At 41.7% G+C, this 250,417-nt stretch overlaps 1 protein-coding gene and 1 long non-coding RNA gene across 14 annotated transcripts; one reads left to right on the top strand and one right to left on the bottom strand.

Moving 5' to 3' along the window:
• Nucleotides 1–53,853: 53,853 nt before the first annotated feature.
• LOC106587004 (far upstream element-binding protein 3) lies at nt 53,854–156,241 on the bottom strand. 13 transcript variants are annotated; one of them, XM_045709058.1, is made up of 19 exons: nt 155,314–155,621; nt 143,744–143,855; nt 143,360–143,457; nt 130,183–130,216; nt 128,678–128,727; nt 128,430–128,501; nt 123,000–123,057; nt 122,473–122,635; nt 87,777–87,875; nt 87,382–87,486; nt 87,163–87,265; nt 86,833–86,933; nt 85,772–85,916; nt 63,741–63,901; nt 62,431–62,501; nt 62,249–62,334; nt 56,607–56,957; nt 56,365–56,486; nt 53,854–55,435 (listed from the first exon to the last, which is right to left on the bottom strand). In XM_045709058.1, the coding sequence occupies exons 4-19, from the start codon at nt 130,194–130,196 to the stop codon at nt 55,427–55,429; spliced, it is 1,710 nt and encodes a 569-aa protein (XP_045565014.1). In that variant the 5' UTR covers nt 130,197–130,216; nt 143,360–143,457; nt 143,744–143,855; nt 155,314–155,621; the 3' UTR covers nt 53,854–55,426. The 13 variants fall into 13 exon arrangements, with proteins under 13 accessions (XP_045565014.1, XP_045565017.1, XP_045565015.1 ...); XM_045709061.1 differs by lacking the exon at nt 143,360–143,457 and adding an exon at nt 123,556–123,829; XM_045709059.1 differs by lacking the exon at nt 143,360–143,457 and adding an exon at nt 123,556–123,665.
• LOC106587006 (uncharacterized) lies at nt 155,736–191,278 on the top strand. The gene is made up of 4 exons (XR_001324340.2): nt 155,736–155,917; nt 178,347–178,458; nt 178,727–179,174; nt 190,997–191,278. It is a non-coding gene; the product is annotated as an uncharacterized lncRNA (long non-coding RNA).
• Nucleotides 191,279–250,417: the final 59,139 nt, after the last annotated feature.

The raw sequence follows: 250,417 nt of genomic DNA, 5'->3' as shown, positions 1-250,417 counted from the left end.
AATTATGTATTTGGGCTAATTAGCCTGTATTTATTTCAAATATAAACGGAACAAGTAAGAAGTTAAATAATCTATGCATCATCTACATGTAGCATTACAGTGCAAATCTAACCACATAATTTACAGTGACTCAAATAAGGTCACAAATTGTTTACTTGCTAAATTACTAGGTTAGGCTACATGCCTACATGATCTAGAGATTATGTAAATTGGTGTAGACCTATAGCCAATAGGTTTATGCATCACAAGTGAAAATGGGGATATTGCAGTCATTTTTACACTCATGGAAGTAGAACTTTACAAAGTCTACACCAATAGAAATAGGCTTAACACAACCGTTCCCTTCACAGCCCTGCCATACAGCCAATTAATAACATTACTGAATTTGAGAGGCAAAAAAATGCTAAGCAATTTATGCGATGGGAGATTCAGCTATCGCATCCCTGCCTTAAATATTAATGAATGTTACTATAAAGCCTTAAGAATAGTTTAGAGGTGTACCGGCCTCTCTTTGAATAGACAGGGCTCTTTATTTTCCTGTTTTTCAGGGTTGATGGACTGGGAGTAAATGGGTAGTTTTCCCCCTTTTCCAGCAGAGAGAACATCTTTATTCCACCCAAGCTCGCGGGTTCCCTATTCTGCCCTCTTCGCAATAATGTCAGCTGAAAGGAAAGTGCTGCAAATCAATCTTTCATGGTGTTTTGAGAGCAATTTGACATCGATGCACTCATCTTTTATATGGATAAATACAAGGGGATGGTTGGGAAATCTGGACCAGGTTGGGGTCTTACAAGTGCTAGACGAGATTTTTTTTTAGATGAAAATGAAGAAAAGGCGCTCGAAGTGAGAAGGCTGCATGCGACAAAGTGACAAGGGAAAACGAAGGTGAGTGACAGGGCACGAAAAGAGATTACTGCTCAACACCTGCTTTTTAGGGGGCTCCCCCCTCCTCGATTTTTCTTCTCGGGATTTTTTTCTACGCTTTTGAATAGGATTTGCACACATTGAGATTGATTTATATTTATTGCAGTTTAACATTTATTGCACGCGAATAAATTTGATTTTAGACAGTTGAACAAGAAATGCGCCGGGAGGGATGGACAATATCTAGGATATTGAAGAAATATAAAAATAGACCTTATGAATAAGCAGTAAGAATTACATTTGATATTTCCAGTAAACAGTAGCCTAGCTCATACAGTTATTATTGGTCTGTAATATCATCGATGTAAAAGGGAAGGTATAGGCATATGAAGTAAAAGGACATGCAGATAAGATAAATTCATGAAATCCCTAAATAGATATAGGAAAAAATATGTTGGCAAATCATTATTATACAATATTTTTTTATGACGTTGTCTTGGTGAATTTGAGTTAGCATACAGTAGGAAACTAACCTAAACATGTTATGGAGTGTCTAGTTTTGCATGTTAACGAGTACTATAGCTAGCCACACACACACACACACACACACACACACACACACACACACACACACACACACACACACACACACACACACACACACACACACACACAATATGCAAAACGTTATCAGAGTAGATTGGAGTAGTTAATAATGATTTATCAAATTCCCTTTGGCAACAACAGACCATTTCCAGTTTGATATTGCTAATTTGGACGCTTGAATTTCAACAAGTGTTTTTGTAAAACTCCCATGGGCACATGTGGGACCCATGGACACAGATTATGCGAGCGGCAGTATCACGACCCAGTTAACCTACTGAAACAAACAACTTTATGCTACATACAACTATTAATAAAAATGTACTTAATTGTGAATAGAAAATAACCTGGATATGCTATAGAATAAGTGATTGCGCGCATATCATACAATTAATTTACCAGCGTATTAGTCCATATTTAGGGGCAACTAAACTCAGGCAGAAACACTTATTTAAAACGATGTCTTATTAGTATTGCGTAAAAGTTTATTGCAAACAATAAAGTGAAAAAAAAGAAAAGCTGTAGGCTACACAGAAAGATAAAGAGAGGTACCCCAATGCGTAATTTATTTAGAATTCATAGCTTCCCTGAGCGGCTCAGTTGCACAAAGCAGCAAGCTGCTTCTGTGGCTTTTGTGAAAAGAGAAAGACAAAAATCCACGAATAATGGAGATTTGCAAATGTTTTTCAATTGATTTGACTCGATGAACAGAGGATTTTTTTCATGGGGTAAAAATGGGGGAGTTTGGCTGGAAAGCGATGGGCGAATTTAATAGGAGCGAGGCCGGGAGATGCTTTTTTATTTGGTAGGATAAACTTTAATTAGCTTAGTACAGCCCTTGAGAGACAATGGGAACTCAATATGTACCCAATCTGAATCTATTTAGAGAAACAGACTACTGAAAGTCAAAAGAATTGGTAAGAGAAAGGCAAGCTTCTTTAAACGGGGGTAGAGAATGAGGACGGCTAAGGGAGACAGCAGGTGACTGGCACGCGTAAAAACAAGAGGGACACTTTTGGCACACGGCTGATTATTTGAGAGAGAAAGAATAGGAGACAAAAATGTAGGTTTCTTACAGGCCAGGTGAAGACGAGGATTTGAAAAGAACGAAAGAAATAGAGGGCTCTAAAGCAAACAGAAAGCATTAAAAGACGTTTCGTAAAAGGTTGCGACATCACATAAGTGGTTATGGGAATGTACCCAAATGGCACACTCAAATTGGGACCCAACGACCCACCTAATATCCAACACAATCCAACCAACACAATATCACCAATAATGTAAACATATTAATTTACTGAATGCATACAATAATGCTAAATACTAATTAATCCAACACTAACCCATAGACAAGCGAGGACATGTGCACAGTCTTAATAATCCAAAAAGAAAGCCTCTTGTCCAGTCTCGCGTTTCGCTTCATTATGGCGATAATGTGAATAGATAATGCATGCTGGTTCTAACCGCTTTGGAGTTTATCATATCAAATGCACTTTAGGTTTCCATCTGAATAAAGGACGGTGTCTGCTACACACGATAAATTAGTGCACAATAAGCGCCCTGTTCAATTAAATTATACACCCAGATTTTGTGGCACAATTCTGAATACGGCAGAAACAATAGTGTTTAGAGACCAAGCACATGTGCTCAAATTAGTGAAGAGTTACAATTGAATTATTAAGCGCACCAATGAAAGGTTTAAAGAGCATTTTACTACATGAAACAAATCGATGCGCATCCCCACGAGGCAAGGATAGGCCTAAGTGTAATCACAGGTGGCTGAGTTAGTAAGCTTCTTATTTTCACTATAGAGTAACAGAAATAACGAATGGTTGAAGACGGGAGTGCAAGGCACACAGCTCGAGATGTATTTATCAGAAGTAGATTTTGAATAGCATAATTATGGTTGAAATTGCCTGCCAAGAGTTTGAATGAGTGAATTTTCAGCCTTTAGGAAATACAAATTACAATTTCAAAATACCAAACAGACCATTGGTAATTTGACATGCAGTAGCTATTTTGCAACACTAATTAGTTGGATGATTGTCAATTGTCAATCATTCAACAGATTATACGCACCACAAGTTACGAAACTATTGGTATATTAATAAAACGACAGAAGTAGAAACTTTTTGGCTAACACAAAACAATGTAAATGTAAATGTCTGTCCTCACATTTATTAAATAAGCGTGATCAACGGAAGCCTATGCATTGCTACATAGTCATTTTGGGTAAACTTGAATGACCACACTTGAATAACCACACTAACAAAACATAAAATCAATCAAATTAAGGCCAATATTCCCTGATATTAAAATACCATATAGGCTATAGCTACAGCAGTGGCCAAATTTAGCTACACACAACAATCATAACCTTTCGTAAATTAGCGCTACATCCCAGAAAAAAAGGTTCCTTATACGAACAAAAATATAAACGCAACATGCAACAAATTCAAAGAAGTTACAGTTCATATAAGGAAATCCGTCAATTTAAATACATTCCATAGGCCCTAATCTACGGATTTCGCTCGACTGGGAATACAGATATGCATCTGTTGGCCATGGAAAAACGGGGACATTTTCAGCTTCCAGGTATTGTGTACAGATCCTTGAGACATGGGGTCGTGCATTATCATTCTGAAACATGAGGTGACGGTATATCTCTGCGGTATATCTGTGCATTGCCATCGATAAAATGCAATTGTGTTTGTTGTCCGTAGTTTATGCCTGCCCATACAATAACCCCACCGCCACCATGGGTCAATCTCACAACGTTGACGACTCAATACACGCTGTCTGCCCGGTATAGTTGAAACCGGGATTCATCCGTGAAGAGCACACTTCACCAGCATTTGCCCATTGAAGTCAGTTAAGACTCAGAACTGCAGTCAGGTCAAGACCCTGGTGAGGATGACTAGCTTTCCTGGTTTGTGCAGAAATTCTTCGGTTGTGCAAACCCAGTTTCATTAAGTGTTGTAGTGGCTGGTCTCAGACAATACCACAGGTGAAGAATATGGATGTGGAGGTCCTGGGCTGGCATGGTTACATGTGGTCTGTGGTTGTTCGGACAGTTGGACATACTGCCAAATCCTCTAAAATGAAGTTTGAGGCGGCTTATTGTAGAGAAATGAACATTCAATTATCTGGCAACAGCTCTGGTGGATATTCCCGCAGTCAGCATGCCAATTGCACACTCCCTCAAAACTTGGAGACATCTGTGGCATTGTATTGTGTGACAAAACTGCACATTTGAGTGATCCTTTATTGCACCCAGCACAAGGTGCACCTGTGTACTGATCATGCTGTTTAATCAGCTAATTGATATGCCACACCTGTCAGGTGGATGGATTTTCTTGGCAAAGGAGAAACGCTCACTAACAGGGATGTAAACAAATTTGTGCACAAATTTGACAGAAATAAGCGTTTTGTGCTTATGGAAAATGTTTGGGATATTTTATTTCAGCCTATGAAACATCGGACCAACACGTTAAATGTTAATGTTATATTTTTGTTCAGTATAGAACCAAAAAGGGTTCTATTGCTTGCTTCTATGTGCTACTTGTCCCAGACCTGTTGTCCCAGACCTGCTGGAACCCTGACCTATTCACTGGATGTGCTACCTGTCCCAGACCTGCTGTTTTCAACTCTCAAAGATCGGCTATGAAAAAGCCAACTGAAACTTACTCTTGTGTTAGTGACTTGTTGCACCCTCGACAACTACTATGATTATTATTATTTGACAACGCTGGTCATTTATGAACATTTGAACATCTAGGCCATGTGCTGTTATAACCTCCACCCGGCACAGCCAGAAGAGGACTGGCCACCCCTCATAGCCTGGTTCCTCTCTAGGTTTCTTCCTAGGTTTTGGCCTTTCTAGGGAGTTTTTCCTAGCCACCGTGCTTCTACACCTGCATTGCTTGCTGTTTGGGGTTTTAGGCTGGGTTTCTGTACAGCACTTTGAGATATCAGCTGATGTAAGAAGGGCTATATAAATAAATGTGATTTTTTTTTGGGATTCCACCCTAGTTCTATACAAACTCAACAAAAAAGAAACGTCCTCTCAGTGTCAACTGCATTTACTTTCAGCAAACTTAACATGTGTAAATATTTGTATGAACATAACAAGATTCAACAACTGAGACATAAACTGAACAAGTTCCACAGACATGTGACTAACAGAAATTGAATAATGTGTCCCTGAACAAAGGGTGGGTTAAAATCAAAAGTAACAGTCAGTATCTGGTGTGGCCACCAGCTGCATTAAGTACTGCAGTGCATCTCCTCCTCATGGACTGCACCAGATTTGCCAGTTCTTGCTGTGAGATGTTACCCCACTCTTCCACCAAGGCACCTGCAAGTTCCCGGACATTCCTGGGGGGAATGGCCCTAGCCCTCACCCTCCAATCCAACAGGTCCCAGAAGTGCTTAATGCTCAATGCTTGTGGCATTGTTATGCTGGAGGGTCATGTTAAGATGTACCACATGAGGGAGGAGGATGTCTTCCCTGTAACGCACAGCGTTGAGATTGCCTGCAGTGACAACAAGCTCAGTCCCATGGTGCTGTGACACACCGCCCCAGACCATGACGGACCCTCCACCTCCAAATCGATCCCAATCCAGAGTACAGGCCTCAGTGTAACGCTCACTCCTTCGACGATAAACGCGAATTCGACCATCGCCGCTGGTGAGACAAAACTGCCAGTCCTGTCTGGTCCAGCGACGATGGGTTTGTGCCCATAGGCGACGTTGTTGCCGGTGATGTCTGGTGAGGACCTGCCTTACAATAGGTCTAGAAGCCCTCGGTCCAGCCTCTCTCAGCCTATTGCGGACAGTGTGAGCACTGATGGAGGGATTGTGCGTTCCTTGTGTAACTCGGGAAGTTGTTGTATAACAGAACTCATACGGCAGGCCAAAACCTGAGAAGATTCCATACAGGAAGTGCCCTGTCTGACAATTTGTTATCCTTCTGTTGCATCTCTATCGAAAATACAGCATCTCTGCTGTAATGTGACATTTTCTAAGGCTTCCATTGGCTCTCAGAAGGCGCCAAAAAGTGGAATGACGTGTCTCCTGTCTCTGGGAGAAGAACAGCAGGGGAATTTGTGAGTGGTCAGGCTGGGAACAGTGACACTGGAGCTGCGCGTTCCTGAGAATTCCCCCCAAAATTATTTCAGCCTTTGAATGAATACAACGTCTCCCGGTTGGAATATTATCGCTATTTTCCGAGAAAAATAGCATAAAAATTTATTTTAAACAGCGTTTGACATGCTTCGAAGTACGGTAATGGAATATTTAGATATTTTTTGTCACGAAATGCGCTCGCGCGTCACCCTTCGGATAGTGACTTGAACGCATGAACAAAACAGAGCTATTTGGATATAACTATGGATTATTTGGAACCAAAACAACATTTGTTGTTGAAGTAGAAGTCCTGGGAGTGCATTCTGACGAAGAACAGCAAAGGTAATCCAATTTTTCTTATAGTAAATCTGAGTTTTGTGAGGGCCAAACTTGGTGGGTGTCAAATTAGCTAGCCGTGATGGCCGGGCTATGTACTCAGAATATTGCAAAATGTGCTTTCGCCGAAAAGCTATTTTAAAATCTGACCCCGCGATTGCATAAAGGAGTTCTGTATCTATAATTCTTAAAATAATTGTTATGTATTTTGTGAACGTTAATCATGAGTAATTTAGTAAATTCACCGGAAGTTTGCGGTGGGTATGCTAGTTCTGAACATCACATGCTAATGTAAAAACCTGTTTTTTGATATAAATATGAACTTCATTGAACAAAACATGCATGTATTGTATAACATAATGTCCTAGGAGTGTCATCTGATGAAGATCATCAAACGTTAGTGCTGCATTTAGCTGTGGTTTTGGTTTTTGTGACATATATGCTTGCTTTGAAAATGGCTGTGTGATTATTTTTGGCAGGGTACTCTCCTGACATAATCTAATGTTTTGCTTTCGCTGTAAACCCTTTTTGAAATCAGACAGTGTGGTTATTAAGGAGAGTCTTGTCTTTAAAATGGTGTAAAATAGTCATATGTTTGAGAAATTGAAGTTATAGCATTTTTGAGGTATTTGTATTTCGGGCCACGCGATTCCACTGGCTGTAGCCAAGGGAAGTTAATGACCGTTCCACAGGTGCATGTTCATTAATTGTTTATGGTTTATTGAACAAGGTTGGGAAACAGTGTTTAAACCCTTTACAATGAAGATCTGTGAAGTTATTTGGATTTTTACGAAATATCTTTGAAAGACAGCGTCCTGAAAAAGGGACGTTTCTTTTTATGCTGAGTTTTGAACCCTTTTATAGGTTTCTTTGATCAGAACCCTAGTGTTTCTTCTTCACTGAACAAAAATGGTTCAATTTCTGAATTATGGCTACTACTATAAAATAGTTTTAGCTAAGAATATAATTTAATAAAAAATGTAATAATGGACAAAATAATATCTGCGTAGTTTTTATAATGTATTGTCATTATATGCAAACATAGTTTGGAAATATGCACTGGTGGCCAGGGAGGCATCTCTTTGTTTGAATGATGGCTCATGTCAACTCTGGTTTACTTCTTTACCATACAATTCAACTTTGTCCACTAGTTACAGCGAACAACAAAAATGGGTCTTCTGCTCCATTCTCAACCAGCTGAGATGGGCACAGGTTCAATCTGCAGTGCAGTGCCCCTAGATGGAAAGCATGTTGTGGGGTTTAAGGGCCATGCTCAAGGACGCAACGGTAGGGGAATGTTTTAAGGATGTGAAGCCAGCAGCCCTGCAGTTGTCAGATCAATTACACCCGTTTTTTCCCAGCGCCGGCCCTGGATTCGAATCGGCCACATTTCCAACCAGGGCCAGCGCTAGAACGAATCAGTTGAACTGGCCTTTGATTTCCATATGCGGACACTTTTCTTTCAAGGGACCTCCTTATGTGTGCACGCGCTTGCTCGTTCATATGTCTTTTTAACATCTTAAATCTAGGGGGCAGTATTTGGAAGTTTGGATGACTGAGGTGCCCAAAGTAAACTGTCTGTTACTCAGGCCCAGAAGCTTGGATATGCACATGCATGGTAGTATTGGATAGAAAACACTCTACAGTTTCTAAAACTGTTACAATAATGTCTGTGAGTATAACAGAACTGATTTCGCAGGCGAAACCCCGAGGACAATCCATCCAGGATTTTTTGTTGTTGAGGTCATTGAATATTCCAATGCTTTTCTATGGGAAAGCATAATTATTAGGACCCAGATTGCAGTTCCTATGGCTTCCACTACAGTCTTTAGAAATTGTTCAAAGTTTTTTTGTTGTTGAAAAATGAAGAAGTAGTCGTATTCTTTCTAAGTGTCACTCAGGTGGACTCTAGTCTTTTTGTGCGCATGAATGAGAGCGTGCTCCTCGTTGTTTTTCTCCAGTATTGGAAACAGTTTATTCCGTCTTAAATTTGATCGATTATTTACATTTTAGGGTACCTGAGGTTGGATTAGAAATGTTGTTTGAAATGTTTGGACCAGGTTTACAGGTAACTTATTAGATCCTTTGTAGGCATGTTGGGCGAGTTGCAACCGGTGTATTTCTGAATCAAATGCGCCAAATAAACAGACATTTTTGGGATATAAAGAAGGACTTTATCGAACAAAACGACCATTCATTGTGTAACTGAGACCTTTGGGATTGCAAAAAGATGAAGATTTTCAAAGGTACGCAATTTATTTTATTGCTATTTCTGACTTTCGTGATGCATCTGTTTGGTTGGAAAATGTTTTTCATGCTTTTGTATGCGGGGCGCTGTCCTCAGATAATTGCATGGTATGCTTTTGCCATAAAGCCTTTTTGAAATCTGACAAAGCAGCTGGATTAACAAGAAGTTAAGCTTTTCAATGATGTAAGACACTTGTATCGTCATGAATGTTTAATATTACGAATGTAGTATTTTTGAATTTCGCGCTCTGCAATTTACCGGATGTTGTCAAATCGATCCCGTTAACAGGATTCTAGCTGTAAGGGATCCCTAAGAGGTTTTAATGGGTGTAATAGTAGAGACCATACATAGGCAGCTCATGAGTTTCAAGTTTGGGGAAGCTTACAATTTATCTTACCAAAGCTACCGATCTGCTTGCCAGTTATGATTATTTTTATATGCACATTTTTGTTGAACATTTTAATTTCAATAGTAATGTTTTCATTTCTCAAAATCATTGTCACGTGGTTAATCATACAACTCTGAAGTGAAATGATAAAAATCTCAAAATAAAAATTCAAGTATGGGGAGAGCACTGGCCACTGCCATATGGAGACATTGACACACTGTGAAATGAGCATAGAACTCAGAGGTAGCCTATAGGCCAATGCAGCAGTAGGCCTATAATTTACATTGACAACTAAGTAAAATACATAGGCCTAAAGCCGACAAATAAAAACAGTACAAAATATCCTAAAGAAAATGAATCTATCTACTCCCCCTGTATTCCTCCTTTTCTGACTAAAATGTTTTCTATCCATCTCGGCTTGAGCTATTGCTAGTAAAGTGCAACATTGTATCATATCATCACTAGGTGTCCAGAAGCTGTCGCTAGCGAACTTGGAACATTTTATCAACTAGCCTATGTGCCAGTGACCTCGGGACAAACAGTTTTTTTTAACGACGTTTCCACTTGATATATACGATCATCAGATCATGATATTTTGCTCTTTCATACCGAGGCATGGTGAATATCGAGGCCAGGAGTGTTGGAATGATTTTTCAAATACTGAGGAACTATCAGTCCCAATGGATGTTAAAAAACAGACTTCCTTGATGAAGAAAAATGACAGAGAAAACAGTAATTGCCAAATGGGCACTTTCCTACATGTGCATGCGTTCTGGAGAGAGACGCACCATATCTTCGCCACACACCCCTCCTCTTCTTCTTAACATTTTAAATTATACTCATGACACATTGTCTTCAGACATATTTTAGAAGCTTTTCACTGACAGCCGCAACTCTTCTCTGCTGATTCTCTCAAGCTCTGTTAGGTTGGATGGGAAGCTTCGCTGCACAGCTTTTTCAGGTCTCTCCAGAGATGTTCGATCAGGTTCAAATCCGGGCTCTGGCTGGGCCACTCAAGAACATTCAGAGACTTGTCCCGAAGCCACTCCTACATTGTCTTAGCTGTGTGCTTATTGTCTTTGTCCTGTTGGAAGACGAACCTTCGCCTCAATCTGAGGTCCTGAATGCTCTGGAGCAGGTTTTCATTAATAATCTCTCGGTACTTTGCTCTGTTCATCTTTTCCTCAATCCTGACAAGTCTCCCAGTCCCTGTCGCTGAAAAACATCCGACAGCATGATGCTGCCACCACCATGCTTCCCCATAGGGATGTTAGCGTACTTTGGTGTGGGGGCTGTGCTTTGGCAAAGTGGGTGGGGTTATATCCTGCCTGGTTGGCCTTGTCCGGAGGTATAGTCGGACGGGGCCTTAGTGTCTCCCGACCTCTCCTGTATCAGCCTCCAGTAATAATGCTGCAATAATTTAAGTGTCGTGGGGCTAGGGTCAGTCTGTTACATCTGGAACATTTCTCCTGTCTTATCCGGTGTCCTGTGTGAATTTAAGTATGCTTCCTCTAATTCTCTCTCTCTCTTTCTCTTCTCTCGGGAGGACCAAAGCCCTAGGACCATGCCTCAAGACTACCTGACCTGATGACTCCTTGCTATCCCCAGTCCACCTGGTCGTGCTGCTGCTCCAGTTTCAACTGTTCTGCCTGTGGCTATGGAACCCTGACCTGTTCACCGGACGTGCTACCTTGTCACGGACAAGGTTTTAGACTCTCTCTCTCTACCGCACCTGCCGTCTCTAACTCTGAATGATCGGCTATGAAAAGCCAACTGACATTTACTCCTGAGGTGCTCACCTGTTGCACCCTTTACAACCACTGTGATTATTATTATTTGACCCTGCTGGTCATCTATGAACGCTTGAACATCTTGGCCATGTACTGTTATAATATCCACCTGGCTTAGCCAGAAGAGGACTGGCCACCCCTCAAAGCCTGGTTCCTCCCTAGGAGTTTTTCTTAGCGACCGTGCTTCTACATCTGCATTGCTTGCAGTTTGGGTTTTTAGGCTGGGTTTCTGTATAGCACTTTGTGACATTGGCTGATATAAAAAGGGCTTTATGAATACATTTGATTGATATTGGCTAGGTGATGAGCGGTGCCTGGTTTCCTCCAGACGTGATGATTGGCATTCAGGCCAAAGAGTTCAATCTTGGTTTCACCACACCAGAGAATCTTGTTCCTCATGGTCAGAGTCCTTTAGGTGCTTTTTGGAAAACTCAGAGCGGGCTGTCATGTACCTTTTACTGAGGAGTGGCTTCTGTACCATAAAGGCCTGATTGGTGGAGTTCGGCAGAGATGGTTGTCCTTCTGGAAGGTTCTCACATCTTCACAGAGGAACTCTGGAGCTCTGTCAGAGTGACCGTAGGGTTCTTGTTCACCTCCCTGACCACAGCCCTTCCCCACCGATTGCTCAGTTTGGCTGGGCGCCCAGCTCTAGGAAGAGTCTTAGTGGTACCAAACCTTTTCCATCTAACAATGATGGAGGCCACTGTGTTTTGGGGGACTGGTACCCTTCCCCACATCTGTACCTTGACACAATCCTGTCTCTGAACTCTACAAACAATTCCTTTGACCTCATGGCTTGGCCTTTGCTCTGACATGCACTGTCAACTGTGGGACCTTATACAGACAGGTGTGTGCCTTTCAAAATCATGTCCAATCAATTTAATTTACCACAGGGGGACTCTAATCAAGTTGTAGAAACATCTAAAACATCTCATGGAATAGAATGGTGCCGGAGGGAGATGGCTGCCGTTTTACGGGCTCCTAACCAATTGAGCTATTTTGTGTTACTTTGCATTGTTTGTAACTTATTTTGTACATAATGTTTCAGCCACCGTCTCGTCTCTTATGACCAAAAAGAGCTTCCAGATGTCAGAACAGCGATTACTCACCATCTAATTGGCCAAAGATTTTTTCTTTAACAAATCAGACGCAAAGGATTTACTCGAGATACCCTACCAGGACCAAATCCCGACATTCGCATGAAGAGAAGACACCGATACAGGGGACGCAGGTCGGGGTGCCTTGTGAGAATTCGTCGGCGAGTGGGTAACCCGCCTCTACCATCTGTCTTATTGGCCAATTTGCAATCATTGGAGAATAATCTGGATGAGCTCTGTTCAAGGCTATAGTACCAACAGGACATTAAAAACTGTCATATCTTATGTTTCACTGAGTCGTGGCTGAACGACAACATGGATAATATACAGTTGCCTGGTTTTTCCGTGCATCAGCAAGACAGAGCAGCTGCCTCCGGTAAGACAAGGGGTGGCGGTCTGTGTCTATTTGTCAATAACAGCTGGTGCGCAAAATCAAATATTAAGGAAGTCTTAAGGTTTTGCTCACCTGAGGTAGAGTATCTCATGATAAGCTGTAGACCACACTATTTACCAAGAGAGTTTTTATCTATATTTTTCGTAGCTGTCTATTTACCACCACAAACCGATTCTGGCACTAACACCGCACTCAATGAGCTATATAAAGCCATAAGCAAACAAGAAAATGCTCATCCAGAGGGGGCGCTCCTAGTGGCCTGGGACTTTAATGTAGGGAATCAACTTAAATCCGCTTTACCTAATTTCTACCAGCATGTTACATGTATAACTCTCGACCACCTTTACTCCACACACAGAAACACGCACAAAGCTCTCCCTCACCCTCACCCTCCATTTGGTAAATCTCACCATAATTATATCCTACTGATTCCTGCTTACAAGGAAAAACTAAAGCAGGAAGTACCAGTGACTCGCTTAATACGGAAGAGGTCAAATGACGTAGATGCTAAGCTACAAGACCATTTTGCTAGCACAGGCTGGAATATGTTCCGAGACTCATTCGATGGCATTGAGGAGTATACCACATCCGTCACCAGCTTCATCAATAAGTGCATCGATGACGTTGTCCCCAGTAACCGTACGTACATACCCCAACCAGTAGCCACGGATTACAGGCAACATCCGCACTGAGCTAAAGGGTAGAGATGCTGATTTCAAGGAGTGGGACTCTAACCTGGACACTTATAAGAAATCCTGCTATGCCCTCAGATGAACCATGAAACAGGCAAAGAGTAAACACATAACTAAGATTGAATCCTACTACACCGGCTCCGGCGCTCATCGGATGTGGCAGGGATTGCAAACTATTACGGACTACAAAGGGAAGCCAGATGAGCTAAAGGAGTTGTATGCATGCTTTGAGGCAAGCACAACTGAAGCATGCATGAGAGCACCAGCTGTTTCGGACAACTGTGTGATCACGCTCGCCGTAGTCGATGTGAGCAAGACCTTTAAACAGGTCAACATTCACAAGGCCGCCGGGCCAAACGAATTACCAGGACGTGTACTCCGAGCATGTGCTGACGAACTGGCAAGTGTCTTCACTGACATTTTCAACCTGTCCCTGGCCAAGGCTGTAATTCCAACATGTTTCAAGCAGACCACTACAGTCCCGGTGCTCAAGAACACCAAGGTTACCTGCCTAAATGACATCTGTAGCCATGAAGTGCTTTGAAAGGCTGGTCATGGCTCACATCAACACCATCATCCCAGAAACCCTAGACCCACTCCAATTTGCATACCGCCCCAACAGATACACAGTTTACGCAATCTCTATTTCACTCAACACTGCCCTTTCCCACCTGGACAAAAAGGAACACCTACATGAGAATGCTGTTCATTGACTACAGCTCAGCGTTCAACACCATAGTGCCCTCAAGCTCATCACTAAGCTAAGGACCCTGGGACTAAACACCTCCCTCTGCAACTGGATCCTGAACTTCCTGACGGCCGTCCCCAGGTGGTAGGTGTAGGCAACAACACATCTGCCACGCTGATCCTCAACACGGGGGCCCCTCAGGGGTGCGTGCTTAGTCCCCTCCTGTACTCCCTGTTCACCCAAGACTGAGTGGCCAAGTAGGAGTCTAACACCATCATTAAGTTTGCCGACGACACAACGGTGGTAGGCGTGATCCCCAACAATGATGAGACTATAGGGAGGAGTAGGGGTGCAAAGGGTGTGAATTTTTCCAGAAATTTTCCATGGAATGTTAGACCTGGGAGTTTTGAGAATTTTGCTTAAATTCATCAAAAAAAGTTAGCTTATACAGTGAACTTTTCTTGTTGGATACACATAAGGTCTTGTGGCATATTTTGTTTAAGCGGCGCAGGTCCTAATCCGGGCACTTGTCATCTCCCGTCTGGATTACTGCAACTCGCTGTTGGCTGGGCTCCCTGCCTGTGCCATTAAACCACTACAACTCATCCAGAACGCCGCAGCCCGTCTGGTGTTCAACCTTCCCAAGTTCTCTCACGTCACCCAGCTCCTCCGCTCTCTCCACTGGCTTCCAGTTGAAGCTCGCATCCGCTACAAGACCATGGTGCTTGCCTACGGAGCTGTGAGGGGAACGGCACCTCCGTACCTTCAGGCTCTGATCAGGCCCTACACCCAAACAAGGGCACTGCGTTCATCCACCTCTGGCCTGCTCACCTCCCTACCTCTGAGGAAGCACAGTTCCCGCTCAGCCCAGTCAAAACTGTTCGCTGCTCTGGCACCCCAATGGTGGAACAAGCTCCCTCACGACGCCAGGACAGCGGAGTCAATCACCACCTTCCGGAGACACCTGAAACCTCACCTCTTTAAGGAATACCTAGGATAGGATAAAGTAATCCTTCTACCCCCCCCCCCCCTTAAAAGATTTAGATGCACTATTGTAAAGTGGTTGTTCCACTGGATATCATAAGGTGAATGCACCAATTTGTAAGTCGCTCTTAAATGTAATGTAAATGTAAACTATCCCCAATTCAATGGAATTGCAAACCTCTGCATGCACAGTGCACCCTTCCATCACAGGTACAGCTGAATCTCAAGATCTTGCACACTAATGAGATGCTACTGAGCCCACGCTACTACACTGTCTCAAGCCAAGGACTACATGCTTTCTGGTAAGTTTTGAATATAATACTGGGTGGGGTGAACATATTTAATATGACATACATAATTTTTTGTTAACTAGTAAATAGTAGCCTACAGCAAGATATGCTGAAATCATTTTTAACTTGTTAACAATTTCTGCTAGTTAGTTTTTGCTACCATGTGGGTTTTAGCTTGATTGAGCCTGCTAACAGAGGAGTGTTAATTCACCTGTTTCCATACATGTTTAATTTTAAAACATTTATTTTACAAAGGAGTTGTTTAATCTAACTGCTAACTATTTATCTGTACATGGAATTGTATTTGGGTTTAAAAAATAATAATAATAATAATCTTTACAGGATGTGTTGAGAAATATCACTGCAGCTAATGTAAAAGGAAAAGCTGTGTAGATTTGCAAATATTATGCCAAATCATATGTGAAGAATGCAACAAAGATGCAGAATCTGGCCAAGAGCATAAAGTTCCCTCAGTGCTCACAACAAGCAACCTCTGACAAAAGTCCCTCTACTTTTATTCGAGATGAAAATGTTGAATCAGACACCTTATCGATAGCAACAGCTCATGGTCCTCCTGGAATCAGAAGTTTTTTTGACTCAATGAAGGAACGTAGTCAGAGAAATGCTGATGAATGTCTTGCTCGAGCTGTGTATGCAACTGGTTCATCTGGCAATGTGTATTGCAAGAGATTTCTGAATGTTCTTCGCCCAGCATACACCCCTCCAACCAGGCATGCTTTATCTACTCATTTGCTGGATGCAGAGTTCAACAGAGTTCAAGTGAAGGTTAAGAAAATCATAGAGAAAGCAGATTGTATTGCAATCATCTCTGATGGGTGGTCGAATGTTTGTGGGCAAGGAATAATTAACTACATCATCTCCACCCCTAAACCACTATTCTACAAGAGCACAGACACAAGGGACAACAGGCACACCGTTCTCGACATTGCAGATGAGCTGAAGGCAGTCATCAATGACCTTGGACCACAGAAGGTATTTGCACTGGTCACAGACAATGCTGCGAACATAAAGGCTGCTTGGTCTAAAGTGGAGGAGTCCTACCCTCACATCACACCCATTGGCTGTGCTGCTCATGCATTGAATCTGCTCCTCAAGGACATCATGGCACTGAAAACAATGGATACACTCTACAAGAGAGACAAGGAAGCGGTTAGGTATGTGAAGGGTCATCAAGTTATAGCAGCAATCTACCTCACCAAGCAAAGTGAGAAGAATAAGAGCACCACATTGAAGCTTCCCAGCAACACCCGTTGGGGTGGTGTTGTCATCATGTTTGACAGTCTCCTAGAGGGGAAGGAGTCTCTCCAAGAAATGGCCATATCACAGTCTGCCGATATGGACAACCCCATCAAGAGGATCCTCCTGAATGATGTATTTTGGGAGAGAGTGGTAAGCAGCCTGAAACTCCTGAAACCTATAGCAGTAGCCATTGCACGGATTGAGGGAGACTCCCTCAATCCTGCCTGATGTTCAGACTCTGCTTGTAGATGTAAGAAAATAAATCCGTACTGCCCTGCCCACTTCAATGTTGCTCCAAGCAGAGGAAACTGCAGTTCTGAAATACATCAAAAAGAGTGAAGACTTCTGCCTGAAGCCCATATACACCGCAGCGTACATGTTGGACTCCAAGTATGCTGGCAAGAGCATCCTGTCTGGTGCAGAGATCAACCAGGCCTATGGTGTCATCACTACCGTGTCTCGCCACCTTGGCCTGGATGAGGGCAAGGTTCTTGGCAGTCTGGCGAAGTACACTTCCAAGCAAGGGCTTTGGGATGGAGATGCAATATGGCAGTCGTGCCAACATATCTCATCAGCCACCTGGTGGAAGGGACTTCATGGATCTGAGACTCTTTCCCCAGTTGCCTCCATCCTCCAAATCCCACCAACATCAGCCGCCTCAGAGCGCAATTGGTCCTTGTTTGGGAACACACACACCAAAGCACGCAACAGGCTGATCAATACAAGGGTTGAAAAATTGGTGGCCATCCGAGCAAATTTGAGGCTTTTTGAGCCTGACAACGAGCCATCGTCAACAAGGTTGGAAAGTGACAGTGAAGATGAGGCCTCGGAGTCTGATGTTCAAGAGGTGGACATTGAGGAGGTCCAGGGAGAAGACATTGAAGCCTGAGAAGAAGACAACCAAGCTTTAGTTTCTAGACTATCATTTTACAGATGTATGTTGAAAAAGTTTTTGGGAGATTGATGGATCATTGGGGACCATTCAACATTCCCTTTCTTTTGTTGTTCAGTGAAATCATCCCATGTGAAGAGTCAACTCATTTAATTAAAGTTCGTAACTAAATAGTTTTTTTTTATTTCTATTGGAAACATTTAAACATTTACAATTATGTCTCCATATGATATGGTAAATACATCCAATGCAAAAAACATCTATATTTAAATGGTATTAATATTAATTCCCATATATTTCCCTTAATTCCCATATATTCCCGTTAATTCTGATATATTCCCATTAATTCCCACGGAAAGTTTCCACCTCTGAATATTCCCCAAAATGTGCAACCCTAGGGAGGAGGTCAGAGACCTGGAAGTGTGGTGCTAGGACAACAACCTCTCCCTCAACGTGATCAAGACAAAGGAGATGATCGTGGACTACAGGAAAGGGAGGGCTGAGCATACCCCCATTCTCATCGATGGGAGGCAGGTTGAGAGTTCCATTACCATTACCAACAAACTATCATGGTCCAAACACACCAAGACAGTTGTGAAGAGGGCACAACAACTATTCCACCTCAGGAGACTGAAAGGTTTGGCATGGGTCCTCAGATCCTCAAAAAGTTCTACAGCTGCACCATCGAGAGCATCCTGACTGGTTGCGTCACTGCCTGGTATGGCAACTGCTCAGCCTCGGACCGCAAGGCGCTAGAGAGGGTAATGCGTATGGCCCAATACATCACTGGGGCCAAGCTTCCTGCCATCCAGGACCTCTATACCAGGTGGCGTCAGAGGAAGGCCCTAAAAATTGCCAAAGTCTCCAGACACCTTAGTGGTAGACGGGAGGTAACCTAGCGGTTAGAGCGTTGGGCCAGTTACCAAAAGGTTGCTGGATTGAATACCCGAGCTGACAAAGTAAAAATCTGTCGTTCTGCCCCTGAACAAGGCAGTTAACCCACTGTTCCCCAGTAGGCCATCATTGTAAATAAGAATTTTTTCTTAACTGACTTGCCTAGTTAAATAAAGGTTAAAAGAAATTTGTGCACCGAAGTGAAAAGGTGAGAGGAGAACATTTCAAAGCGAGAATGAACTATACAACGTTGTAAACTTTCATTCATAGGCTAGGTTGTAGCAACCTTATGACGGGTATAGGGAAAATTTGAGAATCATGTAGTAGCCTAAACCTATAGATGTTACATTGAGCTGGGTGAATGGAATATGAATGACAGTCATCAAATATGCTGTAATAGAAATAAAGCCATTTTTTTGTACTTTTCCCCTTTTTCTCCCCAATTTTGTGATATCCAATTGGTAGTTACAGTCTTGTTCCACCGCTGCAACTCCCGTACCGACTCGGGATAGGCGAAGGTTGAAAGCCATTCGTCCTCCGAAACACGACCCTGCCAAGCCGCACTGATCGTTTAACCTTGAAGCCAGCCACACCAATGTGTTGGAGGAAATACCGTACAACTGGCGACCGCAGTCAGCTCGCAGGCGCCCGGCCCGCCACAAGGAGTCGCTAGAGCACGATTGGACAAGGACATCCCGGCCGGCCAAACCCCTCCCCAAACCCAGACGATGCTGGGCCATTTGTGCGCTGCATCACTGGTCTCCCGGTCAAGGAGTGATACAGCCTAGGATCGAACCCGGGTCTGTAGTGATGCCTCAAGCACTGCGATGCAGTGCCTTAGACCGCTGCGCCACTCGGGAGGCCATCCTCCCTCATCTTAAACATCACCGAACGCCACTGATCTGTATAGAATTTTGTGATGCTCATGTCTCCACACAAACAAAATACTTTTTCCCAAAAGCAGGAAGGCAGGCGACAAGCTTATGTCTGCATATTATTCCTATAGAAACGCATTCTGGACAGATTTTGGCAAGAGTGAGCCCTCTCGCTTCACCTCTTCCTCACGGCAGAAACTATATCACCAGAGAAAGCCTCAGAGCGAGCAAAAAAGCGCCCCACTATATATAGCCCATGTATCTGATGCTGTCTGGCCAGAAATAGTATGACATGCCATATTCTTTTGGTCCAGACAGCATCAGATTCATGGTCTACACATATTGAGATAGAGGGGCGCTGTTTCGTTTTCTCAGATGCTTTAACTGAGACTGATGCATCTTTCTGTCTGCATGCATCTCGGTCAAATAAATGATAAATATTTCAATATTTTATTTGGAAGGGCAAAAGGTACGGTAGGGCGGGTCAGGCCCCCTAAGGCCCGCCCATAACACCGGCCCTGGGTCCAACTTTGGAAAGGCATTTGCTTTCCAAACTATGTTTTTCCCGCGATTGTATTTAACAATTTGCAAAAGGCAAACAGACAGCCACAACCAACCATAGAAATATAATCCATTAATGGCAATTCATATTCAAGTCTGAACGGGCAGCCATTGCTAGTGTACCCATGAGTTTAATACTCAAAATGCTAGGGTAAGAGGTTCCAAAATCCTTCTATGCATTCGGAAAGTATTCAGACCCCTTCCCCTTTTCCACATTTTGTTATGTTACAGCCTTATTCTAAAATGGATTAATTAAACAGTTTCCTCAATCTACACACAATACTCCATAATGACAAAGTAAAAAAAAAGTTTTTTGAAATGTTTGCAAATATGACTCGTGAGCCATTTGAACGTAAATGTTGTTTTAAAAAAAAAAATCAAAATGTGTTTTTGTGCAGAAATGCCTTCTTGAATGGAAACTTTCATGTGCCTTAATAACAAACTTGTATGGCATCTGTAAATATCAATACAATTGTTAAATTACGAGCCTAGTTGGTTTAGCCACGGAAAAAGACAGGAACCTTCCTGCTAGCCATGATTGTCTGAGATAATGAGTGGGCTGGACATGCCGAGAGATGAGTTCGGATTGGTCTGCCATGTAGCACGCTCCTGTCTATATCATGAGCTGGTCAGTATGTGTAAGTAATCTTTTCTAACACAGCATTTTTTTTTTTAGATATCACATAGTAGAACTACATAAGTGTTGCTCTCCACTTTCTGGATTACCGAGTTTTGAAATCAGTGGAATTAGAGTATGATAGCTAATTCTGGCATTTGATTGCAATATGCAGACGTAGTCAAAAAGAGAACACACAGAATGCTGTTGTATACAACACCTGTCTCGGGACTACATCTTCAAACTAAGGGCAACCATGGCATCCGTGACAGAGGGAGAAGTGTCCATCCATGTATACAGGTAAAATAGTCTAGCTAGCTACACTTTCAGAAATTCTAATTCTAAAATTCTAAATTCTAATTTAGTCAGAAAGTCATTTTCATTTCAAGTTAAAGTGTACTGTTAGCTAGCTGGCTGGCTTGCTAACGTTACGTGTATGATCTGTGTAGTTATACTAGTCGTATCTCAGAGCCATTTGCATTGCTAGATATAGCCTAATGTTAGCTAGCTAGCTAACATTGAACCTGGTTGGTTTACTAGCTGCAGATTCATGCAGGGTAGTAACGTTATGAGTTGGGATTATGGCTCATTGTTTAACTAGCTAGCTACATGTCTTAACAAAAGACTCCACTATGCAAGCTGGTAAATTCGCTCTGGCTATCTACGCCGATATCAAAGTACTCTCGTCTGAGTGTGCCAGAGCGCAGAATAACTGATACATTTACTAACACTCAACACCTGTTGCATATGGCCGGTGTCAGTAAGCGTGGGCAAAAAAAGTGTCATTAAATTGTTACCAGCAGCACAGTTAGTCACCAACGTTCTGGATAACATACCAACAGCCTAACCAGCTCTGCTTGGGCGAGTAAAATGGTCAGTTAGCTGTTCTCTCATTTGTGCCTGAAAGTAGCTAGCAAGCTAGCCAAGGTTAGCAAGTTAGAATATAATAAAACTTCATATCAAATAAAATTATATTGGTCACATACACATGGTTAGCAGATGTTATTGCGAGTGTAGCGAAATGCTTGTGCTTCTAGTTCCGACAGTGCAGCAATATCTAACAAGTAATCTAACAATTCTACAACAACTACCATCCAGGATGGAATTTTTTCTTTGGCAACACCTTCCATTAAAAGGATCACATACACATACAATCTCACATCATACACATTTAAACCAGTCAGTCCATGTTGCATACACTAAAAACAGAGGACATTAATACATTCACTCACAACCGACCACTGTCCCAACTGCATTGGATAGATCAGTACATATACAGATACAATTTACTTTGCATTTAGTAGTCCAACAGCACAAGGAACAAATTAATGCTTGACTGATGTTGTCAGGTCAGAAAGCTCTACTCCTCGGCCAGAGAGTCCAGTGTGCGCTCTGAATTTACGAAGGGACGATCTGTGAACTAACGAGCTCTGAATATCTACTTTTATCCAATGTAAAAAATACAACTTCAAATTTTGCTACATAAGGCCGAATCGAGCCGGTCGGTCACAAATGTATTATATATATTAAAAACAGAATTTACATAAGTATTCAGAGCCTTTGCTATGAGCTCAGGTGCATCCTGTTTCCATTGACCATCTGTGAGACGTTTCTACAACTTGTACTCCACGTGCGGTAAATTCAATTAATTGGACATGATGTGGAAAGGCACACACCTGATAAAATAAGTTCCCACAGTTGACAGCGCATGCCAGAGCAAAAACCAAGCTATGAGGTCGAAGGAACTGTCCGTAGAGCTACGAGACAGGATTATGTCGAGGCACATATCTGGCGAAGGGTACCAAAAAATGTCTGCAACATTGAAGGTCCCCAAGAACAGTGGCCTCCATCATTCTTAAATGGAATAAGTTTGGAACCACCAATTCTCTTCCTAGAGCTGGCTGCCTGGCCAAACTGAGGGGAGGGAGAAGGGCCTTGGTCAGGGAGGTGTTCAAGAAGGACAACCATCTCTGCAGCACTCCACCAATCAGGCCTTTATGGTAGAGTAGCCAGACAGAAGCCACTCCTCAGTAAAAGACACACAACAGCCCACTTGGAGTTTGCAAAAAGGTACCTAAAGGACCATCAGACCATGAGAAACCAGATTCTCTGGTCTGATGAAAGCAAGATTGAACTCTTTGGCCTGAATGCCAAGCTTCACGTCTGGCGGAAACCTGGCACCTCCCCTACGATGAGGCATGGTGGTGGCAGCATCATGATGTGGGTACGTTTTTCATCGGAAGGGACTGGGAGACTAGTCAGGATCAAGGGAAAGATGAAAGGAGCCAAGTAATGAGGCGCCGATAGAGATGGTTGCCTCACTTCAAGTCCTTAGGAAACTATGCAGTAATTTGTTTTTTTTATGTATTATTTCTTACATTGTTAGCCCAGAAGATCTTAAGTGTTATTACATACAGCCGGGAAGAACTATTGGATATAAGAGCGACGTCAACTTACCAACATTGCAAACAAGAATACGACTTTCCCGAAGTGGATACTTTGTTCAGACCTTCACCCTGGACATTGGATCTAATCCCAGAGGCCGACCCAAAACAACGTAGTCCCCGCAAGACAGAGTCAGATGGAGCGGCCTCCTGGTCAGACTTAGAAGGCAAGCACACCATCCACCGCTTCCAGGCATATTACTCGCCAATGTCCAGTCTCTAGACAACAAGGTGGACGAAATTAGGGCATGAGTTGCCTTCCAGAGAGATTGTAACATTCTCTGTTTCACGGAAACATGGTTCACTCCGGAAATAATGTCAGAGTCAGTATAGCCACCGGGTTTCTTCTTGCGTCGCGCCGACAGAAACAAACATCTCTCTGGTAAGAAGAAGGGCGGTGGTGTGTGCCTCATGATTAACGACTTATGGTGTAACTCAAGTCCTTTTGTTCACCTGACCAAGAATTCCTTACAATGAAATGCCGACCACAATATCTCCCAAGAGAATTCTCTTTGATTATAGTCACAGCCGTATATATCCCCCCCCATGTAGACTGGAAACCATATATCCTGAGGCTGCATTTATTGTAGCTGGGGATTTTAACAAAGCTAATTTGAGAACAAGGCTACCTAAATTCTACCAGCACATTGCCTGTAGTACCCGCTCGAGCAAAACACTGGACCACTGCCACTCTAACTTCCGCAATGCATACAAGGCCCCCCCCCTCTCCCATTTGGCAAATCTGACCATGACTCCATCTTGGTGCTCCCCTACTATAGGCAGAAACTAAAACAGGAAGCGCCCGTGCTTAGGTATACCCAACGCTGGTCTGACCAATCGGATTCCACGCTTCAATCATGTGGATTGGGATATGTTCCGGGTAGCCTCAGACAATAACATCGATATATACGCTGACTCGGTGAGTGAGTTTATTAGGAAGTGCATTAGAGATGTTGTACCCACTGTGACGATTAAAACCTTCCCTAACCAGAAACTGTGGGTTGATGGCAGCTTTTGTGCAAAACTGAAAGTGTGAACCACCACATTTAATCATGGCAAGGCGAATGGAAACATGACCGAATACAAACAGTGTAGTTATTCCCTCCGCAAGGCATTCAAACAAGCAAAGCGTCAGTAGAGACACAAAGTAGAGTCGCAATTCAACGGCTCAAACATGAGACGTATGTGACAGGGTCTACAGGCAATCCGGATTACAAAAAGAAAACCAGCCCCGTTGCGGACATCGACGTCTTGCTCCCAGACAAATTGAACAATTTCTTTGCGTGCTTTGAGGACAATACAGTACCACCGACACAGCCCGCTACCAAAGACAGTAGGCTCTCCTTCTCCGTGGCCGACGTGAGTAAAACATTTAAACGTGTCAACCCTCGCAAGGGACAGCAGTCTCAGACGGCAGCCTCGTCCTCAGAGCATGCACAGACCAGCTGGCTGGTGAGTTTATGGACATATTCAATCAATCCCTGTCCCAGTCTGCTGTCCCCACATGCTTCAAAATGACCACCATTCCTGTTCCCAAGAAAGCTAAGGTAACTGAACTAAATGACTATTGCCCCGTAGCACTCACTTCTGTCATCATGAAGTGCTTTGAGAAACTGGTCAAGGTTCATATCACCTTCAGACCTTGCTGATACCCTAGACCCACTCAAATTTACTTACCGCCCCAATAGGTCCACAGACGATGCAATCCCCATCACACTGCACACTGCCCTATCCCATCTGGACAAGAGGAATACCTATGTAAGAATGCTGTTCATTTACTACAGCTCAGCATTCAACACCATAGTACCCTCCAAACTCATCATTAAGCTTGAGACCCTGGGTTTCGACCCTGCCTTATGCAACTGCGTCCTGGACTTTGAAGGGCCGCCCCCAGGTGGTGAAGGTAAGAAACAACATCTTCACTCCACTGATCCTCAACACTGGGGCCCCACAAGGGTGCATTCTCAGCCCTCTCCTGTACTCCCTGTTCACCCATGACTGCGTGGCCATGCAAGCCTCCAACTCAATCATCAAGTTTGCAGATGACACTACAGTGGTAGGTTTGATTACCAACAACGACGAGACAGCCTACAGGGAGTAGGTGAGGGCCCTTGGAGTGTGGTGTCAGGAAAATAACTTCTCACTCATTGTCAACAAAAGAAAGGAGAATATCGTGGACTTCAGGAAACAACAGAGGGAGCAACCCCCTATCCACATCGACGGGACAGTAGTGGAGAATGTGGAAAGTTTGAAGTTCATCAGCGTACACATCATGGACAAACTGAAATGGTCCACCCACACAGACAGCATGGTGAAGGCACAACAGCGCCTCTTCAACCTCAGGAGGCTGAAGAAATGTGGCTTGTCACCTAAAACCCTCACAAATGTTCACAGATGCACAATCGAGAGCATCCTGTTGAGCTGTATCACCGCCTGGTATGGCAACTGCACCGCCCTCAACATCAAGGCTCTCCAGAGGGTGGTGCAGTCTGCACAACGCATCACCGGGGGCACACTACCTACCCTCCAGGACACCTACAACACCCGATGTCATAGGAAGGACAAAAAGACTATCAAGGACAACAACCACCCCAGCCACTGCCTGTTCACCCTGCTATCATCCAGAAGGCAAAGTCAGTACAGGTGCATCAAAGCTGGGACCGAGAGACTGAAAAACATCCTCTATCTCAAGGCCATCAGATTGTTAATCAGCCATCACTAACATAGAGAGACTGTTGCACACACACAGACTCTAATCACTGGCCACTTTAATAAATGGATTTAATAAAAGGTAACACCAGTCACTTTAAATAATGACACTATAATAATGTTTACATATACTATATTACTCATCTCATATGTAAACTCAGCAAAAAAAGAAACGTCCCCTTTTCAGGACGTTATCTTTCAAAGATAATTCGTAAAAATCCAAATAACTTCACAGATCTTCATTGTAAAGGGTTTAAACACTGTTTCCCAACCTTGTTCAATGAACCATAAACAATTAATGAACATGCACCTGTGGAACGGTCGTTAAGACACTAACAGGTTACAGACGGTAGGAAATTAAGGTCACAGTTAGGAAAACTTAGGACACTAAGAGACCTTTCTACTCACTCTGAAAAACACCAAAAGAAAGATGCCCAGGGTCCCTGCTCATCTGCGTGATCGTGCCTTAGGCATGTTGCAAGGAGGCATGAGGACTGCAGATGTGGCAAGGGCAATAAATTGCAATGTCCGTACTGTGAGACACCTAAGACAGCGCTACAGGGAGACAGCTGATCGTCCTCACAGTGGCAGACCACGTGTAACAACACCTGCACAGGATCGGTACATCCGAACATCACACCTGCGGGACAGGTACAGGATGGCAACAACAAATGCCCTAGTTACACCCGGAATGCTCACGCAGAATGCTCCATCAGTGCTCACACAGTCCGCAATAGGCTGAGAGAGGCTGGACTGAGGGCTTGTAGGCCTGTTGTAAGGCAGGTCCTCACCAGACATCACCGGCAACAATGTCGCCTATGGGCACAAACCCACCCACTGGCAAAAACTGCTCTTCACGGACTAGTTTGCGGTTTTGTCTCACCAGGGGTGATGGTCGGATTCACGTTTATTGTTGAAGGAATGAGCGTTACACCGAGGCCTGTACTCTGGAGCGGGATCGATTTGGAGGTGGAGGGTCCGTCATGGTCTGGGGCGGTGTGTCACAGCATCATCGGACTGAGCTTGTTGTCATTGCAGGCAATCTCAACGCTGTGGGTTACAGGGAAGACATCCTCCTCCCTCATGTGGTACCCTTCCTGCAGGCTCATCCTGACATGACCCGCCAGCATGACAATGCCACCAACCATACTGCTTGTTCTGTGCGTGATTTCCTGCAAGACAGGAATGCCAGTGTTCTGCCATGGCCAGCAACGAGCCCGGATCTCAATTCCATTGAGCACATCTGGGACCTGTTGGATTGGAGGGTGAGGGCTAGGGCCATTCCCCCCAGAAATGTCCGGAAACTTGCAGGTGCCTTGGTGGAAGAGTGGGGTAACATCTCACAGCAAGAACTGGCAAATCTGGTGCGGTCCATGAGGAGGAGATGCACTGCAGTACTTAATGCAGCTGGTGGCCATACCAGATACTGACTGTTACTTTGATTTTGACCCCCACTTTGTTCACGGACATATTATTCCATTTCTGTTAGACACATGTCTGTGGAACTTGTTCAGTTTATGTCTCAGTTGTTGAATCTTGTTATGTTCATACAAATATTTACACATGTTAATTAAGTTTGCTGAAAATAAACGCAGTTGACATTTTATACCATCTATTGCATCTTGCCTATGCCGCACAGCCATCACGCATCCATATATTTATATGTACATATTCATATTCCAACCCTTTACATTCGTGTGTATAAGGTAGTTTGTTGTGAATTTTTTTGATTACTTGTTAGATATTACTGCCGGAACTAGAAGCCCAAGCATTTTGCTACCCTCACATGAACATCTGCAAACCATGTGTATGTGACCAATAAAATTGTATTTTATTTGATGAAAACCTGCTCCAGAGCGCTCAGGACCTAAGACTGGGGCGAAGGTTCACCTTCCAGCAGGACAATGACCATAAGCACACAGCCAAGACAACGCAGGAGTGGCTTCGGAACAAGTCAATGAATGTCCTTGTGTGGCCCAGCCAGAGCCCGGACTTGAACCCGATCGACCATCTCTGAAGAAACCTGCAAAATGCTGTGCAGCAATGCTCCCCATCCAACCTGACAGAGCTTGAGAGGATCTGCAGAGAAGAATGGGAGAAACTCCCCAAATACAGGTGTGCCAAGCTTGTCGCGTCATACCCAAGAAGACTCAAGTCCTTAATTGCTGACAAAGGTGCTTCAACAAAGTACCGAGTAAAGGGTCTGAATACTTATGTAAATGTTATATTTCCATTTTTTTTAAATAAATGTGTAAAAACCTGGGAGAAAAAACTATTTAATACATTTTAGAGTAAGGTTGTAACATAACAAAATGTGGAAAAATTCAAGGGGTCTGAATACATTCCAAATGCACTGTATGTCTATGGCTACAACGCAACAAGCTGTATATTTGGCGCGCATGATGCCCAAATTGCGGCCTTCCTTACCGTAGGCAACTTGTAATTGCCAAAATTAAGGAAACACTTGGAGTAAATAAGGGATACAACGTTTGTTATGGTTTGTAGTGCATTTTCCTGCCATGGTTTAGGTCCACTTGTAGAATCTATGCCAAGGCGCATTGAAGCTGTTCTGCCAGGTTGTGGTCGCCAAACACCCTTTTAAGACACTATGTTGGTCTTTCTTTTATTTTGGCAGTTACCAGTATGTGCTTGTGATCAAATTTAAACCAGTTCATTTTTAAAAACGATTGATCCTCTGTGGCTAAATTATTCTCTCTGGTGTATTTTGAACATTGAGAGCAGGCTCCTGTGGTTGGATAAATTTGATAAAAAAAGAACACAATTGTTTTTTTGGCTCTTTTTTTGCTGAATTACTATTAATCAGTTTCCCAATCAAGGAAGGGCCCCAGTTACACAAGTGGGCCCCATACCTCCTCTCCTCCCACCATCTGACGATAAGCAGAGTGGCAGTAGGCAGCAACAGGCTGTCTACACTCATTGAGAGGGGCTCCTGAATCCTCCTGTGGTTGGCAGTTGCAGTAAATGTTAAAAAAAATATACAGTACTACATTTCTAATCTACTGTATATGTTTCTTTTTTTTTTGCTGCCTCTTGGGCCCCCTTCAACAAATTTGTCCCTGTCAGTACAGTATGGGTTGTTGCCTGACTGGCTCAAACAACAAACAAAAAAAAGAGCAAAAACAATTTAATATTGAGATATTAAGCATGAGTTAATCTGCCAAAATGAAGACAAAATGCCATGCAGACATCCAATTATTATGATGCAGAGGAACAACATACATGCAGTTGTTTTCGGCAGCAGCCAAAAGAGAGATCCTCTACCTCCGATAGTTCTGAGTTACTGCCAGACTGAGCAAAACATAGTGTTAAAAGTCACGTAATGATTAACTAGGCTATTGAATCACCAATACTTATTATACATAATTTATTCTAAATAATTTATACATACCTCCTCTCATTCAGCAAGTCTTCTAATTGCTTCATGAAACATGGTCCCCTAAATTGAGTCCACACGGACATAAAAGTAACAATTAGCTAATTGCCAATGTCAGGCATGGTCTGTAGCTTTATTTGGCATATATATGTTTATTTGAAAGAGTTAGCTGGCTAGCTTGTAAAGTGGCAAATTAAAGTAGCCTTTTCTGTTTAGCTAGCTATCTTACAAAAGGTGCTCAAATTACAATAGCCTTTTTTATTTATCAAATGACTTTGGCTTCATGTATTTGAATTAAATAATCCATTTTGCTTATCTTAATACATAGAAAAATAATGAGGTTATTGGTAGGTTACTTGCAAGTTGGTTCAACCACCGTCCCTCTTGCATCAGCATGCTGTAATGGCAGTTCAATTTGAATTGACCAAAAGGTTCTAAAGTTTAATAGAATATTTTTTAATCTAAGAGTGTATGCTTTTATTAAACACATTATTTCCTCTTGCTTCTAGCTAGCATTTAGCTTGCAACAGCACAGGTTTATATGAACCTTTCTGTTTGCCACTGAGACCTCTGCAACAATGTTGCAAAATATGAATTAGATCTCCCTCCTGCCATAGAGAGCTAACATATTATTCTGACCAGGCAAAATCATGCAGCAGCATCCTTAATATGGTTATACATTTCAATACAAAACAGATGAAACAAATTAAAAGCGATTGTTACTTGTCATTTCAGAGTTTGATGTGACTGGGTTAGCGTTTATTAGCTGTTGTTTTCGAAAATCCCCATTACAGTCTGGGGTAGGGTTTAGAACCCTCAAGGTTCTTTGCCTTCACTGGGTATATACAGTGCCTTCACTGTATTCACACCTCTTGACTTTTTCCACATTTTGTTGTTACAGCTTGCTTTTAAAATTGATAAAATTAAGTTTTCAACCCTTTTGTTATGAAATGCCTAAAGTCCAGGAGTAAAAATGTGCTTAACAAGTCACATAATAAGTTCCATGGACTCACTCTGTGTACACATACAATTATCTGTAAGGTCCCTCAGTCATGCAGTGAATTTCAAACAAAGATTCCACCACAAAGACCAGGGAGTTTTTTCAATGCCTCACAAATAAGGCACCTATTGGTAGATTGGTAAAAAAAAAGAAAAATATATTGAATATCCCTTTGAGAATGGTGAAATTATTACACTTTTACAGTTATAGAGTTTAATGGCTGTGATAGGAGAAAACTGAAGATAGATCAACAACATTGTAGTTTCTACACAATACTAACCTAATTGACAGAGTGAAGAAAAGGAACCCTGTACAGAATAAACATGTTCCAACACATACATCCTGTTTGCAACAAGGCACTAAAGTAATACTGCAAAAGATGTGGAAAAGCAATTCACTTTTTGTCCTGAATACAAAGTGTTGGATTTGTGTATTGGTTTTACCCCAAACAACATAACACATTACCGAGTATGACTCTCCATATTTTCAAGCATAGTGGTGGCTGCATCATGTTACGGGTATGCTTGTAATTGTTAAGGACTGGGGAGTTTTTCTGGGGAAAAAAATGAAATGGAATGGAGCTAAGCACAGGCAAAATCCTAGAGGAAAACCTAGTTCAGTCTGCTCTCCACCAGACACTTGGAGATTAATTCACCTTTCAGCAGGACAATAACCTAAAACATAACGCCACATCTACACTGGAGTTTCTTACCAAGAAGACAATGAATGTTCGAGTTACAGTTTTGACTAAAATCTACTTGAAATAGTTGTCTAGTAATGATCAACAAACAATTTCACAGTTTAAAGAATTTTGAAAAGAATGTTGCACAATCCAGGTGAAAAAAAACTCTTAAAGACTTAAGTAGAAAGTCTCACAGCTGTAATCACTGCCAAAGGTGCTTCTACAAAGTTGACTCAAGGGTGTGAATACTTATGTAAATTCGATATTTCTGAGAAGAATTTTTTTTATTTAATCCATTTTGAATTCAGGCTGTAACAACTAAATGTGGATTAAATCAAGGGGTATGAATACTTTCTGAAGGCACTGTATAACCTTTTTTTAGTAAAGGGTTCTCTAATCTTGTCCAAAAAAACTAAAGGTTATATATAGAACCCCAAACAGCGCTTTTTTCTTAGTGTACATTTTGGGATGTAGACTTAATTTAAAGTAACCTAATTAAGTTTTATTCCGGGACTAGCCTCATCTGTGTTTGGGGTAAACCAGCCATCAGTATGTTGATGGTCCTGACCATATAGCCCATATGAAACACAATGATATCTGCTTGATTGGTGCAGTTTAAATGCTTAGTAAACAATTCAACTAGCCAGGCCTACATGAGATTTGACAGAAAAGCCACAGCAACCATACAATATTGGTTCCACATGTGCTCATAAACTCTGCCCTGAAAAAAACATGTTTTAAAATAGGCTAAATACCTGTTTGGGAAAAGTGAAGGGAGTCTTCGACCCCATGGCCATTTCTGGGGACTAAAACAGCTTAATTGAGACTTCTCATGAAGTTTAATGGCCTTGCACTAATTGATATGTTTAGTAAATTAGGCTACAATTATCAGTCACATGTAGTGGCTCAGTCTATGTTATTTCTCACTCACAGAGCTGCCGGAAAGCCCCAGTCAGGCATTTGGATAATAGTGGGAATTGGAGGAGGGAGGTGGGCTTCTGAATACTGGAGAAGCCCCGCTTTGGGAATAGCCATCTGCACTGGACAGACATCTCATTCCTGCCAATGTTGCTGTGCATCACTATTCATAAAGTTAGGGCAATGTGAACAGTAAACACTATGAGCGGTACGGCTCCGATTATGTGGTGTACAAAACCACCAACCTTAAAGGGCTTTCCAGACCGGAAGCTTTAGGTGGGAGCGTAGTTTACCAAAATATAGCAAACTCCTATTTTTTTCTGCCTCAGCTGAGCGGCTTTCACGCGCATGATGCCCACCGATCGCGCCGCCTGGTTAGAATTCCACCCCCCGCCTACAGTGGTTGCTCAACTAAAAGTTTTGAGATTATGCTGCAGGACATATAGGTAATTTGTGATTTAGTACGGTGCCCTGCGTCACCGCTTCAGACCAGCGCAAGGGATAAGTTAGAGCACTGATTATGCTTACTGGAAAATACTCTTTCAAAATGAATGGAAGAGGCAAGTGGAAGGGGGAAAAGACAGCATTCAGAGGTCAAGACAGCGCTGCTCTGAGATAAGCATGGAGACTGGTCTCGATAAATCAATGAGATTTTTATTTCACTGAATCTCCGTTTGGGTATTGGTTAGACTACAATTAGGGTGTGGAAATGTTAGGATTATTTTAGCTCTTACTGTAGCCTACTCCCGACCAGTCACATTGTACAACGCCATTATGGGCTATTAGCAGGACAATAGATACTTTGTGCAAGGCAATTGATCAGCATTAAAAACTTTGTGGATGGGGCCTCCCGAGTGGTGCAGGGGTTTAAGACACTGCATCGCAGTGCAAACTGAGTTGCTACAGACGCTGGTTTGATACCCGTTCCGGCCTCGACCAGGAGACCCATGAGGCGACGGTGGGCTTTTTGGTTTCTCTCCCTCTAAAAACAGAAATAAATCATTCTAAATAACAAACTGTCTTTATTTACAAACTAGTAAGAATGTCTCACCTTATGTTCAAGAATGGCCTTTTTCCTCGCACACTTTTGGTTATTTGAAAACGAAATCATCTCCAAAATATTATTATTTGTATTTTTTTAAACAATGCTTCATTAAATAGAAGCCGCAAGACACCAGTCTCAATGTCAACAGTGAAGAGGCAACTCCGGGATGCAGGTATTCCTGGCAGAGTTGCAAAGGAAAAGCCATATCTCAGACTGGCCAATAAAATAAAAGATTAAGATGGGCAAAAGAACACAGACACTGGACAGAGGAACTCTGCCTAGAAAACCTGCATCCCGGAGTCGCCTCTTCAATGTTGATGTTGAGACTGGTGTTTCGCAGGTACTATTTAATGAAGCTGCCAGTTGAGGACTTGTGAGGCGTCTGTTTCTCAAACTAGACACTCTAATGTACTTGTCCTCTTGCTCAGTTGTGCACTGGGGCAGTCCCACTCCTCTTCCTATTCTGGTTAAAGCCAGTTTGCTCTGTTCTGTGAAGGGAGTAGTGCACAGCGTTGCACGAGATCTTTAGTTTCTTGGCAATTTCTCGCATGGAATAGCCTTCATTTCTCAGAACAAGAATAGACTGATGAGTTTCAGAAGAAAGTTATTTGTTTCTGGCCATTTTGAGCCTGTAATCAAACCCACAAACGCTGATGCTCCAGATACTCAACTAGTCTAAAGAAGGCCAGTTTTATTGCTTCTTTAATCAGAACAACAGTTTTCAGCTGTGATAACAATTGTAAAAGGGTTTTCTGATTAACAATTCGCCTTATAAAATGATAAACGTGGATTAGCTAACACAACGTGCCATTGGAACACAGGAGTGATGGTTGTGTTCCAATGGTGTTCCAGTGATGGCTTCTGTATGCCTATGTAGATATTCCATTAAAAAGAAAAATCTGCCGTTTCGAGCTATAATAGTCATTTACAAAATTAACAATGTCTACACTGTATTTCTGATCAATTTGATGTTATTTTAATGGAGAAAAACTGTGCTTTTCGTTCAAAACCAAGGACATTTATAAGTGACCCCAAACTTTTGAACGGTAGTATACAGTCGTGGCCAAAGGTTTTGAGAATGACACAAATATTATTTTTCACAAAGTCTGCTGCCTAAGTTTGTATGATGGCAATTTGCATATACTCCAGAATGTTTGCCATGCAAATTTAACTGAATCCGCAAAAAAACATTTCCACTGCATTTCAGCCCTGCCACAAAAGGACCAGCTGACATCATGTCAGTGATCCTCTCGTTAACACAGGTGTGAGTGTTGACGAGGACAAGGCTGGAGATAACTCTGTCATGCTGATTGAGTTCGAATAACAGACTGGAAGCTTCAAAAGGAGGGTGGTTCTTGGAATCATTGTTCTTCCTCTGTGTACCATGGTTACGTGCAAGGAAACACGTGCCGTCATCATTGCTTTGCACAAAAAGGGCTTCACAGGCAAGGATATCGCTGCCAGTAAGATTGCACCTAAATCAACCATTTATCAGATCATCAAGAACTTCAAGGAGAGCAGTTCAATTGTTGTGAAGAAGGCTTCAGGGCGCCCAAGAAAGTCCAGCAAGCGCAAGGACCGTCTTCTAAAGTTGATTCAGCTGCGGGATCAGGGCACCACCAGTACAGAGCTGAGTACTGGTCCTTCATCCACACCTTGCTTGACCTGGCTGTGTGGCATGGAGCATTGTCCTGCTGGAAAAACCAATCCTCAGAGTTGGAGAACATTGTCAGAGCAGAAGGAAGCAAGTTTTCTTCCAGGACAGCCTTGTACGTGGCTTGATTCATGCGTCCTTCACAAAGACAAATTTGCCCGATTCCACCCTTGCTTGAAGCACCCCCAAATCATCACCGATCCTCCACCAAATTTCACAGTGGGTGTGAGACATTGTGGCTTGTAGGCCTCTCCAGGTCTCGCACCCACTGTGAAATTTGGTGGAGGATCTGTGATGATCTGGGGGTGCTTCAGCAAGGCTGGAATCAGGCAGATTTGTCTTTGTGAGGACGCATGAATCAAGCCATGTACAAGGCTGTCCTGGAAGAAAACTTGCTTCCTTCTGCTCTGACAATGTTCCCCAACTCTGAGGATTGGTTTTTCCAGCAGGACAATGCTCCATGCCACACAGCCAGGTCAAGCAAGGTGTGGATGAAGGACCACCAGAACAAGACCCTGTCATGGCCAGCCCAATCTCCAGACCTGAACCCCATTGAAAACCTCTGGAATGTGATCAAGAGGAAGATGGACGGTCACAAGCCATCAAACAAAGCCGAGCTTCTTGAATTTTTGCACCAGGAGTGGCATAAAGTCACCCAACATCAATGTGAAAGACTGGTGGAGAGCATGCCAAGACACATGAAAGATGTGACTGAAAATCATTCTAATTCCACCAAATATTGATTTCTGAACTCTTCCTAACTTAAACATTATTATTGTATTTGCATTATTCGAGGTCTGACAACACTGGATGTTTTTTTCTGCAAATAAATGCTCTAAATGACAATACTTTTATTTGGAATTTTGGAGAAATGTTGTCAGGAGCTTATAGACTAAAACTAAAAAAATCATTTTACCCAAACACATACCTATAAATAGTAAAACCAGAGAAACTGATAATTTTGCAGTGGCCTCAATTTTTTTCCAGAGCTGTATATGTTTATAGATGTGTGGTGTGTATTTGATGTACTGATGCAGGGCTCAGCCGTAAAAGTACTGATGCAGGGCACCAAAGGTTAAACAAAATAAGTATTAGTCAACTTCAGTTCTAACTGAATTTTTTTAAATCCTCAATCGTGGTAGAGACTCTGACGACCTCTGGAAGCCAACTCCAAAGAGACCACATTCAAATTCTCTATTCCTCACCCACTCAAACATAGGAACTGGTTCCTCCAGTCTGACCCCTGCTGCTGTCTCTGGCTCCACACCTACCCCATAATGGCAAAGCAAAAACAGTTTTTTTAGAAATTGTTGCAACAATTATTAATGTTTTTAATACGGAAATATCACATTTACATAAGTATTCAGACCCTTTACTCAGTACTCCGTCGAAGTACCTTTGGCAGCGATTAAGTCTTCTTGGGTATGATGCTACAAGTTTGGCACACCTGTATTTGGGGAGTTTCTCCCATTCTTATCTGCAGATCCTCTCAAGCTCTGTCAGGTTGGATGGGGAGAGTCACCACACAGCTATTTTCAAATCTCTTAAGAGATGTTAGATTGGGTTCAAGTCCTGGCTCTGGCTGGTCCACTCAAGGACATTTAGAGACTTGCCCCGAAGCCACTCCTGTGTTGTCTTGGCTGTGTGCTTAGGGCACATCGCCCCAGTCTGAGATGATGCTGCCAACCCCATGCTTCACCGTAGGGATGGTGCCAGGTTCGCTCCAGACGTGACGCTTGGCATTCAGGCCAAAGGGTTCCATCTTGGTTTCATCAGACCAGAGAATCTTGTTTCTAATGGTCTGTGTGTCTTTAGGTGCTTTTTGGCAAACTCCAAGTGGGCCTTCATGTGCCTTTTACTGAGGAGTGGCTAACATCTGGCCACTCTATCATAAAGGCCTGATTGGTGGAGTGCTGCAGAGATGGTTGTCCTTCTGGAAGGTTTTCCCATCTCCACAGAGGAAGTCTGAAGCTCTGTCAGAGTGACCATCGGGTTCTTGGTCACCTCCCTGACCAAGGCCCTTCTCCCCGGATTGCTCAGTTTGGCCAGGCAGCCAGCTGTAAGAAAAGTCTTGTGGTTCCAAACTTCTTCCATTTATGAATGGGTTGTGAATACTTTCTGAAAGGGGAAAAGGGGATACCTAGTCAGTTGAACAACTGCATGCATTCAACTGAAATGTGTCTTCCGCATTTAACCCAAACCCTCTGAATCAGAGGTGCGGGGGGTTGCCATAATCAACATCCACATCTTTGGCCCCCGGGGAACAGTGGGTTAACTACCTTTCTCAGTTTTTCCTTGTCAGCTCAGGGATTCGATCCAGCAACCTCTCAGTTACTGGCCCAACGCTCTAACCACTAGGCTACTGTGTTCTTGGGGACCTTCAATGCTGCAGACATTTTTTGGTACTGTTCCCCAGATCTGTGGCAAGACACAATCCTATCTCGGAGCTCTACGGACAATTCCTTCCACCTCATGGCTTGGTTTTTGCATTGACATGTACTGTCAACTGTGGGACCTTATATAGACAGGTGTGTGCCTTTCTAAATCATGTCCAATCAATTAAATTTACCACAGGTTGACTCCAATCAAGTTGTAGAAACATCTGAAAGATGATCAATGGGAACAGAATGCACCTGAGCTCAATTTCAGGTCTCATAGCAAATGGTCTGAATAAGGTATCTGATTTTTTCTGTTTTAAAAAAAATAAATGTGCAAACATTTTTCGCTTTTTCATTATGGGGTATTGTGTGTAGATTGATGAAGAAAAAAATGTAATTAATACATTTTAGAATAAGGCTGTAATATAACAAAATGTGGAAAAAGTCAAGGGCTCTGAATACTTTCTGAATGCACTGTAGTTATGATTCCATTATGGAATTATTGGATTTTCCACTGCTGGGGACAGGCTACAAACTGTTTGTGGAAACTTTTACACAAGACCTACCTTGTTTACAGACCTGAGGAAGCTGAATATATGGTCTTGTGGCACCATTTGTCCCAAAAGAGTGGGTTTTCCCCAAACAAAAGTAAACAACATGCCTAAGAGGGCTGATAGGGGTAACATGCGATGGATTCGTAACGATGACCTGCTCTTTGTAAAGTGAATGGATACCAGAGAGGTGGTCATGTGCTTCAGTATCCACAAATCGTACAGTGGTGATCACGTCAGCAGGCTTGTGAAGGACGCTAATGGGGCATGGACCAAGAAAAATGTCCCTGCTGCTGTAAAGGATTACAACAAGCGCATGGGAGGTGTGGACCTGTCAGACACGCTGATAGGCTGCTACAATGTTCTCCAAAATACAATTAAATGTTACAAGACATTGTTCTATCACTTCATCGGCATTGAATGCATTCATCCTCCAGAAAGAAATTGTTAAGAGCTGTGGATATACACAGTGGTTCCTCCTTTAAAAGTTGTGAGCTTAAACCGTGGGATTTAGAGGTAATTTGTGGTTTAGTACGGTACCCTGCATCACCACTTCATTGCTCCAGACCAGCGCAAGGGGGAGTTAGAGCACTGATTATGCTTTTGGGTCCTACTGTGTCTAACTGACAATGAATGGGCGACATAAACCTAAATAGAGACTGATAAATTGGGCACAACTTCAGTATTACCTACTAAAACTGTTGATACACTAAGGTTTTAATTATTTTATTTTGTTAGGATTATTTTGCTCTTACTGTAGGCCACTCCCGACCGGTCACGTTGTACAGCGCCTGAGTGGCGCAATGGTCTAAGGCACTGCACAGCAGTGCAAGCTGTGTTGCTACAGATGCTGGTTCAATACTCAATACCCTCGACTGGGAGACCCATGAGATGACTGTAGGATTTTGGTTTTTCTCCCTAAAAACAGAAATAAATCATTCTAAATAACAAACTGGCTTTATTTACAAATTAGTAACAATGTCTCACCCCATGTTCAAGAATGGCCTTTTTCCTCACTCATTTAACGTTATTTGAAAACAAAATCTTAAAAATATTTAAGGTGCATTGCACTAATAATAGTGCTGACTAGGAAAACATTCCCGCTGTTCTGTTCTTAGTGTCAGTCGGCACGTTCAAACTAAAACAATGTAACTAATAATGGCATCTTTATACTTTTATTAATAAAATAGTTATAAAATACTCTTTCATAATGTCAATGTTTATTTAGTTATGGATCCATAATCAATTACTATGGGAATAAATATCACTGAATTACATGAAATATCCTCCAATCCTCTATATGTAATTATTGGCGGAGAGTCAGGTCGATATTTTTCGATATACTGTAGGCCTACCATAGACAACATGAGTCTCACTAGTGTTGAGTAATGTGCTGTTAAAAGTGTTGTAGGTCTTATTTATTTAAAGAGCATATTGAAGTTAGAAGCAATAGCCTACAACTATTTTAGCACCGTTTCACGCTGCTCTGAGACAAGCATGTGTCGTGACGTTGTATTAGTTAATGTGTTGACTGCTGTTCATCGAATGATTAACGGTTTATAATTGCGTGATTAAATGAATCAGGCAATTATTAACTTATTAACCTGGGGCACCATGGGAAAATTAGTTTTATTGAGTTTCTATTTCCCAAATTAACTCAAAGAATATCAGAATATCGATTTTACAACAGTCACTAATTAATCAATTTCCTCTACATTCTCATTCTCAACGTCGCAGAATCTGCACAAACCCGAGTCCCACCAATGAGTTGGTACCACACCAATTTTAGTTTATTATTTATTTACTAGAAAGCTAAAATGATAATAAAAGATACACATACACAAAAACACAGTCTAGGCTATTGATTAGAAATTAGTACAACGGGCCAACACACTATGACGCATGTTACCCAAAATGGGGATTTAAAAGAGAGAGAAAAAGAGAAAGTACACGAGCGAAATATACATTTGGGTGAATTAGTCAGCTATGCTCATTTTAACCCTAACCTTGCCCCGAATTTCCGCTCTTATGGGTCAGAATATAATGATGTAATTACGTGTTGAAGGTCTCAGATTGGACTCTCCGCGTGGGCCATTTAGGCTTCAAGAAATGACGCACTTAGCTGGTGCAACTCTGGTTGTCCTCACGATGTCAGTGTCCTTCTGGCTTAATAGTCTGATTCCTCGCCCTCGTTCTGAAAGGGGTCTTCTGAGGACAGCCAGCCCTGTATCTCAGGGCTCACAGCGTAGGAATGAAAGCAGTGTAGGTACACGATTTGATGGAGATTGGTGAAATGCTTGAATTCACCCTCTTAGACGCAGCTATTCATCCGTAGCATGGGTAGAAAAGGATTCCTTTGTCTTCAACCTCGTGTTGCATTTTGGGTTCGTTGACTACTCAGACCTTGGCTGCAGCTCGGGTCACTTAGTCTGATATGTTAATTATTAACTCATTTAACCTCTCTGGGCTAGGTGGGACGTGACCGTCCCACACTATTCAACAGCCAGTGATATAGCATGGCGCGAAATGCAAAACAGCAAAAATATCATAATTTCAATTTCTCAAACATACGACTATTTTGCACCATTTTAAAGATAAACTTCTCGTTAATACAACCACATTGTCCGATTTCAAAAAGGCTTTACAGCGAAAGCAAAACATTAGATTATGTTAGGAGAGTACCATGACAAAAATAACCACACAGCCATTTTCCATGCAAGGACATGTGTCACAAAAACCCAAAACACAGCTAAATGAAGCACTAATCTTTGACGACCTTCATCAGATGACACTCCTTAGACATCATGTTACACAATACATGTATGTTTTGTTCGATAAAGTTCATATTTATATCCAAAAACAGCATTTTACATTGGCGCGTGATGTTCAGAAAACATCAATTTATAAAAATACTCATCATAAACATTTACAAAATACATAACAATTATTTAAAGAATTATAGATACAGTACTCCTTTATGCAACCGCTGTGTCAGATTTTAAAATAGCTTTACGGAGAAAGCACATTTTTCAATATTCTGAGTACATAGCTCGCCATCACAGCAAGCTATACGGACACCCGCCAAGTTCGGGGTCACCTGAACTCAGAATTAGTATTGTAAATATTCTCTTACCTTTGCTGATCTTCATCAGAATGCACTCCCAGGACTGCTACTTCCACAAGAAATTTTGTTTTTGTTTGAAATAATCCATATTTATGTCCAAATACCTCCGTTTTGTTCGTGCGTACAGAGCACTATCCAAAGGCATAACGCGCGAGCGCGGTACCAGAGACGAAAAGTCAAAATGTTCCATTACCGTACTTAGAAGCATAAAATCAATCTTTATGGTATTTTTAATGTAAAATTGCGATAATATTCCAACCGGACAATAGCATATTCATTCAAGAAAAAAAAGAAGGAACGGCGCGCTCGCGGAATCGCGCATATGCAATCCCTTTGTCCCCAGGCAGTCCACTGATTGACTGAGCTACTATACTCTGCCCAGTGACAGGAGAATGCTGAAAGAACTTTCTGAAGGCTGTTGACAGCCAATGGAAGCCTTAGGAAGTGCAACGTGACCCCACAGACACTGTAGTTTCGATAGAGATTCAAAAGAAGAACTACAATTCTCAGACTTTCCACTTCCTGGTTGGATTTTTCTCAGGTTTTGGCCTGCCATATGAGTTCTGTTATACTCACAGACACCATTCAAACAGTTTTAGAAACTTCAGAGTGTTTTCTATCCAAATCTACTAATAACATGCATATTCTAGTTTCTGGGCCAGAGTAGTAACCAGTTTAATTTGGGTACGTTTTTCATCCGGCTGTAAAAATACTGCCTCCTACACCTTGACAGGTTAACTCACTCTTATACCATCGGGTCAGAAGTGGGCGTAACCACCTTTAGGGCAATTCTCTGGGCGTACCAAGTTATGAGGCAAGGTCTAGATTTTACTCAGATACAATTTAGACAACTAACTTCACATTTCATCTTTACAAAAACATTCTCTTTGATTTGGACATTTTCCATACAACATACAATGTATAAACATCAAGCACTTATTAGGAAAACTTAAAGTTACAATGTTTTTGTTATAACGTCGTCCTTTGACTTTTAATAACATAACAAAAATGACATTAATTTTCATATTCCATCTATCGTCATTACCACCATTGTGGCTGACGAAACCATTGTTCCAAAGTCCATTTATTGCATGTTTAATGTTCTGAGGCTGGTTCGTTGCCTAAGATTTACAATGGGTGTGAGGGGTCATAAAACCCCCACATCTTCATACCCCTAGATCTCTCCTCCTCTGTTGGGGTGAGAGATAATCTGTAGGGTTGTGGTATCCTGTAACCTGACCTGATCAGGACAGTCATGACACATGGGGACACGTCTGAAAAATCAATTAAATTTCAATTTTCACTGAATCTCCGTTTGGGTATTGGTTAGACTAGAATTAGAAAATTAGGGCGTAGACATTGTAGGCTTTTGGTGTAACCTTTATTTAACTAGGCTATCAGTTAAGAACAAATTCTTATTTACAAGGACAGCCTACTCCTTCCTCCCCGTCGAGGAATTGAACCCCGATGTCCCACAGAACGCTGGATTATTTAGCTAAATAGCCTAGTACTGTACTCCTGACCGTCACATTGAACAGCGCCATATTATCCATTCCATCCTAATGGAAATCCAGAGGGTTTTTCATTTTCCTTGGAATAGAAACACCATAACATTAATCAAATTAACCTGTCTGGGCTAGGGGGCAGTATTTTCACGGCCGGATGAAAAACGTACCCAATTTAAACAGGTTACTACTCTGGCTTAGAAACTAGAATATGCATATTATTAGTACATTTGGATAGAAAACACTCTGAAGTTTCTAAAACTGTTTGAATGGTGTCTGTGAGTATAACAGAACTCATATGGCAGGCCAAAACCTGAGAAAAACCCAACCAGGAAGTGGATTGTAGTTTTTCAAGACTGGGCCTATTCAGTATACAGTCACTTGGGGTTCAATTTGCACTTCCTAAGGCTTCCACTAGATGTCAACAGTCTTTAGAACGTGTTTCAGGCTTTTGCAGTCAACAGAGAGCGAACAAGACCTCCTGGAGTCTGATGACCGAGAGAATGACAGGCCACAATTACGCGCATCCACGTGAGGTGTTAGCTGTGTTCCATATAGTTTTTCAAGACATTGGAATCGTTCGGTTGGAATATTACTGAAGTTTTACGTAAAAAAGGCCCTAAAGATTGATGTTTTACAACGTTTGACATGTTTCAACGAACATAAATATAACTTTTTGTCATGAAATTTTCGGCGCGCTTCCTACATTTGGAGTAGCTTACTGAACACGCAAACAACAAGGAGTTGTTTGGACATAAATTATGGACTTTATTGAACAAAACAACATTTATTGTGGACCTGGGATTCCTGGAAGTGCCTTCTGATGAAGATCATCAAAGGTAAGTGAATATTTCTAATGCTATTTATTATTTTAGATGACTCCAAAATGGCGGGTATCTGCATTGCCTGGTGTATTTTTCTGAGCGCAGTACTCAGATTATTGCAAAGTGTGCTTTCCCCGTGAAGCTTTTTGAAATCTGTCACAGCGGTTGCATAAAGGAGATGTTCATCTATAATTCTTTGAATAACAGTTTAATATTTTATCAACGTTTATGATGAGTATTTTTGTAAATTGTTGTGCTGAATCACCGGATGTATTGGAGGCAAAATATTTTCTGAAGGTCACGCGCCAATGTAAAATGATGTTTTTGGATATAAATATGAACTTTATCGAACAAAACATACATGTATTGTGTAACATAATGTCCTAGGAGTGTCATCTGATGAAAATCGTCAAAGGTTAGTGCTTCATTTCCCTGTGTTTTGGGTTTTACTGACATGTCATTGCTTGGAAAATGGCTGTGTGATTATTTTTGTCTATGTACTCTCCTAACATAATCTAATGTTTTGCTTTTGCTGTAAAGCCTTTTTGAAATCGGACAATGTGGTTACATCAAGGAGACGTGTATCTTTAAAATGGTGTAAAATAGTCGTTTGTTTGAGAAAGTTGAATTATGACATTTTGTTGTTTTTGAATTTGCCTCCCTGATATTTCACTGGCTGTGTCCCGCAGTAGCCCATAGAAGTTAATCCCAATCTCTAAAAGTAATTGGACAAGCAGATCTAAATTATTTGTGACATTGTGGTTACAATAAAGAATGTAAACAAGATGTAAACAACATGCTGTTTTTAATTACAGTAGTGATGGACAGCTGGTGGCATTTTGAAAATAGTTTTTCAAACACTTGTAGCCCGATTAGCAGGACAATAGACTCTTTATAGCCCGGCTACTGTAGGTGTGAACATCCCCCTACCTGCAATGTATTCGATGATTAAGTACTCTGAAGTGTTACATTTCTGCCTCAAAACAGCAGTACAGTATTTCTTCATCAACGTCTTTATGCTTTCGTTAATAAAATAATGATAAAAATACTGTTTCCAAATGCTGATGTTTATTTAGTTATGGATCCATAACGAATTACTATGGGAATATATCAGTGAATTACAGAAATATTGGAACAAAGTTGTCTAATGAAGGCAAACAAATAGTTGCTTACTGGAAAATACTCTTTCAAACACACGGTCACGTTGTACAGCGTCATTACGGCTATTAGCAGGGCTATATTTTGGCCTTTATAAATATTATTTTGGCCTTTATTCAGATTACAATCGCTCACTGTCATTTAAAATAAATACAAATAATCTCCAAAATATCACTATACATAGGCTTCCCGCTGTGGGTGTCTATTTCAGCACTGTTTAGCACTGCTCTGAGACAAGCATGGAGAAATGAAAATGTTCCATGATATTCTTAAGATATATGTGTTGACTGAATATAAGCAAGTGATGTCTGCTAAATAATGAAGTTAGAGTAATTTATTTCTGGAGAAACCTAAATAACAAACTGGCTTTATTTACAAATTAGTGACAATATCTCACCCCATGTTCAAGAATTGCCTTTTTCCTCGTTACTTTTTAAACAAAGCGATTATTATTATTATTAATTTAGAATGATATAAAAGTCCTTTAGATATTCTCACAGATCCTAACGGAAAATGGTCCTTAGATATTTATTTAGAATCTTCCAATCCTTTAAATGTAATTATTGGCAGAGAGTCACGTCATTGAAAAACATATTTTTAGATATACTGTAGGCCTACCATAGGCGAAATGAGTATTGGTTACACTACAATTAGGGTGTGGAAATGTTATGCCCCTTAGATATTAATTTAGAATCCTCCAATCATCTTATGCTGTAGCCTACTCCCGACCGTCACGTTGTACAGCACAATATTTTCCATTCCATCCTAACGGAAACCCTGAGGGTTTCATTTTTCTCAGAATAGAAACACTATAATATTAAATCAAATTAATTAAGACAAATTTCTTAAAATCAATCTCATGTACTATCTTATTACAAAAAAGGTTTTAAATTCTCTAGTAATGCCAATATGGGAGACTATCAAATGCTTCTCAAAGTTGCCCTCTGGTGGTCAAACTACCAAACTTGCATTAACATAAAACCTGCATTAACATAAAAAATGGCTGACAATTAACGTGCCATAGAATGCTGCAGCAGCCTGCAAGGTGTGTTGCAGTATGACGCAACTTTTAAAGGAGCAACAACTGTAGCCTTCAGAGAGCTGGTCATTCAGGATATTGCTGACTACGGCACAAAGTCCACTGCAGCACCTTCCCTCTACTCCTGCCACCAGTGGTGTTCACCTGCCAAAACTGCAGACCTGAATGTGTCTCAGGGCTAAAAGAGCACAGCATGGAGGCGTCGTTGTACTCTGTGCCACAATAAATCTCCCATCACCTGCACTACTTGTGCTGTTACCCTCTGCTTTACAGCAGAAAGAGACTGCTTTGGGACTTGTCATCAGCAGCACAATCTTGTGTAGAGGAATGTGGGTGTTATAAATACTCTTATTGTAAATAGTGTGTAAATAGTTGTTTTTTCACTTTGTATGTGGTGTGCGCACTTATGACATTAGATCAGTGTTGGCTGCTAACTTGGCCCTTATCTTAAATAGTTCACTTCTGTGTTGGGAGGCATTGGATCAGCGTTCTCGTTGCATCTCCTGTTAGTACATTTTATGTAAGAAGGTAATGATCGATCATGTACGACATTCCTGGGAGTGTGTAAATTTAAATGTTTTATTACCATATCATTTTTGTATGTTCTCTATAGTTATATACTTGAAAATGTATCAATTGACCAATTCGGCCACTTGGGTATATTTGGGCAAACTCGTGAGGGACACCTGGGAGACTTCATACTAAATATTATGTAGCTCTCTCATTCTTGAAAACTTTTGCACACACAATGTTGCCCTGTTGTGGACAACATCTAAATTATCCCCAGCTTCCTATCTCAATGTACAGCCTTTGATCGATCAACAACATTTACATTTGAAAATTCATATATTTTTTACATTTTGTTTTATCTTAACATATCTATTGTGTTATATTCTCCTACATTAATTTCACATCTCCACAAACTTCAAAGTGTTTCCTTTCAAATAGTATCAAGAATATGCATATCCTTGCCTCAGGTCCTGAACTACAGGCAGTTAGATTTGGGTATGTCATTTTAGATGAAAGGTCCTATCCAGAAGATGTTTTAAAGTGACCAGTGTTCCATGACTATGTACTATCAGATTGTGACAACTAGGTGACTAAGTATTTTACTAAGTCTATTGTTGTGTTATTATTTTATTTTTATTTAACCTTTATTTAACTAGGCAAGTCAGTTAAGAACAAATTATTATTTACAATGACGACCTACCAAAAGGCCTCCTGCGGGGACCGAGCTGGGATTAAAAATACAAATGTAGGACAAAACACACATGACGACAGGAGACACCACAACACTACCCAAAGAGAGACCGAAGACAACAACACAGCATGGCAGCAACACATGACAACATAGCATGGTAGCAACACAATATGACAATCACACGGTAGAAGCACAACATGGTAGCAGCACAAAACATGGTAAACATTATTGGGCACAGACAACAGCACAAAGGGCAAGAAGGCAGAGACAATACATCACGGGAAGCAGCCACAAGTGTCAGTATTAAAAGGGGTATTAAAAGGGGTAAGCTAGCTAATGTCACATTCGGACTCTTTTAGAGTCAAATGGCAAGTGCTCTCAAGGACCTCAGCTACCCGAGCCACATCCTGTTCACTCTGCTACCATCCAGAAAGATAGGTCAGTACAGATGCATCAAAGCTGGGACCGAGAGACTGAAAAACAGATTATATCTCACAGGCTGTGGTTTGGGTGACTGAGGTCCTTGAGAGATTAGAGTCAAATGTGTATGTTCCCTCAAAGTGAACTTAAACCTATATCACCAGCAGCTCAACAGACAGGGCACACGTAAAAAGAAGGGGGTGATAAAAAAAAGCTGGAATCTATCTATTTTTGAATTTTCTCGCTATATAGCTATTGGATTTCTCTTCCCCCCCACTTGCTTTGGTAGCTAACTGAGCCTGCACTCTTAGAAGTTTTACCATCAAATGGGCTCCAGCCAACAATCTGTAAGTCTCTGCTCTCCATTTGCTTTTGATATGCGGTTATGATTTAGTTGTGGCGGTAGGCTAATAGCTAGTTGGCTAAAGAGCTAACGCTAGCTGGCCGGCTAGCTTGCTGGCTAAGATAACTGCACATACAGTGCATTCGGAAAGTATTCAGACCACTTCCCCTTCAGACCACTTCCCCTTCAGACCACTTCCCCCACAGGAGTCCACCTGTGATAAATTCAATTGAATGGACATGATTTGGAAAGGCACACACCTGTATATATAAAGGTCCCACAGTTGACAGTGCATGTCAGAGCAAAAACCAAACCATGAGGTCGAAGTAATTGTTCGTAGAGCTCCGAGACAGGACTGTGTCGAGGCACAGATCTGGGGAAGGGTAGCAAAAACTTTCTGCAGCACTGAAGGTCCCCAAGAACAGTGGCCTCCATCATTCTTAAATGGAACAAGTTTGGAACAACCAAGACTTTTCCTAGACCTGGCTGCCCGGCCAAACTGAGCAATCGGGGGAGAAAGGCCTTGGTCAGGGAGGTGACCAAGAACACGATGGTCACTCTGACAGAGCTCCAGACTTCCTCTGTGGAGATGGGAAAACCTTCCAGAAGGACAACCATCTCTGCAGCACTCCACCAATCAGGCCTTTATGGTAGAGTGGCCAGACGGAAGCCACTCCTCAGTAAAAGGCACATGACAGCCCGCTTGGAGTTTGTCAAAAGGCACCTAAAGGACACTCAGACCATGAGAAACTAAATTCTCTGGTCTGATGAAACCAAAATTGAACTCTTTGGCCTGAAAGCCAAACGTCACGTCTGGAGGAAACCAGGCACCATCTCTATGGTGAAGCATGGTGGTGGCAGCATCATGCTGTGGGGCTGTTTTTCAGTGGCAGGGAAAGGAGAGACTAGTCAGGATCGAGGCAAAGATGAACGGAGCAAAGTACAAAAGAGATCCTTGATGAAAACCTGCTCCGGAGCGCTCAGGACCTCAGACTGGCGCAAAGGTTCACCTTCCAACAGGACAAGGCAGGAGTGGCTTTGGGGCAAGTCTCTGAAGTCCTTGAGTGGTCCAGCCAGAGCCCGGACTTGAACCCGATTGAACATCCCTGGAGAGATCTGAAAATAGCTGTGCAGTGACGCTCCCCATCCAACCTGACAGATCTGCAGAGAAGAATGGGAGAAACTCCCCAAATACAGGTGTGCCAAACTTGTAGCGTCATACCCAAGACGACTCGAGGCTGTAATCGCTGCCAAAGGTGCTTCAACAAAGTACTGAGTAAAAGGTCTGAATACTTATGGATAGTGCATTCGGAAAGTATTCAGGCCTATTCTCTTTTCCACAGTTTGTTTCTTTACAGCCTTATTCTAAAATGTATAAAAAAAATATTTCCCTCATCAATCTACACACAATAACAAAGTGAAAACGGGTTTTTAGAACGTTTTTCAAATGTATTAAAAAATAAACCAAAATGTGGAACAACTCAAAGGGTCTGAATACGTCACAAATGCACTTTAACATTTGATAACTGGTTAGCTGGTGTTATGTTCTTCCAAAGCTTTGGTTAACTTTCATATAAGCTAGGTGTTGATAGCAACTGGGTGACTCATTCAGTGCTAATGTAAAGTTAGCAGGCTGGTAGGGCTAACGTTAGCAGGTTAGTAGGGCTAACACTAACACGGAACCCAAACCGGCTGCGCGCGCGCGTGCGCTATCGTGCATACATTTATTTTGTCCCCCTACACCAAACACGATCACGACACGCAGGTTAAAATATCAAAACAAACTCTGAGCCAATGACATTAATTTGGAGAAAGGTCGAAAAGCATTAAACATGTATGGCAATTTAGCTAGTTAGCTTGCACTTGCTAGCTAATTTGTCCTATTTAGAAAGCTTGTTGTTGCTAGCTAATTTGTCCTGGGATATAAACATTGAGTTGTTATTTTACCTGAAATGCACAAGGTCCTCTACTCCGACAATTAATCCACACATAAAACGGCCAACTGAATGGTTTCTAGTCGTCTCTCCTCCTTCCAGGCTTTTTCATCTTTGAACTTATATGGTGATTGGCATCTACACTTTCATAGTATTACCACGACGACAGGCAAAACATTGTCTTTCAATCACCCACATGGGTATAACCAATGAGGAGATGGCACGTGCGTACCTGCTTCTGTAAACCAATGAGGAGATGGAAGAGGCAGGACTTGCAGTGCGATCTGCGTCAGAAATAGGAATGACTTCTATTTTAGCCCTTGGCATCGCAGATGCGCGTTGGCGTGCGCGAGCAATGTGGGTGCAATAATTGAATAATGTGGATTTCTAAATTTATTTTGCGACGCTCGCGCACGCGACGTGTCCAATCGGGTCAGCATGTAACAGGCTAGTTGGCTAGGAACTTTGTTGGCTAGCAAAGTTGATTTGTAACAATAAATTCAGTATTTGCTTGTAAGTTGGCTGAAAATGTAATTGAAACCAGTAGTCAGTCATGAGTGCAAAAGATTTGGTTTAATTTGAAGTTATACATTTGAAGTTATTTATATTGGAGTTTACATTATAGGGAATAGGCTGGCTTGCCGGGTCCTTCATATTACATCACACGCCGGAAAAACATTTTCCGACATGACTTCTGCATTCTGATCAGTTTTATGTAATAATTTGAAAAGTAGAAAAGTGAGGCATAACTTTGCATTGGGACTTTTGATGCGTATACTAATGCAAATCCATATGTTACGTTTACACTGCTTACCCTTTAAAAGTCATTCAATAGTAAGGCTACCTGGGGCTTCATTATGTAAAGATTCTGTATGGTGCAAATTAACAGGGTTTTAAGTCATGGTGACATTCCAGCTTCTCTGCAATCTCAGACTGGCCTCAGACCAGGATAAGACAAACATGGCCATGTAGTCATGGAGCGTAGAGCTGAGGATATCCAAAGTGTAATGAATAAAATAGTACACCTAAACAGGTGTCGTGGGGGGTCTCCAATAGATTCAAATTTAAAAGGCAAAAAATAGAATACAAGTAAAAAACCTATAATCCTTTAAATTCTGCTTGGCATGCATCATTCTAAGAAACAAGAGAGGTGAAGGCTAAAGTCAAAACCTGGCAGTATTAGTATTGGTACCTAGTTCATAAGGCTAGATTATGCATTCAACTCCAGGCTCCTAATTAAGGGCCAGAAAGTGACCTAAACTAAGCTAGGTTCCCTGGTTTTAAAGAGAGAGAAGAAAGTCAGTAGAAGAAACCACAATCCTTAAGGACTAGAGTTGAACACCTTTGGTCTAAATGTCTGGTCTGCAGCCTGCCTCGGCAGACAAACAGTTTGAACATCTCAACCAAGAGGAACAATTGCACTGTGGTCAGTACAGAAATGCTACACAAGAGGTTCAAACTAGTGCTGCCATCAAACTCCTCAGACACAGTTTTATATTGGGCCCACTCACCTGTAAAGCAGGTTGCATTGAAGGAATGTAGAGACAACTGGGAAAGGATGACTGGCAGTTATGAGGAGGCTGTGAACTAAAACATTGCTGTCGAGTCAGGTGCTGGAATTCATCAGATTCTATTTCTGATGGTACTGACCTCGTCCCCAGGTGTGAATAACTGGCACCTAGAGCCTGGTAACAATGTGCTACAAAGAGAGACTTGAAAGGGGTGCGGTTAAAATTTTGTCTGGAGAGGGAGTGAGCCTGCTACAGATGGTGAAAATTGGCAATCAATCAAAATAAATGTTCTATAACACTGACCACATAATTTTTGGGAAGCCCAATTGATTCTGAGTTTGGGCATATAGTTTAAATGTTAGAACAATTTTTAAGATGCGTACTATCCAATTTTGCAAACTCACTTCCTTGTAAAAATCAGTTGCGCTGCTCGTGCCTTGAAGTCCACAATGAAAGCGAGGGAGGGGTTCTAAGGGTTGCACTAGATGGTGATGGACTGTGAGATCAGCCAATTAAAACTGGTGGTTGTTTTCGCCGCTCCTGCCAAGTCCCGTTCTGAGGCGGTGTGAAACCAGACGTCTCGACAGAGACTGGTGGGCGAGACTATGATGGCACAAATATCACCTCCATACTGGAACCATAAGCTCTTGATTCCAGCATCAACAGATTCTATGACAATAATAACAGAACACAATTTGTCTTACATCAAATAGTGCAACTTCCATCTGCACTGAGGGACTCAAGTTCTGTAGCCACTGGATGTGTACCTGTGGATGTATTTCAAGGCCTACCTTCAAACTCAGTGACTCTTTGCTTGACACCATGGGAAAATCAAAAGAAATCAGCCAAGATATCAGAAAAAATGGTTCATCCTTGGGAGCAATTTACAAACGCCTGAAGGTACCACGTTCATCTGTACAAACAATAGTATGCAAGTATAAACACCATGGGACCACGCAGCAGTCATACCGCTCAGGAAGGAGACACATTCTGTCTCCTAGAGATTAACGTACTTTGGTGTGAAAAGTGCAAATCAATCCCAGAACAACAGCAAAGGACTTTGTGAAGATTCTGGAGGAAACAGGTACAAAAGTATCTAACCACAGTAAAACAAGTCCCATATCGACATAACCTGAAAGGCCACGCAGCAAGGAAGAAGCAACTGTTCAAAAACCGCCTGTCACGTCCTGACCAGTAATAGGGGTTATTTTGTTATTGTAGTTTGGTCAGGACGTGGCAGAGGGTATTTGTTTTATGTGGTTCGAGGTGGTTGTGTGTTTGATTTATTTTTCCGGGTTTTGGGCACTGGTCTATGTTAATGTATTTCTATGTTTAGTCTAGTTCTTTGTATTTCTTTGTTTAGTTAATTGGGGATTGGACTCTCAATTGGAGGCAGGTGTTTTCTAGTTGCCTCTGATTGAGGGTCCTATATATAGGTATGTGTTTGTTTTAGTGTTTTGTGGGAGATTGTGCTAGGTATAGCTTTGTTGCCTTACCGGCCTGTTATTAGTCGTTGTGTTTTTGTTGTGTACGTGTTTGTTTTGGTTCACCTTCTTTGTCCATTCAATAAAAGAAGATGAGTGCACATTTCCCCGCTGCGTCTTGGTCCACTTTAACCTACGACAACCGTGACACCGCCATAAAAAGCCAGACTACGTTTTGCAACTGCACATGGGGACAAAGATCGTACTTTTTGGAGAAATGTCCTCTGGGCTGATGAAACAAAAATAGAACTGTTTGGCCATAATGACCATCGTTATGTTTGGAGGAAAAAGGGGGAGGCTTGCAAGCCAAAGAACACCATCCCAACCGTGAAGCACGGGAGTGGCAGCATCATGTTGTGGGGGTGCTTTGCTGCAAGAGGGACTGTTGACTTCACAAAATAGATGGCATCATGGGGAACGAAAATTATGTGGATATATTGAAGCAACATCTCAAGACATCAGTCAGGAAGTTAAAGCTTGGTCGCAAATGGGTCTTCCAAATGGACAATGACCCCAAGCATACTTCCAAAGCTGTGGCAAAATTGCATAAGGACAACAAAGTCAAGGTATTGAAGTGGCCATCACAAAGCCCTGACCTCAATCCTATAGAAAATGTGTGGGCAGAACTGAAAAAGCGTGTGGGAGCAAGGAGGCCTACAAACCTGACTCAGTTACACCAGCTCTGTCATGAGGAATGGGCCAAAATTCACTCTACTTATTGTGGGACGCTTGTGGAAGGCTACCCGAAACGTTTAACCCAATTTAAACAATTTGAAGGCAATGCTACCAAATACTAATTGAGTGTATGTAAACTTCTGACCCACTAGGAATGTGATGAAAGAAATAAAAGCTTAAATAAATCATTCTCTCTACTATTCTTCTGACATTTCACATTCTTAAAATAAAAGTGGTGATCCTAACTGACCTAAAACAGAAATGTTTTACTTGAATTAAATGTCAGGAATTGTGAAAAACTGAGTTGAAATGTAATTGGCTAAAGTGTATGTAAACTTCCGACTTCAAGTGTATTTTATCTTCTTTAGGTCGAGTTCCACTCTGAACACTATGACCAAAACACTAAAGACTAAATGGCTCTCCTCCAGCAACAGTTAAATCTTTAATCTAGGGTCAGCTACCTCAGGGGCACACAAAAATAAATGCAGGCTCATCTTTATTTACAATTCCACTTAAGAATATGTTTCCTTTGCTAATACAGCGGCTTTTATTACTTCTGGCAATCCTTGCCTTCACACACTACTCAATTAGGGGACACCTTGAGGTCATTATGGAATAATTACTCATTTGTTATTGATGACAAATGTGCTTTTGGCATGGGAACCACTGTCTATTAGTGCAGTGCAAGTGCAGTAATTCCCATGCCGACATCCCATGTAGTGGATCCGCTTGGCTTCCTGTCTCCAACTTTTAAAATGCCCATTTAGCACTCCCATTCTGATCATCAATTTAAAGCAGAGGTCATCTGATGTGTAATTACTGGAAGACTTTAAGGGGTTGACGTCATCGACAGCATCCCAAATGGCACCCTATTTCCTATATAGTGCACTACTTTGAAAAAGAATGTTGTGCACTATGTAAGGAATAAGATGCCATTTGGGACACAGCCTTCCTCTTTTCGAAACATATGACCATCTGGGGCTAGGGCTTGATGGCAACAGTCATAAAGGATTATGCCGCAAGTCGACAGACTTCTACAACTTTGTTTGCTAATGTGTTTTACTGCATAAGTGAGGGGATGGGGGCATGTATTTCACTAATGGACTAAATTAAGAATGACAGACCAGAAAAGACATTACACTTATGGTATTTTTATCTGGCAGAAAACTAGTTATTACATTTGCTGTCCACATGCAATCATCATTTGTCCTTCCATAGCTGGAAAAAATCAAATATGATCAGATTAAATTCATACTCAATCTTGAGAGAGGAGATTTAATTGAAGCATGGTATACAGCAACAAAGAACACTGTTAGGGAGATTGACAAATCATTATACAGATAAACTTTTTAACAGTACAAAAATAAAGATTCTATATTTTCACCACAAAAGCAATTGTGGCAAATTACTGAGTCAAACAACTAAGAAAGCATAGAAATAAACAAGTGAGAATATATATTGCCTCTATTCATGTTTATGGCATATACAAGGTATCTAAATCACACTGTATGCTACAGAAAGATGAACTTGTTAGTCCAGTGATATGGCTCTTTGGGTAACTGCAGTTAAACTAATTTGCCATTGAAAAGGCAGCACACATCTAAAAACAGGAATGTGCATTACAATAGCCCAAATGGTATCAACTGCCCTAGAAACAAACAAATTACTTGACTTTTAAATACAAGGTTATCTGTGCATATGAGAAAAATGTCAACAAAAATCATAGGTTAAAGTATGTCTTGTCATCAGAAAAAATTGTAGGGAGTAATCATGTAACGAATCATAGCATATGTTCTTGCTTACACAAAAACAATTATGTTAGCGAGAAACAAAGTGTACTGGTTGGGATACTGTGGAAGCTAGGTGCTTCAAAAATATAAATAAATCACACTTACATTTGCCATACAAAAACAAATATTTTGAACAGGTAGAATGAAAGCGGCTTAGCAGTCTTGAGCACAGAAGACATGCTGGGTTTATATTTGCACTTGGTGAGAGATGCAACATCAAATTTCAAAACAACATTTACCATATTAGCAGTGAATACATAAAATTGGGAGAGCATCCGTGTGAATATTACAATAACAATCCTTATTCAACAAATATACTTAAATACCCATGTACATGAGGATACATACATAAGATGAAATCAAACTCATAATATCCCAGCTCTCTAAAATATAATTTTGATAAGCATTTATTACACTTAGGCTTAAAACTAGGATGTCTAATGTAGGAATAATAACTAATTTATCAGCATATTTGTCTCAAAACCGAAATTAGATATCGCACCTTCCTGAACAGAAAACAAAACAATGACACAGAAGAAATACATGATTAAATAAGAAATGACAGATACCATAGCAGGAATTTAGTTCGAAATTAAAACTTTTTTCCAACATTCAAACATTACATTTCAATCTCTCAAAATTAAAAATGTTCTACGTAAAAACACAAATCAAAAAGCAAACGCATGCTTAAAACATTATCGTTCACAAAAACAAAACTGTCATTATACTCAAGCCTCAAGACTGCTAAGCCAATACCATTTTATTGCAAAAACTAGACAAAATAGATTATACTACATCTTGTTCAAAGACACGGCGATACATTTAAAGAAAGAAGAAAAAAAAGTATACTGAAGACGAGTGTATCCCAAAATTGCCAAGTAAAATATCAGTTTTTAGGTTTAGTTATTCTACAGCGAATGCATTACAAAAAGGAAAGGTACGCCGCAAAGTGTTGAAAATATACTTTAGAAACCTCAATAGTACTGTTAGTAGTTATCTTTTTGTCTCAATGATTCCAAAGTCTTAATTAGATGGGTGTCCACTCTAATGCTCCTGGAAGATATTTTAAAAAGGAAAATGTTATGTAGTTTACCATGTACGCAACAGCACATCCCAATACACACAGGCATGTAAACTTTTCAAAACTTGCCAGTAATAGTTTTAACATACACTGAGTGAACAAAACATTACAAACAGCTGTGATCCCTTATTGATGTCACTTGTTAAATCCACATCAATCAGTGTAGATGAAGGGGAAGAGAAAGATTAAATAAGGATTTTAAAGCCTTGATACAATGAGACATTTACTGTGTATGTGTGCCATTCAGAGGGTGAATGTGCAAGACAAAATATTGAAGTGCCTTTGAATGGGGTATGGTAGTATGTGTCAAGAACTTCAATGCTGCTGGGTTTTTCACGCTTAACAGTTTCCCGTGTGAATCAATAACGGTCCACCACCCAAAGGACATCAAGCCAACTTGACAACTGTGGGAAGTATTGTAGTCAACATGGGCCAGCATCCCTGTGGAACACTTTCGACACCTTGTAGAGTCCATGCCTCGACGAATTGAGGCTGTTCTGAGGGCAAAATGGAGGAGGGGGTGCAACTCAATGTTAGGAAGGTGTTCTTAATGATTTGTACACTCAGTGTATATAAAGAGAGAGTGCTGTTTAGCGGCAGAGCTGTTCATAGGCAGAGCAGGCACTTTTAAGAGGCAGAGAGAGCTGTGTTGAGGCAGAAAGAGAGCTGTTTGAAGGCAGAGAGAGAGCTGTTTAGAAGCAGAAACAGAGCTGATTAGAGACTTAAGTTTAGAGGCAGAGTGGTTTAGAGGAAGAGTTGTTTAGAGGCAGAGACAGAGCTGTTTAGAGACAGAGAGCTGTTTAGAGTCATATTGAAGAAAACCTAATTAGTGGAAGAAACCATTGTTTAGAGAGCTGTTTAGAGCCATTGTTAGTATAAGTTTGGCAGTGTTGTACATTACCTGAAGACCTGGGCCCTGGGTTGCCTGTGCACCCGGCCAGTGGTACACTCCCTGCTGCCTGTAATATTCTGCCATAGCTGCACTGTGTTCTGGGAGTGAGCTCTGCTGCTGAGATGTCTGACCTTTTGGGGCACAAGCGTATAGATAGACATTGCAAGAAAACAGCATCAAATAACGCTATCACAATTGAAATTGCAATCTTGAATATGTCTAAAGACAACTGACAAAATGAATGAGACTACTCTGTTTCTTATAATAATCCTCCCATGCTTTGCTGTAGTCATGGACAATACTCTGAGCTTGGGTCTTTTGGCCTGCAAACACAGAATGGGCCATTACACAACGGTGGACATAGAGAATCATAATCATTGCGTTATCTGTAATGTCTACTACTGGAGATACACTGCGCCAAATGCCGAACCTCAAGCTTTGCTGCAGTTGCACAAAATGTATGGCAAAAATATTGCAATTGTTCGAAAAGTCATGTGGGTATGACAGGGTTTTTACTGTCTCAGAGCACTTGCCTAGCTTTTTATAATACTGCTCCCAAGCTGTAGAGTAGTCTACCTGGCCTGCCTGGGATCCATTGTGACCTGTACCCAAATAAAAGAACATTGCATTAAATATAGAACAAATACCAGTGTATTTCAAATGGACTCTAACTTTTTTTTCTTGCTATACAGCCTTTTGCCCAAACCTATCAGAAGTAATTTGCTTTGGGAATAATAAGAACATTTAAATGAAACGGTTGCCTAACTAAAAGCCTTTCCGGCAATTTTCGGACAATTTTTACGTGTTATTTGTTGGACATTTATGTTTCCCCAACATCGTTGGTTCAAACCATGGTAGACTCCCCTTTCAATTGGCTTAGAAGTAAAATAGAATAGTGGATGAAAGCTAATGTGTACCTTCTACACCTGGTTCATTGTAGGGCTGCATGATTAATCCAATTTACATTGAAATAGCGATATTGACACGTGCAATATACATATCGCAAGAGGCGGCGAAATTATCAAATGCCACACAGCCGCGTGCAACGTCTGTTATTATACTTTACTCGTTGTTACTTAGGATTTTTTAGATGCTTGAGCAGCAATGTCCCACAACTACTTCACCAATTACTGAGCACCCCGAGATGATCAAATACTCAGAGGACACCGTTATCCCGGACACATCAAACTCTGACAATCGGCTTGTATGCATTTATGAGTCTTAACTTACATTTGAGAGATATTTGTAAGACAGTGAAATGAGCAAAATGTTGCAGAGTCCATCTTTACATGTCTATTTCATATACAGTGCATTCAAAAAGTATTCAGACACCTTGACTTTTTCCACATTTTGTTACATTACAGCCTTAATAAAAAACAGATTAAAATGTTTCCCCCCCCCCCCCCCCCATCAATCTACACATAATACACCATAATGACAAAGCAAAAACAGTTTGACATTTTTGCAAATTTATTACAAATTTAAAAAATAATAATATCACATTTACATAAGTACTCAGATTACAGCCTCAATCCTTTTTTGGTATGACGCTACAAGCTTGGCACACACGTATTTAGGGAGTTTCTTACATTCTTCTTTGCAGATCCTCTCAAGCTCTGTCAAGTTGGATGGGGAGCATCGCTGCACATTATTTTCACATCTCTCCAGAGATGATCGATCAGGTTCAAGTCCGGGCTCCGGCTGGGCCCACTCAAGGACATTTAGAGACTTGTCTTGAAGCTACTCCTGCGTTGTCTTGGCTGTGTGCTTAGGGTTGTTGTCCTGCTGGAAGGTGAACCTTCACCCCAGTCTGACGCTCTGAGACCTCTAGAGCAGGTTTTCATCAAGGGTCTCTCAGTACTTTGCTCCGTTCATCTTTCCCTTGAGCCTGACTAGTTTCCCAGTCCTTCCCGCTGAAAAACATCACCACAGCATGATGCTGCCACCACCATGCTTCACCGTAGGGATAGTGCCAGGTTTCCTTCAGACATGACGCTTGGCATTCAGGCCAAAGAGTTCAATCTTAGTTTCATCAGACCAGAGCATCTTGTTTCTCATGGTCTGAGTCCTTTAGGTGCCTTTTGGCAAACTCCAAGCGGGCTGTCATGTGCGTTTAACTGAGGAGGGGCTTCCGTCTGGCCACTCCACCATAAAGGCCTGATTGGTGGAGTGCTACAGAGATGGTTGGCCTTCTGGAAGGTTCTCCAATCTCCACAGAGGAACTCAGGTTCTTGGTCACCTCCCTGACTAAGGCCCTTCTTCCACGGTTGCTCAGTTTGGCCGGGCAACCAGCTCTAGGAAGAGTCTTGGTGGTTCCAAACTTCTTCCATTTAAGAACAAAAGGAGGCCACTGTTCTTGGGAATCTTCAATGCTGCAGAAAGTTTTTGGTACACTTCCCCAGATCTGTGCCTCGACACAATCCTGTCTCGGAGCTCTACGGACAATTCCTTCGACCTCATGGCTTGGTTTTTGCTCTGACATGCACTGTCAACTGTGGGTCATGATATACATAGGGTTATGCCATTCCAAATCATGTCCAATCAATTGAATTTACCATAGGTAGACTCCAATCAAGTTGTAGAAACATCTCAAGGATGATCAACGGAAACAGAACGCACCTAAGCTCAATTTTGAGTCTCCTTGCAAACATTTAAAAAAAACTGTTTTCGCTTTGTCATTAAGGGTGTATTGTGTGTAGATTGATGAGAGAATAATAGTAGAGAGAACGATTTATTTCAGCTTTTATTTCTTTCATCACATTCCCAGTGGGTCAGAAGTTTACATACACTCAATTAGTATTTGGTAGCATTGCCATTAAATTGTTTAACTTGGGTCAAACGTGTTGGGTAGCCTTCCACAACCTTCCCACAAAACGTTTGGTGACTTTTGGCCCATAACTCCTGACAGAGCTGGTGTAACTGAGTCAGGTTTGTAGGCCTCCTTGCTCCCACACGCTTTTTCAGTTCTGCCCACACATTTTCTATAGGATTGGGGTTAGGGCTTTGTGATGGCCACTCCAATACCTTGACTTTGTGGTTCTTAAGCCATTTTGCCACAACTTTGGAAGTATGCTTGGGGTCATTGTCCATTTGGAAGACCCATTTACGACCAAGCTTTAACTTCCTGACTGATGTGTTGCTTCAAAATATCCACATCATTTTCCTTCCTCATAATGCCATCTATTTTGTGAAGTGCACCAGTCCCTCCTTGTAACGGCTGTCGTGAGAGAGAGTAGACCAAGGTGCAGCGGAGTTAGTGTTCATCATTTAATATTTAATAAAGAAAGAACACTATACAAACAAAACAAGAAAACCGACAGCCAAACAGTCCTGTCAGGTGCAAAACACTAACAGAAACAATTACCCACAAAACCCAAAGGAAAAACATGCTCCTTATGTGTGACTCCCAATCAGCAACAACGAACTTCAGCTGTGCCTGATTGGGAGCCACACACGGCCCAAAACAAAGAAATACAAATACAGAAAAAGGAACATAGAACGCCCACCCAATGTAACACCTTGGCCTAACCAAAATAAAGAACAAAAACCACTCTCTATGGCCAGGGCGTTACACTCCTGCAGCAAAGCACCCCCACAACATGATGCTGCCACTCCCGTGCTTCATGGTTGGGATGGTGTTCTTTGGCTTGCAAGCCTCCCCCTTTTTCCTCCAAACATAACGATAATGACAACGTCATTATGGCCAAACAGTTCTATTTTTGTTTCATCAGACATTTCTCCAAAACGTACGATCTTTGTCCCCATGTGCAGTTGCAGACCGTTGTCTGGCTTTTTTATGGTGGTTTTGGAGCAGTGGCTTCTTCCTTTCTGAGCGCCCTTTCATGTTATGTCGATACAGGACTCGTTTTACTGTGGATACAGATACTTTTCACCTGTTTCCTCCAGCTTCTTCACAAGGTCCTTTGCTGTTGTTCTGAGATTGATTTGCACTTTTCACACCAAAGTACGTTCATCTCTAGGAGACAGAACGCGTCTCCTTCCTGAGCGGTATGATGGCTGCGTGGTCCCATGGTGTTTATACTTGCATACTATTGTTTGTACAGATGAACGTGGTACCTTCAGGCGTTTCAAAATTTCTCCCAAAGACGAACCAGACTTGTGGAGGTCTACATTTTTTTTTTTCTGATGTCTTCGCTGATATCTTTTGATTTTCTTATGATGTCAAGCAAAGAGGCATTGAGTTTTAAGGTAGGCCTTGAAATACGTCCACACCTCCAATTGACTCAAATGATGTCAATTAGCCTATCAGAAGCTTCTAAAGCCATGACATCATTTTCTGGAATTTTCTAAGCTGTTTAACATCTCTGGTATCAAAGCGTCCCACCTCGACAACAGCCAGTGAAATTGCAGGGCGCCAAATTCAAACAACAGAAATCCCATAATTAAAATTCCTCAAACATACAAGTATTATACACCATTTCAAAGATAAACTTCTTGTTAATCCAACCATAATGTCCGATTTCAAAAAAGCTTTACGGCGAAAGCACACCATGCGACTATGTTAGGACAGCGCCTAGCCACAAGAAACCATACAGACATTTTCCAGCCAAGGAGAGGACTCACAAAAGTCAGAAATAGCGATTAAATGAATCACTAACCTTTGATGATCTTCATCTGGTGGCACTCCCAGGACTTCATGTTACACAATAAATGTTTGATTTGTTCGATAATGTCCCTCTTTATGTCCAAAAACCTGTTTTGTTGGTGCGTTTAGTTCAGTAATCCAAAAGGCACAAAGCGCACTCTCAACATCCAGACGAAAAGTAAAAAAAGTACAATAAAAGTTTGTAGAAACATGTCAAACGATGTTTAAAATCAATCCTCAGGTTGTTTTTGTCATAAATAATCAATAATATTTCAACCGGACAAAAGCTTCGTCAATAGAAAAGAAGAAACAAGAAAGGCACGCTCCCGATCACGCGCTGGGCTCATGTCTGGAAATTTCCACTGTCCACTCATTGAAAGTGCTGTATCTCCCTCATTTTTCAGAGTAAAAGCCTGAAACAATGCCTAAAGACTGGCCACATGTAGAAGAAGCCATATAGATTGTGAACTGGGTCCTAAGTCTGTGTATGGTGGATAGGCTTTCAATGGAAAAAGCCTTTCAAAATAATAGTAGTTCCTGGATGGATTTTCCTCAGGTTTTCGCCTGCCATATCAGTTCTGTTATACTCACAGATATTATTTTAACAGTTTTGGAAACTTTAGGTGTGTTTTCTATCCAAATCTACCAATTATATGCATATCCTAGCTTCTGGGCCTGAGTAGCAGGCAGTTTAATTTGGGCACACCTTTCATCCAAAATTCCGAATGCTGCCCCCTACCCTAGTGAAGTTAAAGGCACAGTCAGTTTAGTGTATGTAAACTTCTGACCCACTGGAATTGTGATACAGTGAATTATAAGTGAAATAATCTGTCTGGAGTGGTTGAAAAACGAGTTTAATTGACTCACTCCAACCTAAGTATATGTAAACTTCCGACTTCAACTGTATGTCATTATGGGGTATTGTGTGTAGATTGATGAGGACATTTTTTAATTGAACCTATTTTATAATATGCTGTACTGTTACAAAATGTGGAAAAAGGGAAGGGGTCTGAATACCTTCCCGAATGCACAGTAAACACAGCGTAAAATTATTTCAAAACAATGTTTAAGCTGAGGAAATATAAATACAAAGTAATTGCTGCATCGTTTTAGCCAAGTGCAACCAGCTTGATCGTTGCGTTGACCATTCTGTTTCAGTGGTGAACATAGAGTTCAGCCTGGTTCCACCATGTAAGCAGAGTTGATATTAATTGTAAAATACAAGACAACGTTGCTAAATGTTTACGAGATTTGCTTAAGACAAGTTGTAGCGCTAAGGTGACTTACTGTGGTCTTGCTGGCCTTGAGGCTGCCATGTTTGATAAGCAGTCCCCCATCCCCCTGTCATTAAAGTCTGGGCTCCACTGCCACAACTGATCAAGACAGAGAGCAGACAGAACGACAGCAACACAAAGAAAATGCATATAGTAGACAAAAAATGACAGGGACAAACAGAAACTGTGACTTACTTTTGATGAGTTGCAGGGCTTTGAGTGTAAGGGCTCAACCCACAACTACCATTGCTTAATATTCCTGAGCCCTGAAAAAAAAACGAGACATTCAACATTGTTAACTAGAGTAAATAACAACAGTTTAATTCATTTAAATCATGGTGGTATTTATTTAGTTGACTAACAGTTAATAATGAAACAGAAATTGCAAGCAATTTGCCTAGGTAGCATTGCCTAGCTTTTATTTTTTATTTAACCTTTATTTAACCAGGAAAATACCATTGAGACTCTTTTTCAAGGGAGACCTGGCCAAGAAGGCAGCAACAATCAATACATAACATGATCCAGCCTAAAAACAGCATTTACACTCCTCTGTAACAGAGTCTCCCATCAATATTTTAAATTCATTCAGTGGCACTAACAAATCTAGATGAAGCATGGATTGTAGACTATTCCATGCGTCTTGTGCACAAGAAGAGAAGGCAGTCATGCTTAATACTGTGAAGGTCCTGGGGACTTTAAGTAGCAACCACCTAGCAGACCGGGTATGGTAACTGCTGGTGGTGAAGAAGACCAGACTACAGAGGTAAAGAGGGAGTTTACCCAAAAGGGCTTTGTAGATGAACACATACAAATGTTTCTTTCTGCGCATATAAAGGGAGGTCCAACCTACCATTTGGTACAATGTGCAATGGTGGGTGAGTGTCTTGGCATTTGTAATAAAGCGCAAGGATGCATGATAAACAGAGTCCAGTCTCTGTAAGACGGAGGTGGTTGCATGCATATACAACAAGTCACCATAATCAATTACAGAGAGAAAAGTGGCCTGAACAAGCTTCTTTCTAGCCATAAGCGGGAAGCAAGCCTCATTACGAAAATAAAAACCCAATTTCCGCTACCCAAACTTGTTGCTCCGTCCAAACACTACGCCACGCCCACAAACGTTAGTTTCTTCTCTGCAATGAGTCTGGATCTAAGTACTTCAACAATGATTGTTCCCAGAAACCGATGGGTTGGGCCAGAGTAAGAATATACGTGGGTAAAGCGGCATTGTGAAAATTCACCATTGGCTTTGGTAATCTGAATTGTTAGAGATTATCCAATCGCTGGTAACTTTGTTTTGTACAACACCCCTCATTTTGATGTCTCCACAAACGACTTCAAAGACGGCCATCTCAGACTGAAGTATGAAGCGAACACAGAGCAGTGGAAGAATTCAGTTTAAGTCGTCAGGCAATACAGTTTAAGTCGTCAGGCAATAGGTAGTCATGTTGACTTATCGAGACTTAGTCTTTGGACTTAAAGGCACTTGACTTGGGGGAACTTACTCCGATCTTGTCGTCAATGAGCTGACATGCTACCTCCATCTGTTGCGGGGTGCCTCTGATGGAGAAGATGCGAACATTGGGGTCGGTGTTGGGAGGGGGGTTCCTCTGCAGCTCCACGTGGGCTCCAGACTGCTGGTTGATGCTCTTGATGGTATCTCCGCCTGGACAAACAACACACATCATCACACCACATGAGACCACTGACGGCTGGGAATAACACATCCTTTGTCATCGCCCTTGATGTTTTGGATGCAATAGTGTTGGGCCGATATATGATAATGTTGGGAATTGGCAATATTTGACCTCGATGATATATCGTGATGCGCAAGATTATTCTCCATTTGAAATCAAAACCGTGCAGTTTAACTAAATTATTTTTAAATGACGAATGATGTTTTTCACCATAACAGTATTTTTAATGAGCAACTATATAATCACAAATAAGTACACAAATAGCACAGTCTGGAATTATTTAGTCATTAGCGGCGCAAAACGATATCGGATATCCCTTTAAATCTTTTGATGATAATATGATCAACAAGTACTTCACCTGCATTCATACACACTGTATATAAAAAGGTGCATTTCTAATATTATGACTCAATGGCCGAGAGGTCTGGAGTTTGTATTTGAAGTGTAAGGGAATGTTGTACGCTTATTAACTAAAAAAGGAAGCTAAAAAGTATACACCTCTCCACGTCTCAATTTTCCTTTACATCCGTGAAAATTTGCAACAAAAATAGATCACACTTCCCACCGACACGACATAAAGGGTGAGTGCCACCTGATGAGTGCCACCAGTCTATGTGCTGTCTGCAACTCGACTTCTGTATGTGGGGAGCAATTACACGTCAGGCCAAACAGAATCATTACGGCTGGGCAAGGATTTTTTTCTTTTATTAAACCGTATCCCTTTTTTTTTTTTTGAATTTTGCTGTCTGTGGCTCTTTTGAAGCGAGCAGGGCAGGCATTCAGAAATCGGTTCCCCCCTGTGCCAAGTCCTCTCAAAGACCCCGGACGGCCACCCGTTCCTTCCACCTCGACTCAAAAGAGCAGGCTGGCTTCTCGGCTAGGGGCCGCTGATGTCCGAACATCAATTACATGTTTGTTCACAATTTGGTGACACGTTGTCAACCCCGCTTGAACCCGGGCTGAAAAAGCCGGAGAAAAGAGTCCTCCTCCCGCTGCCAATAGACTACCCGGGGCCATTAACCCATTGTCAACCAAATGAAACTTCTGCATTAATGAAGCCATTATGAGGTCTCCAGTCAGAAGGAGAGAGGAATAAAGGCACTGACTATTCAGTGCCAAGGAGTGGGCCATGGTTAGTGGAGATAATAAGGCCCTCTCAATGAAGCTGCTGGTTCAGGTTGCCAGAGACAGAGAAGGGGGATTTGGGGGGGGGATTTGGACTTATATGAGGGAGACGCAGGACCACTAAGTACTATCTCTTATATGTGAATAAGAGTTTGTAGCAGTCAAATCCACATAATCTTTTCGTCCGACCTGTATGATTGCGTGTGCCACGGGTGTTAACCGCACATGTTGTTCCGACTCAGGTGTATTAAAATGTAGCTTTAATCTGTGCAGAGGAATTTCACATCGGAAATGAATTTCTGAATGGTGTAGAGCCAGTGTTGTATGAATGCATTTTGAAATTCAATCAAGTTGTTGGATAAACTAGCATTTCTGAAGAATTTAGTAAACAGTGTAGGTAGGTCCTGATCATGTATGTCTCCTATCAATATTGTTATACAAAACACTTGCATCCATTTCCAACCATTTCAGATACCTGCTGCTAGCCTTCAGTGGCACAAGTAGCGGAGGGCAGAAGTCTGTTATGACTTAACAAGTGAATTCAATTGCCACATTGTAAGTACTTCCCAAGTCAATAATCTTTTCTTATTATTGACTTAGGAAGTACTTACAAGGTGGCAATTGAATACCGTAAATTACCGTAAAATACCTTAAAATAAAGTATGAAGAAAACAACCCTGCAGGTCTCACTATAAAAACAATACAGATTAAATATCACAAACCATTTTAAGATACAAGGTGCTAAAAGTCCCTCTGTAACCCTGCCAATCTGTAAAACCAAGTATTTTTAACTATAAGCCGCAACTTTTTTCCCAGGCTTTGAACCTCACGGCTTAAACAATGACGAGGCTAATATATGGATTTTTTCCGCAATCAATTTTTTTCTCTCCAAAAAAACACATTCTGTGACGTGCTCAGTTTTTTGGCAGCATGAAGCTTTCATTAGACCAATGAAATTGCCGAACGGGTTAAGGTCAAACAACTTTTTTGTTTACTGTTTAGATTAAATCGAGCGCTCTCAAACTTCCCATCATTCTGATTACGGTAGTCATTTTGTCACCCTCATCATGGCAAAGACACGGAGAAATGCATATGATGCAGCTTTCAAGTTGAAGGCGATTGATCTGGCTGTTGGAAAAGGAAATAGAGCTGCTGCACGGGAGCTTGGTCTTAATGAGTCAATGATAAGATGTTGGAAACAGCAGCGTGAGGAATTGACTCAAAAAAAGACAACTAAAGCTTACTGCTAATTTTTAATTTTTTGTTACAAGCCGTGTTGCGTTAAAGCCTATTTATTTTTGTTACAAGCCGTGTTTCGTTAAAGCCTATTTATTTTTGTTACAAGCCGTGTTTCGTTAAAGCCTGTGTAAAGTTAATTTGTTTCAATGTACCGGTAGGCACCTGCGGCTTATAGACATGTGCGGCTTATTTATATTCAAAATAATATATATATTTTTAAATTCAGTGGGTGCGGCTTATATTCAGGTGCGCTTAATAGTCCGGAAATTACGGTATATATATATACATATACAGATGAAGTTGGCAGTTTACATACACCTTAGCCAAATACATTTAAACTCAGTTTTTCACAATTCCTGACATTCAATCCTTGTAAAAATTCATTAGGATCACCACTTTATTTTAATAATGTGAAATGTCAGAATAATAGTAGAGGGAATTATTTATTTCAGCTTTTATTTCTTTCATCACATTCAAAGTGGGTCAGAAGTTTACATACACTCAATTAGTATTTGGTAGCATTGCCTTCAAATTGTTTAACTTGGGTCAAACGTGTCGGGTAGCCTTCCACAAGCTTCCCACAAAAAATGTGGTGAATTTTGGCCCATTCCTCCTGACAGAGCTGGTGTACTTGAGTCAGGTTTGTAGGCCTCCTTGCTTGCAAAATGTTTTTCAGTTCTAACCACAAATTTTCTATGCGATTGAGGTAAGGGCTTTGTGATGGCCACTCCAATACCTTGACTTTGTTGTCCTTAAGTCATTTTTCCACAACATTGGAAGTATGCTTGGGGTCATTGTCCATTTGGAAGACCCATTTGCGACCAAGTTTTAACTTCCTGACTGATGTATTGAGATGTTGCTTCAATATATCCACATAATTTCCCTTCTTCATGATGCCATCTATTTGGTGAAGTGTACCAGTCCCTCCTGCAGCAAAGCACCCCCACAACATGATGCTGCCACCCCCGTGCTTCATGGTTGGGATGGTGTTCTTCGGCTTGCAAGCCTCCCCCTTTTTCTTCCAAACATAATGATGGTCATTATGGCCAAATGGTTCTATTTTTGTTTCATCAGGCCAGAGAACATTTCTCCAAAAAGTACAATCTTTGTCCCCATGTGCAGTTGCAGACCGTTGTCTGGCTTTTTTTATGGCGGTTTTGGAGCAGTGGTTTCTTCCTTGCTGAGCGGCCTTTCAGGTTATGTCGATATAGGACTCGTTTTACTGTGGATAGAGATACTTTTGTACCTGTTTCCTCCAGCATCTTCACAAGGTCCTTTCCTGTTGTTCTGGGATTGATTTGCACTTTTTGCACAAAAGTATGTTCATCTCTAGGAGACAGAACGCGTCTCCTTCCTGAGCGGTAGGACGGCTGCATGGTCCCATGGTGTTTATACTTGCGTACTATTGTTTGTACAGTTGAACGTGGTACCTTCAGGCGTTTGGAAATTGCTCCCAAGGATGAACCAGACTTGTGGAGGTCTACAATTTGTTTTCTGAGGTCTTGGCTGATATCTTTTGATTTTCCCATGATGTCAAACAAAAAGGCACTGAGTTTGAAGGTAGGCCTTGAAATACATACACAGGTACACCTCCAAATGAAATTATGTCAATTAGCTTATCAGAAGCTTCTAAAGCCATGACATCATTTTCTGTGATTTTCCAAGCTGTTTAAAAGGCACAGTCAACTTAGCGTATGTAAACTTCTGACCCACTGGAATTGTGATAGTGAATTATAAGTGAAATATTCTGTCTGTAAACAATTGTTGGAAAAATTACTTTTGTCATCCATAAAGTAGATGTCCTAACCGACTTGCCAAAACAATACTTTGTTAACAAGAAATTTGTGGAGTGATTGAAAAGCGTACGTAAACTTCCAACTTCAACTGTATACACATACACACACACACACACATATATATATATATATATATATATATATATACATACACACTATCGTTCAAAAGTTGGGCCTCTGTACGCCTGTGTAGATATTCCATAAAAAAATCTGCCATTTCCAGCTACAATAGTCATTTACAACATTAACAATGTCTACACTGTACTTCTGATCAATTTGATGTTATTTTAATGGACAAAAAAAGCTTTTTTTTTTTTAGTGTGTGTGTGTGTGTGTGTGTATGACACACTATGCACCCCTTTGAGGAATTCCGTAGGGGATTGTTCTATCGCCATGGCCATATATATTACACCCTGGGGCTAGGAAGGAACATGGCTCGTCGCTTTGGTTGTCCCCTTCTTCTCACTAGGGTTGTGGTGCAGTTCAGGGGTTTGTGGGGGATGTAGGTCTGACAGAGGGGTGAGCAGAGGCACTGGCTGCATGTGGCATCGTAAAGACATTAATCACTGTGCCGAAAAGGGCGTCGTGACAGGGCACAGAACGGCTGCCTTCCATCCATATTGGCCCATTTCTTATGGTAATGCCAAGATGGGGCCCTCTGCAACTAGGTTTATTTGTCCCATTCACCTCAGCACAGAAGGCACTTGACATTTCTATTGCTCAGTTCTTTATTATAGGTGAAGACCCCCCTTCAACCGACCCACCCTTAACACAAATACCCCCGCCGTGGCTCGCACGCTCGCAGCGAGCCAATCGCTAAATGGTCAATGACTTTTAGATAGCAGGCAATAGAGTAAGAATGAATAGCAAATAAGCTAATTCGAAACCGTCATTCCCTCATTTGAGCCCATTGCCCGGAAAACGGATCTCATTAGAAGGACCGGGGCAATCTTCCAGATGATTGAGGGCTGTTATAATGAAACTCAAACAATTAATATCACATTACTTCACATGCATTATTCCCCTCAGTAAGCACTTTACGTAGGTGAGAATAGCACTTTTAAAAGCCATATATATACACACACACACACACACACACACACACACACACACACACACACACACACACACACACACACACACACACACACACACATACACACACACACACACACACGAGTGCAGGGTGAGAAAGTGAGAGACAGAAAGGGAGAGAGGGACTCCATGGCCACCCAGGTGCTTCTGGCACATTAGAGAAACTTAGTAACTTTCATTCTAAGAAATCCGATGGGAAAAAAAATATGCACTTCGCGAAAGGGATTGCTAACATAACTAGAAAAGTACAATGTGGTGTGCATGCTAGCTTGTGAAGGATTGATTGATAGGATAGCCTGACCATGTGAAAGTTGGTTTGGTGTCTAGCTTGAACAGGTCAAGAGTTTGTGGGTTATTTTATGCAAATGTATATATATACACTGAACAAAAATATGAAAGCAACATGTAAAATCCCAGAAATGTTCCATAAGAACAAAAAGCTTCTCAAATTGTGAGCACACATTTGTTTACATCACTGTTAGTGAGCATTTAGCCTTTGACAAGATAATCCATCCACCTGACAGGTGTGGGATATCAAGAAGCTGATTAAACAGCATGATCATTACACAGGTGCACCTTGTGCTGGGGACAATAAAAGGCCACTCTAAAATGTGCAGTTTTGTCACATAACCTAGAATCTAGAGTCAACAAACAGTTACAGTCTTTTCTTTCTGCTAACAGTATTCTTAGCACCAATCAATCTGGTTTTAGATCTAAACACAGTACCACATCGGCCACTATGCTTGTTGTAAATGATATTGCAAATGCCTTAGATGATAGAAAGCACTGTGCTGCGTTGTTTGTAGATTTGTCAAAAGCTTTTGACACTGTAGACCATGCTATCCTTTTGAGTAAGCTGTCTTCTATAGGAGTGGGCACTGATGCCTGCCGATGGTTTTATGACTATCTTAAAGATAGAACTCAGGCCGTCATGGTCGACGGGGTCAAGTCTGACTCCTTACAGTTACTTAAAGGGGTGCCTCAGGGTTCAATAATTGGCCCACTATTGTTCTCACTTTATATAAACAACATTGGTGATGATGTCAAATATGGTAAATTCCATTTATATGCAGATGACACAGTGATGTACTCTATTGCTCCAACAGCGGACCAAGCTTTAATGCAGTTGGAGTCTGATTTTAGGATACTACAGGGGTCTCTTTTACAGCTTAAACTTGTTTTAAACGCTAAGAAAACAAATGTCATGTTTTTTTCTAGGTCTAAACTCTCAGTTAGAAACACTTTTGTAATCACTAGCCTGGATGGTACTCAAATCAAACAGGTCTCTGCATATAAATATTTAGGGGTATGGTTAGATGATAAGCTTTCTTTTAAAAAACATGTTACTGAATTGGGAAAAAAGCTCAAATTCAAGATAGGGTTCCTTTACAGAAACAGGGCTTGTCTGTCCTTTGTAAATAGAAAACAAATTGTGCAGGCTACTTTTATGTCCGTTTTAGATTATGGTGATATTATCTATATGCATGCATCGGCAAACACATTAAAACCACTGGATGCTATTTACCATTGTGCACTCAGGTTTATCACGGGTGATAGTTACAAAACTCATCACTGTATCCTATATCAACATGTGGGTTGGGCCTCTATCTTTGAGGCGAGAGCAACATGCTCTCTTGTTTATTTATAAAGCGCTTCTTTTAAAACTACCTCCATATATATCATCATTAATTTCCACTAGATATACAAATTTTAAAACCAGATCACAGATGTGGATTACATTAGAGACTCCTGCAGTCTCCACAGAGTTGGGTAGGACTGCCTTTAGTTCCTTTGCGCCTTATTTATGGAACAAACTGCAGATCCAACTTAAGTTAGACACTCTGGTGTCCCTTGCCCATTTTAAAAATGTTATGGAGGATCAATATGATGTTGTCTGTGATTGTTTCTGTTGAATTGTGTCTTTGTTTTGTATGTTTGAAATGTTCTTGTCTGTATGCCTAAAACTGTACATGTCAACATGTTTACACAGGGCACAGCCGTAAAAGAGATCCAGGTCTGTCTGTTTTCCCTGTTAAAATAAAGATAAAAAAATAAAAAAATAACACAAAGCCCAGGACATCCGGCTTCTCTACCTGCAGGACCATCTGAGACCAGCCACCCGGATGGACAGCTGATGAAACTGAGGAGTATTTCTGTCTGTAATAAAGCCCTTTTGTGGGGAAAAACTCATTCTGATTGGCTGGGCCTGGCTCCCCAGTGGGTCTATGCCCTCCCAGGCCCACCCACCATGGCTGCGCCACTGCCCAGTCATGTGAAATCCATAGGTTAGGGCATAATGAACTTATTTAAATTAACTGACTTCCTTATATGAACTGTAACTCAGTAAGATCGTTGAAATTGTTGCATGGTGCATTTATATTTTAATTTAGTATAGTTACAGTTGATAAAAGTATTTGAAGTTAGGACTTGGTGTCTCTAACTTGAACGGTTCAAGAGTCGCTGTTGGTGGGTTAATTTATGCAAATGTTTTCAAATTTATATACAGTGCATTCGGAAAGTATTCAGACCCCTTGACTTTTTACACATTTTCATATGGTACAGCCTTATTCAAAATGGATAACATTTATTTTTTTCCTTATCAATCTACACACAATACCCCATAATGACAAAGCGAAAACAGGTTTTTAGAAATGATTGCCAATTTATTAAAAGTAAAAACATAAATACCTTATTTATATAAGTATTCAGACCCATTGAGACTTGAAATTGAGCTCCGGTGCATCCTGTTTCCATTGGTCATCCTTGAGATGTTTCTACAACTTGATTGGAGTCTACCTGTGGTAAACTCAATTGATTGGACATTATTTGGAAAGGCACACACCTGAGCAAGAGCAAAAACCAAGCCATGAGGTCGAAGGAATTGTCCGTAGAGCTCCGAGGTAAAGATCTGGGGAAGGGTACCAAAAAATGTCTGCAGCATCGAAGGTCCCCAAGAACACAGTGGCCTTCATTCTTGAATGGAAGAAGTGTGGAACCACCAAGACCCTTCCTAGAGCTGGTCCCCCGGCCAAACTGAGCAATCAGGTGAGAAGGGCCTTGATCATGGAGGTGACCAAGAACCCAATGGTCATGCTGACAGAGCTCCAGAGTTCCTCTGTGGAGATGGGAGAACCTTCCAGAAGGATAACCATCTCTGCAGAACTACACCAAATTAGGTGTTTATGGTAGAGTGGCCAGATGGAAGACACTAATCAGTAAAAGGCACAACAGCCTGCTTGGCGTTTGCCAAAAAACACCCAAAGGACTCTCAGACCATGAGAAACAAGATTATCTTGTCTGATGAAACCAAGATTGAACTCTTTGGCCTGAATGCCAAGCGTCAAGCCTGGAGGAAACCTGGCACCATCCATGTTTTTCAGCAGCAGGGACTGGGAGACTAGTCAGGATCGAGGGAAAGATGAACGGAGAAAAGTACAGAGAGATCCTTGATGAAAACCTGCTCCAGAGTGCTCATTACCTCAGACTGGGGCAAAGCTTCACCTTACAACAGGATAACGACCCGAAGCACACAGCCAAGACAATGCAGGAGTGGCTTCGGGACAAGTCTCAATGTCCTTGAGTGGCCCAGCCAGAGCCTAGAATTGAAGCCGATCGAACATCCCTGGAGACCTGAAAATAGCTGGGCAGCGACGCTCCCCCTTTTCTTATTTATGAAGTAAATCTCTATTTTTGGTGTAAATGGCATGTTATAGAAGGGTCAAACTTTTGTGTGTGATTTGGCTTGTTTTTGAGAAACTTACCCCAGCTGCGATTCATTTCCTCATTGCTCGTTGTGCAGTATCAGGGCACGCTAAAGATATTTACAAAAAACACCCAAATACATCCTTTTAGAAACAGACACACTCTCAGTATAGTGATGTAGGTCTTTAGATGTCATACACATGAAATTCCCTAGGTGATCCACAACGTTATAATCCATTTTGGTTGAGTCACGCCGTTTCCCCACAGAGCTGTGTAGGCCCGAGCGTGTCCTTATAGTACACGGACACAGCCCGCGCAGCACAGCAGGTAGGAGAAATGTTCGAGTCACACAAAATGGATTATAACGTTGCGGATAAAGTTCGGAATGACACAATTTCATGTGTGAAATTTCATAGTGTAATTTGTGGTTTGCCTTTAAAATAAATGTCCCCCAGTGAACAGGTTTCAAACTGATACAAACAGTGGAATCATGCCATATTTGGACTAGATAATGCTGAACCAGGTTGGTATGTTATATAAATTCAACAAAATACAAAAATCTGTTGAAATCGCACTGTGGATGTGAAAAACTTTCGAACTGCATTGGGGAAATAATTAAACTGTACAGCCTAACCTATGGTTTGTGCACCCAAGAAATGGGGCATCAGCCTACTTAGTGACACTCACAGAACACAACTGTGTAGAGTTTACACAAATATTAGCGTCTTAGCTCCGCTCAGCTTCCCTTATGTTGTTTCATCGCCCCCAACATATTCAAAGGATCATGGCCGTTTGAGACAAAAGCCCTGTACGTACTGGCCAACTATGGTTTGCATGCCCTGCCGTAGGACCCTATCATGCAGAATAAGTGGTTGGAGTTCGTAGTGCAATGGTGGTGAGTATACAGGTAACTAGACCATAGACAGCTGGTTATGTATGTGGTTATGTACAGTATATCTGAAAAGTTGTATTAAAAAATACACAACTTTATAAACAAGTAGGCTAATTTCACAGGCAAGCAGATACAACTAGTAGAGCCATTTTGGTTGTAAAGTACATTAGCAAAAAGCTTTGTCCTTCTTTAGAACAAAATACCACTTTGCTGTCTATTATATCACCCTGTCACAGGCCCTCCCAGTCAACACCACCTCATAAGATTGCCTGCTGCAGTTGTTTGAGAGATGTCCAGCTTGTAGCCGAACATGCAGCATAGAGAAGACCAGCAAGGGGGCCCTCATCATTGTGTGTGTGTGTGTGTGTGTGTGTGTGTGACCGACCAGTATCTTTGATGAGGGGCCAGGAGCTGATCTACGCTGCTATGCCCATCAATGGGGCTCTGGAAAATACCTCACCTCCAGCCTCACCTCTTGCCTGCTCTCCAATGGTCGCTGATGGGGAGAAAATAATTAGGTATGTTTAGTCTAACCTGTTCAAACGTCAACATAGTATATGTTTGTGTCAGATATCACTTATCCCTAACTGCTATTGGTAATAGAACCGTAATTGTGTATGTGTTCACAGAAACATGTATGGAGCCAGCACACAAAGACTTGCAAGATGATGTGATGAAGTCCAAATTGACAGACGGGCTTGATACTGATGTCTCTGAATTAGGGCTGTCCCCGACACAAAAAAATTCACTAACAGGGATGTAAACTAATTTGTGCACAACATTTTAGGGAAATAAGCTTTTTGTGAGTATGGAACATTTCTGGAATCTTTTATTTAAGTGTATATAAAAAAAAGAAGCATGAAAAGGTAGCTTAATGGGATAATGTCTTACTGTGGTGTGTGAAGAATCAAATCATTTACCTTGCATGTGGTACATTATTGTGGAAGCACCTCCTCCAAGTGTATGAATTAAGCTGTTAGAGAAGGTTTAAATACTATGCAACCTGCCTACACATAGTTTGAAGTACAATACGAACAGTTACTGTAGTAGCTCAAAGCTGTGTGCTGGGAAAAACTTGGTAGAGCATGGGTGGAATTGGCACTCTGGTGCTCATGTGAATTTCCTTTCTCTTTTAGGCTTCAGACTAATGCCTATTCTCATTTAAATTGTAGTTTTTTGTTTTTAATTTAGTGAAAGTTGATCAAAGTTAGGATTGCCTGAATATGTGATTTGGTGTTGCTAGCTTGAACGGTTCAAGAGTTACTGTTAGTTAATTTACGCTTATTTATGCAAACATATATAGTTATAGCTGATAGAAGTTTTTAAGAATCAGAAGTTTTGGCTATCCTAACATGTGAAAGTTGATTTGTTGTCTCAGTGGTTACTGTTATTGAGCTATTTCATGCAAATGTGTATAGTTAATAAAGATTTTAAAGAAAGTTAAGTTGGGATAGCCTAAAAGTTTTAAAGTTGGTCTTGTAGCTTAATTGGCCAAAGAACAGGTCCATTTTGAAAAGCTACCCCTGTATTCCTAAGGTTCTCATTTAAACCCAAGTTAATTTATGCAAATCTAAAATTGTTATAATCAAAAAAGTATACATACTATAAAAACATATTTAGAAAAGCAATCAAAGTTGGGATAGTCTGAACATCTCAAAGTTGGTTTGATCACTTAAACAGTGAAAAATATTTAAAGAATATATATATATATTTTTTACCATTCAAGTCTATGGCCCTTTTTTCCCAAAGAAATGCATCGGAAGTTAATTTAAATATTGCTATATAAAGTATAAAGAGCGGGTTAAAGAAATCAACTGATTATATGATTTGGTAAGAAATCTAGAGTTGTTTTGCCTTCAGCAAGCACCCCTATTAATAATTTGAATATTTAAGAAATCTAGAGTTGTGCTTTGCTTAGCATGCACACCTAATAATAGAGAGAACAATGTATAGCTAACAGATCCCGATGCCATTTGATATTATGAACACAAGCGTTCTAAATAAGGTGGTGGAGGATAGGGCATTCAATACGTTGAATGATAATGGTTTTATCATTTTGAGATCAATCACACCCTACTGAGTCATACAGTGCCTTCAAAGAGAATTGTTGACATTTTCCTGTATTACAGCCTGAATTCAAAATTGAATAAATAAAAATATTTCTCTCCCATCTATACACAATACCCCTTAATGACAAAGTTAAAACAAGTATTTTGAAAATGTAGAACATTTATTGAAAATAAAATACAGAAAAATCTCATTTACATAAGTATTCTCACCCCTCACCTTTGGAAACGATTCCAGCTTTGAGTCTTTCCGGGTCTCTAAGTCTCTAAGAGCACCTGGATTGTGCAATATTTGCACATTATTCTTTTTTTTAATTCTTCATGCTCTGTCAAGTTGGTTGTTGATCAATGCTAGACAGCCATTTTCATGTCTTGCCACAGATTCTCAAGCAGATTTAAGTCAAAACTTTAACTAGGCCACTCAGGAACATTCAATGTCACCTTGTTAAGTAACGCCAGTGTATATTAGGCCTTGTGTTTTAGGTTATTGTCCTGCTGAAAGGTGAATTCACCTCCTAGTGTCTGGAGGAAAGCAGACAACCAGGTTTCCTCTAGAATTTTGCCTTTGCTTAGCTCTATTCCGTTTATTTTTATCCCAAAACAACTCCCAGTCCTTGCCGATGACAAGCATACCCATAACATGATGCAGCCACCACCATGCTGCGAAATATGAAGAGTGGTACTCAGTGATGTGTTGGATTTGCCCCAGATATAACATTTGTATTCAGGACATAAAGTTCTTTGCAACATTTTTACTTTAGTGCCTTATCGCAAACATGAGGCATGTTTTGGAATATTTTTATTCTGTACAGGCTTCCTTCTTTTCAAATCTGTAACTTAGGTTAGTATTGTGGAATAACTACAATGTTGTTGATCCATCCTCAGTTTTCTCCTATCACAGCCATCAAACTCCGTAACTGTTTTAAAGTCACCATTAGACTCATGGTAAAATCCCTGAGCGGTTTCCTACCTCTACGGCAGGTATTCCCAAACTGGGGTACGCGCAATGCCATCGGGGGTACGCCAAATAAAAATGTGATTCACATTTTCAAACAGTACATTTATATTTTCCAATGGGGCTATACATTTGTGTGAGTTTTTTTCCCCCCCCTCGCCTGAGCAGTCTTGTTTCACTGCCAAAAATAAAATTAAACAATCTAGCGTTCAGCGAAATAACAACACAATGTCAAATACAGGTAGCCTAGTCAAATAATTAACATCCAATCACATTAACCGTTACTCTCCCATGGGAAACCTTCACTCTTGAGCAGACATTTAGAAACGAAACATGACAATTTGAAAAATAATCCACGGGAGTTTTTTGAGCGAGAATAAAGACGACTTTCGAGTAGTAAAACATGTATAAAAGCCACGGATATGGCTTGGACAATGCTGGGGGAAAAATTATACAGACAATGTATTCATCAAACAACACTGTTTCACGACGCATCAATGACATGGCAGGAGATGTTTTGAAACAATTATCTGCGTTACAGCTGGATGAGTCAACAGACGTGGTGGGCCTGGAACAGCTTCTGGTATTTGCCCGTTACGGTTATGGGGGGTCAATTAAGGAAGACATTCTCTTCTGGAAGCCAGGACAACAGGAGAGGAATTTTTTAAAGTACTGGACAGCTTTGTGACATCAAATAGACTTTGGTGGTCAAGATGTGTTGGTATCTGTACTGATGGCGCAAAAGACAAGACAGGGAGACATAATGGAGTGGTAATGCGCGTGCAAGCAGTTGATCCCGACGCCACTTGGGTACACTGCAGCATTCACCGAGAGGCTCTTGCTGCCAATGGAATGCCTGACAGCTTGAAAGATGTTTTGGACACTAGTGAAAATGGTTAACTTTGTTAAAGCAAGGCCCCTGAACTCTCGTGTATTTTCTGCACTCTGCAATGATATGGGCAGCGACCATGTAACGCTTTAACAACATACAGAAGTGCGCAGGTTATCAAGAGGCAAAGTATTGACACGTTTTTTTTTTAATTGAGAGACTAGTTTAAAGTTTTCTTTACTGAACATAATTTTCACCTGTCTGACCGCTTGCATGATGACGAGTTTCTCACACGACTGGCCTATCTGGATTATGTTTTTTTCTTGCCTGAATGATCTGAATCTAGGATTACAGGGACTCTCCACAACTAAGTTTACATAAACCTTAGCCAAAAACATTTAAACACAGTTTTTCACAACTCATGGCATTTAATCCTAGTAAAAATTCCCTGTCTTAGGTCAGTTAGGATCACCACTTTATTTTAAGAATGTGAAATGTCAGAATAATAATAGAGAAAATGATTTATTTCAGCTTTCATTTCTTTCATCACATTCCCAGTGTGTCAGAAGTTTAAATACTAATTGAGTGTATTTGGTAGCATTGCCTTTAAATTGTTTAACTTGGGTCAAACGTTTCAGGTAGCCTTCCACAAGCTTCCCATAATAAGTTGGGTGAATTCTGGCCAATTCCTCCTGACAGAGCTGGTGTAACTGAGTCAGGTTTGTAGGCCTCCTTGCTCACACACACTTTTTCAGTTCTGCCCACAAATCTTCTATAGGGTTGAGGTCAGGGCTTTTGATGGCCACTCCAACACCTTGACTTTGTTGTCCTTAAGCCATTTTGCCACAACTTTGGAAGTATGCTTGGGGTCATTGTCCATTTGGAAGACCCATTTGTGACCAAGCTTTAACTTCCTGACTGATGTCTTGAGATGTTGCTTCAATATATCCACAGAATTTTCCTCCCTCATGATGCCATCTATTTTGTGAAGTGCACCAGTCCCTCCTGCAGAAAAGCACCCCAACAACATGATGCTGCCACCCCCGTGCTTCACGGTTGGGATGGTGTTCTTCGGCTTGCAAGCATCCCCCTTTTTCCTCCAAACATAACAATAGTCATTAGGCCAAACAGTTCTATTTTTGTTTCATCAGACCAGAGGACATTTCTCCAAAAAGTACGATCTTTGTCCCCATGTGCAGTTGCAAACCGTAGTCTGGCTTTTTTTTATGCCGGTTTTGGAGCAGTGGCTTCCTTGCTGAGCGGCCTTTCAGGTTATGTCGAAATAGGGCTTGTTTTACTGTGGATAGAGATACTTTTGTACCTGTTACCTCTTGCATCTTCACAAGGTCCTTTGCTGTTGTTCTGGGATTGATTTGCACTTTTCGCACCAAAGTACATTCATCTCTAGGAGACAGAACGCGTCTCCTTCCTGAGTGGTATGACGGCTGCGTGGTCCCATGGCGTTTATACTTGCGTACTATTGTTTGTACAGTTGAACGTGGTACCTTCAGGCGTTTGGAAATTGCTCCCAAGGATGAACCAGACTTGTGGAGGTCTTGGTTAATTTCTTTTGATTTTCCCACGATGTCAAGCAAAGAGGCACTGAGCTTGAAGGTAGGCCTTGAAATACATCCGCAGGTACACCTCCAATTGACTCAAATGATGTCAATTAGCTTGTCAGAAGCTTCTAAAAACCATGACAGAATTTTCCAAGCTGTTTAAAGGCACAGCCAACTTAGTGTATGTACATTTCTGACCCACTGGAATTGTGATACGGTGAATTATATGTTAAATAATCTGTCTGTAAACAATTGTTGGAAAAATGACTTGTGTCATGCACAAAGTAGATGTCCTAACCGACTTGCGAAAACCATAGTTTGTAAACAACAAATTTGTGGAGTGGTTGAAAAACGAGTTTTAATGACTCCAACCTAAGTGTATGTAAACCTCCGACTTTAACTGTATATTCAATGTGCGGGACAAAATTGAGGCTATGATTAACAAGTTGGCGCTCTTCTCTGTCTGCATTAACAAGGACAACACACAGGTCTTTCCATCATTGTATGATGTTTTGTGTGCAAATTAACTCAAGCTTACAGACAATGATAAATGTGATATAGTGAAGCACATGAGTGAGTTGGGTGCACAATTACGCAGATACTTTCCCGAAACGGATAATACAAACAACTGGATTCGTTATCCCTTTCATGCCCTGCCTCCAGTCCACTTACCGATATCTGAACAAGAGACCCTCATCGAAATTGCAACAAGCGGTTCTGTGAAAATTACATTTAAATCAGAAGCCACTGCCAGATTTCTGGATAGGGCTGCGCTCAGAGTTTCTTGCCTTGGCAAATTTTGCTGTTAAGACACTGATGCCCTTTGCAACCACGTACCTATGTGAGAGTGTGGAAAATGATTTAAGACAGACTCTCTCCAATACAACCCATCATTGCAGAGTTAAGAGCATCCTTTCAAGCCCACCCTTCTCATTAACCTCTGGTGAGATATTCCAAAAAAATTATGAACAAATAAGGTTTTATATGTAAGATGGCTAAATAAAGAGCAAAAATATTGATTATTATTATTTGTTCCCTTGTCGTATAAGAGCTCTTTGTCACTTCCCACGAGCCGAGTTGTGACAAAAACTCACACTCATTCTTATGTTTAATAAATCAAATCAAATTGTATTAGTCACATGCGCCGAATACAACAGGTTTAGACCTTACAGTGAAAAGCTTATTTATGAGTCCCTAACCAACAATGCAGTTTAACAAGATACGGATAAGAATAAGAGATAAAAGTAACAAGTAATTAAAGAGCAGCAGTAAAATAACAATAGCGAGACTATATACTGGGGGGTTCCGGTACAGAGTCAATATGCGCATATGTATATGTAGGTGGAGTTATTAACCTCCCTGGGCAAGGTGGGACGCTTGCGTCCCACCCAAGTCAACAGCCTGTGGAATCGCGTGGCGCGAAATACAAATACCTCATAAATGCTATAACTTCAATTTCTCAAACATATGACTATTTTACACCATTTTAAAGACAAGACTCTCGTTAATCTAACCACATTGTCCGATTTCAAAAAGGCTTTACAGCGAAAGCAAAACAGATTATGTCAGGAGAGTACCCTGCCAAAAATAATCACACAGCCATTTTCAAAGCAAGCATATATGTCACAAAAACCAAAACCACAGCTAAATGCAGCACTAACCTTTGATGATCTTCATCAGATGACACTCCTAGGACATTATGTTATACAATACATGCATGTTTTGTTCAATCAAGTTCATATTTATATCAAAAACCAGCTTTTTACATTAGCATGTGATGTTCAGAACTAGCATACCCACCGCAAACTTCCGGTGAATTTACTAAATTACTCACGATCAACTTTCACAAAATACATAACAATTATTTTAAGAATTATAGATACAGAACTCCTTTATGCAATCGCGGTGTCAGATTTTAAAATAGCTTTTTGGCGAAAGCACATTTTGCAATATTTTGAGTAGATAGCCCGGCCATCACGGCTAGCTAATTTGACACCCACCAAGTTTGGCCCTCACCAAACTCAGATTTACTATAAGAAAAATTGGATTACCTTTGCTGTTCTTCATCAGAATGAACTCCCAGGACTTCTACTTCAACAACAAATGTTGTTTTGGTTCCAAATAATCCATTGTTATATTGAAATAGCTCAGTTTTGTTCAGGCGTTCAGGTCAGTATCCGAAGGGTGACGCGCGAGCGCATTTTGTGACAAAACATTTCAAAATATTCCATTACCGTACTTCAAAGCATGTCAAACGCTGTTTAAAATCAATTTATATGCTATTTTTCTCATAAAATAGCGATAATATTCCAACCGGACGACGTGGTATTCATTGAAAGACTGGAAGAAAACATGGAGTCGTCTCGTGGACGCGCATCTCCAGTGTCATTGTTCCCTGCCTGACCACTCACAAAAACTCCTGTTGTTTTTCGCCCAGAGACTGCAGAGACGTCATTCCACTTTCTGGCGCCTTCTGAGAGCCAATGGAAGCCTTAGAAAATGTCACGTTACAGCATAGATGCTGTATTTTTGATAGAGATGCCACAGAAGGAGAACAAATTGTCAGACAGGGCACTTCCTGTATGGAATCTTCTCAGGTTTTGGCCTGCCATATGAGTTCTGTTATACTCACAGATACCATTCAAACAGTCTTAGAAACTTTAGAGTGTTTTCTATCCAAATCTACTAATTATATGCATATTCTAGTTTCTGGGCAGGAGTAGTAACCAGATTAAATCAGGTACGTTTTTTATCCGGCCGTGCAAATACTGCCCCCTAGCCCCAAAAGGTTAAAACATGTTGGTATTACAGACTCGGACAAGGAGAGGTTGAAAATGTCAGTGAAGACTGCATCTCAGTGCAAGTGGTGTCACTACAGTCCCTGGTTCGAATCCAGGCTGTATCACATCCGGACATGATTGGGAGTTCCATAGGGCGGCGCACAATTGGCCCAGCATCGTCCGGGTTTGGCTGAGGTAGGCCGCCATTGTGAATATGAATTTGTTCTTAACTGACTTGCCACGTTAAAAAAAGGTTAAAAATGTCGCAAGGATCTGTACACAATTCCTGGAAGCTGAAAATGTCCCAGTTCTTCCATGGCCTGCATACCAACCAGACATGTCACCCATTGAGCATGTTTGGGATGCTCTGCATCAAAGTGTACAACAGCGTTGTTCTAGTTCCTGCCAATATCCAGAAACTTCGCACAGGAGTGGGACAACACTCCACAGGCCACAATCAACAGCCTGATCAACTCTATGCAAAAGTGATGTGTTGCGCTTCATGAGGCAAATGGTGGTCACCCAGACACTGATTGGTGTTCTGATCCACACCCCTATATATACACACATATCTGTATTCCCAGTCATGTGAAATCCCTTGATTAGGGCCTAATGAAGGTATTTCAATTGACTGATTTCCTTACATGAACTGTAACTCAGTATAATTGTTGAAATTGCTGCATGTTGAGTTCATATTTATGTTCAGTGTAAATTCAGGCTGTAACAACAAAATGTGGAAAACGTCAAGGGGTGTGAATACTTTCTTAAGGCACTGTATATGACATACAGTAGAACCTCAAAGATACCAATCTCAGAGTTACAGACTGACCGGTCAACCCAATGGGCCATATCATATTCGGACATGTATTAAACAAAAAATATATACTTCTGTAGGTTACAGACACAGGTATTTGTATTTATTATGGATCCCCATTAGCTGCTGCCAAAGCTCTTCCTGTGGTCCAGCTAAATTAAGGCAGTTTATACAATTGTAAAAACATTACAATACATTCACAGATTTAGCAATACACTGTGTGCCCTCAGGCCCCTACTCCACCATTACCACATATCTACAGTACTAAATCCATGTGTATGTATAGTGCGTATGTTATCGTGTGTGTGTGTGTATGTGTCTGTACCAATGCTTGTGTTGCTTCACAGTCCCAGCTGTTCCATAAGGTGTTTTTCATCTGTTTTTTAAATCAATTTTCACTGCTTGCGTCAGTTACTTGATGTGGAATAGAGTTCCATGTAGTCAAGGGCTCTATGTAGTACTGTGTGCCTCCCATAGTCTGTTCTGGACTTGGGGACTGTGAAGAGACCTCTTGTGGGGTATGCATGGGTGTCCGAGCTGTGTGCAGTAGTTTAGACAGACAGCTCGGTGCATTCAACATGTCAATACCTCTCATAAATAAAAGTAGTGATGAAGTCAATCTCTCCTCCACTTTCAGCCAGGAGAGATTAACATGCATATTATTAATATTAGCTATCTGTGTACATCCAAGGGCCAGCCGTGCTGCCCTGTTCTGAGCCAACTGCAATTTTCCTTTTTTGTCGCACCTGACCACACGACTGAACAGTAGTCAAGGTGCGACAAAACTAGGGCCTGTAGGACCTGCCTGGTTGAAAGTGTTGTTAAGGCGGCAGAGCATCACTTTATTATAGACAGACTTCTCCCCATCTTAGCTTTTACTGCATCAATATGTTTTGACCATGACAGTTTACAATCTAGGGTTACAAGAAGCAGTTTAGTCATCTCAATTTGCTAAATTTACACATTATTTATTACAAGATTCAGTTGAGGTTTAGGGTTTAGTGAGTGTTTTGTTCCAAATACAATGACTATAGTTTTAGAAATATTTAGCGCTAACTTATTCCTTGTCACCCACTCTGAAACTAACTGCAGCTCTTTGTTGAGTGTTGCAGTAATTTCAGTCGCTGTAGTAGCTGACGTGTATAGTGTTGAGTCATCCACATACATAAACAATCTGGCTTAACTCAAAGTCAGTGGCATGATGTTAGTAAAAAAAAAAGCAAGGGGCCAACAGGTACAACTAACTGTTGCTTAGGCCTACAAGTACAAAAACACTTCCAACATTTACAGCATCTGGCTAAATGTGTAGAAAACACGTGGTAAAGGCAATCCATATTTTCTGTAATGGTTCAATGTTATTAAGTGAATTTTGGACATTTCAGTGTTCTGAACAATATATAGTGCATTCGGAAAGTATTCAGACCCCTTGACTTAATCTAAAATTGATTGAATAAAACATTTTCCTCATCAATCTACACACAATACCCCATAATGACAAAGCGAAAACAGGATTTTAGATTAAAAAAAAAGAAGAAAAAAAAGAAATACCTTACTTACATAAATATTCAGACCCTTTGCTATGAGACCCGAAATTGATGTCAGGTGCAACCTATTTCCATTGATCATCCTAGAGATGTTTCTACAACTTGGAGTCCACCTGTGGTAAATTAAATTGATTGGACATGATTTGGAAAGGCACCTGTCTATATAAGGTCCCACAGTTGACAGTGTATGTCAGAGAAACAACCGGCTTGAGCGGTCGAAGGAATTGTCCGTAGTGCTCCGAGACAGGATTGTGGCGAGGCAAAGATCTGGGGAAGGGTACCAAAACATTTCTGCAACATTGAAGGTCCCCAAGAACACAGTGGCCTCCATCATTCTTAAATGGAATTTAGTTTTGAATCATAAAGACCCTTCCTAGAGCTGGCCGCCCGGCCAAACTGAGCAATCAGAGGAGAAGGGCCTTGGTCAGAGAACTGACCCCGATGTTCACTCTGACAGAGCTCTAGAGTTCCTCTGTGGAGATGGGAGAACTTTCCAGAAGGACAACCATCTCTGCAGCACTCCACCAATCAGGCCTTTATGGTAGTGGCCAGACAGAAACCACTCCTTAGTAAAAGGCACATGACAGCCAGCTTGGAGTTTGCCAAAAGGCACCTAAAGACTCATCTCAGACCATGAGAAACAAGATTCTCTGGTCTGATGAAACCAATATTGAACTCCTTGGCCTGAATGCCAAACGTCACATCAGGAAGAAACCTGGCACCATCCCAAGGGAAACATGGTGGTGGGAGAATTACAGTATGCTGTGGGGATGTTTTTCAGCGGCAGGGACTGGGAGACTAGTCAGGATCGAGGGAAAGATGAACGGAGAAAAGTACAGAGAGATCCTTGATGAAAACCTGCTCCAGAGCGCTCAGGACCTCAGACTGGGGCGAAGGTTCACCTTCCAACAGAACAACGACCCTAAGCACACAGCCAAGACAACGCAGGAGTGGCTTCGGGACAAGTCTCTGAATGTCTTTGAGTGGCCCAGCCAAAGCCCAGACTTGAAACCGATCAAAAATCTCTGGAGACCTGAAAATAGCTGTGCAGCGACGCTCCTCATCCAATTTGACAGAGCTTGGATCTGCAGAGAATGGGAGAAACTCCTCAAATACACGTGTCAAGCTTGTAACGTCATACCCAAGAAGACTTGAGGCTGTAATCTCTGCTAAAGGTGCTTCAACAAAGTACTGAGTAAAGGGTATGAATACTTACGTAAATGTGATATTTTAGTAAAAAATAAATCTGTTATTGCTTTGTCATTATGGGATATTGTGTGTAGATTGATGAAGAAAAAAAACAATTTTATCCATTCTAGAGTAACGTAACAAAATGTGGAAAAAGTCAAGGGGTCTGAATACTTTCCGAATGCACTGTACACTTGTGTTCGTAGCTCTGAGGTTCTACACTGCTTTGCGCACTGAGGGACTGAGTTACCTTACCTTTGCCGATCACCAGACCACACTTGTCTGCAAGTATCGTGTAGGTGACTTCCTGCAGTCCCCCTGGTGAGCCCATGCCCCAGTCCCCGTGGCCTCGTCCCCTTCCTCTTGGTCCTCCAGAGCTTCCAAAGCCATCACGTTCCTGCTCCAATCACACGTAAGATAATGATGTTATTATCTCCTTGTGGAAATTTTGTTTGTGGCATACATTAAAACAAATCATCAAGCATAGACAAATGGACAAATCAAGACAATTACATACAATAAATACAATGAGAATAGACTGCAGCGATACATAATGATCCAACATTAAATTAAACTTTTTATATACAGCAATGAGACACACACCAGCTAGTACAGATATACCCTGGGTGCTTAAACCAAGCCTGGAGCGACATTTATTGACAATGTCCTTCTGATATGACATTTCAAACAATATATTAAAATACATGCCATGCAATATCTTATCAACCCTGATATCGTCTGTGCATGTAAAGTCAACCAAAGGTATGACATTTCAATGCATATATTCAAATACATGCCATACAATATCTTATCAACCCTGATATCGTCTGCGCCTACAAAGTCAACCAAAAGGTATGACATATCTGTAAACTGAATTTGACTAGGAGTTGCAGATCTTATTTGCATATCTAAATGGTAATTCTCTTGTAATGGCCACCTGAGCAATACACGCCAGGAGACTCCAGCAACATAGGCCAAGTCCCAAATGGCATCCTATTCCATACGTAGTGCACTATTTTTGACCAGAGCACTATGCAGGAAATAGGATGCCATCGGGACACAGCCATGGGTCAAGAGGCAGCTTGGTGGGAAATAAATTGACTGGGAAATAAGAATCACAAGTGGTACGTGTGCTTGCTTGGCACATGAGGTTTGTGTTCTGTGCCGAGTGCATGTGTGTGTGTGTGTGTGTGTGTGTGTGTGTGTGTGTGTGTGTGCACGCTACTTGTCCGTAATGTGTGTGTTCTGTGCAGTGTGTTCCTTGCTCTGAGTGCTTACTTGCATGGTATTCATTCGTTCTGTCTCTGTGTGTGTACCTGTGCTGTTTGGGTGAGCTCGTTGATGAGTTGGACAGCGTGCTGACACCTGTCTGGTTGTCCCATCACTTGGGCGATGCGCTCTGGGCTGATGCCATCATCTGTCGGTGGGAGGGAGTAGGGTCAACACTAAGCTAACGGTGGTGACTGACAGCAGATACAGCCACACACCAACACACAGAAGCAGTCGCCTTTCCACATATATAATTGGTCATGGTACGATAAGAGACATGGCTTACCCCAATATAATTCCAACTCTACAGAGAAGAGAAACCTTCATTCATATGACACATCTGACATATGTTAAAAGAAATACACACACACACACACCTGGTTTGAATTGGATCCTCACTCCGGATTCTCCCTGGATCTTCTTGATCATCTCGCCACTCCTGCCGATGACAATTCCCACAGCAAACCTGGGTACAGCCACCTGAAGGGAGGGATTGGCCTGAAGCATGTGAGCTCAAACATCAAGGGTGTGTTCAAAATGGCACCATAGTCATTGGTTGTTACATTCACTGGACGTCCTGTACATTGCATTCTTACATCCAAAGTACTTCCACCCAATCTTGACGCAAAGTCGTTTCGGCCACTGCGGAAGTCTCCCTGGTATTTGTCGCGAATGATCTCTATCACCAATTCCCGCGCTTGCTGTGAAGGGGAGAAGAAAATGGGATTCACGTGACGGTACATCCCAGAGGTGAATGAGATGCCATAACGGGATCTACAAAGAGTGAAGATTGACCACCTAATGCATTTTTCAAAGTGCAAAATGATCTGTATCACAAATCAGAAATAGTCTAAATAATTGTCAACAGAAAGCCTCACTGGAATGTAGAGAGGAGGGTCTGTGTTGGATTGAAAAGTGAGGATTTCTGCAAATAATTCTGTGTGCACCGTGGCTGTCGACTGAAGCCGCACCCCACCCACCCTTCACTCACTTGGACTTTGTAGGGATCCCCAGTGATTCTCAGGGGTTTGTCTGCCCCGGTGGGCATGGGGCCGTCCTGGATCATCATCATCTTCACTCCTATTCTCTCCTAAGAAAGAGCACACACAGTGAATGAATGTGTTGTGCAAGTTGTTTTCCTCTCAGTCAGCTGAACGCATCGCTTAGTTCATAGAACTGTGGTTATAGAGATAATGCCAAAAAGGCCAGCTTAAAAATTTAATAATTTTTACACATTTGTTTCTGATACCCCAAAGTATCCTAACATAGATAATTGAAGAGCTTGATGGTCCATGTTAATACTATCTTAAAACAAATCTACATGTTAGGGCAGTAAATATCATACAGAAAACACTTTTTTAAATATAGTTCAAATGGCATCTCTTGCAGGTAGAACATTTTCAATTATAACAATAAGCTTTGCAAGTTGAAAAAGGTTAGCCTGGAGCCCTGACTATAGGTTACTGCTTTTAGATCTGCCTGACTGAATGAATCAAACCTCTTCTTCTTAGGGAAGCCAATATGAACCTGAGAAATATTGCTTTGATAGCCTAATCGTCATCTCAAAAAATTTGTTTCCATGAAATTTCCACTTTCCATTAATTAGGCCTGCTGTCCACAATTAGGTGTAAAACTAACATTGTTCGTTTTTAAAGGAGAATGTGATATCATGTATGAATCAACTTGCCTTTGTAACCTCCCCAACTCACCTTCTCCGATGGGTATGGCGACTCGCACCCAGTGAGGTAGTTTCACAAAAGTGGTTGCCTTAGAAATATTAGTGAATACCACTGAGGCAGAGAGACACTGTAAGTAGGGAGAGTACGGAGAAACAAATCCTGTGCTAACAAGCCTCGTGACCTTTGTGTTAATCCATACGAGGGAGATAACGAAAATGGTGAACATGGTACAGGGAACTGCCAAAATAAAGGCAACAGCAACAAGTGTCTTAACCTCTCTGGGAAATGTGGGACGCTAGACATCATTCAAACAGTTTTAGAAACTTCAGAGTGTTTTCTATCCAAATCTACTAATTATATGCATATTCTAGCTTTTGGGCCTGAGTAGCAGGCATTTTTCTTTGGGCACACTTTTCATCCAAGCTACTCAATACTGCCCCCCTTTCCCAAAGAAGTTAATAGGGTGTTGGGCCACCACTAACTGCCAGAACAGCTTCAATGTGCCTTGGCATATATTCTATAAGTGTCTGGAACTCTATTGGAGGGATGCGACACCATTCTTCCATGAGAAATTCCATAGTTTTGTTGCTAAAGGAAAACACTCTCAGGTGCCACTCCAAAATCTCCCATAAGTGTTCAATTGGGTTGAGATCTGGTGACAGAGACGGCCGTGGCATATGGTTTACATCGTTTTCATGCTCATCAAACCATTCAGTGACCACTCTGTGGATGGGGGCATTATGTTGGAAGAGACCACTCCCATCAGAATAGATTCACCATAGGTTGCAGGTGATCACTCAGAATGGCCATGTATTTATTGGCGTTTACCTTGCCTTCTAAGGAGTTGAGTAGACCTAAACCATGCCAGGAAAATGCACCCCACACAGGGGTTAAAGCAACAACAACAAAAATCCCATGACTGAAATTTAAATCAATCTCAGATCGATTGTCTGGGGCCTGTTGGGGCTCGGGGGCAGTATTGAGACATTTTGAAAAAAATATGTGCCCATTTTTAACTGCCTCCTACACCAACTCAGAAGCTAGGATATGCATATTATTAACACATTCGGATAGAAAACACTCTGAATTTTCTAAAACAGTTTGAATGGTGTCTGTAAGTATAACAAAACTCATATTGCAGGCAAAAACCTGTGAAAAATAGATTTAAAAAAAAATGTGAATTTTGTGACTGTACTATTTAGTGTCATTGTTTTATAGATACCATAGTGAGAAAGGATTCATTTCGCAACACCTACGGCTTCCACTAGATGTCAACGATCTTTATAAAGTTGTTTGAAGCGTCTATGATAAACAGAGAGCAAATTAGAATCCAAGGAAGTTGACATGTCATCACTTCATTTTTTGCGCCTGCGCATAAATCTGAGAAACGTGAGTTTGTCATCATTGTTTATCTAGACATAGGATAGGTTGTGTGAAAATATTACTGATGTTTAACGTTAAAAATGGACCAAAAGATTAATGCTAAACAACATTTGACATGTTTGAACAAACATAAATAGATTATTTACTAGGTTTTTTTAGCTTTTCGGCGTGATTTTACACTCCCCCCACCACGTTTTGTGGGAGCATAATGAACGCTAAGTACTTGGTGTTATTTGGACATAAATTATGAACTTTGTCAAAAGAAACCACATTTGTTCCGGACCTGGGATGCCTTCCGGACCTGGGATCCCTGCCTTCTGATGGAGATAATCAAAGGTAAGGGGATATTTACAATGTTATTATCGATTTTAGATGATGCTAACTGTATAGCATAGCCTGTTGTTCTTAGCATAGCACCCCGTTTATTGCAAAATGTGATTTCCCAGTAAAGTTATTTTGAGATCTGGCCATTCGGTAGCAATTACGAGATGATAATATATTATTCTTTAAATGACAATATTATAATTTACCAATGTTTTCGAATAGTAATTTTGTTATGTTCACCGGAAGCATTTCAGAGAAGAAAAAAATCTGAATTTCACGCTACTGTAAAATGCTGTCTTTGGATATAAATATGAACTTGATGGAACAAAAAATGCATGTATTGTATAACATAATGTCCTAGGAGTGTCATCTGATGGAGATTGACAAAAGTTAGTGCATAATTCTAGCTGGTTTCTGCTTTTGGTGACGCCTGACCTTGAATTGAAAATGGATGTTTGTACTTTTGTGGCTATGTACTGTCCTAACATAATCTAACTTTATGCTTTTGCTGTAAAGCCTCTTTGAAAATCGAACAATGTGGTTAGATTAAGGAGATGTTTATCATTTAAATTGTGTAAAATAGTTGATTGTTTGAGAAATTGAAATTATTAGATTTTTGATGTTTTGAATTTCCAGCCTTGTTAGCAATCCCGACTCGGGGTTCATTGCTAACCTGTAGCCCCAACAGGTTCCTCCTTTTCATGTAAGAAAGTCATGACCATCATGCTTTTAGGGAAAGAGGATAATTTTGTACATGTATTAAACCTGCGAGTTTGACCAATTCCAGGCCCCTTGCTTGGGGGGTTGGATGGTCCTCCCAGGGATAATTTTTTACGTTGAAGGACTGAGAAGCTCAGTCCTGGTGTCTTATTTATTTATATTATTTTTCAAACAATAACAACTATACATAAACACAATAAACAGACAAACACATTTCTAACAACATCACACCTGCTCAGTCCCACTGCAACCATACAAATAAAATAAAATTGTATTTGTCACATGCGCCGAATACAACAGGTGTTGTTACTTACAAGCCCTTAACCAACAATGCAGTTTTAAGAAAATTGAGTTAAGAAAATATTAACTAAACAATAAAATAACAACAATGAGGCTATATACAGGGGGTACCGGTACTGAGTCAATGTGCAGGGGTCAGGTTAGTTGAGGTATGTCTCACAACCACACTCATCCTTCATCCCCCGGAACATTCCATTGCTTGTAGCACTATGCCATATGGCCTTAAACCGAACTGTTAGATTTATCTCTGTAGCACACATATACATTTGATTCATCCAGTGCCATAGTGATGGAGGATAATTTGATTTCCAGCTTTTAAGTACAGAAAAGTATGGTCCACCGCATTGGGTATCTCACCGCACCCCCATATGCCATGTCTTGAAATATGCTGATTGTAAGTTTAATTCTAATCTTTCTTTGTAAAACCTCTGACAGCCAACTTTCTAAGTCTGCCCATGACTTTTGGACTTTATAGCACTCCCAGAAGGCATGAATTATTGAGACCTTGTTAGTTTTACACTTAAGACATGACACTGCCATTGTGCTGTATAATTTGTGAATTTTGTTTCTTGTATAATACATTCTATACATTGGTTTATACTGGGTTTAAGTTGCATGCATTGGAAAATGTCTACATTGGTCAGTCAAAAATTGCTTTTGAAATCTGTGATGGAAATAATTGAACTTCCTATTACTAAGTTATTTACGGTTTCTATGCCTTTAGTTTTCCATGTGGGCCAATTCTGAAAAGCTATCAAAGGATTGTTTCATAGGGTTGTGTTTTTAGGGAATAATATTGGTTCTTGTAGAATACGTTTCATTTTCTTCCATATTGTTATAGCGTTCTTAACTATGAAGTTGTTAATGTTCTTAGATTTATCTTTTCAAAAATCGATGGCAAGGTGGTGCCTACAGACATGGCAGCTCTGCTTCTAGCTCCTAAGCAAATTTGCTAAGGATATTTTTTTGGTGTGTGCTGGTAACTCACCAGCATTACAACTTTCCCAAATTGGATCCTTTGTTCTTACCCCCCAGGGCAAATGAACTTATCCCAGAGGATGCTCCAAGATGCCGCTGGCGGAGAAGAGGTATTCGGAGTGGACTTCTAGTCCGACTCAGGAGTTGTGCACACCATCCACCGCTTCAGAGTATATTACTCGCTAATGTTCAGTCTCTGGACAATAAAGTAGACGAGCTCAGGGCGAGGATCTCCGTCCAGAGAGACATCAGGGACTGTAACATACCGTTTCATAGAATCATGGCTCACTCGGGATATACTGTCGCCTCCATACAGCCAGCTGGGTTCTCAGTACATCATGCAGACAGGAAAAAAGAACTCTCCGGGAAGAAGAAAGGCATGGTGTATGTTTCATGATAACATACAGAAACTCAAGTCCTTCTGTTCACCCAATCTAGAATACCTCAATCAAATGCCGACCGCATTACCTCCCAAGAGAATTCTCCTCGGTTAGTCACAGCCGTGTATATTCCCGCTCAAGCCGATACCACGACGGCCCTCAAGGAACTACACAGGACTTTCTGCAAACTGGAAACCACATATCCTGAGGCTGCATTTATTGTAGCTGGGGATTTAACAGAGCAAATTTGAGGAAAACGCTACTGAAGTTCTGTCAACACATTGACTGTAGTACTCGTTCTGGAAAAACACCTGACCCCTGCTAATCCTCCTTTCGAGATGCCTACAAGGCCCTCCCCAGCCCTCCCTTCGGCAAATCAGATTGCGACTCCATTTTGCTCCTTCCCTCCTATAGGCAAAAACTCAAACAGGAAGTACCCGTGCTAAAGTCTTTTCAACGCTGGTCTGACTAATCGGAATCCATGCTCCAAGATTGTTTTGATCACATGGACTGGGATATGTTCCGGGTAGCCTATGAGAATAACATTGGCGTATACATATACACGAGCTCAGGGCGACACGGTGACTGTTATTCCCACTGTGACTATTAAAACCTACCCAAACCAGAAACCATGGAAATATGACAGCATTCACACAAAACTGAAAGGGTGAACCACTGCATTTAACCATGGCAAGGTGACTCGGAATATGGTTGAATACAAACAGTGTAGTTATTCCCTCCGTAAGGCATTCAAACAGGAAAAATGTCAGTACAAAGAAAGTGGAGTTGCAATTCAACGGCTCAGACACGAGACATATGTGGCAGGGTCTACAGACAATCACGGATTACTAAGGGAAAACCAGTCACGGACACCGACGTCTTGCTACAGGACAAGCTAAACACCTTCTTCGCCCACTTTGAGGATAACACAGTGCCACCGACGTGGCTCGCTCACGAAGACTGTGGGCTCTCGTTCTCCGTGGCCGACGTGTGAGTAAGACATTTAAGCGTGTTAACCCTCACAAGTCTGCCGGCACAGACTGCATCCCTAGCCGCATCCTCAGAGCATGTGCAGACCAGCTGGCTGGAGTGTTTATGGACATATTCAATCTCTCCCTATCCCAGTCTACTGTCCCCACTTGCTTCATGATGTCCCAACATTGTTCCTGTACCCAAGAAAGCAAAGGCAACTGAACTAAAGTATTATTCTACATTTCTTTTTACAGCTTTTGATACGGTAGACTATTCCATTCTTGTGGGCTGGCTAAGGAGTATTGGTGTCTCTAAGGGGTCTTTGGCCTGGTTTGCTAACTACCCCTCTCAAAGAATGCAGTGTATAAAGTCAGAACATCTGCTGTCACCAAAGGGAATACCCAAAGACTCGATCCTAGGCCCCACGCTATTCTCAATTTACATCAACAACATAGCTCAGGCAGTAGGAAGCTCTCTAATCCATTTATATGCAGATGACACAGCCGTACACTCAGCTGGCCCCTCCCCGGGAATTTGTGTTAAACGCTCTACAACAAAGCGTTCTTAGTGTCCAACAAGCTTTCTCTGCGCTTAACCTTGTTCTGAACCCCTCCAAAACAAAGGTCATGTGGTTTGGAAAGAACGCCCCTCTCCCCACAGGAGGTAGTCACCTCATTAAAGTACTTGGGAGTATGGCTAGATGGTACACTGTCCTTTTCTCAGCACATATCAAAGCTGCAGGCTACAGCTAAATCTAGACTTGGTTTCCTCTATTGTAAATGCTCCTCTTTCACCCCAGCTGCCAAACTAACCCTGGTTCAGATGACCATCCTACTCATGCTAGATTACGGAGACGTAATTTATTGATCGGCAGATAAGGTTGCTCTCGAGAGCGGTTAGATGTTCTAAACCATTCGGACATCAGATTTGCCACCAATGCTCCTTAAAGAACACATCACTGCACTCTATACTCCTCTGTAAACTGGTCATCTCTATACACCCATCGCAAGACCCACTGGTTGATGCTTATTTATAAAACCCTCTTAGGCCTCACTCCCCCCTATCTGAGATATCTACTACAGCCCTCATCCAACACCCGTTCTGCCAGTCAAGTTCTGTTAACTTCTCTGGGCTACGTGTACCCGCGGTACACACTATCAACAGCCAGTGAAATATCAGGGCGGCAAATTCAAAACAACAAAATCTCATAATTCAAATTTCTCAAACATACAACTATTTTACACCATTTTAAAAGATACACTTCTCCTTAATCCAACCACATTGTCCGATTTCAAAAAGGCTTTACGGCGAAAGCGTAAAGTTAGATTATGTTAGGACAGAGCCTAAACAAGAAAAACCACACAGCCATTTTCCAAGCAGGAGAGGCGTCACAAAAACCAGAAATACAGCTAAAAGTAAGCACTAACCTTTGACGATCTTCATCAGATGACACTCCTAGGACTCAATGTTACACAATATAGTGGGGGAAAAAAGTATTTGATCCCCTGCTGATTTTGAAAATTTGCCCACTGACAAAGAAAGGATCAGTCTATAATTTTAATGGTAGGTTTATTTGAACAGTGAGAGACAGAATAACAACAAAAATATCCAGTAAAACGCATGTCCAAAATGTTAGAAATGAATTTGCATTTTAATGAGGGAAATAAGTATTTGACCCCCTCTCAATCAGAAAGATTTCTGGCTCCCAGATGTCTTTTATACAGGTAACGAGCTGAGATTGCTCCTAATCTCAGCTCGTTACCTGTATAAAAGACACCTGTCCACAGAAGTAATCAATCAATCAATCAGATTCCAAACTCTCCACCATGGCCAAGACCAAAGAGCTCTCCAAGGATGTCAGGGACAACATTGTAGACCTACACAATGCTGGAATGGGCTACAAGACCATCGCCAAGCAGCTTGGTGAAAAGGTGACCACATTTGTTGCAATTATTCGCAAATGGAAGAAACACAAAAGAACTGCCAATATCCCTAGGCTGGGGCTCCACGCAAGATCTCACCTCGTGGAGTAGCAATGATCATGAGAACGGTGAGGAATCAGCCCAGAACTACACGGGAGGATCTTGTCAATGATCTCAAGGCAGCTGGGACCATAGTCACCAAGAAAACAATTGGTAACACACTACGCCGTGAAGGACTGAAATCCTGCAGCGCCCGCAAGGTCCCCCTGCTCAAGAATACATATACATGCCCATCTGAAGTCTGCCAAAGAACATCTGAATGACTCAGAGGACAACTGGTGAAAGTGTTGTGGTCAGATGAGACCAAAATGGAGCTCTTTGACATCAACTCAACTCGCCGTGTTTGGAGGAGGAGGAAGGCTGCCTATGACCCCAAGAACACCATCTCCACCGTCAAACATGGAGGTGGAAACATTATGCTTTGGGGGTGTTTTTCTGCTAAGGGGACAGGACAACTTCACCGCATCAAAGGGACGATGGACGGGGCCATGTACCGTCAAATCTTGGGTGAGAACCTCCTTCCCTCAGCCAGGGCATTGAAAATGGGTCATGGATGGGTATTCCAGCATGACAATGACCAAAACACACGGCCAAGGCAACAAAGGAGTGGCTCAAGAAGAAGCACATTAAGTGGCCTAGCCAGTCTCCAGACCTTAATCCCATAGAAAATCTGTGGAGGGAGCTGAAGGCTCGAGTTGCCAAATGTCAGCCACGAAACCTTAATGACTTGGAGAAGATCTGCAAAGAGGAGTGGGACAAAATCCCTCCTGAGATGTGTGCAAACCTGGTGACCAACTACAAGAAATGCCTGACATCTGTGATTGCCAACAAGGGTTTTGCCACCAAGTACTATTTCATGTTTTGCAGAGGGGTCAAATACTTATTTCCCTCATTAAAATGCAAATCATTTAAAAAAAATGTTTACATGCGTTTTTCTGGATTTTTTTGTTGTTATTCTGTCTCTCACTGTTCAAATAAACCTACTATTAAAATTATAGACTGATCATTTCTTTGTAAGTGGGCAAACGTACAAAATCAGCAGGGGATCAAATACTTTTTTCCCCCCACTGTACATGTATCTTTTGTTCGATAAAGTTCATATTTATATCCAAAAACCCTATTTTACATTGGCGCGTGATGTTCAGAAAATATTTTGCCTCCAAAACTTCCGGTGAATGAGCACAAAAATTTACAAAAATACTCATCATAAACTTTGATAAAATATTAAATTGTTATTTAAAGAATTATAGATAAACATCTTAATGCAACCGCTGTGACAGATTTCAAAAAAGCTTCACGGGGAAAGCACACTTTGCAATCTGAGTACAGCGCTCAGAAAACAACAGCAGGCAATACAGACACCCGCCATTTTGGAGTCATCTAAAATCATAAATAGCACTATAAATATTCACTTACCTTTGATGATCTTCATCAGAATGTACTCTCAGGAATCACAGGTCCACAATAAATGTTGTTTTGTTCGATAAAGTCCATCATTATGTCCAAATACCTCCTTGTTGTTAGCGCGTTCAGTAAGCTACTCCAAATGTAGGAAGCGCGATGAAAATTTCACGACAAAAAGTCAAAAAAAGTTATATTTACGTTCGTAGAAACATGTCAAACGATGTATAGCATCAATCTTTAGGGCCTTTTTAACATAAATCTTCCATAATATTCCAACCGGACGATTCCAATGTCTTCAAAAACGTTATGGAACACAGCTACCTCTCACGTGAACACACGCCACTGAACTCATGTCATTTTCTGAGTCACCAACTTCAAGGCCTTCTTGTTCGCTCTCTGTTCACTGCAAAAGCCTGGAACAAGGTTCTAAAGACTGTTGACATCTAGTGGAAGCCTTAGGAAGTGCAAAATGAACCCTAAGTCACTGTGTGTTAGATAGGCAATGACTTGAAAAGACTACAAGCATCAGATTTCCCACTTCCTGGTTGGATTTTTCACAGGTTTTGCCTGCCATATGAGTTCTGTTATACTCACAGACATCATTCAAACAGTTTTAGAAACTTCAGAGTGTTTTCTATCCAAATCTACTAATAATATGCATATCCTACCTTCTGGCACAGACTAGCAGGGAGTTTAATTTGGGCACGTCATTCATCCTGAATTTTCGATCACTATCACTAAAAAGTTAAAGGTCCCCAAAGCACACACATCCCTGGGTCGCACGTCTTTTCAGTTCGCTGCAGCTAGCGACTGGAACGAGCTGCAACAAAACACTCAAACTGGACAGTTTTATCTTAATCTCTTAATTCAAAGACTCATGGACACACTGACAGTTGTGGCTACGTTGCGTGATGTATTGTTGTTCTCTACCTTCTTGCCCTTTGTGCTGTTGTCTGTCGAATAATGTTTGTACCATGTTGTGTTGCTACCATGTTGATGCCATGTGTTGCTACCATGCTGCTACCACGCTGTGTTGTCATGTGTTGCTGGCTTGCTATGTTGTTGTCTTAGTTCTCTCTTCATGTAGTGTTGTTTCTAATCGTGATGTCTGTTTTGTCCTATATTATTATTTTTAGCCCAGCCCCCATCCCCGCAGGAGGCCTTTTGGTAGGATGTCATTTTAAATTAGAATTTGTTCTTAACTTGTTATGGATAGGGGGCAGTATTTTCACGGCCAGATAAAAAACGTACCCGATTTAATCTGGTTATTACTCCTGCCCAGAATATGCATATAATTAGAAGCTTTGGATATAAAACACTCCAAGGTTTCTAAAACTGTTTGAATGGTGTCTGTGAGTATAACAGAACTCAAATGGCAGGCCAAAACCTGAGAAGATTCTGTACAGGAAGTACCCTGTCTGGCCATTTCTTGGCCTTCTTTGTCATCTCTATCCAAAACAGAGGATCTCTGCTGTAACGTGACACTTTCTAAGGCTCCCATAGGCTCTCAGAAGGCGCCAGAACGTTGAATGATGACTCTGCAGTTACTGGCTGAAAAACAGTAGCGCATTTGGTAAGTGGTCGATCTGAGAACAATGAGACGGGTGCGCGCATGCACGTGAAGAGTCCATTTTACTTTTTCAGTCTTTGAACGAAAACAACGACTCCCGGTCGGAATATTATCGCTTTTTTACGAGAAAAATCGCAAAAAAATTGATTTTAATCAGCGTTTGACATGCTTCGAAGTACGGTAATGGAATATTTTGAATTTTTTTGTCACGATACGCTTCCGCGCGTCACCCTTCGTTACCCTTCGGATAGTGTCTTGAACGCACAAACAAAATGCAGCTATTTGGATATAACTATGGATTATTTGGAACCAAACCAACATTTGTTGTTGAAGTAGAAGTCCTGAGAGTGCATTCTGACGAAGAACAGCAAAGGTAATCCAATTTTTCTTATAGTAAATCTGAGTTTGGTGAGTACCAAACTTGGTGGGTGTCAAATTAGCTAGCCCGTGATGGCGAGCTATCCACTCAGAATATTGCAAAATGTGCTTTCACCGAAAAGCTATTTTAAAATCGGACACCGCGATTGCATAAAGGAGTTCTGTATCTATAATTCTTAAAATAATTGTTATGTTTTTTGTGAACGTTTATCGTGAGTAATTTAGTAAATTCACCGGAAGTGTTCGGTGGGTATGCTAGTTCTGAACGTCACATGCTAATGTAAAAAAGCTGGTTTTTGATATAAATATGTACTTGATTGAACAAAACATGCATGTATTGTATAACATAATGTCCTAGGACTGTCATCTGATGAAGATCATCAAAGGTTAGTGCTGCATTTAGCTGTGGTTTTGGTTTTTGTGACATTATATGCTAGCTTGAAAAATGGGTGTCTGATTATTTCTGGCTGGGTACTCTGCTGACATAATCTAATGTTTTGCTTTCGTTGTAAAGCCTTTTTGAAATCGGACAGTGTGGTTAGATAAAGGAGAGTCTTGTCTTTAACCTGTTTGGGCTAGGGGGCAGTATTGAGAATTTTGGAAAAAATATGTGCCCATTTTTAACTGCCTCCTACACCAACTCAGAAGCTAGAATATGCATATTATTGTTCAGGTTTGGATAGAAAACACCCTAAAGTTTCTAAAACTGTTTGAATGGTGTCTGTGAGTATAACAGAACTCCTATGGCAGGCAAAAACCTGACAAGGTTTCATGCAGGAAGTGGCCTGTCTGACAAGGAGTCGTGCGTCTTTGCATCTGTTTATTGAAGAGTAAGGATCTTAGCTGTAACGTGACAATTCCCAGGGCTCCAATAGGCTCTCAGAACCCGGGAAAAACCTGAACGATGACGAGGCAGCCTCTGGCTGAAACAGATTATCGCCTTATCCAAGTGGCCAATCAGAGGACCATTGAATGAGGCGCATGCACGATTCGCCCCCGTGGAGAAATTTCATTCGGCTGTTTAGCTTATTGCAGATTCCCGGTCGGAATATTATCGCTTTTCTACGAGATAAATGGCATAAAAATTGGTTTTAAACAGCGGTTGACATGCTTCGAAGTACGGTAATGGAATATTTAGACATTTTTTGTCACGCCATGCGCACGACCGTTATTTACCATTCGTATAGTGTCTAGAACGCACGAACAAAACAGAGGATATTTGGATATAACGATGGATTATTTGGGACCAAACCTACATTTGTTATTGAAGTAGAAGTCCTGGGAGTGCATTCTGACGAAGAACAGGAAAGGTAAGAACATTTTTCTTATAGGAAATAGGATTTTGGTGAAGGCTAATCTTGCCGGATGTCTAAATAGCTAGCCGTGATGGCTGGGCTATGTACTTAGAATATTGCAAAATGTGCTTCATCCGAAAAGCTATTTTAAAATCGGACATAGAGTGCATAGAGGAGTAATGTATCTATAATTCTTAAAATAATTGTTATGCTTTTTGTGAACGTTTATCGTGAGTAATTTAGCAAACTGTTAGTAAATTCCCCGGAAGTTTGCGGGGGGTATGCTTTTTCTGAACGTCACATGCTAATGTAAAAAGCTGTTTTTTGATATAAATATGAACTTGATTGAACAGACATGCATGTATTGTATAACATAATGTCCTAGGTGTGTCATCTGATGAAGATCATAAAAGGTTAGTGCTGCATTTAGCTGTGGTTTGGGTTTTTGTGACATTATATGCTAGCTTGAAAAATGGGTGTCTGATTATTTCTGGCTGGGCACTCTCCTGACATAATCTAATGTTTTGCTTTCGTTGTAAAGCCTTTTTGAAATCGGACAGTGTGGTTAGATTAAGGAGAGTCTTGTCTTTAAATAGCTGTAAAATAGTCATATGTTTGAGAAATTTAAGTAATAGTATTTCAAACGATTCAAAAATCGCGCCACTGAATTCAGGTGGCTGTTACGTAGGTGGGACGAATTCGTCCCGCCTTGCCCATAGAGGTTAAAATGGTGTAAAATAGTCATATGTTTGAAAAATGGAAGTTTTCGGATTTTCGAGGAGTTTGTATTTCGCGCCACGCCCTATCATTGGATATTGGAGTGGTGTTCCGCTAGCGGAACGTCTAGATGTAAGATTAACTGACTTGCATAGTTTAATAAAGGTGAAATAAAAATAAAATGACTATCCCCCCGTAGCACTCACTTGTCATCATGAAGCGTTTGAGGCTAGTTAAGGATCATATCACCTTAACCCACTGTTCCTAGGCCATCATTGAAAATAAGAATTTGTTCTTAACTGACTTGCCTAGTTAAATAAAGGTAAAATAAAAAAAATAAACACCCTAGACCCACTCCAATTTGCTTACCGCCCCAATAGATCCACAGACGATGCAATGGCCATCGCAATGCACACTGCTGTATCCCATCTGTACAAGAGGAATACCTACATACGAATGCTGTTCATTGACTATAGCTCAGCATTCAACACCATAGTACCCTCCAAGCTCATCATTAAGCTCGGGGCCCTGGGTCTGTGCAATTGGGTCCTGGACTTCCTGATGTGCCACTCCCAGGTGGTGAAGGTAGGAAACAACACCTCCAGTTCGCTGATCCTCAACACAGGGGGCACACAAGCATGCATGCTCATTCCCCCTCCTGTACTCCCTGTTCACCAATGACGCACGCCTCCAACACAATTATCAAGATTGCAGACGACACAATCAGACGACCTGATTACAAACAATGACGATACAGCCTACAGGGAGGAGATGAGGGCCCTGGCGGAATGGTGCCAGGAAAATAACCCCTCCTTCAACGTCAACAAAATAAAGGAGATGATCGTGGACTTCCCGTGTAGCTCAGTTGGTAGAGCATGGTGTTTGCAACGCCAGGGTTGTGGGTTTGATTCCCACGGGGGACCAGTACGGAAAAACAATGTATGAAATGTATGCATTCACTACTGTAAGTCGCTCTGGATAAGAGCGTCTGCTTAAATGACTAAAATGTAAATGTAACTTCAGGAAACAGCAGAGGGAGCACATCGACAGGACCGAAGTGGAGAAGGTGGAAAGCTTCAAGTTCCTTGGTGTACACATCACTGACAATCTGAAATGGTCCACCCACACAGACAGGTGGCTGCAGAAATTCGGCTTGGCCCCTAAGACCCGCACAAACTTTTACAGATGCGCATCCTATCGGGCTGTATCACTGCATGGCAACTGCATCGCTTGCAACCGCAGATCTCTCCAGAGGGTGGTGCGGTCTGCATCACCGTGGGCACACTGCCTGCCCTCCAGGACACCTACAACACCCGATGTCACAGGAAGGCCAAAAAGATCATCAAGAATAACATCCACCTGAGCCGCTGCCTCTTCAACCCACTATCATCCAGAAGGTGATGGCAGTACAGGTGCATCAAAGCTGGGACAGAGGGACTGAAAAACAGCTTCTGTCTCAAGGCCATCAGACTGTTAAAAAAACATCACTAGCATGCTACCACCCGGTTACTCAACCCTGCACCTTAACCTGTTGAGTATAGGGGGCAGTATTTTCACGGCCGGATGAAAAACGTACCCAAATTAAACTGCCTCCTACTCAGAAGGTAGGATATGCATAGTATTAGTAGATTTGGATAGAAAACACTATGACGTTTCTAAAACTGTTTGAATGACGTCTGTGAGTATAACAGAACTCATATGGCAGGCAAAAACCTGAGAAAAATCCAACCAGGAAGTTTGACCTCATATGGTTGTTGTCATTTCAAATTATGTTCTATCTAAACTACAGTGTCTGTGATGTCATATTGCACTTCGTAAGGCTTCCACTAGATGTCAACAGTCATTAGAACCTTGTTTGAGGCTTCTACAATGCAATTTGATTGAATAATACCCGGAACAGTAAGTGGTCGACCTGGTGTCATTGACTTACCTCGTGCGCACTCACGTAGGGCTAGCCATTTTTATTTTTCTTCTGTAAAGAATCTGCTATTGTCCGGTTGGAATATTATCGAAATTCTACGTTAAAAACACCCTAAAGATTGATTGTGAACATGGTTTGACATGTTTCTACAAACGCTGAGGGAACTTTATAACTTTTCGTCGACGGTGGATAGATGCATTTTGGAATGGTGATCTGGACGCGTCATCAAAAAGGATTTATTTCGACATAAATTATGGACTTTATCGAACAAATGAACATTTCTTGTGGAAGTGGGAGACCTTCCGAGTGCATTCAGCCGAACATCAGCAAAGGTAAGATAATATTTTTAACATATTTCAGCGTTTTGTGGATGCCGTGGCTGGACGGCTGGCTAACTGAATAACTTGGGGCTCAGTACTCAGAATATTGAACAATGTGCTTTCTCTGTAAAGTTATTTTGAAATCTGACAAAGCGGTTGCATAAATGAATAGTTCATCTATACTTCTTTAATTAATTGTTATATATTTTGTCCAGGTTTATGATGACTATTTCTGTAAATTATGGTGCCCATTCACCGGACATTCACCGGGTGAATACATTTTCTGAACGTCACGCGCCAATGTAAAATGTTTTTGGGGATATAAATATGAACTTGATGGAACAAAAAATGTATGCATTGTCTAACATAATGTCCTAGGAGTGTCATCTGATGAAGATCGTCAAAGGTTAGTGCATAATTTTTGCTGGTTTTGTGCTTTTGGACGGCTACCCTTGCTTGGAAAATGGCTGTCCTTGCTTGGAAAATGGCTGTGTTTTTTTTTTTGTTGCTGTGGTGGGATCCTAACATAATCTAATGTTTTACTTTCGCTGTAAAGCCTTTTTGAAAATCGGACAACACGGTTGGATTCAGGAGAGGTTTATCTTTCAAATGGTGTAAAATAGTCGTATGTTTGAGAAAATTGAATTGTGGTATTTTAGTTGTTTTTGTATTTCGCGCCATGCGATCCCATTGGCTGTTGGCTTGGGGTTCCGCTAGCGGAACGCCTAGATGTAAGAAGTTAAGAGGCTGCTGCTTTATGAACATAGAATCACTGGCCACTTTAATAATGGAACATTAGTTACCTTAATAATGTTTACATACTGCTTAACTTATCTCATGTGTATATACTGTATTCTATTCTACAGTATTTTTGTCAATATCATTGCTCCTCTTAATACTTATATATTTCTGAACTCAATTCTTTTACTTTTAGATTTGTGTGTATTGTTAGATACTACTGCACTGTGGGAGCTAGGAACACAAGCATTTCACTATACCCGCAATCATATCAACAACAAAAAAATGTGTATGTGACCAATACAATTTGATTTGAAAATAGACTTACTGAAGGTTCAGAGGATTAGCATGCGCATCTTCAATATGTACTGATTGTTCCTCTTTAGTTCATTTAACAATATATTGCAAGTAAAAGCTTGGGTGGCGAGTTGATACAATTCCAAGTCCGGAAATTTAGGAAGATGTAAAACTTAATTTATTATATGAGTTTAACTTGCCCACATAAAGTCTGTTATAGCAGAGTTTACTTTTTTAACCTCTATGGGCTAGGTGGGACGCTTGCGTCCCACCTACGTAACAGCCACTGGCAGCCTGTGGCGCGATTTACAAAACCTTAAAAATCCTATTACTTCAATTTCTCAAACATATGACTATTTTACAGCTATTTAAAGACAAGACTCTCGTTAATCTAACCACACTGTCCGATTTCAAAAAGGCTTTACAACGAAAGCAAAACATTAGATTATGTCAGCAGAGTACCAAGCCAGAAATAATCAGACACCCATTTTTCAAGCCAGCATATAATGTCACCAAAACCCAGAAGACAGCTAAATGCAGCACTCACCTTTGATGATCTTCATCAGATGACAACCCTAGGACATTATGTTATACAATACATGCATGTTTTGTTCAATCAAGTTCATATTTATATCAAAAACCAGCTTTTTACATTAGCATGTGACGTTCAGAACTAGCATACCCCCGCAAACTTCCGGGAATTCGCTAACATTTTACTAAATTACTCACGATAAACGTTCACAAAAAGCATAACAATTATTTTAAGAATTATAGATACAGACCTCCTCTATGCACTCGATATGTCCGATTTTAAAATAGCTTTTTGGTGAAAGCACATTTTGCAATATTCTAAGTACATAGCCCAGGCATCACGGGCTCGCTTATTTAGACACCCGGCAAGTTTAGCACTCACCATAATCATATTTACTATTATAAAAGTTTGATTACCTTTTGTTGTCTTCGTCAGAATGCACACCCAGGACTGCTACTTCAATAACAAATGTTGGTTTGGTCCAAAATAATCCATCGTTATATCCGAATAGCGGCGTTTTGCTCGTGCGTTCCAGACACTATCCGAAATAGTAAAGAAGTGTCGCGCGCATGGCGCAATTCGTGACAATAAAATTCTAAATATTCCATTACCGTACTTCGAAGCATGTCAACCGCTGTTTACAATCAATTTTTACGCCATTTTTCTCGTGAGAAAGCGATAATATTCCGACAGGGAATCTCCTTTTCGGCAAACAGAGGAAAAAATCCCAAAGGCGGGGGCGGTCGGGTCACGCGCATAAGCCCAGTGTCCCTTGATCGGCCACTTGAGAAAGGCGATAATGTGTTTCAGCCTGGGGCTGGAATGACGACATTCTGTTTTTTCCCGGGCTCTGAGCGCCTATGGACGACGTGGGAAGTGTCACGTTAGAGCAGAGATCCTTAGTAAATGATAGAGATGGAAAAGAAGTTCAAGAAATGGTCAGACAGGCCACTTCCTGTAAAGGAATCTCTCAGGTTTTGACCTGCCATTTGAGTTCTGTTATACACAGACACCATTCAAACAGTTTTAGAAAATTTAGGGTGTTTTCTTTCCATATGTAATAAGTATATGCATATTCTAGTTACTGGGTAGGAGTGGTAACCAGATTAAATCGGGTATGTTTTTTATCCAGCCGTGTCAATACTGCCCCCTAGCCCTAACAGGTTAAAGAATGTCTTTGGTGGAGGTAATTGATATTACAGAGAATAAATATAAAAACGTTTGAATGCATGTCATTCTGAAAAGGTTTATTCTAACAGTAAGATTCATGGGAAGATTGCTTCATTTAACTAGATCTGCTTTAATCCTGTTGAGTAATGGGATAAAGTTACCTTTAAATATTTGTTGTTTGTTGTCACTTATTAAACATCATAAGTGTTAGATATTTTTGTGGTCCATGAGATATTATTTTTCCTATTGCCATTATTTCAATTTTTTCCCATGTAAATTTTATATCCTGAGATTTTTGAGTATTCTGAAAGTTTTCAATATTAGTCAGGTATATCAGGAGATCGTTGGCAAATAAATGTAGTTTATATTCATGTTTACCAATACTGATACCTGTTATGTTTGGGTCCTGTCTCAGTTCAATTGCCAAAGCAAACAGGAGTGGGGAGAGAAGACATCCCTGTCTTGTGCCCCTTTCTAAAGCAAATTCATCAAATAATGTATTATTGGTTTATATTTTTGCTTCTGGATATTTATATAATATTTTTATGAAACGTATTGTTTCAGCTGGAAAGTTGAAGGCTTCCAAAGTTTTGAATAGAAAAAAGGCCCTTCAAGATGGTCGAAAGCAGTGTTACGAGACTGTTCTTGAGACGACAGAGTGTCTTGGTCTCGTCTCGGTGTCAGATACATTTGTACTCGGTCTTGATTCTATTTTCTTCCCGAGACCAGCCGAGATCAGTGGAGTAAAAAACTAAATTATCAATTTCCATTCAGTCAGAGAAAAAAGACGCTTTGCCAGGCCAAATATACACTCCTTTCTTGAAACACTAATATCTTAAGTCTTCATATCTACACTGAACAAAAATATAAACTCAACATGTAAATGTTGGTCCCATTGTATATGAGCTGAAAAAAACATGCCAGAAATGTTCCATAAGCACAAAATGCTTATTTCTCTCAAATGTTTTTACATCCCTACTAGTGAGTATTTCTTCAGGAATGACGGCCAGAGCAGTTGCCAGACAATTTAATGTTCATTTCTCTACCATAAGCTGCCTTTAACGTTGTCTTAGAAAATGTGGCAGTATGTCCAACTGGCCTCACAACCGCTTGCGTCGTGTGAGCGACCGGTTTGCTGATGTCAACATTGTGAACAGAGTGCCCCATGGTGGCAGTGGGATTACAGTATGGACAGGCAAAAGCTACGAACAACGAACCAAATTCCAATTTATTGATATCAATTTGAATGCACAGAGATACCGTGACGAGATCCTGAGACCCATTTTCGTGCTATTCATCCGCCGCCGTCACCTCATGTTTCAGCATGATAATGCACGCATGGATCTGTACACAAATACTGGAAGCTGAAAATGTCCCAGTTCTTCCATGGCCTGCATACTCACGAGACATCACCCATTGAGCATGTTTAGGATGCTCTGAAATGACAAGTATGACAGCGTGTTCCAGTTCCTGCCAATATCCAGGAACTTCGCACAGCCATTGAACAGGAGAGGGACAACATTCCACAGAGAGTGGAAAAAAAATTGTAGACCACAAGTCTGGTTCATCCTTGGGAGCAATTTCCAAACACCTGAAGGTACAACGTCCATCTGTACAAACAATAGTACGCAAGTATAAACACCATGGGACCACACAGCCGTCATACCGCTCAGGAAGGAGTTGTGTTCGGACTCCTAGAGATGAAAGTACTTTGTGAAGATGCTGGAGGAAACAGGTACAAAAGTATCTATATCCACAGTAAAACGAGTTCAATATCGACATAACCTGAAAGGCCGCTCAGCAAGGAAGAAGCTACTGCTCCAAAACCGCCATTAAAAGCCAATACTACGGTTTGCAACTGCACATGGGGACAAAGATCGTACTTTCTGGAGAAATGTCCTCTGGTCTGAAGACACAAAAATACAACTGTTTGGCCATAATGACCATCGTTATGTTTGGAGGAAAAAGGGGGAGGCTTGCAAGCCGAAGAACACCATCCCAACCGTGAAGCACAGGTGTGGCAGCATCATGTTGTGGGGGTGCTTTGCTGCAGGAGGGACTGGTGCACTTCACAAAATAGATGGCATCATGAGGTAGGAAAATTATGTGAATATATTGAAGCAACATCTCAAGATATCAGTCAGGAAGTTAAAGCGTGGTCGCAAATGGGTCTTCCAAATGGACAATGACCCCGAGCATACTTCCAAAGTTGTGACAAAATGGCTTAAGGACAACAAAGGTATTGGAGTGGATATCACAAAGCCCTGACCTCAATCCTATAGAAAATATGTCATCAGAACTGAAAAAGTGTGTGCGAGCGAGGAGTCCTACAAACCTGACTCAGTTACACCAGCTCTGTCCCGAGGAATGGGCCAAAATTCACCCAACTTATTGTGGGAAACTTGTGGAAGGCTACCCGAAACGTTCAACTCTCCGAGTTGGGCATCTCCGGCGCGGCCCACGCTTGGATTGCATCCTACCTGACAGGTCGCTCCTACCAGGTGGCGTGGCGAGAATCTGTCTCCGCACCATGCGCTCTCACCACTGGTGTCCCCCAGGGCTCTGTTCTAGGCCCTCTCCTATTCTCGCTATACACCAAGTCACTTGGCTCTGTCATATCCTCACATGGTCTCTCCTATCATTGCTATGCAGACGACACACAATTAATCTTCTCCTTTCCCCCTTCTGATAACCAGGCGGCGAATCACATCTCTGCATGTCTGTCAGACATATCAGTGTGGATGACGGATCACCAGCTCAAGCTGAACCTCGGCAAGACGGAGCTGCTCTTCCTCCCGGGGAAGGACTGCCCGTTCCATGATCTCGCCATCACGGTTGACAACTCCCTTGTGTCCTCCTCCCAGAGTGCTAAGAACCTTGGCGTGATCCTGGACAACACCCTGTCGTTCTCCACTAACATCAAGGCGGTGACCCGATCCTGTAGGTTCATGCTCTACAACATTCGCAGAGTACGACCCTGCCTCACACAGGAAGCGGCGCAGGTCCTAATCCAGGCACTTGTCATCTCCCGTCTGGATTACTGCAACTCGCTGTTGGCTGGGCTCCCTGCCTGTGCCATTAAACCCCTACAACTCATCCAGAACGCCGCAGCCCGTCTGGTGTTCAACCTTCCCAAGTTCTCTCACGTCACCCCGCTCCTCCGCTCTCTCCACTGGCTTCCAGTTGAAGCTCGCATCCGCTACAAGACCATGGTGATTGCCTACGGAGCTGTGAAGGGAACGGCACCTCCATACCTTCAGGCTCTGATCAGGCCCTACACCCAAACAAGGGCACTGCGTTCATCCACCATTGGCCTGCTGGCCCCCCTACCTCTGAGGAAGCACAGTTCCCGCTCAGCCCAGTCAAAACTGTTCGCTGCTCTGGCACCCCAATGGTGGAACAAGCTCCCTCACGACGCCAGGACAGCGGAGTCAATCACCACCTTCCGGAGACACCTGAAACCCCACCTCTTTAAGGAATACCTAGGATAGGATAAAGTAATCCTTCTAAACCCCCCCCTTAAAAGATTTAGATGCACTATTGTAAAGTGGTTGTTCCACTGGATATCATAAGGTGAATGCACCATTTTGTAAGTCGCTCTGGATAAGAGCGTCTGCTAAATGACTTAAATGTAAATGTAAATGTTTGACCCAAGTTAAACAATTGAAAGGCAATGCTTCCAAATACTAATTGAGTGTATGTAAACTTCTGACCCACTGGGAATATGATGAAAGAAATAAAAGCTGAAATAAATCATTCTCTCTACTATTATTCTGACATTTCACATTCTTCAAATAAAGTGGTAATCCTAACTGACCTAAGACAGGGCATTTTTACTAGGATTAAATGTCAGGAATTGTGCAAAACTGAGTTTAACCTGTTATAGATAGGGGGCAGTATTTTCACAGCCGGATAAAAAACGTACCCGATTTAATCTGATTATTACTCCTGCCCAGAAACTAGAATATGCATATAATTATTAGCTTTGGATAGAAAACACTCCAAAGTTTCTAAAACTGTTTGAATGGTGTCTGTGAGTATAACAGAACTCATTTGGCAGGCCAAAACCTGAGAAGATTCCATGCAGGAAGTGGCCTGTCTGACCATTTCTTGCCCTTCTTCATTATCTCTATCCATTACAGAGGATCTCTGCTGTTACGTGACACTTCCTACGGCTCCCATGGGCTCTCAGAAGGCGGCAAAAAGCTGAATCGTGGCTTTGCAGGCTCTGGTTGAAACAAAGTAGCACGTCTGGGTAGTGGCTGCTCACAGTACTGTGAGACTCAGGTGCGTGCCCGCGTCGACAGAATGCTTTGTTTTCTTTCGTCTGTTTACCTAAACGCACATTCCCGGTCGGAATATTATCGCTTTTTTACGAGAAAAATGGCCTAAAAATTTATTTTAAACAGCGGTTGACATGCTTCGAAGTACGGTAATGGAATATTTAGAAATCTTTTGTCACGAATTGCGCCATGCTCGTGACCCTTATTTACACTTCGGATAGTGTCTTGAACGCACGAACAAAACGCCGCTATTTGGATATAACGATGGATTATTTTGGACCAAACCAACATTTGTTATTGAAGTAGCAGTCGTGGGAGTGCATTCTGACGAAGACAACAAAGGTAATCAAACTTTTGTAATAGTAAATCGGAGTTTGGTCAGGGCTAAACTTGGTCGGTGTCTAAATGGCTAGCCGTGATGGCTGGGCTATCTACTGAGAATATTGCAAAATGTGCTTTCACCGAAAAGCTATTTTAAAATCGGACATATCGAGTGCATAGAGGAGTTCTGTATCTATAATTCTTAAAAGAATTGTTATGTTTTTTGTGAACGTTTATCGTGAGTAATTTAGTAAATTCACCGGATGTTTGCGGGGGGTATGCTAGTTCTCAACGTCACATGCTAATGAAAAAAAGCTGGTTTTTGATATAAATATGAACTTGATTGAACAAAACATGCATGCATTGTATAACATAATGTCCTAGGGTTGTCATCTGATGAAGATCATCAAAGGTTAGTGCTGCATTTAGCTGTGGTTTTGTTTTTTTGTGACATTATATGGGGGGGGGGGGTCGCAGCGAGATGATGATGCAGCACTCCATCACTCTCCTCCTTGGTCAAATAGCCCTTACACAGCTTGGAGATGTGTTGGGTCATTGTCCTGTTGAAAAACAAATGATAGTCCCACTAAGCGCCAACCAGATGGGATGGCGTATCGCTGCAGAATGCTGTGATAGCCATTCTGGTTAAGTGTGCCTTGAATTTTTAATAAATCACTGACACCAGCAAAGCACCCTTTCTTCACGGTGGGAACCACACATGCGGCGATCATCCTTTCACCTATTCTGCGTCTCACAAAGACACGGTGGTTTGAACCAAAAATCTCAAATTTGGACTCATCAGACCAAAGGACAGATTTCCACTGGTCTAATGTCCATTGCTTGTCTTTCATGGCCCAGGCACGTCTCTTCTTATGACTGGTGTCCTTTAGTAGTGTTTCTTTGCAGCAGTTCGACCCATGAAGGCCTGATTCAAGCAGTCTCCTCTGAACAGGTGATGTTGAGATGTGTCTGTTACTTGAACTCTGTGAAGCATTTATTTGCGCTGCAATTTCTGAGGTTGGTAACTCTAATGAACTTATCCTCTGCAGCAGAGGTAACTCTTCGTCTTCTTTACCTGTGGCGGTCCTCATGAGAGCCAGTTTCATCTTAGCGCCAGATGCTTTTGCGCCTGCATTTCAAGAAACTTTAAATGTTCTCGAAATTTTCAGAAGGTAGTGATGGACTGTCGTTTCTAATTGCTTATTTGCTCTGTTCTTAAAAAAAAAAAATATTGGTCACATACACGTGTTTAGCAGATGTTTTTACAGGTGTAGCGAAATGCTTGTGTTTATAGCTCCGACAATGCAGTAATATCTAACAATTTCACAACATTTACCCAATACACACAAATCTAAGGAAGGGTGTCAGAGCGGCATAGACAAAGATACAGTATATACAATTGAAGTCGGAAGTTTATATACACCTTAGCCAAATACATTTAACCTCTTACATCTAGACGTTCCGCTAGCGGAACACCTGCTCCAATATCCAATGATGGGCGTGGCGCGAAATACAAACTCCTCTAAAATCCGAAAACTTCCATTTTTCAAACATATGACTATTTTACACCATTTTAAAGACAAGACTCTCGTTAATCTAACCACACTGTCTGATTTCAAAAAGGCTTTACAACGAAAGCAAAACATTAGATTATGTCAGCAGAGTACCCAGCCAGAAATAATCAGACACCCATTTGTCAAGCTAGCATATAATGTCACAAAAACCAAAACCACAGCTAAATGCAGCACTAACCTTTGATGATCTTCATCAGATGACACTCCTAGGACATTATGTTATACAATACATGCATGTTTTGTTCAATCGAGTACATATTTATATCAAAAACCAGCTTTTTACATTAGCATGTGACTAGCATGTGACTAGCATTCCCACCGAACACTTCCGGTGAATTTACTAAATTACTTACGATAAACGTTCACAAAAAACATAACAATTATTTTAAGAATTATAGATACAGAACTCCTTTATGCAATCGCTATGTCCGATTTTAAAATAGCTTTTCGGTGAAAGCACATTTTGCAATATTCTCAGTAGATAGCCCAGCCATCACGGCTAGCCATTTAGACACCGACCAAGTTTAGCCCTGACCAAACTCCGATTTACTATTACAAAAGTTTGATTACCTTTGTTGTCTTCGTCAGAATGCACTCCCAGGACTTCTACTTCAATAACAAATGTTGGTTTGGTCCAAAATAATCCATCGTTATATCCGAATAGCGGCGTTTTGTTAGTGCGTTCCAGACACTATCCGAAATGGTAAATCAGGGTCGCGAGCATGGCGCAATTCGTGACAAAAAAATTCTAAATATTACATTACCGTACTTCGAAGCATGTCAACCGCTGTTTAAAATCAATTTTTATGCCATTTTTCTCGTAAAAAAAACGATAATATTCCGACCGGGAATCTCCTTTTAGGTAAACAGAAGAAAGAAAACAAAGCATTCTGTTGACGCGGGCACGAGCCTGAGTCTCACAGTACTGTAACCAGCCACTACCCAAACGCGCTACTTTTTTTCAGCCAGAGCATGCAAAGCCACGATTCAGCTTTTTGCCGCCTTCTGAGAGCCCATGTGAGCCGTAGGAAGTGTCACGTAACAGCAGAGATCCTTTGTAATGGATAGAGATGGCAAAGAAGGCCAAGAAATGGTCAGACAGGGTACTTCCTGTACAGAATCTTCTCAGGTTTTGACCTGCCATTTGAGTTCTGTTATACTCACAGACACCATTCAAACAGTTTTAGAAACTTTGGAGTCTTTTCTATCCAAAGCCAATAATTATATGCATATTCTAGTTACTGGGCAGGAGTAGTAACCAGATTAAATCGGTACGTTTTTTATCCAGCCGTGTCAATACTGCCCCCTAGCCCTAACAGGTTAAAATCAATTTTTATGCGATTTTTCTCGTAAAAAAGCGATAATATTCCGACCGGGAAACCCTGTTTTGTTCAAAGACTGAAAATGTAAACATGGGGTCGTCTCGTGCACGCGCGCACCAGTCTCATTGTTCTCAGATCGACCACTTACCAAATGCGCTACTGTTTTTCAGCCAGAGACTGGAGAGTCATCATTCAACGTTCTGCCGCCTTCTGAGAGCCTATGGGAGCCGTAGAAAATGTCACGTTTCAGCAGAGATCTTTTGTTTTGGATAGAGATGATCAGGTTTTGGCCTGCCATATGAGTTCTGTTATACTCACAGACACCATTCAAACAGTTTTAGAAACGTTAGAGTGTTTTCTATCCAAATCAAACAATTATATGCATATTCTAGTTACTGGGCAGGAGTAGTAACCAGATTAAATCGGGTACGTTTTCTTTATCCGGCCGTGCAAATACTGCCCCCTATCCCCAACAGGTTAACCATACCACGTGGTTAAACTCTTAGACTATCGATACCGACAGAATAAGAACAAGTCTTTGATATTAATTACTAGCCTGCAGCTAGGAATTCGGTATCATTGAACGCAAAGACCAACAACCGCCGAAACAGCTATTCTATAACGACATGAATGAATGTTACTCTGAACTATCCATTCTAACCACGACAGAGAGAGAGAGAGAGAGGGCGGACAGACTCTCCAACAGAAACAAAACTTTTCAACAGAGATCCCGAAGACACACTGAGCGTAAATATATATATTGATTGCAATTGTTCCCGAATGAGTGAGCGTTCATGTGCAAAGGATTAGCATTTCAATTGTTATAATTATCAACTCTGTAGTGCCTTCTCAGCTGACCCCCACTCCCCTTTTGTCTAACAAGCCACCATGCCGGTTTAGCCCACTAGGGCACATTCTCCTATCCTTTCCTTGTAACTATATCTACTGTTTGTTATGCATTTCTGTGAATTGCCTAGTTAGTAAATAAATGATTTTAAGACAATTGATGTATGGATGACTCATAATGAAGACTGGGTTCGTGCAGATAACCAACAATTTACGACGTTTGGAATGAGACTAACGTGAGGTAAATAATAATTCATTAATTCGAAGACTAATTGATCAGATATTAAAATATCTGAAAGTTATATTAGGAAAATTATAACTTTGTAATCTGAATATTTTCTTTGGTGCCCTGACTTCCTAGTTAATTACAGTTACACGATTAATCAGTTTAATCGCGTAATAATAATTACAGAGAGTTATTTGATAAATAGGTCTTCAGTTTTAATGATGCCAAAGACACGACACTATTTATTTGTTAACCGCTCAACACAGAGAGACTGACAGTTATTTGCTTGACAATCACCGGCTCACTAAATTTCGTGACCGACACAGCCCTATTTGTAGCCCAAACAGTTCAGACGCTAAAGACAGAAGTTGACACATCAGTGTTCAGACGCTAAAGATGTTTTGGTGAGAAGACTTTCAGGATGTCTCATTGTCTGACAAAAACCGCTGTAGCTTGGCCACCTTCCATCACAGATGCGGAAGGCCGACATAGGCGGATGCAATGGATTGAGACGCAGCCCATGCAAGAAAACAGATATCTCTAGCTTAAACTGACATTTTGACAGGGATTTTTTTATGATGTTACTGAGATTGACTCACGGGTGTGTCAATAGACACAATCTTGTCATTAATAGCATTGTTGTTCCTAATTAAAGCATTTGTATCCTTATCTTTAAAATAGATAAACTCAGCAAAAAAAGAAACGTCCCTTTTTCAGGACGTTGTCTTTTAAAGATAATTTGTAAAAATCCAAATGACTTCACAGATCTTCATTGTAAAGGGTTTAAACACTGTTTCCCATGCTTGTTCAATGAACCATAAACATTTAATGAACATGCACCTGTGGAACGGTCGTTAACCTCTCTGGGAACCTGGGACGCTTGCTAGTCAACGGCCAGTGGAATCGCGTTGCGCGAAATGCAAATGCTATAACTTCAATTTCTCAAACATATGACTATTTTACACCATTTTATAGATACACCTCTCCTGAATCGAACCATGTTGTCCGATTTCAAAAAGGCTTTACAGCAAAAGCAAAATATTAGATTATGTAAGGAGAGTACCCTGCCAAAACAAAATCACACTGCCATTTTCAAAGCAACTAGCATTCATCACAAATACCCAAAGCACAGCTAAATGCAGCACTAACCTTTGACAATCTTCATCAGATGACACTCCTAGGACATCATGTTACACAATACATGCATTTAATGTATCGATAAAGTTAAAATGTATATATAAAAACAGCATTTTACATCGGCGCGTGACGTTCAGAAAATATTTTCCCTCAAATGCTTCCGGTGAATCAGCGCTACAATTTACAAAATTACTATTCGAAAACATTGTTAAAATGTAATATTGTCATTCAAATAATTATAGATTAACACTCTCGTGAATGCAACCGCATTGCCAGATTTAAAAATAACTTTACTGGGAAATCACACTTTGCAATAAACGTGGTGGTATGCTCAGAAAAATAGGCTAGGCGATACATGTTAGCGCCATCTTGGAACCATCTAAAATCAAATATACTATTGTAAATATTCCCTTACCTTAGATTATCTTCATCAGAAGGCACTTCCAGGAATCCCAGGTCCACAACAAATGTAGTTTTGTTCGAAAAAGTTAATAATTTATGTCCCAATAGCTCCTTCTTGTTAGCGCGTTCCGAAGGCTACTCATAATGGACTGTAGCGCGCGGGACTTGTCGCCACGAAAGAGCAAAAAATATATATTTACGTTCGTTCAAACATGTCAAACGTTGTATAACATAAATCTTTAGGGCCTTTTTCAACCAGAGCTTCAATAATATTCAAGGCGGACGATTGTATTGTCTTACTAAACGTTTCGGAACAAAAGGGTTCCCATGGGCGCCCGCGTCATAGTAGTAATGGCCCTCCCCCTGTGACCAACTTTCCAAGCCTCTCGTTCAGTCAGTTTCTACCATAGAAGACTCAAACCACTTTGTAAAGACTGTTAACATCTAGTGGAAGCCTTAGGAAGTGCTAAATGAATCCTAACTCGCGGTGTGTCTCATAGGCAAAGTGTTGAAGGTGATTCCACAAATCAGATTTCCACTTCCTGCATGGAATCTTCTCAGGTTTTTGCCTGCCATATGAGTTCTGTTATACTCACAGACAACATGCAAACAGTTTTAGAAACTTTAGAGTGTTTTCTATCCAAATCTACTAATTATATGCATATTCTAGTTACTGGGCAGGAGTAGTAACCAGATTAAATCGGGTACGTTTTTTATCCGGCCGTGCAAATACTGCCCCCTATCCCCAACATAAGACACTAACAGCTTACAGACGGTAGGCAATTAAGGTCACAGTTATGAACACTTAGGACACTAAAGAGGCCTTTCTACTGACTCTGAAAAACACAAAAAGAAAGATGCCCAGGGTCCCTGCTCATCTGCGTGAATGTGCCAGGCATGCTGCAAGGAGGCATGAGGGCTGCAGATGTGGCAAGCGCAATAAATTGCAATGTCCGTACTGTGAGATGCCTAAGACAGTGCTACAGGGAGACAGGACGGACAGCTGATCGTCCTCGCAGTGGCAGACGTGCACGTGTAACAACACCTGCACAGGATCGGTACATCTGAAAGTTACACCTGCGAGACAGGTACAGGCTGGCCACAACTGCCAGAGTTACGCCAGGAACGCACAATCCCTCCATCAGTGCTCACACTGTCCGCAATAGGCTGAGAGAGGCTAGACTGAGGGCTTGTAGGCCTGTTGTAAGGCAGGTCCTCACCAGACATCACCGGTAACAACGTCACCTACGGGCACAAACCCACCATCGCTGGACCAGACAGGACTGGCAAAAAGTGCTCTTCACTGACGAGTCGCAGTTTTGTCTCACCAGATTCGCGTTTATCGTCGAAGGAATGAGCGTTACACGAAGGCCTGTACTCTGGAGCGGGATCGATTTGGAAGTGGAGGGTCCATCATGGTCTGGGGCGGTGTGTCACAGCATCATTGGACTGAGCTTGTTGTCATTGCAGGCAATCTCAACGCTGTGCGTTACAGGGAAGACATCCTCCTCCCTCATGTGGTACCCTTCCTGCAGGCTCATCCTGACATGACCCTCCAGCATGACAATGCCACCAACCATACTGCTCGTTCTATGAGTGATTTCCTTCAAGATGGGAATGTCAGTGTTCTGCCATGGCCAGCGAAGAGCCCGGATCTCAATCCCATAGAGCACGTCTGGGACCTGTTGGATTGGAGGGTGAGGGCAAGGGCCATTCCCCCCAGAAATGTCCGGGAGCTTGCAGGTGCCTTGGTGGAAGAGTGGGGTAACATCTCACAACAAGAACTGGCAAATCTGGTAGAGTCCATGAGGAGGAGATGCACTGCAGTACTTAATGCAGCTGGTGGCCACACCAGATACTGACTGTTACTTTTGACCCCCTCTTTGTTCAGGGACACACTATTCCATTTCTGTTAGTCGCATGTCTGTGGAACTTGTTCAGTTTATGTCTCAGTTCTTGAATCTTGTTATGATCATACAAATATTTACACATGTTAAGTTTGCTGAAAATAAACGCAGTTGACAGTGATAGGACGTTTCTTTTTTGCTGAGTTTAACTGGTTTGGCGTGTGTTAAATAGTATGCTTTATTGGAGTTTAACCAATAGTTGTTGGATCTCTTCAAAAGTAAAATATATTATTCCTGCTTAAGTTCAGGAATTGTATTTTCTTCTTTACCTTGTAAATATTTCTTATGGGTTCTTTCAACAACAACAAAAAATGTTTCTTCTGTCTCCTCTGTCTACATTTGCAACAGTAAAGATTTATTTTAAATCATTTACGTATTTCATAAATTTCAGGTTCTTGAAAATGTTCATTCTCCAAATTCTGTCACTAACTGTCCATGGTAGTTGGGAAAAGCAATATCCAGGTGTCCTGTAAATTATTTGTACGTAGATATGACATTTTTCAGCATCTTTGGAGGCTCCTTAATGTGCCTTTTTAATTGCTATGTCTGTCGAACTTGTCAAATGTGTGATTTAGGTCACCTGCTAAAAAAATAGTTCCTGTCTGGATTTGATCTAATATAGCTTGAATTACACTACGTTCAAAAGTTTGGGGTCACTTTTGAAAGAAACGCACATTTGTTGTGCTTTTCTTTCAAAAACAAGGAAATGTCTTAGTGACCCTGTAACGTCCGTCGTTCAAGGTAGACCAAGGCGCAGCGTGAGTTGAGTTCATCATCTTTTATTCTAAAGGTGAACCAGCAAAAAACAATAAACAACACAACGAACGAAAAGCTTCGTAGTGCAAAATACATGCAACCAAACAAAGACAAGATCCCACAACTGACTGTGGGAAAAAGGGCTGCCTAAGTATGATTCCCAATCAGAGACAACGATAGACAGCTGCCTCTGACTGGAAACAATACTAGGCTTATCAAAGGAAAAACCAACATAGAATTACAATACATAGAATGCCCACCCCATGTCACACCCTGACCTAACCAAACAGAGAAAAACCGGCTCTCTCAGGTCAGTGCGTGACAGACCCCAAACTTTTGAACAGTAGTGTATATCTAAAAAAAAACTGATTTGCTCCTAGGGGGATATGCAATGAAATAATGTGTTTTTCACCACATGTAAGGTACAATGCAAGATTAAAAAGCAACCTTCTTGGTCTGGGGGCTGGGATATAAGGGAAGAAAATGTGTATTTGTCACGTTTTCCGCCGAAGTCGGCTCCTCTCCTTGTTCGGGCGGCGTTCGGCGGTCGACGTCACTGGCTTTCTAGCCATCACCGCTCCATTTTACATTGATCCATTTGTTTTGTCTTGTTCCCTGCACACCTGGTTTTCATTCCCCAATCACACTGCATGTATTTATTCCTCTGTTCCCCCTCATGTCATTGTGTGGAATTGTTTGTGTTACGTGTTAATTGCTGACGCGCCAGACTGGTTTGCTTATACCATGTTGTTCACGAAGATGTTTATTGTTAAACATAAATTATTGTGACTGTTTTGCACTTTTGCCTATTGGCTGGAGGTTTTGACGCAGTTGTGTCCATCTGTTGGTTTCTCTTGCCTTAATAAAGTGTGCGCCTGTTCACAACTCTCTGCTCTCCTGCACCTGACTTCGCTACCAGTATGCACACACCTGACAGTATTATTTATCAGGATGCCTTCACCTCTGCTGTTACTATAGTAGGTAGCAGCATAGGCTTCTCCAATGTAGCTCCTCTTTAAAAAAAATAAATAAATGCAACTCTTGCAGAAAAAAACACATCTGCTGACAATTCCATGTAATAATAAGACGAGAGAGTCATAGTATGAATACATAATTATTATATAAAGTCGGCCAAAAGTTTTGAGAATGACACAAATATTAATTTTCACAAAGTCTGCTGCCTCAGTTTGTATGATGGCAATTTGCATATACTCCAGAATGTTATGAAGAGTGATCAGATGAATTGAAATTCTTTCTCTCGTTAACACAGGTGTGAGTGTTGACGAGGACAAGGCTGGAGATCACTCTGTCATGCTGATTGAGTTCGAATAACTGACTGGAAGCTTCAAAAGGAGGGTGGTGCTTGGAATTATTGTTCTTCCTCTGTCAATCATGGTTAACTGCAAGGAAACACGTGCCGTCTTCATTGCTTTGCACAAAAAGGGCTTCGCAGGCAAGGATATTGCTGCCAGTAAGATTGCACATAAATCAACCATTTATCAAATCATCAAGAACTTCAAGGAGAGCGGTTCAATTGTTGTGAAGAAGGCTTCAGGGCGCCCAAAAAAGTTCAGCAAGCGCCAGGACCGTCTCCTAAAGTTGATTCAGCTGCGGGATCGGGGCACCACCAGTACAGAGCTTGCTCAGGAATGGCAGCAGGCAGGTGTGAGTGCATCTGCACGCACAGTGATGCGAAGACTTTTGGAGGATGGCCAGGTGTCAAGAAGGGCAGCAAAGAAGCCACTTCTCTCCAGGAAAAACATCAGGGACAGACTGATATTCTGCAAAAGGTACAGGGATTGGACTGCTGAGGACTGGGGTAAAGTCCTTTTCTCTGATGAATCCCCTTTCCGATTGTTTGGGGCATCCGGAAAAAAGCTTGTCCGGAGAAGACAAGGTGAGCGCTACCATCAGTCCTGTGTCATGCCAACAGTAAAGCATCCTGAGACCATTCATGTGTGGTGTTGCTTCTCAGCCAAGGGAGTGGGCTCACTCACAATTTTGCCGAAGAACACAGCCATGAATAAAGAATGGTACCAACACATCCTCCGAGAGCAACTTCTCCCAACCATCCAGGAACAGTTTAGTGACGAACAATACCTTTTCCAGCATGATGGAGCACCTTGCCATAAGGCAAAAGTGATAACTAAGTGGCTCGGGGAAAACAAAACATTGATATTTTGCGTCCATGGCCAGGAAACTCCCCAGACCTTTATCCCATTGAGAACTTGTGGTCAATCCTCAAGAGGCGAGTGGACAAACAAAAACCCACAACTTCTGACAAACTCCAAGCATTGATTATGCAAGAATGGGCTGCCATCAGTCAGGATGTGGCCCAGAAGTTAATTGACAGCATGCCAGGGCGGATTGCAGAGGTCTTGAAAAAGAAGGGTCAACACTGCAAATATGGACTCTTTGCATCAATTTCATGTAATTGTCAATAAAAGCCTTTGACACTTATGAAATGCTTGTAATTATACTTCAGTATTCCATAGTAACATCTGACAAAAATATCTAAAGTCACTGAAGCAGCAAACGTTGTGGAAATTAATATTTGTGTCATTCTCAAAACCTTTGGCCACGACTGTACATTATGCAAATTATATAACGTGTGACCATGTAGAAAGAACAGCCATTTAACAGAGAACACACAAAAAAATATAAAGTAAAGTACTTCTTTATACTTTGAGGCAGTCTGCCTTTTTAGGGCTTTTAAATTCCAACTCCTCTCCTAACAAATTAAAATATAGTGGCTGGTGGGGCTCTACTTGGAGAGAGTGAGTCCACAAAGAGACCGAAGGCATCACACCTAATTCAGAGAAGTGTCTGATGCCCTCCCAGCCACACCATCCCAATCCCATCTCCACTCTCACCAATAACAACCATTGAATATTAGCTATAAATGGCAAACAAGGAATAATAATGACTAGACAGCCTCTCCTAATCTACCCAGAACGCTTATTCATTTTACTGCCTCTCCAACCTAATGTGTGTTTGTGTGGATGTGTGTGTATATCTGTTGGGTTGGATAAAAGCAGAAGACATATTTCAACCCTGTATGGACTAATAAAGGCTGTATCACAACCGGCCGTGAATGAGAGTCCCATAGGGCGGCGCACAATTGGCCCAGCATCGTCCGGGTTTGGCCGGTGTAGGTCGTCATTGTAAATAAGAATTTGTTCTTAACTGACTTACCTAGTTAAAAAAAGTATACATTTAAAAAATGTATTTAAAATAGTCTTATCTTATATCTGTTCTATTGTATGTGCGTGGGTGTGTTTGTGTATATGAACAGGAGTATGAGGGAAGAGTAAGGGATGGTGAATATGAATATGTCTAGGAGGGTGGGAGAGAATGGGTGTGTGGATGCATAGGCTATATGTTGTGTGGGAATGAATGAGAATGGATGAGTAAGTCGATGGATGGATGGATGGGTAAGTGTTTCTGAGAGGAAGGGAGAACTTTAACCCCTGACCCCACACCATAACAGAGCTGCCACAACCCTCATTTACTCAAGTGTTTCCTTTATTTTGGCAGTTACTTGTAATTACTTGATGTTCAAATCACAAATTAGCTTTACAGGTGGATACAGTTGAGAAAAGACTGCAGAGACTAGAAAAAGAACATTTCCAAATGAAAATGTGTGTGCATGCTTGTCTTGAAGTATTTATGGTTGCGAAATAAGTTGTAGTGGGTTAAAAAAAGCTTTGTAGGCCTAGTACCAGTAGTGACTGCGGTTATAATGGTAGTAATAAGGCTAGTTGTAGATCATAGTGGATTAGTATAGTAGGCTAGAGGGAGTACTATAGCCCAAGAGAACTGATTACATTTTTCTTTCTCTTAGAAGGCATACCTGCAGTTGCTTGATGGTGTCCCCTCCCCTCCCGATGACTAGGCCCACTTTGCTGGCTGGGATGAGCATCTCGTGGACTGAGCTGATGTCCTCAGCCACGCTGTGGAACCCAGGGCTGTTTCGACAGCGGTCCACTATCTGCCCAAGCATTCTTTTGGCCTGCCTGGTGGAGAGCAAACAGTTGCATATCAATGATGTATAGATGATGTGATGTATTATAGTCAATACCAATTACATACTGTACTATGATTGCCTACTATGACTGCTTACAGTGTCAACATTTTATGATTGGTCCACAATGTGGTTTTTAAAACTGTATTATTTATTGTCAATTACTGTAATATTATGGAGTAACAGTTAAATAAATGTATATCAACAGAGTTGCAGTTAATACAGCGTGTGAGAATCTATAGACCATCAATCAGGGGACATATTGTTCTTTTCAAAATGACAAAGGATTGTTGACGATACTGCTACTGAGTTTATAGAATTTCTGTCACGTTCAACGTCTCAATATAGAAACTCACTCAATGCTCTCTGGGGTTCCATTGAGGGAGCAGGCTCTGTCCATCATACCACCACTCTCTACAATGAGAAAGAACCGCTGGCATACAGTTAAAGGAGTCAAGTTTTTGAGATAGAACCCTTTCGGTACAGAACATAAACAGTCATGATAATGCATTTTGCATCATCACCTCATTGCTGACAGCCTTGATTAGCATGTGTCCTACTGTATGTTGCTGAGATATAAAATTAAAAGCAATCTGATATTGGTTATTATCTAACATAAGGACAGGAAGTGTTGTGAAGTGTGTGTAGTCACAGACATTAGGGACATACTGTACGATGAGGCCGACAAACATCGCAGCTCTGCTTCTAGCTCCTAAGCAACTTTGCCGTATTTTGTTTTTTGGTGTGTTAATTCTTACATTATTAGCCCAGAATGTTTTTTTGTGTTATTACATACAGCCGGAAATAACTTTGGGATATCAGAGCGGCGGTAACTAACCAGCATTGCGACCACGAATATGCCTTCGCCGAATTGGATTCTTTGTTCTTACCCCCCAGGGCAATTGAACTTACCCCAGAGGCTGCTCCAAGATGCCGCCGGCGGAGAAGAGGTATTCTAGTCCGACTCAGGAGGCGTGCACACCATCCACCGCTTCCGAGTATATTACTAGCTAATGTTCAGTCTATGGACAATAAAGTAGACAAGCTCAGGGTGAGGATCTCCCTCCAGAGAGACATCAGGGACTGTAACATACACTGTTTCACAGAATCATGGCTCTCTCCCGTCTCCATCCATAAAGCCAGCTGGGTTCTCAGTACATCCCGCAGACAATAATAAAGAACTCTCCTGGAAGAAGAAAGGCGGTAGTGTTTGTTTCATGATAACACACAGAAACTCAAGTCCTTTTGTTCACCCAACCTAGTATACCTCACAATCAAATGCCGACAAATTACCTCCCAAGAATATTCTCTTTGGTTATAGTCACAGCCGTGTATATTCTCAAGGAGCTACACTGGACTGTGTGAAAACTGGAAACCACATATCCTGAGGCCGCATTTATTGTAACAAAGCAAATTTGAGGAAAACACTACCGAAGTACTATCAACACATTGACTGTGGTTCTCGTGCTGCTAAAACGCTCGATCACTGCTACTCCCCCTTCCGGGTTGCCTACAAGGCCCTCCCTTCGGCAAATCAGATCACAACCCCATTTTGCTCCTCCCTTCCTATAAGCAGAAACTCAAACAGGATGTACCTGTGCTAAGGTATATTCAACACTGGTCTGACCAATCAGAATCCATGCTTCAAGATTGTTTTGATCACACAAACTGGGATATGTTCAGGGTAGCCTCAGAATAACATTGGCACAGACACGGTGACTGAGTTCATCAGGAAGAGTATAGGCGATGTTGTTCCCACTGTGACTATTAAAACCTACCCAAACCAGAAACCGTGTATAGATGGCAGCATTCGCGCAAAACTGAAAGCGCAAACCACCTCATTTAACCATGGAAAGGTGACTGGGAATATGGTTGAATACAAACAGTGTAGTTATTCCCTCCGTAAGGCAATCACACAGGCAAAAAGTCAGTAAAGAGACAAAGTGGAGTCGCAATTCAACGGCTCAGACAAGGAGACGTATGTGGCGGGGTGTCACGACTTCCACCGAAGTCGGGTCCTCTCCTTGTTCGGGCAGCGCTCGGCGTCGCCGGTCTTCTATCCACTTGTCATTTTTTATGTGTTTAGTCTTGTTTTTCCTCACACCTGGTTACAATTCCCTCAATCATTTGTTGTGTATTTAACCTTCTGTTCCCTCCATGTCTTTGAGTGGGATTGTTTATTGTAAGTGCTTGCGCACGTGATGATTGGTGCACGACGGGTTTTTGTATCCAAATGTCTTGTTATTTTTATGCCGTGGATTTTGCTATTAAACTGCTCCAGCAATTACAAAGTTCTGCTCTCCTGCATCTGACTTCCCTGCCACAGATTACGCACACCTTACACAGGGTCTACAGACAATAACGGATTACAAAGCGAAAACCATCCATGTCACGGACACCGACGTCTTGCTCCCAGACAAGCTAAACACCTTTTTTGCCCACTCTGAGGATAACACAGTGCCACCGACGCGGCCCGCTACCCAGGACTGTGGGTTCTCGTTCTCCGTGCACAACGTGAGTAAGATATTTAAGCATGTTTACAGACAAATTCAACCTCTCCTTATCCCAGTCTGCTGTCCCCAATTGCTTCAAGATGTCCACCATTGTTCCTGTCCCCGAAAAAGCAAAGGTAAATTAACTCAACGACTATCACACCATAGCACTCACTTCTGTCATCATGAAGTGCTTTGAGAGGCTAGTTAAGGATCATATCACCTCTTCCTTACCTGACACCCTAGACCCAGTTCAATTTGCAATTGCCAACGCACTGCCCTATCCCATCTGGACAAGAGGAATACCTATGTAGGAGTGCTGTTCATTGACTATAGCTCAGCCTTCAACACCATAGTACTCTCAGCGCTCATCATTAAGCTTGGAGCCCTGGGACTGAACCCCGCCCTGTGCAACTGGGTCCTGGACATCCTGATTGGACGCCCCCAGGTGGTGAAGGTAGAAAACTACACTGCCACTTCGCTGACCTCAGTTTACAGGGAGGAAGTGAAGGCCCTGGCGGAGTGGTGCCAGGAAATTAACCTCTCCCTCAACGTCAACAAAACGAAGGAGCTGATCGTGGACTTCAGGAAACAGCAGAGGGAGCACGCCCCTATCCACATCGATGGGACCGCAGTGGAGAAGGTGACAAGCTTCCGTTCCTCGGCGTACAGGTCACTGACAATCTGAAATGGACCAACTAAACAGACAGTGTGGTTTAGAAGGCGCAACTGCACCTCTTCAAAGTACAGAGAGATCCTTGATGAAAACCTGCTCCAGAGTGCTCAGGACCTCAGACTGGTATCAAGGTTCACCTTCCAAAAGGGCAAAGACATGAATCACACAGCCAAGACAACGCAGGAGTGGCTTCAGGACAAGTCTCTGAATGTCCTTGAGTGGCACAGCCAGAGCCCGGACTTGAACCCGCTCTAACATCTCTGGAGAGACCTGAAAATAGCTGTGCAGCAACGCTCCCCATCTAACCTGAGATAGCTTGAGAGGATCTGCAGAGAAGAATGGGAGAAACTCCCCAAATACAAGTGCCAAGCTTTTAGTGTCATACCCAAGAAGACTCGAGGCTTTAATCGCTGCCAAAGGTGCTTCAATAAAGTACTGAGTAAAGGGTCCGAATACTTATGTAAACGTCATATTTCCGTTTAAAAAAAAAACGAAATGAGCAAACATTTCTAAAAACCTATTTTTGCTTTGTCATTATGGTGTATTGTGTGAAGATTAAACATTTTGGGGAAAAAGTCAAGGGGTCTGAATAGTTTCCAAAGGCACTGTACTAGAGATGCACCGATATGAAATTTTTAGCCAATACCAATAACCGATATTTAAAAATGTAGCTGCCTTTTAAGCAATCCAGTACAGTTAAATAGTTAACATACACATAAACATGGACGCAGCGGTCTAAGGCACTGCATCTCAGTGCAAGGGGCGTCACTACAGTCCCTGGTTCGAATCCAGGCTGTATCACATCCGACCATGATTGGGAGTTCCATTGCGCGGCGCACAATTGGCCCAGCATCGTCCGGCCGTCATTGTAAATAAGAATTTGTTCTTAACTGACTTGCCTAATTAAATAAAGGTTACACACACACACACACACACACACACACACACACACACACACACACACACACACACACACACACACACACACACACACACACACACACACACACACACACACACACACACACCCACACACACACACACTGACCAAAAAGTCATTTGTTGGCATTTACTTATGTCCCCATTACCAGTAAAACATAATCAAAACCTATTTCTTTCACTTACTAGCTGTGCTGTTTCGTTGTTCATTTGTTCAGTCGTTTCATTCTCAACCAGGATTCCTATGGAATGCCTTTTGGGTCTTTGCGTGTCCATAAATATACTATTTAACACGTCAAATAACACAATTTGACGTGTCAAATAAGTTTGTTGATCAATCAGGACCTGAATATGACTGAACGTCAAATAATAATTCTTTACGTAGTTATTACACATTGATTACACTATCACTCGTATTCTATACGTCACAACGATATATCGATACGTAAGCTATGATGCTGGTAAAGTTGTCTTGCGTACCTACAGTGCGTATCATAAAAAAAGCTAGCTAGCTCATTGTTGCAAACAACGTAGTTCTTCCCCAAAAACATAGCAAAACGACATAATCTGTTTCAGTAGCTATAGCTAGCTATCTAATTATATAGCTAGGTGTCATCTAAATTAACCCTAATTTATAAGACAGTTCTTATTTAATTAATGGTGGTCGGACCATCTATGTGAAGCTAGCCACAATAAGGATTAGTCACAATAGTGGACTTTGCGGTTAGCCTTCAAAATAAAAGTATGGCATAATGCTACTATTTGTAATAATTTGCATCACAGTCAATGACATACTTTTATTCTGAAGGCAAAACGCAAATTCCACTATTGTGCTTTAACAGTGCTACTGTATCTTTTTTGACACGCAAAGACCCAAACGGCGTTCCATAGTATCTATGTCGTGAAACTAATAGCAGTGAAGCTATTACTGTGTAACTCCGGTAGGGCAACATCAGAAAAATAGTGCACTTCGTAGTGTGTACCGGTGTTCGACCAGTCAGCGAAAGCCAATATCACCCATGACAGAGAACGGTTGATTGTCAAGGGCAATGAATTCCATTATCTTGGCTTTAATGGATTTTGCCTTTGAGTTGTCTCACTGAAATGTTCTTACTCTTTCAAATGACTGCTCGACTTGTTGACTGCTTGATCCACACAGCAGACATTGTGGGCTAGGTTAACAATGCTTTGTTACATGTGAAGCCCAACATTTTACGTGGCGTCATTACGTCCTGTACCTAAGTTATATAGGTATGCATGGTAGCTTTGACATCGGTTTTTAACATTGCCGTTAAACTAAACATCGGGCCGACACCGATGTTGGCATTTTTGGCTAACATTGGCCGATTCCGATATGTTCACCAATATATCGTGCATCCCTACACTGTACATAGACAAGGAATCACTGGCCACTTTAATGTTTACATACTGCTTTACTCATTTCATATGTATATACTATATTGTACTCTATTCTACTGTATTTTAGTCAATGCCACTCCGACATTGCTCATCCTAATACTTATATATTTGTTAATTCCATTATTTTACTTAAGATTTGTGTGTATTGTTGTGAATTGTTAGATACTACTGTACTGTTGGAGCTAGGAACACAAGCATTAACATCTGCTACATGTGTATGTGACCAATAAAATTTGATTTGTATATTTAGAAATGCTTACCAGAGGCAATTTGAATCTTGCACCCGGACTCCAGCTGGATTCTCGTAATTTGTTCACCTCCTCTGCCTATGACTAAAATAAGCGGGAGAAGGAGGAGAGAAAAAAAGTGGGATGGGAGTGGAGAAAATAGTTCAGGTAATGTGTCAGTTTGACAAAATAAATACATCCTTTAACATATCTCAAAATCAAGCATCCAAGGATGAAAACATCCCAAACCACATAACGTACCTCCCATAACATGTACTTACTGAATCCAACCATTCTATCAGGCACTTTGAAGTCTTCTGTCAAAACAGCCCTAAATTACAAGAGGGTGGGGTGAAAAGAGACAAGATATATACTGAGTGTACAAAACATTAAGAATACCTGCTCTTTCCATGACATAGACTAACCAGGTGAAAGCTATGATCTCTTATTGATGTCACTTGTTAAATCCACTTCAAATCAGTGTAGATGAAGGGGAGGAGACAGGTTAAATTAAGATTTTTAAACCTTGAGATAATTGAGACATGGATTGTGAATGTCTGCCATTTAGAGGGTGAATGGGCAACAAAATATTTAAGTGCCTTTGAATGGGGTTTGGTAGTAGGTGCCAGGTGCACCAGTTTGTCAAGTACTGCAACACTGCTGGGTTTTTCACACTCAGCAGTTTCCCAGGTGTATCAAGAATGGTTCACCAGCCAAAGGACATCCACCTAACTTGACACAATTGTGGGAAGCATTGTAGTCAACATGGGTCAGCATCCCTGTGGAATGATTCTGACACCTTGTAGAGTCCATGCCCAGACGAATTGAGGCTGTTCTGAGGGCAAAGGAGGGGGGGGTGCGCAACTCAATATTAGTAAGCTGTTCTTAATGTTTTCTACACATACAAAAATGTCCATTTAATATATGTTTGTGGACAGTAGCAGTAGATGGATACAGTGTAGAAAGGCCAGCAGATGAGTCAATGAATGATTACGTTGCCCACCTACACTACAGGGCTATGGCTAACACTTATCTGCTGTTCCATCACTGTGATAGAACATATGAACTACAGATAATGTAAACGCTTGAGTAAATGAGGGATACCAAGTATATTTTAGAAAGCAGGTGCTTCTACAGAGGTGAGGTTCCTGAGTGAATTAAACAATTAACATCCCATAAGATGCTCCCATAAGCTGACAATGCCCCCATCCATAGGGCACGAATGGGGCATGAATGGTCACTGAATGGTTTGATGAGCATGAAAACGATATAAGCCATGGCCGTCTCAGTCACCAGATCTCAACCCAATTGACCACTTATGGGAGATTCTGTAGCGGCGCCGGGGACAGCGTTTTCCACCACCATCAACAAAACACCAAATCATGGAATTTCTTGTAGAGGAATGGTGTCGCATCCCTCCAATAGATTTCCAGACACTCGTAGAAGTTATGTCAAAGGGCATTGAAACTGTTCTGGCTCAAGGTAGCCCAACGCACTATTAAGACACTTTATGTTGGTGTTTCCTTTATTTTGGCAGTTACCTACACACATAACAATTTAGACTTCGCTATATTTGCAAAGCAGAAGACGGTGAAGCTGTCCACAAATCATTATCTGGTCTAAGTACTTCAGCGCTATCCCGCTGGGGATCTAGTGTTGTGTATTTGGGTTGGATAGTGAGCTAAAATGAAGTGGAGGAGACGGAGTAATCCCACAGATTGCTCAATCAATATGTATTTACTGTCTGTCAATACAGCGGGTAAATTGGTGCTGGCTACAGGCTTACCTTTGATGTACCATGGCTCCCAGCTGGTTACCTACTATGAGGGGAGGCGGCAAGAGCCAGCCGGAAAGGGGACCAGTGCCAGATGGAGATGCAGAGGAGAGAGAAAAACATATTAGTGAAGGTAACTTTTTTTCTTAAAAAATATTTAATACAAAATATAATAAGAAAAAATTACTGGCTGCACCCATGCCAAAGAGCCTGAAATGCGCTGCAATGGATAGCTGCCCTTTTATGGGTTCCAATTCTACTATTTTGTGTGTTTTTTGGCGCTGATAATAAAAGGTGCAATATGCAGAAATTGCTCCGACATTTACTGGTTGCAAAAATTCAAATAGTTTGCCTAATTTCTGCTTGTGACAAAACAAGCAGTCATTGCTTAGAGAATCAATGTACCGTCTAAACGGCTGTGAAATATCTTTTCCATAACCAAAAACACTGTATTTTCAGCTGTTCAAACCTGGTGTACAATACCAAAAGTAAAAGACAAAACTAAACTTAAGAACGGAAAGCATAGAAATAGCACACATAGAACAGATCTACTGCTTCTTTGACTTACTTTCAACGAAAACATTAACTCCACATACAAAACTATGTGGACACCACTTCGAATTAGTGGATTCCGCTATTTCAGCCACACCCGTTGCTGACAGGTGTATACAATCCAGCACACAGCCATGCAATCTCCATAGACAAACATTGGCAGTAGAATGGCCTTACTGAAGAGCTCAGTGACGTTCAACGTGGCACCTTCATAGGATGCCACCTGTCCAACAAGTCATTTCGTCAAATTTCTGCCCTGCTCGAGCTGCCCCTGTAAACTGTAAGAGCTGTTATTGTACAGTGGAAAGGTCTAGGAGCAACAACGTCTCACCCGCAAAGTGGTAGACCACACAAGCTCACAGAACGGGCCCAATGGGTGCTGAAGCATGGAGAGCGTAAAAATAGTCTATCCTCGGTTGCAACACTCACTACCGAGTTCCAAACTGCCTCTGGAAGCAACGTCAGCACAAGAACTGTCATTAAATGGGTTTCCATCGCCGAGCAGCCACACACACCAGCCTAAAGTCACCATGCGCAATGTCAAGCGTCCGCTGGAGTGGTGTAAAGCTCGCCGTCATTGGACTCTGGACCAGTGGAAACGCGTTTTCTGGAGTGATGAATCACGCTTTACCATCTGGCAGTTCAACGGACGAACCTGAGTTTGGCGGATGCCAGGAGAATGCTACCTGCCCCAATGTATAGTGCCAAGTGTAAAGTTTGGTGGAGGAGGAATAATGATCTGGGGCTGTTTTTCATGGTTCGGGTTAGGCCCCTTAGTTCCAGTGAAGGGAAATCTTAATGTTACAGCATACAATGACATTCTAGACGATTCTGTGCTTCCAACTTTGTGGCAACAGTTTGGGGAAGGCCCTTTTCCGTTTCAGCATGAATATGCCCCAGTGCACAAAGCCAGGTCCATACAGAAATGGTTTGTCGTGGTCAATGTGGAAGAACCTGACTGGCCTGCACAGAGCCCAGACCTCAACCTCATTGAACAACTTTGGGATGCATTGGAACGCCGACTGCGAGCCAGGCCTAATCGCTCAACATTAGTCACCGACCTCACTAATGCTCATGGCTGAATGAAAGCAAGTCCCCGCAGCAACGTTTCAACCCATATGAGTGGAGGCTGTTACAGCAGCAAAGGGGGGACCAACTCCATATCATGATTTTAGAATGAGATGTTTGACGAACAGGTGTCCACATACTTTTGGTCATATAGATTATCTATAACTCACATTTCTATGCGAATTTGGACAGGTAACTCAAAAAGTTGAATATTTATCTTTTTTTGTACATAATGAATCCTATGACCGAAAAGAGCTTCTGGACATCAGAACAACGATCAATCACTAACCTCGATTTGGATGGTTTCTACTTCAACGAGTCGGCGGTGCAAGACATACTGCTCACCCCGGACCAGGCCCTAATCCCTGCAGGCACCCTGACAAAACTACATTGGCAAATAAATAATCTGCCTCTTACCCTCTGTTCTATTGGCGAACTGAAGAACTGTAATATCCTATGTTTCTCGGAGACGTGGCTGACACGGATAATATACATCTAACTGGTTTTTCAATGCATCGTCAAGACCGTATTGCAGCATCGGGTAAGGTTAGGGGGGAGAGGTGTGTCTTTGTTAAAACTTCTTAGGGCTAGGCCTCTTTTTTCTCCACTTCCTGTCTGAATGACATGCCCAAAGTAAACTGCCCTGATGCCAGGATATGCATATAATTGGAACCATTGGAAAGAAAACACTTTGAAGTTTGTAGAAATGTTAAAATAATGTAGGATAATATAACACAATAGAAATGGTAGGAGAAAATCCAAAGAAAAACCAACCAGATTCTTTTTGAGAGAGAGACCATCCTATTAGAATTGCAAGAGAAAGGTCATATTGAAAATTAGCTCCCTGGATGCAATTCTTATGGCTTCCACAGGGTGTCAGCAGTCTATGATCAAGGTTTCAGGCCTGAAACTTTAAAAACAAATAAGAAATATCAGTTTTAGTAGAGGGACACAGTCTTGGAAAATCATGTTTGCGCACACCATGAAGACATTATGCACCTGCTAAAATCGGTTTCCTATTGAACATACTTCTTTCCAAAATGAATATTATAGTTTGATTACATTTTAGGGTATCTGAGGAGTAAATAGAAATGTACTTTGACTTGTTGAAACAAAGTTTAGGGGTAGATTTTCTGATTCCTTTCTCTGCAGGTTGAACGAGTGGATTACTCAAATCGATGGCGCCAACTAAACTGACTTTTTGGGATATAAAGAAGGATTTTATATAACAAAATGACACTACATGTTATAGCTGGGACCCTTTGGATGACAAATCAGAGGAAGATTTTCAAAAAGTAAGTGAATATTTAAATCGTTATTTGTGAATGTATGAAACCTGTGCCGGTGGAAAAATATTTTGATGTGGGGTGCAGTCCTCAAACAATCGCTTGGCATGTTTTCGCTGTAATAGCTACTGTAAATCAGACAGTGCAGTTAGATTAACAAGAATTTAAGCTTTCAGCTAATATAAGACACTTATATGTACATAAATGTTTACAATCCATCATATTTATGATTATTTATTTGAATTGCCCTCCAGTTTCACTGGAAGTTGTCTCGCTAGTGGGACTCCTATCCATAAGCAGTTAAGAACAGCTGGTGCGCAATCTCTAATATTAAGGAAGTCTCAAGGTTCTGCTCGCCTGAGTTAAAATACCCCATGATAAGCTACTATTTACCAAGAGAGTTTATCTATATTTTTCCTACCACCACAAACTGATGTTGGCAACCAGACCACACTCAACCAGCTGTATCGGGCCATTAGTAAACAAGAAAATGCTCATCCAGTGGCTAATGATTTTAATGGAGGGAAACTAAAATCCATTTTACCTCATTTCTACCAGCATGTCACCTGCACAACTAGAGAAGACAAAAAAACTCTAGATCACCTTTACTCCACACACAGAAACACATACAAGCTCTCCCTTGCCCTCCATTTAGCAAATCTGACCATAACTATCTTATGCTAAGCTACAGGTCTGTTTCACTAACACAGACTGGAATATGTTCTGGGATTCATCCGATGGCATTGAGGAGTTTACCACATAAGTCACCGGCTTCATTAACCCTCAAGTCTTTTTCTGTCTGTTTAAGCTAGAGATATCCTTTCGCATCTGCGATGTAAAGTGGGTGAGCTACAGTGGTGTGTGTCAGACCATGATGTCCCGAAAATCGGTCTTATCACGAAAACGTCTGTAGCATCCGAACAGTATGGCCTACAACCTATTATGGCCCTCTATCGAAAGGTGAGTCTCTCACGAACAGGTATTCGTCAACTCCATATTAATGCCCATGATTTTGGAATGACATGTTAGACGAGCAGGTGTCCACATACTTTTGGTGTATATATGGAAGTAGTTTAGTGCCTAAAAAAGGAGGTTAACCTGTTGGGGCTAGGGGGCAGTATTTTCACGGCTGGACAAAAAACGTACCCGATTTAATCTGGTTACTAATCCTACCCAGTAACTAGAATATGCATATACTTATTATATATGGATAGAAAACACCCTAAAGTTTCTAAAACTGTTTGAATGGTGTCTGTGAGTATAACAGAACTCAAATGGCAGGTCAAAACCTGAGAGATTCCTTTACAGGAAGTGGCCTGTCTGACCATTTCTGGAACTTCTTTGCCATCTGTATCTTTTACAAAGGATCTCTGCTCTAACGTGACACTTCCTACGTCGTCCATGGGCGCTCAGAGCCCGGGAAAAAACAGAATGTCGTCATCCCAGCCCCAGGCTGAAACACATTATCGCCTTTCTCAAGTGGCCGATCAAGGGACTGTGGGCTTAGGCGCGTGACCTGGCCGCCCCGTCTTTGTGATTTTTTCCTCTGTTTGCCGAAAAGGAGATTCCCGGTCGGAATATTATCGCTTTTCTACGAGAAAAATGGCATAAAAATTGATTTTAAACAGCGGTTGACATGCTTCGAAGTACGGTAAAGGAATATTTAGAATTTTTTGTCACGAAATGCGCCATGCGCACGACCGTTATTTACCATTTCGGATAGTTTCTGGAACGCACGGACAAAACGACGCTATTCGGATATAACGATGGATTATTTGGGACCAAACCAACATTTGTTATTGAAGTAGAAGTCCTGGGAGTGCATTCTGACGAAGAACAGGAAAGGTAAGACCATTTTTCTTATAGTAAATCTGATTATGGTGAATGCTAAACTTGCTGGGTGTCTAAATAGCTAGCCCTGTGATGCCGGGCTATGTACTTAGAATATTGCAAAATGTGCTTCATCCGAAAAGCTATTTTAAAATCGGACATATCGAGTGCATAGAGGAGTTCTGTATCTATAATTCTTAAAATAATTGTTATGCTTTTTGATAACGTTTATCGTGAGTAATTTAGTAAATTGTTAGCGAATTCCCCGGAAGTTTGCGGGGGGTATGCTAGTTCTGAACGTCACATGCTAATGTAAAAAGCAGTTTTTTGATATAAATATGAACTTGATTGAACAAAACATGCATGTATTGTATAACATAATGTCCTAGGGTTGTCATCTGATGAAGATCATCAAAGGTTAGTGCTGCATTTAGCTGTCTTCTGGGTTTTTGTGACATTATATGCTAGCTTGGAAAATGGGTGTCTGATTATTTCTGGCTGGGTAGTCTGCTGACATAATCTAATGTTTTGCTTTCGTTGTAAAGCCTTTTTGAAATCGTACAGTGTGGTTAGATTAACGAGAGTCTTGTCTTTAAATAGCTGTAAAATAGCATTTCAAACGTTTTGAAAATCGCGCCACAGGATTCAACTGGCTGTTACGTAGGTGGGACGAATTCGTCCCACCTAGCCCAGAGAGGTTAAATATGTTCCCAAAAATGTCCTGGTCTTTTTTATATAAACTTTTTCAGGAAGCTGTCTTTCAAAGATAATTCGTAAAAATCCAAATAACTTCACAGATCTTCATTGTAAAGGGTTTAAACACTGTTTTCCATGCATGTTCAATGAACCATAAACAATTAATGAACATGCACCTGTGGAACGGTCGTTAAGACACAAACAGCATACAGACGGCAGGCAATTAAGGTCAGTTATGAAAACTTAGGACACTAAAGAGGCCTTTCTACTGACTCTGAAAAACACAAAAAGGAAGATGCCCAGGGTCCCTGCTCATCTGCGTGAATGTGCCTTAGGCATGCTGCAAGGAGGCATGAGGACTGCAGATGTGGCCAGGGCAATAAATTGCAATGTCCGTACTGTGAGACGCCTGAGACAGCGCTACAGGGAGACAGGACGGACAGCTGATCGTCCTCGCAGTGGCAGACCACATGTAACAACACCTGCACAGGATTGGTACATCTGAACATCACACCTGGGGGACAAGTACAGGATGGCAACAACAACTGCCCGAGTTACACTAGAAATGCACAATCCCTCCATCAGTGCTCACACTGTCCGCAATAGGCTGAGAGAGGCTGGACTGAGGGCTTGTAAGCCTGTTGTAAAGCAGGTCCTCACCAGACATCACCGGCAACAACGTCGCCTATGGGCACAAACCCACCGTCGCTGCAAAAATTGCTCTTCACTGACGAGTCGTGGATTTGCCTCACCAGGGGTGATGGTCGAAGGAATGAGCGCTACACCTAAGCCTGTACTCTGGAGTGGGATCGATTTGAAGGTGGAGGGTCTGTCATGGTCTGGGGCGGTGTGTCACAGCATCATCGGACTGAGCTTGTTGTCATTGCAGGCAATCTCAACGCTGGGCGTGACAGGGAAGACATCCTCCTCCCTCATGTGGTACCCTTCCTGCAGGCTCATCTTGAGATGACCCTCCAGCATAACAATGCCACCAGCCATACTGCTCGTTCTGTGCGTGATTTCCTGAAAGACAGGAATGTTAGTGTTCTGCCATGGCCAGTGAAGAGCCCGGATCTCAATCCCACTGAGCACATCTGGGACCTGTTGGATCGGAGGGTGAGGGCTAAGGCCATTCCCCCCCAGAAATGTCCGGGAACTTGCAGGTGCCTTGGTGGAAGAGTGGAGTAACATCTCACAGCAAGAACTGGCAAATCTGGTGCAGTCCATGAGGAGATGCACTGCAGTACTTCATGCAGCTGGTGGCCACAGCAGAAACTGACTGTTACTTTTGATTTTGACCGCAGCCTTTGTTCAGGGACACATTACATTTCTGATAGTCACATGTCTGTGGAACTTGTTCAGTTTATGTCTCAGTTGTTGAATCTTGTTATGTTCATACAAATATTTACACATGTTAAGCTTGCTGAAAAATAAACACAGTTGACAGTGATAGGACGTTTCATTTTTTTCTGGAGTTTACATCTCTCATATATAGGACAAACTTCCTTTTTTGACCATCTGTTTTTCCATCTGTTATTCAAAGTGTTTCTATGGGCTAATAACATTAACTTTTTAACTTCTCTAGGGCCGGCGGGACGAAATCGTCCCACCTACGTAACAGCCAGTGGAATCCTGTGGCGCGTTATTCAAATACCTTAGAAATGCTATTACTTCAATTTCTCAAACATATGACTATTTTACACCATTTTAAAGACAAGACTCTCCATTATCTAACCACACTGTCCGATTTCAAAAAGGCTTTACAACGAAAGCAAAACATTAGATTATGTCAGCAGAGTACCAAGCCAGAAATAATCAGACACCCATTTTTCAAGCTTGCATATAATGTTACAAAAACCTAGAAGACAGCTAAATGCAGCACTAACCTTTGATGATCTTCATCAGATGACACACCTAGGACATTATGTTATACAATACATGCATGTTTTGTTCAATCAAGTTCATATTTATATCAAAAACCAGCTTTTTACATTAGCATGTGACGTTCAGAACTAGCATACCCCCCGCAAACTTCTGGTGAATTTACAAAAAATTTACTAAATTACTCACGATAAACGTTCACAAAAAGCATAACAATTATTTTAAGAATTATAGATACAGAACTCCTCTATGCACTCGATATGTCCGATTTTAAAATAGCTTTTCGGTGAAAGCACATTTTGCAATATTCTCAGTAGATAGCCCGGCATCACAGGGCTAGCTATTTAGACACCCAGCAAGTTTAGCACTCACCAAAGTCAGATTTACTATAAGAAAAATGTTATTACCTTTGGTGTTCTTCGTCAGAATGCACTCCCAGGACTTCTACTTCAATAACAAATGTTGGTTTGGTCCCAAATAATCCATAGTTATATCCAAACTATGTGTTCAAGACACTATCCGAAAGGGTAAAGAAGGGTGACGAGCATGGCGCATTTCGTGACCAAAAAATTCTAAATATTCCATTACCGTACTTCGAAGCATGTCAACCGCTGTTTAAAATCAATTTTTATGCCATTTTTCTCGTAAAAAAGCGATAATATTCCGACCGGGAATCTGCATTTAGGTAAACAGACGAAAGAAAATAAAGCACGGGGTCGACTCGGGCACGCGCCTAAGCCCATTGTCCTCTGATCGGCCACTTGCCAAAAGCGTAAATGTGTTTCAGCCTGGGGCTGCCTCGATATCATTCAGCTTTTTCCCGGGCTCTGAGAGCCTATGGGAGCCGTAGGAAGTGTCACGTTACAGCAAAGATCCTCAGTCTTCAATAAAAAGAGCCAAGATGAACAACAACTTGTCAGACAGGCCACTTCCTGTACAGAATCTTCTCAGGTTTTTGCCTGCCATATGAGTTCTGTTATACTCACAGACACAATTCAAACAGTTTTAGAAACTTTAGGGTGTTTTCTATCCAAAGCCAATAATTATATGCATATTCTAGTTACTGGGCAGGAGTAGTAACCAGATTAAATCGGGTACGTTTTTTATCCGGCCGTGTCAATACTGCCCCCTATAACAGGTTAAGGTATAGGGGGCAGTATTTTCATTTTCGGATGAAAAGCGTGCCCAGAGTAATAATATGTGCATATTATTAGTATGACACAAGAGGAAATGAAGGCCAATCTACCGGAGGAATTTAAAAGCTACCCAAACACGCAGGTCATTGTTGACTGCACCGAGCTTAGGTGTCAGAAATCGTCCTTTCTTCTGCTGTAGAGTGAGATGTTCCACAACTACAAATCCCACTGCACAATTAGGGCATTATTGGGAATAGCTCCTCATGGACCGATCACGTTTGTGTCCTCACTGTATGCAGGCTCCATCCTCATCGATGACCTTGGGTGATTCGGAGGGGGAAAGAACAAGTTATAAGAACAAGGAGGTATGAGATGCAAATTCGTGCGGTTGGGGTGATGACACCGTTGTGAAATCAGTTGTTTGCTTCAGCGTTGAGAGAAAAGGTGCAAAATCCGACTACTCATCGTTTATATTGATGCTGATGAACTTATGTGATATTTGATGTCGACATTCCGTTTTTATACTTTAACTTCTCTAGGGTAGGGGGCAGTATTTTGACGTCCGGATGAAAGGCGTGCCCAAATTAAACTGCCTGCTACTCAGGCTCAGAAGGTAGGATATGCATATTATTAGTAGATTTGGATAGAAAACACTCTGAAGTTTCTAAAACTGTTTGAATGATGTCTGTGAGTATAACAGAACTTATATGGCAGGCAAAAACCTGAGAAAAATCCAACCAGGAAGTCGGAAATCTAAGAATTGTAGTTCTTCTTTTGAATCCCTATCGAAACTACAGTGTCTGTGGGGTCACGTTGCACTTCCTAAGGCTTCCATTGGCTGTCAACAGGGCAGAAAATAGGAGCTCAGTCAATGAGTGGACTGCCTGGGACCAGTGAGTTGTTTACTGCGCGGGCACATTTGGCAAGCCACTCCTTCTTTTTCCTCTGTAATGAATACGCTATTGTCCGGTTGGAATATTATCGACGTTTTATGTTAAAAAACCCTAAGGATTGATTGTAAACAACATTTGACATGTTTCTACGAACGATAATGGAACTATTTGACTTTTCGTGTCTGGATTTACGCTCGTGCGTTATGCCTTTGGATAGTGATCTGAATGCACGTCCAAGGTCCAAGGTATTTGGACATAAATATGGAGTATTTCAAACAAAAATAACATTTCTTGTGGAAGTTGGAGTCCTGGGAGTGCATTCTGACGAAGATCAGCAAAGGTAAGAGAATATTTATAATACTAATTCTGAGTTTAGTTGACCCCAGAACTTGGCGGGTATCTGTATAGCTTGCTTTGATGGCTGAGCTATTTACTCATAATATTGAAAAATGTGCTTTCTCTGTAAAACTATTTTAAAATCTGACACAGCGGTTGCATTAAGGAGAAGTATATCTATAATTCTTTCAATAACTGTTGTAAATTTATCAACGTTTATGATGAGTATTTTTGTAAATTGATGTGCTCATTCACCGGAGTTTTGGTGGGAATACATTTTCTGAACATCACGCACCAATGTAAAATGGGATTTTTGGATATAAATATGAACTTTATCGAGCAAAACATACATGTATTGTGTAACATGAAGTCCTATGAGTGCCATCTGATGAAGATCATCAAAGGTTAGTAAATATTTTTGCTGTATTTTTGTTTTTTTTGTGATGCATGTCCTTGCTTGGAAAATGGCTGTGGTTTTCTTGTGAAGTTTATGTCCTAACATAATCTAATTGTATGCTTTCACCATAAAGCCTTTTTGAAATCGAACAATGTGGTTAGATTAACGAGAAGTTTATCTTTAAAATGGTGTAAAATAGTTCATTGTTTGAGAAAATGAAATTATGAGATTTTTGCTGTTTTGTATTTCGCACCATGCTATTTCACTGGCTGTTGAATAGTGTGTCCCACGTAGCCCATAGAAGTTAAAAGTATATATATTTTTTATACCTAAAGGGGTCTTAAAATTCCGAACTAAATATCTAAATGATCCGAGATTACAACCCCCTCCCCCCACAGTGCATCGACGATGTTGTCCCCACGGTGACCGTACGTACATATCCCAACCAGAATTAGCTTTTGTTGAATAAAACAAATAATAAATAACACATCTGTAATCACAAGCAACTAATATATTTTATATCTTTTAATTAGCAAAATATATTTTAATTGGTCAGTCATTTTGTTTTTACATAGAGTGTGACACTATTAGAAGACTATCTAGCTGATGGGAACTTTTACAGTAGGTGCCTCACAAGAAAGGTGGCTTAGGCCTAAGAGATTTATGGAGGATTTCCATTGTAGCAAACCAGCAGTCATGGATTTCAAATTTTACATTTTTTTCTCTCTCCGACAGACAATACACAGACAGTAATCCAGTCGGGTGTCATTGGCTACAGTCAGCTCCAGTAGGACCACATTTAAACAGTATTTAATCTTCCCACTCAGTATGGATCTTCCCACGATCAGCCTGGCAGGCCCCCAAAATGGACAAATAAAAAGAAGTGACTTAGAGGAGCAGCGGGATAGTGCCATCATAGCAAACAATGGCATTTGTCACTCAAATCCAACTTTCCTTAGCTTGGCTTTTTAAGACTGTACGCTTCACCATCGCCACAGGATAGGGCGTCCAGTGCAGGAGAACTGGCCAACTCGTATACCCTTTTCACACTGTCATGCAGTCCTGAACCATACTGTGCTGGCTCTGATATTTTCTTTTCACATTGTCCTGGTTACATCAACGATGGTGCATGCGTAACGAGCCCAGCGCATTAGAGCTTGGCTCAGCTCAGTAGTGTCAAAACGCTGATTGTTTGGGATCTCAAATACAAATCTCTACCCCTTTCCTATGGTCCATTCGACAACTCCCATATGTCTTCAGTCTCAATGTCCTTTGTACTAAGATTAAATTGATGAAAGTGTCTCTAAACTGTTGCCCCTTATCATCTTCGTACCTAGCTTAGATTGGGTTGTGGATGAATGGATTTGTGATGAAGAGAATAAAAAACTGTAACATTGAATAAATACCTTTGGATCCTGACAGATTACCAGGGTCCAAAGGTAGCAAATTGCTACCTTTAGTGGCAATGTACCAAACCTGTACCAAACCTTCCAAGGCTTTGGTACAGGCTTCAGCAAACCCTACAAGGTAGGCCTCCACCACTTTGTGCAAAACGAGTAGGCCTATGAATACTTGGCAGGGCTCGACATTAATGCTGGTCCTCTTGTCTGGGACAAGTAAAAAAAATTGTTGGACAAGAAGAATATAGATTGAAGATGTCTGAATGGACTAGTTAATAACTTTTTTTTTTTAAACGCAATATCAAACAATTAATCCCATCAGAATTGGATCAGAGAGGTCAACATTGGAATAATATTCAAATCTATTTTTCATGTACATAAAAAAGGTTGCATATTTTGGGGAATATTCAGAGGTGGAATTGAACTTTAATTAAATTAGTTGACTCTCCACATGGGATGATTTCACTAAACAACAAAAGGAAATATTGAATGATCCCCAATGATCCATCGCATCTCCCAAAAACGTTTTCAACATACATTTGTAAAATGATTGTCTAGAAACTAAAGCTTTGGTTGTCTTCTCAGGCTTCCATGTCTTCTCCCTTGACCTCCTCAATGTCCCCCTCTTGAACATCAGACTCCGAGGCCTCACCTTCACTGTCACTTTCCAACCTTGTTGAGGATGGCTCGTTGCCAGGCTCAAAAACCCTCAAATTCGCACAGATGGCCACCAATTTTTCAACCCTTGTATTGGTCAGCCTGTTGCGTGCTTTGGTGTGTGTGTTCCCAAACAAGGACCAGTTGCGCTCTGAGGCGGCTGATGTTGGTGGGATTTGGAGGATGATGGAGGCAAAAGAGGAAAGAGCCTCAGATCCATGAAGTCCCTTCCACCAGGTGGCTGATGGATATGTTGGCACGACTGCCATATTGCATCTCCATCCCAAAGCCCTTACTTGGAAGTGTACTTTGCCAGACTGCCAAGAACCTTGCCCTCATCCAGGCCAAGGTGGCGAGACATGGTAGTGATGGCACTATAGGCCTTGTTGATCTCTGCACCAGACAGGATGCTCTTGCCAGCATACTTGGGGTCCAACATGTACGCTGCGGTGTGTATGGGCTTCAGGCAGAAGTCTTCACGCTTTTTGATTTATTTCAGAACTGCAGTTTCCTCTGCTTGGAGCAACAGTGAAGTGGGCAGGGCAGTACGGATTTCTTCTCTTACATCTGCAAGCAGAGTCTGAACATCAGACAGGATGGCATTGTCTCCCTCAATCTGTGCAATGGCTACTGCTATAGGAGTTTCAGGCTGCTTACCACTCTCTCCCAAAATACATCATCCAGGAGGATCCTCTTGATGGGGCTGTCCATATCGGCAGACTGTGATATGGCAATTTCTTGGAGACCCCTTCCCCTCCAGGAGACTGTCAAACATGATGACAACACCACCCCAACGGATGTTGCTGGGAAGCTTCAATGTGGTGCTCTTATTCTTCTCACTTTGCTTGGTGAGGTAGATTGCTGCTATAACTTGATGACCCTTCACATACCTAAATATTTCCTTTGCTCTCTTGTAGAGTGTATCCATTGTTTTCAGTGCCATGATGTCCTTGAGGAGCAGATTCAATGCATGAGCAGCACAGCCAATGGGTGTGATGTGAGGGTAGGACTCCTCCACTTTAGACCAAGCAGCATTGTCTGTCACCAGTGCAAATACCTTCTGTGGTCCAAGGTCATTGATGACTGCCTTCAGCTCATCTGCAATGTAGAGACCGGTGTGTCTGTTGTCCCTTGTGTCTGTGCTCTTGTAGAATACTGGTTGAGGGGTGGAGATGATGTAGTTAGTTATTCCTTGCCCACGAACATTCAACCACCCATCAGAGATGATTGCAATACAGTCTGCTTTCTCTATGATTTTCTTGACCTTCACTTGAACGCTGATGAACTCTGCATCCAGCAAATGAGTAGATAAAGTATGTATTGTTGGTGATTAATCGTTCATGGACTCATTTCAAGGTAAAAAAGTTAAGACATTGTGAAAACCATCCCTTTAAAATCGCCGGCAAGAGAAGAATGAAATGGCTAATAGCAACCAGCTTACCTCCGTCTTCCACCGATCGCTTCTGGTCCCCGTAGCCATACATGGAGGGGTCTACAATAGGTGGGGAACTATTTAGGTGAGAAATCTGCTCATTCCTCATTTTTCCTGCCATCTGAAATGTGAGGAAAATAATAATTACTTCACAGATTTTCTATACAACAGTTCATTCATCCATTGTATTCATTGTTGTTACATTCTGAGAAACATTTCACCCAAAAATTGCTTATTACATTTTACAAAATTGCCAGTCCTATGACCACTAAAGCCCATTCATACGCTACCTTTAGCGACGATAGTATCATCTGGCCGGGGAAGTTTTGTTATGAGCTCCGACGCTTGTTCTGAACATTAAAACGCATTGCTTGCGGTACGGTTTTGGAAAGGAACGTATCGTTCATATCAGCGAGAAATTATTTTAAAAAAAATTATTACTACACACCTTTATAGGGTTAGGGTTCCCACACAGCCATATGTCCATGTTACAGTGCTTGTTTATGGAAAACAGACAAAAGACCCCTGCACATCGACTTGGTACTGGTACCTTGTGTGTGTATAGCCAAGTTATTGTCACTCATTTTGTATTTATTATGAGTTATTACTTTTCTATTATTTCTCAATTTTCTCTCTCTCTGCATCGTTGGGAAGGGCCCGTAGGTATGCATTTCACTGTTAGTCTACATCTTTTGTTTACAAAGCATGTGATAAATAACATTTGATTTGATCGCAGGTTTTAAGCGACTGGGCAGATAGGATGAAAATAGAATGAGATTGATCTGTCAATATTTTCTATATCAGACACACAGCTGGATGGGCATATGTTCGTTTATGTGTGCGGTACACCACCCCACTAAGGGATGAGCCTACGGCAGGTATAAAGCTGAGTGTGCTAGCTAAACTAACCCCCTCCCAGCCTAAAGTAAGGAGCAGGCTGAGTTAATAGCATATTAGACAGGCCTCCCCCTGGCCAGAACCCAATGGGCCAGGGGACGAAGGGTGGGACGGCACCAAGTCTAGCTATTCCTTCATCATTTACAGACCAGAGATAATAATACAACAGGCAGAAAACAACTGGAGAAGCAGAGTGGGCTTGTCTGAAATGCTGTGTGTCATGTAACAGCCCAGCTAAGTAAAGGCTACACTGTCCATGTTACAGTGCTTGTTTATGGAAAACAGAAGTGTACATGCGCTAATTAGCCATTGGCGTCTCAAGAAGACCTGTGTGTAAAGGGAAGACTGACGCCACAAACGGCTTGCCGCTGAAAAATACTGTTGGCTGCAACTACGTTTAGGTGGAGTATTTGTCTGTTTTGACTGCCAGAGCCAATTCACCTCTAAACAGAACATGTAAGGTCCTTGGACTATAAGGAGTAATGTTAGGCCCATTTAGTTCATTATTGGGTTATATGACCACGTCAGGCAATTGCAATCTGTTGGTCAAAAGCACTTGTAACCATGAGAGCTAGAGCAATTATCTGCTGAACAACACAACAAGGTTGACTCATCAGCAACTGAAATGTCTAAACAAAATAGCCTAACCTTGAGAAATCAAATGACAAAGATTTTTTTTTTTTTATTAAAAAGTGCAACACTGTATAGAATAATTTTCTGTTGCTCTTATTCACCCTCATGTGCTTTAAAAGCCATGGGGACGTTGTAAGTGTAAAGGATTTAATAATGTATCATCTGAGCTTTGAGTAGCCAATGGAGCCATGCAGTTCTACCATTCCCCTTCCAAAAAACGTATTGTCGACACTTGAGATGATTTTGAATCTTTCAGAGACCGAGTTGTTATCACTTCTATCCATGAGTTTTGGGGCCAAAGAGCTAGTTAGTGAGCATTCTGTCAAACAATGTGATAGAGGGTTCAATCAAACAAATCACATATATTTTGCATGAGAGGGGGCATTGTAATATCTAAGTTTACCCAAAACCTTTATGTAGCACAAATAGGCATATTAGCTATGGTATCTAGTGAAAAAACATAATAAGTACTAAGGTGTTAGGTGACGCGATAAACAATGGACGCTATTTGAGAATTCTACAAAAACAACTGCAGTAATCAAATCAATTTTCACTAAATGTCAATAATGTTGTTGTCAAAATACATAAATCATTTGAAAACATGAATGTGGGAGTTGTCTAAAAATCCCAACACTGTACGTTATGATATTTACGCGATATGAGACCAAATTTAAATCAAGTGTCATGCTTAAACGTACTCGGGACTGAAATATAAGGTTAAACGTTTTTCCTTCTCTTTGGTCATTCAGATGTTCTCAGAGACACTGAAAAAACATAGCAGGTTACAAAGTAGAGCTTCGTAGCTACGTTTTGATGATGGGTTGTCAGGGATTGGTCCAAATTCACCTTTCGCCACCCCCATTTCCATGACCTGTGCTAGCTTGCTAGCTGTGTGGGACACCTGATACCGTTCACTGAGGAAACGAGCCAGGCGAGAGGCTGTAACGTGCCATTGCGGCTGTATTGTGCCAAAAGCTATTTTTGTGACTGATGGTTTATTCTTTCAAGTAAAAACTACAATAACACAGTGGCTACAGTCCTACAATCAATAATAACATAGCTAAATATCAGTGAATTGAAAATGTGTCCTAACTACCTTTCTGTGCAGCTGGCTCGCTGACAGCACACCGATTGTCTCTTACCGGAAATGGTGGAGTTTATCCTCCCATCAACAACGTAACGCATCAACACCAAAAAATACATTACAATGTAACCCAACTCAGGTGTAGGCCTACCTTAAACTGTGTTACAGTTTAGACTTAGTGAGAAGTGTGTGTCTGTGCTAGCCTAACACAGACATACCAAGCCTATGTGTGATGTGGTGTGTGTTAGAGATGCATGATATATCAGTGAACATATCGGAATCGGCCGTTAAAAGCTCAAAATCCCAACATCGGTATCGGCTGATGTTTAGTTTAACGCCCGATGTGCAAAACCGATGTCAAAGCTGACGTGCATACCTGTATAACGAAGGTACATGACGTAATGACGCCACTCACATTTTTGCTCTATACGTGCAACACAGCATTCCTAAACTAGCCCACAATGTCTGCTGTGTGGATCAAGCAGTAAACAAGTCAAGCAGTCATTTGAAAGAGTAAGAACATTTCAGAGACAACTCAAAGGCAAAATCCATTAAAGCCAAGATAATGGAATTCATTGCCCTTGACAATCAACCGTTCTCTGTCATGGGTGATATTGGCTTTCGCTGACTGGTCGAACACCGGTACACACTACCAAGTGCGCTATTTTTCAGATGTTGCCCTACGGGAGTTACACAGTAATAGCGTCACTGCTATTAGCTTCACGACATACATACTATGGAACGCCGTTTGGGTCTTTGCATGTCAAAAAAGATACAGTAGCACTGTCAAAAGCTGTACAAAAAATGTCAGCAAACACCAGCCACGAACGATGTGTTTACAATACCGAGTTGGTAATAAAGCATAATTTGTTCGACCACAACGTCTGGGGTAGCTAGCTTTAGCTTGGTACCTAGCTAGCACCAATACAACCAGCCTGAAAACAATGACCAGTAGAAACTGCAGTCATTTTCATTACTCTTAGCAATGATTTAGGAGTCCTTGTGAGTAAGTATTAGCTAGGTTGCAACTTGTTCAGTCGGGAGGAACTATTGGATATAAGAGCAACGTCAACTCACCAACATTACGACCAGGAATACGACTTTCCCGAAGCGGATCCTCTGTTTGGCCCACCACTCAGGACGATGGATCGGTTCCCAGCCGGCGAGTCAAAACAATGATGCCACAGAAGGGGCAGACGGAGCGGTCTTCTGGTCAGGCTCCATAGACGGGCACATTGCGCACTGCTCCCGAGCATACTACTCGCCAATGTCCAGTCTCTTGACAACAAGGTAGACAAAATCCGAGCAAGGGTAGCATTCCAGAGAGACATCCGAGACTGTAACGTTCTTTGTTTCACGGAATCATGGCTCACTCGAGACACGCTATCGGGGTCGGTACAGCCACCTGGTTTCTTCACGCATCGCGCCGACAGAAACAATCATCTCTCTGGTAAGAAGAAGGGTGGGGGTGTATGCCTTATGATTAACGAGACATGGTGTGATCATAACAACATACAGGAACTCAAGTCATTTTGTTCACCTGACTTAGAATTCCTCACTATCAAATGCCGACCGCATTATCTACCAAGAGAATTCTCTTCGATTATAATCACAGCCGTGTATATCCACCCCCAAGCAGACACATCGACAGCCCTGAAAGAACGTCATTGGACTCTATGTAAACTGGAAACCACATATCCTGAGGCTGCATTTATTGTAGCCGGGGATTTTAACAAGGCTAATCTGAAAACAAGGCTCCCCAAATTCTATCAGCATATCGGTTGTGCTACCAGGGCAGGTAAAACCCTGGATCAATGTTATTCTAACTTCCGCGACGCATATAAGGCCCTCCCCCGCCCTCCCTTTGGAAAAGTTGACCACGACTACATTTTGATCCCAGCCTATAGACCGAAGCTAAAACAGGAAGCTCCCGCCCTCAGGTCGGTTCAACGCTGGTCCAACCAATCGGATTCCACGCTTCAAGATTGCTTCGATCACGTGGACTGGGATATGTTCCGCATTGCTGCGAACAACAACATTGACGAATACGCTGACTCGGTGTGCGAGTTCATTAATAAGTGCATCGGTGATGTCGTAACCAACAGCGTCTATTAAAACATTCCCCAACCAGAAACCGTGGATTGATGGCAGCATTCGCGCAAAACTGAACGCTCGAACCACTGCTTTTAATCAGGGCAAAGTGACCGGAAACATGACCGAATATAAACAGTGTAGCTATTCCCTCCGCAAGGTAATCAAACAAGCTAAGCGTCAGTACAGAGACAAAGTGGAGTCGCAATTCAACGGCTCAGACACGAGAGGTATGTGGCAGGGTCTACAGTCAATCACGGACTACAAAAGAAAAATCAGCCCCGTCGCGGATCACGATGCCTTGCTCCCAGAGAGACTAAACAAGTTTTTTGCTCGCTTTGAAGACAATACAGTGCCACTAACACGGCCCGCTACCAAAACCTGCGGGCTCTACTTCACTGCAGCCAACGTGAGTAAAACATTTAAACGTGTTAACCCTCGCAAGGCTGCAGGCCCAGACGGCATCCCCGGCCGCGTCCTCAGAGCATGCGCAGACCAGCTGGCTGGTGTGTTTACAGACATATTCAATCAAGCCTTATCCCAGTCTGCTGTTCCCACATGCTTCAAGAGGACCACCATTGTTCCTGTTCCCAAGAAAGCTAAGGTAACTGAGCTAAATGACTACCGCCCTGTAGCACTTCCGTCATCATGAAGTGCTTTGAGAGACTAGTCAAGGACCATATCACCTCACATTTACATTTTACATTTTAGTCATTTAGCAGACGCTCTTATCCAGAGCGACTTACAGTAGTTAATACATACATTTTATTTTCATTTCATGCATTTTTTTTTTTGTACTGGTCCCCCGTGGGAATCGAACCCACAACCCTGGCGTTGCAAACACCACGCTCTACCAACTGAGCCACAGGGAAGACCTCCACCCTACCCGACACCCTAGACCCACTCCAATTTGCTTACCGACCCAATAGGTCCACAGACGACGCAATCGCCATCACACTGCCCTAACCCATCTGGACAAGATGAATACCTATGTAAGAATGCTGTTCATCGATTACAGCTCAGCATTTAACACAATAGTACCCTCCAAACTCGTCATTAAGCTCGAGACCCTGGGTCTCGACCCCGCCCTGTGCAACTGGGTCCTGGACATCCTGACGGGCCGCCCCCAGGTGGTGAGGGTAGGTAACAACACCCCGCTGATCCTCAACACTGGGTCCCCACAAGGGTGCGTTCTCAGCCCTCTTCTGTACTCCCTGTTCACCCACGACTGCGTGGCCATGCACGAATCCAACTCAATCATCAAGTTTGCAGACGACACTACAGTGGTAGGCTTGATTACCAACAACGACGAGACGGCCTACAGGGAGGAGGTGAGGGCCCTCGGAGTGTGGTGTCAGGAAAATAACCTCGCACTCAATGTCAACAAAACAAAAGAGATGATCGTGGACTTCAGGAAACAGCAGAGGGAGCAGCCCCCTATATACATTGACGGGACAGTAGTGGAGAGGGTGGAGTTTTAAGTTCCTCGGCGTACACATCACGGACAAACTGAAATGGTCCACCCACACAGACAGCGTGGTGAAGAAGGCGCACCACGCCTCTTCAACCTCAGGAGGCTGAAGAAATTTGGCTTGTCACCAAAAACACTCACAAACTTTTACAGATGCACAATTGAAAGCATCCTGTCGGGCTGTATCACCGCCTGGTACGGCAGCTGCTCCACCCATAACCGGAAGGCTCTCCAGAGGGTAGTGAGGTCTGCACAACGCATCACCGGGTGCAAACTACCTGCCCTCCAGGACACCTACACCACCCGATGTCACAGGAAGGCCATAAAGATCATCAAGGACAGCAACCACCCGAGCCACTGCCTGTTCACCCCGCTAACATCCAGAAGGCGAGGTCAGTACAGGTGCATCAAAGCTGTAACCGAGAGACTGACAAACAGCTTCTATCTCAAGGCCATCAGACTGTTAAACAGCCATCACTAGTGGCTGCTGCCAACATACCGACTCAACTCAAGCCACTTTAATAATGGGAAAATTGATGTAATCAATTTATCACTTTCCACTTTATATTATTTATATTAGATAATGTTTACATAACCTACATTATTCATCTCATATGAATATACTGTACGGCATACCATCTACTGCATCTTGCCATCTTGATGTAATTAGATGTATCACTAGCCACTTTAAACAATGCCACTTTATATAATGTTTTCATAACCTACATTACTCATCTCATATGTACAGTGGGGGAAAAAAGTATTTGATCCCCTGCTGATTTTGTACGTTTGCCCACTTACAAAGAAATGATCAGTCTATAATTTTAATGGTAGGTTTATATGAACAGTGAGAGACAGAATAACAACAGAAAAATCCAGAAAAACGCGTGTCAAAAATGTTATAAATTGATTAGCATTTTAATGAGGGAAATAAGTATTTGACCCCTCTGCAAAACATGACTTAGTACTTGGTGGCAAAATCCTTGTTGGCAATCACAGAGGTCAGACGTTTCTTGTAGTTGGCCACCAAGTTCGCACACATCTCAGGAGGGATTTTGTCCCACTCCTCTTTGCAGATCTTCTCCAAGTCATTAAGGTTTCGAGGCTGACGTTTGGCAACTCGAACCTTCAGCTCCCTCCACAGATTTTCTGGCTAGGCCACTCCAGGACCTTAATGTGCTTCTTCTTGAGCCACTCCTTTGTTGCTTTGGACGTGTGTTTTGGGTCATTGTCATGCTGGAATACACATCCACGACCCATTTTCAATGCTCTGGCTGAGGGAAGGAGGTTCTCACCCAAGATTTGACGGGACATGGCCCCGTCAAATGATGCAGTGAAGTTGTCCTGTCCCCTTAGCAGAAAAACACCCCCAAAGCATAATGTTTCCACCTCCATGTGGAGATGGTGTTCTTGGGGTCATAGGCAGCATTCCTCCTCCTCCAAACATGGCGAGTTGAGTTGATGCCAAAGAGCTCCATTTTGGTCTGATCTGACCACAACACTTTCACCCAGTTGTCCTCTGAATCATTCAGATGTTCATTGGCAAACTTCAGACGGGCATGTATATGTATTCTTGAGCAGGGGGACCTTGCAGGCGCAGCAGCATTTCAGTCCTTCACGGCATAGTGTGTTACCAATTGTTTTCTTGGTGACTATGGTCCCAGCTGCCTTGAGATCATTGACAAGATCCTCCCATGTAGTTCTGGGCTGATTCCTCACCGTTCTCATGATCATTGCAACCCCACAAGGTGAGATCTTGCATGGAGCCCCAGGCCAAGGGGTATTGACAGTTATTTTGTGTTTCTTCCATTTGCGAATAATCGCACCAAATGTTGTCACCTTCTCACCAAGCTGCTTGGCGATGGTCTTCTAGCCCATTCCAGCCTTGTGTAGGTCTACAATCTTGTCCCTGACATCCTTGGAGAGCTCTTTTGTCTTGGCCATGGTGGAGAGTTTGGAATCTGATTGATTGATTGCTTCTGTGGACAGGTGTGTTTTATACAGGTAACAAGCTGTGGTTAGGAGCACTCCCTTTAAGAGTGTGCTACTAATCTCAGCTCGTTACCTGTATAAAAGACACCTGGGAGCCAGAAATCTTTCTGATTGAGAGGGGGTCAAATACTTATTTCCCTCATTAAAATGCAAATTAATTTATAACATTTTTGACATGAGTTTTTCTGGATTTTTTTGTTGTTATTCTGTCTCTCACTGTTCAAATAAACCTACCATTAAAATTATAGACTGATAATTTCTTTGTCAGTGGGCAAACGTACAAAATCAGCAGGGGATCAAATACTTTTTTCCCCCACTGTATATACTGTAGTCTATACCATCTACTCCATCTTGCTATCCTGATGTAATGTATCACTAGCCACCTTAAACAATGCTGCTTTATATGTTTTCATACCCTACAATACTCATCTCATGTGTATATACTGTACTCCATAACATCTACTACATCTTGCCTATGTTGTTCAGCAATCACTCATTTATATATTTTTATGTACCTATTCGTATTCATTCCTTTACACTTGTGTGTACAAGGTAGTTGTTGTGGAATTGGTAGATTACTTGTTAGATATTACTGCATGGTCGGAACTAGAAGCACAAACATTTCGCTACACTTGCATTAACACCTGCTAACCATGTGTATGTGACAAATACATTTGATTTGGTTTGATTTGTTGTTCGCCTATTGAAATTGAACTTCAGTTCATGAAAATAAATAGCTATAACTAACTATATCTACTGAAACAGATTATGTATTTTTGCTATGTTTTTGGGGAAGAACATTTGTTTGCATCCATGAGCTAGCTAGCTTTTTTTTTTATGGCCAGCACTGTAGGTGTGCGAGACAACTTTACCAGTATCATAGCATACGTATCGATGAATCGTTGTGACATATGAAATACAAGTGATAGTGTAATCAATGTGTAATAACTACTTTAAAAAAAATTATGAACGTGTTAAATTATCATGTGACGTGTAGTCATATTCAGGTCCTGATTGGTCAACAAACTTATTTGACAAGTCAAATAGTGTTATTTGACACGTCAAATAGTGTTAACAACACAGCAAGTAAGTGAAAGAAATAGGTTTTGATTATGTTTTACTGATAATGGGGACATAAGTAAATGCTTACAAAATAACTTTTTGGTCAGTGTGGTGTGTGTGTAACCTTTATTTAACTAGGCAAGTCAGTTAAGAACAAATTCTTATTTACAATGACGGCCTACCCCAGCCAAACCCGGACAACGCTGGGCGAATTGTGCACCACCCTATGGGACTCCCAATCATGGCCGGACATGATACAGCCTGGATTCGAACCAGGGACTGTAGTGACACCTGTTGCACTGAGATGCAGTGCCTTAGACCGCTTCATCCATGTGTGTGTGTTAACTATTTAACTGTACTAGAATGCTTAAAAGGCCACTAAAATGTTTAATATCGGTTATCGGTATCAGTTATTTTGGCAAGGAAAATATCAGATATCGGTATTGGCCAAAAATGTCATATCGGTGTGTGTCTGTGTTAGACTGTGTGTGTGTGTAAGTGGCACAGGCACAGGGTTGGGCGTATTATTTTGCACTCTAGGCCTAATCAGTTGGCCTACTGAATACAACATTACTGTGATATATACAGCCTAACAGTTACTAATTGGTAAATAGTATCCCTGCTTTTTTTCATGATTATGTAATCTCAATTATGTGTCCTCCATTACCACCCCAGGTGTGTGCGCGGGCTGCACCTTACTCCTCAGTATAAACTCCCAGGTCCGCATAAAACGGCAATACTTAATTTAATTCCGTACGAACTAATTAGCATAATATGTATCTAATTTGCATGAGGCCATATAAAAAGTTGTATTCTAATTTCATAAATTGTTTCAAATTGTTACCCACTGTTTTTCATCAACCATGATGATTTGTTAATATGTCCACCCTACTTTAAATTATTGGGCTTAAATTACTAAATGACATATTCCGTACTGCCTAATTAGTAGTCACCCCATCTTAACTGCCTATTTTGTATAATATAGCATTTTAATCTTTTTTTGGGGGGGGGGTCATCTCTGTGTTCTACAGCAATTGTGACCTCCCGATCTTGTGTTATTGGACGAAAAGTGTTGAATTTAAGAATCCAGACAGGTTATTTGGTGCTTTATTGACAAAAGATTAACATTCACCTGTCGTTTTCCGATCAATTTAAAATAAGATATCTCAGAATTGGTCAATCCTATCCTCATGAAATAAAATGTTATGTGTTCCTGGGAAGCTTCTCTATAACATGGAATACAATGTATAACACCAGAACCAGTTTCATTTTGGCCTTTAAAACAGTGTTTTTAATGGGTGAGTAAAAAAAAAAAAAAATCTAAAAAAATCGTTAATTTTTTTCTTTTCATGAAGAAAAAAAATAAAATACTCCAGTCTGAACTATTTAAACCATATTGAAGTGTAGAAATTATAATTAATTTAATCTCTGAACAATTTTTCTTCAATCACAGTATTTTCAATATATAGCTATTTTTGGTTGATTTTGGTCTCAAACCAGTGAGTTTATTAACATTCCTCAAGAATATGAACAAAATGTAATTGCTGACAGTGAAAGAGGTGGGAATGTTGTTCCTTTGTCATATAATTGCTACATTTACTATAAATATAGCATTAAAAATAGTTTTCCAGATTGAATTTTGGCGATGTGAATATTGGTTCAAGACAGACAACCTGGTTCAATTTGGGTCAGGAGTCTAACATCCTAATACTTGTGACAATCTACCCTTACCTGCTCTTTAATCGTGTTCCTAACTAGACACACCCTGTGCGGGTGTGTATAATATGGTGCTTGCTAGTTACATAATGGAGCCTACTTGCACGGGGGGCAATTGACTCAATGATGTTTACAACTGGGAAATAATATGGATAACGATCTGTTTAAAAACGTGTGGGTGTGTTTGGAATCTTTGCCTACTTGTCACTGATTGTTATGGGTTTGAGAGTACAGCCACACAGTTCAACCCCAGAACTTCAGTGACAGAACAACAAGTTGCATATGGACACGTGTGGAAAACGTAGCTAACTACTGTAGCGATCTTAACATAAATTAACTTGAAGACTTCGTGGTAACAACACGGTAAACTACATAAAAACATCGCTTCCAGTCGTGACCTGTTGCAGCCAAAATGAACAAGCGCGAGCACGCATTGCAAACTCGAAACTATTGTGATTGTCAACTAGCTTAGAATGTTAGCTAGCTGGCTAGGTCGCTGGCTAGTGTATTTCATGAACACATAGCACAAGCTGCAGAGATGGGCGAGTTTAAAAAAAAAAGTTATTTCTCGTCGTTTAAAAGGCCTAGCTCAACCACAGTTGATTCCTTTGCGAATTCCTCTACTCCTATTACCTGTCGGGCCCGATGTAAAGCGTGGGCGAAGCCGTCAGCTTTCATTCCGGACTGAGCAACAGAGGCCTGTCCCTGCACCAACTCCGCCATCATCATCTCCACCCAGACTTCTCGGTTGTAAATAGTTACCACAGCCACAAAGTCAGAATTGGCTATTGTAAAAAATAAAATGCACTTTTGTCTTAACTTAAGGTTAGGCACAAGGTTATCAGTTTGGTTAATGTTAGGTTTATAATCAGATTGTGGAAACAGGTGGGGTTTAGCTATAATTAGGACTTTGTAGCTGTAATAACTAGTGACGGCCAGGCTGCTCAGTTGTTGGACGCGTTCGAGTAAATCACTTTTGTCAGGGCTGCAGTACAAACACTTAAAAGACACACCCTCGTCCACTTACCCTAGCCTTATGCCCTTGGGGGAATCCCCGTTGCCATCTTGGTCGGTGGTCCAAATGATTAGCCAAGCAAGGGAAGTTTGCAACCTAAGCCCTCGTTCTTAGTCGGTTTTGCGAGTGTACAATTATGTTAACTAAGGGGCCAGAAACTCCCCATAATCCGCTAATGAAAGTCCATAATTTAAAAACATCACTGCAGAAGTCAACATACAAGTAAGTAAAAACGAATACAAATAAGTTAGATACTGTGCTACTGATGCAAATGACGGCACAACCGTCTCGTTAAAAAGTACATATGTTTTTGTTTAGTAATCTTTTGGAAACTTTTGAAAAACATTTTCCTTCTTCAGAAGTTCCAGCTAGGCAGGCTAACGTTAGTTAGCAAATTAATTTGCTAGCTATAATATAGTAGGCTTATATTAATAATTATATTTAATATAAGTAGACATAATTGATTGTAACTCATATAAAGTACCCACAAGTTACCGGTGGCTGAAAACACAATCACTGGATGAACGAGTGACGAATTTCCGGCCAAGGCTGGTCTGGACATTGTCCGATTTGCGCCTACTGCATGAACTTCACATAAATCATGTGATCAAAGGTCATGCCTTTTTGACTGCAGCCGACTGTAATGCTGCGTTCAAGACAACTGGGAACTGTGAAAAATACGAGGTCAGATCATGACGTTAGTGAAATTCATGTCGGAGTTCTAGAAAGAGGCCCGAGTTCCCGAGTGGGAATTAGGAGTTGGATGACCGTTTAAAACGATCTTTCCCAGTCGGAGCTCGTTTTTTTCCGAGTTCCCAGTTGTGTTGAAATCTCGGAAGAGTTCCCAGTTGTTTTGAACATGGCACAAGTTTTTGCAGTTGCTCGTAATATTCATCCTGCAGCCATCGCTTGCCTTGTGGGAGGATCTATTGTCAACCAATCATGTGTGTGATTTTGTTTGACGCACGCGGACATGACCAAAGACTTGACTGAAACAGGAACCAACTTTGCCGCAGTTCGTATAATAGGCCTACAGTGGATATGTGCAAATTAATGTGATAATTGATTGTACAATGTGCACGTTTTCAGTTTGTGAGTGTGTGCGTGCGCTATAGGAGTTCGATACATGTTTATTTGTAGGCAACATTATCAATGTAGATTTTTATTCACTATGGCAACACAAGCCTTGCTTGGGAAAAAACATAATTAATCTGGTTTCCATACAGCCATTTCATGCAGATTAATTACCTGACTCATAAAAAAAGTAATGACCGGTCTGACGGAAACCCAATATGCCAGTACAATTTTATAAATGCTGACAGACAATTTGTTCGACATGGTAGGATCTTTTTGTATCGGTAACATTAATTATGCGAGAAATGGAGGTAGAAAGGCCTTTATACGCAAGTATCTTGCAGTCACTCGAATCACTGCAGCACTTAACAAAGAGCAGCAGTCAGTTTCAGAATGGGTGGCAAGAATAAGTTATTCCTAAATATTTCAAAAACTAAAGCATTGTATTTGGGACAAATCATTCACTAAGCCCTAAACCTCAACTAAATATTGTAATTAATAATGGGTAAATTGAGCGAGTTGAGGAGACTAAACTGCTTGGCGTAACCCTAGATTGTAAACTTATGGTCAGAACATATTGATGCAACAGTAGCTAAGATGGTGAGATGTCTGTCCATAATAAATCGCTGCTCTGCCTTCTTAACAACAATACCAGCAACAATACTGCCCAGTCGTGTGATCAGGTGCCACAAAGAGGGACTTGGGAAAATTACAACTAGCCCAGAACAGTGCAGCAAGGTTGTCCCTTAAATGTACATGTAGAGCTAACATTAATAATATGCATGTTAATTGCTCTTGGCTCAAAGTAGAAGAGAGATTGACTTACAAAACAAGTAGCAATGAAGAAGTATTGACATGTTGAATGCACCGAGCTGTCTGTTTTAAACTACTAGCACACAGCTCGAACACCCATGCATATTGTGATAATGGCGACGGAGGGAATGGCTGCTGTTTTATGGCCTCTAAACCAACCGTGCTATTTTGTTTGTTTTTTCGCATTGTTTGTAACTTATTTTGTACATAATGTTGCTGCTACTGTCTCGTATGACCGAAAGTAGTTTCTGAACATCAAAACAGCGACTACTCACCTTGGCTGCTCTTTAATTATTTGTTACTTTTATTTATTTTATTTTTTTCTTAACTGCATTGTTGGTTAAGGGCTTGGAAGTAAGCATTTCACTATTCTATTTGGCACATGTGACAAATAGCATTTGATTTGATACCCCACAAGACATGCCACCAGAATTCTCATCACAGTCCCCAAGTCCAGAACAGACTATGGGAGGCACACAGTACTACATAGAGCCATGGCTACATGGAACTCTATTCCACATAAAGTAATTCACGCAAGCAGTAAAATCAGATACATAGAAGAAAATAATTGATAAAATACACCTTATGGAACAGCGAGGACTGTGAAGAGTCACACACTGAGATACAAACACACATAACATACACACTATGTACACCTGGATTGTGTGTTGTAGTGGCCTGAAGGGACATAATGTATTGTGAAATCTGTTTTAAAATGTATTAGTTCTTTTTTTAAATTATAATACAGTTGAAGTCAGAAGTTACACTTAGGTTGGAGTCAAACTATTTTTTCAACCACTCCACAAATTTCTTGTTAACAAACTATAGTTTTGGCTAGTCGGTTAGGACATCTACTTTGTGCATGACACAAGTAATTTTCCCAACAATTGTTTACAGACAAGTGAAATAATCTATAATTCACTGTATCACAATTCCAGTGGGTCAGAAGTTTACATACACTAAAATGACTGTGCCTTTAAACAGCTTGGAAAATTCCAGAAAACAATGTCATGGCTTTAGAAGCTTCTGATAGGCTAATTGACATCATTTGAATCATTTGGATGTATTTCAAGACCTACCTTCAAACTCTGTGCCTCTTTGCTTGACATCATGGGAAAATCTAAAGAAATCAGCCAAGACCTCAGAAAAAATATTGTAGGCCTCCACGCTCTGGATCATCATTGGGAGCTATTTCCAAGCGCCTGAAGGTACCAAGTTTATCTGTACAAACAATAGTACGCAAGTATAAACACCATGGGACCACGCAGCTGTCATACCACTCAGGAAGGAGATGCATTCTGTCTCCTAGAGATTAATGTACCTTGGTGCGAAAAGTGCAAATCAATCCCAGAACAACAGCAAAGGACCTTGTGAAGATGCTGGAGGAAACGGGTACAACACTATCTATTGCTACAGTAAAATGAGTCCTATATCGACATAACCTGAAAGGCCGCTCAGCAAGGAAGAAGCCATTGCTCCAAAACCACCATAAAAAAGCCAGACTACTGTTTGCAACTGCACATGGGGACAAAGATCGTACTTTTTGGAGAAATATCCTCTGGTCTGATGAAACAAAAATAGAACTGTTTGGCCATAATGACCATTGTTATGTTTGGAGGAAAAAGGGGGATGCTGGCAAGCTGAAGAACACCATCCCAACTGTGAAGCACAGGGGTGGCAGCATCATGTTGTGGGGGTGCTTTGCTGCAGGAGGGACTGTTGCACTTCACAAAATAGATGGCATCATGAGGTAGGAAAATTATGTGGATATATTGAAGCAACATCTCAAGACATCGTCAGGAAGTTAAAGCTTGGTCGCAAATGGGTCTTCCAAATGGACAATGACCCCAAGCATACTTCCAAAGTTGTGGCGAAATGGCTTAAGGACAACAAAGTCAAGGTATTGGAGTGGCCATCACAAAGCCCTGACCTCAAGCCTATAGAAGATTTGTGGGCAGAACTGAAAAAGCATGTGTGAGCAAGGAGGCCTACTAACTTGACTTAGTTACACCAGCTCTGTCTGGAGGAATGGGCCAAAATTCTGCTTGTGGAAGGCTACCCGAGACGACATTTGACCCAAGTTAAACAATTTAAAGGCAATGCTACCAAATACTAATTGAGTGTATGTAAACTTCTGACCCACTGGGAATGTGATGAAAGAAATAAAAGCTGAAATAAATAATTCTCTCTGCTATTATTCTGACATTTCACATTCTTAAAATAAAGTGGTGATCCTAACTGACCTAAGACAGGGAATTTGTACAAGGATTGTCAGGAATTGTGAAACTGAGTTTAAATGTATTTGGCTAAGGTGTATGTAAACTTCCGACTTCAACTGTATAATGTATATTACTGCCTTAATTTTTGCTGGACCCCAGGAACAGTAGCTAGCGGGGATCCATAATAAATACAAATGTGTTGTGTGGTTCTCCCATTACAACTCAGGAAAAAATGCAGTTTATTAGGCTACAGATTAAATAAGTGATGATGAACATCACAGGATGGTGAAAGTGCACATGATGAGCTTGATGCTCCTTTCTAATAAAAATCTATATTGATTAAATGTTGGTGTTTTCATGGAAATATCCACAACAAAATATTCATAAAATATACTTTTTTTTCACCCACAAATTTAGCTTTTCAAGTCGTCAGACATTATAATTTGAATCCTATATTTTAACCACCATTTATTTTGTGACAATGTTACTGCGCAAGTGCTAGGGTAACAAAATACTTTGAGCAAGCCAATCAAATCATTTTATTTGTCACAAAAAAATGTAAAATGAAAGTAACATAATTAAACAGTAGCAGTAAAATAACAATAGCGAGGCTATATACAGGGGGTACCGGTACAGAGTCAATGTGCGGGGGTCCCGGTTAGTCGAGGTAATTGAGGTAATATGTAGGTAGTGACCATGCATAGATAATAAACAGAGAGTAGCAGCGGTGTAAAAGAGGGGTCTGGGTAGCCCTTTGATTAGCTGTTCAGGCGTCTTATGGCTTAGGGGTAGATGCTGTTTAAAAGCCTTTTGTCCCTAGACTTGGTGCTCCGGTACCACTTGCCGTGCGGTAGCAGAGAGAAAAGTTTATGACTAGGGTGGCTGGAGTCTTTGACCATTTTTAGGGCCTTCCTCTGTCACCGCCTGGTAGAGATCCTGGATGGCAGGGAGCTTGGCCCCGGGGATGTACTGGGGAGTACACACTACCCTCTGTAGTGCCTTGCGGTCGGAGGCCGAGCAGTTGCCATACTAGGCAGTGATGCAACCAGTCAGGACGCTCTCGATGGTGCAGCTGTAGAACTTTTTGAGGATCTAAGGACCCATGCCAAATATTTTCAGTCTCCTGAGGAGGAATAGGCTTTGTCCTGCCCTCTTCACGACTGTCTTGGTGTGTTTGGACCATGATAGTTTGTTGGTGAGGTGGACACCAAGGAACTTGAAGCTCTCAACCTGCTCCACTACAGCCCCGTCGATGAGAATGGGGGCATGCTCAGTCCTCCTTTTCCTGTAGTCCACAATCATCTCCTTTGTCTTGATCCTGTTGAGGGAGAGGTTGTTATCCTGGCACCACACTGCCAGGTCTCTGACCTCCTCCCTATAGGCTGTCTCATCGTTGTCGGTGATCCGGCCTACCACTATTGTGTTATCGGCAAACTTCATGATGGTGTTGGAGTCGTGCCTGGCCATGCAGTCATGAGTGAACAGGGAGTACAGGAGGGGACTGAGCACTTACCCCTGAGGGGCCCTCGTGTTGAGGATCAGCGTGGCAGATGTGTTGTTACCTACCCTTACCACCTCGGGGCCGTCTGTCAGGAAGTCCAGGATCCTTTTGCAGAGGGAGGTGTTTTGAGGGGACTATGGTGTTGAATGCTGAGCTGTATTCAATGAATAGCATTCTCAGATAGGTATTCCTTTAGTCCAGGTGGGAAAGGGCAGTGTGGAATGCAATAGAGATTGTCAACATGTTTTTGATGCATACTCTGTGTCTGTGTGTGTGTGTGTGTGTATATATATATATACATACATACATACATACATACATACATACATACATACATACATACTGCTCAAAAAAATAAAGGGAACACTTAAACAACACAATGTAACTCCAAGTCAATCACACTTCTGTGAAATCAAACTGTCCACTTAGGAAGCAACACTGATTGACAATAAATTTCACGTGCTGTTGTGCAAATGGAATAGACAACAGGTGGAAATTATAGGCAATTAGCAAGACACCCCCAATAAAGGAGTGGTTCTGCAAGTGGGGACCACAGACCACTTCTCAGTTCCTATGCTTCCTGGCTGATGTTTTGGTCACTTTTGAATGCTGGCGGTGCTTTCACTCTAGTGGTAGCATGAGACGGAGTCTACAACCCACACAAGTGGCTCAGGTAGTGCAGCTCATCCAGGATGGCACATCAATGCGAGCTGTGGCAAGGTTTGCTGTGTCTGTCAGCGTAGTGTCCAGAGCATGGAGGCGCTACCAGGAGACAGGCCAGTACATCAGGAGACATGGAGTAGGCCGTAGGAGGGCAACAACCCAGCAGCAGGACCGCTACCTCCGCCTTTGTGCAAGGAGGAGCACTGCCAGAGCCCTGCAAAATGAACTCCAGCAGGCCACAAATGTGCATGTGTCTGCTCAAACGGTCAGAAACAGACTCCATGAGGGTGGTATGAGGGCCCGACGTCCACAGGTGGTGGTTGTGCTTACAGCCCAACACCGTGCAGGACGTTTGGCATTTGCCAGAGAACACCAAGATTGGCAAATTCGCAACTGGCGCCCTGTGCTCTTCACAGATGAAAGCAGGTTCACACTGAGCACGTGACAGACGTGACAGAGTCTGGAGACGCCGTGGAGAACGTTCTGCTGCCTGCAACATCCTCCAGCATGACCGGTTTGGCGGTGGGTCAGTCATGGTGTGGGGTGGCATTTCTTTGGGGGGCCGCACAGCCCTCCATGTGCTCGCCAGAGGTAGCCTGACTGCCATTAGGTACCGAGATGAGATCCTCAGACCCCTTGTGAGACCATATGCTGGTGCGGTTGGCCCTGGGTTCCTCCTAATGCAAGACAATGCTAGACCTCATGTGGCTGGAGTGTGTCAGCAATTCCTGTAAGAGGATGCATTGATGCTATGGACTGGCCCGCCCGTTCCCCAGACCTAAATCCAATTGAGCACATCTGGGACATCATGTCTCGCTCCATCCACCAATGCCACGTTGCACCACAGACTGTCCAGGAGTTGGCGGATGCTTTAGTCCAGGTCTGGGAGGAGATCTCTCAGGAGACCATCCGCCACCTCATCAGGAGCATGCCCAGGCGTTGTAGGGAGGTCATACAGGCACGTGGAGACCACACACACTACTGAGCCTCATTTTGACTTGTTTTAAGGACATTACATCAAAGTTGGATGAGCCTGTAGTGTGGTTTTCAACTTTAATTTTGAGTGTGACTCCAAATCCAGACCTCCATGGGTTGATAAATTGGATTTCCATTGATTATTTTTGTGTGATTTTGTTGTCAGCACATTCAACTATGTAAAGAAAAAAGTATTTAATAAGATTATTTCTTTCATTCAGATCTAGGATGTGTTGTTTAAGTGTTCCCTTTATTTTTTTTGAGCAGTGTATATATATATCTCCCTAAATAAATTCTCAACACATTTTAATAAAAAGTTATCAAAAAAATATAAGATCTTGCTACCATGGAAAGGAAAATACCTGTCTATTTGTGGAAAAATCATCCTGATTAACTCTTTAGTCATATCCCAGTTTACCTATTTGCTTATGGTCTTGCATACACCTAGCGACCTGTTTTTTTTATTTTATGAGCAAGAAATATTAAATTTTATTTGGAATGGCAAGCCAGACAAAATTAATTAAATAGGCCTTTTTCTATAATGAATATGAATTCGGGGGGCAGAAATGATTAAATATTAAAGCATTAGACCTCTCACTAAAGGAGTCAGTCATACAAAAACTATACTTAAATCCAAACTGGTTCTCTAGCAGATTAGTAAAAACGTCTCACCCCGTGTTCAAGAAAGGCCTTTTTTCCCCTTAATTCAGATTACAACCTCTCACTTTCGGTTATTTGAAAATGAAACAATCTCCAAAATATCGATATTTTTAAAACGAGCCATAGAAAGTTGGTTGCAGTTTCAGTTTAATCCACCAGAAAAGACAGAACAAATAATACAACGAATATTGTGGTAAAAATCAAATCTACTAACTGATAAAAAAAAAAGGATAATCTTTGTAAATTATATCATAAATAGGACTGGTGGAGTTATGTCATTCATGCAGCTAACAAAAATTTATGGAAATGTGGGCTCTATACAAAATTTCTAATTGCAACATTACTACAAAAATGGAAGAGGCAAGTGGAAAGGGGGAAAAAGTAAGGTACTTGTCTGTAGGTCCTGCATTAAATTTTAAAATTGCTTAAGGAAAATTATGATAAATAAAAAAAAAAGTATACCAGTTTGACAACTGTGCAATATAAATTGCAAAATAGATTTTTAATTTACCGATTCCATGGCACCTGGTTTATGAACTGATATGCAAAAGGATGCCGGATTCAAAACTTAATTTTTCCATTTATATATAATAAATATAAATAGCGCTACTGGGTGATTTGAAAAGTCATAGTCAATTGATCAATAGTATAATAATACTTTTAGCAAAAAATGTTATCTTTAATTTACAATCTGTAGAAACTATGAGAATAGAAAGGTTCAGAACTTTTGTAAAACATAACAGCACAGTGGAAAAATATGCCAAATAGAAATCCAATATGGATGGTGTTAAGACATAGATGGGAGAGGTTGAGTGGAGCTGAAGGGTGGGACTAATAACAAGATGACTAATGTAAAATATACTGTGTCCTTAAAATGTATATAGGTTCAGAATGTTTGAAACAGCACAGTTACATTTTTTTATGGCAAATAGAAATCAAATGGGATGGTCTTCAGAAATAGATGGAATAAGATAACAATTGAAAAATAACATTCTTTCTGTAAAATGTATGTATAAGCTGGAAGTAGAAGCCTAAGTGGTGGTGTTCATTAGTTTACTCCAATTAGGGGAGGGGTGGAAGGGTTAGTGGAAAATCATTTAGAAATATATATTTTAAAAGTGTGTGTGTGTGTGTGTGTGTGTGTGTGCTTGATGGACAAAATGAACTGGCAACAGACAAACAGAGAATACAGGTATAAATATACTGGGGATCATGGGGAAGATGGGAGACACCTGGAGGGGGGTGGAGACAAGCACATAGACAGGTGAAACAGATCAGGGTGTGACAAGAACTGTCAATAACTTTAATAATAAAACATCTGATTGGCTTAGAATAAAAACTGCTATGGATATAATAACCAGATTAATTGGTTGAAACATTTAATCAAAAAATGGAAGTGGGTTTAATGGGTACATGGCCTTAATAGGTATATTTACCCTAATGGACTACCGTGGAATCTGTTACTTCCCAACCCTGGATACTTTGAATTGATGAGCTGCATCTAGGTCACGCACACACGCATACAAACACACTATATATCATATATTATTTGCTTTATTTGAACAAATTATTTATTTTGACAAATTATTATTCTCTGAGAAAGTTAAAGAAAAAAGGCAATAAATTAAACCCAAATGACAGTAGATTTATTCCTGAGATGAACACACCAAAAGCTCTGTAGAATGAAAAGAAGGAATACACTTGGTAGTAGGAGATGCACAATCTAATTTCTTTAGGGTAGTACCCTGCATTATTACACCCCTTTGCTTTTATTCATCTCTGTATCTGTGTTTTTAGTGACTCAATTACACTGCATCCTGTGGTGAAAATTACAGATGTTTTCCCCATACCTTTCTCTGCTGGGACAAGAGGATAGAGGACCTCCCTGTCCCCCCAACCCTCCCCCGGGCCTTTTCTATTTCTCTGCCTTGCCTATCATCACTCTTCTCACTACGCTATTCCCCATTTCTCCCATCTCTCCCAGACATTCACACATTGAGGTTTGTCTGAATGCAGAGGGAGAATGAAAGGTGAATTCAGTTGTTAGAGAGATACTTTTACCATTCCTCTGCAATCATCTCTGAAAAAGTATATGCAAAGCAGCTGTCTCCAATGACTCATTTCCAGTGTAAATATGGTATTTGATCTCTATTTGAATTCTATATTTTTTATACTTTTATTAGATAACATAATTGAGAGGATAGTTTGCAAGTAGGCAAAGCATTTCAATGTACTGTGAATACTGTGCTGTACCCTGTGCATATGACAAATAAACTTTGATTTGACTTTGGTGCAGTGTTGTTAAATATACCCACAGTGGGACAGAAACATTTAGTATCAAATCGGGTACATTATTTTAAACAGCTGAAATGACGTGAACTCATACTAAAGATTCCTCAGCATATTTACGTGATCCTGATACATATTTAAATACATCAGGTATTCCAATGTTCAGTTCACAAGTGAGTATCAAGGCATTCAAATGGGGTTGCCAATAAGTCTAAAAATGTTGCCATCACCACAGTCCACACATTTAGGCATCAGTCTGAAGGTTGCCTCCCAATTGTAAACTCACTGAACTGTAACTGGATATACATTTACAATGCTTCTTGTAGTTGTTATATGAATCCATTTCAATTTTAGTGAGTGCACTATGCTCATGGATCTCTAACATTAAGTTATTCTCTGACCGTTAACTTCTTTAGATTTTCCACCTGTTTTCTTAACGAGAAATATGTATTGTCCTTTAATCAGGGCTGATCTGAAGAAGTAAAACCCATTCAATGGAGAGAGCTTTTAGTGAAATGATCGCTCCTTTTTTATTGCATCAATGCTTTGGTTGTTAGTATTGCTCTAATTGACTCAATTGTCTGCCCCCCATCTCTCTCCCTCTGTCTCCTACTCACTCACTCACTCACTCACTCACTCACTCACTCATTCATTCTCTAAGTTGCTGTAATGCCTTTGGTGCCTGTTTGCAGATATTAGTAAACATATATTGTACTACAGCCAATGCATTGGATGGATTGGTCCAGCGAGTCCCATCTGCAGAAATATATCTGAGTGTCTTAATGCTTGGGTACACTTGCCTATTCTATCTCGCATTATTCTAATATTCTAGTATGAGAAAACAAGGAGGTTAAGTGGAGGAGAAATTAATGGTGGGGAGGTCAGATGTGCCTCTCACCATCCTAATGAACTCTTTTGGCTGTATGTTTCCTGTTGTTGTTCAAAGAGCTCTTCAGAAACCATTATTTTCCACTTGACAGACCTCTAAACACATCAGCACAGCCCTGCCATGTGGTGAAGAGCTGTGTTGATGGAACAGTCTGATTTACTCTGTTGTGCGTGTGCATGCACACATGCGTGCATGGACGCGCACGTGCAAAGGCACACACACACTCACAATGTTGACACGCACACAAACGTTCATAATAAAGCATAAACAAATAATAATACAGTTGAAGTCGGAAGTTTACATACACCTTAGCCAAATACATTTAAACTCAGTTTTTCACAATTCCTGACATTTAATCCTAGTAAAAATTCCCTGTCTTAGGTTAGTTAAGATCACCACTTTATTTTAAGAATGTGAAATGGCAGAATAATAGTAGAGTGATTTATTTCAGCCTTTATTTCTTTCATCACATTCCCAGTGGGTCAGAAGTTTACAAACACTCAATTAGTATTTGGTAGCGTTGCCTTTAAATTGTTTAACTTGGGTCAAACGTTTCAGGTAGCCTTCCACAAGCTTCCCACAATTGGTTGGGTGAATTTTGGCCCATTCCTCCTGACAGAGCTGGTGTAACTGAGTTAGGTTTGTAAGCCTCCTTGCTCGCACACACTTTTTCAGTTCTGCCCACAAATCTTCTGTAGGGTTGAGGTGAGGGCTTTGTGATGGCCACTCCAGTACCTTGACTTTGTTATCCTTAAGCCATTTCGCAGCAATGTTGGAAGTATGCTTGGGGTCATTGCCCATTTGGAAGACCCATTTGCAACCAAGCTTGAACCCCCTGACTGATGTCTTGAGATGTTGCTTCAATATATCCACAGAATTTTCCTTCCTCGTGATGCCATCTATTTTGTGAAGTGCACCAGTCCCTCCTGCAGCAAAGCACCCCCACAACATGATGCTGCCATCCCTGTGCTTCACAGTTGGGATGGTGTTCTTCAGCTTGCAAGCCTCCCCCTTTTTCCTCCAAACATAACGATGGTCATTATGGCCAAACAGTTCTATTTTTGTTTCATCAGACCAGAGGACATTTCTCCAAAAAGTACAATCTTTGTCCCCATGTGCAGTTGCAAACCGTAGTCTGGCTTTTTTATGGCGGTTTTGGAGCAGTGGCTTCTTCCTTGCTGAGCGACCTTTCAGGTTATGTCGATATAGGACTCGTTTTACTGTGGATATAGATACTTTTGTACCTGTTTCCTCCAGCATATTCACAAGGTCCTTTGCTGTTGTTCTGGGATTGATTTGCACTTTTCGCACCAAAGTACATTCAACTCTAGGAGACAGAACGCGTCTCCTTCCTGAGCGGTTGACGGCTGCATGGTCCCATGGTGTTTATACTTGTGTACTATTGTTTGTACAGATGAACGTGGTACCTTCAGGTGTTTGGCAATTGCTCCCAAGGATGACTTGTGGAGGTCTACAATATTTTTTGAGGTCTTGGCTGATTTCTTTTGACTTTCCCATGACGTCAAGCAAAGAGGCACTGAGTTTGAAGGTAGGCCTTGAAATACATAGGCTAATTGACATCATTTGAGTCAATCAGAAGCTTCTAAAGACATGACATTATTTTCTGGAATTTTCCAAGCTGTTTAAAGGCATAGTCAACTTTGTATATAAACTTCTGACCCACTGGAATTGTAATACAGTGAAATAATCTGTCTGTAAACAACTGTTGGAAAAATTACTTGTCATGCACACAGATGTCCTAACCGACTTGCCAAAACTATAGTTTGTTAACGTGAAATTTGTGTAGTGGTTGAAAAATGAGTTTTAATGACTCCAACCTAAGTGTTTGTAAACTTCCGACTTCAACTGTATATGTGCCGTAGTACAAGGTCGAAATATTCATTATAGCGTCAGTACTTATATGCTGATTTATAGTATCAGTACAAACAAATATTTATGCTGTTGCAGCAATAAACAATGTAGCCTATTGTCTGTACTAAAACAAATAAACAAGGTTTATTAAAAATCTCTTAGATGTTAAGTCCCTTATTTAGGGGACTTTGAGAGGTTCTGGAATGGTTCCGACCGATATTTCTGTGTAAAGCACACTCTGTGAAGGGCACAACATCAATTGCTTTACACTCCCTAATAAAAGCACAGGTTGTCCCATATGGAGCCAGATACCTTCAATTCTTACTTGGTCTCCCTTTACTCAGTTACAGATCTTTTTATGCGTACAAACTTGTGTCAGTAATTTGGCGTCTGCAAAGGACATGAACCGAATGTAGCTAGTCGAATTTAGTTGTATTAGTGAATTCCACTCAGTAAAAAGTGGTCTGGAGTCCAATTTGACATTTTTGGTTCCAATCGCTGTCTTTATGAGATGCGGTGTGGATGAACGGATGATCTCCGCATGTGTATTTCCCACCGTAAAGCATGCAGGAGGAGGTGTTGAGGTGTGGGGGTGCTTTGCTGGTGACACTGTCTGTGATTTATTTAGAATTCAAGGCACACTTAACCATCATGGCTACCACAGCATTCTGCAGCTATTCGCCATCCCATCTGGTTTGCGCTTAGTGGGACTATCATTTGTTTTTCCACAGGACAATGACCCAACACACCTCTAGGCTGTGTAAGTGCTATTTGACCAAGAAGGAGAGTGCCGAAGTGCTGCATCAGATGACCTGGCCTCCACAATCCCCCCGACTTCAACCAAATTGAGATGGTTTGGGATGAGTCCGACCGCAGAGTGAAGGAAAATAATGTATCTCACAGGAGAACGAGTATGGTATTGTTGCTGCCCGTAGCATTGAAGGTCAGGGAAGTCAGCGAGCGTCTGGCCTCCCTTGACAAATGTATTTTTGAAAATGTGCCAATAAGCATTGACCTAAACTGAGCGAGCTCAACTGTGAATGGTCCTTGTGCACAAAAAAATTGTCAAAGGAAGCCAGCTTGGATATGGCGTCACTCCTATCCAATCCCATTGAGAGCATACGTCATTGACTGAAACATCTAATTGTTGCGTTGTTGTCCTCCAGTAGCTAGCTAGTCAGCTAGCTAAAATTGGCCCTTTCCTAAATTAGCCATGGATGGAGATAGGGATTTTGACTTGTTGTTTTATTTAAATCTCCTTACTGGCCAATGACTATAATGGCGATTCTGAACCAACCATTAATTCATACATTTAGTGCCCCTGGCCTGAGGATGGGAGTTCAATATGTAGCTTGATGTAGAATGCTAATGGAAGTTAGGGTAGCGAGCAAGCATTTCAGCAGGTAGCCTAGGACAACAAAAAAGAAAAGCGTGAACTGTATGCCAGAGTGATAGACCATTTCATCAACATTAAAGAGAGGAGGATTTCACTGGCGTTTCTCTACAAGTAGGGTGAGTCATGTTTTCTACTTGCACGAATGCACACACACATACGCACACACAGAAATCAGAACCATGGACAGCCACATCATATTTAGATTACATTGATTGGACTAAATAGCAAAAAACTATCTTTTAGTTTTCACTGTATTAGACTAAACAGAGGTGATTTGATTATGTTGAAATGGTGCTGGAATAGTGGAGGCAGCTTCTGTTTTCTTTGACTTGCTGTAACTCTGTGGTTCTAAATCAATAGTTTAGTGGTCCAAAAATGTCGGAAACATTGACTTGCTTGACCATGCTGTAGGTCATGTAACTGTCTGTTGCTGTACACGCGATATCCTTTGTGGATTTCACTGGCCAGAGGTTGCTATCCAGTTTTGTGATATAAAAAAAAGGTATGGTTGAATTTATTCTGCCACTGTGTCTTCTTATTGTCTCGGCCTATGTATCATGAATTAACATGTTATAGAGGAAACAACGCAATTATCACAACACGTCGATTGTTGTATGGCTTTTTTGGGGGTGGGGGTGCTTAACTTCCCCAGTGATTTTACCCACGAACCGCTACTGTGTACGTCAGAATTTGTTCAAGCCTAGAAATGCTAGTCCATAATCGTAACATGGTGTTTGTATGTTCACAGATTAAATTTGACGTTCATGTTTCACGCATGGCTTTTCTTACAATCCTAACAATTTACGTATGGATTTTCTTACGAACCTAGCGATATGTACGTTCAACCTTTTGGCAGGTATCTGGCTCCATAGTCCCGATTCATATGCGCTAATGCAAGCGCATATGAAGGTTCACAGACACAAGAAATCTGCTATTTGCATACGGAGCAACACTTCACATTTTCTGGCCTAAGCAGACAAAATAACGATTTCCTGTGCCTGTGTAGCTTGTATTTGTGCTTGCAATAGCTCATATAAAATGGGAGAGTCTAGCGAATACAAAAATAGCAGTTTCATCTCTCTGTGATGATTGATTTATAGCTCTCAATCAGGAAAAAGACAAAATAATTTAGTTGAATTGAAACGAGACCACTTTCTCTTGGTCACAGACATACAAAATCACTCTATGCTTAAAGCTGATCGTAACGAGTCTGTACACATTTGAATGGTGTCTCTGTGCCTCTCAGTGGATGCTTGGTAGAACACTGTCATCAGTTATATGAAATGATGCCAATATATACACTAAGTATGATCATATTTATTTTACGGTTATAAGAAATGTGACATCTTATAGTTAGTACTTTATCATTTTATTGTTACTATATTTAGAAAGCCTTTCAGTCATTTCAAGCGCTATTGCCCCACTTATGTTGAATATTTTCATAGTACTGTATTTCTAGTATGTACTTGAGCTTGTGTCCTCAAATGTGAATAAACCTCAGAAATGTATAACTATTTTTATCATCAAGGTGAGTTCCATACCTTTCTACAACCTATACAGCATTACCAGTTATTATTTATGGCCATCTCATAAAATGTTGTTTGGGTATGCCTATTTAGGCAGAAATCTACATGTTTCCCTATTGTTTAAGAGGTTTTAAAGGAGCATTATGAAGTTGACTTACCTTGTGACATTGTCAAAATCAAAATATGCTCTCCCTGTGCTCAAGCAGATGGGTTGTTGTTGCCATAGACATACCCTGAACGTGAAAGCTGATCTAGCCATCCACAATGCATTACAGAAACAAATCGAAAGCCATAATAAGAATGCTTGCAAACAAACTACAGGACTCCAGAGATTAAAGGAGACATCAGTGAGAGTGAAAGGATTGTATTGATTGGCATGAGCCAACACTGAATTATTGTTACCCTGGGGTTGATGTAGGAGGCTGAAGCTGTGTGGTTCTGTGTTGAAATGGAAAGAGGGACTAAACATAAGGCAGCTTGTGGCAAAGGTTTAAGGACCTCTCCCACCCCCTGTTCTCCTCTGTGGTTTTGTCATCTCTATTTTGGAACTGGTCAATAATTGACTCCAGACGACCTTCTTGTCCACTCCATATTGGAGTCGGTTGAGTGAAAGGGAAGAATGTGAAGAGGATGCTGCAAGGAGTTTAAAATGGCAGAACAGATGTAGCTCTGACTCGCTCTGTGAAAATGGAACAGAATCTCTTGAGAATTAGTTTTGGATACTGAAGCCATACAGTATGGAATAAGTACTGCTGAATACACAACAGTCAGGCACAGATGCTACAATGAGCTAGTAAGATACTCTATTTCAATAATTTAATCAGAAACGTAAAAACTAACAATCCAACATATTCATCACCATAAGTGGTTCTTATCTCAAATCAAATCACAATTTATTTGTCACATGCTTTGTAAACAGCAGGTGTAGACTAACAGTGAAATGCTTACTTAAGGCCCTTCCCAACAATGCAGAGAGAAATAAAGATAAATAACAGAAAAATATTAACACAAGGAATAAATACACAATGAGTAACAATAACTTGGCTATATACACACGAGGTACCAGTACAGAGTCAATGAGGGTGTGAGGTAATTCAGGTAGATGTACTACATGGCCAAAAGTACTCATCGAACATCTCATTCCAAAATCATGTGCATTAATATGGAGTTGGTCCCCCCCCCTCCCCTTGTTTCTAAAACAAGCTCCACTTTTCTGGGAAGGCTTTCCAATAGATGTTGGAACATTGATGCGGGGAATTGCTTCCAGTCAGCCACAAGAGCATTAGTGCGGTCGGGCACTGATATTGGGCAATTAGACCAGGCTCGCAGTCGGCATTACAATTCATCCCAAAGGTGTTTGATGTGGTTGAGGTCAGGGCTCTGTGCAGGCCAGTCAAGTTCTTTCACACCGATCTCGACAAACCATTTCTGTATGGACCTCGCATTGTGCACAGGGCCATTGTCATGCTGAAACAGGAAAGGGCTTCCCCAAACTGTTGCCATAAAGTTGGAAGCACAGAATCGTCCAGAATGTCATTGTATGCTGTAGCGTTAAGATTTCCCTTCACTGGAAGCACAGGAGGCTGGTGGCACCTTAATTGGGGAGGACGGGCTCATAATAATTGCATGGAATAAATGGAATGGTATTGGACACATGGAAATCATGTGTTTGATACCATTCTATTCCAGCCATTGTTATGAGCCGTCCTCTCCTCAGCAGCCTCCTGTGACTGGAACTAAGGGGCCTGAACCATGAAACACCATGAACCATGAAAAACAGCCCCAGACCATTATTCCTCCTCCACCAATCTTTACCGTTGGGACTATGCATTCGGGCAGGTAACATTCGCCTGGCATCTGCCAATCCCAGATTCATCTGTCATCGGTGAAGTTCGATTAATCACTCCAGAGAACGCGTTTCCACTGCTCCAGACTCCAATGGTGGCGAGCTTCACACCACTCCAGCCAAAGCTTGGCATTGCACATGATGATCTTAGGCTTGTGTGTGGCTGCTTGGCCATGGAAACCCGTTTCATGAAGCTCCCAATGAACAGTTATTGTGCTGATGTTGCTTCCAGAGGCAGTTTGGAACTCGGTAGTGAGTATTGCAACCAAGGACAGACAAGTTTTACGAGCTACCCACTTCAGCGGTCTCATTCTGTGAGCTTGTGTGGCCTACCACTTTGCGGCGCCGTTGTTGCTCCTAGAAGTTTTCACTTCACAATTACAGCACTTACAGTTGACAGGGGCAGCACTAGCAGGACAAAAATTTGACGAAGTGACTTGTTGGCAAGGTGGCATCCTATGAAGGTGCCACGTTGAAAGTCACAGTACGGGCCATTCTACTGCCAATGTTTGTCTACGGAGATTGTATGGCTGTGTGCTCGATTTAATACACCTGTCAGCAACGCCTGTGGCTGAAGAACCGAATCCACTAATTTGAAGGGGTGTCCACACACTTTTGTCCATATAGTGTATTTTTATTATTGATCCCCATTAGCTGCTGTCAAGGCAGCAGCTACTCTTCCTGGGGTCCGGCAGAATTAAGGCAGTTATACAATTTTAAAAACATTACAATACATTCATTACAGGCCCATACTCCGCTACCACATATCTACAACACAAAATACGTGTGTGTGTGTGTGTATAGTGCGTATGTTATCGTGTGTGTGTAAGCATGTGTCTGTGCCTATGTTTGTGTTACTTCACAGTTCCTGCTGTTCCATAAGGTATAGTTTTACCTGCTTTTTAAATCTGATTCTACTGCTTGCATCACTTACCTGATGTGGAATAGACTTCCATGTAGTCGTGGCTCTATGTAGTACTGTGCACCTCCCATAGTCTGTTCTGGACTTGGGGACTGTGAAGAGACCTCTGGTGGCATGTCTTGTGGGGTATGCATGGGTGTCCGAGCTGTGTGCTAGTATTTTAAACAGACAGCTCGGTACCTTCAGCTTGTCAACACCTCTTACGAAAACGAGTAATGATGATGTCAATCGCTCTTCCTCGTTGAGCCATGAGAGATTGACATGCATGTCATTAATGTTAGCTCTTAATGTTAGCTCTCTGAGCCAACTGCAATTTTCACAAGTCCCTCTTTGTGGCACCTTACCACACTACTGAACAGTAGTTCAGGTGCAACAAAACCAGGGCCTGTAGGACCTGCCTTGTTGATAGTCTTGTTAAGAATGCAGAGCAGCGCTTTATGGACAGACTTCTCCCCATCTTAGCTACTGTTGTATGTACATATAGGTAGGGATAAAGTGACTAGGAAACATGATAGATAACAAACAGTAGCAGCATATGTGATGAGTCAAAACAACGCAAAAAACGGTCAATGCAGATGGTCCGGGTAGCTACTGGTTAACTATTTAACTAACTATATAGCCGTCTTATGGCTTGAGGGTAGAAGCTGTTCAGGGTCCTGTTGGTTCCAGACTTTCGACATCGGTACCACTTGCCATGCGGTAGCAGAGAGAACATTCTATGTCTTCGGTGGCTGGAGTCTGACAATTTTTAGGACCTTCCTCTGACACCGCCTGGTATAGAGTTCCCTGCCATCCAGGACCTCGGCCCCACTGATGTACTGGGCTAGTGATGTACCTTCTGTAGCGCCTTGCGGTCAGATCCCAAGCAGTTGCCATACCAAGGGAAGTGTGAAATGCAATAGAGATTGCATGATCTTTTGGGGCGGTATGTGAATTGGAGTGGGTCCAGGGTGTTTGGGATGACGGTGTTGATGTGAGCCAGGACCAGCTTTCATGGCTACATGCGTGAATGCCAAGGGGCGATAGGCTTTCTTGGGCACAGGGACTATGGTGGTCTGCTTGAAACACGTTGGTTACAGAGCGAGATCACAGCTGATTCTGGAACAGCTGGTTCTCTCATGCATGGTTCAGTGTTGCTTGCCTCGACGCGAGCATGGAACGCTTGCTTCACTGGGCAGCTTGCGGCTAGGTTTCTCTTTGTAATCTGTGATAGTTTGCAAGCCCTGTGTATTTTTTATTGTAGGCAAATGTGAAGTCATGCACATAGAAACAGAACATTTTGTATGAAAAAAAATTTGAATTCAAATGAAAGCCTTAAGTTTGTTTGCATCCAATCTGGAACTTTCTTTGGTTTTTACTCTCGGTTCTTGAGGACACTTTTTTTTTTCCCGGTCCTTCAAGTCATCTTTTCTTTCCACCGAGTCTTGGTACTCTTTTGACGTGGAAGCGGGGATAGGGGGGAAGGGTGTGTTTTTAATTTAACCTTTATTTAACTAGGCAAGTCAGTTAAGAACAAATTCTTATTTACAATGACGGCCTACGCCGGCCAAACCCAGACGACGCTGGGCCAATTGTGCGCCGCCCTATGGGACTCCCAATCACGGCCGGTTGTGATACAACCTGGATTTGAACCAGGCTGTCTGTAGTGACGCCTCAAGCACTGCGATTGCTGCGCCACTCGGAGGCCCAATAAATGTCATGGCGATCTGCTTCCGGTGAACTATTTCCAGTTTTTTGCCATTGGTCGCCCATAATAGTATTAGCTCGCAATTTCTCTCTGGTCCTTCTATTTGTTGTGTGTGTGTGTGTGTGTGTGTGTGTGTGTGTGTGTGTGTGTGTGTGTGTGTGTGTGTGTGTGTGTGTGTGTGTGTGTGTGTACGGTGCCTTCGGAAAGTAGGCACTGTAATACAGATTTACATAAGTAATCAGAGCCTTTGCTATGAGACTCGAAATTCAGCTCCGTTGCCTCCTGTTTCCATTGATCATCCTTGATGTTTCTACAACTTGATTGGAGTCCACCTGTGGTAAATTCAATTGGTTGGACATGTTTTGGAAAGGCATACACCTGTCTATATAAGGTCCCACAGTTGACAGTGCATGTCAGAGCAAAAACCCAAAACCATGAGGTCGAAGGAATTGTCTGTAGACCTTCGAGACAGGATTGTGTCGAGGCACAGATCTGGGGAAGGGTATTCTTAAATGGAAGAAGTTCAGGACCACCAAGACTCTTCTTAGCGCTGGCCGTCTGGCCAAACTGAGCAATCGGGGGAGAAGGGCCTTGGTCAGGGAGGTGACCAAGACCCAATGGTCACTCTGACAGAGCTCTAGAGTTCCTTGTGGAGATGGTTGTCCATCTGGAAGGTTCTCCCATCTCTGCAGCACTCCACCAAGCAGGCCTTTATGGTAGAGTGGCCAGATGCCACTCCTCAGTAAAAGGCACATGACAGCCCGCTTGGAGTTTGGCAAAAGGCACCTTTAAACTCTGACCATGAGAAACAAGATTCTCTGGTCTGATGAAACCAAGATTGAACTCTTTGGCCTCAATGCAAAGTGTCAAGTCTGGATGAAACCTGTCACCATCCCTACGGTGAAGCATGGTGGTGGCAGCATCATGCTGTGGGGATGTTTTTCAGCAGCAGGAACTGGGAGACTAGTCAGGTTCGATGACCGTAGCAAAGTACAGAGAGATGCTTGATGAAAACCTACTCCAGAGTGCTCAGGACCTCAGACTGGGGCGACGGTTCACATTTCAACAGGAGAACGACCCTAAGCACACAGCCAAGAAAATACAGGAGTGGCTTCGGGACAAGTCTCTAAACCTTGGGTGGCCCAGCCTTGAACCCGATCTAACATCTCTGGAGAGACCTGAAAATAGCTGTGCAGCAACGCTCCCCATCCAACCTGGCAGCACTTGAGAGGATCTGCAGAGAATTGGAGAAACTCCCCTAATACAGGTGTGCCAAGCTTGTCACATCATACCCAAGAAGACTCAAGGCTGTAATCGCTGCCAAAGGTGTTTCAACAAATCACTGAGTAAAGGGTCTGACTCCTTATGTAAATGTGATATTTCAGTTTTTTGTTGTTGAATAAATTAGCCAAAATGTCCTTGTTTTTGTTTTGCCATTATGGGGTATTTTTGTAGATTGAAGAAAAAAAGTATTTACTCAATTTTAGAATAAGGCTGTAATGTAACAAAATGTGGAAAAAGTCAAAGGGTCTGAATAGTTTCCAAATGCACTGTATGTCTCAAGTGCTTTTTTTGTTTGTAATAGTCGTGTAAGTGGAATACTATAGCTAGTGTGAGTATGGTGTGTTTCTTCAAATGTAGTATTTTCTAATTCAAGTGCTAGCTAGCTGTTGGAACATATCGACATCACCATAAAGAGGATCAAGACGTGTACCATGAAGAAAAGAAGTCAGAGAAGAGAGGTTAGCTGTTCTGAACATTGCTGTGCAGCTCATCTGCAAAATTCAATGAAGAGCTGCCAATGAAGAGCTACGAAAGAAGCGTGCGAAACAACTTCAACATCGGGAATAGCTGTAAGGTCTGTGGCTGAAGATGTAGTTGAGCCAACTCCAGGAGGGCTGTGTTGTCTGAGGATGGGGGCAGTGCCACTTCTTTTCCAATGGAACAATTATGTTCTTCCCCCAAGGCCTATTGTTTGGGAGAGGAGAGAGAGACCGAGCACCGACCATGCAGAGGATGGTGGAGATTAAATTGATGATGCGATGAACTGTGCCCAGGACCACGACTACTGTGCAGTACCTGAGCCAACAGCAGTTGATAGCTAGGCTTAGGAGAGACCTGGAAGAGGTGACTGTCAGATGTTGTATTGGTCTGCAACAGTTTGTGGGATCAGATAAGGACATATGATTCTACACTAGGTAGGTTGATGACTCTAAACCAGCACAACTTGTATTGTATGTTATCAATAGGTAGGTAATGATGAAAGTTATGATTTTGCTGAGTCCTTATCAGTCTGCTTTTGTTTCATTCTTCCAACAGATTTCCCAGTTATGACCATCTTGTCTTTTTGGAGACTGATTTGAATCAGCAACTGCCAAGTTTGTGCAGGTCACTCAAGCAGCATGAGGTCACTCTTCCATCCAAGTACACTGTAAGATTGTTATAATTTTCATGTTGTGAATTGGTTGAAATGTGTTATTATCATTAATTATTTTCTTGAGAATGTGATGTTAAATTAAATACACAATACAATGTTAAATTAAGTACATGACGCATCCACAGTCAACCTCCTGAAAACATTATTATGCTGCAGACTATAAAATGGATGTGCAGGCCCTATAAAACAAACAGTTGTGATAAAAATGTACAGCAATGACACTGAACTAATCAATTGCATATATATAACCTGCGTTCTACAGAGACAGGCGCTTGTTGCAGCCAGTGGATGAGCTTTGCCTCTTCCTGACACTGGATCTCAGAGACCTGGGCCAACACTTTCTCATCCATCCCTCTGCAGTCAGTAGGATCATCATCACCTGGGCCAACTTCCTATACACACTGCTTGGAGCAGTGACCATCTGTATGACACAAGAGGAAATGAAGGCCAATCTACCGGAGGAATTTAAAAGCTACCCAGACACGCAGGTCATTGTTGACTGCTCCGAGCTTAGGTGTCAGAAATCGTCCTTTCTTCTGCTGTAGAGTGAGATGTTCTACAACTACAAATCCCACTGCACAATTAGGGCATTATTGGGAATAGCTCCTCATGGACCGATCACGGTTGTGTCCTCACTGTATGCAGGCTCCATCCTCATCGATGACCTTGGGTGATTCGGAGGGGGAAGAACAAGTTCTAAGAACAAGGAGGTATGAGATGCAAACTCGTGCGGTTGGTGTGATGCCCCCGTTGTGAAATCAGTTGTTTGCTTCAGCGTTGAGAGAAAAGGTGCAAAATCCGACTACTCATCGTTTATATTGATGCTGATGAATTTGTGATATTTGATATCGAAATGCCGTTTTTATACTTTAACTTCTCTAGGGTAGGGGGCAGTATTTTGACGTCCGGATAAAAGGCGTGCCCAAATTAAACTGCCTGCTACTCAGGCTCAGAAGGTAGGATATGCATATTATTAGTAGATTCGGATAGAAAACACTCTGAAGTTTCTAAAACTGTTTGAATGATGTCTGTGAGTATAACAGAACTCATATGGCAGGCTAAAACCTGAGAAAAATCCAACCAGGAAGTGGGAAATCTGAGGGTTGTAGTTTTTTTTCAAGTGATTGCCTATTGCCTATACAGTAACTTAGGGTTCATTTTGCACTTCCTAAGGTTTCCACTAGATGGCCACAGTCTTTAGAACGTTGTTTCAGGCTTTTACTGTAAATATTTAGCCAACGAGAGGGCCTGGAGTCCGATGAGTGAGGAAATGACGAGCTCAGAGGTGCGCTGACGTGAGTGTGAGCTGTGTTCCTTTTCTTTTCTGAAGACATTGCAATTGTCCGGTTGGAATATTACTGAAGATTTATGTTAAAAACATCCTAAAGATTGATGCTATACATCGTTTGACATATTTCTACGAACGTAAATATAACTTTTTTTGACTTTTCGTCGTGACATTTTTGCGCGCTTCCTGCATTTGGAGTAGTGGACTGAACGCGTGAACAAAAAGGAGGTATTTGGACATAAATGATGGACTTTATCGAGCAAAACATACATGTATTGTGAAACATAAAGTCCTAAGAGTGCCATCTGATGAAGATCATCAAAGGTTAGTGATTCTTTTTAGCTGTATTTCTGTTTTTTGTGACGCCACTCCTTGCTTGGAAAATGGCTGTGGTTTTTCTTGTCAAGATGATGTGGTAACATAATCTAATGCTATGCTTTCGCCGTAAAGCCTTTTTGAAATCGGACAATGTGGTTGGATTAACGAGAATCTTATCTTTAAAATGGGATATAATAGTTGTATGTTTAAGAAATTTGAATTATGAGATTTTTGTTGTTTTGAATTTGGCGCCCTGCTATTTCACTGGCTGTTGAATAGTGTGTCCCGCAGGTGGGACGGTCACGTCCCACATACCCAAGAGAGGTTAATTACTAGTGATATTGACATGCTATTTTGAACCTTGATTATCAGTTGATTACCATTTTAAATACATTTAAATATTACCAAATAAATATGCCAGCTTAGGTTTTCTTATTTTAAGTTTCCTTCCAGTCTCATTAATCCTACTAGAGCAAACCTATCCTGATTACGAGTATCTTAGACCAGTTGCACGTAGTTTCAGGCAAGAGTATTTTAGTAATTGTGCATTGAAGTGACATTTCTATTCCAAACACACACATAGATACTGTTACAATAAATATATTTTATATATTTACACTACCGTTCAACAACACATTGAACTATAACTTAGGTGTTCTCGAGTTTATAGAAATCTAACAATGGTGGATGCACCGGCAGCACGGTGAAAGACTGTATGGGCTCTAGCCAGCCATTCCCCTTAGGCCTCTGACTGTACCCAATGACTGTTGTAATTTTATAATTCTAAATATAATTCATACAAATACAAATGTGTCTCTTACATCTAGACTAGAATCACCTTGTAAACAAATCAATCATCAACAAGAAATGTGTTAAATTAAATTTAAGGGCTTCACACATTGTGGGGCTGCGGCTCGGCTACCCTAGTCAAAATATTCTATAGGATTAGTGATTTTTTTTTTCCCAATAGAATCCTATAGGATTTTGTGTCACTTCTATCATAATCCTATTGGAAATCAAATGTCATCTGAATGGATCCTATACTTTGTTACTTGAAGGAGTTTGTCACTCCAATCAGAATCCTATAATTTTTTTCTTAATTGAACCTAATAAATTATAGTTCAACTTCCACCGCGCTTGTGCATTATCATAATTCAAAAGTGCACCACTAAAAATCCCTGCATTAGCATGTTTCTGTTAGCCAAACATCCTGACAAAATACAACATAATATTAGTGGCCTGTTAATGTGCCTGGACCTTGTAGACTAAACTGCAGAGAAAAATCCCATCACTGATCCAAATGGTTGCCCAATCAGATAGGTTAGATGCAAGTATTTCTAAATGAATACCAGGATGCATTCAAAACGCCAGGCTTTTGAGCAGCTATTCAAATGACAGGTTATTCACTGCAGTTTACAGCCTAGACTAGTTTTGTACGCTCTTGAAAACAATAATAACATTCTTCATTACATTGTATTGTTGTAGCCTAGGTAGGATACATTTCTTGTCCCTAAAACAACTTAAGCATTTGGTAGCTTTTCCAGATGCATGCCTGGGAGGGAGTGACTCAGCCTTGGGCGCGCACATATGATTTCGTTATCTGATAAAAAAAATATATATATTTTGCTGTGTAAATTGACTGGATGTATTCTCTGCAGTATTAAGCATAACATTGAGCTTATGGATTATGGTCTAATATCCAAACGCTTCTACTGACAGTAGCCTATAGGCTACAGCTCAAGCATGTCTGTCTTTGTTCTGTTGCAACAAACTCGCAGGAGCTAAATAACAAACCTAACAATTCTCCCCCTCCCAAAGTCTATGTATGGAAGGTAGTATCAAAGTCCTGAAAACGCCCAGTGCGTGCACGAGCCCTGACAAGTCTGGGCTCAGGGGCAGCCAGAGCTGGCTGTTGTTCGGGAGGCTGAGCAGGTGGCATGGCAACAGGACTGTCCTGCCTGACCACATTCGATGTGTTCACGGGAGCAGGGACCCTGCATAGACAGCTGGAATGCCACTGAGATCCACCTGCCAGTTGAAATGTCACTGGGCCCAGTTGACGGCTGACCTGAACGTGATCAGTTTGCTGGCCCGATGAGGTCGACGGACTCCGACCCAGTCAGACACCTCGATGGCTGGCGGCTGAGCTCTCTGCTTCATATCATGCTGATGCTTCCTCACTGAAGATCCACGAAGTCTGGTGATGGGCAGCACAAGCTCACGCCCCAACATGAGTTAGGCGGGGAAGACTCCCGTAGTGAAGTCCATTTTTTAGGAAACGATTTTAAATCACCACCCCCCCCCCCGTTCGCCTGCATGTGATGGAAAGCGGTATGGATGTGGTTGACACCTTTGGCTGCGAGGTAAGAGAGGAAGTGGTTCGATAGGAACTGGGCACCATTGTCCATGGTAATGGCCTGAAGCAGGCCCCAGCGAGCGAAGAACTGATCCAGAAAGTTGACTATGGTCTCCGCTGTGACTTTTCCCATTGGACTGTCTTCGGGCCATTTAGAGTGAAGGTCAAACAGCACAATGAGAAACCTTTGATGGTGTGGGACGTTGTGTAGCTCTCCACAGACGTTGAGTGCTCCCAATATTTGTGTCATTCTCAAAACTTTTGGCCACGACTGTACATACCACCACAAGCCGATGCTGGCACTTAGACCGCACTCAATGAGCTGTATACGGCCATAAGCAAACAGGAAAACGCTCATCCAGAGGCGGCGATCCTAGTGGCCGAGGACTTTAATGCCCGGAAACTCGTCCTTTTTAACTAGTTTCTACCAGCATGTTAAATTTGAAACCAGAGGAGGAAAAAAAACTCTAGACCACCTTTACTCCACACAGAGATGCGTACAAAGCTCTCCCTCGCCCTCCATTTGGCAAATCTGACCATAAGTCTATCCTCCTGGAAAAACTAAAGCAGGAAGCACCGGTGACTCGGTCAATAAGGAAGTGGTCAGATGAAGCAGATGCTAAGCTACAGGACTGTTTTGCTAGCACAGACTGAAATATGTTCCGAGATTCTTCCGATGGCTTTGAGGAGTACACAACATCAGTTACTGGCTTCATCAATAAGTGCATCGATGGCGTCATCCCCACAGTGACCGTACATACATACATACATACAGTGGGGGAAAAAAGTATTTGATCCCCTGCTGATTTTGTACGTTTGCCCACTTACAAAGAAAAGATCAGTCTATAATTTTAATAGTAGGTTTGCATTTTAATGAGGGAAATAAGTATTTGACCCCTCTGCAAAACGTGACTTAGTACTTGGAGGCAAAACCCTTGTTGGCAATCAGAGGTCAGACGTTTCTTGTAGTTTCTTTGCACACATCTCAGGAGGGATTTTGTCCCACTCCTCTTTGCAGATCTTCAACAAGTCATTAAGGTTTCGAGGCTGACGTTTGGCAACTCGAACCTTCAGCTCCCTCCACAGATTTTCTATGAGATTAAAGTCTGGTGACTGGCTAGGCCACTCCAGGACCTTAATGTGCTTCTTCTTGAGCCACTCCTTTGTTGCCTTGGCCGTGTGTTTTGGGTCATTGTCATGCTGGAATACCCATCCACGATCTATTTTCAATGCCCTGGCTGAGGGAAGGAGGTTCTCACCCAAGATTTGACGGTACATGGCCCTGTCCATCATCACTTTGATGCGGTGAAGTTGTCCTGTCCCCTTAGCAGAAAAACACCCCAAAGCATAATGTTTCCACCTCCATGTTTGACGGTGGAGATGGTGTTCTTGGGGTCATAGGCAGCATTCCTCCTCCTCCAAACACGGCGAGTTGAGTTGATGTCAAAGAGCTCCATTTTGGTCTCATCTGACCACAACACTTTCACCAGTTGTTCTCTGAGTCATTCAGATGTTCATTGGCAGACTTCAGACGGGCATGTATATGTATTCTTGAGCAGGGGAACCTTGCGGGCGCTGCAGGATTTCAGTCCTTCACGGCGTAGTGTGTTTCCAATTGTTTTCTTGGTGACTATGGTCCCAGCTGCCTTGAGATCATTGACAAGATCCTCCCGTGTAGTTCTGGGCTGATTCCTCACCGTTCTCATGATCATTGCAACCCCACGAGGTAAGATCTTGCATGGAGCCCCAGGCCGAGGGATATTGACAGTTCTTTTGTGTTTCTTCCATTTGCGAATAGTCACACAATGTTGTCACCTTCTCACCAAGCTGCTTGGGCGATGGTCTTGTAGCCCATTCCAGCCTTGTGTAGGTCTACAATCTTGTCCCTGACATCCTTGGAGAGCTCTTTGGTCTTGGCCATGGTGGAGAATTTGGAATCTGATTGATTGCTTCTGTGGACAGGTGTCTTTTTTACAGGTAGCAAGCTGCAGTTAGGAGCACTCCCTTTAAGAGTGTGCTCCTAATCTCAGCTCCTTACCTATATAAAAGACACCTGGCAGCCAGAAATCTTTCTGATTGAGAGGGGATCAAATACTTATTTCCCTCATTAAAATGCAAATCAATTCATAACATTTCTGACATGCATTATTCTGGATATTGTTGTTGTTATTCTGTCTCTCACTGGTCAAATAAACCTACCATTAAAATTATAGACTGATCCTTTCTTTGTCAGTGGGCAAATGTACAAAATCAGCAGGGGATCAAATACTTTTTTCCCCCACTGTACCCCAACCAGAAGCCATGGATTACAGGCAACATCCACACTGAGCTAAAGGGTAGAGCTGCCGCTTTCAAGGAGCGGGACTCTAACCCGGAAGCTTATAAGAAGTCCCACTATGCCCTCCGACGAACCATAAAACAGGCAAAGCGTCAATACAGGACTAAGATTGAATTGTACTACACCGGCTCGTCGGATGTGGCAGGGCTTGCAAACCATTACAGACTACAAAGGAAAGTACAGCCGCGAGCTGCCCAGTGACACGAGCCTACCAGACAAGCTAAAATACTTCTATGCTCGCTTCGAGGCAAGTAACACTGAAGCATGCATGAGAGCATCAGATGTTCTAGATGACTGTGTGATCACGCACTCCGTAGCCGATGTGAGTAAGACCTTTAAACAGGTCAACATTCACAAGCCGCAGGGCCAGACGGATTACCAGGACGTGTACTCCGAGCATGCGCTGACCAACTGGCAAGTGTCTTTACTGACCCGTAGCACTCACATCTGTAGCCATGAAGTGCTTTGAAAGGCTGGTCATGGCTCACATCAACACCATTATCCCAGAAACCCTAGACCCACTCCAATTGGCCCTGTGGCTCCAGGACAACAACCTCTCCCTCAACGTGACCAAGACAAAGGAGATTGCGGACTACAGGAAAAGGAGGACTGAGCACTACCCCGTTCTCATCGACGGGGCTGCAGTGCAGCAGGTCGGGGCTGCAGTGGAGCAGGTTGAGAACTTCAATTTCCTTGGTGTCCACATCACCAACAAACTATCATGGTTCAAACACACTAAGACAATTGTGAAGAGGTTACGACAAAGCCTATTCCCCCTCGAGACTAAAAAGATTTGGCATGGGTCCTCAGATCCTCAAAAGGTTCTACAGCTGCACCATCGATAGCATCCTGACTGGTTGCATCACTGCCTGGTATGGCAACTGCTCGGCCTCCGACCACGAGGAGGGTAATGCGAACGGCCCAGTACATCACTGGGACCAAGCTTCCCACCATCCAGGACCTCTATACCACGTGGTGTCAGAGGAAGGCCCCAAAAATGTCAAAGATGCCAGCCACCCTAGTCATAGACTGTTCTCTGCTACCACATGGCAAGCAGCACCGGAGCGCCAAGTCCAGGTCCAAAAGGCTTTAACAGCTTCTACCCCAAGCCATAAAACTCCTGAACAGCTAATCAAAGGGCTACCCAGACCCCTCTTTTACGCTGCTCCTACTCTGTTTATTATCTATGCATGGTCACTTTAACTCTACATACATGTACACTACCGTTCAAAAGTTTTGGGTCACTTAGAAATGTCTTTGTTTTTGGAAGAAAAGCACACTTTTTTTGGTCCCTTAAAATAACATCAAATTGATCTAAATACAGTGTTGACATTAATGTTGTAAATGAGCATCCTGTAGCTGGAAACGACAGATTTTTTTTATTTTAACGGAATATCTACATAGACCTACAGAGGCCCATTATCAGCAACCATTACTCCTGTGTTCCAATGGCACGTTGTGTTAGCTAATCCAAGTTTATCGTTTTAAAAGGCTAATTGATCATTAGAAAACCCTTTTGCAATTATGTTAGCACAGCTGAAAACTGTTCTGATTGATGAAGCAATACAACTGGCCTTCTTTAGACTAGTTGAGTATCTGGAGCATCAGCATTTGTGGGTTTGATTTACATGCTCAAAATTGCCAGAAACAAAGACCTTTCTTTTGAAACTCGTCAGTCTATTGTTGTTCTGAGAAATGAAGGCTATTCCATGTGAGAAATTGCCAAGAAACTGAAGATCTCGTACAACGTTGTGTACTACTCCCTTCACAGAAAAATGCAAACTGGCTCTAACCAGAATAGAAAGAGGAGCGGGAGGCCCCGGTGCACAACTGAGCAAGAGGACAAGTACATTAGAGTGTCTAGTTTGAGAAACAGACACCTCACAAGTCCTCAACTGGCAGCTTCATTAAATAGTACCCGCAAAACACCAGTCTCAACGTCAACAGTGAAGAGGCGACTCCGGGATGCTGGCCTTCTAGGCAGAGTTCCTCCGTCCAGTGTCTGTGTTCTTTTGCCCATCTTAATCTTTTATTTTATTGGCCAGTCTGAGATTTGGCTTTTTCTTTGCAACCCTGGCTAGAAGGCCAGCATCCCGGAGTCGCTTCTTCACTGTTGACGTTGAGACTGGTGTTGTGCGGCTTCTGTTTAATGAAGCTGCCAGTTGACTTGAGGCATCTGTTTCTCAAACTAGACACTCTAATGTACTGGGCCGTGTGTGTGTATGCTCGTCGGAGGTTGTAGAGGGATTTCCTATAAGCCTTTGGATCAGCTCTGGCCTTTAGCTCAGTATGGATGTTGACATGGCTTCTAGTTGGGATATGTACGTAAGGTCACTTTGGGGATGATGTGGTCAATGCACTTATTAACTTCTATGAGCTACGTGGGACGTTTGCGTCCCACCCGCGGTACACACTATCAACAGCCAGTGAAATATCAGGGCGGCAAATTCAAAACAACAAAATCTCATGATTCAAATTTCTCAAACATACAACTATTTTACACCATTTTAAAGATGCACTTCTCCTTAATCCAACCACATTGTTCGATTTCAAAAAGGCTTTACGGCGAAAGCATAAAGTTAGATTATGTTAGGACAGAGCGTCAACAAGAAAAACCACACAACCATTTTCCAAGCAGGAGAGGCGTCACAAAAACCAGAAATACAGCTAAAATTAACCACTAACCTTTGACGATCTTCATCAGATGACACTCTTAGGACTCAATGTTACACAATACATGTATGTTTTGTTCGATAAAGTTCATATTTATATAAAAAAAAAAACATTTTACATTGGTGTGTGATGTTCAGAAAATATTTTGCCTCAAACTTCCGGTGAATGAGCACAACAATTTACAAAAATACTTATCATAAACGTTGATAAAATATTAAACTGTTATTCAAAGAATTATAGATAAACATCTCCTTAATGCAACCGCTGTGACAGATTTCAAAAAAGCTTCAGCACACTTTGCAATAATCTGAGTACAGCACTCAGCAATAACAGATACCTGCCATTTTGGAGTCATCTAAAATCATAAATAGCATTATAAATATTCACGTACCTTTGATCTTCATCAGAATGCACTTCCAGGAATCCCAGGTCCACAACAAATGTTGTTTTGTTCGATAAAGTCCATAATTTATGTCCAAATACCTCCTTGTTGTTTTACGCGTTCAGTAAGCTACTCCAAATGTAGGAAGCGCGATGAAAATTTAACGACGAAAAGTCAAAAAAATTAAATTTACGTTCGTAGAAACATGTCAAACGTTGTATAGCATCAATCTTTAGGGCATTTTTAACATAAAACTTCAATAATATTCCAACCGGACGATTCCAATGTCTTGAAAAACGTTATGGAACACAGCTACCTCATCACGTGACTGCGCGCCACTGAACTCATGTCATTTTCTGAGTCACCCAACTTCCCGGCCGCCTTGTTCGCTCTCTGTTCACTGCAAAAGCCTGAAACAAGGTTCTAAAGACTGTTGACATCTAGTGGAAGCCTTAGGAAGTGCAAAATGAACCCTAAGTCACTGTGTGTTAGATAGGCAATGACTTAAAGACTACAAGCATCAGATTTCCCACTTCCTGGTTGGATTTTTCTCAGGTTTTGCCTGCCATATGAGTTCTGTTACACTCAGACTTCATTCAAACAGTTTTAGAAACTTCAGAGTGTGTTCTATACCTTAAGTTTGAAATGGATGATCAATGTGGTAAACTTCTGCCATCGGATGAATCCCGGAACATATTCAAGTCTGTGCTAGCGAAACCGTCTTGTAGCTTAACATCCGCATCATGGGATGGGACATGGGGTTGCACAGGTGACATGCTGGTAGAAATTGGGTAAAATAGATTTCGGTTTCCCTGCAGTAAAATCACTGGCCTCTAGCCTCTCTGGGGTATGTGGGACGCCACCTGCGGGACACACTCGCCAACAGCCAGTGAAATAGCAGGGCGCCAAATTCAAAACAACAAAAATCTCATAATTCAAATTTCTCAAACATACAACTATTATATTCCATTTTTTAAAGATACACTTCTCGTTAATCCAACCACACTGTCCGATTTCAAAAAGGCTTTACGGCGAAAGCATAACATTAGATTATGTTAGGACAGCACCTAGACAAGAAAAACCACACAGCCATTTTCCAAGCAAGGAGAGGTGTCACAAAAACCAGAAATACAGCTAAAAGTAATCACTAACCTTTGATCTTCATCAGATGGCACTCATAGGACTTCATGTTACACAATACATGTATGTTTTGCTCGATAAAGTTCATATTTATATTTAAAAAAAAATAATAATTACATTGGCGTGTAATGTTCAGAAATGTTTTGCCTCCCAAAACTCCGGTGAATGAGCACATCAATTTACAGAAATACTCATCATAAACGTTGATAAAATATACAACTGTTATTCAAAGAATTATAGATACACCTCTCCTTAATGCAACCGCTGTGTCAGATTTCAAAAAAGCTTTACAGTGAAAGCAAACTTTGCAATAATCTGAGTACAGCGCTCAGACATCAAAACAAGCCATATCGATACCCGCCATTTTGGAGTCGACAGAAGTCACAAATAACATTATAAATATTCACTTACCTTTGATCTTCATCGGAATGCACTCCCAGGAATCCCAGTTCCAGAATTAAAGTTTGTTTTGTTCGATAAAGTCCATCTTTATGTCCCAATACCTCCATTTTGTTCGCGCTTTCAGTTGAGTAATCCAAATGCACTGTGCTCGCACAGTAAATTCAGACAAAGTCAAAAATGTTATATTACAGTTTGTAGAAACATGTCAAACGATGTATAGAATCAATCTTTAGGATGTTTTATCATAAATCTTCCATAATATTCCAACCGGACGATTCCTTTGTCTTCAGAAATGAAAATGAACACACCTAACTCCCACGGGAGTGCGCGCGATTGAGCTCATGTCATTTTCTCAGTCATCTGACTCCATATGCTCTTATTCTCACCCCAGTCACAGTAGAAGCATGAAACAACATTCTAAAGACTGTTGACATCTAGTGGAAGCCTTAGGAAGTGCAAAATGACCCCACAGACACTGTGTATTAGATGGGCAATCACTTGAAAAACTACAAACCTCAGATTTCCACACTTCCTGGCTGGATTTTTTTCTCAGGTTTTTGCCTGCCATATGAGTTCTGTTATCACAAACATAATTCAAACAGTTTTAGAAACTTCAGAGTGTTTTATATCCAGATCTAATAATAATATGCATATCCTTCCTTCTGGGCCTGAGTAGCAGGCAGTTTACTACGGGCACGCTTTTCATCCGGACGTCAAAATACTGCCCCCTACCCAAGAGAGACTAGGAGCACAGCCTCTGGGTGAGCATTTTCGTGCTCGTTGAGTGCTGTCTTAGTGCCAGCATTGTTTTGAGCATAAAAAAATATAGATGGAAAAACTGTCTTGGTCTACAGTTTATCATGAGAACCTTGAGCTGTTTTTAACAGAGACACACCCCTCCCCCCCTAACTTTACCCGACAGTGCCGTACGGTCTTGAGAATGCATAGAAAAATCAGCAAGATGTATATTGCCCTTGTTCAGCCATGACTCCGAGACACATAGGATATTACAGTTCTTCAGGTATCATTGATAGGATAGTCTCAAACGGAGCTCGTCCAGTTTGTTCTCCAGTGATTGTACTTTGCCAATAGAACAGAGGTTAGAGGCAGATTATTTATTCGTCAGGGTGCTCGCACGTTGGCGTCTCTTACGCTGTCTTCTCCTCTTCTGAGTCTCTGGGATTAGGGACTGGTCCGGGGTTAGCATTATGTCTTGCGCCGCTGACTCATTGAAGTAGAAATCTTTATCCAAATTGAGGTTAGTGATCGCTGTTCTGATGTCCAGAAGCTCTTTTCTGTCATTGGAAATGATGGCGGAAATGTTATGTACAACAAAAAGTTAAGATCAGTGCAAAAAAATAAAATAGCAGACGTGGTCAGGAGCCCGTAAAACGGCTGCTATCCATTTCAGCGCCATTTTAGTTGACAACCTGGCTATAACTATGGGGGATGTCTTTCTCTCTCTCTGTGAACTTCTCTCTGTGGGAGTGAGGACCCAGGACCCAGATGCTAAACGGACTTGTATCCTTACATATCCCTTGCTTACAATCACATCATGAGTAACCTGCTTAATTTCTTACAAATAACTTAGCAAAGGTCTGACGTATATGCATTTTCCATCACCCTGTGCATCAGATTACACCGGACACAGCGATCCTAGATGTCTCAGGAACTTCTCACAATTCAACTTTGAACTGGCTCATACTGCTGTTACCACACTGTGTACCGGACAGAGATCAAAAGAAAAGGTATCAGTTTCATATTAACCAACGTTTGTAAGCACGCATGTATACATAATTGAGGATGCCTGTATAAACGCAAGACTGATGAGACTTTGTACTAGCCTTTTGCATTATGATGTGACTGCGTGTAGGCCTACCCCAAGTACTCTATATTAAAGCTGACGCTTCAACTGCTTCCAGACTCAAGTTTCTTTTATATTTACAGAGTCAACATGCATTTGAATATTTCTGTCTTCTGTAATCAAGTCATGGACACCTGCTTTCCTTATGAGAAGCAACTCAAATGAGCAGTGTCCTGCATGCTCTCATGAGATGACATGGGCTATCATGAGACCAAGAAATTGATTAGTGTTTAAAAGCATCCACGTGATAATTCCTGTTTTTTGTTTTTCTGGATAGGCTATCTTCTCAGGTTTTTGTGAACATTCCAAGGGGTGGCTAGCTCCAGTTGATAAACAGCACAGATGGACCGTGTTTATAGTCAGAGATGAGGCTGTAGGTGTTTGGGGGTGCTGGAAGAACACCCCTGCCCCTGGCTTGGTTGGACACATCTAGGTAATGGAATAACTAAGGTTGGGGTCCTCTGCTATCAAGGCGCATAATCTGCTTCTTCTGGATCGGAACCCCAGTAAGCCTGCCTGCTGCAGCCACCCATGCTAGCTCTTATCAGGGCCTCTGACTGTCTTCATTACCAACGATCATATTGCTCACCTGGTCACCCAGGTGGGACAGAGTTCAAGTTTCTCTTTTCCCACGGCCCTAAACGCTCATTTCCACTGTGTAGTCATCATTACCTGGTCTTCCTGTTCTGAACCTCCTTCCCTCCTGCAAATGCACACCATGACGACATCATGGTGGTAGGCCTGATCATCGACGGTGAGGAGACAGCCTATAGGGAGGAGGCCAGAGACCTGGCAGTGTGGTGTCAGGACATCAACCTCTCCCTCAACATCAGCAAGACAAAGGAGCTGATCGTGGGCTACAGGAAATGGAGGCTCAGCACGCCCCCATTCACATCGATGGAGCTGTAGTGGAGTGGGCCAAGAGCTTCAAGTTCCTCGGTGTCCACATCACTAAGGATCTATCACGGTCCACACACACCAACATAGTTGTGAAGAGGGTACAACAATGCCTCTTCCCTCAGGAGGCTGAAAATATTTGGCATGGATCCTCAGATCCACAAAGTTCTACAGCTGCACAATTGAGAACATCTATACTGGCTGCATCAACGCTTGGTATGGCAACTGCTTGGCATCCGACCGCAAGGTGCTACAGAGGGTAGTGTGTACAGCCCAGTACATTATTGGGGCCAAGCTCCCTGCCATCCAGGTCCTCTATACCAGGCGTTGTCAGAGGAAGGCCCTAAAAATTGTCAAAAACCCCAGCCACCCAAGTCATAGACTGTTCTCTCAAGTGGTATCGATGCACCAAGTCTGGAACCAACAGGACCCTGAACAGCTTCTACCCCCAAGCCATAAGACTGCTAAAGAGTTAGTCCGGCTACCTATTGGTTATCTGCATTGACCCTTTTTGCACTAACTTTTTTGACTCATCACATTCGCTGCTGCTACTTGTTTTATTATATTTTCTGATGCTTAGTCACTTTATTCCTAGTTATACAGTGCCTTCTAGAGTATTCAGACCCCTTGACCTTTTCCACATTTTGTTACGTTGCAGCCTTCATCTAAAATGGATTGAATAAAACATGTCCTTAGCAATCTACACACAATACCCCATAATGACAAAGCAAAATCAGGTTTTTAGACATTTTTGCAAATGTAAATAAAATGAAATACCTTATTTACATAAGTATTCTGACCCTTTGCAATGAGACTCAAAATTTAGCTAAGGTGCATCCTGTTTCCATTGATCATCCTTGAGATGTTTCTACAACTTGAATGTAATTCACCTGTGGTAAATTCAATTGATTGAACATGATTTGGAAAGGCATACACCTGTCTATGTAAGGTCCCACAGTTGACAGTCTACGTCAGAGCAAAGCCAAGCCATGAGGTCGAAGGAATTGTCTGAGTTTCGAGAAAGGATTGTGTTGAGGCACAGATCTGGGGAAGGGTACCAAAAAATGGCTGCCGCATTGAAGGTCCCCAAGAAAATTGTGGCCTCCATGATTCTTAAATAGAGGAAGTTTGGAACCACCAATTCTCTTCCTGAGCTGGCCAAACTGAGCAATCGGGGGAGAAGAGCCTTGGTCAGGGAGGTGACCAAGAACCCGATGGTCACTCTGATAGAGCTCAAAAGTTCCTCTGTGGAGATGGGAGAACCTTCCAGAAGTACAACCATCTCTGCAGCACTCCACCAAGCAGGCCTTTATGGTAGAGTGGCCAGATGGAAGCCACTCCTCAGTAAAAGGCACACGATAGCCCGCTTGGAGTTTGCCAAAAGGCACCTAAAGGTCTCTCAGACCATGAGAAACAAGATTCTCTGGTCTGATGAAACCAACATTTAACTCTTTGGCCTCAATGCCAAGCGTCAAGTCTGGAGGAATCCTGGCACCATCCCTACTGTGAAGCATGGTGGTGGCAGCAGCATCATACTGTGGGGATTTTTTCAGCAGCAGGGACTGGGAGACTAGTCAGGTTCAAGGCAAAGATGAACAGAACAAAGTACAGAGATCCTTGATGAAAACCTGCTCCAGAGCACTCAGGACCTCAGACTGGGGAGAAGGTTCACCTTCTAACAGGACAACGACCCTAAGCACACAGCCAAGACGATGCAGGAGTGGCTTCGGGACAAATCTCTAAATGTCCTTGAGTGACACAGCCAGATCCTGGACTTGAACCCGATCAAACATCTCTGGAGAGACCTGAAAATGGCTGTGCAGCTACGCTCCCAAACCAACCAGACAGAGCTTGAGAGGATCTGCAGAGAAGAATGGGAGAAACTCCCCTAATACAGGTTGCCAAGCTTATAGCGTCATACCCAAGAAGACTCGAGCCTGTAATTGCTGCCAAAGGTGCTTCAACAATGTACTGAGTAAAGGGTCTGAATACTTACGTAAATATGATGTTTCAGTTTTTTTTTTCTTTTATAAATTAGCAAACATTTCTAAAAACCAGTTTTTGCTTTGTCATTATGGGGTATTGTGTGTAGATTGAGGGGAAAAACTATTTTAATACATTTTAGTATAAATGTTGGGAAGCATTTCACTGTTGGTCTACACCTGTTGTTTATGAAGCATTTGACGAATACGATTTGATTAGAGGTACGGACTGGAACCAGAAACTTCCCTCACACATTCCCATGTTTTTCCTCCAGTTACCTATATTTATCCAAATAATAATAACTCTTTGCAAAAAAACACAATTTAGACATGCCCACTGCACTCTTAGGAAAAAAAGATGCAATCTAGAACCTTAGAGTTCTTCGGCTGTCCCCATAGGAGAACCCTTTGAAGAAGCCTTTTTGACTACAGGTAGAACCATTTTCAGTTCCATGTAGAACCCATTACACAGAGGGTTCTACATGGCACCCAGAAGAGTTATATCTGGAACCAAAAAGGGTTATCCTATGGGGACAGCTGAAGAACCCTTTTGGAACTGTTTTTTCTAAGAATGTTTCTAAGAACTGCCCTATTGCCAATCCGTCTCTGCTCATAGCCGTAGCCTAAGATGGTGGATCAAATTAAGATGAAAGACTCAAACTGTTTACCATAAAAAAGAAAAACAATCTCTGTTTTTTTCAAGGTCTCGGTCTGTGAAAGTGGGCATTCCCTCTCTCGCGTGAGCACGCTTTCCCCCACGTGAGCTGTCTTTGTTGTTGTCTAATTGGGCACCCCCTCTGCGGTTCTCTGTCGTAGATTCAGCTGGGTGTTATGGGACTTGCTTTCCCTGTGCACCAGATACAAGCACCAGCCCGGGCTCTAAGGTTACAGGTTGCAAGTGCTGAGGATCCCTAATTGGTAGCGGACAGTCTGCGGTCATTGTCGAATGGCCTTTGTGGAATCCAGCGGTCAGCGGTGAGGTCAGCGAATCAGGACCCTGACACATGAAGGTCAGGCAGGATTGAATGACCACTGGAAGACTGCTCCTTCTGTTGGGGAATCTACTTATTTTCTTCTGTCATCTGCTCCCCTCTAGCTGGCCCTCAGGGTTCGTACTTACATTTATATACCCAATAGAGTTGTAAACAATGGATTTGTTGTTGAAATACAAACTTTAGAACACCTTCAGAAACATTTGGTGATAAGTGGCCATCTTCATGGTGCACAGTTATAATTTTTTTTTACCTGTTGCACTTTCAGATACTGGTATTTCAATCCAAATCATACCTTATTATAGGATTTTATAGTATTACATGATGTTTGTAACTTTCCATTGGATTTATTTTTTTCTCAAATTGTATTTTTATATGGCTCCTACATAATGTCAGAATGTTACGAAACACTGCGTATTGTATATTGAATTTAAACTCACATTACACCCACAGACATTTTACAAACTGAATAAACCCCTTACTCAATAACTATGATTCTGAAAACACAAATAATGTCCAATCTACAGTAGGTATAACGATCAGTGCGCATGTACCTGAAAACGCTTTAATCACCATTAATACATGCCATTTAGCAGATTATTTTATCCAAAGCAACTTATAGAAGTGCAGGCATACATTTTCAAATGTGTTGCCCAAGCAGGGAGACCCGAACCTACGAGAGAGTAAAGACCGGGTGACACAAGAAGGCCCTTTTGAGAGAGTGATTCTCCAAGGAACAGAAAGTGAATCAATTAGGATGTTTTCTTAGTAACAATATCAGGGTTGTTTTATCATCTTTGGGCTAAGAGGATTTTCATGAGATACTCTTTGGAGGACCCTGTGGCCCATGTGTTTGTTAATCAGCTATAATTGATGTAGGTTAAGCATCATTACCTCTGCTTACAATACTGCTTTACCCCTGATAGGAATCCCGCCTCCCCTCCTTTTTTGACTGCTGGCGATAGAGAAATGAGCAACATGAGTCCAGCAGTATAACGATAGCCAGGTGTTCACTGGGGCCGAGCAATTCCCCCTAACCCCTCTGTCTCTGTCCTTTCCTCTGACATCATCCCCTCCCATGGCCATGAGCTACACTTCTGTTATTCCAAACAAGCGGAAGTACACAAAGGTAATATTCAAACCATGGCACTTTTGGCTGCACTGTGACTCATCTGGACTGGAACTGCCTCATTTGAACTGCTGCCGTTGCAATCTAGCATTCTCTTTAAGCCTCACTTAGTCGTAGCTAAACACTGCTTTGTTGTGCTACAGCATTTTATTGGTCTTGCCAATGGAACCAATGGAATAGGCCCAAAAGTGCAAACCCTGCCCATCTGGCCCTCCAGGCAGGCTCGAAAAGTATTTAAATACTATTTGAACCCAGGTTTGATCTGATGATGTATGTGGGCCTGGCGTGATGGAGCATGGAGATGGAGAGGCTTGTGGGGTTACCAAAGAGGCTGAATCATGATTGCAGTATAATTGAACAGGTTAGGATGCCTGTGAAATAATAGAGCAGCGGCAAACCGGTTCTCCCTGTCAGTGTGATCAGCAGGGATTCTGAGGTTTCCCCATGACCCATCCTCCCCAATCCCATCCCTCTCTTTCGGTTTAGAACCAAATTATGACAACATGTACCACGATCTGATGATCTCGTCTGTGAAAACGTACAGTTGAAGTCGGAAGTTTACATACACCTTAGCCAAATACATTTAAACTCAGTTTTGCACAATTCCTGACATTTAATCCAAGTAAAAATTCCCTGTCTTATGTCAGTTAGGAAAACCACTTTATTTTAAGAATGTGAAATGTCAGAATAATAGTAGCGGGAATGATTTATTTCAGCTTTTATTTCTTTCATCACATTCCCAGTTGGTCAGAAGTTTACATGCTCAATTCGAATTTGGTAGCATTGCCCCTATTATTGTTTAACTTGGGTCAAGCGTTTCGGGTAGACTTCCACAAGCTTCCCACAATAAGTTGGGTGAATTTTGGCCCATTCCTCCTCACAGAGCTGGTGTAACGGAGTAAGGTTTGTAGGCCTCCTTGCTCGCACATGCTTTTTCAGTTCTGCCCACAAATTTTCTATAGGATTGAGGTCAGGGCTTTGTGATGGCCACTCCAATACCCTGACTTTGTTGTCCTTAAGCCATTTGGCCACAGCTTTGGAAGTATGCTTGGAGTCATTGTCCATTTGGAAGACGCATTTTCAACCAAGCTTTAACTTGCTGACTGATGTCTTGAGATGTTGCTTCAATATATCCACATAATTTTCATTCCTCATGATGCCATCTATTTTCTGAAGTGCACCAGTCTCTCCTGCAGCAAAGTACCCCCACAACATGCTGCCACCCCCGTGCTTCACGGGTGGGATGGTGTTCTTCGGCTTGCAAGCATCCCCCTTTTTCCTTCAAACATAACAATGGTCATTATGGCCAAACAGTTTTGTTTCATCAGACCAGAGGACATTTCTCCAAAAAGTACGATCTTTGTCCCCATGTGCAGTTGCAAACCGTAGTCTGTCTTTTTTATGGCGGTTTTGGAGCAGTGGCTTCTTCCTTGCTGGGCGGCCTTTCAGGTTGTGTCGATATAGGACTCGTTTTACTACCTGTTTCCTCCAGCATCTTCACAAGGTCCTTTGCTGTTGTTCTGGGATTGATTTGCACTTTTCGCACCAAAGTACGTTCAACTGTAGGAGACAGAACGCGTCTCCTTCCTGAGCGGTATGACTGCTGCGTGGTCCCATGGTGTTTATACTTGCGTACTATTGTTTGTACAGATGAACGTGGTACCTTCAGGCGTTTGGAAATTGCTCCCAAGGATGAAGCAGACTTGGAGGTCTACATTTTGTTTTTCTGAGGTCTTGGCTGATTTCTTTTGATTTTCCCATGATGTCAAGCAAAGAGGCACTGAGTTTGAAGGTAGGCCTTGAATACATCGACATCTCCAATTGACTCAAATGATGCTCTTCCTCCCGGGGAAGGACTGCCCGTTCCATGATCTCGCCATCACGGTTGACAACTCCCTTGTGTCCTCCTCCCAGAGTGCTAAGAACCTTGGCGTGATCCTGGACAACACCCTGTCGTTCTCCACTAACATCAAGGCGGTGACCCGATCCTGTAGGTTCATGCTCTACAACATTCGCAGAGTACGACCCTGCCTCACACAGGAAGCGGCGCAGGTCCTAATCCAGGCACTTGTCATCTCCCGTCTGGATTACTGCAACTCGCTGTTGGCTGGGCTCCCTGCCTGTGCCATTAAACCCCTACAACTCATCCAGAACGCCGCAGCCCGTCTGGTGTTCAACTTTCCCAAGTTCTCTCACGTCACCCCGCTCCTCCGCTCTCTCCACTGGCTTCCAGTTGAAGCTCGCATCTGCTACAAGACCATGGTGATTGCCTATGGGGCTGTGAAGGGAACGGCACCTCCATACCTTCAGGCTCTGATCAGGCCCTACACCCAAACAAGGGCACTGCGTTCATCCACCTCTGGCCTGCTGGCCCCCCTACCTCTGAGGAAGCACAGTTCCCGCTCAGCCCAGTCAAAACTGTTCGCTGCTCTGGCACCCCAATGGTGGAACAAGCTCCCTCACGACGCCAGGACAGCGGAGTCAATCACCATCTTCCGGAGACACCTGAAACCCCACCTCTTTAAGGAATACCTAGGATAGGATAAAGTAATCCTTCTAACACCCCCCCCCCCTTAAAAGATTTAGATGCACTATTGTAAAGTGGTTGTTCCACTGGGTATCATAAGGTGAATGCACCAATTTGTAAGTCGCTCTGGATAAGAGCGTCTGCTAAATGACTTAAATGTAATGTAAATGTCAATTAGCCTGTCAGAAGCTTCTAAAGCCATGACATAATTTTCTGGAATTTTCCAAGCTGTTTAAAGGCACAGTCAACTTAGTGTATGTGAACTTCTGACCCACTGGAATTGTGATACAGTGAAATAATTTGTCTGTAAACAATTGTTGGAAAAATGTGATAGTAGATGTCTTAACCGACTTGCCAAAACTATAGTTTGTTAACAAGAAATTTGTGGAGTGGTTGAAAAACGAGTTTTAATGACTCCAACCTAAGTGTATGTAAACTTCCTACTTCAACTGTATATAGTGGTGGTGGATTATCTAGCCCAAAATGACCACCACCGTGCTCACCTTCCATTTGGGTACTGCATATGGAAGTGAGTTGTCCCACAGTAATGAAGATTAGGACAGAGAGCAGAGATGGTGTTTGATCTCCCTGTACAGGAGAAGAGTCCGTAAAGGTTCTGTGTATGAGCCAGTCCCCTCTGAGCCTATCCCTGGCGCTGTCCACACAGGTCGTCTGACCAGAGCACACCTGCTGGCACTGGCCTTTTGGCACCGCATTAGCCTTTTCCTTCCACTAGAGAAGAGCCATTTCATCTGAAATAGTCTCATCACTTCCGCCACTGCTGAGAAATTGCCTATCGACCAGCAGTGACCCCACTGACGACCCCCCCCCCCAATCCCCCTCTACCCGATTTTTATACATGTTTAAGTAATGTTAGCTGCACCAACTCCAATACACAACTGTCCAGAAAAAGGGAGTTGGGTTCTACTTTCTGCATGATGAAATGAGAGGTGAGATAGAACTACTCGACACTAGGAAAATAAACTTAATTGAAGGAGCAAGGTTATCAGTTGTGTTATTATGGTGGTTATTGGACAAATCCTACTTAGCATGTTATGAATCATATAAAGGACTGATAAAATATTACACAATTAATATGCGCCAGGCCAGGATAACGAACTACAGATTCAGTCTTTTTTGTGTGCATTCATGCATGCATCGCAGCACTGCATGCCATAGCATTATTAAGGCCAATGGTATAGAGATCCAATCTTTGTAAATTGTAATGTGAAAATGACAAATGCATTTATCATTTTCACATTCCAATTTAGCATTCAAGCATTGCATGTATTTATTTATTGGAGTTTATTTGAACTGGGACAATGTACAAAAACATAAGTCTCAGAGCACTGAGAAATTATGTGTTGCACCAGATTTAGCAAATGTACATCTGTAGTCCCTTCACTGCATTTGTTATTTATTTATCATTTTGAGATTTTTGATCAGCAATCCATATTACCAGTTTTCTTTTATTTTCCAGGATTGGGGGAGTTCCACTCCTTTCGTAATTTCTTTGCTTTATTGAAGAAATACACTGAGTGTACAAACATTAGGAACACCTTCCTAAAATTGTGTTGCCCTCAGAACAGTCTCAATTCGTAGGGGCATGCTCTACAAGGTGTCGAAAGCTTTCTATAGGGATGCTGGCCCATGTTGACTCCAATGCTTCCCACAGTTGTGTTAAATTGTCTGGATGTCCTTTGGGTGGTGGACCATTCTTGATACACACGGGAAACTGTTGAGCGTTCTTGACACACTCAAACCGGTGCACCTGGAACCTACTACCATACCCTGTTCAAAGCACTTAATGTTTTGTCTTGTCCATTCACCCTCTGAGTGGCACACATACACTATACAGTAAATACAAAAGTATATGGAGACCCCTTCAAATTAGTGGATATGGCAATTTCAGCCACACTCGTTGCTGACAGGTGTATACAATCGAGCACACAGCCATGCAATGTCTATAGACAAACATTGGCAGTAGAATTGCCTTAGTGAAGAGCTCAGTAACTTTCAACGTGGGATGCCACCTTTCCAACAATTCAGTTCATCAAATTTCTGCCCTGCTACAGCTTCTCCGGTCAAGTGGAAACGTCTAGGAGCAACAGCAGCTCAGCCGCGAAGTGGTAGGCCACACAAGCTCACTGAACGGGCCCGTGGTCGTCTGTCCTCAGTTGCAACACTCACTACTGAGTTCCAAACTGCTTCTGGAAGCATCATCAGCACAAGAACTGTTCATCGGGAGCTTCATGAAATGGGTTTCCATGGCCGAGCAGCCGCACACAAGCCTAAGGTCACAATGTGCAATGCTAAGCGTCAGCTGGAGTGATGTAAAGCGCACCGCCATTGGACTCTGGAGCAGTGATGAATCACACTTCACCATCTGATAGTCCAATAGACGAATCTGGGTTTGACTGATACCAGGAGAACGCTACTTGCCCCAATACATAGTGCCAACTGTAAAGTTTGGTGGAGGAGGAATAATGGTCTGGGGCTATTTTTCATGGTTCGGGCTAGGCCCCTTCCAGTGAAGGGAAATCTTAACGCTACAGCATACAGTGACATTCTAGACGAATCTTTGCTTCCAACTTTTTGGCAATAGTTTGGGGAAGGCCCTTTCCTGTTTCAGCAGCAAAGCGAGGTCCATACAGAAATGCATTGTTGAGATCGGTGTTGGAGAACTTGACTGGCCTGCACCAGCCCTGACCACAACCCCATCGAAGTCCCCGCAGCAATGTTCCAACATCTAGTGGAAAGCCTTTCCAGAAGAGTGGGGCATTTTAAATCAGCAAAGGGGGACCAACTCCATATTAATGCTCATTATTTTGCAATGAGATGTTCGACGAGCAGGTGTCCAAATACTTTTCGTCTTGTAGTGTACATAATCATAATGTCTCAATTGCCTCAAGGCTTAAAAATCCTTCTTTAACCTCCTCCCCTTCATCTACATTGATTTAAAGTGGATTTAACAATTGACATCAATAAGGGATCAAGGCTTTCACCTGGTCAATCTATGTAATGGAAAGAGCATGTGTTCATAATGCTTTATACACTCAGTGTAGTATAGTGTTGGAAAGATGGGAGAGTGAGTCAAAGGGCAGTGGGACAGATTCGAACCCATGCCAACTGACATACATGTGTGCCGGGTTCAGCGACTGTAACCGCTGGACCAGACAGGCCTCATATTCGCAAGTTTTCATGAGTGACATGTTTGTTTGTATTTGATATTTACTATTTATTTTTCTTACCCTTTTTCCATATTCCCATCAACATACTTTATATGTGCACTGCATTCTGAGATGGAATGCTCAATCAAATGTGGTATTCATTTATTCATTCATTAATGATGACATATAAAGAGTGTTTGTCCTTGTTATTCCAGCCCCAGTCATCTGGCCCAAGGCAGGAGTATAGACATAACAGCAGTTATGCAGACTGCCTTAAAGTCTTTACAAATTAACAATTAAAAAGCAAGCAGTGCTTGTGGGTTGGGGGGAAGGGGGGGCATGGGAGGTTGATTCGCAGAAATGAAAGCACAGTGGATGGCTTGGTGGCCTTCATATTCACTTTAGGTCCTCTCACTGACAATGAGCAGAACAAAGCAATGCTTTAAATGCACATATCTACAACCATGGCTCATGTCAGTATGTTCTTCCCCTTAACCATAATTCCCCATTTTCACTTTCTCCACTTGTGGAGCGATTTGCAAGCAGTCATTTTATTTCTAGACTGTGACTTTTCTATAGGCAACTGTTGTCTAATCATTAATCAACGATGATTAAGCAATCAATGTTTACCAAGAGAAATTCTGCTAAATTGTTAGATTAAAATTCTAATATTAATAGCTGAAAAAATTGCTTGCATTCCTCCAATTGAGATCTTCCCGCTGCTCTCTTTTCTGCAAGAGTGTGGTGTGATGAACAATGTGTGCTCTCGTGGATATGGTGACCTATTGACACATGCTCCGAGGTTGCAAATCCATTCTACCTGCTCCATTGTGTTGTTGATGGGATGCGTAGGCAGGTCATGCTGCCCTCATGCTGCTCATTGATAGAGCAGTGCTGCTATATAATACATCACTTTCACTCTCTGATGAAGACAGAATACCTGTTGACCCCATTGTTGTGGCCTTTGACAGAGCTCTAAGATAATACATATTCAGGATATTCCATCGTTCTGCATACTTTGGCTGCCAGTCTCACAGTACTTTTTCAAATGGAGTATTTCAAAAGACTTAGCTGACAAGTCTCCTTGTTGATTTCACTAACACTGTATGACAAGAAATAATAGATTTAATAAACAGAAACTTTGAGTATATGATGATCTTGTAGAGACAGGTAAATTATCCTCCTTTTAAATTTGATTACGACACTACATTTTCCAGAACCTCAGTAACACAGCAGCAACCTGCTATGCTATGATAAAGAAGACTGACATGTATGTAAGATTAAAATGAAAACCTGTAGTATGTATATTTCTCTGTCCTTTTACTTTGTTAGTCACTTCATCGCAATAAAGTGTCTTTTCAAACAGCTAATGCAGACGTATCTTTCAAAAAGGTCTACTTCTATATGAGTTAGATTGGAGTGGTTGTAAGGTGTTAATAATTGGAAAACAAGAAACCTTGCAGACAGTTTTAGACCACATGAAAAACACAAACCCAAGGTAAGCAAAGTATTGCCCCCCCCATTGTCCTCTTCTCCCCAAGCTGTTATCATTCAACACTGATTCATACAGCCTCATTGACATCCAGGTGCTTGTTTAGCAAGAGAACATTGATGCATCCTCCCTAGCAATCTCAACAGGCCCAGGGCCGGCTCCAGCCTTTTAGGAACCCTAAGCGAGATTTGGTTGGACCCCCCACACACCACACGGCAAAACATTTTAGTGGCCTCTTGATGGTGGAGAGAACAATTTAAGTTTTAAAGTTAATTTCATGCAATTCTACAAATTTTGCCATGGGGCATAGAGAAAATGTTGTAGTTTTATAACTCATTTCATGCAATTCTACACATTTTGTAATGACATGCCATGTTAGTATGATGTCTGAGTGAGAATGACTAACAAAATCAATGGGTACCGCCTGAAGGTCAGGGCCCTTGGGCACGCGCCCTGCTTGTCTGGTCGGTATTCAATAGCTGGCTAGACCAAGTACCAATCAAAAAATTGTTAGCTGACATGCCTAATTGAGTGACTGTCAGTGACTGACATAACAATAGTACACCTGCTGATGCACAACCAAAGAGTTTTCATCTACATTTTTTGTAGCTGTCTATTTACCACCACAAACCGATGCTGGCACTAGACCGCACTCAATGAGCTGTATAGGGCCATAAGCAAACAAGAAAATGTACATTCAGAGGCAGTGTTTCTCATGGCCAGTGATTTTAATTCAGTGAAACTGAAATCCTTTTCATAAATCTTTTACCAGCAGAGGTGACAAAACACTATATCACCACAAACACAGAAACGCATACAAGGCCCTCCCTCGCCCTCCGTTTGGCAACTCAGACCATAACTCTTTCCACCTGCTTCCTGCTTACAAGCAAAAACTCAAACAGGAAGTACCAGTGACGCGCTCAATACGGAAGTGGTCCAATGAAGCAGATGCTAAGCTACAGGACTGTTTTGCTAGCACAGACTGCAATATGATTCATCCGATAACAGGAGTTTACCACATCAGTCACCGGCTTCATTAATAAGTGCATCGAGCTGCCCAGCGACCCGAGCCTACAAGACAAGCTAGATGCCTTCTATGCTCACTTCAAGGCAAGCAACACTGATCCATGCATGTGAGCACCAGCTGTTCTGGACAACTGTGTGATCTCGCTTTCCGTAGCCGATGTGAGTTAGACCTTTAAACAGGTTAACATTCACAAGGCCGCGGGGCCTTATGGAATACTAGGAGGCAAACTAAGAGCATGCGCTGACCAGCTGGCATGTGTCTTTACTGACACTTTCAAGCTATCCCTGACCCCGTCTATAATAGCAACTTGTTTCAAGCGGATCACCATAGGCCCCGTGTGGAAGAACACCAAGGTACTCTGCCTAAATGACTATCGCCCCGTAGCACTCACGTCCATAGCCATGTAATGCTCTGAAAGGCTGGTCATGGCTCACATCAACACCATCATCCCAGACACCTGGACCCACTCCAATTCGCATACGCCCCAACAGATCTGTTGATGACACAATCTCTGTTGCACTCCACACTGCCACCCACCTGGACAAAAGGAATACCTATGTAAGAATGCTGTTCATTAACTACAGCTCAGCATTCAACACCCTAGTCCTCACCAAGCTCAGGACCCTGGTACTGAACACCTCCATCTGCAACTAGATCCTGGACTTTCTGATGGGCCGTAGGCAACAACACATCCTCCACACTGACCATCAACAAGTGGGCCCCTCGGGGGTGTGTGCTTAGTCCCATCCTGTAATACCTGTTCACCCACAATTGCATGGTCTGCCACACGACTCCGACACCATCATCAAGTTTGCTGACAACACGACAATGGTTAGACTGATGACGATGAGGCAGCTGATAGGGATGAGGTCAAAGACCTGGCTGTGTGGTGCCAGGACAATAGCTTCTCTCTCAACATCAGCAAGACAACGGAGTTGATCGTCGACTACAGGAAATGGAGGGGTGAGCACGTCCCCATCCATATTGATGGGGCTGTAGTGGAGCGGGTCGAGATCTTCAAGAGCCTCTGTGTCCACATCACTAAGGAATTAACATGGTCCACACACAGCCACACAGTTGTGAAGAGAGAACAACAGTGCTTCTTCCCTCTTGGGAGGCTGAAAAGATTTGTCTTGGGCTCTCAGATCCTCAAAAGGTTCTTCAGCTGAACCATTGAGAGCATCTTGACTGGCTGCAACACGGCTTGGTATGGCAACTGCAAGGCACCTGACCTCAAGGGGCTACGGAGGGTAGTGAGTATGGCCCAGTACATCACTGAGGCCGAACTCCCTGCCATCCAGGACCTCTTTACCAGGCGGTATCAGTGGAATGCCCAAGAAATTGTCAAAGACTCCAGCTACCCAAGCCATAGACTGTTCAAATCAAATCAAATGTATTTATATAGCCCTTCTTACTTCAGCTGATATCTCAAAGTGCTGTACAGAAACCCCGCCTAAAACCTCAAAGGCAAGTAATGCAGGTGTAGAAGCACGGTGGCTAGGAAAAACTCCCTAGAAAGGCCAAAACCAAGGAAGAAACCTAGAGAGGAACCAGGCTATGAGGGGTGGCCAGTCCTCTTCTGGCTGTGCCGGGTGAAGATTATAACAGGACATGGCCAAGATCTTCAAATGTTTATAAATGACCAGCATGGTCAAATAATAATCATAGTAGTTGTCAAGGGTGCAGCAAGTCAGCACCTCAAGTGTAAATGTCAGTTGTCTTTTCATAGCCGATCAAAATATTTATTATACATGTTATATTTCTTACATTATCTTACAGCATTTTTATGCAAAGTTGGCAAATATTGTGACTCCACCAGGTGCCTAATTGTCAAACATCAAGCAATGTTTGTATGGAGTTATCTTTTTCTGTAATACTGCTGGAACTTTATATTCAGGGAATGTTTCCTTAGACATTTTCTAAGACAACACACTGTTCTCTCTGCTACTGCACTGCAAGTCTGGAACCAACAGGACCCTGAACAGCTTCTACAAATGGGTACCTGGACTATCTGCATTGACCGTTTTCTGTAGTAACAATCTTGCACTGACTCCATGCACACCCACTGCTCTACCCACACATTCACACATGCTTACATAGACACCCGAACACACACACACACACACACACACTACATGACCAATGGTATGTGGACACCTGCTCATCAAACATCTCATTCCAAAATCATGGGTATAAATATGGAGTTGGTTCCTCTTTTGCTGACACCCTCCACTCTTCTGGGAAGACTTTCTACTAGATGTTGGAACATTGCTGCGGGGAATTGCTTCCATTCAGCCACAAGAACATTAGTGAGGCCAGGCACTGATTTTGGGCAATTTGGCCTGGCTCGCATTCGTTGTTCCAATTCATACCAAAGGTGTTCGATGAGGTTGAGGTCAGGGCTCTATGCAGGCCAGTCAAGTTCTTCCACACAGATCTTGACAAACCATTTCTGTATGGACCTCGCTTTGTGCATGGGGACATTGTCATGCTGAAACAGGAAAGGGCCTTCCCCAAACTGTTGCCACAAAGTTGGAAGCACAGAATCGTCCAGAATGTCATTGTATGCTGTAGCGTTAAGATTTCCCTTTACTGGCACTAAGAGGCCTAGCCCGAACCATGAAAAACAGCACTAGATCATTATTTCTCCTTCGCCAAACTTTACAGTTGGCACTGTGCATTTGGGCAGGTAGCGTTCTCCTTGCATTAGCCACATCCAGATGGCGTATCATGATTCATCACTTCAGAGAACGCGTTTCCACTGCTCCAGAGTCCAATGGCGGCGAGCTTTACACCACTCCAGCCGACGCTTGGCATTGCGCATAGTGATCTTAGGCTTATGTGCGGCTGCTCGGCCATGGAAACCCATTTCATGAAGCTCCCGACGAACCATTCTTGTGCTAACGTTGCTTCCAGAGGTAGTTTGGAACTCGGTAGTGAGTGTTGCAATCGAGGACAGATTATGTTTTTCATGCTTCAGCACTCGGTGGTCCCGTTCTATGGGCTTGTGTGGCCTACCAATTTGCGGCTGAGCCGTTGTTGCTCCTAGACGCTTCCACTTCACAATAACAGCACTTAGCAGGACAGATATGTGACGAAATGACTTGTTGGAAAGGTGGCATCCTATAACGGTGCCACGTTGAAAGTCACCAAACTCTACTGTCAATGTTTGTCTATGGAGATTGCATGTATTGCATGCTTGATTTTATACACCTGTCAGCAACGGGTGTGGCTGAAATAGCCGAATATACTCATTTGAAGGGGTGTCCACATAGTTTTGTATATATAGTGTAGCTGCCTCAATTAACTCGTACCCCTGCAAATCCACATTGTACTGGTTATTCACTGTATATTTATTCCTTGTGTCATTATTTGTATTTTTATTACATTTTGTATCTTTATCAAGCATGTTATCTTTAAAAGGACCTGTAAGGAAGCATTTCACTGTTAGTCTACACCTGTTGTTTATGAAGCATGTGACAAATAAGATTTGAGAATGCCAATTCTGCAGATCTTCTATATAGTGTAACCTAGACCCCTTCATATTCATCCCTTTTTAAGACACCTCAGTGACAGCTTCATTTTCACAGTTAATTTTTCATTTTATTTATTTTCTCTCCTGTGTGCTCTGCCCCCTCCACGCAGCCAGCAGTGTGTTAATTGCAGGGTTGGGGGAATGCAGGCCCCTCAGAACTGGGCGGCCGAGCAGGCCCTACCCTGTCATTTAGCGGCGCTCTGCGCCTCGCAGCCACGGGGAAGCTGGAGATTTTCGCGCCGGGCCCGGGAGTGGAGTGGACTTGTCTGCTCCTCAGCGGGACCGTAATGACAGCTGCCTTTTAACGGCGCGCTGAGAGGGGAGAGGGGGCCGAACCACAGGGGCGCTCATCAACTTGAAGGGGGATCATTTTTGTCACAGGCATTAGATTTTTTGGGGGACTGCTTTATGACTTTGTGTGTGTGTGTGTGTGTGTGCCTATAGGGGAATCTGGGCTGGATGTGCCACACAAGTTTGTGACACAGAGCCAAAGTAGTATCATAGAGCTACATTTGCACCATGCTCTCTTTGAAAGAGATCGTATTTCAACAAGAGGTCAAAAGCCAAGCATGTTATGGGAGTCCAATAGGGATTTAAGTTCTGAGCTCCTATTCGCCCCCCGGAATCAATAGTTGCTGGACAATGTATTTCAACAATCTAAGAGTCATCTATCGAATGTAAAACCATTCCGATTAGTCACTGCATAGCCAAGATGGCTGCAATTACAAGCATGGCTGTTAGGAATGGAGCCTATATACCCTTAGGCAGTGTGCGAGTGATCAGGAGTGCGGGACAGAGGGACAGATGGAGAGAGTGAAAGCCCTCATTGAGAGCTGTGTCTCCAGGCCTATACCCAGCTGCCCTATGCTCAATGGGGGAGGGAAAGGTGAACCTTACCTGGTACACACACACACACATCTGTTGAGAGGATGACAGGGGGACTGAGAGAGGATTGGGCTAGGTCTGAGGATCCCCAGTTTACAACCATTCCACTGTCAGGCCTCAGGTTACCTCTATGCAGTGACAGATGTTGACATGAAAGCAGTGCCCTTTGAAACTGTTACAGGTCACCTAGATTATCACGGTGACCAGGAAATCTCAGCCTGCAGTATCCACACTCCGCATCCCTTTCTAACAAGCCTCTTACGGACTCTCCTCAGTACTGTTTGGGATTGCTTGAACTGGTATATGAGAACAATGCCTATATGACAGAGGGACATTGGTTTTTGAATGGACAAAGAACAACATGATGGTGTTTGGAAAGGAGGTCCGCTAGCTCAGATTCACAACATCTTTATACACAGTAATCCATGAAATTCAGAGGTTGTGGAACATGACATCCATTTGCATAGAACAACAGTTCATCCAGAGGATGTCGCCATGAGCGTAATGTCCCTGTTCAATATTACAATGCGTCACATGGACATGGCTGTTTTGGATGCCAGTTTATTTTTTTTTAAGAAAAAATAAGACATATCTCCTATACGTTTTGAGCCTATCCAGAGGACTCTGACAAACTCTGCCCCAGGGTTAATATCCCAGTGGAACCCCCCCCATATGGCCAACAATCCATCTTTCAGCCCTAATCACCGGATAATGGACGAGGGAGGGATTGTTTTAAGTATGAGCTCCATTTTATTCAAGTTAAAAAATAAAAGTAACATATGAGAACTTTCTCTCTGGCTGCATTTGTCTGGGCCCCCATATTCAAAAAGCATGTCAGAATTGGAGTGCTGGTCTGGGATCAGGTCCCCACTATCTATTATTTATTATGATCTGAAAGGCAAAACTGATCCTAATCAGCACTCTACTCTGAGACTTTGTGAATATGGGCCTTGTGTATTGTTCCCATCAGGTAACCTGATTTCAGATGTGTCCATGTAAACAGGATTATTAGGGAAATCGTTATTGCAAAGCATGTCAACTTTTAAATCGCATTATTTTATTAATCTGACTATTCACAATCATTGTATTATTATGTGCATGTAACTGTACTCAGTGTCTGTCTGACAGAGAGAAGCCTGTCTTACACCAGAGGAGAGCAAAATAAATACATGGAGTGAATCAACATGAAACTCTCCATACACACAGTCTATTTATTCTATCTCTCTCTCTCTCTCTCTCTCTCTCTCTCTCTCTCTCTCTCTCTCTTTCTCTCTCTCTTAATTTTTGTCTTTTGATTTCTGCACCATTGCTTTCTAAAGGCTTTGAGTGACAGTGTCACATTAGCCATCGGGCCACCAGTGCGCACGGGCGAGGGTTGGAAGCTCTTTGGCACAGTAGGTAGAAACGACTGTAATTATAGTGCAAAGACACACTGGAGAGGAGAAAAGTAGGAGAACAAGGAGCACCTATTAAAAAGAAAAGCACAGAAATAAAAGCAAGAGGGTTTCATGGTGAAGAAAAGCAAAAGGAAGTTGAAAGAGAAAAACATTAAGATGGCTGAGAAAAGGATATTTAACTGGTCTTGAATTGCCTGTTTGTCATTTGCCTAATGCTGGCGGCGTATACAAGTATTTGTGTACACATTTATTGTCTGGCTTGTAGCCTAGCATTCGTGGATTGTTGAGTTGATACTAGTTTAAGAATTGCTATGAGGGAATGAAAATAGTTTTGGAGCCGGGAGGCTGCCTGACTCGTGATCTTTACAGTAAGGAGAATCACCTTAATCTAGGGGTGAGGCTCCATAAGCAGCACAACCATGGAACATGTTTTAGCTTACAGTAAAGACTCCCTTGAAAATGGGTGGAAGTAACATCACTTTTTAAACTAATTTCAAAATGGTTAGAGTTTGTTGTGAGAAATATTACCCCTACAAAATGTAAAAATAGGAGATTTTCTGCCACATCACTTTATCTATGCAGATGTTTTTTCAGAATGTACATTTTTCAGACACTTTTGCAATAGGCTGAAGTTGAATCGGTGTGTCTGAAAGATGTTTTAGATAAATATTATTTTGAATGAATGGGGGGCCCTATGGTGATATGACTAACAAACATCTAAGTAGCCCTAAATAAAATACATGTCCTAACACTGTCTTGGAGATTCATCCTAAACTGTATTTTGAGTCAAATTCCCTTTGAAAGTTATTGTACTTCGTTCAGAGTGGTACCAAAACTTCTAACATCAACTAAAGCTTGTCAAGGCCAATCAAATGTTTTTGTACTACTCTACTGCACATTGGAATGACAGCTTGAGTTAGTCTAAAAATAACTGCATAAAAGCAGGAAAGGTAGAAAGGTAAATGGAGTCAGACTTTGTACTTAATTTAATTGCTCACTTGGTGGCTTGACTTGTTGGGAGTAGTTTCCTCCCTGCCTCAGCCCTGATGGCACTGCAGGGGTTGGATAATGGAACAGGTAGGAAATGCATTTATTACATTTGCTTTTATTAGGAGGACTTTTATGACAATGGAGAGGTAGACCTGCCATGGAGAGAACCACTGTCATCATTACATGTCCCCCCCTCCTCCTTCAACAGCCAATCTTAATAAATTAGGGCCCCCAAATGGCCACTGCTATGTATTCATCATACTCAGCACAGAATGACACTCCTTAACATAAAAAATAAGTCACTCTATATTAAAGACACAATATGTAATTTCAACAGCCTGACCCTGCCACATTGTTTGGTAAGCTGAGAGAAGGGGATAAGGAAATGTAAACACTGAGGGTCCATGAGATCGACATCATAAACATATTTGAAGCACTATACTGTACATTGTTTACAAAAACACATGACAAAAACATAAACAGTGGAATAATGCAGCCTTAAATTTGTTTATGATTATGCTAAAACAGTCCAAGCTCGAAGAAATATATGTCTTAAAATGCCTGAAAAATCTGTGTATATATATATATATATATATATCATGAATAAAAAATATCCAACAGGCAACTGCAAGACATTTTGATTGGGCTGTGAAAAACATTATTATTATTAACAGTGAAAATACCAAATCATGCAACTGATGAGCGTACAAGTGAAGAGTTTATTTCCAAAACTATTTATCCACCAATGTTTCACATTTATGTTTTTTCATCAGAAATGATTGCTTATGTGTACCTTCATGTGTGTGTAAAATATTGTTCTCAGGTTTTTAATTCAGAGATTTTTAGATGTGTATGAAAACGTTGTTCCATTGTTTAGCTGGAATGTTCATATCCTGTATATTTGACTGTGATATGTGGTTGTTATACCTAGCTATCTTAAGATGAATGCACTTACTGTAAGTCGCTCTGGATAAGACCATCTGCTAAATGATTAAAATGTCAAATGTAAATGTTTTACATACAGATCTCATATTACAGTATTTAATTATTTAAATATATATATCATTTGTACAATTCTTTATAAAAAATGTAGTACTACTTATATAACATTTTGCAAAAAAACATGATTTGTCTCTCTGAAATGAAACCATCAAGGAATTTTAAACAAATGCATATCTGTCATTGAACAACCCAATGCCATGATTATAAAGTTTAAACACACCAATCTCTTTCATAATTTCTTTAAACAATAAAAGCTAATTGACCAACATTTCTGAAAATAGCGTTTTGGAATGAAACTCTTCAAGTGGTACATGACAGACATGACTAAAGGTATTTTACGGTACAACTGTCTGACACTCATAGATTTATAGGGAGTCCGCATCCACTTCATGCTTTGATAGAAACGATACATGACAAGAGCTGCCAGCATCGGAACCATTCAAACCATCAACCTCTGTAAACATCTTGACAAATATGACACATTCTGATTCCCCCCTATTTCAGTCCATCCACTTCCAGTTGTTGCTCTGAAAAGAGTACCTGTCACCCACATCTCTGCTGCCACTTACGCACTTATTACATTCACATAAAGAGGAGGGAGTTGAAAGAAAACAGGACGCAAAGAGGTAAGACTGTAATCTGTTGAGCAATCACTGGAGAAGTGCGTTTCACATTTTTCAATTTATACCTGCCACGAGCTGAGTAAGAAAAAACTTCCAGGGTGAAATAATAAATGATAGTGAGCGTGATTCTATCACTAGGAGAAACCTGAATCAAATATAAAAGCAGACCAATGTCTTTCTTTCAGGAGGAGGCAAAGATGTTTTCCACCTAGATCATAATGTATGTATATATATATATATATATATATATATATATATATACACACAATTTACTGTAGTTCAGAGACGGGCTCACAGGACTGACAAATGGACAGTATGCACGCACACACATATATACATATAAACCCACACAGACTCACACACACAGACACACACACAAAGTCACAGAGGGAACCTGCCTCCAATGTTACTACCTCAATTTTCGGCAATTAATTGTCCCTCCTCCTGTGTGAGAAGGGATAATTTGCTAACAAGGGGGCAGTCTAAGCTGACAGACAGAGGCTTGATAGAGCCAGTGAAGGAGAGTGGAGCTCTAAATGTCTGGAGGTCTGTAATATGGATGGATGTGAATGATGCTCAGGCTTATCTGATAGGATTAGATAGAAACTAAAATGTTTGGTATGCAATAAGTAAAGAGATGTGCCACATTTTTGGTGAATTGTTCACATTTTCATAAAAGCATAGCATTTGGTACACTTAGGGCTGTTGCGGTGAACGTATTACCACCACATCGGCAGTCATGAGTCATGACCGCAGTCAAATTCCACGTGACCGTTGAGTCATGGTAATCTCCTATGCACTCTGTACTTGAATGGCGCTGATGCGTTGGTAGTACCCAACTCGCTAACGACTGTCAGGTAGCTAATGGCCTGCTACTCAATGCTCTATTGTCCCTCTAATCACTCTGACATCAATGGAAATGCGATCGAACACGTATCATCAAAACAGTATCATGCTTTTATAACTCACCGTTAGGCTACATTGTTTGACCTCACTGTGATCGATCAATTTGAAGAAAGAAGTTCAACAACAGCTTGAAACTGAGTGGAAAACATGATAGTTGCAGATCTTGTTTCAAAGTCAAATACGCTTATTAGAGCTTATGCATATGCATAGGCCTATATACAGTATGAGACCAAGCCCGAAAAAAATTCTGAATTAAAATAATGAGTGTGTCATTATACAAGACATAGCCTAATAGCCAGAAAAACATACAAAAAATAGATTTACATAATTGGTCTAGCCTGTACTGCATTAAACAAACTCTAGTAAATGCCTTTGAGTGTGGACTGTATTATTATCCATACTAGATGGACAGGTTATCTTATGCTAGGCTCCAAACTTTCTATCCATGAGTCTGGGAGAGTACATATAGGCCTAGGCGATGTTGTTGGTTCATTGATTGTGCAGGGCTGCTTACAGAGTTTAGTTAGCCTAAAATTATAGTGCATTTGCATTTGATTTTGAATAGCCTGGTGATAGGGCATTTTTTATATTTTCATAACTAATAGTCTGACACATTACCTTTAGCTAAAAAAAAATTCACCACTGTGCATTTCCATCTCCTCCTCTCTGAAATATGTTTAGTTGAAAAAACATGTTACTATCGATGTTCCTGAACAGATATCACTTGGTTTCACAAATTAAGCACTGGGTAGCTGCTGGAGCACGGTTGGAGAGCCAATAGCATACAGAGTTTCGACGGAATACCACCTGTCACTCAGCGAGAAGCTGCTTGTCAAACAGTAGTTGACGCATGCATTGAAATGTGTTCCTATAAGCCCAGACTTTTCTATATGCAATCCTTTGTGAAAGCAGAGTTTCGATGGTTGCCACTAAAAGGAGGAGGGTCCCAGCTTTCTACTGCAACTATATTTATTTCTCAGCTGCTTATTTTAAGCACATTACTCCGCTGTAAAACTGGAGTAGCCAGGTCCATTCGATGTTCGAGTGCATATAGATGACATGTCTTTTTCCCTCTGTTCCTGCCTATTTGATAATGGCCCATTCTAAATCTAAACTATTTTCAAATATTCGTATAGACAAGATTAAATTGAGAATAATCTGATTGGTGAGAATATTGTCACTTCATGAGAGAACAGCGTGTGCAGCCTGAGGCAAGGAAAAAGTCAAGGAACAAGTTTTTTGCAACTTTTTCAAATCATTTTTTCAAAGTGCATTTGGAAAGTATTCAGACCCCTTCCCTTTTTCCACATTTTGTTACGTTACAGCCTTATTCTATAATTGATTACATTCTTCTCCCCCCTCATCAATCTACACAGCCCCATAATGACAAAGCAGAAACAGGTTTTTAGATTTTTTTTTTAGCATTTATTAAAAATCAATAACAGAAATATCTTGTTTACATAAGTATTCAGACCCTTTCCTATGAGACTCGAAACTGAGCTCAGGTGCATCCTGTTCCCATTGATTATCCTTGAGATGTTTCTACAACTTGATTGGAGTCCACCAGTGGTAAATTCAATTGATTGAACATGATTTTGAAAGGTGCACACCTGTCTATATAAGGTCCCACAGTTGACAGTGCATATCAATGCAAAAACCAAGCCATGAGGTCGAAGGAATTGTCCGTAGAGCTCCGAGACAGGAGTATGTCGAGGCACAGATCTGGGGAAGGGTACCACAACATTTGTGACTCACAACCTGGATTCAGTCTTATGTAGCAACATGTGTAATTGTGTTTTTTACATTAGATAAAAGTAGAGACTCAAAATGGTATATCATACACTGCATTTGAGGAACAATGGGAAAGTAATTCTGCTTTGAAAGTTGATCAACTTGTAAACTCACTTTTAAGAAAATCGCCTTTGAATGTTTTGGTATCTAGTGAAGAGCTCTTCCTTGTCTACACCCATTCAGCATCGTTCACACCCTCCTAAGCTTTAGTCCCACCCATCTCGTTTTGCTCCCGGAGCACACACTTGATGCTCTGGCTGATGATTTGTTAACCTCTGGATAACATGAAAACAGCCTAACCAGCACTGCTGGCAACAATTTCATTACGCTTTTTTTGCATATGTTTACTGACATTGGCCATATTCAACGGGTGTTGTACACACGTCACGTAACGTTAGCTACATTGGGCTCTAACTATAAAAGCAAGCAACTCTGGGAAATGAATAATAACATCCGCTAGGGAGCCAGTCAACATTAGTTAGCTCGCTAGCTAACAGTATACTTTAGTTAGCTAGCTAGCTAACAGTAAACAATGAACCTAGCTAGGTAAACGAGCCAGCCAGCTAATGTTAGCTAGTTAAACAACAATGAACAAAGTGCCAACAATGCCACAGTGCTGGGAGCTAACCAACCAGGTCCAATGTTAGCTAGCTAACATTAGGCTCTAACTAAAATAGCAAATGTCTCTGGGAAACAAATAATAACGTCAGCTAGGGAGCCAGACAGCTAATGTTAGCTAGCTAGCTAACAGTACACTTTAGCTTGAAATGAAACCACATTCTGTCAAAATTAGAAACGTGTAATATCTGAAAATGTGGCTAGCTTACGCTAGACTATCTTACCTGTTTACATCATCATGCATGATGGACGTGTCTCCCTGTCAGGAATGTCATACCACGGTTGCCCTTAGTTTGAAGATGTAATTCAGAGAGAGATGTTTTCTCCATCTCTTTACCTATCATACTCTAATTCCACTGATTTCAAAACTTGATCCTCCAGAAAATGGAGAGCAACACTTATGTAGCTCCACTACACAATACATACAAAAAAAGCTGCGTTCGACAGGATTACCAACACAGACTGATGAGCTCAAAAAGACAGAAACCTTCAATATGGCAGACCCATCCAAACTCCTCTCTCAGCATGTCCAGGCCACTCATTATCTCAGCCAATCATGGCTAGTGGGAAGGTTGCTCACTTTTTCTGTGGCTTAACCAACAAGGCTCGTCATTTAACAATTTTATTCGTATTTACAGATGGCATACAAGTTTGTTATTAAAACACATGAAAGTTCACATGTTCGAGAAGGCATTTCTACCAAAAAAAGCATTTTGAGAAAAACATTTTTTACGTTCGAACGGCTCTCCTGTGAAGTCGTGACTTGCGACATACGCCTAGTTTCCTGAAACGGGTCACATTTCTGCAGCATTGAACCTCTTCAAAAACACAGTGGCCTCCATCAATCTTAAATGGAAGAAGTTTGTAACCACCAAGACTCTTCCAAGACCTGGCCGACTGGCTAACTTGAGCAATCGGGGGAGAAGGGCATTGGTCAGGGAAGTTACCAAGAACCCGACGCTCCCCATCCAACCTGACAGAGCTTGAGAGAATCTGCAGAGAAGAATGTGAGAAACTCCCCAAATAGAGGTGTGCCAGGCTTGTAGCGTCATATCCAAGAAGACTCGAGGCTGTAATCGCTGCCAAAGGTGCTTCAACAAGGTACTCAGTAAAGGGTCTGAATACTTATGTAAATGTGATATCAGTTTATTATTTTTTATACATTTGCAAATATTTCATTATGAGGTATTGTGTGTAGATTGATGAGTGGAAAACACTATTTAATCCATTTTAGAAAAAGTCAAGGGGTCTGAATACTTTCATTCAACACATCTAATAATAGAGTCTTAAACGGCCCTGGCGGCAATCAAGATGAAAGGAGTCCTGCAGGCAATTCCAAGAATGGAACGGATGAAAACTTAAAGCGGATATATCTAGATTGGTACAGACTAGTGGAACCTCGAGAGTTAACCATCCCTGTGAACAGGTTTGGTGTCTCATATTTGTTTTATTTTAATAGTGAAGTTAGGTACTACTGTAGGTTGGAAGCTTTTTCAGCAGTGCTTTGTAAACAAAAATTGCGTAATGAAGTGATCTACGGGACTTTAGTGAGGACCAGACAACCTTCTGATGCAGGATGCAGTGTTGCCTATTAAACCTGCATCTGTGATAAAGTGAAGTGCGCTATGGTAGACTGCATCCAAAGGTTTTAGAGTGGTGTCTGCTGCATTTTGATAAATGGTGTCACCATTTCTAGAAAGTTGATTGTCAGGAAAGTTGATTGTACAATCTGCTTCCTGCTGTTTAGAGAGGCAAGATCTATTTATAGGGAACCCCCTCGATGAGAGAATCAGCCAATGAGTAAATATGGAGGACATCTGAATATTTTTTGTGTGAATTAGAGAACAACATATATTTCGTTTTGCCCGCATTAAGTACAAGTTTTAAATCGACAAGGGCTATCTGTAATGTAACAAAATCCGATTGCAGCTGTAACACAGCTTGGTGAACAGGTGCAGTGGCATACATAACAGTATTGTCTGCATATAGATGAATATTACAGGATTTAATAAATAGTAAAGAGAACAGGTCCTGTCTTTTGTGTCCTGTCTGTCAAGTCGTTTTTAAACCATTTGCAAGACATTTTTACAATGGCTCGATCTCTGAAAATGTTCAGGGCCCCAAACTGTACAAGTGTACCAAGTTTGATGTTTTTATGTAAAAAGTGACCATTATTTTCACACGGAAAATATTTATTATCATCTTGAATTTCCTTTTACACATTCCAGATTTGAGATTTTGATTAGGTTTGAATGCACATGTATGAGAGAAGGATGTATATCAACTTCATCATTAACCCTTGTGTGGTGTTCATGTTTTTGTTATTCACCCAATGTTCGTGGGTGTGATGGACCCATAACATTATTGGGTTTTTAAAACAATAAGGCCATAGCAATTTACATAAAAATAGTTAATACTTAGATGTTGACTTATATCAATTACAAGCATTATAGACAGCATAAATTGTTAATATTTGCCATTTACCTCTGCTAGATCACATTTATCAATAAAAACACTATTAGTTAAAAAAATTCATCAATTGTAATCAAGACGTGGGTGGTATAAATCATGTTTATCTTGAACAAATATAAATGAAACAAGGTTTTCATCACTATTGATGTCTATTGCTTTGAACTGAACAAATTGGAAGGACAAATTTTACATAGAGTATTTTATGGAAATAATAAATGGCCCCCATTGAACACAAGTTTTACTGTGTGTGTGTTGCGAATGTATTTCTTGCACTTGATGCATGTGTACTGTGTCTTCCTGGCCTTCTTGGGTCCACACACATTGCAGTGCTTCTTCTTGTTGCTACCGGCTGCAATCTAGAATGATGAAAACACTTAGTTCAGGAATTTGACTAACATCACTCACTCACTCACTCACTCACTCACTCACTCACTCACTCACTCACTCACTCACTCACTCACTCACTCACTCACTCACTCACTCACTCACTCACTCACTCACATATATAGTTACAGCAGGCCAAGGTAGGAGAGTCAGACACACACACATGCAACAACATCACCCACACTTACTTTCGGTATTGGAGTTGTTGGTTCTGTGGGTCTGGAGGATGGGGCACCAGCATCCTCCTCCTGAATCCTCCTCACGATGGTTGCAGAAGCTGGGGTCCTTGGGATATGTTGCCTCTTCTGGATTTAAGGTCTTACCAATGCCTTGCCCAGCTCCTCAAGAAAGAGCTGTCTCATCTGGAGCTTCCCTCTGCTCCAATCTGTGTTCAACGCCATCCAGATGACAAATGTGTTGTACGCCGAGATGTCCAAGATGTAGAAGAATATCACAAGTGGCCAGCGTAGGGTTCTTTTTTTGCAGCTGTAGCCAGTCACCAGCTTGTCTAAATTGTCCACCCCTCCTTCTGTGTCATTGTAATACATTATGATTTCAGATTTTTGATTTTCCTGGCCACAGATTCTCCCATCCCTATGCAGAGTACCACATTGTTGCCTTTCTTTGGCACGTAGGACACTAGGGACGTGTCGGCCGTGAACACAAACTTAGAAGAATTGATAGGCCTGTTCTGTGTATTCAACAGCTGAGGTGGGAGTTCTGGCTTGTTTTTTCGTACTGTTTTCCTACCATCATCAGCTTCCACTTGATGAGCTCCTGTCCCAACTTGTGCAAAGTAAAAAAGTTATTGAATGTGATGTTGTGGCCACGGAGTCCCTGTGTCAGGACAACCCCCATCCCTTGGTCTTCTCAGGGGCTCCTTCGTCTGGCTTCCCGGTATCAAAATTAAATCAAATCAAACTTTATTTGTCACATGCAAGCAGAGACCTTACCGTGAAATGCTTACAGACAAGCCCTTAACCAACAGTGCAGTTCAAAAAGAGTACATAAAGTATTTACAAAATAAACTAAAGTAAAAAAAATATAAATAAATAAAAGTAACACAATAACATAACAATAACAAGGCTATATACAGGGGTACTGGTACCGAGTCAGTGTGCATCTTCCTCTGATTAATGCATCTGATTCCAAAGGTTGCAAGTTCAAATCTAGCGATAGAAGGCTAATTCCTTGGGCAAGAAAACAATTGAATTTCACAATTTTTTACATCCATATTTCTCCTTCTGCAGAATGCTGATGAGCTGGTTGCTGACGGGCTGGTCCTGGGGCTGGCTGAGGGTCAATGTCATCCTCTTCTTCCAACTCACTGTCAGACTCCGAATTGACAGGACACTGGAGAGAAAGGCAGCCAGGTCACCCGTGATACATGTCAGTATTCGTCTTCCATCCATGTCTAAGGACGTCGGGAGATGACTTGAAAACCGGCCACTAGGAGCAACAGTGAGTTGTTACCTTCAAGTAGGTTTTGATTTTGCTACAGCATTGTGGATGGGAAAGGAAAGGGGGATACTTAGTCAGTTGTACAACTGAATGCCTTCAATTGAAATGTCTCTTCTACATTTAACCCAACCCCTCTGAATCAGAGAGGGATGTCAGATGGGCGTAAGCATCTTCCTCTGATTAATGCCTTTGATTCTAAAGATTGCAAGTTCAAATCCAGAGATAGAGAGTTTGTTTTAAGCCTATCCCTAACCTGGGCTCCCGATTGGCGCAGTGATCTAAGGCACTGCATCTCAGTGCTAGAGGTGTCACTACAGACCCTGGTTCTATCCTGGGCTGTATCACAACTGGCTGTGATTGGGAGTGCAATAGGGTGGTGCACAATTGTTCGGGTTAGGGGAGGGTTTAGCCGGGGTAGGCCATCATTGTAAATAAGAATTTGTTCTTAACTGACTTGCCTAGTTGAATAAAAGTTTTAAAAAACTTAACCATTCAGAGTTAATACTTAACCTTAAGATTTCAGACCTAATACTTAACCCTAACCTAATAAATTCAGAGTTAATGCCTGAACTTAAGCAAGTTCAAACCCAGCGATAGAAAGTTGTTTCTGAGATTGTTTTTTAAGCCTATGCCAAACCTTTATCCTTACCTTAACCATTCGGCACTAATGCATAAACTTAACTCTAACCTTAAAAATTCAGAGTTAATGCTTAAACTTAACCTTAAACACTTCCAGATGTGAGATTTACAACAACTACGAAATTTGACGTTTGAGAGACATGGTTGAAAACTAATTCTGACGTGAGACTGTGAGAGCTAGTAGGAGAAAAGTGTTTCTGTGTTTCTGGTAGATCAAAATGAACTTAATCAAAATCATAAAAAATATTTTAAACCTAACTCAACATGCTTAAGCACACTCTTCCTTCATTCCTTCCTTGATTTATTGTGACAGATTTTTACATTGGAGAGAGTGGTCATTCTTCCCAGCGTACTTTAGCTTGAGCCTGCATAAAATATAGAATTTTCTATTGCAATTCCCAAGGGCACTTTTAGTTCCAATCAATTGAATAGGGAACCTCAATACCTAATGGCTCTCTTTATAAGCAACCTGGTCTCAGATCATTTCGTATTATTCTGTACGTAAATCCTAGACACTCCATTTAGTATGATATGTTACGTTTCGTATGATATGTATTAATTTGTGGATGTCCATCACCCATTTCGTATGATACAGTGACTTGCAGAAGAATTCATCACCCTTGGTATTTTCCCTATTTTGTTGCATTACAACCTGTAATTTAAATAGATTTTTATTTGGGTTTCATGTAATGGACATACAGAAAATAGTCCAAATTGGTGAAGTGAAATAAAAAAAATGGCTTGTTTAAAAAAATTAAAAAACTATTTAACGGAAAAGTGGTGTGTGCATATGTATTCCCCCACTTTGCAATGAAGCCACTAAATAAGATCTGGTGCAACCAATTACCTTCAGAAGTCACATGATTAGTTAAAGCTTGGTCGCAAATAGGTCTTCCAAATGGACAATGACCACAAGCATACTTCCAAAGTTGTGGCAAAATGGCTTAAGGACAACAAAGTCAAGGTATTGTAGTGGCCATCACAAAGCCCTGACCTCAATCTTGTAGAACATTTGTGGGCAGAACTAAAAAAGCATGTGCGAGCAAGGAGGCCTAAAAACCTGACTCAGTGACACCAGCTCTGTCAGGAAGAATGGGCCAAAATTCACCCAACTTATTGTGGGAAGCTTGTGGAAGGCTACTCAAAACGTTTGACCTAAGTTAAACAATTTGAAGGCAATGCTACCAAGTCCCAATTGAGTGTATGTAAACTTCTGACCCACTGGGAACGTGATGAAAGAAATTAAAGATGAAATAAATCATTCTCTCTACTATTATTCTGACATTTCACATTATTAAAATAAAGTGGTGATCCTAATTGACCTAAGACAGAGAATTTTTACTAGGACTAAATGTCAGGAATTGTGAAAAATGGAGTTTAAATGTATTTGGCTAAGGTGCATGTAAACTTCTGACTTCAACTGTATATACTGAGATCATGTGACAAATCATGTGACACTTAGATTGCCCACTAGATTGCACACAGGTGGACTTTATTTAACTTCCTGACTGATGTCTTGAGATGTTGCTTAAATTTATCCACATCATTTTCCTGCCTCATGATGCCATCTATTTTGTGAAGTGCAGCAATCCCTCCTGCAGCAAAGCACCCCCACAACATGATGCTGCCACCCCCGTGCTTCACGGTTGGGATGGTGTTCTTTGGCTTGCAAGCCTCCCCCCTTTTTCCTCCAAACATAACGATGGTCATTATGGCCAAACAGTTCTATTTTTGTTTCATCAGACCAGAGGACATTTCTCCAAAACAGTACGATCTTTGTCCCCATGTGCAGTTGCAAACCGTAGTCTGGCTTTTTTTGGAGCAGTGGCTTCTTCCTTGCTGAGCGACCTTTCAGGTGATGTCGATATAGGACTCGTTTTACTGTGTATATAGATACTTTTGTACCTGTTTCCTCCAGAATCTTCACAAGGTCCTTTGCTGTTGTTCTGGGATTGATTTGCACTTTTTGCACCAAAGTACGTTCATCTCTAGGAGACAGAATGCGTCTCCTTCCTGAGCGTTATGACGGCTGCATGGTCCCATGGTGTTTATACTTGCGTACTATTGTTTTTACAGATGAACGTGGTACCTCCAGGCATTTGGAAATTGCTCCCAAGGATGAACCAGACTTGTGGAGGTCTACAATTTTATTTCTGAGGTCTTGGCTGATTTCTTTCGATTTTCCCATGATGTCAAGCAAAGAGGCACTGAGTTTGAAGGTAGGCCTTGAAATACATCTATAGGTACACCTCCAATTGACTGAAATGATGTCAATTAGCCTGTCAGAAGCTTCTAAAGCCATGAAATCATTTCTGGAATTTTTCAAGCTCTTTAAAGGCATAGTCAACTTAGTGTATGTAAACTTCTGACCTACTGGAATTGTGATACAGTGAATTATAAGTGAAATATCTGTCTGTAACATTTGTTGGAAAAATCACTTGTGTAATGCACAAAGTAGATGTCCTAACCGACTTGCCAAAACTATAGTTTGTTAACAAGAAATGTGTGGAGTGGTTGAAAAACGAGTTTTAATGACTCCAACCTAAGCATATCTAAATTTCCGAGTTCAACTGTATACACCTGTTCTGAAAGGCCCCAGAGTCTGCAACACCACTAAGCAAAGGGCTCCACCAAGCAAGCGGCACCACGAAGGCCAAGGAGCTCTCCAAACAGGTCAGGGACAAAGTTGTGGAGAAGTACAGATCAGGGTTGGGTTATAAAAAAATATCCAAAACTTTGAACATCCCACGGAGCACCATTAAATCCATTATTAAAACATGAAAATATGGCACCACAACAAACCTGCCAAGAGAGGGTCGACCACCAAAACTCACAGACCAGGCAAGGAGGGCATTAATCAGAGAGGCAACAAAGAGACCAAAGATATCTCTGAAGGAGCTGCAAAGCTCCACAGCGGAGATTGGAGTGTCTGTCCATAGGATCACTTTAAGCTGTACACTCCACAGAGCTGGACTTTACAGAACAGTGGCCAGAAAGAGCTATTGCTTAAAGAAAAAAATAAGAAAACACGTTTCGTGTTCGCTAAAAGGCATGTGGGACACTCCCCAAACATAAGGAAGAAGGAACTCTTTTCAGAGTTCCTTCTTTCTCATCACCCCGAGAACAACATTCCCACAGTGAAACATGGTGGTGGCAGCATAATACTGTGGGGATGTTTTTCATCGGGCAGGGACTGGGAAACTGGTCAGAATTGAAGGAATGATGGATGGCGCTAAATTAAGGGAAATTCTTCGGGGAAACCTGTTTCAGTCTTCCAGAGATTTGAGGCTGGGACGGAGGTTCACCTTCCAGCAGGACAATGACCCTAAGCATACTGCTAAAGCAACACTTGAGTGGTTTAAGGGGAAACATCTAAATGTCTTGGAATGGCCTAGTCAAAGCCCAGACCTCAATCCAATTGAGAATCTGTGGTATGACTTAATGATTTCTGTACACCAGTGGAACCCATCCAACTTGAAGGAGCTGGACCAGTTTTGCCTTGAAGAATGGGCAAAACCCCCAGTGGTTAGATGTTACAACATACCCCAAAAGACTTGCAGCTGTAATTGCTGCAAAAGGGGGCTCTACAAAGTATTGACTTTGGGGGGGTGAATAGTTACGCACGCTCAAGTTTTCAGTTTGTTTCACAATCAAAAATATTTTGCATCTTCAAAGTGGGAGGCATGTTGTGTAAATCAAATGGTACAAACCCCCCAAAAATCTATTTTAATTCCAGGTTGTAAGGCAATAAAATAGGAAAAATGCCAAGGGGAGTGAATACATTCGCAAGCCACTGTATGCTGGCTAGGTGGCTAACATTAACCAAAACGAGATGTGTATATATACGTATGTATATGTATTTATATGTATGTATGTATGTATGTATGTATGTATGTATGTATGTATGTATGTATGTATGTATGTGTATATATGTGTATATACTTAAATATATTTGCAAAAACATATATGGGGGATTGGAAGTGATGCAGACAATTACATTGATGGAAGCTTCAATCTATCTGCAATATTAAAGCTGATCTACCCCCTAAAAAAATGTAGGAGTTAAGGTTGGGGTTAGAGGAAGGGTTAGCTAAATGGGTTCAGGTTAGGGTTAGTTTTAGCGGAGGGGTTAGCTAACATGCTAAGTTTCAAACTCACAACCTTTGGATTGGTAGACGTTCGCGTTATACGCCCACCCTTCCACCCACCCTACTTTACTGTAACCATACCAAACGTAAATATACAAATGTTAGTGTCCTGGGTTTACATTTACTATGTAATGTCTAGTCTATGAGACCAGTTTGTTATAAGCCATGTACTGTACTGTACTGTACTGTACTGTACTGTACTGTATATCATAGAGGAGTAGTTGGAAATATTAATATAATCCTTAGAATGGAAGAAGCTGGGCTGGACAATTACAAGGCCTGTTCTCTTGTGACAGGGCAGCCAACCCCCCCCCCACCCACTCACCCCACCCACCCACCCCTGTCTCTTTCAGACCTGACATTTGTATGGCAGAGAGAAGAAACAATACCCACGCCGCCTCACCTCTGTCATTAATCACTCTCATTAAAATGACAATCCCTCAAAATTGCTGTTGCTTCTAATCGTTCGTGAATGCATACACGCATGGCCTGAAAGCGAAACATTTCTAAAGGCAATTCATGAAAGTGCTGCGCTGAATGCTGAAAAAATGATTTGAAAGTAATTGATGTTTTTGTTCAAGTAAATAACTGTTTCAGGCTTGCTGTTACCTTGATGCGTTAATGCCTTCTTGCTTATTTAAATTTGATTCCCATTGATGACACATTGTTGTCTTGTTTTATTTTGATTTAGGGATGTACAATATGCAAACCTGGAGCCTGCATTTTCTATTCCTCTATTCCTTTTCATTGGAGTAACACTGGGGATGATTATTTCCCAGACAAATGAATGTTAAAAGAAAAATAAATTACGTTTCTTCGCATTCGATTTAGCACAGGGGAAACAATGACTGTGTGTTTGCTTGTGTGGGATTGGTAGTCAAAACAACAGCGGTGATATTTAGATGTTAATCAACTGGCTGGATGATAGAGTTATTGGGATTGTCATACAGGGATGAATAAGAGAACAATCAGTGAAGGGCTTTAATAGATGTGTTTGTGGATGGTACGGCATAATGCAACCCACACTCACCCACACAAATTTGGGCCAAAAGTTGAAGGACATCTAAGCGTTGTCTGGACCTTTGTAAGCTTGGTCCAGCCCTGCATTATTATCCAGCTAAGAGGAGCTAAGATAACCATTATTTTGGGGCTACATCCTAAATGGCACACTATTCCCTATAGTGCACTACTTTTGAGCAGTGCCCATATTGCTCTAGTCAAAAGTAGTGAACTATGACGGGACACAGAACTTACCAAGACTTTTAGGTATATCAATGAAGACCTTAAAGAAAAGACAGGACCACCAGCAGGTTTGTGTCAGGGAGTAGGGGAGTAGGGGGAGTGCTGTGGTCTACAGAGAGAGAGGAGGCTCCAGCCTGCAGGCTGCAGGCTTGGAGGCCTGATGTGACCCCAGGGCAGGAGGCACAGCCCTCTAGTTGCCCTGTCAGAGGACACTTCTCGAATGCGTACTCCGTTTGTACATATTTTTAAGCATGTATCGATGCAAGCTTCAACAGAAAGTAAGCAAAGAAATATGACGTATCCACATGAAAAATGACAACATTTCTTGAAATCAATGGCGACCATTATCTGAGCTAAAGGTAGAAAAACTACACTTCTGAATGAAATGTTGCCTATTCACATGTAATATGTTGCCTGATTACAATATTTTATCTTGATACGTTAATAAATACATGCTGTGTTCATATTTGAATTTTTACCTGCCTAGGTACTGTAGATCGCAAGCCCATAATAAGCCAATAGGGCTAACTAGCTAGCTAGCTAGCTAGATAGCCAATAAATAATTGTTTGCTAGCTATCTACCTTGCATAATATACATTTTAGGTCATTTTTGCCTCTAAGACTATCTGGACAGCAACATTATTATGATTCACATATAGCTAGCTGATAAGTATGAAGTAAAACATTTGCTTTGTGTATATCTAGTTTTGTCTCTATTGCCATTGTCCTAGTGGGAAGACGATTCAGTAAATGGGTAGCTAAGTCCATAGTAAGTCAATAGGTATAATTGGCTAGCTAGCTTGCCATGAGGAATACTGTAGGTAGATACCCACGAAAAATGGACATATAACTTGCATAACATTAGTTTTAGGTAATTTTTGCCTGTTTAACTAGCTGGCTAGCTAAATTATTATGATTCAAACATCTAGCTGATAATTATGAAGAACAACGTTTGCAAACAAAATATATACAAAATATAGTTACCACACCTTAATCATCTATATTCTAAATTATATATATGTCCATGGTTTTGGCTAAATGACTCCATCATGGCATTTTGTCTAATGTCATATCTAGGGCGATCCTACTTAGTGGTGTGTTGCTTAGGGCACTATCCTAAGTTGATAACTACTGTCACGACTTCTGCCGAAGTCGATGCCCCTCCTTGTTTGGGTGGTGCTCGGCGATTGACGTCACCGGTCTTCTAGCCATCATTGATCCATTTAAAATTTTCCATTGGTTTTGTCTTGTCTTCCTACACACCTGGTTCCAATCCCATTCATTACATGTTGTGTATTTAACCCTCTGTTTCCCCTCATGTCCTTGTCAGAGATTGTTTGTTGTTATGTGCTTGTGTATTTGTATTGGTGCGCGACGGGTTATTTTTACCCATGTTATTTTATTTATGTACGTTGGTTTTTGGAGTTTGTTTCATCTTAATTAAACTACTCCAGTTACACCAAGTTGGTTTCTCCTGTGCCTGACTTCCCTGCCACCTACACACACGACAATGACAACTACATGATAAGTCTACAGCTGTAAGGCACTAGCTTCGGACAGTCTACAGGGATGACCTCTGGGGAGAAACTGGTGATTAATGTAGCAGTAGAGTCAAAGGGCTTCAGGGGCTATTTTCAACTTTACTAAGGCTGGTATTTTGCTCGTACCCTTAAGTGATCCTAATATAAATCGTCATTAAATGTTCTGTTGTTCATGTGCTTTGCACATGCCAAGGGAAAGAAAACCAAGTATCCTAGTAGGCTGCATTCTGTTCAGAATGAGTCTGACGTCATCAGATCATTTCCCTGTCAATGACCGTGTGTCAGTAAGAATTGGTGCTGACCTCAAGCAATATGCCAAGGGGACCTGTAGTGGTTTTACTACAAGTCAATGTGCCTTACACCATTGTCGTGGTGATAGGTATGAAGAAGTCTATTTCAGAGCTATGTTATCCACGGAGAAGCTAACCTCGCGACGGAAGGAGCGTGGTGTGAATGTGGTGTGATCATGGTTCATGACTTCTAATAACTTTCCTCCTGAATGGAGGGTTCTATTTATTAGTGGCATGTGTGTTAACCATCAGAAGAGTGTTTTGGAGATTCCCTTCCACGTGTTGCAATCTGAGTGACTACTACCTCCTCTGGCACTGTTATCAAGGGCAAATTGACTTGTTAGATCTCTAACCTTCTTATTGTGGCTGGACTGACTGTTGCTGACATTGGTACTGGTACTCAAGGGGATTAGTTATGCTCCCGATTTATTCCGAAATGTTATCCTACACATGATAAGAGCATTTTACTAGTTGCATTGTAGTTGAGACTACGCATGGCAAGGAATGATCATTGTTACCATTTGTTTTTTGAGGTGGAAAGTCTTTACGACCCATGTGGGACACCTCAGTGATATCGCAGATGTATTCTAAGGTTATCCCCGTTGAGTGGCTTGTCCGCTCCTCTCTGTTCTCGTGGGGAAGCTTACAACTTTATTTGTTTCCTGATGCCTCGTACAGTGTTGCACGTAATCCCGACCCCCCCATGGGCCTTGGACGAGGCTCACCATGGGTCTGGGCTAGTATTCCCCCCCCTTTGTGTCTTGGGACCCCCCCCACCAGAGGTTGGTGTCCGAGGCACAAACGAAAAGGTCGGACCCTTTGAACGAGTTGTCAGCAGCCGCTTTGTTAGTAGATTGGCTGTAACCTTTCAACCAAATCTCCTGGTGTTTGTGCTTCAAAATGCTCAGTGGCTGTCGTGGCTTGCCAGTCACCACAGCGTCTGTGTGTGGCAACCATTCCAGTACCTGCGAACTGAGACAAGGATATCTTTCTGCGATATCGCACAGTGTTTCACCAGTGGGAGTCATCGGGTCCGTGGCGGGACTGACGCCGTTAGTTTCATAGAAAAGGGTTTCAGTCCCTCTCAAAGCGGAAAATGTATCATCAGAAGCAATGTTGGATGCTTTGTTTCCTGAGACGGCCGCGGTGCGTACGGAAGTGTCTGGAGGACAAGAGAAGTTAACCTTAGCTACAGTATCACATGACTCCTAAGAGGAGGGAAGTTGCTCACTCACAGAGACTGCTGGCTCGAAATCATAAAAAGAATAGTCAATCAGGTTTGTTGATTGAATGTGACGAGATATTGTAATATCTGCTTGAAAGCCTGTGGGCTTGTTTCTTGATCGAGTGGGCCCTGGATAGGGTCTCAATTGAGAAAAGGAGAAAGTTGATTGTTTATATCCTCGCAAATGGCGTTCATTTTGGCGGACCTGTTGTCTGGCAAATCCACGATTACTCATGGTGACTCATCTTTTTCCACTTTCTAAAATGTTTGGTGCTTTGTACATCTCTTAGCAGAGCTTCTAGAGGGCATCGGTCTATGGTTTGATCGTAATTGATCACTTTTTTACCCTTGTTACCCTTGATTTTTTTTCCTTCAAAGTTTCGATTTTGAGTCGTTGGAAGCTGCAAAAACAATTTTTATCTACTTATGGACATTACTGAATCATCAATACTGGATAAGTAATGTGGGAGTTAATGTGGGAGTCAATGTATTTGCAAAAGCAAATTTAATTGATTAAGCAATGTTAATGATTAATCATACCTGTATAGGCTATCTGGGAATTCAACTTTAATTCAGCTGAAAGTGTCGCTAGGTTAGCCAGCCGTGTCAACGGTTCCCATTGGTGATGAGAGTCTGAGAATATGGTGATTTGAGAAGAGTAGTAGAATGGTTTGATAAAATGTTAGATTGCTTTTCTAGATGTTTGACATAGGACAGCTAATCAGCCATACCAATGATTGTCCGAGAGGGGAGTTTTCTCCACTCTCCTCTTCGTGTTGATAGTCAGAGTTTGAACCACATTACACCCGCAGCCTGGTGATGTTCTGGTCTAGTCTGGGAGGTGAGTTTATTTTCTTCACCTTGTGTTGAGGTTCAAGATCAAACCATTTCCAACGTTTAGTGACCACCCCGCACTTTTCTGGTCTAATGTTAATTTCAATACCATTCATTTTATGCTCTCTGACCTCACTCGGGGGGTGACTATTTATTATGCACAGTTTATAGGAGATAGATTATCTTATGGCTTATAAAATCACATTCATATCTTAACATATTTCATATTATATGCACAACGTATTGGAAACTTGACAGATAAAGCGGATATACTTTCCAAATTACAGTATATCCTTTATAACCTTTTTAATGACATCACAAAATAAAACCCAATATGACATTAATTTTCTATAGATCCTCTGACCATTCCCCACATTCTTATGTTAGAACATTGTTCCAATATTTACTTTTTGAACGTGTTAGAGTTTCGGTGGGCAAAGCCTAATAACAAAGACATTCCTTTTGTTCATACTGGAGGGGAAAAGAGAGTCCTCTTCTCCTGTAATTTACAACAGGGTTTGAACTGTCAAACCGGCCCAGTTCCCTCCTCCTCTCTTCTGTGGGTGAGAGAAGGTCTGGTTACTGTCGTCCATTGCCAAGCTGATCTGACCCATTCGAATCCTCACAGGACAGTCTTGACAACAGCAACTACAAAATTCAGCGAAACAGCAAATTCTCTCATGTCCATTTTTTTACACTGAGAGTTTTAAATCAACACTGAAAGTTTTGAACCTGTCGACCCATATAGATACCGGAACAGTGTTAACCTTTTACTGCAGTGGGCTAAATCAGGGTCACACAAGAGTGTTTCTTGGTAGCCTTAAACAAATCTACTTTGAAACAAAAGTATACACCTCACACACATGGTTATGGTCTTAAAGAAAAGAAGATACCTGTACCATGTCAGATATAGAGTTGAAATGTATTCAATTTACAGTTTACATCCCAATATTACACTTTATATACATCACAGAAGACTGAAATATAACAAAACCATTTGACATAGAAACACCAAATGTTGTATTTTCTTTTTTATGTTTATTAATTATGAAATTATGAAATCACCCATGAGGCCACTAGAGGGTGATTTGGTCATTTGACTGCAGGAAAGGGGTACATTAACACACTGTGTAGTGGAAAGCCTTATTCAAATATTTACCAGAGTGCCTTGCCTTTAGAGTAAATTGTAGTTACCACCCATGACTGTATTTGTTAGTGACAGAGACATGGTTGTTGCATTCATCCATTTTCAGTCCTACGGACTTCACCAATATGTTATATAAAAAACAAATGATGCTATATGTATTTCAAAAGGTCTTATTTTGAGGGCCTAGTTTTACCCTAACACAGGGGCCTGAAACTCACACATCACGCTGAACCAAAACCACACCTATCATTATCATATTTCCCAGCATGCTCTATTGCAGGTAGATTTTTTTGAATTGTTTGTTTCAATATTTATGTTTGTGCATGTATCAATATGACTGATTTTCTTAAGTAATCCAATATGTTACTTGGACTTATTGCACCCATTACTGAAATTGTTGTTCCAGTTCATAATTTATCCTTCTCAATGCAGTCATTCAATGCAGTCATTCAGTACAGTGATAAAAATTAGTTGCGGGTAATAAAAAATTCAAAAAGTTGGATATCCCCAACATGGCTGGATTCCAATAGGAATTACCCATCATCTTGCAAGCCAGCATAATGTGACTTGCAGGCCTGATGTACTTTTTTAAATATTTTTTTATTTTTTTACAGTAACTTACAGATTGCTTACTAGGCCCTCAAAATAAATCCTTATGAAATACATATGGTATTGTGTTAAATATTTTTGTATTTTATGATAACATATTTGCTTAGGTTCTTACTTGGTGAAGTCCATTGGACCGAAAATGGATGAATGCAACAACCATGTTTCTGTCACTAACATATACAGTCATGGGTGATAACTCTATAATTTACTCGAAAGGCAAGACACTGGGAAACATTTGAATAAGACTTTACACTGTGTGTTAATTTAACACTGCTGCAGTTTCTAAATGGGTCCACAGACTCAACACTTTCAGTGTTGATTTAACACTAAGTGTAATTTTGGGGAGAGATTTGCTGTGTAACTTTAGCCACCACACAATCAATGACAGTGATAGTGGCATGTGATGTGTGCATTGTTTTTTAACTGGTCAAGCACTTAACATCAAACCAAATATGGAGTTGATTTCTCCCCTTGATTTTTAGCTAGTGGTAGCTAATGTTAGCTGAAGTAGTGGCTGTTTAGAGAAAACTGAAAACTGATCATAATGAATAAATGAATAAATCTATATGCAAAGGGGAAAAATAGTTTCAATAGTTGTACACCATGATAACAGTATCAGTATGAGTCATTAGTAGTATGGAGCGAGAGTATGAGGAATGTACCACGGGGGGGAGCAGATCTGCCCTACACTAAAATGTCTCTTTTATTTGCTTTATAGCTCTTCTAATGAGCAGATCAAAAACAGATTGAAACAACATTATCTTATTGGGATTAATTTTCATTAACCAACAAGAGGCTTAATTGGCTGTGAGATAGAAGCCTTCATTATAAAGTGAGCACTCTGCCTTGAACCCACCTCCCTCCCTTCCTCCCTCCCTCCGTCCCTTCCCTTTCCTTCTTTCTGCCTGCAATCTAGACAAATCCACATGAGCACACACAAACACACACACACGCACGCACACACACACAGAAACTCATACAAGCATGTTCACGTGCACCACACAAAAGGATGAAAAGATGAAAAGAGTCCATTTATAAACCAATAAAACCAGAAGAGAGCAGTTAATGCCGATCAGTCGCTCGACTAGACAAGAGTGGTCGGCCCCGATGCTTACTACGCTCGAGTCTCTTCTCATACATGTCTAAACCCTCATGACAACAGACAGAGCTATTTCAAAATGAAGATTTTTTATTTTGATCCAACACACTAGCTGTCAACCACTTCAATGGAGGAGCCCAAACAGTGGAGGTGTTTGTTTGAGAGATTAACCTATTGAGATGATTGCCCGATAGATAGAGAAATGTTGCAGGAAACAACTCTGGGAGAGTGACAGACTTCTAAGGGTTACCTTCCTCCTCACACGCCCTGCTCACGGCCAATGTTCTCTCTAAACTGTGTGCGCAGTAGCCCTGAGACTGCCACACAGTAGCCCGAGACTGCCGTGCAGACTGTAGCCCATGGAGAGAAGTATGAGATTGAATTTCACTCAACTTTCTAGAGTTTTCCCTGTCAGTTAACGCTATTAACGTTTCCTTTTACTGTGGCAATTGTGATCGAATCAACGCAATATTAGCCACTTTTAATGCAACATACCGAAACAAAACGAACTATGCAAGAGATTTTGTTGTAGACAAAACACATCGGTGTAGGATTCTATTGCGCAAGTCTCAGCACATAATCTCCACAGACCGGTGTGGCATAACCAGTCCAAGCTGCAGTAGGCCTATATCCAAATAGACCATTGCCATATATGGATCTGTGCCGTTTAGTTTGAACTGGACTGGGTTTACAGCTGTGGTCGTGAGTAGATGCTTGTTTTAAGATCAAAGCAAGAGCTGCATGTAGCCACATGCACATTTTGTTCATATCCTTTGCTAGTTAGTGAGTTATTAGCACAGTTATAGATCATTTGTAGTCAGCAATAGGGGAATGATTTATTCCTACAAGAGCACAAAACATGTACATTTTTTGACATCTTTGACAAGCAAGTCAGGTAAATAGCTTTTTTTTGTCTTAAAGGGGCAGTGTTGTATTTTGAGTAAGTCTTGAGTAAGCGAATTAGCCAATAAGCAGAGGCTAGCATACTTTGTATGATTCTCTGTAATAATGCTATGGCAATAATAATGCATTTTATTTTGTAAAGTGGTTTCTTGCATCAAACAACATTTTCAGTCACCTCCTTGTCTGAAGGACAAGTGGATAAACAGGTTAATGTCAAGCATGTTTTTTTTTCAAAAGTCTCATGGAATGTAGGCATTGAACACCACTCATTGGCTGCTGCTGTAGGCTGAATGATATAACAGCTGTTTCCATGTTAACATGTTATGGGAAGCATTTTCTCCATTGTTTTTGAAGTTGCACAGAATTTTCACAGCATTTACGTTTGCGCTCAGATTACCTGAAATTTGCTCAGAGGTTACGTTGCTTAGAGGTTACATTGCTCACGACTGCTCAGCCTCAGCAGGTCAATGAGAGATAAAGATTTGATAGACAGACAATCGTTCCTGTAGTTGTTTTCAGGTGAGGGGCACGGACATTTTTGAGATGGAAGGAGGGGAGGTTGTCAGGATGGGAACGTTCCCTCCCTGGATTTTTGTCATATATTTGATTTTTCACTGAGGAGGAGTGATCTCCGTCGGCCCCTTACGCCTCCCTGAACAAGAGACCCAGCTGTGGGGGTTCAGGCAAACAGATGGGCTAAGTCTGACCCCCCCCACCCCCCAACCCCACTTGCCCTCCACACACACAGATGCACGTGCATTCCCCAATCGCCCTCCATATATATACACACACACACACACACACACACACACACACACACACACACACACACACACACACACACACACACACACACACACACACACACACACACACACACACACACACACACACACACACACACACACCCTTGTGGGGACCTAAAATGTATTTTCCTTCAAAATCCTTTTTTCCATAACCTTAATGCTAACCCTAGCCCTAACCCCAATTTCAATCCTAACCCTAATTTCACCCTAAACCTAACCCCTAAGCTTAAAATAACCTTTGTACTCATGGGGACATTTTCAATGTCATCATGAGGGAGAATTTCTTGTTTTGCTATCATTGTGGGGACTTTTGGGGATTTTAGGCCCCCACAAGGATAGAAGAACTAACACACACACACACAAATTGTGACCCACACAAAGGACAGCTGCCAGTACCTGCTAACATTCAAGCCAGTCCTAATTGCTTCCCAGTCATCAGTTGGGGCCAATGGCTCCTGGACAATAAAAAAGGAGGTGGGGGAGTAACCGTGAACCAATTCATTGAGGGTGGCTGAAGGATCATAACATTCATGGGGTCTTTCTAAACACACACTCATTTAGCAATCCTAACGGCCCCCCGCACTATACAACACTCTCACTCTTCTCTCCATCTCACACCATACACAATACACTGGGGAAAGGCAGCATCAACCGCCATGAAGCTTATACGGTTTAAAGAGTTGTCTTTAAATGCTGTGTATCCTATGAATAAAGGACTCATACATGGTAACTGGCCGTGACTTTGCAAAAAGACAAAATGTTAGTCGAATTTGTTGTCAAGTGGATGAGTTTAAAAAAATTATGACGAAATCATGAAATGTTTGTTCATGAGATGTTCATGACATTTTCATTATCAAGTGGATTTGTTTTCAAGTGGATAATAATAAAAAAACATGAAATCGACTTACTGCACCTTGGATGCGCATGCATGTAGAGGCAAGTGTCAGTATCTTTCTCTCCCTCTCTGTCTCTGGTTTCATACATGTGTGCACTGCTCCTGGGCCCGTATTCATAAAGCATCTCAGATTACGAGTGTTGATCTAGGATCAATTTAGATTTTTAGATCATAGTGAGAAAGATTAAATGGACCAGGGGGCCCTCATTCACAAAGCATCTCAGAGTAGAATCCCTCCCTGTCCATATAATCTTATTCATTATGATCTAAAAGACAAAACTGATCCCAGATCAGCACTCAGGCCTTGGTTGTGGTGGAGAAGCACCCTCATTGCCATGCTAATCCTGCTTTCATCTCCAGCCCTGGTCCACGTACACCTCATCCTCCTCACGATGCACACAGGTCCAAAGTGGAAGAAAAGGGCTATAGCATTGGGGAAGTCGCCTGCTCTGAAAGGGGCTGTCTGGGACTCTGACAGGGGGAGAGACGCTCCTCTTTTAGGAAAGAAGGTTGCAGCTGTATTCATGACGGGACGGGTGAGACGGGTGAGGGTGAGAGTTGAGGAGAAGACTGGGAGATGGATCCTATCCAGGGCCACCTGGGGTGGGGTACGGGCATCGGGAGAAGGAGGGGGTAGGGGTTAGGGTTACAGGCACAAGTGACTTACTCGTCTCGATGTGGGGGGTAGGTGTTCTCATAACAAATAACTAGACGTAAATTAAAGTTACGATATTCAAACGCTTTATTAGTCATCATCATTATTCTTCCACCCAATTTGATGTGTGACAGTAAAGACACTTCCTCACTTCAGCTTGTTTATAAAATGTTTGTACCCATCCCAGTGAAGAGGCCTTTAGACCAAATAATCCACTTTAAATCCTCTTTAAAGGGTCGGGGAAAGGTGGATTGAGAAATTGACAATGTACACACAGTGGTGAAAGCTACAGGAAAATGTGATAGATTTGAATAGGCCTACTTTAGAGCGACAGAGCTTCATAACTATTTGTCATGGACTATAGTCTAGAAGAGTATGCTGCCATTCCACATACAAATGCAAAAAGAATCGTAATGAAACCATTTTGGTATATCAAGGACCTTGTTTACTGTATCTATAAGGGTATGGTTTATTTTATTTGCAGACTCATAAATAGATTATTTTACTCATCTTGCAAAACAGTGCTCAATGGTCCTTTCCAGATATGTTACATTGTGAGCACAGGGCCACATGATTAATACTGTATCCAAACTCTGCACACACATGCACATTATGCACGGAGACACACACACACATACTTACTCACACACTCACACCAGGCTGCCTCTGAGTGGGACTGAGAATAGAACAGGGGAGTGGAGGTGCAGAAAAAGGGGGATTGGGAGGTGGGCTGTCTGCTAATGAGGGTAATGCTTAGATGGGCCTTAAATAGGAGTAGCAATATATCAAAAGCCTTTCTCTCATTTGAAGGCTGTGAAATCGCAGGCAGCGCCTTTCCTAATTGAATTTCATGCCCAGGCTTTGTCATGTGCCTCTGCACCTTCTGTCCCTGCAGCCCCGCACAGCAGCAGGGTCTGTATGCGTGTGTGTGCGACTGAATGAAAGTGTGTGTGCACTTGTGTGCAAGTCTCTATGAATTGGCCCTAACCCCAACAAATGGGGCTTCTTTTTACGTTTGTGTGTGTTGGGGGGTGAGGGGGGAAAGCCATATACAAACCTATGTACTCCTGGTCTAAAGCACATCCCATCTGAACTTCTTGCCCGAGTGTATATTCCTCCTCTCCTCTCCTCTCCTCTCCGACCCCCCCCCACCCCAAACACTGACCAGATCAAGGAGCCTGAGCCCATGAATTAATTACTGTCTCCATTCAGTGTGAAAAGAGGGGTGCCATTAGCCTGCTTATTAATAGTATGAAATGAGCAATAAAAGGGGCTTAGGGTGGGAGCAGGGGTGGAAGACTGGGGAGGTTGTGTGTATGGTGGAGGGGGATTTAGAAGACGGAGAAAAAACTTTTGTGTTGAGAAAGAAAGAGTGAAAAAAAACTATGTGATAATCTTCTATCCATCTGGGTCTCATTAGCATTTAGCGTGCTTGCAGTTGCCAATCAAGCCTTAAAGCAGCCTTTCTAGTGTCCTTTCACTGGCTAAATGTAAGCCCTGTTAGAATGACACGTAAAAGACTTGACAAAATATTTTTGGACAAGGGCTTTGTCAAAACCCTGATCGCCCCCCCCCGCCACCCACCCCCACTCCTCTGTCCCGGCCTCGCCGGTGCTAAACTCTCATTGCCACGAGAGTGCAGCGATACCACCAGCCTATTACAGACACAAAGCACTTTATCCCCCAAATAGTTAATAATTAGATTAAAACTTCCAATAAATGAAGTGGCGTAGTGAATGCGGCTACCATGAGGAGTCTCTCTGGGTGCAGCCAGTCTGTCTTTGTGGATCAGCATGAATCACAGGGAGTTTTGCCCTTTTCTTGCTCCAGGAAAGAGAAGGCCACACAGTGGAGAAGTAGACACAGTTGTAGCAAAAATTACTGCCTGCCGTTTTTTTTCTCTCTTTATCGTTTTATGGGAATTCATGGTCTACAGAAGAAAAGAGCCCAAAGAAAAGGCCAAAGCGCCGTTTAAGAGGTAAAAGGGGAGATTCGAATACCTCTTTGAATTATTTTTCATTGATGAAAAAAGCATGCAAAGAAAATAAAAAAACACCAGAACAGATTCGCCAGGGGATATGTTTTTAAGCGGGTTTCTAGTTTGCAATTGGACATGGACCCAAGACTCTTTTTTCATCAACATAGTATTGATAAAAGAGCGCTATACCAGTCCTCAGCACACATTTAGATGACTACATTTAAAGTAAATTAATCTGAGTGAAATATTTTGACCTTGAGAAATCATGCATTTCAATAGAAACTATGGTTGCATATCCAAACCTAAAAGTGCATCTGTCCCTTTGATTAATTGTTATACTCAAGAGAGATAATATTAATGCTGGATACAAATGTTTTGTGTGGAGCAAATGTACATTGGAATCTTTGTAATGTATAGGGACAAAATGGAGGAGAAATTCAGCTGGTCGGATGCGAGGAGTATGTGGCAGGGGCTTCTAACTATCACAAATTACAAAAAGAAAGCCAGTCACGTCGCTGACACCAATGCCACCCTACCGGACGAGCAGAACACCTTAAAAGTTACTGAACTGAATGACTACTCACTTCCATCATCATGAAGTGCTTTGAGAGGCTAGTCAAAGACACAATCTCCTCCTCCGTCCCCGACACACTCAACCCTCTCCAATTCGCTTACTACCCAGACAGATCCATGGATGACGCAATCACCATTGCACTGCACACTGCTCTCACTCATCTGGACAAGAGGAATGCATATGTGAGAATGCTGTTCATCGACTACAGCTCAGCCTTCAATACCATAGTACCCTCTAAGCTCACCACAAAGTTCACAGCCCTGGGACTGAACTCCTCCCTCTGCAACTGGGTCCTGGACTTCCTGACGGGCCACCCCCAGGTGGTGAAGGTAGGCAACATTACCTCCTCCACACTGATCCTCAACACAGGGCCCCACAATGGTGCGTCCTCAGTCCCGTCCTGTACTCCCTGTATACCCACGACTACGTGGCCTTACACAGTTTCAACTCCATCATCAAGTTTGCTGACAGCCTAGCGTGGCCTCACACAGTTCCAACTCCATCATCAAGTTTGCTGATGGCACAACAGTTGTAGGCCTGATTACTAACAACAACGAGACAGCTTACAGGGAGGAGGTCGGCACTCTGATGGTGTGGTGCCAGGTAAACAACCTCTCCCTCAACGTCAGCAAAACAAAGGAGCTGATTGTGGACTACAGGAGGAACTAGGCTGGGCACGCCCCCATCCTCATCAACTGGGTGCCGTGGAGGCGGTCAAAAACTTAAAGTTCCTTGGTTTACACATCTCAGAGGAGCTGAAATGGTCAAACCACAAGGGCACCGTGGTGAAGAAGGCACGGCAGCGACTCTTTACCTAAGGAGGCTGAAGAAATTTGTCCTGTCCCCGAGGCACTCAACAGTGTTCTACAGGAGCACCATCGAGAGCATACTGTCGGGCTGCATCACAGCCTGGTACGGCAACTCCACCGCCACTGACCCAAAGGCACTAGAGGTTGGTACACTCAGCCGAACGCACCATTGGGTGCAAACTGCCTGCCCTTCAGGACACCTAAAACTCCAGGTGTCGCAGGAAGGCCAAGAAGATCATCAGGGACCTCAGCCGTCAGAGCCATGACCTGTTCTCCCTGCTTCCATCACTCAGACCCGGGCAGTGAGCAGGAGCATCATGGCTAAAAGTAACATACTGGCCAAGAGCTTCTACCCCTGTAGCCACCACTAGTCAGTACCTGGTCCCCATGTCCCCTCCTACACCCCCGGCCTTCCTACCCCCCCCCCAAAAAAAATCTACCCTACCCCCACCCCAATGGACATTTCTATTATTATTGTTATATTTATTATTGTTTCATTCACACCTGCACTGTTGGAGCTCTGAGCATATTTCACTATACACTGCAACTACATCTGTGCATGTGACTAAATAACTAATCTAATCTAATGCATAGATAGGCTACACTAAGGTGGAAGGCAAGATGGAGCGACAGAGAAAGAGACAGACAGCAAAAGTCGCGGATAAACATTCCTAACAATAAAGGGTTTAAATCAAAGGCGAGAAAATAGTGAAGAAGAAAGTGATTACATTTTGTCCTCGAGATGGTTTCACTCCTCCAGTATATATCTTCACAGCAAGGGGTTAGACTATGGTCAAGTGGTGCAGGAGTAAAGCAGGAGATGCAGAGAAAATCTGGAAAACATAAAATTAGATACTGTATCAACCTGGTCCGCTTTGGACCACTTCATACATGGAGTCATTCATACCCACCTGATCTCATTAAAACATAATAGGACAGCCTCAATCTTATCAGGGCAGTCACTACTAAACTTTTATGGAATGGGAATGTATCTAGGATGAAAGCATGGCATGGGTTGTTTTTTATGCAGCTCCTATTCAACAGGAGCTCCATCAAATAAGTATTTTCCACCCAAATACATCTCTGTACTATTCACACTCTCTGGTACTACTTTTCCTTTAGCACTTTGAGATAGTTCTTCAACAAAAAGCATTTTGTACAAATCAAATGTACTATTATTATTAACATTAAAATCACTTTCCTAAAACATATTGCAGAACTGACAAGCGTTATACCTATACCGCCCAATCTGCTGTGCAATCTTTCTATCCGCTACCTTCTCTCTTCAAATTTTCAAATACTTGAAACCGTTCAAGAGACAAATTGTTCTAAGCTTATATCAATGCATTTAATTGAGACCTCCCCGCAGGAGGGCCTGCTCTGGAGATGTCCCCCTGAAAGAGAGGAAAATATAAAAATATAGTGGGGAGAAAGCGGGGAGCATTGGAGGTAAATGGGCCGTGAACTGAACCATCATGTAGCCGCAATGAAGCTCCTTGCAGACTTTATTTCTATGGCCTCAAATTGTTGTGCTCCGGGCAGCTGAATGTGCTCTTTGAGAAAAGGCTGCAGCATGAACTTAAAGCAAGTAAATTCCTATCTTTCTGCGCATTAGCTGCCTCATTGCCTTTCAATTGAATCCCAGAGAGCCTGAAGAAAAGAAGGTAAAGGGAGAGAGAGAGAGAGCAAAAGCGAGAGTGACAGAGAGAGAGAGAACAGCTGAAATACAGATGAGAGAAATGTTGAGAAATGCTCTGATTTTGACTCTGATGAACAATATAAAAACGAATGGAGAACTAGACAAATCATTTAAAAACCAGCAGAGGAGACACACACACTCACAGTCTTGTATAACTAACCTTGTGGGGACAAACAATTCAGTCCCATTCAAAATACTTTTTTGCCTAACCCCTAACCCTAAACCTAACCCTAACCCTAACCTTAACCCCAAAACCTTAACCCTAAACCTAACCCTAGCTCCTAATCCTAAAACTACCCCTAGCTCCTAACCCTAATTCTAATCCTAACATTTATTCTAACCTTAACCCCCTAAAAATGTCCCCAGTTGGTCAAACTTCTGGTCCCCACAAGTATAGTTAAACACGTCCACACAAAATAGATATATACACACACACACACACACACACACACACACACACACACACACACACACACACACACACACACACACACACACACACACACACACACACACACACACACACACACACACACACACACACAGCATTTGAATTTGCAGGGAGATAGTAAAGGGTAAGCTGCTTATGGACAATTTGTTAAATTGAACAAGTATATTGTCCGTTTTTTTCAGAAGTCTATCTTGACACATGCTCAATTTCATTTCAATTTCAATTTAAGGGGGCTTTATTGGCATGGGAAACATATGTTTACATTGCCAAAGAAAGTGAAATAGATAATAAACAAAACTGAAATAAATAATAAAAATGTTTTACAGTAAACATTACAATCACAAAACTTCCAAAAGAAAAAAGGCATTTCAAATGCCATATCATGTGAAAATACAAAATGGAAAATAAATAAACATAAATATGGGTTGTATTTACAATGGTGCCTGTTCTTCACTGGTTGCCTTTTTCTTGTGGCAACAGGTCACAAATCTTGCTCCTGTGATGGCACACTGCGGTATTGCACACAATAGATATGGGAGTTTAATAAAATTGGGTTTGTTTTCAAATTCTTTGTCGATCTGTGTAATCTGAGGGAAGTATGTGTCTCTAATATGGTCATATGTTTTGCAGGAGGTTAGGAAGTGCAGCTTAGTTTCCACCTCATTTTGTGGGCAGTGTGCACAAAGCCTGTCTTCTACGGCCAGGTCTGCCTACGGCGGTCTTTTTCAATAGCAAGGCTATGCTCACTGCGTTTGTACATAGTCAAAGCTTTCCTTAAGTTTGGATCAGTCACAGTGGTCAGGTATTCTGCCACTGTGTATGCTCTGTTGAGAGCCAAATAGCGTTCTAGTTTGCTCAGTTTTTTTGTTAATTCTTCCAATGTGTCAAGTAATTATCTTTTTATTGTCTCATGATTTGGTTGGGTCTAATTGTGTTGCTGTCCTGGGGCTCTGTGGGGTCTGTTTGTGAACAGAGCCCCAGGACCAACTGATGGCTTTGTTATGGAAGGTTTGGGAATCGCTTCCTTTTAAGTGGTTGTAGAATTGAGGACCCCAGACCTCACAACCATATAGGGCAATGGGTTCTATAAATGATTCAAGTATTTTTGGCCAGATCCTAATTGGTATGTCGAATTTTATGTTCCTTTTGATGGCATAGAAGGCCCTTTTTTGACTAAGGCCCTTTTTGACTAACTTTTTTTGTTGTTGACTAACTGAAATGTACTGTCAGGGCCCAGGTCTGCAGAAGATCTTGGTGCTTCTGTAGGCCCTCCTTGGTTGGGGACAGAAGTACCAGATCATCAGCGAACAGTAGGATATTTGACTTCAGATTCTAGTATGGTGAGGCCGGATGCGCAGACTATTCTAGTGCTCTCGCCAATTCATTGATATATATGTTTTAAAAAAATGGAACCTTGATATGTTGAAGAGGGTGGGGCTTAAGCTGCATCCCTGTCTCACCCCATGGCCATGTGGAAAGAAATGTGTTTTATGCCAAATTTAACTGCACACTTGTTTTTTGTGTACATGGATTTTATAATGAATGTTTTTCCCCAACACCACTTTCAATCAATTTGCAGACCCTCATGCCAAATTGAGTCAAAAGTGTTATTGAAATCAACAAAGCATGAGAATACTTAGCCGTTGTTTTGGTTTGTTTGTTTGTCAGTTAGGGTGTGCAGGGTGAATACGCGGTATGCTCACTACATTACTTTCACTGAGGAAATGTACGAGTCTGCTGTTAATGATAATGCAGAGGATTTTCCCAAGGTTGCTATTGGCGGTAGTTATTGGGGTCAAATTTGGCTCCACTTATGTGTACCTACTGTAGGAGTCCCCCCTATGCCTACCATTGACTATGTACATACCCAGCGTGCAACAGAGCTGCAGGAGTTGTGACCCGTTTTTGTTGGTTATGTTGTCGAAGTTGTGCCTGGGGGGCATATGGGGGAGGGAATTCTGTCACCTCCAGGTAGGTGTTTGTCCCCCTGTGTGCTGAGGGTGTCAGGTTCTTGTCCAGTTCTAGCATTTAGGTCACCACAAACTAGTACATATCCTTGGGCCTGGAAATAATTGATTTCCCCCTCCAGAATGGAGAAGCTGTCTTCATTAAAGTATAGCACACAGGAGGATATTTTTCTCTGTTGAGATCATTTCCTTTTACATTTCTAGCCAAATGTAAAATGTTCCTGTTTTGATTAATTTAGTAGAGTGAGTTAGGTCTGCTCTATACCAAATTAGCATACCCCCTTAGTCCCTTCCCTGTTTTATTCCTGGTAGTTTGGTACCAGCTCACTGTAACCTAGAGGGCAACCAGTAGGTCCATCTGTTCTATACCATGTTTCTTGTAGGATGACAATGTTTGTATTTCTGAAGTCCAGGTTCCTGCTCTTTAGGCCAAAGGCGGATAACCTAAGGCCTCGGATATTCCAGGATGAGATAGTGAAGGCTTTGTGTTCCATAAAATGTCCAGTGTTGCCTCCCGAGTGGTGCAGTGGCCTAAGGCACTGCATCACAGTGCTAGTTGTGCCACTAGAGATTCTGGGTTCGAGTCCAGCTGTCACAGCCGGCCACGACCGGGAGACCCATGGGGCGAAGCACAATTGTCCCAGCGTCGTCCGGGTTAGGGGTTTGGCTGGCAGGGATGTCCTTGTCCCATCACGCACTAGCGACTACTGTGGCAGGCCGGGCGCAGTGCACGCTGACATGGTCGCCAGATATACAGTGTTTCCTACGACACATTGGTGTGGCTGGCTTCCAGGTTAAGAGGGCATTGTGTCAAGAAGCAGTGCGGCTTGGTTGGGTTGTGTTTCGGAGGACGCACAGCTCTCGACCTTCGGGAGTTGCAGCGATGTGACAAGACTGTAACTACCAATTACATATCACGAAATTGAGGAGAAAAAGGGGTAAAAAATAAAAATAAATAAAAAGGTGTCCAGTGTTGTAGTTGTGTGGTTTGGCCTCAGACCAGTAAGTGTGAACAGAGCCTGCTGAGCATCTGGTACATGCCATTGGCTTGGGCTGGTGTAAGAGTGGGGGTTGGGCCTGTTTGCCTGCTCACAGGTGTGACTTTCATGTGAGGGCCCTCTTTGCGGGAGTGGGGGGCATGCGTTGGGCAGGAGGGGCATAGGTCTGATCTGAGGGGGCCTATATGGGGTGTGGGCATGGATGGTTTGGGGGTGGGGGTATTGGTCATATGTTCATACAAACACACACACAGCCAGTAGTCTCTTTCTGTCAGACTCTAAATAAGTCCTCTCTTCCTTAACAGATCTTATAGATGTCTGCGACTTGCGGTCTGCGTGAAGTCCAGCTCTTTTCCTTAAACATGTGGTAAGTTGAGTCAAAGCTCTCTCTCACACACATCTATACACACGCTCTCTCCTCTCTTTTCTCTCTTCTCTCTCTCACTAACACACACATATACACACAATCATGCATTTACATTTACAGAATTTCTCAGGGCCATGTGCACGTCCCTTTCCCTGTCAGTGACATGTCAATCACCCCATAACAAAAACAAGCTGAATGTAGTTCCATTGGTTTGATTTCCTCCCTCCACCCTGCTACCTATTCTTCCTACTCTGGCCCTCCCTCTCTCTTCTCCTAAAGAACAACCACAGGTTGTCCTTATGATCAAAGAAGCCCCTTTGATCATAAGGCTGTCGTTAAGACTAGTTGGACGTGTGTTACTGGTCCACAGGTCTGTGGCCAGTCAAATGGAAAGTAAGAGAGGAAGTGTGGAGTTTATCTCCGTTTTCCAATCTTTTTAATAGAAGTCATCTCCCACTGGGCAAAAACTGGTTGAATCAACGTTATTTCTCATCCAAGCACTGTTTCTATGTGATGATGTTGAATCAACTTGGAAAATGGATTGGATTTGCAAAAAGTCATCAACGTAAGGGAATTTCATATTTTGTTCACCCAACTTTTAACTTATATCCAATGGCATGGTGAAATGTGTATTTTATTTCACGTTAGTTGACAACTCAACCAAATGTAAATCAAAACTAGATTTTGAACTGCGCCCAGTGGCCTGATAATTATTACAAATAGCATGTCAAGCGATCACTAAACACACTGTTTTCGACTGAAATATGATGGTTAACTCTTGCCCTCTTCCTCCCTCTGGTTTATTCCTATCACAAATGAAAGAAGTTGAGGTTTTTGAGGCAACCCCATCGAGGTATCGTTTTAGGGAGAAAAACATTTAAGAATGAAATTAACAAACATTGGAAGCCTGATAATGAAAATGTAGGCCTATGGCTATTATCATTTGGGTTGTATTGGCCAGACAGTTATTTGATGTAAACTCTGAAGACACACAGCTGATTGAGACACAGAACGAGTGAAATAACCTCCATCAAAGACATTTTGGTACTTATTGCCCCTGTTCCCATTCAAAACCATGACAACCCCATCAAGGTCCCTACTAAACCCTTCCATGGCGACCTCATACTGACTTTGTAGCTTACAGTTAGTTATTGGTGGTGACACTTGGGTGTCATGGGGAAAAGTGTCCCCCACACATGGCACCCTGCGGCAGGGCTGTCCGACAACAATGGATCCTGCAGAGCTGGCATACACAGGGGCCGCGCTGGGGCTGACCATCCTGCCCCTGACTCTAGCTCCCATGAAATTGGAAATTATCAGGGCTGTTCCCAATGACAAGTCAGTGTCTGTGTGCCCTCAGCTCTTCCCAGGCCCGGGCTGTAGGGCCACAGCAGGGCCACAGAGGGAAAGGCCGCCTCTTATGAGGATTTGAAGGGTGACCCTGCAGCCTTTTGTAAAACCTTTGACCCAATTGACTGACTGATGTGCCCGGATTCCACTTTGAGCTTCTAGACAGAGCGTGTGTGTCCATCTCTGGGAAAAGAGTTGGGAAATAAAGCCCATATGCAGAAGGAGCTAAACCCCACAAACAATGGCTGCATGCTTCCCAAATGGCACCCTATTCGCTTTATTGTGGACTTCTTTTGACCAGGGTCCATTGGGGCTTCTTTTGATCAGGGCCCAATCTCTTCCTGGTGGCGCTGCTCTGCTTGTGCCCCTGACACCTGTGCTGCTGTATTGTTTGTTTATAAAGCAGTACTGTGTGTCTAAGACCATTTCCTCTGAGGGACATTAAAGTTCATACTATGCTATCCTATTTGGAAAGCATACAATGGCAATGCGGAAACGGTCTTCATCTAAGGCCTTTTTAAGTAGCCTGTTATTCAGAATATCTGTCCTAATTTATTTTTTTTACCTTTTGTACAGATTCAGAACAACATAAGTTGTGACTTATATCTTCAAAAACAGTCAAACTGAAAGCTTACAACAAAAACCCAATTTAGGCACTCTATTTGCGATCCAAATTAAAAATAAACTTTATTCAGTTGGCTTACCACCGTCACGTTTTGACACTTTCTTCATCCAAGTATGAGTAATAAATAAGTGCTTAAAATGTAGATCACAAAAGGAGTACCTTGGTTTTGTTGTTGAAGGCTTTCAGGTTTACGTTTTTTTAAGAGCCACAACTAATGTTGTTCTCTGTCTTTTCAGACCCTTGAATCCAATGAGCACCCTTTGGATATATTGTATATAAGCCAAGCAGTGCTTCCTTTTCTCTCTCTTTGGAACCTTTCTTCACTTCACTATACTACATAGGATTTTTATAGCACTTTTCTCAGACCCTAAGTGTCACTACACCACCTGTATGCATGTGTTCAGCAAGGTGGTAAAAATAGGCTACTGTCTGTCAACTTTGAGCTCTGTGTTTTGGATCTTCAAGTGGGAGGGGAAGGGGTGGACAAACTTGTCTTGAATATTAGTGTTCACTTTATCAAGTATATGGTAGGGACGTGGCACACTTGAACATTCACATTACACGATAATTCCTGCTTTCCTTCCACAATGTCCCCACAGTGAGAAATAGTATCCTCATTGTTTGTTTACAAAGTATTCTTCCTTTGCAGAGACATATGTCTTCATGATACCCTGAGGTGCTTCTGAGTTCCAGGAAGGGGGGAACAAAAGGAAAGCAAAATGGGACAGGCAAAGGATACAAACAGAATGTATCAGTGCTATGCCATCTTGTTATTACCACTCCATTATACTAGCATTAGGAGAAAACAGGCTAATAACTGAGGGGTCAGTCCTCTCACATGTGATGTTAGATTCCAGTGAAATATGAAAGTGTTTCAAGTAAACCTTCAAAGTGTAAAATGACATTTGCTTTATTTGAAAAACAGATGTAGAAGGTGGTTTGTATTTGAAGATGCCTGGGAAAGAAATCCATCACTTTAGATTGCACTCATTGCACTAAATCATCACCCACAAAGAAAGGTCTTCATTCAATGAGCCTATCATCTTGTTAAAAAATACATTAGATATAGTTAAGTTTATTTTCTTCACCAATTGATTTTAAAAAATGTCTTCACAATCATAGAAGCAAATATTAAGACCCCATAATGGTAAGGTCAATAGAGACAGGTTGCTCCACACAGAAAAATATTGGTGAAATTGTTATTGTGGTTAAAATCAATACTACATCTTTTGAATATAAATGATAAAGGTGTAAGTCTCAATCGAAAACCGTGCTTATATCCACTATGAGAATTAGGTTAGAAAGACTCTGAAATCACGATAATCATGACTCATACATTGGGGAAGACAAATGTATTAGATGTAAATGCAGATGAATGAGAAAAGGTAAAGATAACAGTGCAGCAATAGTCCACTTGAAATACCCTCATATCAGTAAGATTAGGGTAGTAGATTTAGACTATGACACCGTTGACAAAAAACTTCATGTTCAAAACTTAATGTATTAACTTTCTTGTTATTTGGAATAATTGTGTTCCTTTATATAACTGCAAATTAAAGTGAATCCTAGGAGTAGTAAACCATAGAACTAGAATGCAATTATATTTCTATGTAGTAAACTACAGTGGGCCTACTAAGGAGCCAATCTGGGCTCCAAATAACAAAACATAAGTGCCCTCTGGTGACCGAGATGGGGTATAGACTCTATTGGAAGCCTCCATTAGACTAATTGTTAAAAAGTAATTCATCAAGTTTATCCACTAACTTGAATATTAGACAAAAATAGATATTCTGTTGTGTTTTAATTTGATCATATTTTTGTCACATAAATTATTGTAGTCAGAACTGGATCGAAAAGGCTATGTATTTCAAGTACTAGGTGCATGCTTGATTTAGCTTATCAGGCACATTGGAACCAATGGAATAGTCCCCAGAGTGCAAACTCTGCATGTCAGGCAAGCTAAATCGATCCCACCTCAAGTATTTCAAATATTTAAAAAATGTATTGGACCCAGGTCTGATTGTAGTAAACTACTATAGGTCCATACAGTTAGTTATGCACATGATTAGGACAACTAGTGTTCACCAATTACTTTAAAGATGACCGATATAGCAATACTCTTCCACCTGATCAACCTGAAACCATGGACCCCAATGACAGTGGGCTATTTACATGTACAATTAGTTTTACATAATTATTGGGCACAAACCCTAATATTGTATAACGACCAGTAAACACCCCTAAATGTCTTTCATTAACCGGTGATGATTTATAGAATTTAATCCACTTGCTCTAAGTGATAAGAGATAAAATGAGAGGTCAGTCTGGTGCATGTTGCCAGATAATAAGGGAAATGGTTTTAATATGGCAATTGTTCAATCACATTTCCCCCTCTCATGTTAAACACAAAATACCTTGTTTAAATACTTTCTAGGGCCACTGATGCCATAAATATGTGGTGGACAAAAGCACATGCGTTGCACGAGGAATTTAAGGTCACTCAACTACCACTAAGACAACATTGCACCTGAATGTATGTATGTGAAGGCGGCACTGTTCTTTCAAACAAACTTTTCAGGTGCTTTTCACTTTTTGCAGTGAACTTTGACAACAGCGTTAAGACAAGGAAAATGTTGCTTGTAATCTTTAAGTAACAGAACCAAAGTAGATAATCATAGTTTTTGTTAGAAACATAACTTATTCTTTTAGAAACATATGTAACAAATGCAAATGGTATGTTGTCTCCCCATGCTTGCAGGTCTTCTTGCACGGGAGGCAGAAGACCCTTGCTATGGCTGCAGAGATGCAAAGAGGAGAAGTTGCTTATTGGACTTCTCCTTCATCTCGCTGGTGGTAGCATCTGCGGCTATCTGGTTACCTGTGGTTACCTGTCAAAAGATACTGTCATCAGGAATTTGCTTACAGAGTCTGAGAAGTTCTGCTGGCCCATCTTGTCGAGGCCAGATGTGATGCGCTCACAGAGCAGACCAAAGTATTCAGCCTCCCAGCCTGGAGAACCATCGAGGGAGCTGTCATAACTAGAGGTGAGACTAAAGCTAAA

Source organism: Salmo salar, chromosome ssa26 (assembly GCF_905237065.1).
Source record: "Salmo salar chromosome ssa26, Ssal_v3.1, whole genome shotgun sequence".
Classification (NCBI taxonomy): domain Eukaryota; kingdom Metazoa; phylum Chordata; class Actinopteri; order Salmoniformes; family Salmonidae; genus Salmo; species Salmo salar.
Note: the sequence above shows the minus strand (reverse complement) of the source record. Positions and strands in the feature narration are given on the sequence as shown.

Excerpts from the sequence above, each read along its gene's own strand:
- LOC106587004 (XM_014174789.2), bottom strand. The coding sequence starts at position 155,409 with ATGATGATGGCGGAGTTGGTGCAGGGACAGGCCTCTGTTGCTCAGTCC. Across the intron at positions 128,502-128,677 it reads TGATAGAATGGTTGGATTCA|TCATAGGCAGAGGAGGTGAA; the intron begins GTAAGTACATGT and ends CGCTTATTTTAG. Across the intron at positions 87,876-122,472 it reads ACACCATCAAGCAACTGCAG|GAGAGAATAGGAGTGAAGAT; the intron begins GTATGCCTTCTA and ends GCTCTTTCTTAG.